The sequence below is a fragment of the Engystomops pustulosus genome, chromosome 7 (assembly GCF_040894005.1).
Source record: "Engystomops pustulosus chromosome 7, aEngPut4.maternal, whole genome shotgun sequence".
Taxonomy (NCBI): Eukaryota; Metazoa; Chordata; class Amphibia; order Anura; family Leptodactylidae; genus Engystomops; species Engystomops pustulosus.
The window spans coordinates 68691601-68946449 of NC_092417.1; the positions used below are offsets into that span (position 1 = coordinate 68691601).

Consider the following 254849-nt stretch of genomic DNA (forward strand, 5'->3'; position numbering starts at 1 on the left):
GCGCCGACGCATCCCTTATCACCTCTAAGGGAAATTTTCATGTATGTTTTTCCTGTAAGAGGATGGTAAAAATATTATCATATAATATTATTTTTTATCACACTACTACACTGCTGGCACTGTAAACGAGGTAATGTTCCTTTTCTCCGTGAGGCTAAGTCAGTCTTAGTATTCTCTTTTCCCTGCCTAAGTCTGCTCTGATCAATTTGTTGTATAGAGTAGGTAACCTTTTATTACATATCGGGCGGTCTTTGGAATGCCTCTACAGTATATCTGAATAAGCATCCTGAAGGATGCGCCAGTTTTTCTTAACTATATTGTCCACCTTATACATCAATGGATGAAAATTCCATACAAAGTGTAACCTTATTCGATTTTCATCAGGTCTGTTAACATTAGGTACTGCTACACTTTTTCATTGAGTCATTTTTTCAGGATAACCCCTTTCTTTAAATTTGGATTGCATTTCATTTAGTCGAACCTCACACTGTTCTGGATTAGATTAGATACTATTCTCCATACTCTTTGAAATTGTGACTTCAGAATGGATCTCTCGGGAACACTGGCGCATGCACACTGTATCTTCAATATGTGCAGTCACCTGCTTTGCAGTGGGCTGTGCAAACTAACCTTGAAGTCTTGTAATCTTGTGAGACTTCCTCCTTGGTGACATCACTGGCTCTTGAGAGGTATTGCATATTTTATAAATGCATTTTTAGATGAAACTCCTGATTTCTGTGCCTAAACAAGACAACCTCCAGCATCAGCTTACCTACTGCTATGTAAATGTATGCTTGGATCAGAATGACCATTTTCAAATGGTAGATTTAATTTCATTCACCAATTTCAGCAGCTTGACCAACTATCTAATTGACATAGGGTCCCACAACATTTCTTTGACTCCTGGCAGCGCCAGAGAGGCGGGAGCTTTATCATATGATAAATGTCACCCCTACAGTGTATGGCAGTATGGGCAGGGTCGGCTCCAGGTTTCAGTTGGCTCCTGGGCGAGAGAGAGCCTCTGTGGGCCCCATTGCAGTAATTGGCGGCACCACAAATTCATATTGTCTCCAGTTCCCTAAAATATTCCCTAGTTTATCATCCCATCATGGTTATTTTATATACAACACCTTATCGTTATTTATATATGCCCCACTCCAGTGGCAGATTAAGTGTCCCATGGCACCTGGGATGTTCACATGACTAGGCCCCACCAGCATCCAAACTAACATTGTGCACCGCAGCCAAATCACCTCTGCCCGACGGCACCACCTCAGTCTGTACTGGCCCCCCTATAATGAAATGTCCACAGCAGAGCCCCCCTTTAATGAAATGTCCACAGTAGAGCCTCCTTTCTAGAAATGTCCACAGCAAAGCTCTTCTTTATAGAAATGTTCACAACAGAGCCCCCCTTTAATGAAATGGCCACTCTACAGAGCCCCCTTTTAAAAAAGGTTTACTGCAGAGCCCCCCCGTTTAAAGAATTTCCACAAGAGAGCCCCCCCCCCCCTTTAAAGAAATGGCCACAGCAGAGCCCCCTTTACTGAAATGGCAACAGCAGAACAACCCCCGTTAATGAAGTGGCTATGGCAGAGAGCCTCTTTACTGAAATGTCCACTGCAGGGCCCCCCCTTTAATAAAATGTCCACAGTAAAGCCCCAATTTGATGAAATGTGCACTGCTGAGTCCTTCCCCTTTAATAAAATGTCCACTGCAGGGCACCCCTTAAAAGAAATGTCCACAGCAGAGCCTCCCCCCATAAATAAAACGTCCACAGCAGAGCCCCACATAAAAGAAATGTTCACTGTAGGGCCCCTCCCTTTACAGAAATTTCCACCTAGAGGCCCCTTGAAAAAAAACTCTGTACTTACCTCTGACTTCTCCCCATGGCTCTGTCATCTTCCAGCCTGTGTGTAACACAATGACATCACATGGCCGCAACCCCGCCACGTCTTAGTGTATGTGCACCGGCCGGAAGAGGAGAAGACGGAGCCGTGGGCTCGGGAGAAGAAGCTGAAAGGTGAGTATAGAGGTTTTTTTTTCTTAACCTAGTGATCTTCATATTGGCCCCAGGTATGTCTGGGCATGGGCCCCTGAGAAGCCCACCCATACTACCTATGTAAAGTTGGCTTGTGAGTTGGGAAGCTGACGGCCTTCATAGCAAGTGCCTGTACAGTATCCCTGCTACACAGGCAGTGTCCTGAATAGGTCCTTTGATGCGTCTATCCTGGTGCAGGATTGTAGCAGAAAATCACTGGAGAAGATAGCAGCAGGGAGGTAAGCACTATATTTTTTTCTAGCTATTTTTAGTACTCTCTAACTACTTTTTGCTACTGGGGTCACTGTATTGGCTAATAAGGGCACTGTTCTGGCAACATGGGGCTCTAGTATTACTGGCTCCTGGGGGCACTTCTCTGGCCACAGGGGGCACTGTCCATATTTGCTATTGTGGGCACTGCAACTAATGGCTACTGTCGAGCACTATTACTTTATTGGCTTCTGTGGGGGTGCATTTACTATATTGGTGCCCTGTTACTATGTTGGTTATTGTATTGGCCCTATCACTATATCAGCTACTGTGGGATTCGTTGTTACTATATTGACTACTGGGGAGGCACTGTTGCTATATTGACCACTGAGGGGGTTGCTGTTGCAGTTTTTTTTTTACTGAGGGAGTCCTATTTCTATTTAGGTTTTTGAGGGGGTGGCTCTGTAATTAAATTGTCTACTATGAGATCAATGTTACTATATTGCCTACTGTGGGAGCCCTGTGGCTATATTGGCTAATGTTGAAGCACTGTTACTATATTGGCTATTTTTATACTTTTATGATAGTAAAGATGGTCAGGGCTGGCAGCAAAGGAGCAAAGTCAGGAACGGAACCGGGGTCACAGTGGGAGTTCAGTATAAGCGCACAGGGTTTTAAAGACAGCTTTACTTTTAGGCACGAGGCACAAAGATTCGAAAGGTACGGAGATGTAAGTGACAGGTGACCAGCGCCAATTAACAGTGCTCTGGCCCTTTAAATGCCCAGGAGTCGGTGTGTGCACCCCAGGTGGAGGGGATGCACATGCCAGATCACCGGAGCAACAGCAGGAGCGCAGACAGGTAAGTCAGCCTGGGGGGACACTGGGGAAGGGAGAGGGGCATGGGGGTACCTGCGACCCAGCACTCATGACAGTACCCCCCTCTTTGGCCTCCCCTCTTTTTGTGACTTTTTACAGTCTTCATGTCCAGAACTTCTTTTATCTTAAAGACATTGGTGGAATCATTTTAGTAAATGAGATAAAAAGTATCCAAAGTGTTCAATCGTCCTTCCTTTTTTTGGGATATATCCCTGCTTTCACTGTGATGGGAAGGGCAACGTCAATCCACGATTTGTATAGCACTCGAACCTCCGACAGGACTAGACCACTGTTCAGAACTCCCTTTGTGCGGTTTTCTTTCTTCAATCCCGCCACTGTCTCCAGCGGAGATTCACACGGATAGTGTAGTATGTTCTTTAAAACAGGGAATTCTTTATTTAACATATTCTCACAATAGTAGTTTAAAAAATGCGCATATCTAATTTCCAGAGGACGCCAGCTACACATGACTGCCCGACCCTGGGTTTCGCCAACCTCGGTATCCGTGCGAATATTTTCTTCCAGCGGCCCGCTGGAGACAGTGGCGGAAGACAGCCACACTTTCTTATCGACTTGGATTTTGGTGCGGGTGGACGCCCTCAGTAGAGACTGATGCGTTTGCTCCCAGAAGGATTTGAATCTTGAATCAATTCTTCCACTGCAGGAACATCCGAAGGAACAGACATAGGGAGAGGTGGGCATGGCAGTCATTCTTAGACAATAAAAAAGGGGGCAGCCCCTTGGCAAATTCAGAGTCCATGGAGTTATATGAGAATTCCGAGGGAGGACCAGTTGTCTTGTCGAGCAGAGACAAAGTGTTGTAGATACCAATTGATTGACTCTCTCCACTTGTCCATTAGACTGTGGATGATACGCAGATGAGAAATCCAGTTTTACTTGTAATTGGTTGCACCAAGAATGCCAGAACTTAGAAACGAACTGGACCCCTTCGATCTGAAACGATGTGCAGAGGAAGTCCATGTAGTCGGAAGATGTGAATGAAGAACAAGCTGGCAAGGCAAGGAGCTGATGGCAGACCTTGCAGAGGCACAAAGTGGGACATCTTGATGCCTAACTAATAGAGATGAGCGAACATGCTCGTCCGAGCTTGATGCTCGTTCGAGCATTAGCGTACTCGAAACTGCTCGTTGCTCGGACGAATACTTCGCCCGCTCGAGAAAATGGCAGCTCCCGCCGTTTTGCTTTTTGGCGGCCAGAAACAGAGCCAATCACAAGCCAGGAGACTCTGCACTCCACCCAGCATGACGTGGTACCCTTACAAGTCGATAGCAGTGGTTGGCTGGCCAGATCAGGTGACCCTGGGATAGACTAGCCGCTGCCCGCGCTGCTCGGATCATTCTGTGTCTGGATGCCGCTAGGGAGAGAGCTGCTGCTGGTCAGGGAAAGCGTTAGGCTGTTCTATTAGAATAGTGTTAGGCAGGAGTGATTCTCCAAGAACCCAACAGCCCTTCTTAGGGCTACAATAACGTTCTACTTTTTTTTTTTTTATTTGCATCTAGTACCATTTTGTGAGGAATTAGCAGGGGGACTTGCTACCGTTGTGTTTAGCTCTTAGTGGCACACATATCCACCTCAAACACCAAAGTGGGAAAATTTAGTAGGGGTTGGATTTCAATTAGGCACAGTCTGCCATTTTTCCTTTTTTATTTTACGTTTATTTTGTTTAATAACTCAGTGTCATCTCATCTGGCATAGTAGTGTGCTTTCATACTTGGCTAGAAAATAGCCATAGGAGAATCCAAACGGCTTACTTACGCCTACAGTAGCGTTATATATTTGATTTCTGGTTGATCTGCTGGTGGCTGTACTTGCTGCAGTGCATCTTCTAGCCAATTGTGAGCAATTTGTAGTGAGACTTGCGACCGCTGTGTTTTGCGCTTAGTGACGCACATATCCATTGCAAAGACCGAAGTGGGAAAATTTAGTAGGGGTTGGATTTCAATTAGGCACAGTCTGCCATTTGTCCTTTTTTATTTTACGTTTATTTTGTTTAATAACTCAGTGTCATCTCATCTGGCATAGTAGTGTGCTTTCATACTTGGCTAGAAAATAGCCATAGGAGAATCCAAACGGCTTACTTACGCCTACAGTAGCGTTATATATTTGATTTCTGGTTGATCTGCTGGTGGCTGTACTTGCTGCAGTGCATCTACTAGCCAATTGTGAGCAATTTGTAGTGAGACTTGCGACCGCTGTGTTTTGTGCTTAGTGACGCACATATCCATTGCAAAGACCGAAGTGGGAAAATTTAGTAGGGGTTGGATTTCAATAAGGCACAGTCTGCCATTTGTCCTTTTTTATTTTACGTTTATTTTGTTTAATAACTCAGCGTCATCTCATCTGGCATAGTAGTGTGCTTTCATACTTGGCTAGAAAATAGCCATAGGAGAATCCAAACGGCTTACTTACGCCTACAGTAGCGTTATATATTTGATTTCTGGTTGATCTGCTGGTGGCTGTACTTGCTGCAGTGCATCTACTAGCCAATTGTGAGCAATTTGTAGTGAGACTTGCGACCGCTGTGTTTTGCGCTTAGTGACGCACATATCCATTGCAAAGACCGAAGTGGGAAAATTTAGTAGGGGTTGGATTTCAATTAGGCACAGTCTGCCATTTGTCCTTTTTTATTTTACGTTTATTTTGTTTAATAACTCAGCGTCATCTCATCTGGCATAGTAGTGTGCTTTCATACTTGGCTAGAAAATAGCCATAGCAATAGGATAGCATCGTTTGGTTTTAAAAACTCAAAAACACAAAAAAAAAAAAAAAAACACAAAAAAAAGTTAAAAAAAAATTAAAGCTATAACTCTCATTTTAAAAATGTTTAACCCGAGGGCTAGGGGTAGAGGACGAGGGCGGGGACGTGGGCGTCCAACTACTGCAGGGGTCAGAGGCCGTGGTCCTGGCCGGGGTGAGACACCACCTGCTTATGAGGGAGCAGGGGAACGCCGCAGAGCTACACTCCCTAGGTTCATGTCTGAAGTTACTGGGACTCGTGGTAGAGCACTGTTGAGGCCAGAACAGTGCGAACAGGTGATGTCGTGGATTGCCGACAATGCTTCGAGCAATTTGTCCACCAGTCAGTCTTCCACGCAGTCCACCCATGTCACCGAAATCGCCACTCCTCCAGCTCCTGCACCTCAGCCTCCTCCCCCCCAGTCTGCCCCCTCCCAGGAAAATTTGGCATTTGAACCGGCATACTCTGAGGAACTGTTTTCTGGACCCTTCCCACAGTCACAAACCACTTGTCCGGTTGCTGCTGAGCAATTTTCCGATGCCCAGGTTTTCCACCAGTCACAGTCTGTGGGTGATGATGACCTTCTTGACGTAGTGGAAGTGTGTAAAGAGGTGTCCGACGATGAGGAGACACGGTTGTCAGACAGTGGGGAAGTTGTTGTCAGGGCAGGAAGTCCGAGGGGGGAGCAGACTGAGGGATCGGAGGATGATGAGGTGACAGACCCAAGCTGGGTTGAGAGGCCGGGTGAACACAGTGCTTCTGAGACGGAGGAGAGTCCTCGACCAGAACAGGTTGGAAGAGGCAGTGGTGGGGCCAGACGGAGAGGCAGGGCCAGAGCTGGTGCATCAGCGCCAAATGTGTCAACTAGTGAAGCTCCCGTGGCGAGGGCTCTTGCGGCGAGGGCTAGATCTTCAGAAGTCTGGAGGTTCTTTAAGGAAACACCGGATGACCGACGGACTGTGGTGTGCAACATTTGCCAAACCAGGCTCAGCAGGGGTTCCACCACTACTAGCTTAACTACCACCAGTATGCGCAGGCATATGAATGCTAAACACCCCACTCAGTGGCAACAAGCCCGTTCACCTCCGGCCGTGCACACCACTGCTCCTTCCCCTGTGTCAGCTGATAGTCAGCCCCCTGCCCAGGACCCTGCCACAAAAACCCCATCGTCGCCTCCACGATCCTCCACAGCATCCACCAGCGTTCAGCTCTCCATACCCCAGACGCTGGAGCGGAAACGCAAATATAGTGCAACCCACCCGCACGCCCAAGCCCTTAATGTGCACATCTCCAGATTGCTTAGCCTGGAGATGCTGCCCTATAGGCTAGTAGAGACCGAGGCCTTTCGCAACCTCATGGCGGCGGCCGCCCCTCGGTATTCGGTCCCCAGCCGCCACTACTTTTCCCGATGTGCGTCCCAGCCCTGCACCAGCACGTGTCAGACAACATCATCCGTGCCCTGACCAACGCCGTTTCTGACAAGGTTCACCTGACCACGGACACGTGGACGAGTGCTGCCGGGCAGGGCCACTATATATCGCTGACGGCACATTGGGTTAACTTGGTGGAGGCTGGGAGCGAGTCTGACCCTGCGGCTGGTCATATACTGCCGACGCCGAGGATTGCGGGGCCTACCTCGGTCCAGGTGTTTCAGGCCTACTATGCCTCCTCCTCCTCCCACCCCTCCTCCACCTCCTCCTCCGAACTACCATCCGTGGGCACGGCGCCATCAGTCGGTAGCTCTAGGCACAGCAGCAGTGCCGTCGCTAAGCGACAGCAGGCGGTGCTCAAACTGCTGAGCCTAGGCGATAAAAGGCACACCGCCCAAGAGCTATTACAGGGCATCACGGCGCAGACTGATCTGTGGCTGGCACCGCTGAACCTGAAGCCAGGCATGGTTGTGTGTGACAACGGCCGTAACCTGGTGGCGGCTCTGCAACTCGGCAGACTGACACATGTGCCATGCCTGGCCCATGTGTTAAATCTGATAGTTCAGCGTTTCCTCAAGACATACCCCAATCTGTCTGATTTGCTCACGAAGGTGCGCCGCATCTGTGCGCATTTCAGGAAGTCCAGCACAGATGCTGCCACTCTCAGGGCAGCGCAGCGCCGCCTCCAACTGCCCGCTCACCGACTGTTGTGCGACGTGCCCACGAGGTGGAATTCAACACTGACCATGTTATCCAGAGTTTACCAGCAGCGCCGAGCGATTGTAGACTGCCAGATGTCAACTTCCACCAGAACTGGTAGTCAGGTCAGTCAGCTTCCTCAAGTCTACAATGAGGAGTGGACGTGGATGTCTGATATCTGTCAGGTGCTGAGTAACTTTGAGGAGTCAACACAGATGGTCAGTGGCGATGCCGCCATCATCAGCCTCACCATCCCGCTGCTTGGCCTGTTGAAAAACTCTCTGATCAGCATGAAGTCGGAAGCTTTGCGCTCGTCACAAGAGACGGGGGAAGAAGATTCCCTTGTTGATAGCCAAAGCACCCTCAGGTCTGTTTCTCAGCGCATATCGGAGGAGGTGGAGGTGGAGGAGGATGAGGAGGAAGAGGAGGAGAATGTTGGCGAGACACAAGAGGGGACCATTGTTGAGTCCTTCACTGTTCAGCGTGTATGGGCAGAAGAAGAGGAGTTGGAGGAGTTGGAGGAGGAAATGGACAGTCAGGCCAGTGAGGGGAGTGAATTCTTACGCGTTGGTACTCTGGCGCATATGGCAGATTTCATGCTAGGCTGCCTATCCCGTGACCCTCGCGTTCAAAGAATTGATTCCAGCACCGATTACTGGGTGTTCACTCTCCTGGACCCACGGTACAAGCAAAATCTTTCCACTCTCATCCCTGCAGAGGAAAGGAGTGTGAGAATGCATGAATACCAGCAGGCCCTGGTGCACAAGCTGAAACAGTATTTCCCTTCTGACAGCGCTAGCGGCAGAGTGCGTAGTTCTGCGGGACAAGTAGCGAGGGAGAGTAGGCGAGCAGGCAGCTTGTCCAGCACTGGCAAGGGTACGCTTTACAAGGCTTTTGCCAGCTTTATGTCACCACAGCAAGACACTGTCACCTGTCCCCAGTCTTGGCAGAGTAGGGCTGATCTTTACAGAAAGATGGTGAGGGAGTACGTAGCTGACCATACCATCGTCCTAAATGATCACACAGCTCCCTACAACTACTGGGTTTCAAAGCTGGACATGTGGCACGAACTGGCGCTGTACGCCTTGGAGGTTCTTGCCTGCCCTGCCGCTAGCGTCTTGTCCGAGCGGGTTTTCAGTGCAGCTGGTGGCATCATCACCGATAAGCGTACACGCCTGTCGACTGACAGCGCTGACAGGCTGACGCTTATTAAGATGAATAAAGCCTGGATTTCTCATAATTTCCAATCTCCACCAGGTGAAGGAAGCTCAACCTGAATAATTGATCCACTCCTCCTCCTCCTCATTTTCCTCCTTCTCCTCCTCTTTGTACAGTAAAGCAGAGGAAACTGGCTATTTTTTGACAGGGCCCACTGGCTCTAGCTATAGTACTTTATGCATTTAATTTTTCTGGAGGGCCACCTACCCGGTCCTCTGTTTTAAACAATTTTTGGGAGTGCCACATACAGGCACTCAATCTATTCAATTTTTCTGGAGGGCCACCTACCCGGTCCTCTGTTTTAAACAATTTTTGGGAGTGCCACATACAGGCACTCAATCTATTCCATTTTTCTGGAGGGCCACCTACCTGCTCCTCTGGTTTGAAAATTTTTTTGGACTGCCACATACAGGCACTCAATCTATTCCATTTTACTGGAGGGCCACCTACCTGCTCCTCTGGTTTGAAAAATTTTTGGGACTGCCACATACAGGCACTATCCAAATTAAATTGTCTCCATAGCAGCCTCCACACGTTGTCTCCATTGCTACCTCCAAAAGTCGTCCATATAGCTGCCTCCATACATCGTCCCTTTATCAAACGAGGTGTGTCAGGCAGAAATTTGGGTTGTTTTCATGGATTCCACATCAAAGTTGTTAACTTTGTCGCCACCCTGCTGTGTTATCCACAAAATATACTGGCAAACTTTTATCATTTACCAATATTATTTCAGCGCTTCTTGCGCATCTGTTTACATTCCCCTCACCCGGCATATCCTAAACTTATAAGAACGCTACTACACTTGATCTTATACAAAAGGTTCTTAGAAGTGCTGTTTGGGGAGTAGCCTAGAGACAGGGGCTTGGATTGGCGAAAGCTCGCCTGGCAGCGGAGCGCCAGCTCCATGCGCATCAGCCGCTTCTTGCGCATCTGTTTACATTCCCCTCACCCGCCATATCCCAAACTTATAAGAACGCTACTACACTTAACTTGGTGCAGGCTGGGACAGAGTCTGACCCTGGCGCTGGTCATATACTGCCGACGCAGAGAATTGCGGGGCCTACCTCGGTCCAGGTCTCAAAGGCCTACTATACCTCCTCCCAACCCTCCTCCACCTCCTCCTCCTCCGAATTACCATCCGTGGGCATGGCGCCATCAGTCGGTAGCTCTAGGCACAGCAGCAGTGCCGTCGCTAAGCGACAGCTGCTGAGCCTAGGCGATAAAAGGCACACCGCCCAAGAGCTATTACAGGGCATTCCACATCAAACTTGTTAACTTTGTCGCCACCCTGCTGTGTAATCCACAAAATATACTTGCAAACTTTTATCATTTACCGATATTATTTCAGCGCTTCTTGCGCATCTGTTTACATTCCCCTCACCCGGTATATCCTAAACTTATAAGAACGCTACTACACTTGATCTTATACAAAAGGTTCTTAGAAGTGCTGTTTGGGGAGTAGCCTAGAGACAGGGGCTTGGATTGGCGAAAGCTCGCCTGGCAGCGGAGCGCCAGCTCCATGCCAAGATCCAACTAACATAGTTTTAACTGCAGCACCTTTAATCTACTACTAGTTCACTGCCTCCATACATGGTCCCCTTATCAAACGAGCTGTGTCAGGCAGAATTTTGGGTTGTTTTCATGGCTTCCATGTTAACTTTGTCGCCACCCTGCTGTGTAATCCACAAAATATACTGGCAAACTTTTATCATGTACCGATATTATTTGAGCGCTTCTTGCTCACCTCCTTTGGTTCCTCTCTGCCACCCATTGGTTTGAAGCCTGAGTCCATTTAGGGTATGTCGCCATGCCACTCTCTAGCCTGCTGCCGCTGCCTCTGCATGCCGTCCCCTATAGTGTCAGGGTCAATTATTGCATGTTTTAGATGCTATCTAGCTTCATTCTGTCACTCTGTCATGGCCATGCTGTTGCCCATAATTTTGGCATAATGGTGCGATTATGCAGCCTCAGAGGCATCCATGCATGCTGCCCCTGCTGTTTCCTGTCCATTTCCGTGGTGTTTCCATCCTTTTCTGAGGTTCCCAGGTGTTTGGCCAAGCTTCCCTGTGCAGAGCCTTGGTCCCCTTGAAAAATGCTCGAGTCTCCCATTGACTTCAATGGGGTTCGTTATTCGAGACGAGCACTCGAGCATCGGGAAAAGTTCGTCTCGAATAACGAGTACCCGAGCATTTTAGTGCTCGCTCATCTCTACTAACTAATTAATGCAGCAGACAGGTGCATGCTATTTGGACTTGAGATAAAGACCTAAGAGTGATGCCACACATGGCGTTTTTGGTCCGTTTTAAGCATGTGTTTTCAGTCCGTTTAAAAACTATGCATTAAGATATACAGGTTCTATGCAGCCAAACGCATGGTAAACTGTCAAAAACGGATGAGTTTTAAAAATGAATGCGTTTTTAAATGGACTGAAAACACATGCTGAAAAACGCCAAAAAAACAAAAACGCCATGTGTGGAATCACTTTGAGGGTGCTTTCCCTCGTGGCAGTAACGCACACTTTTTCAAACAACTCGAAACAGCTGACAAGTAGAGATTTCCTGATTAAAGGCAGTCCCTGGGTTACGTACAGGATTGGTTCTGTAGGTGTGTTCTTAAGTTGAATTTGTATGTAAGTCGAAACTGTATTTTTTATAATTGTAACTCGAGACCAAATTTTTTTGGTCTCTGTGACATTTGGATTTAAAAAATGTTGGATTGCCATAACCAGGATTCACAATAAAGCTTCATTGCAGACACCTGTGATAACTGTTATTGCTGTTTATTGTAGCCTAGGGCTAAAGCACATTAAATTCCCAAAGTCCAGAGGGCCGGTTATAACTAGGGGTCTTCTGTAAGTCGGGTGTTCTTAAGTAGGGGACTTCCTGTACATAGCTGTTAATAATGCATTTACAAAATGCATTTGTTAACGCAGTTGATTGTGTGTTAATGCTGCGTTAACATGTGAGCTACCTCATGCGTTTTGTAAACGCATTGTTAACGAATGCGTTACTGCCACGTGTGAACGCACCCTTAATGAGCCAAGACAGAGTGACAACCTCATAAAAAACTCTTTAAGGGGGCTTACTTGATGGCAACATACTTATTTTATATATTTACATATATTTATATATTTTATATATTTACTAAGGAATAAAAGTGTGTACAAGAAAAGGTACAATAATATATCTCTTGTAAAGAGAAAAGGTGATAAAGGTGACCAAGAGAATAGGTGATTTTAAAAGGTACAAGGAAAGAGACTTTACATGATTATTAGTAAGGATTCCAGCCATCTATCAGACATCCTGAAATATCCCTTCAATATGACTTTAGGTGTTACTTATTAACCCCCAGCCATGATAACATTTTACCTGGGGGGTCAGGTCATCATGACATCGCCATAAATCAGATAAGAAAGCTACATTTCCAATTACATAAATATCAAAAGTTAATGAGATTCCTTATTTTCTGAAGACATAGACACGAAAGGAACGGTAAGGGATTTGTTTTATCTGCTGTTTTTATTGTGTTCATTTTTAGTTTTAATTATTTTTGACCAAAAAAAAATAGATTTATTTGATGGGAGTCAACAGTTACGGGTACATCCTGACAAGACACAAATCAAACAACTTTAACACTTAGACAGGGATATGAATATATTTTTGCCAATTTTGGCAAGTTTTGGCACAGATCTGCTTTTGGGCATTTGGCTGTGTCAGGGGCTGGGCTTAGTAAGATGGGAGGGGAGAATTGTAGTGAATTAATTAACTAGCATAGATTGAAGTAGATGTATATGTATGATATATACTCTATGGCAAAGGGGAGATCAATACTTGTGCCGGAAGTTGTGACGGCTTCCTCCGTATTGTGAAAAGAGAGAGTTTACTTTTCCCACACCCTGATATTGACAGCTTTCCCCGTATGTGTCTGTACAGAGAAGGAAATCGGGACTGTAAGATATATGAAGTAATGTGTCCCTCACTTCATTGTATGCTCCGTAGTTAATGCTCTTCATATTATTTCATCCTTTAAACCCATGTCAAACCCTCCAGCATTGTAGTCATATATTGTATGTGTCTGACAGATAATGCAGTTGCCTCTACTGCTCCTGTTCTTCATCTCCCTGACTATCGGCTTGAAAGATGACAAACTGAAGAAAGATGATTGTGGTTGTCAATGGGATGGCGCCCACTTATCCAAAGCCAATATGAATTTTGCCGTCTCACTTTTTAAATTCTTATTTTCCAAAACAACACAATCTCCACCCAACCTCTTCCTCTCACCATTAAGCATCTATACCTCCCTTGCCATGTTGGGTCTCGGGGCAAGATCCTTAACTCGACAACAGATTTTGAGCGCTATGTGCATAAACACCGCCCAAGGTGACAAAACCCTGAAGGATGATTTTAAAAACTTTCTTAAAAAACTAAGAACAAAAGAAGGAAATGTGGAATTAAAATTTTCCAACTGGCTCTTCCTAGAAGAATCCAACCAACCTGAAACCCAGTACCAGCAGGACGTGGCCAGTTACTACAATGCCTCAGTACAGAGCGTTTCATTTGCAGAGCCACAAAAGGCTGGACGAAAAATCAACGAACAAGTCAGTGGCCGAACAGATGGTAAAATAGAAGACTTAGTCGACAACCTAGATGACCAAACAGTGATGGTTATGCTAGACTATGTAACCTTTAATGGTAAGTAATCAGATAAACATTTGTGATGTCACAGCAGCTACCTGACAGATATACACTTGTGATGTCACAGCAGCTACCTGACAGATAAACACTTGTGATGTCACAGCAGCTACCTGACAGATAAACACTTGTGATGTCACAGAAGCTACCTGACAGATAAACACTGGTGATGTCACAGAAGCTACCTGACAGATAAACATTTGTGATGTCAGAGAAGCTACCTGACAGATATACACTTGTGATGTCACAGCAACTACCTGACAGATAAAAATTTGTGATGTCACAGCAGCTACCTGACAAATACACACTTCTGATGTCACAGCAGCTACCTGACAGATATACACTTGTGATGTCACAGGAGCTACCTTACAGGTAAACACTTATGATGTCACAACAGCTACCTGACAAATAAACACTTGTGATGTTACAGCAGCTTACCTGACAGATAAACACCTGTGATGTCACAGCAGCTACCTGACAGATAAACACTTATGATGTCATAGTAGCTACCTGACAAATAAACTCTTCTGATGTTATAGCAGCTTCCTGACAGATATACACTTATGATGTCATAGTAGCTATCTGACAAATAAACACTTGTGATGTTATAGCAGCTTCCTGACAGATATACACTTTTGATGTCATAGTAGCTACCTGACAAATAAACTCTTGTGATGTTATAGCAGCTTCCTGACAGATATACACTTATGATGTCATAGTAGCTATCTGACAAATAAACACTTGTGATGTTACAGCAGCTACCTGACAGATAAACACTTATGATGTCATAGTAACTACCTCACAAATAAACACTTGTGATGTTACAGCAGCTACCTGACAGATAAACACTTATGATGTCATAGTAGCTACCTCACAAATAAACACTTGTGATGTCATAGTAGCTACCTGACAGATAAACACTTGTGATGTCATAGTAGCTACCTGACAAATAAACAAGAACGGCAATCAATCTCGTGGTCAAAGTCCAGGCACAGGGTCAGGGCAGGCGGCAGAGATGCAACGTCAGGGTTCAATCCGGGGTCAGCAACAGGAGGTCCAAGCAGAGGGGTACGGGAACACAGAACAGCAGCACGGAGGGACACTGGTACATGGGAACACGGAGGAGCTCAGGTAACACAGGAACACGGAGGGACACAGGAATGCAGGAGACACAGGAACGCAGGCTAATCGCAGTAAAGCTTTCTCTCAGGCTGTGAGGCACAAAGATCCGGCAGGGCTTGCAGGAAGAGGCAGGCTTATATAAATTTGGGCAATATGGCCAGCGCCAATTAATGGCGCACTGGCCCTTTAAATCTTTAAAAGGAGCCGCGCGCGCCCTAGCAGTCGGAGACGAGCGCGGACCGCGGAGGGAAGCGAGCCGGGAGCCGGGCCAGGTGAGACGCGCTGGCGGCGCGCTGGCGGGGGCTGGGCAGCACGGGTGAGCCCGCGACCCGTGATATGGGTCGCGGGACCACCCGTGACAGTAGCTACCTGACAAATAAACACTTGTGATCTCATAGTAGCTACCTGACAAATAAACACTTGTGATCTCATAGTAGCTACCTGACAAATAAACACTTGTGATGTCATAGTAGCTACCTGACAAATAAACACTTGTGATGTCATAGTAGCTACCTGACAGATAAACACTTATGATGTCATAGTAGCTACCTGACAAATAAACACTTGTGATGTTACAGCAGCTACCTGACAGACATACACTTGTAGTGGATATAAGAAACAGTAGAATGGCACTCACCCAGAAACTTCTTATTTCATTCCGGTTTATTGAGATATACTCACAAGAGAAACGACATCTCCAAAAAATCAAGACATAGGGAGGGATGGACGTAGGGACTCACGATACAACAAAGTGACAGCTGTTTCGCGCCGCAGCGCTTCGTCTGACTTGCCTGTTCAAACAATTGTAGGCTTATGGCCTTTTAAACCTCCCGGGGTATCCGCCCCCATCCATTGCGAGCATCCTATTGGTGCTCATGGAACCGTTCGGTTCCTATGTTTAATAACATATGTATGGCCTTAAAGCGTCTTGTGAAGAGAAATACACGCATGTATATACGTACTCACCTCAGGCTAATCGTGTTCCGGTAGTCTCCTCGCTGGAAATGCACACCAAGCGGGGTGGATGGCGCCAACCCCAAGATGGCGCCGGCTCGGAGGCGGACGCCGCCCAGCAGCACTTACGGGGGCTTGGCATGCCATGGGAACATTCCCCATGCGGGGTGCACTCCGGAGGGGTGACGCCAGTATTGCGATAGCCGATGTGGTACTAGAGCGCGGTTATTTGCATATTCGCTGGTTCCTACTGTTTAGAATAAGATCCAGACGCTGTAGAGGCAGGTAAAGGCAAAAGTGGGGCGGATGTTATAGGGAAGTTGTGGCCATTTGTGAAAGGTTAAAAGTGCCGCTAATATAGCAGTGACACAAAAAAACATGGGATAGCGTCTCTACAATATAAGTATTTTTCTGTGAGACATCCCATTGGCAGAACCTATACAAAATGCAACTATATTCAATTGATTATAAATGGATATTTTAAGAGGAGTTACATCAACTTTTAAGGTGTCATAGCTCGATAAGAAGTGGACTGTTTGGATGGCATATATTAAAGGAAGACACTCATGTCTATTCTATCATTTAGCCCTATTGGTCCTAGGGCCCCTGTCTGTGAAATCCATCTCCCTTCTTTTTGCAGCAGTAGGCGCTGTCTATCACCGCCTCCTCGTGGGATAGGGACCCGTTCAATACCAGCAAATTTTAATGACCTGGGATCGGAGTTGTGGTGCGTTCTAACGTGTTCAATCAATCTAGGGACCCCATGGCCTATTCTGAGGGATCGGAGATGTTCAGTGAAGCGGACATTAAGTTTTCTTATAGTTTTTCCTATATAGAATCTGGCACATGTGCAGAATATTACATATACCACAAAATCAGTTTTGCATGTTATGAGTTGGTTAATCTTGATTCTTTGGTCTCCACATTTGACCTCTTTGTTTCTGTCAAATTGTGGACAGTGGTTACAGTTCCCACATGGGTAATTCCCTTTTGGTGCTGAGCTCTCTAACCAATTGTCAACAGTAGGGTTAAAACTGCTATGAACCAGTTCAGATTTTATTGTTCTACCTCTACGGAAGGTTATTAAGGGTCCTCTGGCCGCTATTTCATTGAGTTCTCTATCGGCTTCTATTATGTGCCAGTTGGATTTAATGGCTGATTTAATTATTTCAGCTTGAGGTGTAAAATTAATGGAAAAGACGAACCTCTCATTATGTATACTGGACCTATTTCTGTTCAAAGTTTTAGATTTACCCTGTACGGATTTTCTGGACTTCTTTGCCCTCTGAAAAGCTTCCTCTATGAGGAATTCTGGATAACCCCTATTTAGGAGTCTAATCTTAACTTCTTGTGCCTGTGTTAAGAAGCCCTCTTCTGTATTATTGATGCGTGATACTCTGACGAACTGGCCGTAGGGCACGGCTTTCTTCACGTGGTGTGGGTGATAGCTGTGGTAGTGGAGGAGGGCATTCTTTGCTGTTTTCTTTCTGAAGACACGAGTCTCCAGTTTACTATGTTTTACCAGGACATCTAAAAATTCAAGACAATTACCCCCTATATTGTATGTGAAGTGCATGTTCATAGTATTTCGTGTGTTGAGGTGATTTACCATGTTTTGAAATTGCTCATCAGAGCCTGTCCACACGATGAACACATCGTCCACATATCGTTTATAGACCTGTAGATGTTTAAGGTAGGGGTTCCCTTCAGAAAATATGTACCTGTCCTCAAATATGGCCAGAAAGAGGTTGGCATGCGTGCAGGAGACAGGGGTCCCCATTGCCGTACCCTCTCTCTGGCCATACCAGACATTATCGTGTAGAAAGGCATTGTGCGTTAGGATAAAAAATAAGGCATCACAAATGAACCTGATGTAGTCCATGTGTTTTCCTGCTCGTGTGAGTAGAGTTTCAATCGCTTGTATCCCTATATCATGTGGGATACGGGTGTATAAGCTTTCAACGTCTATTGACATTAGTCGGTAATCCATTTGCCATGGCAGTTGATGTACTATATCGAGAAAATGGTTAGTGTCCTTGATATAAGATGGAATGTTGTGCAAGGCAGGTCTTAGGAGCCAGTCTATGTACTGTGATAGTGGTTCTGTGACTGATCCTATAGCGGCCACTATAGGGCGGCCTGGTGGAGCATGTTCGTTCTTGTGAATCTTAGGGACAAAGTACCAATTAGGTTTTTTTGAATGTAGTGGTAGTAATTTATCTGCTGTTTTTGTGGACAATAGTCCTTTTTCTACACTTTCCCTTAGAAAAGTCCTCAATTGGGACACATATTTCTGCGTGGGGTCCCCAGTGAGTTTTTCATATGTTTGTGTATCCCCAAGTAGTCGCATAGCTTCCTGTCTGTAATATTCCTTGGTCAGGAGGACGATACCGCACCCTTTGTCTGCCTGCTTTATTATTAAATTTTCTTCTTTCTTCAATGATTTCAAGGCTAACCACTCTTCTTTTGTTAGGTTTGGCTCATCTTGCTTATATATTAATGCTTTTACATCTTTTAAAACCTGTCTTTTGAAGGTCTCGACAGTACTGCTAGGTTGGGTCTGGGGGGTGAATTTGGAGGACAAGCATCCTCTAAAATGCTGACCTGTCACATCTGTGGACTCATCGGTTTCTTCATCTGCCAGAAATAATAAACACTCTTTTTCTATCTCTGTTAACTCTTGTTCTATAAAAAATCCTAAAGGGCCTATTCGTGTCGGGATCTCAGCTAATTTAGGTGGCCTATCTGGTTGATTATCATTTTTTTGTGCAAACATTTTTTTTAATGCTATCTTCCTAGTGCCCTTGAATAAGTCAATCTCAAAGTCCACACCATTGAAACTGTCCGTTAGACAATAATTCAGTCCCTTTTTCAGAACGGATATATGTGTATCCTCTAATTCCAGATGTGATAAGTTCGTAATCAGGTTTTCGTCTTGATTTACTTCCAGGAGACCTGTTTGCGTTTCTTGTTCTTCCCTTTTTCTCTTGTTTCTTTTCGGCCGTCCTCTTCGTGTCCGTCGTTTGCTAGAGAGTTCCCTAAAGGGACCTGCATCTGTGTAGTTGAACTTGTTGAGGGTCCTTCGTCTTAGTGGCTCGAGTCACTTGTGATGTCATAGTAGCTACTTGACAGATAAACACTTGTGATGCCACTGCAGTTACCTGACAGACATACACTTGTGATGTCATAGTAGCTACCTGACAGATAAACACTTGTAATGTACCAGCAGCTTACCTGACAGATAAGCACTTGTGATGTCATAGTAGCTACCTGACAGATAAACACTTATGATGTCATAGTATGATGTCATAGTTTGTGCCAATCACTGCACTGGCTACCTGTCTCCTTCCGTATTCACTTTAAAATAATAACCCTCATCCACAAAGCTCTGAATAATGCTGCACCTCCCTACCTCTCTTCTCTCATCTCAGTCTATCGCCCTTCCCGTGCTCTTCGATCTGCCAGTGACAATAGATTAATCTCTACCTTAATTCGAACCTCCCATGCACGTATCCAGGACTTCTCCCGAGTTGCACCAATTCTCTGGAATGCCCTTCCCCAGACTCTGAGACTAATACCCACCCTCCAAAGCTTCAAACGTGCTCTTAAAACCCATCTCTTTAGGCAAGCCTATCACTCTCGCTAACTGCATGAAATGTCAACTCTCCCTTTACTAATCCATCCTATCTCCCATCTGTTATCTGGCAAACAACTGATATATACCAAGCTCCAGGCTTCTCTGCAGTCTTTCACCTTGGACCCTGTAAATAAGATGGCGGCTGATGGCTGGTTCAAGCAGCAACATCGTTGTTTAGTAAATTATTTATTAAATTATTTTATATTGTTCCCTTATAAAGAATGGCTGGACCATTTTACAACCTCTTGTGTCACCCCCTCATCCTCATAGTCTGTAAGCTCTTGTGAGCAGGGCCATCACTCCTATTGTTCCATATGACTGTTTGTTCTTTGTAATGTAATATAGTTGTATATGTCCCCTATGATTTGTAAAGCGCTACGGAATTTGATGGCGCTATATAAATAAAGATTATTATTATTATTATTATTATTATATTAGCTACCTGACAAATAAACACTTGTGATGTTACAGCAGCTTCCTGACAGATATACACTTGTGATGTCATAGTAGCTACCTGACAGATAAACACTTGTGATGTCACAGCAGTTACCTGACAGACGTACACTTGTGATGTCACAGCAGTTACCTGACAGACGTACACTTGTGATGTCACAGCAGTTACCTGACAGACCTACACTTGTGATGTCATAGTAGCTACCTGACAGATATACACTTGTTAACAATTATGGCTAAATTGCTTTGTAGAATAACCTTGTAGCTTGTCCTTGGAGGCAGTTTCTCCATCATAGATAATAATTTAATTCTCTTCTCTTGTTTCACCAGCAAATTGGGAAAGTCCCTTTGTTTTACAAGAAAATGAACATGGTCATTTCAAAGTGAACCAGACAAAAATGGTCCAGGTTCAAATGATGCATCGAGTGGGTCAATACAAAACCTACAAGGACCATTTACGTCATTGTATCATAATTGAGGTCCCATACACTGATCAGCTTGCTCTGCTTCTTATTGTACCAAAATATGGTCACATTGATGAAGTGCAACATGGAATATCTGTGCAGCTAATACACTGGTATTTAATAAAGATGAGGACAAGGTGAGAGTCAGAACCACATTACAACACACTTGCCTGCTTCACATTATACTACTATGTGCTTTCTTTCATGTTCAGTTTGTTGGATCTCTACATTCCCAAGATATCTCTGGAGCAACAAGTCAATATGCAGGATGCTCTTCTCAAAATGGGAATTCAAGAAGCATTCAGTGACACCGCAGAATTATATGGAATCTCAAAACAACTGGGACTAAAAGTGTCAAGTGTAAGTTGGTGGAGCAATATAGTGTTTTAGTCTTCCACTATATATAATAGAAGAATTATCGGTGTGGCATTGTCCTCTAGTAGTGTTAGTATTATATTAGCTACATCTTACTTTAAATAGGAACAAGTATTATTGTAGTTCTTGTACATTCGGACAGTATTTTAGTAATAATATTATTTTAGGCAGAAGTATTATAGTTATTTTTGACCATCATATTGGGGTTCTACAGCAGCGCATCAGTAGGCCCAGCGCTAGTCAAAAAGTTCAGATTCTGTGTTTTTAATCCTTAGGACACTTTGGGGCTTATTTACTATGGGTCCGCAGACCGCACTTTCGTTAAATATTTCCGAAGTTTTCGGGTTTCGCACTGCTGGGACAAGTATTTAAAAGAGGATTGTTTCGCACTTGATCGGATTTTTGAGCAGCGGTGATGGCTTTCATGCAACAGAAATTGGGGGGCGGGCCATCAGACGATCAGCTTGGGGGTCCTCTGAAATACCCTCAGAGCTGCCTGTACCCACTTTCTATTTCTATCTCTGGTATGGCCTAATAGAATCCCTGCCAAACGTACAGTATAACAACACTGAACTACATAACTTGTGGACTGTATGATACAAGTCATCAAGTGTTGGCATCTCAGTTTCTTTTTTTGGGACACAAAGCACATAAGGTAAAAAAAAAGTCTGTAAAAACCCCATAAAGTCTGTGAAAAAAAAAAACCCACAAAAACCTACCCCGATATTTCCACACGTGTTCCAAATAACTACAATAGTTTTCATCCAATAAAAATACTGCACTTCACAAGAAGTTTATATATTGATCACTTACTAGACCTTTGCTGCTATCCCTAGATTTACCAGAAGAATCTGATTAGAATTGCTGAGAATGGGACAGAATCCAGTGGAGCTGAGGTCATCCAAGGTATTACTCATCCTCTCGCTTTAGAGCTGAAAGTTGATCGTCCATTTTTCGCCTTTGTTTATAGCAAACGCATGAAGACAATTCTGCTGATGGGAAGAGTCATGGATCCATCACAAGATTAAATTCTTTTTAATGTTAAAATGCATCGCCAGTAAAACGACTAAGATTCGCAGAATAACATGTCTCCCTGCACAGTTGTGTGTGTTTGATTCATTCTTATTTTATGAGAACCATTATCGGTATGTTGTGGGGCCCTGGAGAACAGAGGAAATAGATCAGGTTAATCCATTTTCTAAAAGCAATTTGAATGCGAAAAGATCACAGCTTTAGATAAAAATAATGAGCAACCAATCTGAAGGCCGCACCACCAACTTCACCAACCTATCAGCATATCTGCCCCAACATTTCCAAAACAGCATGATTATAAATGAATGTTGTAAATGTATATCCTTAGGCACATTTACTAAGGACCTTGCGCCAGTTTTCAGCTTTTATTTTCACATTATTTTATGTGCAAACTGCTTACATATGTATTTAAGAAGTGTCCACGCCACATACATGTCACACCCTTTGTGTTTATCATTGAAATACGCGTTACGGTGCCACATTTAACATGCAGAGCCCGACAGAAGTGTGTGCCTCTGTCAAAGATCTGGGGCGTCAGATTTATGAATTGTTAAATGTTCTTTATGAATCCACTTAGCACAATGCACAAGCAAACTGCACATAGAGAAGTTTGTACTGTTTTTAGTAAATGTGCCCCAGAGAGAACATAACACACATTTTGGACATGGTAGATGGCTATTCCGCAGGCATGCAAGTCTAACCTTGAATATGGACTACACAGATGCAATAATGGATTGTCTCAGGTCATTTCCTGTGGCTGCAGGGGATATACACTAAGTTCAGAAAGAATTTGGATCTGGCGAGGCAAGATTTTTCTTGTGATAAATACACCCATTGGCCCAGATCAATTAAACTGGCTTCATCTGATTTGGCACTGAAAAAAAACATCTTTGGAGCTTGCACATGTATTCAACCCTTTCACGACCTGTGATATAATAGCATGTGGGTGCATGGAGAGGGCTCACGGGCATATCACAGCAAAGACTTACCGGTAACACCCACGAAGACCCGAGACGGTCTTCCGAAGACCCGAGACAGTCTCGTTTTAACCCTTTCATTACAATCAGCACACTTTAATGAATGAGGAGGAAAATCCCCATATACTGCCATACTGTAGTATGGCAGTATATGATAGGATCGATCAGACAACCCAGGGTTAAAGTACCCTAGGGAATCTGAAAAATAGTAAAAGTAAAAATTAAAAAATGTTTTTTTTTAAATTATAATAAAAAAACCTAAAAATTCAAATCACCCCCCTTACCCTAGAACTGATATAAATATAAATAAACAGTAAAAATCACAAACACATTAGGTATTGCCGATATATCCGAAAATGCCTGATCTATCAAAATATAATTACAGTTTTTCACTGCATTTATCTCCGTAACAGAAAATAGCGCCCAAAGTCGAAAATGGCACTTTTTTGCCATTTTGAAAAATATTAAAGATTCAATAAAAAGTGATCAAAAGGTTGCACATTCCTAAAAATGGTAGCATTGAAAACTTCATCAAAAGTCGCAAAAAAAATACCACCCACAGCTCCGTACACCAAAGTATAAAAAAGTTATTACCGCCAGAAGATGGCAAAATTAAAAAATAATAATTTTGTACAGGAGGTTTTAATTTTTGTAAATGTATGAAAACATTATAAAACCTATGCAAATTTGGTATCCCCGTGATCGCACCGACCGAAAGAATAAAGTAGTATCATTTGTGGCGCACAGTAAATTCCAAACCCACAAGAAAACGCTGTATATGTGTTTTTTCACCAATTTTACTGCATTTTAAACTTTTTTCCCACTTCCAAGTACATGGCATGGAGAATAACTACCATCACTATGAAGTGCAATTTGTTACGCAGAAAACAAGCCATCACACAGCTCTTTATGTGTAAAAAAAAAAGTTATTGATAGATATTGATATTGATTTTTGATTGTGAGGAGTGAAAAATAAAAAAACAAAAAAGGGTGAGGTCCTTAAAGGGTTAAGGAGTGTTTTCACCAGTTTTGTGTCACGGCTGTACTGTGCCGAGAAGACAGAAAAATGTGCACCTAAGGGGGCGTGTTAGTGCTTTGACAGAGTTGGCTACACGTTTAATAGAGTGACTTGACAGAATTGTTTCGCATGCCGTATGTTAACTCTGCACCAAAAAATAGATGGTGCACACTTACAGATCCGGTGTGCGCCAGATAATTAAAGATCATCACATTTTAAGTGAGGCTATTGAAAAATAAAAGGTGTGATGTGCAGTGGCATAACTACAGAAGGCACATTAGGGACCAGGCCCATGAGTCATAGGGGACTACAAGCCACTTTACAACTTCAACCTTACTCCGTCCGCTGAGGTTGGCAGACATCTTTCCATCCCCTTAGAAGATCATTACATTCAGAGAAGACGTCACTTGAAATAACTGGAGTGTATTCATGAGTAAAAATGGAATAGAGGACCCAAGCGAAACCTTTACCCTGGGGCTTGTTGGTCTTTAGTTACATTCCTGGTTATGTGATTGCTTGCCATAGACAAGAAAGGTGATGCCACACATCGTGTTTTAGGTCAGTTTTTAAGCATGCGTTTTCAGTCCGTTTAAAAATGCATGCGTTTTAAAAACGCATCAGTTTTTGACAGTTTTTGGACAGGTTTGGCTGCTTACAACCTATTTATCTATTAAGATATTTGGGAAAAATGGACAAAAACTGAGGCATTTTCAAAAACGCATGCTTAAAAATGGACTAAAAATGCCATGTGTGGCATCACCCTTAGGCAGTTTTGCTTTGATTTTCAGTCACTGGCCATTTACCAGTGATATTACTGTAATCTCTATTTACTCTATATATGGGCCAGGCATAAGGAATAAAATGAGCATGCTTTTAAGAAGCTTCCTGCTGTGGCTTCTTAATGGAGTGTTCCAGGTAAACATTTGTTAAGTGTTCTTTATATTATATATAAAGAACATATTATGTTATATTATTATAGCCTCATTTTTAAAAATTTCAGCTGTCATGTGACCAGATCAACATCCATCATTCATTGGCAGTTAAAGAGGTATTCCAACTTCACCAAATATTTGTTATTGTTTCTATAATAAAAAGTTGTACAACTTTCCAATGCACTTTCTGTATTAATTCCTGGTGGTTTTCTAGATCTCTGCATAAGGCCCACTGGCCTGAACTAGCCCTAGAAATGATAAATGAGAGTTGAGGGGAATGGAACAGATTTTTGAATGGGGCCCAACAACTTCAAGTTAAGTCTTTAAATCTTTGTAAGTATTTGTGTCACACTATGTTATGCTGTAATAAATCACATTGTGGGTGGTGGCACATAACATATGGGATACCTGGATATTGGCTCCACAACAACAGGAAGCTGCTGGAACATCAATTTGTGTACATGGGTTAATAAATACAAAAGAGGAGCCGAGATTATCTACACTTTGGATTGTCAAATATTGACCTGGGCACAGAACTTTGGTCATGAGTCTCAGATTTGGGGGATTTGGGAACTGACAAGTCAGACAACAGGTGAGATTTTACAAAGTTTTTAGAAAGTTTTCTTTTTTGGGATGTATATTAACTATTTGCTGTGGGTTTGGGGGGGATTTTTGATGCTAAAATACTAAATATTTGTCTAAATTATTTTAATATAACCGACCTCTTTTGCCAATATAACTTGATCAGTGGACAATTGTGCTACCTTCCAAAATACTCCAATCACTGCACATTTTAAATAGAAGCTATCATAAGGTAGGGGGTCTCTAATCCATTATCTTGTCTTTATGCTTCGGGCTGCAGTTACACATTGCGTTTTATTTGCGTTGAGGCATGCGTTTTCAAATACATCACAACAGCTGAGAAGAGATTTGCCTTACTACATTGCTTTCAACATGTGTGTTTACAAAACGCAATGGGGCTCGTTTACTGAGGGTACAAACGCCGCCCTTTCGTCGGGTTTCCCGAATATTTGCTATTTGCGCCGAATCGCCCCGGGATTTTGGCGCACGATATCGGATTGTGGTGCATCGGCGCCGGCTTTCACACGACAGAAATTCGCGACCTAGTGAATCCCAGCAGACCCAAATCAGCATCGGACAACGCGCCGCGGGATCGCGACTGGACCGGGTAAGTAAATGTGTCCCATTGTGTTAATTCATGTGTTTGTTAACTTTATGTTAACATCATATTAATGCTTGGGTTTTGTGAATGCAATGTTTGAAAATGTATGCGTTAATGCACACAAAACGCAACTTGTGAACGTACACTTATTGTGAGCTGCTAGCCTTAAACCTGGTAATTTCATTGTCATCTGTCTTTAACTCTGCTAAATAACTGGAGGACTAGTAGAGAAATACATATCCATTGTGGTCCCAAGCACATCAAAGGTGAGGAGAGTGCAAAACAATCCTTCATGGAACTCTGGAACATTAAATGTATTTAAATGGCATTTAATGTACCACCAGGATGAAGGGCTGTATGCAAATGAGCCTGAGGGGCTCCAGGCTCCAATGGTGCTAATGGAGCCTGGAGCCCCTCAAGCTCATTTGAATACAGTCCTTCATCCTGGTGGTAGATTGCCTTTAAATGATTTAGCAGAAGTAGAGGCAGGACTGAGACAAGCAGGTCGGGGGGTATTAATCCCAGAAGAATAAGGACATGCTACTGGTTAAGAGATGTCAAACTTGGTGAATGGCCATGTACAATAACACATTTATATTCTATTTTCTTTATATATATATATATATATATATATATATATATATATATATAATGTATATATGTAGAGAACACGTCCATAACATAATTCATCACAATTACAACACAATCCTAATTCTTGACATATGTAACTCTGTTATACTCTAGACAATAGTAAGCCCACAAGATGACTAAAGCACTGAACACAATGAAAATAAACCACATTTTTGTCTTATATTTCAGGACAAAGCAATGTCCACTATAAGATGGGCACTAGTTACTGCTCTTCTTGTTGGGGCTTGTCTGGGACATTCGGGCATCAAAGGAAACAAGTCAAAGGATAAACACTACCAGGACATCTCTCATAAGGTTGAGGAACATCAAACTCCTTTAAATGATACAACCGGGCTCTCTGTATTTGATATCTCAGAAATGAACACCAACTTTGGATTCAACCTTTATAGAAAAATGGCTGATAAACATGATAACAACATCTTCTTCTCCCCGCTCAGTGTCTCCTTCAATCTGGCATCATTAATGGCTGGAAGTCGCGGAGGTACTTATGATGAGCTCCTAACTGGTCTAAACTGGGAGGCCTTGAAAAAGAGCAAACAACTCAAGCTATTGCCAAATCTGCTGAAAGAACTCAGAGAGGGAGTAAGAAGAAGTGAAGGCTATGATCTGGACCTAGGAAGTGCGTCATTTGTCCACCATTTATTTCCACTCATTGATGAGTTTATCAATGAGACCAGGACATATTTTGATACAGAGTTCAGAAGTCTTGACTTTCATGACCAAGAGGCCAAGAACATAATCAAAGAAGTTATTATTAAAAAGTCAAGGGGTAAAGTAACTGATTTTCAAGATGAGATTGACTCCCAGACAAAGATGATTCTTCTTGATTACATTTTATTTAAAGGTAATAAAAGACAGAAGTCTCCTTTTTAAAGGAGATCAACCAGATCCAAATAAGGGCAGTTTGAAACTGTTTTTAAATGTTTTTAATCCCATTCCCATGTATGGAAAATATTCGCCACTTTTCTCCATATGTCTAAATCTACAGAACCAATAATTTTAGCAAATATCTTAATATGTAAGATGAGATCCCATTGGTGTTTATCAGGCTTTGTGATTTTACACTCGGCTACTATAGCACAGTGTTAGAAATTGCCGTCATATGGGCACAGGTAGTTAAGCTCATAAAAGGGCATCTGTCAGCAGGTTTGACCATACACATCTGCAGAGACATGATATATTTTTGCGTTGTTAGTAGCAGCAAGACTAGGATTGCAGCAGGATTTGGGGCACTATGGTGTGTGGTGTGTATCTCTTCAAAGGTCTGGGGTTGGGCTGTGTTAAGTCAAGAGATCTCATACAAGATTGCAACCAAGAGCACCAATTCCATGTATCATATTACAGTCCTGCTGCTACTAACAACAATGGTTTAATTACAAAGCTCTCCAAGACTGCTACTCAATACTTAATCAAAACTGTTGACTGATTGCCTTTGAGATATTGAGATTTTTATTACTTTGGTGATTGTATTTTAATATGAATTCATTTTATTTTTAAGGTAAATGGCAAATTCCCTTCAACCCAGATTCCACAATAGACGAGTCCTTTTTTGTCAACAAATATAAAGCAGTTAAAGTGCCAATGATGTACAAATCGGATAAAGTTGGCTCAATGATTGACAAGATGCTGTCCTGCACAGTGCTGAACCTCCCATACAGAGGAGGCGCTCACATGCTGGTCATCATGCCAGAGAAAGGAGGCGACTTGGAGGCATTAGAAGACAGATTATCAATGCAGCTTGTTGCCTCATGGCTAGAAAGAATTAAGATCAGGTATGGAACATGCCACTCGTAAGAACTGGTCAGGTCATGGTTAGCAACCCATAACCTCAAGACTAATTTTTGCTAATAAATGCAAGTACCTCTGTACACGGGACAGCCTCATAAACTATACAGATCAAAAATATATAAAAGGGGAATGCCTGACCAATGTGACTCTGTAAGGCCCCTTCCACACTTGCGTTGCAGATCATGTCAGAGTTTGATCAGGGTTTGGTCAGTGAAAAACTGACATTTTGCATTAGAGTTCAATCAGTTTTCAGTCAGAGTTTGTTCAGTGTCTCAGTTTTTCATGCGCGTTTTCAATGCAATTTCAATGCGTTTTTCACGTGCAGATAATGGACTGAGCTCTATCTTTTCTATGGCAATTGATGCGTGAAAAACGCATTGCACTTGCAATGCATTGAGTGCAATGCGTTTTTGATGCGCCTCCATAGACTTATTCACGTGCGGGACTTGCAAAAGTAGAGCATGTCGAGATTTAAACGCGCGTTAAAAAAATGCGCGTGTGTGCGTGAAAAAAAAATGCAATTGTGAGAAAGCCCATTGATTCCAATGAGTCAGAGTGCAATGCAAGTTCTGCTCGTCAAATCATGCGCAGAACACGCGCGTGAAAAATGCAAGTGTGGAAGGGGCTGTTACAGAGATGAATGGTACCTAAATCCCTGGGAATTATGGGATTAATCCATATGTCAGTTATTGGCGGTCTCCAATCCATCTATATCTCTGCTACCTTAATGTAAGAATACTTCAGTTTAACTTAATGTACAACTTCAATATTGAATCTAGGACACCTAGATATTCTCTAGAATATACTGTAGCTAATGCAGATAGTCTATCGGGGGTTATATTCCACACAATGCATCACGACTGATTGGCTGGTTACTATATTTTTCATCTATTTCTTATTTTCTGCCAGGAAAACTGATGTGTTTTTTCCGAAATTCCGACTTGACCAGAAGTACAAGCTAAAAGCATTCCTAGAAGCGTTGGGCATTAAGGATGTGTTCACTGGGAAAGCAAATTTTACCGGCATGACTGAGGAAAGGAATTTAAGACTTTTTGAGGTAAATATCATACAGTAGACTCATATGCTAAGTTCACTGGTTCATATGAGATGACTCTAAGGTCACTGTAATAGGTCAACACAGGAACCCTAAATCTGTCAGACATGTTTGCAGGTAACTTTAAATTCTTCTTGTACAGATGTTGGGTGGGTTCCTTAGAATAATGCTAGCACAGAATATATACACCAATGGCCCCATTATGTCAATGTGTCTCATTAAATTATATCTTTGCAGCAATAAGTATCTCAACACCCTCTTGTTGGGGGAAGCCTATATATTGATTGATCTGTAGTTTGAGGAGTCTACACTGCTGTAATTGCCCAAAATTGCAATAAGATAAATTTTCATTTATTGATTTTGTTGTCCAGATCACACAGCAAGCTTTAATCGATATAGATGAAATTGGAGCTGAAGCTTCAGCCATTACTGCGTCTGAAATTGTCGGCTTTGCCATGCCCCACACAGTCCGTGTGAACCACCCCTTCATCTTCATGATCTTCAATGAAAACTACAAATCTCTGCTGTTTATTGGAAGAATTATCAATCCCACCATAGCTCATTAGGCACGGAACCAGCAACCCCGCACATAGGGAAGGACTAATAGGAAGCCCCATGTAAAGCTTGTCCTCCCCAAATGATACCACCTAACATGTATGTAACCGATTGTTCTACTGCTCTAACACATCTAATAGAAAACTGAAGCAGTACTCCAGCAATTTAAAACACATTGGGATACATTTACTTACCCTTCCCCGCTCAGGTCCAACAGAGTTCACCATCTTTTTAGTAATACATGTTAGGGCTTGGGCTCACGACACAATTTAAAAGTTAAATCCTATTATAAACAGGGGGCAGGGGAGAGCAGCAATGAGGTCCATCAATAAGGAATATACAGACTTTCCAGCGCAAGTTTGGAGGCTGCCCACTATAGACCTCAGTGTACTCCTGTACAAAGCCAGAGCTATAATGGCCTGTGTAGTCTGCATTTGGAGAACCATAAACTGTAAGCTCTTGCAAGCAGGGGCCTCTTTCCTATTGATTCATCTGATTATATTATTCCTCTCTAATAAAATGTGTTTTGTGTGGTAAGATATGTATCTTTCAATGGTTCCATTTTGGGCTACATAAGTCTATTATTTGCTTAACATACACATTTTTGGAATGGCAGATAAACAAAAACATTTTAGTTCTTTAAGGCATTCATGCAGTAAAAAATACCCTGTATAGCTGCATAACATTATATTGTTATTGTGCCAATCAATAATGCATTTGCTTTGGTTTTTATTTATTTTTTTTCATATTTTACTAGCATGTTTACTAGCATGTGGTGTAATAAAAAACCCTTTTTTTAAAATTAAAAGTTGAAAAGAATTTTATTTTTTGTACTTTAAAGTGTTCACTCACTTAAAGGGGTATTCTCGTCTGGGCACTCACATTCAGTTTCATTAATCTGCCATATACAAACATTTCTTCAATTAGATGTTATTAAAAAAAAATGTTCCTGTGTGAAGATAATTTCTCATAAATGTAGTTATATGGTCCCTTAGAAACAAGACTGCCTCCCTGGATACGACCACCTCTGCTGGAGGGATTGCACAAAGAAACAAAAAGTTTTTGTATATGAAATGTCTAGGAGCTACTGCATATCCTACAGCCGTCCTGTGGTAATGATTGCTGAATCCTGGTGGTCAGGCAGGGCTCTATAGCGCATGTCTGGCCACCGCTGCCAAAATGTGACGTGGTCGTAACCGAGGAAGCTATCTCGTTTCTAAGGGACAACATGGCTATAGGAAATTATCTTCACACAGGAACATTTTTTTTAATAACACCCAATTGAAGAAATGTTTATATATGGAAGATTAGTGAGACTGAATGTGAATGCCCAGACGAGAATACCCCTTTAAGTTACTATTTTATGCTGTCAATGAAAAACTAAAAGGCCATCTTTTTACCCATGCCTTGTGCATTCACAGATGGTAGATGTTGGGAACACTATTAGGCTTCAAGCTGCCAAATAAAGATATTGGCACCCCATAATCACGTATGATTGGGGATACCCCAATATCTTGAAAGAGAATACTGTTACTGTCAAAAATAGAATCCAAGAAGTTAAATATCCAGGGTTGAAGTTTTCACAATTGTAAAGATGTAGAGCAGGTGCCCGATTGTGATTGCACATCACAGCACCGGGTATAACCTGTATAAGATCACATGTGTATGTACAAGATTGAAGTGCCTTAGTGACCACTGTTAAATAAGGCAAATTCCAGGTTGAACAGGGTTTTATTTTTTGGAAAAGAGGCTTCATAATTATTTTTGATGTATTAAACCTATGTAAATGGTATAACAAGTCTATGGGGCTCATTTACTAAGGGTCCGAATCGGGCATTTTCATCGGGTTTCCCGAAATTTTGGCGCACGCCAGCGGATTGTGGCACATCGCCACCCCCACGTGACAGAAATCGAGGGGGGGGGGGGAGGTGGCCATCGGAAAACCTGACGGATTCGGAAAAAATGTGGAATTTAAAAAAAAAAAAAGGGTCGCAAGAACAGCACTCACATACACCGAGACGGAGAAGGTGAACTCCGGCGGACTTCAATGCAGCAGCAACGCCTGGTGGACATCGGGCGCATGACCTTAGTGAATCCTGGCAGAACCCGAATCAGCGTCAGAGAACGCGCCACTGGATCGCAACTGGGCCGGGTAAGTAAATCTGCCCCTATATTTCCTTTAAGGAGCACATATAATTAAAACAAGCTGTATCCAGAAGATAGATACAGATTATACACTAGGTAACTCTATAAACATATACACTGCTATCTTAGGCTCACACCACAGTTATTGCCCTTCCGTCTTGCCTTCCCTCTTCTATTATATATAATGGAATAAATAGTGCATTTTTGGAGTTAAAGTAAAGGAAGCATGAAGTGAATGGAGGCCCTTCTGTTCACCTCTTGCATAGGTACATGTAAACTTATGGGAAATGGTAGGTGAATGGAAGCCCTTGCGTTCACCGTCCGTATTTGGTTTCCATTGGATCCTTCTCTAATGGAAGAGCATAACATAAATACTACTGCTTATGTGTATTGGGGCCTACAGAACAATAGTCATGTTATACATCATTAATATATATTTTTTTTCCTTTGGTAATCTGCAGTGAAGTTCAATAGTTTGTATTGGTAGCTGACAGACACATGCGGGCCTTCCACCTTTAGTGTAGAAGCAGGGCCCCCTTATGTAGTGACCAATATAGTTTCAGAAGGCAAACACATTTTTTTAATTAAATTACCCAGACCTAATGGATTTTAGCAACATGTTTATTTGTAGTCATGCATGCATTGCGCTGTCTCAGAACTCACTAAATCATATTGACCTTGTAAAAAGCGCACACGTAAAAATATCCAGGGGCCCAACCAACTTTTTGTTTTTCTTTTCTTGTTTTTTTTTAGAATTTTTATACAATGAATAAAAATACTTCTTTGATAATTTACATTTTCTTATTTTATCGCAAAACAAAGAAGAAGCTGACAATAGCTCCATACAGTGTAAAGTTATTGGCATCTCCCAGGGGGTGAAGTGTATCAGTCACGGTGATATAAGCAGAGGTGTCTGGCACAGGGGGAGCAGCGTGGTACAGTAGCAGTAGTAACAGACAGAACTAGTTGTCACTGCAGAAAAAAAACTATTTAAAATACTCTAAAATATCAACTCAAAGTATTTACACAACTGGTTTACATAGAGAACAGTAGAAAAATTTTTGCCCGAGTCGTGGTCTGAGTTTGCGTTCTTGCATGTGCAACTTCAGCTCCTGTAGCAGGTAATGTAACCCTAAGGAAGTCTCTCCAATAAATAGCGCTTTTTACCATAAAGATAATAGGATTATGGGACACTTATATGGGGGAGGGGATAAGCAGCAGTCCCGGATGGCTATTGGTTAGTAAATGTGACCATCGTGCAGTAATGATGTTGTGGCGCACAAGTTCTCCCCTGGATACAGATTGGCCACAGCATAGATCGAAGAACTAGTATAGCATGGGGTCCAGCACCGCTTCATTCTGTGAGGTGAGCGCCAGTGACTCTTTGGTTTACTTCTTATCAGATGCAGGAGCTAAGATTTTTGTTTTCTGTTTTTCCTTTAGAAAAAAAAAGGTTACAATGAAAAATCAATTTAAAGATACAGTATACATTTAGCATAACTCTTATTGGGTGGGGGTGGCAAACCTGTCTGCTAAAAAAAGAGCCCCACCTATCCAATACAATCGTACCTGGATAGTGGGTGCAGATACAAATGTTCCAGGATTCACTCATCCTGAAAATTAGCAGCATTGCTGATCAATAGTCTAAGGAAGTCTTAAAGGAATACTCCAGTCAAAACTAATTCATCAAATAATGCATGGTGCAGGGCCTGAAGGGTGGAGCATGACTCAATTTTCATTGCATTCCTAGAACCTTACTAGAACATAGAGTCCTTTAATACATAACTGTAAAGTTACTGACAAAAAATAGTGTTAGCACAACAATTCCAATGATATCTGTATCATGCTGCTGGCTTCTTCCTAGCCGGAGATTGATCTAGTATAGTTAACATTTCATATATAATCAGATTTAGCTATCCCTGTTGTGGATGGGCACTTCCAGGTTGTGACATCAGCTTAGGGCACTGAAGCCAAAACAGGACAGCAAGTTTGATGAGTCACATGCTTGTGACATCAATAAAGATCATACAGCCCCTCCTAGCAAGCTCCTGTCGCCTCTAGCTGTTCTATAAGGTTTCTATACAGTGATTGTTATTATTGAGTGTTATAAAGGAATAGCTATTAGTGTGTTTAGTACGATAGGAATTGGCGATTAAACTATTTGCAGCTCTAATCTGACAAAAAAGGGACCAATTCTTAAAGGAACAATCTGGGTAAAACTTATACTGTATTACCTCACAAGCGGCCTTAAGGGAGTGGAGTATGGTAGGGAACCAAGGAACGCATTGGGACCTATGTGTCATGCCTTGTGGGTATATACAAGGCCTTTTTGCCCCACTTAAAAAAAAAAGTGTGAGCAGCTGTTTGTGGAACAAAGCACACAATGCCTGAGCCCAGTGGTGGCGAACCTATGGCCACCTCTGGCACCCGGAGCCCTATCTGTGGACCCCCAACCATTTCCCCAGCAAAGAGTTCACCAGACAGGGTGCAAAGAATCTTCCTGCACATCCTTGGCTTATGAGTCTGCAGGAAGAGCAAGAAGGTGTGCACAAGGTCGGTTATCTTTGGAGCTCCTTCTGCTGGCCCCATACTTCTTCCTTTACACAGGAAGGCTGGAGAAAGGCTACAATGATAGTCCGAACATGGCCCCTCTGCGATAAATAAGTGGCTTTTGGTTAAAGTAAGGGCACACAGGCTCTAAAAAGTTTGCCATCCCTCCCTTAGCCTGTCATATTAACTATAGCCAGCAGAAAAAGACTGTTGCCGGTTATAGCTGAAAACTACGCCACCTCTTAGTAATTCTGGCATGTTGTGTTTTGGGTGAGCCAATCATTAAGTGCACAATGCATTGTCGCCATTGACTGATTTCATGATGACTTACAGGCTAAGCTTCCTTGATTGCACCTCTTTGCTGTTATTTGTCTTCTGGTCCCCTGTGTTTCCCGGACCTCTGGATGACATTGTGGTGGCACTGGAGAAGCTCATAGAGGCACTGGCACTCCCAGTCCTGATTTTAAGAGAATCTTCTGAAAGATAACAAAGACAAGATGCAGCAATGTGAAGAATCGGGTCATTGCCGCCCATGGATCTGATACTGCAGGGAGTGTGGAAGACCCCACAAACCTGCAGATTATTACAGAAATGTTTCTAGTAGCAAAGACAATATTAAGGAATTGCTATTCAATTTTCAGAGCCTCACTTTAATCGCTGGTGTAAAAACTCCACTTACCGACAAATGGCAGGAGGACATTTTTCCCAACTCCAATCACAGAATTACTTTTGCTAGGAGAAAAATGTAAAAAATTGCATTTTAGTGGTCAGTGCACAGATATTACAGAGGGGTTATCCACATTTTTAAACTTGATATGTAGTCTCAGGGTCTCAGTAAGGACCCCCAGAGATCAGCTGCTCCTAGAAGGCATGACTCCTGGTATTGGTATTGTGCACATGAGGCAAGTTGTACTGCAATAGCCTCCCATTGTATGGGATTACAGTACCGAAGAGCACCTGTACAAGCAGCGCAGTGAAACTTTCGCCATGCAAAAAATATTGTAAGCAGATTATCTCAGTGAAGTCTGTACCACTGGACTTCTAAAGATCTATACATCATGACCTGACCCAAGGGTGGGCCAGTGGGTAACCCCTTTAAGAAACACTTTAAGGATTTGTCCTGAAATGCATTTATACACATGACAGCCCATCAATGTAGATTGGGCACTCACCCCAGAAACCCAGTCATCAGTGTAACTTTTCAGTGTGGTACCTGATGCAACACTGTCGGTGGCAGGCATGGAAGGGTTAGATTATGCAGTGAAGGGGTCATGGTGCTCTTGGGTATGCTATAGATAATATAGTATGGTCTTACTTGGTGCCTTTCTCAAGGGAGCCGTGTTTGGGATGGATGGCTTGGCTGCTGAATGACTGGCTCCGGATCAGCTTACTCTTTTTGCTTTCTCTGCTTACTATTAAAACAGAATGACATCAGATTACAAAAACCACAGAACAGTAACCTCATGCATGTGTGTTTTGGAAGGCTCCTTAGATATGTACTTAAAGGGGTTGACTTCATGTTACTTCATGTTTTTGTAATGTGTGGAAGTAAGGAGAGTAGGACATTAGGTCATTGAGCAATATACATTGGTTGTGCTCCGCTTTCCTGATATGTAAAGTCCAAATCCCTTGTTCAGAAATTACAGCCACAGATGGGGTATTCTGTGATCCGAACTGTCCTTGACCAATCACCCTTACAGGACCTTAGGCTTGAATTCATGATCACTATAATAAGGTCCAGAAAGGTAGATTGATTATGTACACGAATGGACAGGGATGACTGAATGATGAGGTAAAAGACAGGAGGCTTGACTTTACATATCAAGAAAACAGTGCAGAACTATTAACCTTAAGGACTAAGCTCATTTTCACCCTTATAACGCGGCCCGATTTTTCAAATCTGCCAGTGTCACAATATACAGTTATAACTTTGGAACGCTTTATCTTACAGAGTTTATCTTCAGGTTGTGTTTTCATGACATGCTGTACTTCACATTCATGGTATATTTAGTTGAAATATATTGCACTTATATATTTATTACAAAAATGGAAATTTGGTGAAAATTTTGAAAAATTAGCAATTTTCTGATTTCTAAATGTCATGCTCATCATACAGTTATTCTAATGGCCCAAATTGGTTGCTAATTAACATTAACCAAACTTTTTTTTAGATGTTAATTTATTTTATTTTGTTGGGACCTTAGGAGGCTTACAGTACGAACAACAATTTTCCAAATTTTGAAGTAAATTTCAGATTCAATTTTTTTAGAGGACAATTTATCTTCAAAGGGGTTTTCAAAGTTCTATTTATCAGAAACTCCCCAAAAATTGCCTCCCATTTTTAAAACTGCACCCGTCAAACTATTCAAAATAGCCTTCATTAAGCTTGTTAACCCTTTAAGCATCTCACAAAAATTAAAACAAAATGGAGGTTCTATTTAGAATTTTTTAATTTTGACACTCAAATGATTATTTAGTCCTAAAATTTACACGATCGTGCAGGATGAAATTAGAAAACACATATCAGATTTTGTTATGCAGTTTGTTAAGAGAACGAGAATACCCTACATGTTAATGTAAACTACTTTAAGGGTGCACATGTGATGACAAACTGCAATAGGGGTGCACTACAGTGCTCAGAAGGGAAGGAGCATCAATGTTTTTGGAGGGTGGACCTTGCTGGAACAGATTTAAGGTGCTGTACACCATTTGCTGAATATGGGGGCAGTAAAGGCTTCTGAAGAGTGGATCCATTTTGAAAACTAGACCCCTCAAAGAATGCAGTAACAAAATATTTGGGGGCCAATACTAATTTGGATCGAAAAAATCCCTTGATTTTGCACTGCTGTCTACTTAGCGGTATAACTTTTTAAAAATTCTGTTGATTGAGCAGTTTTAGGGCTTATTTTTTGCGTGTACTTTTTATTGCTATCATTCAGGGGTAAATGTGACTTTTTGATGACTTTTGGTGTTTTTTGCTTTGGTTGGATGCTCAAAAATCATAATGTTTGCTGTGTGTTTTTTTTAAGGTGTTCATACAGGTTCAGTAATGATTTTATTTTATTGAACAAGTTGTTACGGTGATTTTCATTGGACCCCGGGGTCGCTGTGGAGATGTTCAGCACCCACGTATCCGATGCAGGGCCGCCCATTGCTGGATGGAGAGGTGGGAAACCCCTTTATGTGATCGAGTGATGTTTCACAGCGATCCTAGCTGTTTGTGCAGAGGCTAGGCTGTCACATACAGCCGACCTCCTGCACGGATCGTAAGGGTTCTGCTTCTGAGCCCGTGTGATCTTCATGATTTTGGGGAACGTCATGGTGCGCTAAATACATGCTCACCATGATTTTCCCCCAATGTCATGGTGTGGGAAGGGGTTAATAGGTGTTTACCTAATTTCCTACCTTACACACATTAAAAAAAAAACTTGAGGTAAAGTGGCCAACCCATTAGAGGTTTGCTTAAAGGGGTTGTGAGACTCTTTTGAAAATCGTGCAGCGGCACAGAAGCTCAGCAGAGTGCGGTGCGGGACACAGGGAATGATGGAGGAAGTGAGTACACCTGCACGATTTTCAAAAGAGTAGGACAACCCCTTTAAAACCTGCATTGATCTCAGAACTGGGAATCTAATAGAATACAAAATTCCAGACACCCACTTGCGTTACCGCATACCTGTTTGTGTGCCTGATGAGCTTCCAGAAATCACTGTGGGTAGACTTTTCGGCAATGCAGATCCTGTTTTACTGTCTCTGCCTAAAACAACAAGTTACAAGTTATCGACAACTGTTACAGGGGCACAAGATATTCAACCTATTTTGGGTTCCTACAAACAGCTTCACTCCTGTGCATGGGTACTGCCCCCCACTACAGTCTGATCCCATATACTAGCCACATTGGTAACAAGAAATTATAGTTGATGCTACTTTTATTGGACAGTGATTTTAGTGATTTAGTACAGATGGCAGATGATGTTTTAAAGGGACACAACTGTAGTTTACAGGTTGCAGAGTCACCTTATCTACATCTATATGCAACTTTTCTGCAGTAAGAAGAGAGCAATGTGGGCTATGAAAAGAAATGGCCAAACCTGCAGAACCTACAAGTTTGCTTATACTAACTGAACATATCTTTGAAAACTTCTATCCCTTGCCTGAAACATTCCACAGTCCATTTGTAAAGTTGACTCCTCATCTATGCAAATGACCCCATGTGAGTCCGACCATCGTCTTTCCTCTGAGCTGTGTCCAGCTTGATTCATGTCCATCCAGTTCAGCCGCCCCTCCAGCTCATTCCTCTCAACTAAGAGAATTCCCGAGGGAGGGATGAGCTGATATCTTTTCAGCCAGTCACATACATCCAGCATGGAGTTGGAGCAAACACTTACGCTTCCTTTCATAACTCTTCTCATTGCTGGAACGGGCTTCACTCTGTTGCTTCTCTTTTTCAATTTGTTCCTGAAAATACATGAAATAGTAACAAAACAAAGTCCAAAATTAAGAAATAAGATTTATTGACAGGAAAGAAGATGTCTCCACTGTCATTTTGTCCTTGTTAGCAAAGTCTCAGGCCTGTGTTGAAGCTGGAACTCACAGCATTTTAAAAAATCTAGAGCTGTCTAACAAGTGTTTTTTTAATGCTATGAGAATAATTTTTAAACATCACACTGTGTAAACAAACACAGGAAGATTGGATGTAACACATATTTATCCTCCATAGACACACACAGTACAGGCTTGAATGCAATCTCTACAAGAGGGAACATTGCAGCCTTTACAAACTAAGCTAAATTTCGCATTAAAAATGTTTAAAACACTGCCCACCACACAAGCAGTATCTCAAATGATTGTTACGCTTTAAAGAGAAATTGCCACCATGAAAACACTGTAATCTGTATTAGAGAGGCTGAGCAGATTGTATATTGTCCTATCTGCAGGCTGCACGCTATGGGGCATGAGTAGTCAAGCAAAATGTATACAGTGTCATCATAGGAGGACCAGAGCAGAATAAATCTAAGGGGAAATGTAGCTTATATCATTGTTTTTGTATAATTGAGACTTTTGGTAGGTCTTTTTTGTTCATGTATGTTCATGTCTTTTTTCTTGTTTTAGGGCTTATTCAGACGCCCTTCTGGGGATGTATATGCGGTGGCAAATTTGTGGCCCTGTATACGTCCCCATAGACAGCAATGGCGGCACGGCGGCGGTGTGTTGCTGTACATTTGTCGCTCTATCTTTCCCCTTGTCTGTGGTCGTGCGCCGCTATTTTCTATGCGAGCGGTCACCTCCTCTCCAGTGAACGGCGGTATGCCTGCCCATTGGGCATACGCGGTGTGAATGTACCCTTACATGTTTAGTTTTTCCATTCCTGATAGGTGCGGCTTTTGGCTTTTAGGCTTTTTTTTTTAGACCTTTTGTTGCAAATGTCTCAAATCCACTGTCACACGTGGCGTGTGCAATATATTTTTGCATGTGCATGTTGCCATGCATTTGGCTGGCTTGAAAGCATTTTTCTTTTGCTGGAAGTGTAAGCAGCTGTGTTTATATTTTCACAGCCACTTACACTTCCAGAAATAAGGAAAATGCTTTCAAAGCAGTCAAACACATTGTTACATGTAAAATGCATGGGCTTCTGCAATGTAACCACCACGTGTAACTGCAAATTGATATTTATGAAACCTGAAAATTAGAACTTACAGAAACATGTGTAATTGGGCCACAAAACAAATGATCTCAAGCAAGCTGAATTTAGAAGTAACCAATACATTTCAATAAACTGTGAAAGCAAATATGTATACCGTATATATACTTGAGTATATGCCGACCCGAATATAAGCCGAGGCCCCTAATTTTGCCACAAAAAACCAGGGAAAACCTAATGACTCGAGGCTAAGCCTAGGGTGGGAAATGCATTGGTCACAGCCAATTTATAGCTAGTCAGTCCCCTTCCCCCTAGTATATAGCCATCCAGCCCCTGCCCAAAGCATATAGCTTATAAGCATATGTGCTACAAAACTCGGCTTATACGTGAGTATATATGGTTAATTAAAAAAACTTTAAATTCCCAGCAGCTTTTTATGCAAAATTTGATGCCATATCCTGCCATACGCAGTACAATGCCCTTGCATGGCAAGCAGTGCACACAATTCTTCCTCTGCATCTGCCATGGACCAGGTGTGTTGCAAAAATAGAGAAAAAATGGTACATAAGGCAAATATTGCACAGGTCATCTGGAAAAAAAGATACATAAGGCATACTGCAGACCATAGTGTAGACCAAGGTGTACTTGCAAAAGTCCCAAAAATTTAAGAAAAAAACCCCAGCAGAAATAAAGATACAGGTTCCCCTAAGTGTCCTAACTGCAGGAGAAGCTGAGAATATTGTACATAGTGTCCTACCTGCAGGAAACAGCTTATAGAGCAGGTGAAGCAGAGAATATTGAACGGCACACGCTGCACATGTATGACATGCATCACGTTTCTACAAGTTCTTTTTTTTTCTTTGCCGTGGAGATGATCTGGCTACGGTCGTGGTCCGAGTATGCACACTCTATAACTGTACGCTGTACTCTGTAGTTTTCTCTTTTATGCGGGGTCCTGCGAGACCACTGTTTATGTGCTGTATCTCCAAATGCCCTTTGTACAGCCATGTACGCTGACATACTGGTGTGTGCCCCCTCTGGCAGTAGCTGCTCTTCTTGAAGCTTCATATGCCCTTGTTTTTAAGAAAAAAATGCTTTAAAAATAATGCAAATGAGCCTAAGGGGCTCCAGGCTCCATTAACACCTATTAAGCCCAGGGCACCTCAGGCTCCTTTGCATAATTTTGAAAGCTTTTTTTTTTAAAGAAGATCAGATCAGAAGTAGCTAAAAGAAGATCAGATCCTGCCAGAGGGGGGACATACCAGTATGTCAGTGTACTTGGTTTACAATCCTTCATCCTAGAGGTAGATGTCCTTTTATACAATCAATTGTTGATTTAAAAATAAACTAGCATTGTAGTTATACACCTCACTCTCCAAAATATTGCTTTCACATCCCCAATATCTCACCATCTCCAGCAGCAGATGCTCTTCTCTTTCTTTCTCTTGGTCCAGTAAATCCTTTTCAAAGAAACGTTTCTGGTACTATATAAAAGTAAGTGATAAAAGTGTTATCAGTACTGGAGAACGGTCTTATACACTGCAGGCTGGGCACCAACCCTACAGCCGGCAGCCTGTGAGAGGGATGAAACCTGATGTGTCTGAGCTGAGGATTAATGTGACTGTTGGGCCTGTTGCTTTTATTAGGGTGCCCATTTTACAGTCTGGGTGTCTAAGTGGTATAATACAACTGTTATATATTCTGTGGTGTCCATTATGCAGAGTAATGTAGGCCTTTTTGTGGGTGGCCAGTAGGGCGAGCAGCCCCCCTTTTATTATGTGACACGCACATGTAAGATGTATTATGTACACTGTACCTTTATGGGCGTTGGTTGCAGGGCTAGGCTGGCTGGGTCACATGGTGTGCACACTAACACAACCCCACACAGAGTCCTGACGTGGACCTGCAACAGCATAAATACAAGTGCACACGTATGCCATGTGACAATAGAGAGAGATAAGTAGGGGCAAATGGCGCGAGGACAAGTAGTATAGGACACACGACCTGACTGCCGTGAGAAGGTGATGCTTAGTTGTACACCGCAAATGAGATGTGCTAAAGCTGCTGAACTGTGTAATAGGGTAAAAGCTTGTAGTGACCATAACACACAAGGAGAAACTACATAGTAACTACTGGTCACAGAGATTAAGGGAGAGCCGCCCCGGCGAAGGGAGAATCTGAGAGGATCAGTAAAAGTAAGCGACTGACCCACCTAAAGGTGTACAGAGACCAGCCAGCCTGTAGCCGAAAGAGTGAGTGCGGCCCTGTGAGTGAGACTGTGTATTCATGGCCTAAGTCTAAAAAAGCGCTAAGCTTAGATGTTGCACCTCCTGCAACATTATTATTAGCTAACAGATACAATGAAAGTCTGTGCTGTAAAATCCAACTGATACATTATAAAGTACTGAGAGCACCCATTATGTGGATTGTACCAGTTGGGTTTCTTTGTTGCTAAAAACAACTATCTGTATGATTGAAGGGAATTGTCAGCAGTGTTGATCATACAAAACTGCTGACAGAGTTATTGCAGTGAAGTACAACGATTATAACCATGTGATCATGTTATCTGTGTAACCAAACCTATGATTGTGTTGTTAGTAGCAGCAGGGCTGTGAGTGCTTTGGTGCACTGGTGTGTGAGATCTCCTCCCCTCTGCTAGGAGTCAATATTGTAGCAGGCTTCTGTTTGAATACTACAGCAGTTACTGAGGGGGAGGGGTTCTGCTGTACTCTTTGAAGACATCATACACACCAGTGCACTGTAGTACTTCACGTCCAGCTACACTGCTGGAATATAAAATGTAATATTATTTTTGGTCCTTTTGCTGCAACTCAACACACAAACTTATGGCTGTACAGCTCACTTTTCCGCTATCTAAGGCTGCATTTACACTGACGTATGCCCACATGGCTACAGTGTGGGCCATTGCTTTCAATAGGGGACATATGTAAGGCCCCAACCTTGTGGCCGTACATACACCCCCCATACGGTCGTGTGAATGCGGCCTTACATTGTCTTCAGCTTTGTATGGTCAAAATTGCTGTTTGCTTTCCTTTAAACTCTGAAATGGTTGTAGTAACTAAAATGTCATAAGAAGGAGTCGGTAAGTCAATGCCATGGGCTCCACTGACCATAGGTCGCCCTCTACTCCAATAGTTTGGCAGGCAAGCAAACAGCCCTGAGTGTATGTACTGCAGTTTTAAAATCAGTCCAATCTGACAATCAGGTACCAATTATTGTTGTATGGAGGATACAAAGTAGGAAGTGCTTCACAAGTACTTACTGCATCCATAGATATCTCCATCCGATCCAGTTCCAGTACAGTCTGAAAAAAAAACACCAATGTAATATGCAGATATAACCTATGGTCTCATACGTGAAGTTTTCCATTTTGATTGCTGCTACATGTCCTGCACATCTATAAATATTTACTGTAAACTATGAATGTGTCTTTCTACTGACAGCAAGCAGAGGTCTTGAATGTGGATTATGACAAAGTTGTAAAATATGCTGTTGTGCTGCAATGCGAGCCCCAATTGTTACTCACCCGCTTAACCACGGCCAGCACATCTTTGTCTTTTTCCTGACATAGCAATTTTCTGACGCACAATTCCAGTTGTTGCAGCAAATGTTTATCTGCCGGCAGCTTTAGTGTGGACTTCAGCTTTGGCAACATGTTACAAACCTTCATTCTGTGGAAGATAACTCAAATGTTTATATATTCAATGGATTCCAGCATGTCACCTGTGAGAAACATTTACTGACCCTGTGTAACTAACACTCATCCTAATGTGCTGAAACAACTAACTACAAGCTGAATGGAAATCTAACAACTAAATCCAGCATGATAAACCAGGGACACTTACTCATAGATCCAGGCACTGTGACTGTGGTAATCTTCTTATATTTGTTATCCATGGCCTCCTTCATTCTAAAATCAACTTTTAAAATTACGCTAATGAGCCTAAAGGGCTATGGGTGTGTTACAGAAGCCGTCTGTGCTCGTTTCACAGGCTGTAATACTGCAACAGCAAATCTTAGTCTCCTCCTTCAATACCTGTAATTTCAGCATGCACATAGGGAGAGGGAGGGAGGACGTGCTCCCTCATAATGTAACAGCCTGTAAATGTGCAGCATGGCGTTGCCCTTTCTGGTTCATTATCATAATTATAAAAGTTGATTTTAGAAGGAAGGAGGCCATTAATAACAGATGTGAGAGGATTACAGTGCCTGAATCTATGAATAAAATGTCCTTGGTTTATTATGCTTAAATTTTGATGTTAGGTTTTTTTTTTTAGTGGTTGTCCAGCAGTTGAAAAATATGGCTTGTTTGTCCCCAAAACAGCCCGACACCTGATCATGGTTTGTGCTGGTTTTGCAGCTTAGTCGCACAGAAATAAATAGGCAGAGTAATACAGTACAAGCAAAGTAATACAAGCTGAGTGATCCTTACTTGCTCAGTAGTTGCACAGTTGCACCAACATAGTTTTTTCTATCCCCAGTGTTAGGCTTCCTGATATAGCTTTGTAGCCAAGAAAAGTGAGGATCCATTGTATCCCAAGTATGCAGCATTTACCCTTCCCCATCCTTAAATTAAATTATTTTAATCCTTTAAGGGCTAGACCATTTTAGTTTTTTTTGCATTTCCATTTAACGAGCCATAACTTTTTATTTTTCCCTGTAGGGAGCTTTTGAGGGTTTGTTCAGTGCCGGGAAGCCGGATATGCGTGGAGAAGACTTGCAAAGAGAAGAGGGCGGCGGCGTTGAGTGCCGGAGGTGAGTACTAAGTTTATAATTTTATCATGAAAAGGGGCTCTACTAGACATTTTATTTTAAAGGTAGGCTCTGCAGGACATTTTATTTTAGTGGAGGTCTCTGCAGGACATTTTATTTTAAAGGGGTGCTCTGCTGTACATTTAATCATAAAAGGGTGCTCTGCTGGAGATTTAATCATAAAGGGGTGCTCTGCTGGACATTTAATCATAAAGGGGTGCTCTGCTGCACATTTAATTATAAAGGGAGCTCTGCTGGACATTTTATTGATGAGGGGGCACTGCAGCTGGACAGTTTATTGATGAGGGGGTGCTGCTACTGGACATTTTATTAAAGAGTAGTTGTTGCATTTGCCACCATAAGTTTTCCCAGTTCTACAGTATATAATTTTTTTTTAAATCTAGGGAGTTTGATCACTCCTTCAATAGGGACAGCAAAACTCTGCATTAACCCCTTCACTGCCCTGTACCAGCATGAATCTCTAGATCAATATATTAAATGGGTTATCCCACTAAAGAACATTCTCACATCTCAATCCCCTAGTGATGTTAACACAATAAAGATCATTTTAACCCATTACTTTACAATTTTACTCAGTTTTATTGCTGTTTTAGCTCCTATCACTCCCTAGGCTGCTCAGTGCAAAATCCCAGGGTGTCAGCAGGGGGCCTCTCTAAGCAGACACATTATTATCCATCTAGTTCTGTGGGGTGACAATGTGGTTACATTATCAGGGTACAGGTGTATATACACTGGCTTCTGACATCTCCTTGTAGTTTGTAGCCTGAAGCTCCTCTCTGCTCATGATGTATTGGCAGGAAGTGATCAGTGTATGTGAATCGGTGTTAACTCCATGCAGTGGGCGTGGCTCCAGGGTCAGAGAAGAGAGAGACACAGAAACTCCACAGCACAGCAGTCACACAGAAATCACATGGAATGTGTTATTTTGTTATCCTGAGTAGATATAAGAAACTTCTCTTTGTGGGAATACACCTTTAAAATACCCCTTTTACCTCTAATACTCCTCTAATGCAGACATTAATTCCTCATGACTCCTCATATTTGTTATTACCGATTAAAATGAATATGAGGGCAGATACCATAGAATTTCCTTTGATCGAAAAGAGAGGTTATCCTCTTCCCTGTGACAAGTATCTCTTCATAAGCCTAAACCCAGCCTTACCGGACATTAGCTACTGGGTCACCCGTCAGCTCCAGGACAGAGAGGTAAAAGTATTTACAGAAGAAAGACTTAGAGAAGAACTCCATGATGTATTCACATGTGTCCAGGAATCGCTGTCTGTTCCAGTAGCTTTTTCCTTGGCCTAGCTCTGAAATACAGGACAAAAGATGTAATATACAGTACACAAGACATAGCATGGACCTGAACATAACTTGGTACTTACGTTCCACCAGCTTCTGGATTATTTCATGCCTTTGTTCTTGCTTGCGGTTATAGCGCAAAAATATGCACAGGGTCCGACTTGCTGCCTTCTGGACCGGTAAAACATTCTAAAAGATAAAGGAAAGAAGGTCATCAGACAATTCCCAGGCTGCTCATCTAGGGACAAGGTTAGCACATTAGGACCTCTATTTTAACCTGCCAAGGGGCATCTGCCGTGTTGAAATGTATATAGGCATTGGGGCATATACTAAAGCTCATGGTCACCTTGGGCACTTTGCAATTGCTTCTTTTAGTGGTGAAATTGAACATTTTAAGCAGAGAATGAGTAGCAGTTATGGTCTCACATTAGTTAGGATGATAGTGAACATTCGGTGCAGAAAGCGATAATAGATCTGGTCGCTGGATATGATGTGTGGTAAACAGGAGAACTTCTGTAGGAGCTTCTCGTGACTTCTCCATTTCAGTGAGTTGGCGACTCTCTGCTCGGCTGAGGTCAGAGCTGGGACTAGATCAGGTACAATCATAAGCTGCAAAGTAAACAATGAATCAATGCAGGCAGCATAGACCTCACCACAAGAGGGCACTACAGGCAAAACAAAGGAGAAACCAATCAACAGAGAGCGCAATGCCAACCTTGTTGTCCAGCCCTGAGTTGTCCCCTCCGCTTGTCATGAGCTCCAGTGTTTCCGTGAGGTGATCTAACAAAGCGTCCACCACCTGTAATCGGAAAGAAGGAAATTATAATATATATTTACGAGGGTAAAAGTCAATATTACCAATTATTATTTCATAAACATATTTTTATGACCATGATGACTACTATATGCGTGCCTAATGCGTGCATCTTGTGTCACACATCCTGTTCTGAGTCTGGCCTTTTGTAGTCAGTGTTTAGTCATAGGGACATGTTTTAAATTTTAATCTTTGTCCACATTGATATTCATATCCAATGTTATGCTTTCCTATTTATTTAGGATTTTGAGCAATATAAATCTAGCAATCATGAAAAAAATACTTTATGTGAAAACCTATAGACCAGAGCTTAGGCAAGGAAGGGTTGTGACAGCGACATTGGAGCCATGCATTTTAGGTTACAGTATTATAAAGAGCAATAGTCACCTCTAGAGAGTCATCTTGTAGTAAGGCGACCAGTTCCTTATGAATTAAATACACGTTAGATCCCAAGAGCTTACAGACCTGCAAAATTGAACACAGCATTGTCTTTTAAAAGATATGTGGTCCAGAAATGCTGACCATCTCACATGTTTATCTTACTTCATTTCAATAAGTTGAGGATCACCAGTGGAAACAGGCAGTCCCTGGGTTACATACAAGATAGGTTCTGTAGGTTTGTTCTTAAATTGAGTTTGTCTGTAAGTCGGAACTATATATTTTATTATTGTAACCCCAGTCAAAATTTTTCTGGTCTCTGTGACAATTGGATTTTAAAAATGTTGGGTTGTCATAAGAATCAGGATAAACAATAAAGCTTCATTACAGACGCCTGTGATAACTGTTACAGCTGATTATTGTAGCTTAAGGCTAAAGTACAGTAAACTACCAACATCCAGAGGTCCGTTTGTAACTAGGAGTCGTCAGTAAGTCGGGTGTTCTTAAGTAGGGGACCACCTATATTCACTGAAGTCATTATTAGAATTATAAAGGGCCACATGAAGCTTATTCAACAGCTGGTGATAGATAATGATATATACATGATCCATACTCACTTCACAGAAGCCAAGAGCTATGGTGTATCTGACGGGCACATCAGGGTCATGACACAGGCAGAAGAATGTGGCATAAAGATCTATGTGAAAGTTTTTTGCCCCCACAAACACAACCATGGCCTGAAAAAAGAAAATAACAGAAAAACTTTATTTTACAACGTGTGACTGGTAGAGAGATGGACAGACACAGACAGATAGATGATAAATGATATATAAAGTAAGACAGATCTAGATAAAGTGCGGCTGTTTTCCATGGATAGAAGATGATGAATCCATGCTCACCGGGAAGTTATAGGCGCAGTTTTTCCTCACAGTGGAGTACTTTTTCTCCAACTCCATGTTCTCTATCTGGTTGTCATTGTGACCATTCTCTTGGTGTAAACCTATTCGGCAAAGCTTCTTGTAGAATTCCAGGAACCACATGTGCTGCTCCTGAGTGAAGAGGCCTAGAAGAGAACAGATGCTAGACCCCCTGACAAACACGGGCTCCAGGGTGACCCGCTAGGTGTAATAAAATAATCTTTGTTTCTATCAGAACTTTTAGAAAGCTGGTTGGCAATGCTGTATATGACAGCAGACTACTACTGCCCCTACTGTGAGTAATTGTCAGTTATACAATCATCACTCGATAGCAGTGATAATGGTAAAGCGCTATGGTCTGCTGCACAATGAAGCTGTATATAGAGGAGACTGCAGCAAAACACTAATTATGAAAGGTAATGTCAGGTAGAGCTGCACAGATTTGGGGGTGACTCATACAGAAACATAACATAACAAGCTGAGGGTGACTGAGTGCCAAGCCAGTGACTAATAAATCATCGAAAAATGAAATCCTATGAGTAGGTGATCCGGCAACCTTGGGTATGCTAGGAGATGTTTCCAAACGCTAGAGAGCTGTCAGAACACTGCTGTATGTGCTTCTCCTAAGTGATGGCCCTTGAACATTGAGCAGGAATTGTGGACACCAATTTCTGGCTACTATGTCTGGGGTGGGCTTCAAGCTGCAGGGGTGTAAAGAGCACTGCTTGAGTACTCTATTAAAATGCGCTAGTAGTGTGACTTCTACCGATCAGAGGATTATGGCTCCTGCTACGGATGCGTCACAAATGTCTTTCAAGTACCCATTCATTTACATTTCCAGGTAAATAACTTACCTTGTAACCCATGGCAGAGCTTTCCCAAGTGTAAGGACAGAGATGTAAGGACGGATTCATCTGCTTTAAAGGATTTCTCACAAAATGACTTGACCAAAGGGAGGACGATTTGACTCCTGTCATCTGATGTGATAAAATGGCAGATTGCACCTTAGTTCCATTGTCATTTTATTATTATTATTATTATTATTATACTGTATCATTAAAATATCATATCACTATAATACATTATACTGTGTTAGGATGAATCATTGTATTGTATTACTACCCCACATCATTTTAATACATTCTTATATTATTACATTATGTAATCCCATGACTATAAGTTATTATTGAACTATATGTGTATAGATAGTGGGCAGTTTTAGGAGGTGGATACCGCAAAAACCGGGGTTACTATTCTTTAGATCAGTAGCACCCAACATCCCGCTGCAGCCAAAGTTTATATTTCCAGGGAACAGGTTGGGTAACCCCCTTACCATGGTCCCTGGGGAAAAAACTGTCTCTCCTCGCAAATTCCCCATATCTAAAACCAACCAATATAATGTGCCATTTCTGCAACCCCTCCTTACACTGCTCCTTTTTCTGTTGTAGAAGGGAGCTACAGGAAGGGGGACATTATATTAACCCTTTTTCAATAGCCCCACACACACACACCTATAATGACTTTGGCCTGAGGAAAAAATATATATACATACTGTATATAAGCCTAGGGTGGGAAATGTAGACACTACTTTTTAATAAAATAGAGAAAATAATTTCACTATGACCGGAGCTCCAAATATTCTTCTTCTCCCTCGTTATTCCATCTTAAAACATCGATGAACAGCAGCAATCTTCAGTTTCTCCTGCTGAAAGTATGTCACCATTCAGACTAGCACCATCGCACTCTCATCATCCTCCTTTAATTATATTTGTAGGGTATAAGACCGGTCCACACAGTCTTTGAAAATTTGGAGCTCCGGTCATAGTGAAATTTTTTTCTCTATTTCTGTGGACTTTTTCAAAGACTGTGTGGACTGGTCTTATACCGTGAGTAGCTCCTTAAGGGGCAAACTGTGCACCACAAATAACTGTGTTTCTGTGCTCTTTAATAAAATGTCCAGAAGCCTCCCATCATTAAAAATTGTCCAGAAGCCTCTCCTCATCAATAAATGTCCATTAGCAGCCTCCCCTCATTAATACTTGTCCATCTGCAGTCTCCCCTCACTATTAAAATGTCCATCAGCAGCCTCCCTTCACTAATAAAATGTCCATCAGCCTCCAGTCCCCACAAATAAAAAGTCCAGCAGTCTCCATCCCCCACAAATAAAAAGTCCAGCAGCAGCCGCCCACTGACTAATAAAATATCTAGCAGCAACCTCCCCTCATTGATGACCACAGCAGAGCCTCCCCAATTGTGAAATGTCCATAGTAGATACCTCAACCCCCCCCCCCCCCACCACCACCACCCTGAGTAAGGGGGTTGTCTACTTTCAGCAAATAATTAATACGATTTGTGTAAGGAAAAGCTGTACAATTTTCAGGACACTTTCTATAACAAGTGATCACGGTTTTCTAGATCTCTGCTTGCCGTCCTACTATAGAACGCTTCTGCTATGTGTGCTTCCAGTGGATAGAAATCTGTCCCTGGTCATGCGATGGACACGCAAGTACACAAGCCACTAGTATAAATCGTATTTCTTTATAAGGGCCCCATGGCTGCAGGCCATTTCTTTATTAGGGGCCCATGGAGGCAGGGTATTTCATTATAATGGGGCTATGGCTGCTGGGCATTTCATTATTGAGGGGACCATGGCTGCTGGGCATTTCATTATTGAGGGGGCTCTGCTGGACATTTGATTAATGAGGTGAGTTTTCTGCTGCACATTTTATTAGTGAAGTGAGGCTTCTGCTGGACATTTATTAATGACTGAAGGCTGATGATAGACATTGTATTAATAAGTTGAGACTGCTTGACATTTTATTTAAGAGTAGCGGCTGCAATTCCCATACTCAAGTCAATAATTTCTCCTAGTTTTTGTGTTAAATTGGGTGCCTCGATGTCACGGGTGGTCCCACGACCCATATTGCGGGTTCTTTCGTGCCCCTCTGCCCCCGCCAGCTTGTCCCCTGCGCAACTTACCTGTACCAGCTCCTGTCTCCTCTTCATCCGCCGTGCATGCGCTTTCCCGACTCCTAGGGCGCACGCTGGCTTCTTTAGATTTAAAGTCCTGCCGCTGAACCTAAGCTTCGACTGTCCATGCCCGACAAATATGATGGGGACCCCAAGCTATGCAGGGGCTTTATTACCCAGTGCTCCCTGCACATCAAACTCATGCCGTCTCAATTTGTCACGGAGCGATCCAAGGTGACATTTATCATCAGCCTCCTCTCCGGGAAGTCCCTGGCCTGGGCTACCCCTCTTTGGCTACTCAAACAGGATTCCTGGCGGAATTGCGGTCTGTGTTCAAGGAACCTGCACGGGCCTCCTCTGCTGAGACGGCAGTGCTGAATCTGCACCAGGGGAACTCGTCTGTGGGAGAATATGCTGTCCAGTTCCGTAGCCTGGCCTCGGAACTCTCCTGGAACGATGTGGCCCTGTCCTCAGCTTTCAAAAAGGGAATCTCTTCTCACGTTAAAGACGCTGTGGCTGCTTGTGACCTGCCATCTACCCTGAGTGGTTTCATCACCCTAACCACCCGGATTGATGTGCGCTTTATGGAGCGTGCCGAAGAGTTACGCTTCGAGCAACCCCAAGTCCGTCCACAACGTCAACCTCGCCTAGCCCCTGCTTTCCAAAGGCCGCTCCAGCCTCTGGTCATACCATCTTCAGAGAAGCCTGTGGAGGTGGACATGGCAAGTCTCCTCCCAGAAGTGTTTCAGAAGACGTCAGGGAAACCTCTGCCTTTATTGTGCCAGTACTGAGCACTTCATTGGGTCTTGTCCTGTCCGTCCCCAAGGTCCGGGAAACGCCAGCAGCAGCACCTAGAGAGATGTCTTCCTTGGGAGAAGCGTCCCAAGGTGTAAGCAAAGCTTCTCCACGCCGGACTATTCCTGTGCTTCTCAGCATTGGTATCTCTGCCCAGATCCAGGTCTATGCTTTCTTGGACTACGGTTCTACAGGGAACTTCACGAATCCCCATGGTTCGCTTCGAGAGGCTTTTGGTCATCTCCTCTGTCAGTGGCTAAATCCTTTCTTACCCAGTCCAGTACCACACCAAGCCTCTGTCCTTGCAGGTAGGTATGCTGCACTAAGAGAGACTGTCTTTTTATGTAATACCACGGGCTACACCCCCCATCCTGTTGGGTCTACCATGGTTGCAGTTCCATGCACTCGTTCTTAACTGGAAGACGGGGGAGATCCTTTAGTGAGGTCCTGATTACCAGTCTCTCTGTGTGGAGATTCCTCATCCAGTGCTAGTCTTGGTTTCTTCTGTGGCTCCCAAGCCCCAGGAAGGTCTTCCAGCTTGCTATCAGGACTGTGACATCTTCTCGAAGAAGCAGGCTGAGACTTTGCCGTCTCACTGCCCTTACGATCTGCTGCCGGGTACGTCCTCTCCTCGGGGACATGTGTACCCACTCTCAGTACCAGAAACCGCAGTAATGTCAGACTCCATCAAAGTGAACCTGCAGAGGGGGTTTAATACATAAGTCCTCTTCTCCAAAAAGAACGGGTCACTCCGTCCATGCATAGACAAGGTCACAGTTAAGAACCGATATCCATTGCCGTTCATCACGGAGCTATTTGACCGTCTTCATGGAGCCAAGATCTTCTCCAAATTGTATAATCGAGGAGCCTACATCCTCATTCGTATCCGCCAGTTCTCTTGCCACGTACGGCAAGGCTGAAAAGAACATCAAGGCTGACGCCCTCTCTCGTGCCTCGGATGTCATTGGGGAAGAACCAGTTCCTCGGCATGTCATCCCTCCTGAGCGACTGGTACTGGCTGCGCCTGTGGATATTTGACAACTACCTCCTGGCAAGACCTACGTACGACCTGCTCTCCAGAGGAAAATTCTGACTTGGGGACACACCTGTGGGGTGCAGCGCTCTGTCGCCCTCATTTCCCGATTCTACTGGTAGCCAGATCTGGCCAAGGATGTTCGGGACTCTGTGGGTTCCTGTGCTTCCTGTGCCCGGAATAAGCCATCATGTCTCAAGCTTGATGGTCTTCTTTTGCCATTGCCGATACCCAATTGTCCGTGGACTCATGTGGCCATGGACTTCATCACGGACCTGCCGTTTTTCAAAGATGTCCCCCATTTTGTTCCTTTGCCAGGTCTGCCATCTGCTCCACGTCTTGCCAGACAGATATCTTCCGACTCTATGGACTTCCCCAGCACATCATCTCTGACCGAGGGGTTCAGTTCGTCTCTAAATTCTGGCGTTCTCTATGCAACCAACTACAAGTGAAATTGGACTTTTCTTCCGCCTATCATCCCCAGTCTAATGGACAGGTGGAAATAGTTAATCAGTCCCTGGGCTGCTATCTACGCCAATTTGTTTCTGCCAGTCAGTACGATTGGTCCACTCTGTTGCCATGGGCAGAGTTTTCTTACAACTCTTTGGAATCTGTATTCACAGGCTCCGCTCCATTTTTTAATCAATTATAAACTGCATCCACGCCCTCCTCTTCCTCTGCCAGTGTCATCGGATGTTCCTGCTGTTGAGGATTTGGTGCTTGGACCTGAAGACCATCTGGGAGCAAACTAGCCTTTCCTTATTACAGGCTTCTGCTTGAACCAAGCTCCAGGCCGATAAAAAAAACCCAGGCCTCCTCCTGCCTTCGCCCCTGGTAACAAAGTCTGGTTGTTCTCCAGGTATGTCCGGCTAAAGATCTGTCACGGGTGGTCCCCCGTGCTGCCCTGCCCCCGCCAGCACGCCGCCAGCGCGTCTCAACTCCACGGTCCGCGCGCGTCCCCGATTGCTAGGGCGTGCACGTCTCCTTCTCCAGATTTAAAGGGCCAGCGCGCCATTAATTGGCGCTGGCCATATTGCCCAATTCTATATAAGCCTGCCTCTTCCAGCAAGCCCTGCCGGATCTTTGTGCCTCACAGCCTGAGAGAAAGCTTTACTGCAATTAGCTTGCGTTCCTGTGTCCCTCCGTGTTCCTGTGTTACCTGAGGTCCTCCATGTTCCCGTGTACCAGTGATCCTTCGTGCTGCTGTCCTGTGTGCTGTGTTCCCGTACCCCTCTGCTTGGACCTCCTGTTGCTGACCACGGATTGAACTCTGACGTTGCATCTCTGCCGCCTGCCCTGACCCTGGACTTTGACCACGAGATTGACTGCCGTTCTTGTACCTCAACCTTGGCCGCCACTGCGGACAAGTCACGCCTGAGGAACGACCTGGTGGTACCACGCCGCAGCCTGTCTAACCCGCTTTGCGGCGGGCTCTGGTGAAAACCGGGTACCACTTAAGACTCCGGTCCCAGGTAATGGCTTGAGTCCTCGTCTGCAGTGGTCCAGTGGATCCACAACCCGCAAGCCTGACAAGATCCCTGGCTACAAGCTTGGTCCTCGTTTCCTGGGTGCCTTCGATCCGGTGTCCTACAAGCTACGCCCTCCTCCCACTATGAATATCCTGAACTCCTTCCTTGTCCCTCCGCTCAAGCCTGTCATCCTGAACCACTTCTCCTGGCAGGTACCCCATCCTGCTCCTGTGGCTGACTCCTCCGACATCTATGAGGTAGGGAAGATCCTTGATATGAAGACGGTGAGGGGTAAGCAGTTCTTCTTGGTTGACTGGAAGGGGTTGGCCGGAGGAGAGATCTTGGGAACCCGAGGGAGGACAATATCCTGGACCATGATCTCCAGCAGAGATTCCTCCAGCCCAAGAAGAGGGGGAGGCCGAAGGGGGGGTACTGTCACAGGTGGAACCGCGACACATATCTCGGGTTGCGGGCTGACCCGTGCCCCTCTGCTCTCGCCAGTGTATCGCCTGCGCACCTTACCTGTCCCGGCTCCTGTCTCCTCCTTATCCGCCGTGCGTTCCAGACTCCTAGGGCCCGTGTGCGCCAGCGCACTGTTAATTGGCGCTGGGCATTTTTGGAAAATTCTTCCTATACATCCTGCTGGATCTTTGGGCCTGTGCCATAGAAAAAGCTCCCTTGCATTATCCCTGAGTATTGCGTTTCTGGTTGTTCCTGAGTTCCTGCTCCTGAGTTCCTGTGTTCCTGCTCCCGTGTGTTCCTGCGTTCCTGTTCCCATGCTCCTGTGTGTTCAAGTCCATTCCTGTGTTCCCGTTTCCCTTCTGCCTGGACCTCCTGTTGCTGACCCTGGAGTGGACTTGACCTTGCATCTCTGCCGCCTGCCCTGACCCTGTGCCTGAACCTGACCACAAGACTGTCTTCTGCAAAGGTAACTCGACCTTGGCTGCTCCCGCAGGCTAGTCGCACCTGTGGAATGACCTGGTGGGACCCCGCAGCTGCAAGACCATCCCGGGCTCTGGTGAAGACCAGGTGCCACTTAGATTCTGGTCCCAGGAGTCGGCTAGTGACACCTCCCATGGTGGTCCAGAGGATCCACTGATAACGAATCCTGACACTCGACTTATACTCTGATTGGCTTATACTCGAGTATTTACTCAGGCTCGGTCAAATAAGTGGAGGCTGCCCTTCCATAAAATCTGACTCCTGGTGAACGCATGACTGACAGATGCACAATGCAATGTCGCCAAGACTGCTGATATAATACAAAGACTATAATATATTAAAGGCCACATTCACATCTCTTTACAAGTTCCTTATCCTACATTCCTATCCAGAGTAATGTGTAGAATTATACATGCTATCTCTGCTTTCACATTTTTGTTACAAACTTTATATCCTGTTTGTGATGAATTGTGGAAGATGTAGTGTTCGGCTACACAGTCACAACTTGTTTCTGCACCCTCTTCATCTGGTGTCTGCAACTGGCTGCACAACTACATCTATTGATTGATAATAATAAATATGTATTTATATATCGTCATCATATTCCGCTGGGGTTTATTAATTTATGCTTCCTTATTGTGAACTTGCATTGTGAAAGAGAACAGACTGTAGTTCGTTCCACTTGGACATAACTTAACCCTAAGCAATATAGCCACAGGTCAATCTGCCAGGAAACTCTTAAACATACTTTACTTTTCCAAGTACGGTTAAGTATTATATTGTTGATCTTAAATATCCTTGCTCTTAAGGGTGTGATCATATGATGCGTTTTTGGTTAGTTTTTAAATTCATTGCGTTTTTGTATGTTTACAATGCTTTTGGCTGGTTTGAATCAGTTTTTCTTAATTTCTGGATGCGTAAGCAGCTGTGAAAATATTAACACGGCTGATGAAAAAAAAACAGATTCAAACCAGCCAAACACATGGTAAACATACAAAAACGCATCTGTTTCGCAAGGTGTTTAAAAATGCACCGTGTCACCGCACTATCATACTCCAGTCACATTGCATGGCTGAACTTCCATCCCTTCCTATTTTTTTTTTACTTTCAGTGCAACTGTAGATAGGTTGGTTTTCAGGAAGATCCAGTTGGAAATAAAGGATAGGCTAAAGTCCTATAGCTAGTCACAAAGTTTCTAGAGCTGACAGTGATACAATTCCTTCATTTAAGGTGACATACCGTGATCAAACATAGATAGTAAATTTACTAAGGTCTCAAAGGCTGCAAGACGCACGCTGCTCCCCTCATCTCTGGCCAGTTCAATCAGCTCCGGGAGAATGGCGGCTTTTGTTAATTCTGTCCTAAAACAAAGAACAACTTCTCATAAATTTCCATAGGTCTCAGAAAAGTTATTGTATTATGTACAAGTCAGCCCTAAACATTGCAGTAACACAAATCCACATGCATAGATACCCCAAATGCCAAGTGCGCATCTCTGTGCCCTCAACAGTGTTTTTTTATGCCAATCTTCTGCAAGCGTTTCTTTGACCTGTTTTGTTTCACCTGATCTGATGTCATTTTAAGCAAAAATCCACATCAGTCCGCATCTTGGAGCAGATTTCGTGTATATTTGATGCCGCTTTTCACTTTTCCATAGACTTTAATGTAAAAAAAAAATGCATGCAAAATTCCATGGGACGCTCAAGAAAAATAAGAACAAATAATAAAAGCTAGAAGCTTTGGCCCCACCATACATCCCCATACTACTTTACCACAAACTACTGTGCCTTGTTATTAGACCTACTTGTAGGGGCCAGGTAGGACTATGGGTGCTTGGTCCACATAGTAGTGGAGCACATAAATCTCTGGCACATTAATGTATAACAGCTCTACGGGGTTGTAAAACCTTAAATGTATCTGCATAAATCCCTGATTTCATGCACAGATACTTTGCAGTGACACATAGTAAGTACCTCAAAGAAAAACAATCATGGATGCTCTACTATCAGACTGAGGCGTCCTGCCTCTGGACCCAAACGTTATCATAACAATTAAAAAAAGACTGCCCCAGCCGCAAACTCGGACAGAAATATCACCAGTGTTTTGCCCAGTCTGCTCATGCACGAGGCCATTAAATTCATAGAAGTTAGGGTGAAGACAAACGTGGCGTTTTTAGGCCATTTTTGGGTGTTTTTAGTAGAGCGTTTTCAGACTGAAAAAAAAAAAACGCATGCGTTAAAAAACGCACGCTTTTTTTGACCAGTTTGAATTAAGATAATTGGTCAAACCTGTCAAAAACGCATGCGGTTTCAGAAAACAAATGCGTTTTTTAACGCATGTGGTTTTTTTACTATCTGAAAACGCACTAAAAACGGCCCAAAAACGGCCTAAAAACGCCACGTGTGTCTTCACCCTTAGTGTAGATGTGTCCTAGAGCTAGAAACGACGGCTAGCAGTAGCCCAAAATTCATGTTAGTGTGTGTGAGGCTTTAGTATGTTGGAGGTAGCACGGTTTCTGGGGAAGAATAGCTGTGTACATAGAGGACCCTGTAGGCAGCAGGTGCAGTCATCTCATCTGAGCGCTGCTGACTCATCACTTGCACACAGCAGAAGGCTGCATTACACACTAATGGACGCCTTGTGATCTCAAGTCTTCTTTCTTTGTTTCTTTTCTTTGGGTTATTACTGGGCCAAGACTCCTATCTGCAAAGACAAGCTCACAGCCCACTCTGAGGGGGCTGCAGGAATGTGAAGACACCCACACTGAGTAGTGAGCTCCTCACCGGACCCCCACAATGGATCAAACAAATGTATGGAAGTTCACACCTTACTATCAGATAACAGTGAGGGTGTCGTCACACAAATGCGCTTTGACTATGTTTTGAAACAAAATAAAACCGCGCGGGGGGGAAGGGTGGGGGGCCGCCACGGCCGATCACATATGCGTTTCTATGTGATCAGCAACAAAACTCCGATGTTTTGTATTGTTTAAATGCAAGACACCAGGTGGTGGTTACCGATCCCAGGCGTTCCGATATGTGATCGGTCGTGGCCCACCGCACTTCTATTGCGTTTCCACAAATGATTGATATTGTTGGTAAAATGAGAAGTTATACAATTTTCCAATATACTTTCTGTATCACCGTTTCCTAGATCTCACTGTTTTCTATATATCATCCTATATATCTGTCCCTGGTCATGTGGTGCACGGCTTGTTTTATGGCAGAGACTAATCAGAGCTGTGTGTTATAATGAGATGTGCACCTGTGTGACATCACATGATTGTTGTCCGCTGGAAGTAAACAATGAAGCTTCCTATAGGATGACAGCAAGCAGAGATCTAAAAAAAACATCAGGAACTGGAATTTGTATAATTTTTTTATTACACCAACAATATCTGGGGTCTGTTATTTTTACTTCTAAACTATCCTCATCTTTTCCCCTGCTCAGTCCATGAATACATTTTGGGCAGGGGGGACCTACAGAAAATCTACCATGTTTTCACAACAGCAAGCTGATTGACTGGGATTGGTCACCTGACCTGCTGATGTAGCGAATGTTCATAGATGTCCTCTGCTTATAGGAAAGTCATTATGATGATCCCATTTATATAGCTTGCATTCCTGCTGCATTCTGGGTATGTCCTAATTAGAAGACCGATAAGTCTAATACTTTGGAAAGTCATCTATGGCTTTAATGAATACTTAAGCTCGTTCATTCCACAAGAGATTACATTAATTAAAAAAGTAGTGCATGCAGTTTGCCTTAGGAAGTTCATTTCTGTATAACTTAATATATTACTGAAAGGGAACATGCTAATGCTGGAAATGCTGTCTGTCAGTGAAGGATATGGTGGAGAGATTCATCATATGAAAAGTGTCCTCTACATTTCCTTGAATATAGAAATCTGTGGAGAGTCTTTTAGACTATATATGAAATTCCTATACTGAATTACATCCTACATTATACACCAGAGCTGCTCTCACTATAATGCTGGTGCAGTCACTGTGTACCTTATTTTTCGGACTATAAGGCGCACAAAAAATCCTTTGATTTTCTCAGAAATATATGGTCCAGTGCGCCTTATATATAAACCGTACTTACAGACAACAGCTGCCTTGAACTGTGCACAGCCACCTGCTGGTCATTCATCCTTATTATCAGGTGCACCTTATAGTCCAGTGCACCTTATATATGAACTGTACTTACAGACAACAGCTGCCTTGTACTGTGCACAGGTCTGCCACCTGCTGGTCATTCATCCTTATTATCAGGTGCGCCTTATATATGAACCTAGGCATTTTAGCAGCCATTCATTGAATTGATGGTGAGCCTTATAGTCCGGTGCGCCTTATAGTCCGAAAAATATGGTACATACATTACATTACTGATTCTGAGTTACATCCTATATTTTACTCCAGAGCTGCACTCACTATTCTGCTGGTGAAGTCACTGTGTACATACATGACATTACTTATCCTGTACTGATCTGGAGTTTCATTCTGTATTATACTCCTGTGCTGCACTCACTATTCTACTGGTGGAGTCACTGGGGCCCATTTACTTAGCCAGTCCTAGGAGTTCACCGAAAGTGCATGTTCCGACGATCATGCACTGTGCCGCGATTCACTAAGATTGTGCGCCCAATATCCTGCATTTGTCGCTTCCCCACTCAAGTTCCGCCGGAGTTCACCTTCTTCTTTCTGGTGTATGTAAGTGCATTGTCTTGCAACACAAATTGAATCTTAAATCCCGTGTTCAGTCCGAATCAGTTGGATCATCCGGAGGCCCGCCCCCGAATTCTGTTGCATGAAAGCCAGCGCAGTTGCGCCAAAATCTGATCATGTGCGACACAATCCCCTGCTAAATACCTGTCACAGCCCAGCAATCCTGAAAATGTCGGAAAATCCAACAAAAGTGTGATCAGCGGACCCTTAGTAAATAAACACCACTGTGTACCCTGTTTCCCCAAAAATAAGACAGTGATTTATCAAGCTGTCTGAAAGTCAGAATATTTGTAGTTGCCCATGGCAACCAATCACAGCTCAGCTTTTATTTTACCAGTGCTCATGAATATTTTGAAGGGGAGCTGTGACTGGTTACCAAGGGCAACTGGAAATATTCTGACTTTCAGACAGCTTGATAAATCTGCCCCCATGTCTTACCGTACATACTCGTGTATAAGCCGAGTTTTTCAGCACAAAAAATGTGCTGAAAAACGCCCCCTCGGCTTATACACGAGTCAATGCAGAGTAAAAAATACTTAAAAAATAATAAACTTATTTACTCACCCTCCGGTGGCCCCGAGAGCAGTGGCGGCGCCCAGCAGAAGAAAGAAGACGGCGCGGAAGCAAGAAGAGGAGCCGCGCGGACATCGGGGTAGCAGCGCTGCACATCGGGGCCACCGGAGGGTGAGTGTATAAGTTTTTTTTTTTTTTTTAATGTGGGGCAGGCTGTATATTACTGGGAGCAGGCTGTATACTACTGGGGGCAGGCTGTATACTACTGGGGGCAAGCTGTATACTACTGGGGGCAAGCTGGGCTTGCTGTATACTACTGGGGGCAAGCTGGGCAGGCTGTATACTACAGGGGGCAGGCTGTATACTACAGGGGACTGGCTGGCTATATACTGGGGGGGGTCTGTGACCAATGCATTTCCCACCCTCGGCTTATACTCGTGTCAATAGGTTTTCCCAGTTTTTGGTGGTAAAAAATGGGGTCTCGGCTTATACTCGGGACGGCTTATACTCAAGTATATACGATATATTAAATTTTGCTTCTAAAGAGGCACTAGGTCTTATTTTCAGGGGAAAAAAATCAACTTCTTAAACATCCTTATAAATCTCCAAACTCTAAAGTATTGGAATATCTGGCCCCAATCTCTTATGTTTAGCAATAGCACTTTCCTTAAATGACCACTTCATGTCGTAGCTGCGTGTAGCGCATTTGTCCTGCAACAGTCAGTGATTTTATTCCGCAATTCTTCACCCATGTCCCAACCTATTAAAGATCTACTAATACTAATGTACGGCTTGGGGGGAGATGTAGTAATGACTGCCGCTAGGTCATATTTTCAGGGGAGGCCTTATATTTCTAAGATTGAGCAAAATTGTACAAGGTCTTTTTTCCGGGGGATGTCTTATTTTAGGGGAAACAGGGTATATACTTTTTATTACTTAACCTCTACTGATCCTGTGTAACATTCAGATGATTATTTTTTAAAAAACATAACAATAATCATAAAACGCAAAGCATAAACCAAACATTGATAATCCATCCCTTAGTATATATAATATATTAAAAAAATTACAATATCTAAAGCCCTATTCACATCTAGCACACTATAGATATACATTAATAATTATAATAAATTATTATGTAGCATATATCAAAAATTATATAATAACACCATTTAGCACAATCCCTACTCAACCAATTATCACAGCATAAACAACAACCAAAATAACATAAAACACACCCACAAATAACATAAACACACCCCACACCCTCTAATAACAGACCGGCCCCGCAAATAACATACCCACTCCCATAAATGAATTTGAATAAAAAAAAAAAAAAACCTTGGACATCCAAGCTGGCATTAAAGGACATAAACCAATGGGCTTAAGGAATGTACACCAAGCACACAGACATACTGGTGAGTGCCCCCTCACGCAAGATCTGCTTTTCTCTTGCCTTCTTATTCCCTGTTTTTTTTACTTTTAAAAGGCTTTTAAAACTGCAAATGAGCCTGACCGGCTCCAACTCCATAGGTGTTAATGGAGATTGGAGCCCCTCAGGCTAATTTGCAGATTTTGTAAAGTCTTTTTTTTTTTTTTAAGTATCTAAAAGAAGAGCAGATCCCGGCAGAGGGAGCACTCACCACTATGTCAGTGTGCTTGGTTTACAATCCTTATCCTGGTGGTAGATGTCCTTTAAGTAGTCCAGGCCAGTGTCCAAAATGATTGATATGTGAAGAGACTCTATACTTACCCTATGCCTTGCGCTATTAGCTCCAATTGGCGACACATACAAGAACGAACTTCATACTCAACATCCTGACACAGGGATTCCACTAGGGGGAGTATGTCACGCTTTACTCTGGAATACATAAAAAACATAGATTAAGCAGCAGCATAAATAAGTCATTACATTGCATAGTAATTGAATCCATATCTAGCTCTAGCTGAGACAGTAAATGTACCATTTGTAAATGGGCAGAAAGATGCACTGCTGTTGCAAAAGCTGCTGAAAAAGTCACTTGGTAGCAAGTTCTTCCATGTTTGTAGTCACATGTAAAATGGTGCAACAGCAGGCAAACACAGTGCCTACACTGATACGCTGTAACAAGCTCAGCAAGGATAGATTTTCAGACTACAATCAGTTACTGCAGTGGCGTAACTACAGTGGTAGCATCCATAGCAGCTGCTATGGGTCCCACAGTGTCAGGGGGCCCCAGCATCCAGGATATTGGGTGCATATGCTGTATTTCTGTTTATGGTATTGTATGTATGTGTGTATTGTATATTGCTGTATGCATGTATGGGGTATATATACTGTGTGTGTGATTATAACTTACATGTATGAGTATACAAATATGTATTTTTTTTTACGGGGGAAGAGGACCCCATTCAGAAGTCTGCCATGGGGCCTAGCCTCTTCTAGTTACGCTCCTGAGTTACTGGTAATATTGTGAAATGGTCAAGAAGTACTTCCGGTGAGTGTTAGACTATTTATTCAATATTAATACATTTTATTTTTTGCTACATTTCTACCAACACCAAGTCCATCTGCACAGTCTGGGTCCCAAACAGGTAAATTTCCATACATTTACATACAGTTTTCTATTCAGGGCTCTAGGACACATGGATATTAATCAGATTACATTTTCAAATAATAAGCGTATCCTACAATATTTGCATCTTTTAACTATTTAGTCTGCTTTTCAGTTCATTCACAGCCTTTGCAATGGTATAAATCTGTTAATAACCTTTGTATTGCATGTGTCTGCATCTTTCTCTAACAATTGACCCCTTTCTGTAACTGATTTAATGTCCATCTACGTCCTTCAAATGAGTTTGTTTTTCTCTGTTTAGAACATTTGTTAAGTCTCCTAGATTAATTGTTTTACAAGTTAAAGGGGTTTAAGATTAATGGAGCAGAACGGTCATGCGCAGCCGTCTGGCGAACCCCTCGTTTTTGCGATCTGCAGGGGTCTCACCACTGAGACATAAAGCTGCACTTCCCTATCTCTCTTCCCTCATTTCAGTCTATAACCCAACCCATGATCTTTGATCTGCCAGTGATGTTAGATTCATCTTTACTTTAATTTGAACCTTTCACCTCTGACTGATGCTGAGCTGCACAAATTCTCTTGAATGCCCTTCCCCGGAATATCAGACTAATATCCAACCTTCAAAGTTGCAAATGTGCTCCTAAAACCCATATTTTTAGGCAGCCTATCACACTCGCTAACTGCATGAAATCTCACCTCTCTCTTTACTAACTCATCCTATGTCCTGCCCCGTCTGTTATCCGCAAATGCTAGATAGATACCAAGCTCCAGGCTTCTCTGCAATCACAATTACCTTGGACCTTGTATATGAGATGGCGGCTGAAGATTGGTTCAAGCAGCAGAATTTTTATTTATTCAATTATTTTATTCTGTTTATTCTAAAGAATGGCTGAACCATTATACCTCCTGTGTCACCTCCTCATCCTCATTGACTGTAAGCTCTTGTGAGCAGGGCCCTCACTCCTATTGTTCCATATGACTGTTTGTACTCTGAAATATAGTATTTTACTTTTTAAAGCGCTCCAGAATATGATGGTGCTATATAAATAAAAATTATTATTAAAACTTACATATGAGCTTCAAACTTGCTGGCAAGTTTTCCAAGGATCCTGCAGCTTGTGAGTCGTGACTGTAACGTCTGAGACAATTGTGCTTTGGATACAAGGGGATTAAGGATCTGCAGAGAGAACAAAAGAGTTAGAAGAATAATAACATACATACAAGAAACATCTCATTTATACCATATACAGTATACTTGTAAGTATGTTGTGATGGCTCATGGGGTAATATCTTATTATGGCCAGTAGATGTCACTATGACAACTGTTATTCAGTACTTCCTATAGAAATGGTTGTGAGGCTAGAACTTGTAGGATGTCCCAGTGAAGTTTACCCTACATGATGTGTGGTATAGTTCATGGCTTACAGACAATGGGGGTCATTTACTAAGGGCCCGATTCGCGTTTTCCCGACGTGTTACCCGAATATTTCCAATTTGCGCCGATTGTACCTGAATTGCCCCAGGTTTTTGGCGCACGCGATCGGAATTTGGCGCATCGGCGCCGGTATGCACGCAACGGAAATCGGGGGGCGTGGCCGAACGAAAACCCGGCGTATTCGGAAAAACCGCCGCATTTTAAAAAAAAATTGTGTCGCAAAAATTTCACTCACCTTCATCCAGGATAGGCCGGTGTATTTCGAGGCATTCCAGCGGACTTCAGCGCAGCAGCGCCACCTGGTGGACGGCGGAGGAACTGCTTTGATGAATCCCGGCCGGACCCGAATCCAGTGCAGAGAACGCGCCGCTGGATCGCGAACGGACCGGGTAAGTAAATGTGCCCCAATGATGACATAGCTAGCTATACTTCAAATACACAGATCTGAAGCCAGGAGTTGAATACAAGATGTAACTCTCCAGCGGGATAAATAAAAGATAGTTAATGCAAACTATGTTCACAGTGAATACACCAGATGAATACTTATTGCAGCTATGATGTATAATACTGGATGAAACTCTGGATCAGTACAGGATAAGTAATGCAATGCATGTACACAGTGGGGCAGATTTACTTACCCGGCCCATTCGCGATCCAGCGGTGCGTTCTCTGCACAGGATTCGGGTCCGGCCGGGATTTATGAAGGTAGTTCATCCGCCGTCCACCAGGTGGTGCTGCTGTGCTGAAAATCATCTCATCGCGCCGGAATGCACCACCTCGGACCAGGTGAAGGTAAGCGCTTCCCAAGCGACACTTTTTCGGTTTTTAAATGCGGCGGTTTTTCCGAATACGTCGCCCACGCCCCCCGATTTCCGTCGCGCGCATGCTGGTGCCGATGCGCCACAATCCGATCGCGTGCGCCAAAATCCCGGGGCAATTCAGGTACAATCGGCGCAAATCGGAAAAATTCGGGTAACACGTCGGGAAACCGCGAATCGGGCCCTTAGTAAATGACCCCCAGTGACTCTACCAGCTGAATATTGAGTGTACCTCTGGAATATAATACACATTGTAGCTGGGATCAGCACAGAATAAGTAATGTGATGTAATGTATACAGGAACTGCACCAGCAGAATAGTGAGTGCAGCCCTGGAGTATAATACACATTGTAGCTCTGAATCAGTACTGGAAGTGGCGTGATGTACACAGTGACTCCACTAGCAGAATAGTGAGTACAGCTCCAGAGTATGATACAGGATGTAACTCAGGATCAGTCAAGGATAGGAAATATAATGTGTACACACAGCGACTCCACCAAGAGAATAGTGAGTGTGAGTTATCTCTAGACGTAACCTGTAACATAAAGGCCTGAGATGTACATATGCTGTAACGACTCTGGTGACAAAACACATGGTATGATTTAATAACTTCTGGAGATAAAATATACTTGTCGCTTGGGTCACCTAGGGACATATTACTTTCAGCCCCAGGAATCCAGTCCATGCTGAGATGAATGTAAGCAGCTACTGTACGCTATTACACGTCCCTCATTTGCATTGCAGATACTTTGTACTAGAACAACCAGTTACCAAGCAGCAAATGCCGCCGACATTGGGATGTTCTTGCCAATTTACCAACATAATTCACTTGTTTTGAAGGAAAACTGCAGGCCCAAAGAGGGAATTTTCTGTGAATACTTGTTCATCTTGTACAGGGAGTTGTAAGCATTAAAGGGACATAGTCACATAAACCAAAAATAGTATCAATCACTTTCCTGCCTTCTCTTAATGTCCTGAAGATGCAGTGACGCAGCAGGGCTGAGACCGTTTGGGGATGGAACAGTGAAAACTCACTGATAAAGGTAAGTGCAGTAAAACCCATACATAACATTTTAAGCTCTGCTACATCTCGACTTCTTGCCCTTCAAGAGGCATTTAGAGACTTGTACTACAAGATTACTCAAGTGAGAGAACATTAGAGGCTGAAGAGCTGCCACAAAACCTCATGTCGGATGGTCTCCTTTGGCAAGACGTCTATAACCGCAAGCAAAGTATCCAGCCAGGCATTGCTGACACCTACAAGACATAGAAAACAGTCACTGGATCTGCAGATTATTGCACCTTCCCATCAGAATATATCATCTATATACTTCAAGTGCTTCTACTCTTGTCCTTCCAAGAGCTGTATCCGAGCTTACCACCTGACAACTCTAACTTTTCATCACCCTGCATTCCCATTATTCAGTAGTTTCTTCGCTATCCTCCTAAGTTTAGCCTATTCCTGCAGTAGCTGTCTCTTCTGGTTGTGCTGCTTATACCTGTGAGACCCTTTGCTTGTTTATAAAGAGAACACAGATACAGTTTCACAGAGGGGAGGAGCTGCTGCTCCCTGCTTACTCTGGAGGGAGGGGGGATCATATGAGGCTCTGTGTGTAGCAAGATAGCTGTGTCTGTGCAGATCTGTGGATGCAGAAGTCTCCTACAAAGAACAGTGAGGTACAACATCTCTCCTGCTCCTTATTAGTCCCTCCATCCATGTCTTTGATTCTGCAGAACTTTCTGTGTTTTTCTTTACACCTCAAGCTGTGTCATAGACTCCTCTGCAACTTTCTTTTGCAAACTTCTACTCTCAGACACTATTTACACAACAAACTGCTAAACCTTAGTGCTCACACAGAACTCTATAGACTTCACAGCTGGTTTCTACTACTTATTTCCTGCTCAGTGCTCCTTCATGTGATGAAACCTGCCAGTCTAGCCACTATATACATCATGTATGTGGATTTACTTGTAGAAATCTCACTCAATTTACTGCCAAATTACATTAAAAGAGCACACAAGTCATCATGGTAACTGTGGGCAGCCTAAAATTGACTCAGCTTTGGGACAGGAAGAGACTAGTCTACAATTACTTCACCGAGGAGGATTTCTGACAAGTAGCTTCAGAACAGAAAATACAGCCAAGAAAAGGATGAGCAGCGCAATATGGGCATCGTTCTGTTTGTTTTTAAAGGGTGAAATCACATACCAAATTTTGGTTAAAATCATTTGAAATCGGAGTTACACTTTAACTAAACTTGGGAATACCTTAAGATACAAAATGTAAAAACAATACTTAATAGTAAGTATTACTATTACAAGATACATTATATTCCTACATGTTGGGGATCTGCTTTCTACTAATTGAAGGAACCATCCAAACAGTATGCTTCCAATTAAAAGAGGGAGGCTTGGGGGTGCCCTATCCATCATAACTGCAATTATAAGATGACAATTTCTGCTGTAATGGTAAATGTAAATGACTTTTCCTGCTCATAATCCAGCAAGTTACTTTCCCTGGACACTAAGACTTAAGAAACCTCTAATGCTCAGGAAACACATGGCTTGTGTTCAACAGCTACATTTAGTGTCTCATGGGCCCTTCACCGCCAAATGGGGACTAGTCTTTTGCTAAAGAGGGTGTGTACAAGAAGAGAAACACCGTCCAAACGCTAACATGCTCTCCCAAACAAACAGGCAGGGGTGCTCAAGGGTCAATTAAAATGGGGTGGCAGGCATGATCTTGCCCACAGGCCTTGTGATTTTTTGTGCCTTGTGTATTCTTATACACAGGAGGCAGTATAATAGTTATATTCTTGTGTATAGGAGGCAGCACTACAATACTTATTTTCTTATACACAGGAGGCAGTATCATAGAAGTTATATTCTTGTATTTAGGAGGCACCATTACAATGCTTATATTCCTATACACAGGAGGCAGTATTATAGCAGTTATATTCTTGTACATTGGGGGCAGTATTATAATAGATATATTCTTGTAAAAAGAGGGCAGCATTATAGTAGTTATATTCTTGTATATAGGAGGCAGTATTATAGTAGTTATATTCTTGTACATAGGGGGCAGTATTATAGTAGTTATATTCTTGTATATAGGAGGCAGTATTATAGTAGTTATATTCTTGTACATAGGGGGCAGTATTATAGTAGATATATTCTTGTACATAGGGGCAGTATTATAGTAGTTATATTCTTGTATATAGGAGGCAGTATTATAGTAGTTATATTCTTGTACATAGGGGGCAGTATTATAGTAGATATATTCTTGTATATAGGAGGCAGTATTATAGTAGTTATATTCTTGTACATAGGGAGCAGTATTATAGCAGTTATATTCTTGTACATAGGAGCAGTATTATAGTAGTTATATTCTTGTACACAGGAGCAGTATTATAGTAGTTATAGTCTTGTACATAGAAGGAAGCATTACAATACTTATATTCTTATACACAGGAGGCAGTATTATAGTAGTTATATTCTTGTACATAGAGGGCAGTATTATAGTAGTTACATTCTTGTATATAGGAGGCAGTATTATAGTAGTTATATTCTTGTACATAGGGGGCAGTATTATAGTAGTTATATTCTTGTACATAGGGGGAAGTATTATAGTAGTTATATTCTTGTACATAGGAGGCAGTATTATAGTAGTTATATTATTGTACATAGGGAGCAGTATTATAGCAGTTATATTCTTGTACATAAGGGGCAGTATTATAGTAGTTATATTCTTGTACATAGGGGGCAGTATTATAGTAGTTATATTCTTGTACATAGGGGGCAGTATTGTAGTAGTTATATTCTTGTTCATAGGAGGAAGCATTACAATACTTATATTCTTATACATAGGAGGTAGTATTATAGAAGTTATATTCTTGTACATAGGGGGCAGTATTATAGTAGTTGCATTCTTGTACATAGGCAGCAGCATTATAGAAGTTATATTCTTGTATATAGAAGGCAGCATTACAATACTTATATTCTTATACATAGGAGGTAGTATTATAATAGTTGAGTATGAAAGTAGTTCTCACCTATATCTCTGTGTTCCAAATTCTGCAGGATGATTTGCAGGAATGACAAGCAATAAGAATGGACTGGGACCGACTCCTCTTGTAGGATTGTAAGGAAAGAATACGCTGCTGTCAGCTGCATCTCTATTCCTGCAACATGGAGAACCTCCTGTCATCAAAGGGACATAGGAAGAATGTTAGACATTGTGACGTCTTATATCTCGCCATATTATTGCTCTGTGTGTTCCTATCTCTAGCCTATGTTGTGTGCTGTCCTTCTTCACTCAATGCCTTGTGAAAAGGACCTGCCTGCCCGCTACAAGTCATTAACTAATAGTATGGAGTTATTTCATACAAAATATCAGAAAAACCTGACAATATGGACCTTAGTATTAAATTCAATGACAATCCATAATTATAACACACCGTATGGCTAAAGAACTTGTCACAACTTTCTCTATTTCACATGAATTCAACTTCCAGTTTCTTGTAGTTGCTTTATGGCACTAAAGAGGTCTGCGAAATAATTTGTCTGTTACTATGGCAATCGCAGAAAGGCTCTATTTCTAAACCATGTCTATGAGAACAGAACACTGCTCAATAAGGAATAATGTGACAGAACTTCCAGGAACAGGATATATGACACTCTATATATCCCCAGATACTGGCTATATACTAGACATGGACTAGATATGGACTGCAGCCAGCCATTTTACCGGTATAACCAGATATCTTGGAATAAGAAGTTGTTCCCATCCTTCCTCTCACGAAATAGAGGGAGGATTCACATCATCAACATAGATATGGGATACAGGACAGAGAGTCATAAGGTGTAATATTGAATAGCCTGGTGTCGACTGTTAGTGATATGGATCTTATCCTGGTGTCAGCTTTCAGTGATATGGGTGTGCAGTCACGCGTCATGTTTAACGCATGTGTTTTAAAAAACACATTGCAACAGCTGAAGAGAGATTTGCTTAATTAAAAAACTGTTAACACTTGCGTTTACAAAATGCTAATGTTAACACTTGTGTTAACAAATGCATGTGTTAACGCAATGTTAAGACACGTGTTAACCATACCTTAATGCAGGGGTAGGGAACCTATGGCTCGGGAGTCTACTAGTATGCGCTGTCTCTACCTATTCTGGGAGTAAGTGCTATGGCTACCTATCTACTTGGGGGCATGTGCTGTGGCTACCTATCTACTTGGGGGCATGTGCTGTGGCTACCTATATACTGGGGGACATGTGCTATGGCTACCTATCTACTTGGGGGCATGTGCTGTGGCTACCTATCTACTGGGAGTATATGCTGTGGCTACCCATCTACTGGGGTTATGTGCTGGGACTACCTATCTACTGGTCCAGGGTCACAATGGGAGGTCAACACTTAGGAAGGAAATACTGCAGAAAACTTCCTTATAGGGATGAAGCACTAAGATCCGACGGGCAATGCTGGGAGCCGCCGGTCTTTATAGTAACCCGGGAAGTGGGCAGCACCAATCAGCGGCGCACTGGCACTAAATTTGCGAGTGCCGGTGAGCACGCGCTGGACACCTGGGACGAGAGCTTGAAAGTGGTGAGTTGAGTGAGCTCGGAAAGGGGCGCCGCCAAGGAGAGGGGCCTAGATCACAGGGGCACCTGTGACCCTGGAACTACCCATCTACTGCGGGGCATGTGCATATGGTACGGCTTTTACGGATTAACATTTTAAAATATGTGGCGTTCATGGCTCTCTCAGCCAAAAAGGTTCCTGACCCCTGCCTTAATGCATGAGTTTTGTAAACGCAATGGATCTCAGCCTGGTGTCATCTGCCAGTAAAATGGATCTCAGCCTGGTGTCAGCTGCCAGTCATATGGATCTCAGCCTGGTGTCAGCTGCCAGTCATATGGATCTCAGCCTGGTGTCAGCTGCCAGTAAAATGGATCTCAGCCTGGTGTCAGCTGCCAGTCATATGGATCTCAGCCTGGTGTCAGCTGCCAGTCATATGGATCTCAGCCTGGTGTCAGCTGCCAGTAAAATGGATCTCAGCCTGGTGTCAGCTGCCAGTGAAATGGATCTCAGCCTGGTGTCAGCTGCCAGTGAAATGGATCTCAGCCTGGTGTCAGCTGCCAGTGAAATGGATCTCAGCCTGGTGTCAGCTGCCAGTCATATGGATCTTATTCTGGTGTCAGCTGCCAGTGATATGGATCTTAGCCTGGTGTCAGCTGCCAGTGATATGGTACTTATCCTGGTGTTAGCTACCAGTGAAATGGATCTCAGCCTGGTATCAACTGCCAGTGATATGGATCTCAGCCTGGTGCCAGCTGCCAGTGATATGGATCTCAGCCTGGTGTCAGCTGCCATTCATATCGATCTCAGCCTGGTGTCAGCTGCCAGTGATATGGATCTCAGCCTGGTGCCAGCTGCCAGTGATATGGATCTCAGCCAGGTGTCAGCTGCCAGTCATATCGATCTCAGCCTGGTGTCAGCTGCCAGTGATATGGATCTCAGCCTGGTGCCAGCTGCCAGTGATATGGATCTCAGCCTGGTGTCAGCGGCCAGTCATATCGATCTCAGCCTGGTGTCAGCTGCCAGTGATATGGATCTCAGCCTGGTGTCAGCTGCCAGTGACATGAATCTTATCCTGGTGTCAGCTGCCAGTGATATGGATCTTATTCTGGTGTCAGCGGCCAATGATATGGATCTCAGCCTGGTGTCATCTGCCAATAAAATGGATCTTATCCTGGTGTCAGCTGCCATTGAAATGGATCTTATTTTATAATATCTTATTTCATTTGTATACAGTGGGTACAGAAAGTATTCAGGTCCCTATATATTTTTCACTCTTTCACTGCATCCAATTGATAAGATCAAAAAAGGAAATATTTTGCTCATTATTGGACACTCTGTAATCCATCTTGAAAAAGAAAACATTTTTGCTAATTTATTAATCCCTTAATTACTGAGGTTCATTGGTGCCTGAATGTCCAGATCAATTGCAGTTCAGCTAAGTGCTTCTTTAAATGAAGATATGTTTGGAAAACCTTTACATATCATACCAATTTTTACTTAGTTTTTTCCATGACAAGTGAGATTTTAAAGGACACCTGTCATCAGGTCTCTGTCACTATTTCTGTCACCACTACCTGTTGGAGAAGCTCACAAGGATCCCATCCCAACCTTTATCTAGTCAATTTATACATTAATCATTGCAAAATCCTTTTTTCTTTATTATGTAAATGAGGCTGGTCACATGGTCAGAGGCAGTGATGTCACCCCTGTTCCCCCTCCCCTCCCCTCTCCTCCCCCTGCTTAGGTCTGTGTGTAATGTATAGTAAAGTATTGCTAGTGTGTGTATCTGCTGACATGCAGCATCCTCCTAATACACATGTGTGAGACACAGACATCAGCTACACAAGTACCTGATATGTTCTGCTATAACATGGCTGCCTGGAGCTGTTGTATCTCTCCTACACACACACATGCACACACAGGCTGCAGGGGGCGTGGCCACCAGCACCAGGAAGCACATCATTATACAGCCTCACATCAGTATACAGGCTGTCAGTCAAGCACTGGGGGTGTGGCTGTGCCTCCCACTCATGAATAAGCTGGACAGCTTGAAAATGCTAATGACTCATTGGACATTTCACAGGTCATTTGCATACAGCTTTAGGACCTCATTGCTTAGGTAGTTTATGAAAATATATATAGTTTAGGGGGGTTATTTTGCCTGACAGGTTCTCTTTAACTTGATAGGAGAGTTTTATTAATTCCATATTTTTTATTTATAAAATTAGCCAATAATTGACTACAAATGTGAAAAAAATAAGCTTTTTTGGTCATTTATCCATTTAAGGTTTTTTTAATAGTCGGAAAACGGAATAAACTTTTACCAAAATGTGTTATAAAAATGTAAACCATCAGCATTTTCCTGGTTCAGCTACAGATGCAGAGGGTGCATGGACTTCTGCAAAGTGAAAGTCTTTCCTGCAGCTGCTTCTACATTCTGCCTTTAGCTGACAGGCTGAAAGGGGCACACTTCAAACACCTATATTTCCTGAACCCTAGCAGCTAGAAACGCAATTCTGGTAAGGTAGATACGTCACAGAACCGGAGCTAGATGCAAGGGTTCAGGAGCTATAGCCTCTTGCAGTTGGCTACTGTCATGACGTTTATAAATATCCTTTCTGCACAGGGCATGTGCAAATAGGATGTATGCCGTGAAGGGGTTAAACAAGGAAAACTAAAATATGACATGGTCAAGTAGAAGCACCTTTTGAGATAATACAGCCATGAGTCTTCTTGAGAATGATGCAATAAGTTTTTCATTGGATTTCCTGGATTTGGGGACCTCTGCCTCTTCTTTGCAGATGCTCTCCAGTTCCCTCAGGTTGCATGGTGAACATTGGTGGAAGCCATTTTTAAGTATCTCCAGAGTTGCTCAATTGGGTTTAGGTCAGGGCTCTGGCTGGGCCAGTAAAGAATGGCCATGGTTGTTCTGAAGGCGCTGCTTTGTTATTTTAGCTGTGTGCTTAGAGTCATAGTCTTGTTGGAAGGTGAACCGTCAGCCCAGTCTGGAAGAGGTTTTCATCCAGGAAATCTCTGTACTTGGCTGCATTCATCTTTCCTTCAATTACAACCAGTGGTCCTGTCCCTGCAGCTGATATTACCTTGTGATTGTGTTTGGTTGGTGATGAGCACTGCCTGGTTTTCTCCACACATACTGCTTAGAATTAACACCAAAAAGTCTCATCAGACAAGATACTCTTATTTCTCATGGTCTGTGAGTCCTTCATGGGTTTTTTTGCAAACTGTATGCAGGTTTTCATATGTCTTGTACTGAGGAGAGGCTTCCGTACACTCTGCTGTAAAGCCCCGACTGGTGGAGGGCTGCAGTGATAGTTGACTTTATGGAATTTTTTCTCTGATCTCCCTACTGCATCTCTAAAGCTCAGCCACAGTTGGGGTTCTTCTTTACCTCTTTCACCAAGGCTCTTCTCCCACAATATGCTTAGTTGCGCTGGAAAGCCAGGTGGAGGAAGAGTTGTGGTCGTCCCAAACTTCTTCCATTTAGGATAATGGAGACCATTGTGGTCTTGGAAACCTTGAGTGCTGCAGAAATTATTTTATAACCTTGGCCAGATCTGTGCCTTGCCAAAATTCAGTCTGTGAGCTCCTTGGGCAGTTCTTTATACCTAATGATTCTCATATGCTCTGACATGCACTCTGAGGTTTGAGGTCTTATATAAACAGGTGTGTGCCTTTCCTAATCAAGTCCAATTAGCTTAATTAAACACAGCTGAACTCCAATGAAAGAGTAAAACAATCTCAAGTAGGATCAGAAGGAAATGGACAACATAGGAGTTAAATTTGAGTGTCACAACAAAAGGTCTGAATACTTATGACCATGTGATATTTTAGTTTTTATTGTTTAATAAATTAGCAAAAATATATACATTTCTGTATTTTTCTGCAAAGATGGGGTGCAGAGTGTACATTAACTTTTTGTTCTTACCAATTGGCTGCAATGAAACTAATAGTGAAGAATTTTAAGGATGTGATTACTTTCTGTACCCACTGTATGTACCACACAATTTTTAAATTGCTGAGGAATATGATGGCGCTATAAAAAGAATTATTAATTTATATTCATCCACAGATTACAACCTCCAGTCCCAAGACCTGGACAAATATATACATTTATATACAGGCGGTCCCCTACTTAAGGACACCCGACTTACAGACAACCCATAGTTACAGACAACCCCTCTGACCTCTGGTGAAGTCTCTGGAAGCTTTACTATAGTCCCAGACTGCAATAATCAGCTGTGAGGTGTCTGTAATGAAGCTTTATTGAAAATCCTTGGTCCCATTACAGCAAAAATTGTTTAAACTCCAATTGTCACTGGGGCCAAAACATTTTTTGTCTGGATCTACAATTATAAAGTATACAGTTTCCACTTACATACAAATTCAACTTAAGAACAAACCTCCGGACCCTATCTTGTACGTAACCCGGGGACTGCCTGTATATATATATATATATATATATATATATATATATATATATATGACACAGACACACACACATAAAACCTTCCTGTTTTGTGCTTTGTCATAATGAAGTCAATGCAATTACATAACTTACTCTGATTTTTGGCACCACCCTCCTTAATGTTTCGGAAGGATTCTGCCGGATAAGCACAGGCAAATTGGCCACAACACTTGTTCCTTGGATGTCTTGGCCAGAGCTGGAAGAGAGAGGCAATGAAAGCAGAAATAAATCTTCAACTGAAGAACAGAATAAACCATCTCCTCAATGTAAAGAAACTCCAGCTATAGCATGAATACTGCTCATGTTAGTCTTTTAAAGCAGAAACTACCCAGATTATGACTTTGAAAATTCTGGATGTAAGTCTTCATGTATTCCACACAGAAAAACCGTGCTGACATTTTAATGGGGATCCGTGTGTCATGAAGATCCACATCGTGTGCAGCCACCGACAAGTTTAGTAAGGAAGGTTAGTAATGACTAAGGTTAGGAAAAGAAGCAGATATTCCAATTTCTGACCTTCCTGTTTAAATGGGGTTTTTCCATGAAAGAAAATTCTCACATTTAAATCCCCTAGTGATGTTAACACAATAAAGATCATTTTAAGCCCTTACTTTAGAATTTTACTTAGGAGTTAAAACAGCAATAACACTATTACTCCCTAGGCTGGTCAGTGCAAAATCCCATGGTATTTAGTTCTGTGGGGTGACAGTGTGGTTAGATTATCAGGGTACAGGTGTATACACTTTCATCTGGCTTCTGACATTGTACTAACACACTGACACATAGAAGGAGAGATGAGACAGATCAGAGATGCATGAGATGCCTATTACACAGAGGTATGACAGGTAGAGACTCCCTGCCTCCCCCTTCCCCGGATTACTTATCTCCTTGTAGTTTCCAGCTTCCCTAACAATGTGCTGGCAGGAAGTGAATGAGTGTATGTGTCAGTGTGAACTCCGTGCTAGGACTGCATGGGGTGGGGCTACAGGCACAGAGCGGAAAGACACAGAAATCTCAGCTCCACACCATCACACAGAAATCTCAGATGGCGGCCTGACCCTAAAGTCAGAAGTTACAGGGTTGTGTCTAGGGGCAACTGAAATACAGCAGAACTGATAAAGACAGATTGGACTTATATGTGTGAAATGCTGTATTTTTGTTAATAACAGTGAATTAGAGAATGTATTATTTTGTTATACATATAAGAAACTTGTCTCTGTGGGAGTACCCCTTTAAGAAGTAGTGAGCATGGAAAAGAAAGGAATTCAAAGGAATTATGAGCCACACAATACAATGTTGAGATTTTCGCTTTTGGGGCTATACATACATACAATAATGCAGAATCTTCCTAGTAACATTCATCAGATCTCACTAAGTACATGACACAGGCAGTGTTAACCTTCAGTGACTAAGCCATATTAGTTCATATGTATCTACCCAAGTCGATGTCACTGCAATCCACATAAAGAAGTGACAGAGAGATCGCTCCACCCCATGATGTCTCATGCGTAGTGCTGTGCTGTCAATGAACCTCCATTGTCTGAATCGTGATGGCCTCTATCATTCTTTATCAAAGGGAAAAGAGCGAATGTGGTCCCACACTGCGTCTCCTTACACACTGGTGAATCACGGATAACAGAACAAGAGACACGTTTTTGCACAGTAAACAATGCAATTAGAAAAAAAAAAATTATTAACCCCTTTTTCACAGGCAACCAATATAGAGTCACTGTGGGTATTTATCAAGGCTTCTGCACCAGGACACTGGTGTAAAAGTGTGGGCCATTGTGCTCACGTCACCTTGACTGGGCTCCTTAGACACAATTTGCGGCCAGATCAAGGCCCTCAATGCGGTCATGTGATTGGGGCCTTAGGTTGGCTGTACAAGTGAGAGTTTGCCCTGACAATCATTCTCTGTGTGTGTTTGGGATACACTGAACCCAGTCCACAGCTGCTAAACTGAACTGCCATGCTGAGGTCAGTATAGCAATTCTAGACATAACCGCCCATACACATAGACAGTTATGGTACATACACACAGCCATATGACACCCAGCTACATACCACTGTGTGATGGAGAAGCGGAGGAGGCGACCCCTCCATAGAGAAAAGTGGCGCATCGGCCTGCACCCAGTAGCGCTTATTTCTACACCAGGCCCAGTATGCAAACGTTCACATATGTGGGGGCACAGGCGCAGGGACCGAAACGCCGCGCCTCAGCCCACTCCTTGCGATTATTGTCATCATTTCCAGGCACAGAAACTCCCTAATGAATACCTCAATTGCCTTAAAGTGCTGCTCTTCTTGTTGCTTGGTGCTACATTCCCAGAGTTATCAAGGAGAGGTCTTAGCAAGATGATACTCAATCAATAGGGCGTATACAAAAGGGTGTGGCTAAATACAGTCATGTCCATAAATTTTTGGACACTGACACAAATTTTGTTGTTTTGGCAACTATGGCATCTCTTATCAAGTCTGGCCATGCTACTGCCCATGTAAGGGAGGGAGACATGTACACTGGGTCGCAGGAACTACTAGGGTTTACTTGGCGTCCAACTGCCACCCAGAAACCCAAGGAACTGGGGACCGGCACCAATTTGCAGTAGATATTCTGGAAAGACACTTCCATTTCTATTCTCCTTTTTATGCTGATGGTTACAAGCACATGGGGTCTCTGTGAGCCCCATGTACGGTATCTGCTTTTATCATTTTGCACTGTTTGGGTAACTTTGTTTTTTCCATTTCAATAATATAAGTAAAAGTTATGTTATAAATATCATATAAAATTAAGGATAAAATTTGGGTTAAAAACAAGTGCAGTAGACATGACCCATAAAGGGAAGTTCCAGATTGGCAAACTAAGGGTTAGTTAGTTTTGGATGACTTATACTATACTATACATCCTCTTTCATGGGTCACAGTTGAGGAGGACACTTTTGTTGCTAACATGAACCCCGTCACCAGGAAGGTAATTTTTACATGATGTCAGGTTCCAATAGACTCTGGCATGCTGATTTGTGGTTTATCTGGATAATTTCAATAATTTTTAATTGTTTCTTTAACATTACCTGGCTCCCTTCCAGCAGTGTGTGGTGAGTTCTGGGGTAGGACTGGAAGGGGCAATTGGAACGTGACATCATATGAAAATGACTTTACTGATGACAGGTTCCCTTTAAGCAACTTGATATATAGCTACAAGGACAAGATGTGCACATTTTCTATTATTTTCTATACCTACCATTATCAAATTGAAGCTATGAAAAAGCACTTTATATAACATCTGTAGTAACCCCTGATCAGCCAATGTTGAATTCTCTATGAAATAAAGAATGATCCCATTAGTTCTGGCCGGCAATGATTCTGCAGAATACATTGACTGCAGGGAAGCTGAATCAGAAGCGAAAATTTCTATCATGCATATCAAACCAAGCCTAGACCACAAGATCTCACTCAGCCTTGATCCAAAACCTTGGTGTGATGCCATCTTACAAAACAGATTTTTAAAGACTGGCACTTAAACAGAGCAACATTTTTTTTTGGTCACTAAATTATGTCTCAATTCAATGCACCACAGTCCGAATTAGTGGGATCGTCCGACGACACGCCCCCCAATTTGTGTCCCATGGAAACCAGTGCAGCTGCGCCATAAACTATAGCGTGTGCCAAAATCCCAGCGCAGACACCTGTTAAATACCTGTCCAAGCTGTGCGAACCCCCAAAAAAAGTGAACAGTCTGACAAAAGTGAGCAGCGCGACCCTTAGAAAATGAGCCCCAAAGACTGTGGAAAGGTGAGGCGCTATTGGAATCCGCCTGCTGGACTATGTGCCCCTATGTACCAGACATGTCTACAAGAAAAGTTCCAGCAAATTCAGGAGAGTTGGAAGTATCGCTGGTGGCTTCTATGACATGATGGACTTCCAATAAAGTATCCAAGGATCGGAACCTGTCTCCTTGACAATGCTGTCCAACCTGCAGGCAGGAGCAGCTGAAGTGTATATTGAGGAGCTGTGGAAACTTTTAATGATGCTATCTGCTTATCCTTACTGATGTTCATGCACTGCAAGAACAAATAGCTTTTGGAGTAGGGGGGCAGAAGGACACATACCTACTGGATATATGATGGCTACAGGGTGCAGATATGACCCGAAACTTCTAGAGAGCTACATGAGTGTGAGACAATTACACGACTGTCATGTTTATCTTCCCTCCTATTATTTTACAAGAGGTGTCATGTAGCTTGTGAAGCTATTACTATATGATAATCCTATTAGAAATGCTGAGATTAGTAACATGGACGGATGTAATCAGAATTTTTTCCTGGCTGTATCTTGTAATTGATCGGCTTGCTGCCCTTGGAGCATATGCAGCAGAGGAAGAGAACGCGCCAGATAGAAAAAAATATTAATATTCTTGAGTCTTCTGAAGAGGATTCAGCCAGAAAACCAAATAAAGGAAACCAAGATTAATAGCAGCAATCAGAGACACCCGGTATTATGCTCCAGAGCTGAAATCACTATTCTTTTGTGGGAATTACTGAGTATATACACCTTTTTTTTTGGACTATGAGACACACCTTATTCTAAGACACACCCCAGATGTAGTCATCTAAAAAAAAAAAATAGGAAACATTTATTTGTAACCAGTTGAAAATTTCCTATTGGTCCCACACAAGCATGACCCACCCTGCTCTGCTACGCCTATACACCCAAACCCAACTTTGCTCCATCTGTACACTTACACAGATCAGCTGCCAGATGGGGGGTCCTAACTGGGCATGACCAATCTCCTTTCCAGAACCTTAACCTCTCCTTCATGAATAATCTAAGATCCTGATTGGTCTTGGACAGTAAGAATTACATGTCCCTCCATCTCTGGCCATTTTATGCACATGAATGGCACCTGATAAGATAAGACATTTCTAGATATACCAATGAATGTATACTGGTATCGTAAGCCTCAGGCTGGTAAGATACTGGAAGGGATTCGTCTGGGGGGCGAAGGCTCGTTCCGAGCCGAAAAGTACGTCGGGGACGTGGCCTCTCCTGGACAGTGGATCTACAGATGACTGGGTAAGACCTTGCCTCTATGTACTATAGCCATTCGGCTATGCAGCTTACAAGATAGCGCCATCACTATTTACAAATGACACACTCTTTTTCACGCTATCGTTGACATCTGTTCTGCTTAAAATACATGACTTCATAGCAGAATTCAGTTCCATGCCAGCCCAGTCTATCGTCAAAATCAAAAAGGTTTTCACTTACCTGTCATTCCATCTGTTCTGAGGTCGGCCGCTCCTTTTGTTCTGTACCACTCCACTCATGTTTTTAACACAATTTTATTGCATTTAACTGTTAATTCCATGACGGTGCCATCTGGGGGTGGCATTTTTGTATGCAATTTTCTAGTTTGTCCTCTCTCCAGTTGGAGGGTAAATGTTTTCTCTAATCACACACATTTATACACTCATATACTGTATATATACACATTTATACATTTGTGCTCACATATACACATCACATATACACACATACAGTGCCATATATAGACGTACAGCATATATACACCAATACAGACTAAATACACATACAATATATATCACATATATGTTACATACATAATGTGCTGTGCAATAGTTATGCCCCTGGCTCTGGAGTGTAATATTGTATGTAACTCAGGATTAATATATGATTATTTAACATCTCTATTCCCTTCCAGTGCAGGGTGGGTCGTTTTTTCAATTTCTCTCTATTTTATGTTCAAATCTTAGAGAACCATTATTCCACAATGAGTCCAATTCTTCCCAAACACTTGGCAATAGGGATAAGTACTTGCAGGTTCCTTCTGTTCTTATCCGCTTGCCTCCAAGTTTCATCCTGTTCTCTTAAAATGTCTGATGTGGAGTTGACTAGTTCAATGTGTATCATGGCAGGAACAAGGAAAGTAGAGGTAACTTCATGTATGTTTTTCTCACAACTCTGCTATAACTGGTGTGCATACAAAACATGGGGCACTAGAAGTGACCAGACCATAATGCGCCCCCATTCCTAGACATGAGGATCCAGACTGAAGATGAAGCAGGTGATGTTGTTTCATGTTATGTAATACATTACACATATATACTGCATTATAGCTGCTTGTCTATTCTATATATAGTGTGAATATGACCTATTATATATTATATTTTATAATTGTAATTGCAGAATAAAGAATTGTTTTCCCTTTGACAACTGGATTTTCAACATTTTGTGCTTTTATGGGAACAAGGATTATCAAGAACACTTCACTACAGACACCTTACAGCTTACCACTGCAGCCTAGTATCCAGAGAGCTTCACCAGAGGTCACAGTGGGCAGAGAGGTCCGTCTGTAACTAGGGGTCGTCTGTAAGTCGGAGACTGCCTGTATATTCTTGTATAAAGGGGCAGTATTATCTGAGATGTATTCTTGAATATTTGGGGGAAGTAGAGTAGTTTTACTCTTGTACATAGGATGCAGTATCATAGTAGTTATAGTCGTGTACACAAGGGGCAGTATTATTGTAGTTACCGTATATACTCGAGTATAAGCCGAGACCCATAATTTTACCACCAAAAACTGGGAAAAGCTATTGACTCGAGTTTAAGCCGAGGGTGGGAAATACATTGGGCACAGACCCCCCCCCATAGTAAATAGCCAACCAGCCCCCTATAGTATACAGCCAGCCCAGCCTTCCCCCAGTAGTATACAGCCTGCCCTTAATAGTATACAGCCTGCCCCCGGTAGTATACAGCCTGCCCCCGGTAGTATACAGCACTGCCCCCGGTAGTATACAGCACTGCCCCAGTAGTATACAGCACTGCCCCAGTAGTATACAGCACTGCCCCCAGTAGTATACAGCACTGCCCCCAGTAGTATACAGCACTGCACCCAGTAGTATACAGCACTGCACCCAGTAGTATACAGCACTGCACCCAGTAGTATACACTTTGCCCCCAGTGGTATACAGCCTGCCCCCAGTGGTATACAGCCTGCCCCCAGTGGTATACAGCCTGCCCCCAGTGGTATACAGCCTGCCCGCAGTGGTATACAGCTTGCCCCCAGTGGTATACAGCTTGCCCCCAGTGGTATACAGCTTGCCCCCAGCATTAAAAAAACGAAACTTATATATCCACCCTCCGGTGGCCCCGATGTGCAGCACTGCTCCCCCGATGTCCACGCCGCTTGTCTTCAGGCTTCCGCGCCCATCTTCTTTCTTCTGCTGGGTGCCACCATTGCTCTCTCCCTGCCTGCGCCTAGTATGATGCGCCCCTGCTGACGTCATACTAGGACCTGAGTGAAGTTGGCCCCCCCACATTGTTCAAATCAAACAAAATTGGTGTCAAACGTTTGTGCTATGTTTGTGCTGGTTTTGCAGCAGAAATTTTCGTTTGTGCCGTTATCATATTTGAGATTTGAATGAAAGTTTCCAGAGGTCATCAGATTTCAACAAGCCCCCCCACATTGCCCAAATCAAACAAAACTGGGACCGAACAATTCTGCTATGTTTGTGCTGGTTTGTGCTGTGCAAATTTTTGTTTGTGCTGCTTTTTTTTTTAATATATGAACAAAAAATTCAAGGTCAAAAGTTCAGCCAGCCCCCCCACATTAACCGAATCAAACAAAACTGGTGTCAAACAATGGTGCTACGTTTGTGCTGGTTTGTGCAGCAAAAATTTTCATTTGTGCCGCTATCATTTTTAATATATTCACACTTTTTTGCAGAGGTCATCAGAGTTCATTTCTTCCAAAGTACAATGTGTTTGCTAGCTCTCCCTGGTGATCAAATCAGGGAAGTGTCACTAGATTTGTTTTTTACCAATTAATCCTAAACACCTCAAACACCTGAACAAACCAGCACAAACATAGCACTAACGTTTGACACCAGTTTTGTTTGATTCGGTTAATGTGGGGGGGGCTGCTTGAACTTTTGAACTTTAATTTTTTGTTCATATATTCAAAACAAAAGAAGCACAAACAAGCACAAACGTAGCAGAATTGTTCAGCACCAGTTTTGTTTGATTTGGGCAATGTGGGGAGGGGGGGGGCTGGTTGACCTCTGATGACCTCTGGAAACTTTCATTAAAATCTCAAAAATGATAGCGGCACAAACGAAAATTTCTGCTGCACAAACCAGCACAAACATAGCACAAACGTTCGACACCAATTTTGTTTGATTTGAACAAGGTGGGGGGGCCAACTTCACTCAGGTCATACTAGGCGCCGCCCGGGGGAAAGACATGGCGGCGCCCAGCAGAAGAAAGAAGACGGGCGCGGAAGCCTGAAGACAAGCGCCGTGGACGCCCGAAGACAAGCGGCCCGGACTTCGGGGGAGCAGCGCTGCACATCGGAGCCACCGGAGGGTGAGTATAGAAGTTTATTATTTTTTAAGTATTTTTTACTTTATATTGACTCGTGTATAAGCCGAGTCTTTTTTCAAAACTTGGCTTATACACGAGTATATACGGTATATTCTTGTACATAGGGGGCAGTATTATATTAGTTATATTCTTGTACATAGGGGCAGTATTATAGTAGTTATATTCTTGTACATAGGGGGCAGTATTATAGCAGTTATATTCCTGTACATAGGGGGCAGTATTATAGTAGTTATATTCCTGTACATAGGGGGCAGTATTATAGTAGTTATATTCTTGTACATAGGGGGCAGTATTATAGTAGTTATATTCTTGTACATAGGATTCAGTATTATAGTAGTTTTATTCTTGTACATAGAATGCAGTATTATAGTAGTTATATTCTTGTACATAGGGGGAAGTATTATAGTAGTTATATTCTGGTACATAGGGGCAGAATTATAGTACGGTAGTTATATTTGTGTACATAGGATGCAGTATTATAGTAGTTTTATTCTTGTACATAGAATGCAGTATTATAGTAGTTATATTCTTGTATATAGATTGCAGTATATTTGTACTTAGATTGTAGCATAAAGGGGACAGTATTATGGAAGCTGCATTATTGTATACAGAAGGCAGTATTATAGTTGTATTCTAGTACATTGAGGCAAATTTACTTACAAGTCCACTGGAGTTCACAGAAAGTGCATTGTCCGATGATAATGCACTGTTGCACGTTTCACTACGATCGTGCACTTGATATCATGCATGCGTCGCTTCCCTGGAAGCCAGCGCAGCCGCAAGGCAATTGTGTGCTCCAAAATCCCAGTACAACACTTCTTAAATACCTGTGCAAGCCGTGTAATCATTGCACTTAGGGGCAATATTTTAGGTATTACATTATTTCCACACATAAGAGATAGAAATAGAAGTTATATTTAGTGAATAGTGTGCAGTATTTTATTCTTGTACTTAGTGAGCGATTTATTAGCAGTTCTACTTTTCTAAATAGGGGCGGTTGAATATAGTAGTAGCCATCATTGTTCTTACCATAATAGTTGCATGATTGTCAACAGTAGAAACATTTTTTCTTAATTACTTCGACAATTTTGTTATGCATTTTTTATGCAGATTGGCGAGCTCTGCCAGTCTTTGCTTCTGATAAGTTCTTGCTCTCCAACATGCGCTTTCTATACAAATCCTCCTCCAGCCTTTTGTACCACCTGCCTTTTGTATCCCCTGTACCAGCTATGCGTACCTGGCATCAAGTTCTAAAGGAATTAATTCCATGAAATGTTAACATTTTTCACTTTCAATATCTAACATGCAATCTGTGATCTATTCTGAATGCCATTTTTTTTTTTTGGGGGGGGGGTCAATGAATAAGCCTGTGACAGATAACAATGAACATTATCCTGACATTTATAGTGTTGATAAGTTGCAGATATGAATATCAACTTAACATTTCCAAAACTTCCTTTTTATTGTAAGAGAACAAAAAGATTTACTCTACTTCAAATGTCAATAGCTTAATACCCTACGTGAAAAACTAGATTATCTCCCATCTGTCAGCAAAACATGAGGCATAACTACACAGCCTCTCACGTATCAGTTCACTGATACCTATTACCTAGAAGTATACTTCAGCAGCTTCTACCGAACACTCAAGGGGGAAGATTGTGAAATTTTGCTGTAATAACAAGGGTCTGTTCTTCGTAAAACGTAACCCGATCAAAGAGACTTAAAGAGGACCTGTCAGGGGAATCAAACACTTTAGCTGCTTGTATTTAAGTAAACAGCTTCCGAGCCCTCCCCTAGTTATAGCATTGTTAAATCTGTAGCTTTATCGGAACATCCCGATAAGCTAGGAAACAATCCTCTTTAGCTTTATCGGAACATCCCGATAAGCTAGGAAACAATCTACTAGGTAGCAGTCTGATTGTCGGACCGGCTTATACATAAGAGGGCGGTACGAGGAGGCGGTAACTGCAGCATGGGGTCTGGCAGTCACCGCCGGCATATGATATGGGAGTTGCGCTTCCGGATAGAAGAGAGGGGAGAACCTCAGACCCCCCCTTCCTTATGAATACGCCGGGCCGCTGTAAGCTAGCTCCAAAGTTTGGACCTCAATGTAGTGGATTATTTTCTAGCTTATCGTTATGTTCCAATAAAGCTACAGATTTAACAATGCTATAACTGGGGGAGAGCTAGGGAGCTGCTTTAGTATAAGAATGAATGTCCCTGAGTGCAGTTCCGGAGGAACTATACTCAGGCCTCTATAGACGCCAATATGGAGTTATAAAAATTCATGATAGTCCGTCTGGAATGCTCCTGCGACATCATCAGAGCGCCTCTGAGCAACTTGTGTTATAATTTATTTACTCCCCGTTATGATACAAGTCCAGCCTGCCCACAATGCATAGAGCAGGATGACGTGTGGGATGAGCCGGGACTTAGGGAGTGAATAAATGATGAAAAGGTGCTCTGAGGCGCTGTAGTGATGTAGCCGGAGCGCCCAAGACTGATTAGAAGAATTGTTATAACTCTATGGGGCAGATTTATCAAGCAGTCTGAAAGTCAGAATATTTCCAATTGCCCATGGCAACCAATCACAGCTCCCCTTTAAAATATTCATGAGCACTGGTGAAATGAAAGCTGAGCTGTGATTGGTTGCCATGGGCAACTGGAAATATTCTGACTTTCAGACTGCTTGATAAATCTGCCCCTATATTTCTGCAATCGTGACCTATTGAGTTATAATAAAAGAAGTCCTGAGGAGAATAGTTCCTGCTTAGTAGCACACGCCTACTTGTTCTTGTTCTTGCTGCATCACTTGCGCCAGATTTATGATGTGCCAGCATCGCAAAGACCACATTTTTCCAATACTTCCAACATTTTTTTTTTTTGCTCAATTTGGCCACTGCTGTTGAATCTTGACACTTCTCCTGCAATTCTAGCTACTCTGCACTTTTTTGAGCAATTTTGGTGCAAAAATAAGGCCAATAAAAAGCAACCAACTTCTAAAGTACTTGAATGTGGTTTGTCATTTTTGGCGCTAATCTGTTCTTTATACGGCGCGCCAAATACATTAAAGGCCGTGCGCCACAATATAAAATCACAGTACACAAAACAACTAAATCGGGTGCCAAAAAAACCTAGTGCCAAAAAATAATAAATGCCTCCCATGGTTTTTCACAGATCTCATACCGTATCCTATGTGTGTTCCATAAAAACGGTTCTGACCAGAACATTCTCTACCCTTTAACAGATCGGTCGCACAATCCGTCAAATAAATGGACATGAACGCTGATCCATTGAAAAGTTCTACATTAACTGCCGCTATTTGCCATCTGTTCAAAAACCAGAAGGGCAAGTTTTACTGTGCCCCTAAAGACCAGTCAAGTCAAGAGCTGTAGTCACAATTCTGCTGGATTTTGAGTACATAAAGACACACCTAGTTCTGATTTCCCCCTACAACTATAACATGTGACAATATGGGAAGTTTATCCCAAAATAAACTCTGATGCAGTAGGGGCTGTGTGAGATAAAACCTAAAGGAAATTTACAGAAAAATATTCTCCTTTACTAAACAAATTCTGTGGAGCCTGGGAAATGGCAATGAGTACAGTATCACATGACGCCATGAAAGACTCAAGGAGCCTGTCCTTGCCATCAAAGCTTCATCTGTTCTCTCTGGGAGAGAAGCAACTTGATCCTACAACTAATGGCTGCATCATAAAGCATCCAAGGAAAGAGGCATTCATTCTGGGAAACAGGAGACAAAGCGAGATTTCATTTGCAGAATGGTGAATGAATGAACCAGGGATGACATCACAAAGCATTTGATACCTGCACACACACCAAGGCAGGTGGTCAGTACTGAAATGCTTCCTTCTAGGACTACCAGAGCCTACCATGGATGGTTTATACTTGGGTTTTTACCATGGTAAATGCTGGAAATCAATGACCCGCATTGAATAAGCAACCAGTAGAGGTCACAGAGATGTGAGAAATTGGGGCTCTGTGGCAATACTTATTATAATGAGGTTCCCTCCATGTTCTACCACAATGGCCCAATCCTCCTTCTGGATCTTGTCAAGATTGAGAGTAAGTTTGTAAGAACCATATACCCAAATAATCACAACTACTGATCTTACTAAGATATTCTCTATTAATACATTAGAGTCCTGTGTTCAGGGTCCTTATCTATTATCCAGAGCACAGAGCAGCTGGACACCAACGTAAAATAGTTTTTAAGGATCAAACATTTCCATGCATTACAAAGATAAGTTCAACTGTGATGGGGCCTCATTGCTTATTGCAGAAGTCAAAATCACAGAAATCTTGTGATCAGAGTACCATCACTATTGCTGGGGCTCCACCATGCAGGGATCATGCCCTGTGCATGTGCTAACTGTCATCAAAGGAGCAGGTCCTATTCCTGATAGTTTGCAGCTTGGGCAGTCTTTTTCAATTGTCATCAGGGCTATGCAGTTTCTGGAGTCATCCTTTGCACCATCTATTAGTTGGTCTATTTAACACTCAAAACCAATGCTAACATTTTAATGCACTTGTATAATATTTGGAGCACTGAATTTTTCCCATAAAGCCATGGCCCCTTTTTCAAGGTCATTCACCTTTTGTTGTAATAGTTGCAAAAGTCTCTAAAAATGGTCTAAAATCCTAAATAAATGTGGAGCATCTCACACCGGGGCCTGACCTTCTGGCTTGGGGGCAGCTGGATTCCCCAGGTACCGGAGTGATTGCACAAAAGAGGGAAATTCCGTGGGTGGATGGAAACAGTTCTCCCTGGAGCACTCCCGATTTATCTGAGGATCTTTGGGTAGATGGTAGAGGAGAGACCTGTGATTCCTTTATTCCAGAACATCAACTAGACAGAGGCAACAGGCCAAGGTAACAATCTAACTGGTCCTGGTCCCAGGTCACTGGTTGGATTGTGTTAGGAAAAATGTGCTCATAGCCTGGTTTAAGTAGCCTCAGGCTGCAGAGATGAGGAGCTGCTATAGTAGTTCTTCGAAGCAGGCTCTGGTAGGTTGAGTCCTGCAGCAGGTCCTTGTCTGCAGGCCATGTAGAGATGATTGCTGTTCTCAGTGCTCACAGAACAACCTAGAACTTTCCAGCCACAAGGAGTTTTAGGAACTTCCCTTGAGAGGTGGCAAATTCCATTATCCAACCAGGGACCTTCTTACAGAAGAAATTAACAATTAATAAACATTGGTCAAAATGTAAACATTTCCATTGCAGGAAGATGTCATGCAGCTGCAATGCCAAATATAGACAGTAGATGGCAACTAAGAAATGAATATAGCATGTTGAGGGCAAAGTACTTATTCTTAAAGGCAACTTCCTATGGAACTACACAGATTGCAGGATTGTAACCCATCCTGCCTGCTTTGACAAAAAGGCATTTAAGACATTTTGTTGATGACAAAATACACTGGCAATATATCTGGCAAGATAGCTTGAAGATAGTGAGGCAGATTTATCAAAGGCTAAGTAATCTTGTTAAAGATTTGTCTGCGAATTGGCAACAGGTGTCTGGTCTTGGTGATAAATCCTAGCCCTATCTGGATTCAAGACACAAGGGGGCTCATTTACTAAGGTTGATTACTAAGGTTGATGCCACACATGGCGTTTTTGGTCTGTTTTTAAGCATGCGTTTTTAGTCTGTTTAAAAATGCATCCGTTTTTGACCGTTTTTCCCAATTATCTTAATAGATTAACCGGTTGCAAGCAGCCAAACGCATGGTAAACGGTCAAAAAAGTATGCACTTTTGTTGGACTGTGCACACATTTGTGGCCCTCAGGACAGAAAATGGTCCCAGGGACAGAAATATTAGCTGCTAATTAAAGGGGTTATCCGGTTGTTAAAAATTACTGAGGGCCAGGCTGGGGTGGGCTAGTTAAACATAATAAATGTGTACTTACCACGTCCGGCGCTGCCAATGTCCCGCGCCGCAGTCCGTCTCCTCTGTGCGCCGGTTTGCTTACAGGAGCGCCCAGGAAGCTTACGGACATCCGACACCATCTCCCAGCACTTACAACGCTGAGAGATATGACGGATGGGAGGAGCTGGCCACAGCACGGACCGGAAGTTCCCTGTGCTCGGCTTCTGTGCCCCTGTAAGCAAACAGGGGCACGGATCGAAGGGACCGCATCGCGGGACAACGGCGGCGCCGGAGGAGGTAAGTACACATTTATTATGTTTAACTAGCCCACCCCAGCCTGGCACAAAGTAATTTTTAACAGCCGGATAACCCCTTTAAATATGTACCGACAGCTAATCGGAAACCAAACTAGTGGTGGTAATAACACTTTAAATAAATGTCCCCCATTCAGAGTAAAAGAGGTGCAAAACAATAAAAAGACTGCTACACAAAATGTAGCCCCGTTGTTTTTGTGGTCCTTGTCACTTTCAAGAGTCGGTTTTGGAGGGGAAATGGCGCCGCTGGTATAGATAGGCACAAGGCCGGCCAGCATGAGAAATTCCAGTCTTGATTCTTGACCCCAGACTGTAGAATACCTAATCGTCTCCTGCTTCTTCCAAATTACTGCCTACACAAAGCTATTTTTGGACATTACGGGTTAATCTGTTATGTCTCCTGCAGGTCTGCAGCTTCAGCAATCACAACTGTATTGCTTTATTTTCCACATACTTATAAATTGCCCATTACTTGTCCACTTCTTAATGGTTATCTTGGCAGCATACTGCGGAGGAGTGGAGGTTTCTAACCCTGTCTGTTATGTGCATGTGGCCTAAGGTGTTTATAGAGTAAGAAAAACAAGGATACAGCCCCTTACTTGTCTCCATTGGCATTTACTTGAGCTGTATTACTATGGGTGGTGGCAGAAAGTGCCTATGTTTTACCAATAAAGGCCTGGTGATGTGTACATGGGTCCCAGTGTTTTCAGATCCCTGATCATTAGCCATGTTTTATGTCTGATCTAATTGGCCTTGTGCTCTATGCCATGGGGAATGCACTTTTTATTTCCTCCTAAGGGACAAAGTAACAAGCCACCTTCTCCTAGGTAACAAGGCATGATCGCAGCTCCTGGCCTGTGTGTACAGTCTGGGCATGTTCAGCTGCTTACTTCTTTACAATGCCCAATACTATATACACATTAACACAACAAACCTCTCTCCTGCCCTGGATTCCTTGCTGACAGATCTTACCTTCACACATACATAGTCACGAACCCTCTGATGTAAGAAACAGAACAAATGCTTAGCCTCTGCATAATGAAGGCTACAGACAGATCTCATTTTTTGCATACTGCCAGCGAAAACGTTTTTCACCCAAAGGGTGAAGACACACATGGCGTTTTTGGGCCGTTTTTGGGCCGTTTTTACTAAGTGCGTTTTCAGATCGTTAAAAACGCATGCGTTTTTGAAAACGCATGCGTTTTTGTCCGTTTTTCATTGCGCAATTTCGGAAAAACGGACAAAAACGCATGCGTTTTCAAAAAACGCATGCGTTTTTAAAAAACGGATGCGTTTTTTAACGCATGCGTTTTTAACGATCTGAAAACGCACTAAGTAAAAACGGCCCAAAAACGGCCCAAAAACGCCATGTGTGTCTTCACCCAAAAGAGGATCCAAAGAAGAGCTAGGGTGTATATATGCATGTTTATGGACAAGATGGAAGCACATATTGGGGGATATTTATCCGGACTTGTACACCAGCTTTACCTGAAATGACTAGTAATTGCAATTATGTCCCCTTTAGTGGGCGTGAGGGGGTCACAGCCTGAAGCCTGTTATGTGCCTATAACCTCCAAATTTTCATTAGACAGGACCTGTTGTGGAATTGTATTCCGGGGTGTACTCCATATTTATTATATGTTGGTGCCACAATTTAGCTTCTTTTCCAACAATCACAATTTTGGGGGGGGGGGGGGGGTGCAGCTCTTTAATCCAGAGATTTTTCATGTACTACTAGTTTCCCAACACTTCCTGGGGCATTGTTTGGCACAAAATTAGACCAACAAAAAGCAAGTCTACCAACTTCTAAACCCTTCATGAAAGTGATTTGACATTTCTGAAGATAATTTGTTCTTCATCAAGTGCACCAAATACATTAAGGCCATATACCACAATAGAACATTATAACAAATTGCAAAACGCTGCTAAAATCAGGCACCAAAAATAATAAACACTCCCAGGTAGAAGTTCTCAGCCCTCCCTATATGTTGAATAAATAAGGATAAGACACAGTTCACGTATGAGATCAGTGACTAGTGATCCCAGGTGCCCAGTCAGTGTTATGTACTCCAGCAGTGAAGCAGTTAAAAAGGACAATAATTGGATGCTCAATAAAAAGCGTAGTGACCATTATTGTATTGTCCCGATCGCTCTTGTAACAGTAGGTTGCCATGGTATTCAACGCTGGAAAATGCAGAGCCGTCGAAAGTGAGCCTTGTAATTTTGGAATCAGTAGGCGGAATCTGAGTCCCTGATTCACTTGTTCTGCGGAAAATTTCACAATTTGCATGTGAAAATAATGAACTGCGTGACGATTAATCCACATTCAGATGTAATGGGAGAAGAGGATAGGAAAAGCAGGAGTGCCGTGACAGATGCAGAAAAACAAATTATTCACACGATTAGTTCATCCTGAAATAGACCGAAATAAGCACACCCTGAAAGCACAACTCTCTGCGAAGGCTGGGTGACCCCCAATATAGAGATTGATATGCCAACTATTACAGGTATATGATCCTAGAGATGCTACTTATATATCCCATATCCATATAGTGCGAGTTGGATGCAGTCGCTAGTGTGTAAGGGGCTTATGAGGGTTTGGAAGAGGAAAGTCAACAAGGGTTTAAGGTTATGACACCAGCATAAGATGCCCGTTTCGGGTGCGGTCACACGTGGCGTTTTGAACCCGTTTTTGACGCGTTTTTAAGCAGTCCGTTAAAAAACGCCTGCGTTTTTGACCGCTTTTCCCAATTATCTTAATTAAACGCATGCGTTTTTTAACAGGCTATTTAAAAAAAACGGGCCAAAAACGGGTTCAAAACGCCACATGTGACCGCACTCTTATTATGTTTTACTGTCATCTTATGGCCTACAGTATTGGACATGGACTATATGAAATGATTCAGCACTTACTAAAATCTAGGGCTGTATCTCTGTATTGCACAGAGGTGTCATGTCTTTTATTACCTCACAATGTCCTAATAGGTGTCATCCTGAGCAGACAACCCTTTAATACCTACTAATAATGTATCAGGCTTCTTTTAACAGATGAGGTTACCAGCAAATGTTTATTTAATGACTGACAGGAAGAGACAATCGCAGCGTAAATCACTTCTGACAGAAGATAAATGGCCTCTAACAGCAGGCGGGCATGTAGAGCCGCCAACCATATTGTATGACACCAGGAAACATCCTCTGTACATGACATGACTGGACCGAGTGATGGACAAAACTCACACAGCATGTAGAGAGCAGAAGATCAGAGACCTGCTCCACCTGTGTAACACTACTCACCGCAGCCATGGCCACATTCAGGGTTATACTCATCAGCAGCTGGCAGGCCACTACCATAGGGCGCACGTACGATTAGGGATAATGGAAGTGTATGGAATAGACAATCTTTAGTCTATTACCTCAGCATATTCTTTAGTTTTTTGTTGTACATGTTTTGATATGATATAAAAGAGACATAACATAGTCATCCAGGAGGCAGGGAGGATCCTGCACTTATTGTCATGCAGCCGGTGAAGAACACTATAGTCAGCCTCAGCCCAAACTAAAAGGGAATGTGCTTCCCAACCTAAAATAGTATATGATAACAGGAACCCATAGACTTAATTCAACTGTATTAAAGCTGGCCCCTTCCTTAGAAACAAATTGGTGACAAGAGAGAGCAATATACTGAAGTTAAACAAAATCACTTACACATAGATCCAGGCTGTAGCAATCCTCTAAAATGTGGTTAAACACATCCATGGCCTCCCATGTTATCCATGGCCTCCTTCAATCTAAAATCAATTTTTGTAATTATGCTAATAAGCCTGATGGCCTACCCTAGCCCCTCTGTGATCTGGCTTTACAGACTGTTACACTGTCTGCCGGACATAGCAGGAATTGCTCACCGCACAAGTGCTAAGGAAGCGGGGGGTGGGGGGGTTGAGACAGTCTGTAAAGCCAGATCACAGTGGGGCTTGGGAAGGCCGTCAGGCTTATTAGCATAATTGCAAAAGTTGAGTTTAGATTGAAGGAGGCCATGGATAACATGAAAGGCCATGGATAACAAATGTAAGAAGATTATCACAGTCGCTTACCATGCTGGATTTTGACGGTAGATTTCCTTTAACTATGGAAATTTGGTAATTTGTGCTACAGGCAACCACTTTCCATCCAATGAAATCAATGGGTTGCCCATTCAAAGCAGAAGATGATCCTTGTAACTACTATCAGACATTTCAGTAGGGTCCTCAATGAGGATTGGAAACAACCTTGTTAACCCTAATCCAGCCAATAAACATCCATACCATTTTAAACCAGTGAATCATGTAGCCAACAGCCTCGCAGCCACCTTATTGTGGAGCAGCTGAGCAATCGGCATGTGCCACCCCTACGTCTTTGGCACAATCACAAAATGGCCATTTGTTTGAATTAGATTTCTGCTTCTTGGCTCTAACCTTAGCAGGACACAAAGAAATATGAAACTTCAATTAACCAAGCTGATCTTAGTAAATAAGGTTACTATGAATACAAAGCCGTCATGGCTATACACCTGAATATGAGTCCCTCCAGTCTGAGACAAAAGCAGATTAGTTTCCTCCTGATGGAGAGTGAAGCAGGCAGGTAGATTAAGAAGATGTTCAGAAACACAGAGCATCTCTCTGACACGGAAATCCCAGATAGAAAGTGACTTATTATAAGGGATCTGGTGATTGATAAATACATGTACAATACATTGTTATAATGTATCCCAGATGAAAGGAACAAGTCACCAGGACAATGTCCCCAAACCTCTCCATCCAATCACACACATGGAACAAAAATACCCCTGCTCCTTTATTATAGTAGTTATATGATTGTACTTGTAGGGCAGTATTTTGATTACATCGTAATATTATTATAGTTATAGTATTATATAGTACAGTTATGTTCTTGTACATAGATGGCAGTATTATAGTAGTTATATTCTTGTACATAGGGGGCAGTATTATAGTAGTTATATTCTTGTATATAGGGGCAGTATTATAGTAGTTATATTCTTGTACATAGGGGGCAGTATTATAGTAGTTATATTCTTGTACATAGGGGGCAGTATCATAGTAGTTATATTCTTGTACATAGGGGGCAGTATCATAGTAGTTATATTCTTGTACATAGGGGGCAGTATCATAGTAGTTATATTCTTGTACATAGGGGGCAGTATTATAGTAGATATATTCTTGTTCATAGGGGGCAGTATTATAGTAGATATATTCTTGTTCATAGGGGGCAGTATTATAGTAGATATATTCTTGTACATAGGGGGCAGTATTATAGTAGTTATATTCTTGTACATAGGGGGCAGTATTATAGTAGTTATATTCTTGTACATAGGGGGCAGTATTATAGTAGTTATATTCTTGTACATAGGGGCAGTATTATAGGAGTTATATTCTAGTACATAGGGGCAGTATTATAGTACTGGTAGTTATATTCTTGTACATAGGGGGCAGTATTATAGTAGTTATATTCTTGTACACAGGGGGCAGTATTATAGTAGATATATTCTTGTTCATAGGAGGCAGTATTATAGTAGTTATATTCTTGTACGTAGGGGGCAGTATTATAGTAGTTATATTCTTGTACATAGGAGGCAGTATTATAGTAGTTATATTCTTGTACACAGGGGGCAGTATTATAGTAGATATATTCTTGTTCATAGGAGGCAGTATTATAGCTGTTATATTCTTGTAAATAGGTAGCAGTATTATAGTAGATATATTCTTGTACATAGGGACAGTATTATACTAGGTATATTCTTGTACATAGGAGGCAGCATTATAGTAGATATATTCTTGTACATGGAAGGAATTAGGGGGCACTATTATAGCAATGGGTTTCTTCAACATTTTCGTACATCAATGTTATGAATCCATGATTTCCTGCAACTAAAAAGAAGGAACCCTCTTTACATTACTTGAACTACATGGCAACATTCAACTAGCCTACTCCCTAGATTAAAGAGTATACCTGCCTTCAAAACAAATTCAGCAAATACACTCACCGGCAACTTTATTAGGTACACCAAGCTAGTAACGGGTTGGACCCCCTTTTGCCTTCAGAACTGCCTCAATTGTTCGTGGCATAGATTCAACAAGGGGCTGGAAGCATTCCTCAGAGATTTTGGTCCATATTGACATGATGGCATCACACAGTTGCCGCAGATTTGTCGGCTGCAAATCCATTATGCGAATCTCCCATTCCGCCACATCCCAAAGATGCTCTATTGGATTGAGATCTGGTGACTGTGGAGGCCGTTTGAGTACGGTGAACTCATTGTCATGTTCAAGAAGCCAGTCTGAGATGATTCCAGCTTTATGACATGGTGCATTATCCTGCTGAAAGTAGCCATCAGATGTTGGGTACATTGTGGTCATAAAGGGATGGACATGGTCTGCAACAATACTCAGGAAGGCTGTGGCGTTGCAACGATGCTCAATTGGTACCAAGGGGCCCAAAGAGTGCCAAGAAAATATTCCCCACACCATGACACCATCACCACCAGCCTGAATCGTTGATACAAGGCAGGATGGATCCATGCTTTCATGTTGTTGACACCAAATTCTGACCCTACCATCTGAATGTCGAAGCAGAAATCGAGACTCATCAGGCCAGGCAACGTTTTTCCAATTTTCTACTGTCCAATTTCGATGAGCTTGTGCAAATTGTAGCCTCAGTTTCCTGTTCTTAGCTGAAAGGAGTGACACCCGGTGTGGTCTTCTGCTGCTGTAGCCCATCTGCCTCAAAGTTCGACGTACTGTGCGTTCAGAGATGCTCTTCTGCCTACCTTGGTTGTAACGGGTGGCGATTTGAGTCACTGTTGCCTTTCTATCAGCTCGAACCAGTCTGCCCATTCTCCTCTGACCTCTGGCATCAACAAGGCATTTCCGCCCACAGAACTGCCGCTCACTGGATGTTTTTTCTTTTTCGGACCATTCTCCTTAAACCCTAGAGATGGTTGTGCGTGAAAATCCCAGTAGATCAGCAGTTTCTGAAATACTCAGACCAGCCCTTCTGGCACCAACAACCATGCCACGTTCAAAGGCACTCAAATCACCTTTCTTCCCCATACTGATGCTCGGTTTGAACTGCAGGAGATTGTCTTGACCATGTCTACATGCCTAAATGCACTGAGTTGCCGCCATGTGATTGGCTGATTAGAAATTAAGTGTTAACGAGCAGTTGGACAAGTGTACCTAATAAAGTGGCCGGTGAGTGTATGTCCAATGACAAATGGTTTCTAAGGTCTTATAACCACTAAAACCCCTAAATAACTTTATTTATCTACATCAAACCAGCACATCCTAGGACCAGTCCTCCCAATTAGCCAATTTCCTACAATTTCTGATCTTGCCTCCACTAGATTCTCCTACCACACACTTCAGATCACTGACTTTTCTCTCATGCTAAGAGTCCATTCCTGTGCCATGAGAAATGGTTTAGGCACTTCAGAGAAGCCTCAATGTTGTTACTCATTTGTATCTATTGTTCTTTCGCTTTCTATTGTGATATTAAAGTCCCCGCAAGGGCATGTTCTAGATCAGTGGTGGCGAACCTATGGCACGGCCATCGCCCCAGCACACCAAACAGAACTCAAAGAATTTTCCTGCAGTTGCAAGCCACTTAATATATGCTGTTTACAGACATATTTTGATACTTGCTTCTCTACTTTGAACTGTAGGAATAAGGAGAATGAGTAGACGGGGCCGAATTATCTTTGGAGAATTCTCTGTGTACAAAGTGATGCAAATTTTCCATCTTTCTACTGTGTTGGTGTCCTCAAGAGGCCAATCTGATTGAAAGTTAAAGAACAGGGAGCAATAACTTATTGCTTTAATTTTTGGTTGGCACCTCGCGATAAATAAGGGGGGTTTGGGTTGCAGTTTGGGCACTCGGCCGCTAAAAGGTTCGCCATCACTGTTCTAGATATACCGATATAAATGTTTCTTGTGTTTTTAGGTTTTTGTTAAGTGAATAATCAATAAATTTGTACATATAAGAAAAGGAAAATGGATTCTGCATGAATTTATATCATATATCTAAAAGCACAAGATGGAAGGCCAGGCCTGTTATCTGCAGTTTAGCGATACAATCAGATTAGTCCCCGATTCAGTTAACACACATTAGATACCACATCTACCCAGCAGCAGCCTGGCACTAGGAAAGCTCCAGGCATCAAATGGCCTGTAAATGATCCCATTCCCCATATTACAGCTGTTACTTACTAAGCTGGTCAAAGACGGGTAGCGAATCTTAGGACATGGTGAGGGAGGATCATGACACAGAAGATCATGAGACAGAAATGGATTAAACACAAAACCCAAGTCTGCCAAGGAGTAATCAAGCACTGCCCCATGGTTATCAATATTTCTACATATTATTTCACAAAATCATGATCTCAGAATCATAGACCAGCAGAGGGATGGGCAGCTGCAGCCTTTGAGCGCCTGTGTCTCCTCATGCACTCTTCTTCTCCTCCACACATCCCCCTCCTTCCCCTGCCTACTCAATGCACATGACAGGAAGTGTAGAGAGAGGAGGGAGACTGACACAGGCACACAGAAGCACAGGTTGGACTCCATCCCACCCCCTCCCCAGGGACTCACTAGAAGCCAATGGTAGGGAGCCAGATAAAATCTAAGATTTTAAAAACAACAAAATTACTCTGGACTTTGAGAAAGGCATTTTTTATAATAAGCACCCATTAGCCTACTGGAACCTGTCGTCATTGAAGAACAACCTTTGTGATGACAAGTTTCCTTTAAAGGGCAGTTCCATTCAGTTTTAAAAGTATATAAAAGTATACATGGCTCCCTGCCAGCAAAGAGGGTGAAGTCAAAGGGACGTCACTGCTTTCCTAGCTCTTGCCTTCCCTTCTCATCCATACTCCCCCTGTCTCATTCATACATGAGTTGACAGGGATTTGCTTACAGCGTGGGGAGGGGGAAGGGAGGAGGAAAGCAGTGATGACACAGGGACTTGTAGCCTTTCATAGAAACCCCCAGGACTTGATCATCTTTGCTGGCAGGGAGCGAGGTATACTTTTAATATACAGGCGGTCCCCTACTTAAGGACACCCGACTTACAGGCAACCCCTAGTTACAGACAGACCCGTTTGCCTACTGTGACCTCTGGTGAGAGCTGAATACTTTACTTTAATCCCAGAATGCAATGATCACCTGTAAAGTGTCTATAATGAAGCTTTATTGATAATCCTTGGTCCAATTACAGCAAAAAATTTTGAAACTACTTGTTACTAATTGTCAATGGGGCAAAAAAAATTTGACTGGAACTACAATTATAAAATATAGTTTCGACTTACATACAAATTCAACTTAAGAACAAACCTACTGCCTGTACTTTGAAATCCTGATGACTGGTTCCCTTTAAATGAATTAGTAACCCAGCAGGTTCACATCATGTAGACACCCTGACCAATTCTGTTTATCATCATACTGACAAGAAGTGAAGTTACTGAGTGAAGGGTTACGTGGTTCTGCATCGAGTAGACACAAAATAAGGTTAGACATTGCTGTCAGCTGTCAGGCACCTAGGTCATGCATCCTGCCTTGCTCAAAGCTCCTTGCTCCTTATAATGGAGAGCATGTTGCTTCACTCTATCAAGAGGACCTTAACAAATGTGTGTACACTTCTACTTAGAATTCCCTCCACCTTCTTGGTATAACAAAGTTTCTCATACATCGGGGGAAATGTATTATCGCATCTGCGCCAAAAAAATGCCGGGATTTTAATGTTTTTTTGGCGCAGAACTGTTGCGGATCATTTATAATGAGTTTGCGGCAGAAAGAACAGATGTTTCTGACTATCTCGACTATTCCGTCTTTTTTGGCGCAAGTGGGCATGGCCTAACGTTTCCACATTATCCTCCACATTTATGTGTATTTTGTCGGCATTTTTAGGCGCAATTTTTGGGGCACGATAGACCAGGAAAAAATTGGTCAAATAGCAAAATTAAGGCTCAGTCCATGTAAGATTTTGGCGCACATCTCATTGATGTCGCCATTTTTATGCTGCACAACTGATCAGTTCCGTCTACCCATTATTTACTAACAGCCTTGCCCCACTTAAATACATCGGGCTGTGCTCTGCGAAGACTGATCTCCGATGCCAACAGACGTGCTTGCGCCAGAATTAGTAAATCCCCCCCATCTTCTTTTTATCTATGTAAATGATAAGTGGATTGGAGAGGGTTTGCAGTTTTTGTTAAGGTGCCACTGAAGAAATATATATTAAATGACTTAAATGGTAACCATGAAGTTACTAAAACTATTTGTTCCTAGTCTTGTTACCTGGTGGCCGGTTACTATGGACTCTTCAGTTCCATCACTGCTATGCTTTCTAAAGCTTTCTCAATCATTAGTGCAGTTCTGCTGCAGGACTGATGGATACTCTGAGCAGCCTCATTGAACTGAAGAGCTTGCAGAATATAGCATTGGGCGAAATGCTAAACTCCTAAGGAATAGAAGCTCATGCGGGCATGCAACAACCGATCCCTTACACGTTTCTATGCAAACGTATGCAATCGCCAACCAACACCTGGTGTCTTGTATTGTCTAAATGCAAGACATGCACATGCGATCGCCCGTGGCCTGCCCCCGTGAGCTAAATGGAATCAAGGGGCTAATGTGTGACCGTGCCCTAAGTGTTGGTGACAAGGCTATACAGGTAGTTAGGATCTAGTGATATTTATAGCAGGTAGATGTGCACAAACTTGACATTATTATTGAGCTGAGATGTTGATTTAAAGGAAACCCACCATGAGGAATGTGCTGGAACATAACCTAACTTGTTAAAAAAGACTTTATTTTAGTAATATGTAAATTAGCTGCAGAGGCTAATGGGGCGTGTAATAGCCTGACCAGGCACTGGGAGCTAAGGCTACTCCATGCCCCAGTAGCCTCTGCAATTAATTTACATTTTACTAAAATAAAGTTTTTAACAAGTTAGTTTAGTTTCCAAGATTATTAAATTACAGATTAGGGCAGAGGCAGGCAGGAGGAAACTACCATCAGATCTACTTCTGATAGTACATTCCTCATGGAAGGTTTACTTTAAAGGGAACCTGTCACCACATTTGCACATATACAGCTAGTGACAGGTTCCTATAGAGTCCTATTAACCGACATCCTTCTTTTAGCTAAAAATTGTCTCCCTTGCATCCCTATAAATCAATTTTGATTAATTGATATAATTCTTATATTACCTGGAATCAGAGCGGACATACTCTGCTTGGCTGGCTCCTCCAATGCCTTCTTACTATTCAGCAGTACATGTCATGTGTCAGGTGATGTCATCAAAGATCCTGTACCCTTTACATTTGCAAAATTTGCAATGCATGTATCTGATGACATGGAATCACAGCAGGCTCAATAATAATAATAATAATAGTGAGCAGTCCACATCCTCCGCCGCCTCACTGCGCATGCTTTTCTGCTTCCACATGTGCAGTGAGGTGGAAAAGGATGCGGACCGTTCAGAAGCTCACTGCGCATGACAGCCGCAAGCAGCAAATGCGCATGCCCAATAACTCAGCTAGACGGCCAAGTGACGTAGGTGGAAAAGGAGTGGAATTGATGACGTGCTAAGAGGGGGCCGCTGGACTTAAGCATGATTAATACACCCAGTCCCACTCGCTGGATTACCAGGCAGAGAATAAGAGTTCATTTTCTCCATTCCTGACCATTGATTGTGTTAGTTAAAAAAAGGGTGCCCTTAGGCCATAAGGGCTCTATGCGAATCTAAGGAGGGTATTTTTCAAACAGTGGTGACAAGTTCCCTTACAAAAAACATGGAGGAAGTGGAACCATATTTCACAATGTAGGATTAAAATATCCTTCAACTATTGAATTATTACTACATAGGGCTGAACAATTTCTCAACAGCTTGTGACTACTTGTGGCAGTACATTTTGTAAAAGTCCCCCCCCCCCTTCCTGTACATGGCAAGTCATCTAACATCACAAATCACCTTTCTGTTGTTTGTAGAAGACACGGTAACAGATCACTCCTAGGATTTCAGTAGGTAACACTAATCTCCTCTGTCCTTTTGCTCGCTCTTATCTATTATTGCTCAGAGCCTGTGATCCTGCAGTACACAGGGACCAAACCATTTCAAGACTTAAAAGCTATTGCCAAATATTGCAATATTTTTGCTCAGACCCCTGTTTCTATAACACAGCATTATTACTATTTGAATAGTATAAATGGCAGCGCGTACATTATTCTTTACTTTCCTGTACATCCTGCTAATAGAGCCATTACTGACTGGTGAACAAACGATGCCCCTGGTATCACTACTGAACTCCTTTACTATGGCTTGGGGATGTCCACCTCTTACCTGCCTGGTTTTTCTAAATGGAAGAATCGATAGATATGTAAAAGAAAGGTAAGTAATAGATATATATACACTCACCGGCCACTTTATTAGGTACACCATGCTAGTAACGGGTTGGACCCCCTTTTGCCTTCAGAACTGCCTCAATTCTTCGTGGCATAGATTCAACAAGGTGCTGGAAGCATTCCTCAGAGATTTTGGTCCATATTGACATGATGGCATCACAAAGTTGCCGCAGATTTGTCGGCTGCACATCCATGATGCGAATCTCCCGTTCCACCACATCCCAAAGATGCTCTATTGGATTGAGATCTGGTGACTGTGGAGGCCATTTGAGTACAGTGAACTCATTGTCATGTTCAAGAAACCAGTGTGAGATGATTCCAGCTTTATGACATGGCGCATTATCCTGCTGAAAGTAGCCATCAGATGTCAGGTACATTTTGGTCATAAAGGGATGGACATGGTCAGCAACAATACTCAGGTAGGCTGTGGCGTTGCAACGATGCTCAATTGGTACCAAGGGGCCCAAAAAGTGCCAAGAAAATATTCCCCACACCATGACACCACCACCACAATATTCCCCACACCATGACACCACCACTAGCCTGAACTGTTGATACAAGGCAGGATGGATCCATGCTTTCATGTTGTTGACACCAAATTCTGACCCTACCATCCGAATGTCGAAGCAGAAATCGAGACTCATCAGACCAGGCAACGTTTTTCCAATCTTCTACTGTCCAATTTCGATGAGCTTGTGCAAATTGTAGCCTCAGTTTCCTGTTCTTAGCTGAAAGGAGTGGCACCCGGTGTGGTCTTCTGCTGCTGTAGCCCATCTGCCTCAAAGTTCGACGTACTGTGCGTTCAGAGATGCTCTTCTGCCTACCTTGGTTGTAACGGGTGGCGATTTGAGTCACTGTTGCCTTTCTATGAGCTCGAACCAGTCTGCCCATTCTCCTCTGACCTCTGGCATCAACAAGGCATTTCCACCCACAGAACTGCCGCTCACTGGATGTTTTTTTTTTTCGGACCATTCTCTGTAAACCCTAGAGATGGTTGTGCGTGAAAATCCCAGTAGATCAGCAGTTTCTGAAATACTCAGACCAGCCCTACTGGCACCAACAACCATGCCACGTTCAAAGGCACTCAAATCACCTTTCTTCCCCATGCTGATGCTCGGTTTGAACTGCAGGAGATTGTCTTGACCATGTCTACATGCCTAAATGCACTGAGTTGCCGCCATGTGATTGGCTGATTAGAAATTAAGTGTTAACAAGCAGTTGGACAGGTGTACCTAATAAAGTGGCCGGTGAGTGTATATGATCCAGATAGATACAGAAAACCTAGGAGAATTTATCATACACTGGTGTGCGGGTAGCAGGTGGCTCAGCGGTTAGCACTACAGCCTTGCAGTGCTGGGAACCTGGGTTCAAGTCCCAGGATCAACATCTGCAAAGAGTTTGTATGTTCTATCTGTGTTTGTGTGGGTTTCATCGGTTTCCTGCCACACATACTGGTAGGTTGATTAGATTGTGAGCCCCATTGGGGACAGGGATTGATTTGGCAAGCTCTGTGCAGTGCTCCGTAATCTGTGTGCGCTATATAAATAAAGAATTATTATACAATTGCCCCTGTGCCCGCTCTGACTTGAACAAGCGCAAGCTTGAACAAGCGCATGTCAAAAAGGAAGAAAAAGAAAAGGAAATATTTTGAATATTCCTTGTTGTTTTTCTTCCTTTTTGGCATACTTTATGTATGATATGAAAGGTCAGCTATGTTCTTTGTGGTACATACTGCATATTCTATGCATATATGAATAACTTTATTCATAGATTTTTGTTGTGTTGGTGCATGAATAGCTGCAAATGAAGTCTATGTTTCCCCTGCCTCCAGTTCTCCTGACTTCACTGACCCTTAGGCCGGCGGCACACGTGGCCTTTTGAACCCATTTTTGGGCCGTTTTTAAGCGGTCTGTTAAAAAACGTATGCGCATCTGTTTTTGACCGTTTTTTCCAATTACAGGCAGTCCCCGGGTTACATACAAGATAGGGTCTGTAGGTTTGTTCTTAAGTTGAATTTGTATGTAAGTCAGAACTGTATATTTTATCATTGTAATCCCAGCCAGAACTTCTTTGGTCTCTGTGACAATTGGATTTTAAAAATGTTGGGTTGTCATAAGAATCAATATTAACACTAAAGCTTCATTACAGACACCTGTGATAACTGTTACAGCTGACCATTGTAGCCTAGGACTAAAGTACAATAAATTACCAATATCCAGAGGTCCGTATGTAACTAGGGGTCGTATGTAAGTCGAGTGTTCTTAAGTAGGGGACCGCCTGTATCTTAATTAAAACGGGTCAAAAATGGATGCTTAAAAACGGCCCAAAACCGGGTCCAAAACACTAAGTGTGCCGCCGGCCTCATCAGTGCAATCTCTTCAACCCCAGTCCCGGACCTCGTTAGAAACATGACCCAAACGGCTCTCAAAAACATGTGCGTATTATACTTTATTATGCGTTTGGCTGGTAGGCATTGGGAGACAGCTGCTTATACTTAATACAATTAGGAAAAACACATTCAAACAAGCCACACGTATGGTAACATGTTAAACGCATGTGTTTCAGGGATGTGTTTAAAAACCGCATACAAAAAATGGCACATATGAACTCACCCTCAGAGAGATCTGGAAGCAGGGTTTAAGGGGTTATACTGATCCTACTGTCAAAGGCCGCGGTCACAAGTGCCACTAGCATTGCGTTCATAGTGCAACTTGTATTGTTTAAATGCAATATGCGCATATGTGATCAGGCCGAAACACAAAAAAGAAAATTTGAGTAATATTTTTTTAAAAAATCAAATAATATTGTGCCCCTATATTACCCCTACCTCTATAATGTCCCCATATTCCATTTATACAACAATGGATGAGGAAAAGTCAGCTCACCTGGACACCGTAGTTGGAGTTTAGACAACTGCAGCAGCACGGATTTTCGCCTTTGCTCTTAAGGCACCATATGGAGATATGAAAAAATACGATCCAGCTTAATCGCATTTTTTCATATCTCCATATTCCATTTAATTCTTTTTATTTTATTAAAACTTTTACCAAAATACCCTCATATTTGTTATCCCTGTGTTTGTAACTCACAATCTATAAATATAATCCATTAATTAACCCATTTAGTGTGTACCGTAAAACAATTCCCAACAAATTTAGTAAAAATAATTATCTGCCTGATTAGAACGTTTAAAAGTCTTTAATATCGTTATTCAAAATATCATTAAAAGTCTGCTAGAAATAGCCATAAGTATTCATTCAGGCTTTTCAAGGTGCACCTTCAGGTGGCCACATCCAAACACATATATGCCAACCCAAGTCCGATAACATGCACCAAGAAACAAGGAGGCGCAATCACAGGAGCACAGGTTAGCTTCCCGCTGTAACACCTATTATCAGTGGTTGTATATAGTAGGTCTGTCTCAATTATGTCCCTGCCTATTAGGCACACATGGGTTTGGATGTGGCCACCTGAAGGTGCACCTTGAAAATCCCCAAAAAAGCCCTCAACTAACTCCTTCGGTGGAAAAGTTAAAATGTTATGATTTTTTGATGCAAAAAACAAAGTTTTAATAAACATTTCAGATTCAAATTTTTTTCTTTTTGTGAATAGTATTATATAGGTATTGTGATACTTTTCCGGGCTTCAGGGCTTGTACACCAGGAGTAAATGTCCCCCTATGAGTCACAGCAGCTAGGTCTCCACCTCCCAGCTGAAAGCAGACTACAGATCTAGAAAGGTGAGGTATGCTCTGATACATTCTGGAAAGGGTTTGGAGCTTTGCATAAGAATACTATGAGGCTGTGTTGAAATTGAATCTAGAAAGTCAAGTAATTACTAGCTTCTTTGTGAAGTCCTGTCCAATTACAGGCATCAGTAGTTTTTTTTTACTGGTGGAATCTATTGTAAGTGAAGCTACAAGCCAGGCTGCAATATTCAGGTTGAGCGTCTGATCTGCGGAGCAAGACATTTCTGCCCACCACAGGCCCCAAAACCGCAATTATGCTAATTATGAGCATCAAACCCAAGTGGCAGACATGAGTGAAAGGATCTTCTGAGCTGGACCCTCACTTTCCATTGTATGTATGAAGAACAGAAGCTACCACTCGGTGTTATCAGGCGCCCAGACTGCTGCTTACGTATAGGCTCTAATGTTCATGCCTCTCATTAAATACTAAAGATCCCCAGCACAACGAAAAAGTCTAGTGACAAGGATTTTATAGCGTATGATCTGTGAGACTAAACATTACAAATTATATCACATATATCAGAGATGATACAAAAGATCTGTAACTAGTATATATAGGCTCCATGTTCAGTTTTTAGTCGTCCATGTATCATCCTGCATACCATTACATATTACATACTACTGCCATTTTTGCCAATGGACTCGTATCTTTCATGTGTTTTAGCTCAGTTAACTAGAATTTGTATTTCATCTTTTTATTTCAATAAAAAACAGTATTATTAGCTTTTTGTGTGGATTCTGCTAGGAAAAAATATTCCTTACTCATATCTCAGGTCCAGAATGTTAATAGGGCTAGGGCAGTGATGGCTAACCTATGGCACTGGTGCCAGAGGTGGCACTCGGAGCCCTTTCTGTGGGCACTCAGGCCATCACCAGAGATGACTCCAGGTATCTTCCTGCAGTCCCAGACAGCCCAGGACTTGCTGTGCACAGAGCTATTTTAAAGTGAAAGCTCAACCTGGGACTATTTTCTGCTTTATTGGTGTCCTCAGGTGCTGGTATCAATGAAAACTGTGACAGAGAAGGGAGTATAAATCACAAATTACATTTCTGTGTTGGCACTTTGCGATAAATAAGCGGGTCTTTGTTGTAGTTTGGGCACTCGGCCTCTAAAAGGTTTGCCATCACTGGGCTAGGGTGTAATACTGTACACAACCTGTGGACTAGTGTGGTGCTGTTTTCAGAAGAAACCATCCATTTTTTTTCCAGGGAAACGCATGCCATTGATAAGCCGACCGCATGCGTTTCTCTGGATACGCATGTGCGTTCGGGCCAAGGACCGCCCCCTGCGTGCTAGCATCGTGGTATGAACGAACACCTAGCAGTACGTGTGACCGCGGCCTTAGGCCAAGGAATTACATGGGGGAAATGACAACCCTGGAGGTGCCAGCACTGTGACCCTGTTGGATTTCTGCACAAATACATTTGCTAACATGAAGTATTAACCCCTTTATGTGTAACAAAGATCAGTATGTAAGTCACTCGTGTTGTCATTCCCACAGTCTGGCAGTATAAACACTGTGTACAAACAGCGGCACATGAGGACACAGGGACAATAGATGGAATCCTGGGTGATTACTGAGGCTGCGGCCTAGTCACTAAGGATAGCTGACTTATTATGTGTGGAACAATGGGGCCTGGAGTAAGGAGCGATGGTCACTGTGTGTGTACACAGAAGTGTCTCCCCAGTAACGGGCACGTTCCACTCTGACAGCAGGACGCACACTGACCAAGATGTGATCCAGCTGACAACTCAATGCAGAAGGAGAGACACAACATGCAGGGACCCCACTCCCACCAATATGGCTCCCTGTGGAAGCCATAGTGGAGGTCACCCAATATTCCGGCTCTGACGGACACTGCAGGACACCGGAGGAGGTAAGTAAAGCTTTATTTTTTTTTTTAAACTTCCCCTCCAGCCCTTCTTCAGATTTGCTTCTAATAGTCAGACAACTCTTTAATGACACCTCTGAAGAGGCTAATGGCGTTCCAAAATAAAATTCTTAGGCTGGTGCCACATGCACGGCTGGCCGCGGCCAGATCGCATTGGCGTTTCTATGGAAACACCTGCGGTCTGGAATGAGCCGCCGGTGTTTTGGTGGGCGCGGATTTGTCTGCGTTTTCAAACGTAGACAAAGCGGTGCGTGTGGCACCAGCCTGAGGGTGATGGCACACGTGGCATTTTTGGCCCGTTTTTAAGCAGCCCGTCAAAAAACGCATGCAGTTTTTGAAAACGCATCTGTTTTTGACAGGTTTGACCAATTATCTTCATTGAAAGGGTGATGTCACATATGGCATTTTGAACCCATTTGGAATCTGTTTTTGGCCCATTTTTAAGCAAAACGCGGGTCAAAACGGGTTCAAAACGCCATGTGTGGCACCACCCTAAGGCCGATGGAACACGTGGCATTTTGAACCCGTTTTTGAGACGTTTTTCCAATTATCTTAATTAAAGCGGGTGAAAAACTCATGCATTTTTTAACGGACTGCTTAAAAACGGCCCAAAAACGGGTTCAAAACGCCACGTGTGCTGCTGGCCTAAGGGTGCCCATATTGTTGGTCATCCGGATTTTCCAGGAGGAGATATAAGTAACTTAAAGGGGTGTTCCCATTTCCGCAAATAAATGTTAACACTTTTCCCATGTATTTTTTGTACTTTCCTCTCTGCTTTCTAGATCTCTGCTTTCTAGATCTCTGCTTGCTGTCATTCTGTAGAAAGCTTCTAGTGGATAGAAACCTGTCCATGGTCACACAGGTGCACAGCTCATTATATCACAAAGGTTAATCAGAGCTGATTATTAGGCCTCATACACACAAATGTATGCTACACCCGGGCCCTGGGCTGGAGAAGGAGAGATGGAGTGCTGCTCAGCCCTCCCCTATCCACAGCGAGCCGCACAGCCGTGCTGTATTTCCACCGAAAGATAGAGCATAAACCATCTATTTTCCACCGTCAGCATAATACGGTGACACACGTGTGCTCAACATACCGAGCCGTGAACAATGCACTTCTATTGTGGACGCATGTCGCTGCTTTTTGTATGGCTGGCATATGCCATATACGTTTGTGTGCATGGGGAGAGCAAGCCGAGATCTAGAAAACTGGTACAGAAAGTTTATTGGAAAGTTATATAACTTTTTATTATATAAAGATTAACATTTATTTGGTGAAACGAGAACACTCCTTTAAGGCAACAGAGTGTAATAAAATACAGGGCATAATTCCATGAAGGTGCATGTGCCCCCATAATGTGTAGGTGACATTGTTGCAGAGGTCTGAAGTATGACGATAGATCTGGAGCAGAGATTCTGCAGAGGAACAAGTCATTCAACCTGGAACAATAAGATGTGATTAGAAGTTGTGGGCTGGCGCATTATTCAGCGCTGGAGACTGTCACTTGACAGCCACACAATGGCCATTAATGAGGGAATCAGCATTCTTCCCTGTAATGATGAGGGGAGAGCTGACACCATAAAATGATGATTCGCAGACAGTCATAAACTAACCTGAAAGCTGATCTCCAGCTCCACCCCTACACTTACACTTGTGTCCTCAAAGAGCAGAGCTGCAGTATAAAGCAAGAGGACAAACAGAAATCACACCAGGCTCTGCTACGGCAGGAGGTGGATTTTAAATATTTTCTTTGAAAAGGTATCTATGGAGAGTGTTATCTAATGCAGTGATTTTCAACTAGTGTGCCGCGACACATGGTGGGGTGTGCCGCGGGGAAAGTTCCCCAAACTATGGTGCCCCCTGTGTTTTGTTTCCCAGAGAAATGTAAAATGAGAAATACTATAGTCATGAGGCTGGAGTACTACAAGTACCAGCTCATATGCTGAGTATATGAGCTGGCACTTGTACTCTGGCCTCATGTCCATAGTACTTCTCATTGTACCCCTTTATTTTGCAGTATATGAGCCACATAATAATCAGCACCATATACTAAAATCAGGGAGAAACTGTTGGGGAAGAGCTTCGTGTGTGTCTTTCCACCATTCCTGCCAGGATATCCCTTTTGTGTTTATCGAAACAGGCCCAGGTTTCACAATGAGTGAGTAAAATAAATTTAGAATCTATATCATTAACTATATGTATAATATGACTGTTTTAGTGTCATTTTGTGCTATTTTGGTTGGTGGTGTGCACAAGGATTTTCTAAGTATAAAAAGTGTGCCGTGGCTCAAAAAAGGTTGAAAATCACTGCTCTAATGCACTCCTCAGCTGTCGCAGAACATCATAATACACACCACAGCTACTGCAGAACATCATAATACACACCTCACCTACTGCAGAACATCATAATACACACCTCACCTACTGCAGAACATCATAATACACACCTCACATACTGCAGAACATCATAATACACACCTCAGCTGTCGCAGAACATCATAATACACACCTCAGCTGTCGCAGAACATCATAATACACACCTCAGCTGTCGCAGAACATCATAATACACACCTCAGCTGTCGCAGAACATCATAATACACACCTCAGCTGTCCCAGAACATCATAATACACACCTCACCTACTGCAGAACATCATAATACACACCTCAGCTGTCGCAGAACATCATAATACACACCTCAGCTGTCGCAGAACATCATAATACACACCTCAGCTGTCACAGAACATTACAATACACACCTCACTTTCTGCAAAACATCATAATACACACCTCAGCTGTCACAGAACATCATAATACACACCTCACTTTCTGCAAAACATCATAATACACACCTCAGTTGTCGCAGAACATCATAATACACACCTCAGCTGCCACAGAACATTACAATACACACCTCAGCTGTCGCAGAACATCATAATACACACCTCAGCTGTCACAGAACATTACAATACACACCTCAGCTGTCACAGAACGTTACAATACACACCTCAGTTGTCACAGAACATTAGAATACACACCTCAGCTGTCGCAGAACATCATAATACACACCTCACCTACCGCAGAACATCATAATACACCTCACATACTGCAGAACATCATAATACACACCTCAGCTGTCGCAGATCATCATAATACACACCTCAGCTGTCGCAGAACATCATAATACACACCTCAGCTGTCACAGAACATTACAATACACACCTCAGCTGTCACAGAACATTACAATACACACCTCAGCTGTCACAGAACATTAGAATACACACCTCAGCTGTCCCAGAACATCATAATAAACACCTCAGCTGTCACAGAACATTACAATACACACCTCAGCTGTCACAGAACATTACAATACACACCTCAGCTGTCACAGAACATTACAATACACACCTCAGCTGTCACAGAACATTAGAATACACACCTCAGCTGTCACAGAACATTAGAATACACACCTCAGCTGTCACAGAACAATACAATACACACCTCAGCTGTCACAGAACATTACAATACACACCTCAGCTGTCACAGAACATTACAATACACACCTCAGCTGTCACAGAACATTACAATACACACCTCAGCTGTCACAGAACATTACAATACACACCTCAGCTGTCACAGAACATTACAATACACACCTCAGCTGTCACAGAACATTACAATACACACCTCAGCTGTCACAGAACATTAGAATACACACCTCAGCTGTCGCAGAACACCATGATACACACCTCACCTACTGCAGAACATCATAATACACACCTCACATACTGCAGAACATCATAATACACACCTCAGCTGTCACAGAACATCATAATACACACCTCAGCTGTCGCAGAACATCATAATACACACCTCAGCTGTCACAGAACATTACAATATACACCTCAGCTGTCACAGAACATTAGAATACACACCTCAGCTGTCACAGAACATTAGAATACACACCTCAGCTGTCGCAGAACATCATAATACACACCTCAGCTGTCACAGAACATTACAATACACACCTCAGCTGTCACAGAACATTACAATATACACCTCAGCTGTCACAGAACATTACAATACACACCACAGCTGTCACAGAACAGTACAATACACACCTCAGCTGTCACTGAACATTACAATACACACCTCAGCTGTCACATAACAGTACAATACACACCTCAGCTGTCACAGAACAGTACAATACACACCTGTGCTTGTAAACAACCTGATAAATAACATGATGGTGGCTACTTCTATAAAGGGATACATCTCTCCATCTTAGTAAACATAAGTCCAAAAGACCTTTTCCTAAATATACACCGTCGCTCTCTACATCACACACGGGGCCCCGCACAAGACAGCCTGTCAGAATCTGAAGGAGGTTCTACTAATAAGCATTTATATACATCGCCTTGAAAATTGTAAGATGATTGTGGTTTCCATGCAACAGAAGATTCAAGTACTTAACACTTGAGCACAAGACCGGGCGGCTGCCGCTACCAGAGCTGATCGCAGCGGCCATCCAGATGATTAAGAGGGCATTAGAGGCACACCTCCGGCACAATGGGACCCTTTAGAGTCAATGCTAGGGACTAATAATAGCCAGCAGGGCCTGCAGAACATGTGCTGGTTATGTAACCACACAATGTCACTCACCCGCTCTCTTATAATGGCAGTCACAGCCCTACCTGTATGTGACAATGACATGTATCAAGGAGAAATTCTCACAGGCTCGGAGGGGAAAGCTCTGACATGGCTGTAGGGGGGAGGTATCTGCATGATGAGATCCTTACCATATCCTATAACTAGTGGTATCATATCTAGTTTCCATTATCCTTGAAGATTCTCTGATGGCAATGAAACTGAAAGGAGTTTTGCTTCCACAATGAAGGTGAAGTAAAAAAACCACATGAAATGTACTGAAACAATTCGTGGTTGTCTTGTTACCTCTGGTCAAGTAGTCATTTTTTACTCCATGTTTTACAGTTGAGTGACACTAGAGATTGGGTTTTTTTATAGTCTGAACCATGGAGACACAACGGGGCAGATTTATCAATCTGTCTGAAAATCAGAATAGCATGGCAACCAATCACAGCTCCCCTTTAAAATATTCATGAGCACTGGTAAAATGAAAGCTGAGCTGTGATTGGTTGCCATGAGCAACTAGAAATATTCTGACTTTCAGACAGCTTGATAAATCTGCCCCACTGGCTCACATTTATCTAAAACAGTGTAAACTGCACTATGTATAGTTTGCCTGTGCAGAGGGCGCCACATTCATGAATTGTGGCGCACGTTCTCCATGAATCTGGTTCCCCCCGCACCATTAACATAGGGTGCGGGATACAATTCTGTCGGACGCTGCATGATAAATGTGTTGCACAGTCGATAGGAACGCACCTTTCAGTACAGAATTTTGCCCCTGCATCAGTTTTTCGTCTGACTATGCACGTTCTTTTCATTGCACATTTATAAAGTGTCGCAGCTCTACTACATCCGACGCAAAACTTTATAAATACATGTGCAAACAGTCAAACAAAAAACTGGTGCAGGTGGTTTAATAAATGTGAGGTCTTACAGAACATCATAATATAAAGTTGTGTAGTGAAGCATGTACAGAACTGTGGAGGCTGGTGGGAAGGAGATACATACAGAGGGGTGGCGGGGGTTCAGGAACGGACACTGTGGATGGGGCAGGTAGAAGGGAAGGCACAGGTGCTGAGTGGTAGGGAGAAGGTACAGACACTGGTGGAGCTGGAAGGAGGGTAGAATAGGCTACAGGTGAAAACATGCTACATAGAGTGCACAGACACCAGCCAGGGAATGGCTACAAGTAAGACCAGGTAGTAGCAAGGTACAGACACCACTAGTGCTGGGAGACATGGTGCAGAACTAGCATATGGTGACTACCATGAGCGTTTTCAGTTTTTATATAACACACTGTGGTGGGGGCCACCTACCTGAGCAGGTAAACTGCCCTCTCAATGTCATTCAGCTCCTCATCTACTGTCAACCTTTCAATTTCTTCAGGAGTCTGTAATTATAATGGACAAGAAGTCAGTGACTGGCGTCCACCCCATTCCTCACCCCACCTATACCCACATATATAACACTGCGCTTGGGGTCACTTATATACTTTACAGGAGATTATTATACAGATATAGACTGGGGTAATAATGATGCTGCTGCTCTATTATACAGTGGGGTGATGTCATCATGACAATGACATCATAGCATTCCTGCAGTTACTGAACCTATATGTATGATATAAGGTTATGGATGATAAGCAGGATGTGAATGGTTACAGACACAGGAGAAATGTCTGTCCTTCAGAACACTGCAGGGGTGTAGCAGCCCAATAAATACAGATCCTACCCATTATCCACCATGCAGATGAGGGAATACCATGATGATGTCAGAGGATGATGACATCACAAGTCACCTGCACTGATTGGAGGAGCGGCAGTGACTGTGTACTGAATGTATGGAGGTTCCTAATAAGTGCTCCCCTCCCCTCACCCCGTGTCTATAATGCAGGGAAGGATTGTGAGGTCTACAATACTACAGCCCCCCAATAACTCCATCCCCCCATTTTTGTGGTGATCATCTGGTAATACAAGGTCCCTGCACTGGTGATGTAACAGGTGGGCTCCCCGATGACGTCACAGAGCACTGACATGACAGCTGTACGTACCTTGAGGCTGCGGCGCACCGGCCGCTCTATGATGGCCAGCTCCTGCAGGTCCTCGATGTATCCGAAGAGACTGAGCTCCATCCTGGGGGAGATCAGGCAGCCGCTGCAGCCCGCATCCTCCCTGCACCGGGAGCTCTTCACATGGCGGAGATCCGAGGTGCGGGGGCGGCGGGGGAGGACCGGGGAGGAGTCTGCACCGGGGCCCGGGCGGGGGGGGACAACCGCGGGGGCAGTAATGAGGGGTACACTAAGCACCGGGACTCCGGAGCACGGATTTACCTGGCCGGAGGGTGTGGAGAGGAGCGGCTATTAACAGGGGAGCCCCGGCTCATAGTGTCACAACGTCCCGCCGCCACCGGGTGATGTCCTGCTGTGCGGGAGGCGGCCTGCTGCGGGTGTGCGGCGCCCGGTCTCCATAGTAACCGAGCACTGCTTACGTCACCTCCCGGACCTGTTACATACATGTTACAAGTACACACCACTACCACACTTCTACAAACTTGTATCAGTGTGGACGTGTGCCATGTACATACATGTGACATGCCTACACTGCTACATACATGTCACACGTCCAGACCTCTACATACATGAAACATGCCTACACTGCTACATACCTGTCACACGTCCAGACCTCTACATACATGAAACATACCTACACTGCTACATACATGTCACACGTCCAGACATCTACATACATGTAACATGCCTACACTGCTACATACATGTCACACGTCCAGACATCTACATACATGAAACATGCCTACACTGCTACATACATGTCACACGTCCAGACATCTACATGCATGTAACATGCCTACACTGCTACATACATGTCACACGTCCAGACATCTACATGCATGTAACGTGCCTACACTGCTACATACATGTCACACGTCCAGACATCTACATGCATGTAACATGCCTACACTGCTACATACATGTCACACGTCCAGACATCTACATGCATGTAAAATGCCTACACTGCTACATACATGTTACACGTCCAGACTACTACATGCATGTAACATGCCTACACTGCTACATAAATGTCACACGTCCAGACTGCTCCATGCATGTAACATACCTACAATGCTACATACATGACACACGTCCTGAGTGCTACATATATGCAACATGCCTACACAGCTACATACATGTCACACGTTCAGACCACTACATACTTGTAATATGCCCACACTGCTACATACCTGTCACAAGTCCAGACAGACTACTAGATACTTATAACATGCCCACACTTCTATCACATACACACTTCATCACATATATGTCACACGTCCAAACTACTACATACATGTAACATTCCTACACTGCTACATACATGTCACATGACCAGACTGCTACTTACATGTAACCTGCCTACACTGCTACATACATGTAACATGCCTACACTGCTACATACATGTCACACCTCCAGACTACTACATACATGTAACATGCTTACACTGCTTCATACATGTCACATGACCAGACTGCTACTTACATGTAACATGCCTACACTGCTACATGTCACACATCCACCACTACTACTAACTTGTATCAGTGTGACATGTACATACATGTAACATGCCTACACACCTCCAGACTACTACATCTTGTAACATGTAACATGCCCACATTGCTTCATACATGTCACAAGTCCAGACTACTACATACATGTAACATTCCTACACTGCTACATACATGTCACATGACCAGACTGCTACTTACATGTAACATTCCTACACTGCTACATACATGTCACATGACCAGACTGCTACTTACATGTAACATGGCCTCTCCGCTACATACATGTCACACATCCACCACTACTACTAACTTGTATCAGTGTGACATGTACATACATGTAACATGCCTACACACCTCCAGACTACATCTTGTAACATGTAACATGCCCACACTGCTTCATACATGTCACAAGTCCAGACTACTACTTATTTGTAACATACCCACACTGCTACATACATGTCACACGTCCAGACTACTACATACATGTTACATGTCCACACTGCTACAAACAGGTCACACGTGTCACACTTCTAGACTACTAAATACTTGTAACATGTCCACACTGCTAAATAAATGTCACATCTCCAGACTACTACATACATGTAACATGCTCACACTGCTAGATACACATCACAGGTCCAGACTACTACATACATGTAACATGCTTACACTGCTACATACACGTCCGGACTACTACATACATATAACATGCTCACACTGCTAGATACACGTCACACGTCCAGACTACTACATACATGTAACATGCCTACACTGCTACATACATGTCCGGACTACTACATACATGTAACATGCTCACACTGCTAGATACACGTCATACGTCCAGACTACTACATACATGTAACATGCTCACACTGCTACATACACGTCACACATCCAGACTACTACATACATGTAACACACTATTCCCTGAGCCCATGCAGTGCCAGCTACACTTTCTCCCTACTACGATCTCTGTTTGACAAAGGCCTATGTTTGGCCGAAACGTCACTAATTTGAATATGACCGCTTACTTGTAAATAAACTATTCACTTGGCATTATATATTCCAAAGGAGCGCTTGGATTATTCTTTCATTTTTTAAGTATTTGGGGTGGGAACCCTAATCCTACCTAGCACCCATAATATTCAAGGTGCAACCGAACATTAATGCCCACACTGCTACATACACATCATACATCCAGACTGCTACATACATGTAACTTGCCCACATGTCTACATACATGTCACACATCCAGACTGCTACATACATGTAACATATCCACACTGATACATGCCTGGTGTTTGTATACTCTGCTATATACATGTCACATGTACTTACATTCACACTACTACATACGGTATTTGTCCACTCTGCTACATGTCTAGCATATGTCCACTCTGCTACATATATGTCCATGCAGCTACATGCTTTGTATTTATCCACACTGTTACATAGGTGTCACATGTCCAGATTACTACATGCCAACAATATGTTCACATTGCTACGTTACATATGTCACATGTACACATTTTACATACATATTTCCACACACATCTAATATGTCCACTGTCTCTCTTATATGTCACACCATTAGTATGTGTCCACACCGCTACATACATGTCCCAGGTCCATACATATGTCCGGACAGCTATTTACATAACACATGCAGGTCTAGTATATTTCCACAATTCTACATACGTGATGAGCAGTGCCTGGCTTTCTCCACCGCTTAGAATTATGCACCTTTTTGTTGTGTTGTTTTGTTGGCTCGGATTTTACAGCTTTCATTGGCATGACATGTCTACTTTATTCTTTGGGTCGGTACGATTACGGGGATACCAAATTTGTATAGGTTTTATAATGTTTTCATACATTTACAAAAATAAAAACCTCCTGTATAAATTTTTGGGGAATTTTGCATTCTTCTGGCGCTAGCAACTTTTTCACACTTCATTGTACGGAGCTGTGGGTGGTGCAATTTTTTGCGCCTTTCGATGATGTTTAGAATGCTAGCATTTCTAGGACTGTATGACCTTTTGATAACTTTTTATTGATTTTTTTATATTTTTCTAAATCGCAAAAAAGTGCCATTTTTGATTTTCGAATGGGTTTATGACTTTTACTGTTTATTTATATTTATGTCAGTTCTAGGGAAAGGGGGGTTATTTGAATCTTTAGGTTTTTTTAATTATAATTTTTTTTTTAACTTTTTTTATTTTTATTATTTTTCAGACTCCCTAGGGTATTTTATCCCTAGGTTTTCTTATCGATCCTATCATATACTGCCATACTACAGTATGGCAGTATGATGGTGATTTTCCTCCTCATTCATTACAATGTGCTGATCGGAAGACGCAAGGCTGTCATGTCAACAGATCACTGCTCCCTGATGAAGTCATGGGGAGTGTCGATCCTCGGCAAGATGGCGCCTTTGCGCGGCCATCTACTTGAAGCTGCCAGCAGCTTTTCCGGCGGCGATCGCCGGGATAACACCCACGATCGATACTAGCACCGATCACAGATGCTACCGGTAAGTCTTTGCTGCAATATGCAGATGACACTTACCGGCTATAGAGAGGACTCAGCCCATGAGCCCTTTCCATGCACCGGAACCCGACAGTGGTAAGGGGTTAAAGGAAATCATCCACGTAAAAAACATAAAACAACCTATAGATACTCCACTTCATCTTCATCCCGGCGCTGTCTGTCACTAGGCTTAAAATCCCCCCTCTCGTGTGACGTCACCTCGAGGAAGTTGCGGAGGTGTTCATAATTAGCAGCCCGCAGCGCCGGACATCTTGACCCTGCGCTCCAGACTGCTAATTATAAGTTTGATTTCTAGGTGATCAACATAAAGAGTAGCAAAGGTGAGTATTTGTAGGATTGTTATGCTTTTTACATGGTTGATTTCCTTTAATGTGGTTTTTTTTTTGCAAACTGTATGCAGCTTTCATATGTCTTGCATTGAGAGGCTCCCGTCGGTACACTCTGCCGTATAGCCCCGACTGGTGGAGGCTGCAGTGATAGGTGACTTTGTGGAGCTTTCTCCCATCTTCCTACTGCAACTCTGGAGCTCAGCCACAGTGATCTTGGGGGTCTTCTTTACCCCTCTCACTAAGGCTTTTCTACCACGATTACTTAGATTGGCTGGACGGCCTGGTAGAGGAAGAGTTGTGGTGGTCCCAAACTTATTCCAGTTAAGAATTATTGAGGACAGTGTGTGTTGAGGACGGCAGTTCCGTAGACCTCATGATTCATGTACTTTGATATGCACTGCGAGGTCTTATATAGACAGGTGTGTGCCTTTCCTAATCAAGTCCAATCAGTTTAATTAAACACGGTTGGACTCCAATGAAAGAGTAGAACTATCTCAAGGAGGATCAGAAGGAAATGGACAGCATGTGAAATAAATATATCACAGAAAATGGTCTGAATACTTATGACCATTCGATATTTCAGTTTTTCTCGTTTAAGGGTGATGGCACACGTGGCGTTTTGAACCCGATTTTGATCTGTTTTTAAGCAGTCTTAAAAAACGCATGCGATTTTTTAAAAACGCATGTGTTTTTTGATAATCCATCCATTTTTGACCGGACTTACCAATTATCTTAATTAACCCCTTAATGCTCTGCTCCGTAGCTCTATGGCGCAGAGGTGCAGGGTATGTATGAAGAGGGCTCACGGGCTGAGTCCTCTTCATACAAGGGTGGGGGTTGTTGCATATTGCAGCAAACCCCCACCGCTAATAACCGCGGTTGGTGCTTGCACCGATCGCGCCTATTGACCCTTCCGTTGCCGCCGGCAAAGTCGATGGCGGAATTTAAAAGACGGCGGCGCGTGGGGGAGGCGATCGGTTGCCATGGTAGTCTCGGGTCTTTGTTTGACGTGAGGCTAAATGGCTTCTGCAGATTTGTTACAATGAGCCGTGGCTCATTGTAACGCATAACATGCAAAAATGCCATATATTGCTATACAGAAGTATTGCAGTATATGGTAGGAACGATCTGACCATCTAGGGTTAATGTACCCTAGATGGTCTAAGAAATAATGAAAAATAAAATTTTCTAAAAGTTTAAAAAATTAATAAAATATTAAAAATTCAAATCATAATCAAAAACATAATAAACAGTAAAAATCACAAACATATTAGGTATCGCCGCGTCCCAAAATGCCCGATCTATCAAAATATAAAAACGATTACGGCCGGCAGTGACCTCCGAGAAGGGAAATGGTGGCCAAATGTCCGAAATGCGACTTTTACACCTTTTTACATCACATAAAAAATTGAATAAAAAGTGATCAAAATGTCGCGCAGTCCTCAAAATGTTAGCAATGCAAACGTCGGCTCATTTCGCAAAAAAAAAGACAACTCACACATCTCTGTACCCCAAAGTATGAAAAAGTTATTATCGTCAGAAGATGGTAAAAAAAATGTTTTTCTTTTTTGTACACAGTCGTTTAATGTATTAAAACGCAATAAAACCTGAATAAATTTGGTATCACCGCCATCGTACCGAACCAAAGAATAAAGTAGAGGTGTTATTTGGAGCGCACAGTCAAAGTCGTAAAAACTGAGCCCACAAGAACGTGACGTGCGTTTTAAAAAAAAAAAAATTTCACATTTGGAATTTTTTTCCAGCTTCGCAGTACACGGCATGTTAAAATAAATAACATTACGGGAAAGTAAAATTTGTTACGCACAAAATAAGCCCTTACACAGGTCTGTACGCATAAAAATGAAAAAGTTATAGATTTATGGATTTTTGAAGGTGGTGAGCGAGAAATGAGCGAAAAAAAACCATTTGTTTTTTAACAGACTGCTTAAAAATGGCCCAAAAAGGGCTTCAAAACGCCACGGGTGGCATCACCCTTACACATTACAAAAATGTACAAAAATGTTACTGTAGCTATACATAGGTCCCCATTAACTGCAATAACATCCACCTTCCCAACATACATTTCAGCGGGTCCCGCTTTCATTGGAGGTGATTGATTTTTACATGCAAAACACCTGGTTGTCATTCCAGAACAATGGGGCAGATTTATCAAGCTGTCTAAAAGTCAGAATATTTCTAGTTGCCCATGGCAACCAATCACAGCTCAGTTTTCATTTTACCAGTGTTCATGAATATTTTAAAGGGGCGCTGTGATTGGTTGCCATGGGCAACTAGAAATATTCTGACTTTCAGACAGCTTGATAAATCTGCCCCATTGTTCTGGAATGACCACCAGGTGTTTTGCATGTAAAAGCCCCTCCCAGTTGCGTTCAAAACGCGTCCAAAAACCGTCTGTGAACAGCCAGCTTCTTAAGCACTTATATTTTGTGGCTTATCCTCTATGTGGAGAGTGTCATTGACTGCCTTCTGGACATCTGTCAAGTACATCCGTACATGTTCTATCTTTCCCCTTGTTTACGGCCGGGCGTCGTACTTCGCTGCTCACCTCTCCAGCGTGCGGCACTGAAATTGCATGCGTTTTTGCATGTTTACCATGCGTTTGGCTGGTTTGAATCTATTTTTCTTCATTTCTTCATTTGTGTATTAACATTTTCACAGAAGAGTGAAGAAATCAGGCGATACCATTTTGAGGCTAACTGAGCATATTTGGTGGTGAGCTTTCAAGAATACTAGTACTGAGGTAATGGGAATTGGTCACCTGTGTAAATGTGCTGGCAGGGTGAGGTACCATTTTCTGATGGGGGTCTCAGGGTACACCAGACAACCAGTTGTTTCAGGTTTGGTGGTTGCCAGAAGGACAGGAGAGGATGGATTGGGAATATTTCTTTTAGTCTTGTGTCTTTATGCAGAATCGGTTGGAGTTCCTTGGCAATGTGATGTAGGATCCCCAGTTGTGGGCTGTAAGTGACTACTGGGGGTACTCTGGCCTCCAGTTGGGTCTCCTTATATGTGAGTAAATCATCTCTGTTGATGGCTGCTGCTTTTCTTATTTGGTTGTCAGTCACTTTTGGTCTGTAGCCCAACTGGAGAAATTCAGACCTGAGCTCCAGGAGGTGTTTTTCCAGGTCTTTCTTGTCTGAACAGATACAGTTGTAGCGTATGGCCTGGCTGTATATGATAGATTGTCTGGTATGTTTGGGGTGGAAGCTGTTATTTCTCAGGTTGGATCTCCTTATCTAAATAGCTTAGTTTCAGAATGATGGTGGGGCGAAAATTGTTGTAACCCTCATGGAATTGAATTAGGGCCTCCTCACCTGCAGTCAAGATGATCAGAATGTCATCAATATAACGGAGGTAGATCATGGGTTTGGTGGTGCATGTGGATAAGTAAGCACCTTCCAGTTCAGCCATAAAAAGATTGGCATGCTGTGGTGCACACCTTGAACCCACTGATGTCCCCATACATCGTAGGTACAGATCCTCTCCAAAAGAGAAATAGCTGTGTGTGAGTTCTGTGAGCAGTTCTGTTGGTAGGTTGTGCTTCTCCATGTGTGCCTGACATCCCGCTTTTCCATCTTTGTGAGAAATGGTAGTGTACAGAGATTCCACATCCATGGTGGCCAGAATTGTACATTCTAACATTCCCCACGAAGATGGAATAGCGGCGTGTGTCTTAACATTCATGCCAGCTTCATGACCCCTATCTCTGACCTGGAGGCCACAAGCAGATTAGAGCCAGGACTCACTTGTGTTTCCTCACAGGTTTTTAGTCTGTTTATTGTCATCCTGTCGTAAATGAGAGGTCCCTGCATTTATCAATCTGTTGTGTTAAAGTTTTTTTTTTTATTATCCTTTGATGATCACTGCCTAGAGTGTATAAAATGCCTAAGATTTACCTAATTGCATTACTGCTAACATTTGCATTTTAAAAAAAGTAACAGTTAATATAATGTTAACATTGTCTTAATAAAACAAATGTGTTGAAACATTGTTAACATATGCATTAACATCGCATTTACATTGGGGGGGGGGGATTTATTAATGCACTTGCGTCACAATTCTGGTGGATTTGAGCCAAAACACTGTCTAAAATACCTTGCACCACAGTTAAAGGCTTTTAGACCTTTCTTTGGCAGTTTTCCGACTTGTCCGAATAAGGGGCGTGGCCTTTGGGAAAATGGGGGTGGCATCACAAGAAAGGGGCGTATGCGTTTTTTAACAGACTGCTTAAAAACGACCCAAAAACGGGTTCAAAACACCATGTGTGCCACCAGCCTAAGGCACCAAAAACGCAACGCATCGTGTGAAAGTGCCCTCAGAGTGTATTGAAATCTTCAGTCTTTCAGATGCAGTTTGTGAAACCAAAGGCAGGTTTGGATCATAATGGGTGAGAACATATCATTGAGGCCGCGTTCACAAATTGCATTTTGTTTCGTTTACATTGCATTTTGAAACGCATTACAACAGCTGAGGAGAGGTGATTTGCCTAATTACATTAACATTTATTTTTAACATTTGTATTTACAAAACACATGATAAACATGATAACAAAGTGTTAACATGTGCTTGTTGTTAACACTTTTGGAAAATATTGTGTTTACAGTAAACAGTAATGTAAGTAGGCAAATCACCTCTCCTCATGAAAACCAAAACGTAACGTGTGAACACGCCCTGAGGGACATAAAATGCTTATGAAGCTTTTGCAGGTGTTTTGGGTTCATTATTTTAATTTTCGAAAATGATGGGGGCATTTTTCAAACTTTTTTTTTTGTGTGTGCCATTATAGCATTTTTGCACCTTTTTGGAGTTTGTTGCCAAAAGTTCATGTTTCTTTTTGTTCACTGTTGCGTCTTATTTCTCATTAGTTTCCAGATGTTAGATGTATGAAAATGTTGCAATTTTGGTGAAAATCTGTTAAAAAAGTTGCAAAACCATTCCAGCTCACTACTTGCTTCCTTCATGTTAAACGATGACGAGCATCACATCCCTGGTTGTTTCTAGGTTGTAACTAAAATGTTATTAACCCCTTCACGCTCCGTGGCGGATATATCCGCCACGGAGCGCAGTGACTTAGCGCTCAGTGGCGGATATATCCGCCACGGCGCTTATGCCGGCTCGGCTCTGGATCAGAGCCGAACCGGCATCGGGAAACACGGGGTGCCGGCTGTAACTAATAGCCGGCACCCCAGTGTAACACCCGCGATCGGAGTTGTCTCCGATCGCGGGTGCTTAACCCGTTAAATGCCGCGGTCAGCGCGACCGCAGCATCTAACATGCATCTGGGGGATCTTTCCCCCACGATTGGCACTCCCGAACCGTTTTCGGGGGGCGCCGATCGTTGCTATAGCAACTCTGGGGTCCGATCTGGACCCCAGAGTTACTTGCAAGAATTGCCGGTAAGATGGCGTCTGTGACGTCATCTTACTGGCACAGTGCCAGCCTATGCAAGTGTATAGGCTGACACTGATAATACTCTGCAATACATGAGTATTGCAGAATATTATCATGAAGAAGCAATCAGATGATTGCTTGTTCATGTCCCATGGTATAAAAGTGAAAAAGTTAAAAAAAAAAAGTTATTCAATAAAAAAATAAAGTCATAAATCACTAAAAATGCCCCAAACCCCCAAAACATATAAAGAGACATATAACTAAAAAAAAAGTCTAAATCATAACACAAACCCCACATATATAGTATCACCGCGTCCGTAACAACCCGTAGAATAAAAGTAAATCATTATTGAACCCCCACGATAAACGCCGTAAAAAAAAACTGTTATAAACCCTCCAAAAATTATGATTTTTACCTTTTCAATCCCACAAAAAATGCTATAAAATGCGATCAAAAAAGCATATGTACTCAAACATGATACTGGTGCAAAGTACAACATGTCCCGCAAAAAACAAGCCATCAACCAGCTCCGTAGCCAAAAAAGTAACAATGTTATGCCACTTGGAAGACGGCAATACATAAATGATAGATTTTTCCCCACATTAGGGTTTTGTTTGACAAATTTAGTAAAACGTAAGAAAATATATTCATGTCTGGTATCCCTGTAATTGTATCGACCCATAGAATAAAGATAACATGATTATTAGTCTATACGGTGAACACCAAAAAAAAAAGGAAAAAATCCAGTACAGAATTGATGCTTTTCTACTCCTGCCCTCAAAAAAAGTTCCTAAATTTTCAACAATAGGTGATACCAACCCCAAAATGGTAACAATGGAAAAAGCATCTCGTCCCGCAAAAAAAATGCCGTCACATGGCCCAAATAACGAAAAAGCGAACATTTTATAGCCTTCAAAAGGGGCCAATGAGGAAACTAAAATCCTGGCAGCTGCAGGTCCCTCCTTACCTTCTGTACCTCGCTGTGCGCCCATAAAACAAGTCACAGCCACATGTGGGGGGTCTCTGCACTCAGGAGAAATTGCAGAACAAATTGTATGGTGGGTTTTCTCTTTTTATATTTTGGAAATGTGTAAATTTTAGTGCTAAATGAACATATAAGGGAACAATATGACCATTCTAAATTTCACCTCCATTTTGATTCAATTACTATGAAGATCTCAAGGGGTTAACAATCTTCGTAAAAGCTGGTTCTGATAGCTTGAGGGGTGCAGATTTGAAAATGGGTTGGTTATATAGGGGGTTTTGATGCTAAACATGTAAAATTTCATTCAAAACTGTATTTATCCCCAAAATAGTCAATTCTGAAAATCCGGAAAAGCGATATTCTATTTGTAAGCCGCGTGACATCAAAATAAATTATCCAGACATTTCAGAAATTATGAAAATGTAAAGTAGACAAATGGGAAATGTTATTCAGCAACTTATTTAGGTGGTAAATCTATCTGCCTGAAAACGCAATGATTTAGAATTTCGAAAATGGCAAATTTTTCAAAAAATTTATCATATTTTCTTTTTTTTTGTAAATAAACGCAAAACTTATCAGCCAAAATTTACCACTAAAATGAAGTACAACATGTGGGGAACAAACAATCTCAGAATCGTTTTGATAAGTAACAGTGTTCAAAAGTTATAACCATATAAAGCGAAGCAAGTCAGAATCCAAAAAATCGGGCTGAGCCTTAAGCTACAAAATGGCTGCGTCCTTAAGGGGTTAATAGGTTACTAAAAGCTACTACTTTTTTGGATTTCCTAAAGGATTTTTTACGGGTTACTTGGGCGCTAGCAGTGTTGCTGGCTATATCTATTGTATGATAACATTTCTTATGTTAATTTCCTTGGATGGTCTAGACATTTTGTGAAGGTTTGTTAATTGAGCCAGACTCCAGAAGTGGTGGTCAGATTTATGAAGTGAGAGTTTTCAAAAATATGTTGGAAATTAAAAATTTAAAAAAAAAAAAAACAATGCTTTCCCCTAGTGGCACAGGAAAGACTTTGGAATGCCTGCCTTGTGGTAAATTTGCCTCATTGTGCTGCCGGAACCCTACTTCTAACTTAAAATCTTTGAGGTCGGTGACACACGTGGTGTATTTGGTGCCATTTTTTTTCAATGTGTTTTTGCATCCTTGTAAAATGCATCAGTTTTGCATATCACTAGTTTTAACATATTAATAGTTCTGCTCTGCTTTCTTGATATGTAGGCCTCCTGTCTTTCACCTCCTCTGCCAGACATTCCTGATCATAAAATGGCCGCAGATGAAGGGTCATGTGATCTCTAACTGTCCATAAACAAACGGTAGTTTGAGATCACGTGACCCTACATCTGCAGCCATTTTATGGACAGGAATGTGTGGCTGGTGAGGTAAAAAAAACAGGAGGCTTCACTCTAGAAAGCGGTGTAGAACTAATAATAGATGTGTATTGGTGAATTACCTTATATCCTGTCCCCCACACTTACACATTACATGATTACAAAATATATGAGGTAAAGTGGCCAACATCCCACTTCTGGCACCGGCTCGCAAACAGAACCGGCACCAGAAGCAGCGACTGTCAGCTGTATATCACAGCTAACACCGTGCTCTAACACCCACAATCAGAGCCGGGTCCGATCGTGAGTGTTAACCCCTTATACACTGCAGGAGAAATTGGGTATATCAAACTTTGTGGAGCCTTTTTTTCATTTAATCCATTGCAAATGTTTAATTTTCCACCCAAAATGAATGTATTGTCAAAGAATATTACAATTTGTAGACCGCACCTCCATTTGCCATTCTTAAAAGTGGTTTTTCATACGTTGAGGGGTGTAGTTTCCATATTGGGGTAATTTACGAGTCTCTCTATTATTTAGGCCTCTCACAGTCAATTAAAAATTGTGTAGTCCATCTAAATACAGGTTTTGGTGATTTTCCCAAAAGTTTTAAAAAATGCAGACAAATCTGAGCCTCAAAACATTCTAGTAAAATATGTGGAATCTTAAAAACCATCCAACATAAAGCAGACATTTAGGAAATGTAAGATATGAATTTATTTGGGTGCTATGACTATCTGCATCAAAAGTAGAGAATTTAGAACTTTGAAAATAAAGAACGTTTCCAAATTTTTACCAAATTTTGCTTTTTTCATATTTATTTAAACACAAAAGATATCATCCAAATTTTTGAACTCATTTGAAGTACAATGTGTTACGAGAAAAGAAAATCAAAATCCCCTGGATATCTAATAGCGTTCCAAAGCTACAACCACTTATAGTGACACAGGCCAGATTTGAAAAAAGGGGACGCATCCTAGAGGCCAAAATAAAGTCTTGAAGGGCTTGATACTCTTATGCTATCCTTAGATATTTGTGTTATTGTGAACCTACCAAATTTATAAGAGGTTATGAATACGTCTCTACTTATCTGTCCTGCTCTGTCCCATATACTCTGTTTTGAAATTGCAGTGGTATAAAGAGGAAACACAATGAAGTGTCCAGTTATGGGCATTCCGACTCTTTTCAGTGAGCTGGATCATTAGGCTCTGCTCACTGAAAAGAGTTTACTAAGCGACCGGCTTCCTGCCCGGAAATGACTTGTGCAGGGTGATTTTATTAGAAAAGGGATGGGTCAAGTGAAAAGAGGAGAGACCCCAAAAAACATCAGATGTCCTGTCCTCCTGCCTGACCCGACCCTCTTCACTGTAATTTGACAGGAACTGCTGACTGGATCAGCTCCAGAGCACCTACTTCACTAAGAAGAGCAAAGTGACCCATCACTACCAGTGTGGAGAGAGTGCGAGTTTGGCAGAAACACATTCCCAATCTGCAGCTCTGCTTCTTTTTATAAAGCTGCTATATTTAGCTTTCGTTTAGGACTGCAGCAGCCGCAATGCATTTAATAAGTCAAGTACTTATAGACATGATCTTCTAGTCTTCCTCTGTGAGAAGGAGCAGCAACGTCTTCCCAAGGTCGCAAAGAAAAGAAAATCGTTAGGTGTTTGCCCACTAATGATCCTTGTGCTGTATCTGAATGATAGGAGCTAAGTGTCTTATTGCTGGAATAGCCTGAAGGCTCTAGTATCAGCCCCTTCTAAAATACTACATATAGGGGCACATTTACTTAACCGGTCCTGTCGCGATCCCCGATCCGCACTGTCCGACGAGGATGAAGTCCGGCACGATTCACTAAGATCGTGCACCCGATATCCTGCATGTGTCGCTTCCCGGCTCAGGTCCGCCGGAGTTCAACTTATTCTTCCCGGTGTATGTGAGTGCACGTCTTGAGTTTTAAATCCCACGCTTAGTCCGTATCAGTCGGGTTGTCCACGGCCACGCCCCGATTTGTGTAACATGAAAGTCGGCGCCAAAAGACCCTGTTAAATGCAGCGCAAATTAGAAATAGTTGGGAAACCCGACGGAAATGCGGTGTGCGGACCCTTAGTAAATGTGCCCCATAGTCTATACAAGTCTGTAAATGTCTCTAAATATTTTTTTCTGTGGGTTCCCATGGGTTGTTTTTGTCTTGTTTTTGTCTTGTTTTTTAACACATTCAAAATGCAAATGGAATATGTTAAAGATCTTTATCAAGGACTCAAACAACCCTTCTCAGTTATAAGGTGACTTCCGAATTGACGGCTATAACCAAAATGGCTACTGGTACTGGGATGAGAGCAGACACCAAGACACATACTCCAGTCTCTTAGAAAATGCAGACTCACAATGTTTATAAGCGCGCAACCGCATATATAAATGACAGAAAATGATCTGCATAGGGGTGTGAAAAGGTGATAAAATACTGCAATGCTATTGGCCAGATTGAATATCTCCCCATAAATTCACTTTTCCAAAACATGCAGATGAACTTTACATATTATTTCTCAATCAGAGCACTGTCTCCAAGGAGACAGAATGTTTTTACTAGAAGTCATGAGAAGAAGACTGATGGCTCCACGGTGAGGCCAAAACATAAGATAAGCAGTTGATGAAGCAAAAATATAGGACAAGAGTCAAGGACAGAACTGTCTCTCAGCAGATGATTCAAAATGATGTTTGATTCGTGAGATGAATAGACATTTAACAATGTGGACAACATGACCCCCGGCTAAGACAAGATGGCGTTCGGTTGCAAGATGGCGCCTGTAGAGAAATATGATATCACAGAGGGGATTTGCCCCAAATGCATATGCATTTCCAATGAAATGCATGCTTTTTACTGGAAATGCATTTGCATTTTGGGCAAACCCCTTCCCACTTTGGTTTTGCATGCGTTTAAATACGCAACAAAAACACCATGTGGGAACTCGCCCTTCCATTTAATCTCCCCTCCTCACACCTGCTCTGACTCATAAACATTACAGACTTGTATAAGGTACTATTAGGCCACGCTCACATGTCACATTTACATTACGTTTTGTAAACTCAAATGTTAACAATAAGGAAATCGGTGAATCACCTCTCAGCTGTTTTAATGCGTTTCAAGATAATGTAAACGCAACATCTGAACGTGCCCTTGCAGGCTGTATTACAACCTGATCGTTCGGGGCCCAACCGCTGACACTCCTACTGATCATGAGAATGGAGGACCCATTCTCACTAATAATGCAGTCACACTGTGCTTTCTTGGTGCGTTTGGTTGGTTCAAATCAGTTTTTGATGTGTTTTTAACATTTTCCCAGCTGCTTACACTTCCAGAAATAAAGAAAAATGCATCCAAACCAGCCAATGGTAAATGTTCAAAAGCATATGTGTTTTCAATGCATTAAAAACGCACCAAGAGCGAATCGTGTGACCACACCCTGGGGTGTGGTCACACGTCGTGTTTAACGCATGAAGAGTGATTTGCCTAACTAAACAGCTGTTAACACTTGTGTTTACATAACACAGCCATTAACATATTGTTAACACATGCGTTAACATTGCGTTATCGGGCTGATCATATACGCCCAGCTCCCGCTGTTTTGCATATAGACTATATGAGACAATGGGTGCTGGTTGACCATCGCATGCGTTTGCTTAGAAACGCATATTCAATCGGCACTGGCATGCCCCAGTGCGCTGTGAATTCATTTAAAAATGGAACCAAAGTGCTATCATGTGACAGCACTCTTCAGTCCGGTGACACACGTGGTGTTTCCGTTGCATTTTCTCATTGCGTTTTTGCATCCTTCCAAAACACATCAGTTTTGTATCTTGGTTTTTCAAATTGTATTATTGTAAAAGTGTCTTTACTTGGCATATACTCCATTGCCTTTGCACACTGATGTCAGCTCACCACTGCTGTGAGCTCTGAAGAAGCAGGAGGGAGGAGCTGTACAGGAGCACACAGGTGGTGGCCAAGAGCTGAGGAGTGAGTAGCACAGACAAGTCACACATTGTTTTTTGAAATGCATCCATCCCAAGCCCAACCCCTGGGACTACACAGAGGATTCTGTCAGGGTGCAAGGTAAGTTATAACACAATTATATTGGAATGGAAATGCTTGGAAAAGGCAGAGAGCTATGTGTGCAATGCAGGTGTGATGTGCTTCTGCAACCTGTCGTGAAAATGAGGTCACTGGTGACAGGTTCTCTTAAGTTCAGTGTCTCCTTTTTTCTCCCTATTCAACTAAGCAACCAATTAGGGGCGTTTGGACTCTCATAAGGGTTATTAAAGGTAATCTACCATCAAACTCAAGCATGATAAACCAGGGACACCTACTCATAGATCCAGGCACAGTGATTGTGGTCATCTTCTTATATTTGTTAAACCTGGCCTCCTTGGCAGTCGAGGCATTTGAATTATATTTAGTTAGCAGTCCTTTCCAATCGCTCTCCTTCACTGTTTTGCATGTAAATCCATAGCAGTTGTAGAATATCCAACTGGGACATAGTATGCATAAGTCATATTACAGTCATAGAACACTTAAAACAAAAATGACAGGGTGAGTCAAATAGCAGTAGTTTTGTGGTGCCTGGAATGGAATTGATACATTTCAGTTAGTGGCCAACTTAATGACTGGGTGTAAGTCCAGGTAACTGTTTTTTAGTTTGGGGACTCCCTACTCCACATCATCAGGATCTCGAACATGGGGGATCCATACCATATACCATTTAACACATTGGTTATTCATCAACTAGCAGATTGTGCCTCAAACAGAACCGTTCTGAGTCGTGAGTAGTGTGTCTCACCCGAGTCACACATCCTTTCAAACTTGTCTGGACATTTTATGTTTTAGTATATGAGGGCCTCGTATACTACCAGCATTTTAATAAGTTGCGCCTTCCACATTCGCAGTTGGAGGACTTGGGTCATACCACTGTAGTTCAATGAACTTTCTTGCAATGAATAATGCTTCTTGTAGGAAAATGGGATGGTAACGAGTCCATTGCTCCTCAGATAGAATTCCTAGAAGGCACACTTCAGGCACACAAAAGACAGTCAATTCAATAAGGTTTGTAAGAAAGTCTGTGACTCACTTCCAATATCATGCTATTGTGTCACATTCCCATATTATGTGCATAAAATCAGCTTCCAAGGAGCCACATCTAGGACAGGCGGAGGAATGCACTCTATCCATGCCATACCAGGGTATGCCTGATCAAATATGTACAATATACGTCATACGATTATCATCCATTATCATACGTAATACGATTATTCATGGATGGGGACACTCTGGTGTGGGAGGTCACTAAGTCGGAGCCTATCTCCTCCGCGGGTGATTGTATAAGTTGCTTCCATCGAGTCAGGGTGTGTGGTGGACAGTATTCCGCTTTCTGCACATTCGGGTGTGTGTATAGAGACGAAATTAAGACCCATGGACCTTGTGTTCTATAAATGCCTGAATATCGGTGGGTGATTTTGTTGCAAATTGGGAGCCTAGGGCATGCCAAAGTTAAAAGTATTTGTAGAAACAATTTTGGTCTAATTCATGTTTCGCTCTTTGATCTAAAAAGGAATCCAGTACACCATTGGTATAAATGTCTGCTAGAAGACATATTCCTGCTCGCCTCCATCACTTCGCACCCCTCCAGGTTTTCTTTGTGTGGCAACGCCGCATTCTTCCACAAAGTCATTTGGGCTATGGTATCCATAAAATATGTGAGTTGCTTCGTCCGTTGCCAGACCTGCAGATCAAGCCTGTGGATGGGTATTTTGCAATCTGGGGGTGCCCTCTAATATGGACCAGAAGGTAAGAGCCCACCTGTTCAGAGTTGGAGAAGTCGCCCAGCATGACCCAGTGAAATAAGTATTGCAGCTAACCTGCTAGATAATACAAGTAGAAGTCGGGGAGCTCCATACCAGAATGTTTTCTAGGCCTTTGCAGAGTTTGTAAGCTAAGTTTCGATCTGGAGTTCCCCTATATAAATTTGGCAGTGTTGGAGTGTAGTTCCACAAAATCTCTTGGGGACCGGCAACGCAGCATGCTGGAGGATATACAGACATTTTGGTAAAATTATCATCTTCACTAGGTTTAGGCGGCCTGCGACTGAAAGGAGCAGTGACTTCCATGCTCTGTATTTCAGTTTGTTAAAGGCTATTAAGGGGGGCTGTAATATGTTGTAAGGAATGTTGGTGAAGTTTAGTAATCATGATCCCAAATACTTGAACTGGGTGGCCACTGTGAGGCCAGAGAACGTTTCGGGTCCTCTCCATGGGGTAGGTCATTGGCATGTAAGTCGTCCCTATCCTCCCTACTTCCCACAACAATCCCCATATACTCTGGACCCCTTCTCAGTTTGATGGCTAAAACGTCTATCACCAGAGTGATAGAAGGGGGATAGCGGGCACCCTTGGCGTGTTCCCCGGTGCAGATGGAATTCTGAGGTGAGGAAGCCATTCAGTAGTAATTTACTTCTCGGGGATCTATAGAGCATAAAGATCCATTTACGGAAGATTGGGTCCAAATTTAAAAAGGCCCAAACATTCCATCTAAAAAGGGCCACTCTACCAAATCAAATGCTTTGGTGTCTAAAGAGGCCAGGACCCAGTCCCCTTCCCCCCCCCCCCATTGACCAGGTTGAACTAGTACCTGCACTAGTCCTAAGTTGTCTGTAGTAGAACGACTTGGCATAAAGCCGGATTGATCTCGGTGTATAAGTGACAATATAACCATGTTCAGTCTGGTCACCAGAACCCAGGTAAGGATTTTGTAATCTGAATTTAGTAAGGCTATTGGCCTATATGACCCACACTCCAAGGGGTCTCTGTCCATTTTCAGCAGTACAACTACCGTGGCTTCTGAGTGAGAACCTGGCAGTCTCCCGTCTAGAAAGGATTCAGCATACATTTTAAAAGTATAGGGAGTAGCTATTCTTTGTATTAGCTATATACTTCCTTTGGCAAGCCATCTGGGTCCTATTTAGGGAGGTTGCATCTAGATCAGTATAGAATTGAGTAAACCTGGACTCGATATCACTTTGGCTCTGCAATACTGTCCCATCCTGGTCCATAATTTGTAGAATAGGGGGGAAAGCAGAGCTTTGTTTGGTTATGTGAGGCAGGAGCTTGGCCGAATTGCAGACTGCAGACTGTTTATAATAAAATAGCTTGGTATTAGCTCTGTTTGTCAGTGTGTTTAAATATAGATGACCATTATGTAGCCAGGTGTCCCTGTCGGAGGGGTCTACAATGTAAGTTTGTTCTGACGTTAGACATTCTGCTGCACTTTCCAATACCTTACGTACTACTTCCTTTTTGATGTATCGTTTGAAGGACTGAACGAGGACACCTTCAGTGTCCCCCACTGTGTTTCCCCCAAACCTGTCTCCCTGGTGTGCCCCCAAAAATGTAGATGTGTTGGTTTATGCTGTTGTGGTCCCAGAAGGTCCAGCCAGAAAGCATGTATACGAAGTCTATGAACTGCTGAATGATTGGTACCATTAATGATGTATAATATAGGGGAGTGGTCTGATGATCCCCTAGGCAGATAGTTAATAGATTTTATGCACGTTGATGGGGTCACTGAGCCCACTATGTAGTCTATACGTGACCGAGAGTTATAGGTTGCACTACGACACAAGTAGACTTGGTCTGTTGGGTGTAAGTGCGTCCAGAAGTCAAGCCGGACCATTTCCATGAGGAAGGGTTCTAATATGTTCGATGCTGGTGATGGTTGTTGATCCTGTTGCATGTGATATTTGTCTAGGAGAGGGTGCAATAACATATTAAGGTCTCCCATACATGTAGAAGTAGCGTGAGGATATGCTGCTGCAAACAAAGCCGCTTTTTGTAGTAGGCCTCTATAGGCAGATTGTAAATAAAGAAGGGAGCCCCTTCTATGCGCGCATGTACAAATATATAACAGCCCTCATCATCTACCTGGCAGGACAGTGTTTCCCAGTGCAGGGACCTGTGTATTAAAAGTGATACCCCCTAGAAGCAGACGTATAACAGGAGTGTTGTGCTCATGCTTGATTTTGATGGTAAATTTACTATGGTGTACAATCACATCTCAATTCAGGTTCAGATTTGAACTTAGCATAACTAATATTAAAATCGGACAGAGATCACGACAGAAACCACCAGATGTTTTTTTGCTAGCAGCCTATAGCTTTGATCTACACGTAAATCAAAGGCACTAAGGGTGGTGGCACACGTGGCGTTTTGAACCCATTTTTAGTCATGCGTTTTCAGCCCGTTAAAAAAAAGGTTTTTTTTAAAAACGCATCAGTTTTTGTACGTTTTTAATTAAGATAATTGGAAAACACTGACAAAAACTGATGCATTTTCAAAAAAACGCATACGTTTTTAAAACGTTTGCGGTTTTTAATGGACTGAAAAACAAAAACGCTGCAAGTGCCACCACCCTTAAAGGGAAAATAACCATTATAATTTAGGTTCTTTCCAAATATTTGATCTTGTTATAATACTGTTATATCCCCGGATACTCCATGTGCAAGAAGTAAAATCCATGTCCTCCAAAACTTGCTCAAATGGGGAAGGTGTGATGAAATGGGTGTAGGTTTAAAATACAGCTTTGGTCGTGCTTTACATACCAGAAAACTGGATATATCCCATGGTAAAATTACCTCTGAGTGGGCTCCCTGTGAAGTCATTATGAGTGTGCAGATCCTCGCAGTGCCCAATGATTAGAGGGCCCCGTTTTTCTTTTTCACTTTGCTTTATCTTTTCTCAAACTCTTGGTAGTTTATATTGGTTTTTATCAGAACACGACTTTGTGCTGCATCCTGAGGCAGCAGTGTTGCTCTGCTACCCGTACATGTAGCTGCTGATACATATAATTAGAGTCATACGTGGAGCCAGGTTCAGGTCGCGTCTCCTAGGTGCCTTGTACTAACAAACAGCCTGTATTCTCTGCACAAATAGGATATGAAAAGACAGACAATGTCTTATTGTTTGTTCTGGGTCCCAGGAAATGCAGACTGCCAACAACAGATAACATCTTCCAGTTCACAGATTAATGCAGTTATTACCTCTAAAGAGAAAACCCCATCAGTAATGCAGCCCCATTGTACATCAGTTCATAACCCTATGTCTGAGACCTCACATCCAACCCAAACATCTGTCCTGCAGCATCATCTAGTTATATATGGCATCCATTAAATGTCCATTCCTATAATACTAGGACATCTCTAGGCCAGAGTTTCTTAAACTATTTAGGGCAAATAGCAACTAGTAACAAAAGGTTTTACTGAATGGGGTAGATTTATTAATCTGTCCACGACATAATTCTGGAGTATTTTCTACCTGAAATGCCATCTGATCATGTTTGGGCAGTTTTCACATACAAGAGGGTGTGGCTCGAGTATTGGGGGAACGTCCTAGCGCAGGTGCCACAAACTAATAGATGGTCTAAAGTAAGACTGCATAGTCTTAAATTACTCCTGATAATTCCTCCATGGGCATCTATCAGTTTTAGTGAGAAGAATAGCAGAATGCGCATCATTATTCTAACTAGCAATGGACAACATGAAGTGACCCAGAGAGACCTCATTTATATAAAACAATGAGATTTCAGAAGGAAATGGGGGCTGATAGTGTCCTCTTGGGACTGAATCAGCATCCAATCTGAAGAGAAGAACAAATAATATTAGGTGTAGAGTTCTAGGTCAAACGAGTGGTCAGTCAGGGGGTGGCTGTGATTGGCACATACTGTTATATTGCCTGGCACTTGCTGTTATGGCCACTATGTAGTTGCCCAGTTTTTTTTTGGCAATTTGCCAACTCACTATGTAATGGGGAGGTCATCTAGTTTTGATAAAGGGAGTCTGTCACCACATTTTCACAAATACAGCTAGTAACAGCTTCCTATAGAGCTCTATTAAACGGGTTTGCCCATGGAAGACAATTCTCAAATTTCAATCCCCTAGTGATGTTTACACAATAAAGATCATTTTAACCCCTTGCTTTAAAATTTTACTCAGTTTTATTGCTGTTTTAGCTCCTATAACTCAGTGATGGTCAATGTAAAATTCCAGAATGTGGGTGGGGACTCTCTAAGCAGACACATTATGATCCATATAGTGCTGCAAGATGCTGTATGCTGACAATGTGCTTAGATTATCAGGGTCCAGGTTTATATACACTTTCATTTAGCTTCTGAACATTGTACTAGTATCTGATCATAGTAAAAGACAGATGAGACAGGTCAGAGATGATATCTGTGAGATTCATATAACACACATTGACTTTCTCAGCTCTGCTACTTCAGCCATAAGATATACTGTCAGCTCTGCTGTGCTGCCCTCCTACTCACCTGGATAAGGACCTTATCTGTCTGCAGCTTGTAGATTTAGGCCCCTTCCACACTAGCGAGTGTGATGCGATGAACTCGCATCACACTCGCAACGCAAGCTGCCGGGAACGCACGGCCCGAACGCTGCACCGCGGGAGTGAACTCAGCATGTCAGTTCACTCCCGCGGTGCAGGGTTCGGGCCGTGCGTTCCCGGCAGCTTGCGTTGCGAGTGTGATGCGAGTTCATCGCATCACACTCGCTAGTGTGGAAGGGGCCTAACTCTCCTCATTCTGCTGTGTGTCAGCAGGAATTGTCTGCGTGTTTGATTGCAAGAGGAGGGGGCAATGCAGAGAGGTGCTCACTGCTGCGTCAGACAGGAGAAGAATCTTTTCTGCCCAACCCTAGACTTCTGATTTTTGGTCGGATCCCCAGGGCAAACAAAATTGTATACACCAGATTGGGATTATGTCTGTGAATTGCTGTATTTTTGTTAATAACAGTGAATTAGAGAAGGTGTTATTTTGTTACCCTGAGTATGTTTAATAATCTTGTCTTTGTGTGAATACCCCTTTAACTAAAGGCCACCCTTCTTTAACCTAAAAATGGTTTCCCTTGCAATCCCAAACATCAACATTATGTTATCCTACTTGACATCAGAGGGGGTGTGTGCATGCCCCTCCCACCTATTCCTCCAGAAGGCCCATAAAACTAGTCCTTCCCATGGCCATGTGACCAGGGTGATGTCATCTAAGGTCCTTTACCCAGTACCATTTGCAATGTATATCCCATGTACATATCTGAACACATGTAATCACCACATGCCTGCATGGACTTCTACTCCTCCCCATGCATACAAGGAGGCATGCTGTGATTTCATATGATCAGATACATACATGTGGTAGATGATGCAAATCATACTGGGTAAAGGACCTAGATGACATATCCCTGGTCACATGTCATGAACTGGCTAATGATGTAACAAGAGCTCTCTCTCAATGTTCCATACAGCACCATGACAACAGTGATATCTGCCAATCGGGAACGAGGAGGCAGGGCAATTCAAGTAAAATTTAATATGCAGGACTCACTTATTATATTTTGACTCAAATCAGGGAATTTGAATATAATAAACTGATTTTGTTAACATTGCAATCATGGAAAGGAACTATTTAGGAATAAGAGCAATGCTTTTAAAAGGACAGATCTTTGACACTAATTCTGTCACTTCTGCCTGTTACAAGGATTCCAGTGTTTATCTATGCATACAGTAATCTATAAGGTACATGCGCAGAACTCTGGCTTTGAAGCTGAGGCCCAAGCTGCGTGCTAAAGACAGGATGGTAAGAGGGATGAACAGAGGCTACTGGAGCATGTAGTAGCCATAGCTCTAGAAAAAATCTACATAAATAACAGATAAGATTTTACTAGGTTCTAGTAGATTGAAAGTTTAAACAAAAAAAGGATGGGGGTTGGGGCACTATTAAGCAACATACCATCACATCTACCTTAGTAGATCCCAGATGGTAGGTTTCCAGCCAAAGCCCTGTTAAACTACAAAGTGTGGCCGGTTGCATGTTCTCTGGTGATGTTCTTATACTTAGCCAACGCTGTCTGATGGGGTTGGGGACTGGCCGGGTGGAAAATAGTCCTTGTGCCAAAAAAATGAGGAGGTCTAAAAGTAGAACTTGACAGTCTTAAACTGCCATCATCATGCTTTTCAAACCGCAATACAACAGCTGAAGAGAGATTTGCCTAATTGATTTGATGTTAACATTTGCGTTTACAAAACACAATCGTTAACACAGCTGTTGCAGTGTGATTTGAAACATATCCGTTAAACGCCACATCTGAATGCACCCTATGGGTGATGCCACACGTCACGTTTTTGGACCGTTTTAAAGCATGCGTTTTTTGAATTTCTACATGTGTTTGGCTGGTTTTAATATGTTTGCCTACACTTGAAGATAAACAGGTTTAAAGCAGCCAAACGCATGGTAAACATCCAAAAATGCATGTGTTTTTAGACGGACTGAATACGCATGTTTTAAAGCGCTCCAAAAATGTGCCGTGTGGCATCACCCTTAGGCCGGCGACACACTAGGCGTTTTGAACACGTTTTTAAGCAGCTCGTTAAAAACCGCATCTGTTTTTGACCCATTTTAATTAAGATAATTGGTAAAACGGGTCAAAAACGGATTCGTTTTTTAAGGGACTGCTTAAAAACAGCCCAGAACCAGGTTCAAAACGCCTGTGCCCCCTCTTTTTGGACAAATCAGAAAATTGCCAAAAAACGGTCCCATTCTGGTGCTCCAGAATTTTGCCATGTCATTTTGACAGGTTGATGAATCTCCCCCATAGTGAGTGCAGTACACAACGTAATATACAGGAGATAAGTAATGTAAAGTACCCTGCAGATTAAGGGTGATGCCACACATGGCGTTTTGAACCCGTTTTTGGTCCGTTTTTAAGCAGTCTGTTTAAAATGCATCCGTTTTTTAAAAACATATGCGTTTTCTGAAAACGTCATCGGGGAGTGGCGATCCATCGCCATGGTAGCCTTGGGTCTCACGAAGACCCGAGGATACTTCGGGTTAACCCATGCATTACAATGTGCTATCAGCACATTGTAATGTATGAGGCATAAAATCCCCATCTACTGCTATACTGTAGTATGGCAGTATATGATAGGATCTTACAGACAACCTAGGGTTAAAGTACCTTAGGGAGTCTGAAAAATAGTAAAAATAAAACAAAAAGTTTAAAAAAAAATATATATAATAAAAAAAAAAACCTAAAAACTCAAATCACCCCCTTCCCCTAGAACTGATATAAATATAAATAAACAGTAAAAATCATAAACACATTAGGTATCGCCGCGTCCGAAAATGCTTGATCTATCAAAATATGATAACGGTTTTTCACTGCGTTTAACCCCGTAACGGAAAATTGTGCCCAAATTCGGAAATGGCACTTTTTTGCCATTTTGAAAAAAATAAAAAATTCTATAAAAAGTGATCAAATGGTCGCACAGTCCTAAGATGATAACATTGTAAATGTCATCAAAAGCCACAAAAAATGACACCACCCACAGCTCCATACACCAAACTATAAAAAAGTTGTTAGCGCCAGAAGATGGCAAAATCCCCCAAAAAGTTTTGTACAGGAGGTTTTAATTTAAATTTGTTATCCCCGTAATTGTACCGACCCAAAGAATAAAGTAGACATGTCATTTGAGGCGCTCAGTGAAAGCCGTAATATCCAAGCCCACAAGAAAATGGCGCAAATGCGTTTTTTCACCATTTTCACTGCATTTGGAATTTTTTTCCCGCTTCCCAGTACACGGCATGGAATATTCAATACCATCACTATGAAGTGCAATCTGTTACGCAGAACACAAGCCGTCACGCAGCTCTTTACAATGTTTAAGAGCTGAAAGCCCACTCTGTAGTAACCAAACCTCTTGTTAGCAGAAAGAATCAAAATGCTAGACTGCGTTGGCAATTTGTGATAAATAAGTGGGACTTGGTTGAAGTTTGGGCACTCTGTCTCTAAAAGGTTCGCCATCACTGTCCTAGCTGGATGATTTGCTGCGGTTTCTGGGTGACACAGAGACATCGTTAGGAACAGCCATTTCTGTAATTAGTCAGTTTGGGGATTTTTCCGGACTCCAAGTAAACTGGACTAAGTCAGTGTTGATGCCTATTGACTCCTTGCCGGAGAGATCGACGGTAGTATTTAAATGCTTCGGAGTTCAGGTCTGTGCTAGAGCTCATGAATATGTACAGCTAAATGTGACTCCTCTGCTTGCAAGGTTTGTTGCCAAGATATCGGCATGATGTAAGCCGCCCCTTTCGGTGATTGGTAGAGTCATTTTGATTAAGATGTTATTAATGCCCCAATTCCTCTCAGATATTTTTACAAATTCCAGTTATTTAGAGAGTTGTTCTGAAAAAGTAAAGGGTTGGATAAAATATAAAACACTGCAAAGGTCCAAAGAGGCTGGAGGTCTGGCAGCCCCCAAACCCTGGGTATATTTTCTAGCCTTGCAGCTGCAACATCTAAGGGGATAGGGAGCTGAGGATCTAGGAGGAGTGGTAGCATCCCACACACCTCTCTTGCTGGCTCTGGGCTGGGAGGGTCTTGGGCCCCCACTCTTTTTCTCATGGTGAAGGTATGGGCAAAAAATCAAGCAGAGGTCAATGGATGCCCCCCCCCCCCCCCACCAACTATTTGGAGAAACCCAAAACTCCCGGAATTCTTTGGATTGGAGGGCTTCAGCTCCTGGGAGTCAGCAGGAGTTCAATGTGTCCATCAATAGCATCTAAACAGGGTGTTCAAGGACACATAGTCAGTTTTATATATTTCTGCAATTGATCCATGCGTGGACTACTGAATTAACCATGACAACGCATACAACTGGCACTGCTCCTGTGATCACCATAACAGCTGCAAAGGGAGAGACTGGTGATCTGATCTACTTACTATATAATTACTTACTGTAAGCATAGCTAAAGAATTTCCTGTTTAATCTTAAAAAGAACTGTGATGCAGGCCCATCCCGGGAGAGCAGTGGGATGGTATATTGTCTGATGTCCCCCAGGTTTCAACTGCTGAAGCATTAAGGATTTCCCATGTATTTCTTATTCATAGATTATATACAACCCCTTTCTTTCTGTTTCGTATCGGAATCAGGCAAGATGACGTCTGTCCCAGATGTGCTCGGGGCCCAGTGGACCATATGCATATGTTTTGGGGATGCGCATCCGTAGTGAGAGACTAGTGATGTCCTGTGGCCGCAGATGTGCTGAAGTCATTCACAGCAACGGTCTGTGCACGTCCTACTCATTATTGTAACTTCCAGAAAATTTAGTTGGCATGTTTATCTGGGCTGCAGTCATTGCTGTTCTCTAATTATGATTATCACATATTTTGCCAAATAAAGGTTTTATATACATTGGGGATTTTGTAAAACACGGTTCTACCCTTACAAAAAGTCCATCAAATGTTGATCAACAGAGATTACATTATTTCTAAAAAAAAATCAAGTGCTCATATATCATATATATTTTCTAGATCATACATTATTCTCTAATGTTGATGGCCAGTGTATGTACTCAGTGACTCCACCAATAGTGAGTACAGCTTTGGCGTATAATACTGCTGCTTCACATGGGTATTACAGTAATCGTACATATTCACATAACGTTACTTTTGTAAGATTTATAACAGAAAAAACCTTTTGAGAGCTTGTTTTTTCTGTTAGTAAAGACATTATAAAAATAAATATGTTAATTAAAAGGAAAACTATGTTTTTCGGGATGCTACACAGGAAAATAAATTGTTTTGTCCACAGCAGTGTTAAATGCCCCATGTTAGTGTTTCTTTTTATGTTCGGAGTGTAATCCCTATGAGCAGTACCAGTCGCACTTAGTACACCCGGAACATGTGTTACCCAGTAGAAGGAAGGACGCAACATCTACACGCGCAGCCACGTTCCTACACCTCCCAGTCTGTAAGGAATGTTAGCTGTTAATAAAGCTAGTTCTGGCCGTTGTTGATGACGTCAGGCATAATGGCGACTTCCATGTGAGCAGCGTGTGTCGTACATCAGCTGCGGTTCAGTTTACGTGTGTCCAGTGATCGCTTCTTATTCGTTCCCCAGCTGTAATCGGTGGGTAAGGACCTTTGTAATAAGACGAGATCTCTGGTACAAGCAATTGATCTCCACCAGTCAGGTGTATGTTAGGATACTTTACCATATTTGCACTGCTGCTTCTTTATAGAATGGCTTTGGGTGTCTTATCTATACATAAATGATACAGATGCTGTGTTGCTCTGGTCTTACTTGTTACATCCATCTCACATGATTGAAGCTTCCCTATGTTCTCATGTGTTGTGATGTTGTTATGGAGGATCAATACTTCCTTGATTTCTTACCAGACCTAGAGTCCAATATTCCGTTGCTACCTTTTGCGTAGTTGTTAAACGGGACCTTTCACCAGATCAACTAACTTAAAGGGGTTGTCTCAGATTGATATTTTCTTACCTTCCTTGGCGCTCCCCCTTCCCAAGGCGACCTTGCAACTTTTACTTAATCTAGGACAACCCTTTTAAACTCGTTGTAACTTTAAATAGTTGCCAATTCGCCAATTTTGGCGCAGAAGAAGCTTTTTTTCTGGAGCCCCCACCATTCCCAAGAAGTCATTGTTATTATGGGTGGAGTAAGACTGTCAGCGCCAGTCCATGACCTAGTTAGCCATTCAATACTGATTTTATGCTGACATTATGCTTCCAAGTTTCTCCACTGTCACGAGTGGTCAGGGTATGGAGCGGAAGACAGCTGAAAAAATGTCAGAGGTCGCCTGGGAATAGTGGAGACGAGGGAAAAATTACAACTACATCAATGGCAATAACTATTGAAGAATGGAAAGAGTTAGATGATGATAGTTCTTCTTTAAAGGAAACCTGTTACCACATTTTCATAAATCCAAATAGTGCCAGGTTCCCATAGAGCCTGATTAACTGACACCATTCTTTTAGCTAAAAATAGTTTTCCTCAAATCCTCTTAAATCAACTTTATCCTCTATTACCTGGCATTGGAGGGGGCTAGTCCTGCAAAGCCAGCCCTGCTCTTCTACATCTCCTCATGTCCCATGCCCCTTCTCAGCATGTCATGTGACCAGGGAGATGTCAAGCTAAGGCCCTTTACCCAGTTATGTTTGCAACGGCTATCCCATGTCTGTATCTGATCACATTGCAGTATCATGGCATAATCGGATACATACATGGGGTAGAGTAGACTGTATAAAGACCTTAGATGACATGAATTGGCCAATGATGTAACAGAGCTCTTAATGTTGCATGTAGCCGTATGATCGGTAGCAGTGAGACCTGTAAATTATGAACAAGGCGGCAGGGCAATGCAGTAACTACAGAATATGCAGAGCTGCATTGGACCCACATCAGATGATTTGCATATAAGTTTACAAACTGATTTTTTAACATTGCAGCCATGGAATGGAACCATTTAGGGATAAGGGCAATGCTTTCTAATCATAGTTTTTAATTAAGTATTTATTTGGGTTAATTTGGGTTAATTTGGATGTAGGTTCTCTTTAAGTTTCTAACAAAGTTATATTTTTCACTATAGCAATATGCATGGTTCTTCAAAGCCTAAGATTAGGGAAAAGTGTAGTTATGTGTGGAAAATGGAGGGTTGAGGTGGCTATGATTGTATTGAGCCCCCATTAACTAATGTTATTTCGGGATTTAAAGGCCAACATGATATTCCAAAAGCCTAATCCACTTATTAAATTATTGAAATCTTATATTTTATTTCCAGGTTTGGGTGAAAAATGAAGCCACAGAAGGGAAGGAAAGTTGGCAGAGTCCCATTTAAATTACAGAGGAAGGGCATCAAAGTAATAGGAAAATGGAAACCGGTCTCCGTGGACCCCACTCTTTTCGGAGCTGGGCAAATGGAAGACATTGTCTGTTTTGAGGAACTTGAAGATTATAAATTGGTGAGGTCATCCAAACAATTGATAGGAACACAGAAACGGAAACGCAGTCTTAATGAGGAAGAAGAGGAGCCCGAGGACAGCTCCACGAAGAGTAAAAAGAAAAAAAAAGCAAAGAAAAAATGGGAACCTAAGGAAATGACTGAAGACTCTGAAGATGAGATAGACAAACTCCTATTTGGAGATGAGGAAGATGAGAAAGAAGATGATGATGATGATAAAGAAGAGGAGGGTCAAGACTTTACTGCTGAAGAAGAAGAGAAGCAGTTTCAGCCGGATAAAAACAAGAAGAAAAATAAAAAAAGAAAAAAGAAGATTGAAGGTGTTAAAGTGCAAGAAGAGGTCCTGACTGTCAAACCAACAAAAAAAACAAAAAATTGGGCAGTGGGGGCTTTAGCCAGTGGTGCCGGCAAGAATGTTGATGTTTCAGCTTGGAAAGACCTATTTGTTCCACCACCGGTGCTCCAAGCTCTGAGCTATTTAGGGTTTGCTGCTCCAACCCCAATCCAAGCTCTGGCTCTGCCTTCTGCCATCCGAGACAAGATGGATGTTTTAGGTGCTGCAGAGACAGGTGGGTGTATAAGACACAAATAATATTTCTACACTTTCTATCTCTGTTTGCTGTCAGAAACCGTCTGTATGATAATTTTATTTTTCAAAAACTGAAATTGATGTAAATTTATACCTTTTGAGGACCAGAGGTGCACTTCACTCCAGTGAAAATATGAGCTGGACTGGTATTTGAAAATACGTGCATTATTTTTCTCAACACAATTTGTGCTTTCCTTGCAAACTGATGTCATTTTAAAGGGGTTTCAAGGTTTTGAATGAATGTTTATTCTATAGAAAATGAAGCGGGTCTAACTTCCCACTGTACTTCCAGTTGCTGTTAGATTACACAGGCAGAGAGATCAGAGGGTTGGGTGAAACATGTTCTGCTCATTGTAACAGCCCATGAAGCTTCAGAAAAAATGGGCTTTGGTAATGCCACCCAGAGCCCTTGAGGCTCATTAGCATAATTTTAGAAGGAAGGAGTCCACATTTAATAAATATTACCACAGTCACAGTGCCTGGATCTATGAGTAAGTGTCCCTGGTTTATCATGGTCCTTTTTTTTTTATCATGCTTGACTGTAATGGTAGATTTGCTTTAAGCTAGGCTTCCAAGGCAACAATATAGCCTAAGATATATTGTACAATTGCAGCAATTTCAATGTCTCCATGTACAATTGGAATTTGGCATAACTTTAACTAATGGATATTTTTATTTTTTTCCTATGATCTTTCATAGTAAAAGTTGATGACTTCCCCAAGTCACTGGTTCCTTCCGTTGCCGTACAATTTCTTTGCACGTGCTGTTGAAAAGACTGAAGAAAAGACTGGCTGGCTTGCAGACCGGTCACAGTACAAAGAAATGGATCTTACTTTAGACACTGTTCTATTTTGTTTTATCTTTTACTTTAGGAAGTGGAAAGACCCTCGCCTTTGCCATTCCTATGATCCACTCCATACTTCAATGGAGGAAAGCTCAGGAACATGGAACTTCAATAGAAGAAGAGGAGGAGAAGGCAGTGGAAGATGATGGAGAGGCAGTGAGCAAGGAGATTGAGGATGGAAAGGTGGAGGATGAAACCGAAGAAGAAGAGGATGATGATGATTTTTCTACCATGGGCTGTGTAAAAGTTGTGGAAGATGTTGATGTTAATTTTAACTATGCTCCACCAAAAACTGCCTCACAGGGTGACACAAAAAAGCCACTGCTAGGACTGGTGGTGACCCCAACTAGAGAGCTGGCTGTACAGGTCAAACATCACATTGATGCTGTGGCGCAATTTACTGGTAAGTCTTCATACATCTAACAGTTTCTGTACCCTTCTATGTAGGGCTGTGTGATTTTGGCTAAAATGAAAATATTTTTTTTCTCTCTCCAAACAAAAAGATTTATTCACAAGCTCTGCAACCCCCCCCCCTCTACACATACACACATACACACACCCCTTAATGCCCCATGCTCTCTACACCCAATCTCAAAACCTTTTTCCCCAATTGTTCTCTGTGCTCCCATCTCCCTTTATTGCCCCCTACTATATATGCCCTTTGTTTTTTGTACATTGCCCTCAATTTCTGTGGATGAAAACAAGCTCCCAGCCCTGATGTTGGCTGCCCCTCCATTCCACTGTGGTAGCCATATATCTTTGGAGGATAACGAGTTGAGGGATGAGTTCTGATGTTCGCTCTGCCCTTGCTTTACTATGAACAACGCCCACATGTTAGAGATAACATCAATTTGTGATTTTTGATCGGAATTGTGCTCCTTTTGGTCTAATGAAATAAATCTCCCCGCCTTGCATCCCTGTTAGGTGTTATTTCAAAAGGGAAGGTGCACCCGCGTGTCAATGTTTGACAACATAAATTGATAGATAGATCTGTAGCCTCTTCAGCTTTATAGAAGTGTGATGGAGAAGTCACTGCTCAGATTCTTGTCAGATTTCTGAAATCAGAACAATGTGACCCCAACTGTGACTAAAATCGGGACTGAATTAGATTTGGAGTCTGTCATGTGATGGTTACTTTTGGACACAATTTTTCCTTTAGGATTTGGTCCTGCACAAGCATGTCAAATTGGTCCCTGTCCCCATGCGGCTCACAATCTAAACAACCTAACAGTATGTTTTGGAGTGTGGGGGGAAACCGGAGTACCCGGAGGAAACCCACGCAAACACGGAGAGAACATACAAACTGTTTGCAGATGTTGAGCTGGGTGGGATTCGAACCCAGGACCCCAGTGCTGCAAGGCAGAAGTGCTACTCACTCGCCCACCGTGCCACCTATATAACTAATTTACTCCCACACCTATTGCATCCATCTGCCCTCCCCTTATTTGCGCTTGTTTTTATAAATTGTATGTTTGTTTTTTTTTTTTTTGTTTTTTTTTTCCATACAGCAACATGGAATTGACAATGCTGTACAAGGGGTTACATATTGTACAGAAAGTGTAGTATTTCTCATTGTATTTGTAGACCGTTTTGCTTTTCAACAGTTTTATAAAAAAAATATATATTGATATGGCCCATGTTGGCTTCATACCGCTTTCTTGAGGTCCGAATGATCATATACCCCTAGACATACAATAATGTGCAAGTAGAGTTATACAATGATATTACTTAGAGAGTTGACCGACTAAGAGTTCACATCTCAGTTCACATGTCTTCAGTTATTTCCTACAGTTATTTTGAGCCAAAACCAGGAGTGTTGTAACACACAAAACCAGAGCAAGTTTTTTCAATTGTACCATACCTCTGTATAGTCGATGGAAAGCATTTTCTGTGTATTTGAACACTCTGGGGTTTTGGCTCAAAATAACTGAAGCCCTAAAGCAAATGTGAACTGCACCTCATATGGCTGTAAACACCTATCTGATTTGTAACAACAGACATTTTTGTTTCATTGAAGCAGTGAACTAGTCAGCCTGTGCCTGCACTATATATATGTATTGCTGCTGCTTTCAGGGATAAAGACGGCCATAGTGGTCGGAGGAATGGCCCCGCAGAAGCAGGAGAGAGTGTTAAACCGGAGGCCGGAGATTGTTATTGCAACACCAGGACGTTTGTGGGAGATGATAAAAGAGAAACACCAACATGTGTATAACCTGCGCCAGCTACGGTGAGTGACAGTGATGGGCACCACATCAGTAGATACTAATGGATGCTATTTGCGTTCTTTAAATCAAGAAATGTGTTGTATATATTTGTATATCTTATTGTATAGAGTAATGTCACCTTCAATGCAGGCAGTTCCCGGGTCTGTCTGTAAGTGACTGTATGTAGCTTGTACAATTAGTAAACTATGAAGAAGGATCTGGAGACATGTTATAGGGGATATATTTGAAAAGAGTATATCTAGCGTTTCCAAACATTTCAGAGTGTCATTTGGCAAGTTGCTATTTTCATTGGTTACTATCATGAATAAGGATATTGAGGTTTTAAAAAATGTGTCCCTTGCATCTTTAATTTCTGCATATTTACATGGTCTTCATTATTTTTCTTTATTCTTAAATTTGTAACTGTGTGGTTCATGCGGGAGTCCTGAAGTTTTCTTCTCCGCACAAGGAACTGGCTTTATATTTTTTGAGCTGTAAATTTTGGCTTAATGTTACAGATGCCTTGTCATTGATGAAGCGGACAGGATGGTGGAGAAGGGTCACTATGTGGAATTGTCACAGCTGTTAGAGATGCTAAGTGACACACATTATAACCCACAGAGACAGACCTTTGTGTTTTCTGCTACCCTGACTTTAATCCACCAAGCCCCGAGCCGCCTGCTGCAGAAGAAGAACTTCAAGAAGATGGACAAAGAAGGGAAGCTGGAGAGCTTGATGGAGAAGATTGGCCTGAAGGGGAAACCCAAGGTGATTGATCTGACCAGGAAACAGGCCACTGTGGAGACACTAACCGAAACCAGAATCCACTGCACTGCGGAAGACAAGGATTTCTACCTCTATTACTTCCTGCTGCAGTACCCGGGTCGCACCATGGTGTTTGCCAACAGCATTGACTGCATTAAGAGGCTGACATCTCTTCTCACCATCCTGGAGTGTGATCCACTTCCTCTCCATGCCAACATGCACCAGAAACAGCGGCTTAAAAACCTGGAGAGATTTGCTGAGCGGGAGAGGTAACATTTGTATCCTTAATATTCTAACTTTATAGTACAGTGTGTTTCACGATAGGGGTGTCCAGATCCTGTGAGAGGTCATAGTTAATGGGAACCTGTCAGCACATCTCAATCCCCTAATGATGTAAACACAATAAAGATCATTTTAACCCCTTACTTGACAGTTTTATTGCTGTTTTTACCTCCTATCACTCACTATGCTGCTCAGTGTAAAGTCCCGGGGTGTGGAAAAGGCCTTACTAAGCAGACACTTTACCGTATTATCCATCTAGTTCTGTGGGGTGACAATAGGTTACATTATCAGGGTACAGGGTTTATATGCACATTCATCTGGCTTCTGACACTGTACTAACACACTGACGGAGAGATGAGACGGATCAGAGATGATGAGATGCCTATTGCACACACAGCGCTGCTACATCTTACTGACTTGTGCCTGCCTCTCCCTTCCTCCGGATCACTTGTCTCCTTGTAGTTTGCAGCCTCTCTCTCTGCTCACCATGTGCTGACAGGATGTTATTAGTGACTGTCTCTGAGCTCCAGGCAGGGGATGTGACTACAGCCACACAGCAGAGACAGACAGTAACTCAGCTCCACAATCTCACACAAAAATACAAATTGGCTGCCACCCAACCCTTAGTGAGAAGTTACTGAGTCGTGTCTAGGGGCAACTGAAACAGTGTACAGCAGGACTAATGGAGACAGGTTGGACTTATATCTGTGAAATGCTGCATTTTTGCATGCTGAGTACTTGTAAGAAACTTGTCTTAATAAACCACTACCTGTTATATTAGCACCATCCAGATCATGTTTGTTTTATGGCTCCATGTGCATCATTCAGAAAGACCACTGATATGAGACATAAACTGTATAAAGTTAGAGGTGGAGAATTTATCACTGAAGTCAAGGTCTCCCCACCTTTGAACATTCCTTCACTGTTAGTGTCCTGCATACAGGGACATTGAAACCAGCTCTCACTATCCGCTAACTGGTACCCTTTAAGATAACATAAAGGCATACAGATGTTAAACAGAAGCACTGAGGTTTTTTAGGGGATAAATGTATTGAGAAATGTCACAAATGTGAATAGCATTGTTGACTACGGCCATAATTATCCCTTTTCTTCTCCTTTCAGCTGTGTTCTTCTCACCACTGATGTCGCTGCTCGAGGTCTAGACATTCCCAACATCCAGCATGTCCTGCATTACCAGGTACTGTCCAGATTTGCTTGGCTGCATTTATTAAGTTTGGCCTTTTAACCGCCAGTCTTAAAATGTCCCCTGGCCTCCTAATAAATGCGGGTAGATTTCTGCTATAGTCTCTCCACCTGCCCCCCTGACAAAGGGCATGTGGGCAGAAAACAGGTGGAGAAGCCCTTCTGTACCTCTTTGGCTCCATTAAATCTGAAAATAATCTGCATTGCAGGGACATTACTTTATATGCTGACCTTAAAGGGATTTTCGGGATTATAATTCTTTAATTTGTGGCTTGGGGGGGGGGGGGGGCGCGGCGCATGTCAGGTGGGCCACAAGTAGGGGGGGGGATCACATTCCCTTGCTTGAAGCCTGCAAAATACACACAATTGTGTGCAAGGGGCATTATTATTTTGTTACATAATCTTTCAAAAGATTTTCTATTAAACTTCCTTGTGGATTTCTACATAGCTCCTTGCTGTTCTGTTGGAAGCCTCATTGTTAACCTCCCCCTAGTCATGTGATGCCATACACCTCTGTGTGACATCACATGAACAAGGACAGATTTCACTCCACAGGAAGTAAACTTAGAAGTTTTCTATAGAATAATAGCAAGAAGAGATCTAGACAACTCTAAGGAATTGATAAGCAATTTTCCAAAATACTTTCTGTAACTATTCATTGAATAACCGATAACATATAGGAGGAGAGTTATCACTGCTTCTATGCCAGTTTTCAGTATTTTGTGATTAGAATTGTAAATAAGCCACTTCCTCGTCATGTGGGCGCAGCCGACTTTCTTTTGAGAAACTAGCGAATTTGCTGGTTTTCATGCAAAACTAAACCAGGTCGGATCTGGTTTAATTTAGCTGGCCAGCCAGATATTTCATGACGTCTCCAGCATACGATGGTGTGCTGGATAAATTTCCCTCATACTTTGTTTGTAGTATGTCTGTACATTGGGGTTGCTATAACTAACATCATGCTCTTTTCAGGTTCCCAGAACATCAGAACTCTACGTGCACCGCAGTGGCAGGACAGCTCGAGCCTCTAGTGATGGCCTCAGTTTGCTCATACTTGGACCAGATGATGTGATTAATTATAGAAAAATCTTCAAGACCCTTCAAAAGAATGATGAGCTTCCACTATTCCCTGTGGAGCCAAGATGCATGAATGGGATTATGGTAGGGGAAATGTGTGAACTGATACTGATGGGAAAACTAACAGTGTTAGTGGAGAGTCACTTATTGATAGCAGTTCATTTCTACTCTCAACAGGAACGTGTAAATTTGGCCAGACAGATTGAGAAGATGGAGTATTTTAACAGTAAAGCACAACAACAGAACTCCTGGCTCCAGCAAGCAGCAGATGCTCTTGAAATAGAACTGGACGATGATGACTTAATAGGTAAAAAAAAAAAAAAAAAAGTGCAGCACACATTCATTTCAACTAAAAGGGGAATCGGGGGAGCACATATATCCTGTCAAGCCATGAGTTGTGATCTGCAGCCTGCTGACAGTCCAGTGAGCACTTCCATTACATAACTGAAGTGTTCATTGGTGCAGGAGAATGAGTAGCAGTGAGTGCAGCTGATACTCTCTGCTACTGGGTCCTATCAGCTGTGGTAAGTATTGTCAGGTGTACTGTACTGCTCCCAGGTCCTCTCCTGTTGTAGTTCTGGGTCCTGATGCTACAGCATACAACTAGCATGGGCAGCACATGGAGGAGAAGATAGATATATTTTTTTTGGCCTTTTCTGTGTTTGGTTTTTGTAGTGGTATTTCTAATTTCTGGAGTGTCATTTTGTACTGTGGTGATTGGTGCATCTAGGGTATTGGTAACTTATCCATTCTATAAAAAAAAAAAAAGCTTTAAGACCTTTCATGGCCTAAATACACAAGTCAGGAATAGAACAGACAGGCAATGGAAATGTTTAAGTCTTTATAATGGGTTTGTTGAGTCCATCCATTTATCATACCCCATGACCCGGAAAATACCACCACCCAGAGTTGTACTCAATGCTTCTGGCTACTGCTAGGGATTTATCTGAGGCCTGGACAGCGTGGTGTCAAGCTACCCTGATAGTAGTAAAGTAGCCAAGTCTGTTTTCCCTCCATCATTCTTCAATGAAAAATCTACAGCGCTTATTCTGAATTGAGTAAGCAGTTGCCTTACATCTAAGTTTTATCCTCGTGGCTACTTCTGGTGCTTTATAATCTTTAGTGCCTTTGTGTTCACGGTGGCTGAGTGAGTAGCACTTCTGCCTTGCAGAACTGGGGTCCTGGGTTCGAATCCCACCCAGGTCAACATCTGCAAAGAGTTTGTATGTTCTCTCCGTGTTTGCGTGGGTTTCCTCCGGGTACTCCGGTTTCCTCCCACACTTCAAAACATACTGTTAGGTTGTTTAGATTGTGAGCCCCATGGGGACAGGGACCAATTTGATATGCTTGTGCAGCGCTGCGTAATCTGTGTGCGCTATATAAATAAAGTATTATTATTATTATTCCAAACAGGACATATGCTTGACCTGCCATTCAGTTATTTGGAATGTAACCACTTCCCTGCATTTAAAGGGTTGCCCTGTGGGTCATTATCCACATGGTTAGGGGGCAGGATTAATCTGATAGATGGGACCCACAGATTCTGTGGATAGGGAATAACATGGGGGGGGGGGGGGGGAAGATATATATGCTCTACACACACCTAGAATATAGTGACAGTTATATGCTATATATCAAGCCTGATACACTGAGCGGGCAGAAAGTTATGCATTTCCTAGGAGTCAATGGAACTTTTCCCCTTGTGTTAGAGTGAGCAAACTGTAAAGATTGTCAGAATATTGATTAAGTAATTTGTTCTAGGAGGAAAGCAGGATAAACAAGATGACCTGCAGAAACAGAAAGCATTGAAGATGATGAAAAAGCAACTAAAGAGACTGTTATCCCAGCCCATGTTCAAGAATGTCATGAAAACTAAATACCCAACACAGAGCGGCCATTTGCCCCTGCCTAGCCTTCCCCTCAGCAAAGGTGAGAGCGCCCTGCATACCCTCTCCGAGCAGAGCGCAAAGAAGAAACGGAGGAAACACAAAGCCTGAAGACTATTGTGCCTTGTACCAACATAAACAATGTTGTGTCACCGCCTTCTCCACTTGGGCATATAAAATTCTGTCAAAGCACCAGCTACAATGGTGGAAAGTTTTTTTTTTTTGTTATCCCTTCCACAGATGTCTAAAAGGAATGATAATCTGTTTAATGAATTAAAAAAAGCTTTATTTCATAATATATACATCTTATAAAACACCATCCCCAATTCCTGGAATTCTGCATAATCTTTCACATTTTTGCCAATACTGTCACCCAGCTGTACATTGATAAGGCAGGGTCTGAACCATGGAGCTGTATTAAACAGACTGGATCTATTTTTTTTGTAATGCCCATTTTTTAATTTTAGTATTATTACACACACCTGACAAATACATGTATATCTTTTATAGGAAAGCATAGGATCTCAACTCTGATCCTTAGAGATTTCCATTTCATCAAATTAATGTTATTGGACTTATTGTTATTAGTCAATCCATAAAAACATTGCACATATACAGGGTATAAGTAAAATCTGTTAACAAACGCATTTCAAACAACCCATGTTAGGTATGGTAATAACCAGTGTTCTTGGCTATGTGCGAAACTCATTGGTGAGCCGATTTTACTTATACCCTGTATCTGTGCAATGTTTTCATGGAATGACTAAGCTGTCAAGTCCATTGACAAGTTTTACAAAAGTAAAGTGCCTGGTGCTGGATCAACTTGATTTATATGGTGCATTGTTTTCTCTAGTCCAAGGAGGGATCCTCAGCACATGCACAACACTTTGTACATTTAGATACTACTTTCATATATCAGTTGCGATCAGGTTTTTATTCCTCACATTAGCATCATGGTATCATTTGTGCTGGCCATTTCAACTTTCCTGTAATGGTGGAATAGGAGGTAATTTTTAATACACATTAAGATGTTCATAAATAGTTTTTCCATCAGCTGCCATTACCCAAATGCCCATGACTAAATTACCTTCTAGGACTTTTTTCCCTCAAGTTTGTGTTCCTAAATACCATCATAAGGTCCTGGAAGGGCAATTGGTCATGTGCATTCAAGGATCACATGAACCTTCATCTGCAGCCATTTATGACAGGAATGGCAGCAGATGAGGTAAAAGATTTGTGAACTAGGTTTTTCCTGACAAAAAGAAAGCTGTGTAGAACTCTCAATATGTTAAATACCCAATATCCTGTCCATACACATTACAAAAACAAAGTGGCCAACCCCTTTAGTGTTCTAAAAAACCCTGATGGCAAGTAAAGTCATCCAGCTATTTCCATTTTGTGGTCACTCCTGGCTTGTATAGTACAGTATAATGGTTCTGCTTGTACAGCATATAGACACATGGACTAGATCCATCTGGGAAGACATGCTGATTTGTTCCATAGTCCAGAGAGTCAACATATTCCACTAGAAGCGGTATGTCTAGCGCCTGGGTCACAGCAGTGATCTGGATGTGGTCACACACGGATGTCATGGGTTCCACATTCTAGAAGGGGTAAAAGGTAGTCAAACAGTGGATGATAGTAACAGACCTATTACTTTCTATGGTATTCCTTTAATGTTGCTGGTTACTGAAATTGTTTACTAGGATGTGATTTGAGATTAAAGTTAATAAAATCTATAATGTTGGATTGTATTAGTATATGGTCACACAAGACATACGGTAAGCTCTGGCAACTAGCCTGATGCAGGTATCTTTCGGACTAAAGCGCACCATCAATAAATGCCTGCTAAAATGTCCAAGTTCATGAATAAGGCGCACCTGATTATAAGGATGAATGACCAGCAGGTGGCAGACCTGTGCAGCTGTTGTCTGCAAGTATGGTTTGTGCGCCTTCTAGTCCGAAAAATATAGTATATGATGAGCTCTACAGTACAAGCAAAAAATGGATAAGATATTATCCACAAACTGCAGTTAACCACAGCCGAAATAAACAGATGCTGCAGCTTTTAAATCTTGACTATTTAAGGTGTATTATACACTGTGCCTGCCATCTTTTTAGAAAAGATACAGATGACAGAAAAATAGATACAAGGATATACAGGTTACCTGAGCACAGAAGTCCTCCATGCATGTGGCGCCCTCTATGAATGGCTGGTAGAAGTCGGCCCTGGTTCGCAGGAAGGCTGAAGTAACAAGTCGCAGGTACCAGACTGTGCTGTCAGAGACTTCCTGATTGTTGAACGCCCTCAAAAGGTTACCCACTGACCTATCGTCCTCTGTGGCATCTACAAGACTGAGAAACTGAAAAAGTTCAGTATAAAAACATGAAACATTTCATACAAAAATTATACTACAACCATCATGAACAACGGCACTACATCACAATAGCAACAGAGGATACAATAAGATGCCTGCCATTTCCCTAAAATATGATAATATTGCACCATATAGAATCATTCAACATCAGCTATATACTCAGTATGTAACGACCATAAGTGAGCATCATGCTAGGAATACATTCCCCCTGTGACCTGTACGTAGACTTCTGCACTTTTAGGACATTTACTGCTGACAGAACAAAGTCAAGTTTACACCTTGCACACAGGCAACTGTAGAATTCTATTAAATGAGGGGCACAATCAAGTGTGGGTGAGCTACAAGAAAAAAAAAAAAAAAAAAAAAGAATGTCAGACATGACTACTTTAACGCAGGAAACTGTCTTTTTGCCAAGAGAAATCAAAGCTCAACTTTAATTTTGTTGGGTTTTTTTGCTTGAAATTGACAACTGTGCTCATTACTATGGGTAATAAATTTTACTCTGTCTTTGTCTGCAGAGAAGCTGTAGAAACAAAAAGGTCACACTTACTGTCTCGTAGTGATGTCCAAATTCACGTTCGTGGAACCCCGCAGCAAAGAGCTCTTGTCTGCTGTGTGCCACACGCTCTCGAAAACTAAAAAGGAAGAGTAAACAGCCGAGTATGGACCATAAAAATATCCATATGGTCTGCGAGTAATGTGTGGCCACTTTCAGATTTGCTGAAAGTCCAAAATTAACCAGGATTGTCTGGAAGGTGCAGACAATTCTGCCAAATTTGTCTCTTTGCACCAATCAAGCTAGCGTTTCTCCAAAAAAAATAAAAGTCTATTTATAGACCAGGCAAACAAGGGAGAAACTTCAATGTCCTATTTCTTCTAGGGGGGAGTCTACCATCTCCACAATTGTAATGACTTGGCAACATGTTGAATAGAAATGCAGAGATTTCCAAAATACCTTTACTTCTCTCCATTATGCCAATATTCAGTTTCCCAATCTGTATGCCAATACTGGAGTTCATGCACTATGGTTGTATCTTCTAAAGCAGTGATGGACAACCTTATGAGCTTGGTGTGTCAAAATTCGCCAAAAAACCGAGCATAACTCGGGTGGTGTGTCACCTTGACAAAAAAAACATAATTTTGTATATTTATAGTTTAAATAACAAATATGTATAATTATTTAACTTCTAGGGTATTTTAATCCTAGGTTGTGTGATTGATCCTACCATGTACTGCCATACTACATCTATTTATTACAATGTGCTGGACAATCTCTCAGCCTCCCGGCTACTGCACCTGGCCGTGTAGGAGCCGAGGATGAAACTTAACTCTCCGACGGCCGCGTGTCACTGAAAATGGCTATGCGTGTCAGCACTGACACGCGTGTCATAGGTTGGCCATCACTGTTCTAAAGGGTAGATGTACAGGCAGTGGTCTGGGTGCAAAGGCCATGACTTTGGTTCAGCAACCACCTCATTGGCATACAGATCAGACTGGAAATGCTATAATGCACAAGTAATAAGGTATTTATGAAGTCACGGTACATTTCTCTACAACATACTACCCACAGAGTATAATGCTCAGAGGAGGTAGACTGCTTTTAATAACAAGGCACTTACCGCAGGATGTCTTGAGGTTTGTCAAGCAAAGACTCCAGATAAGCAAAGCCCAGACCCCTATAGAAACAGCTGCCATCAGCACATGTCCTTCGAACAGCACAATAACGTCCTTGTAAATCCTGTGGAGGAGGAAGAGGAAGAGAAAAAAAAAAATCACCACTGAAAAATAACCAGCTAGAAGTATACCAGAGTTGTCCCACCTCTGTCCAACCTGAGGGCAGGAGGCCACAATGTGAGGGAGGAGGGCAGGAGGATGGGGGGGGGGGGGGCATAATATGTTGCACAAGTTAGGAGTTGCATTAGGGTCTATCATGTGTCCATAGGAAGTGGAATTGTACTATGTGGGGACCATGTGGTCAATATTATACTATGATTGGGGATATAAATATATATAAATTATAAGGTGTGGTTTATGTAAAAGGAGGAAGGAATTGCCCCTTTTTTCTAGCCCAAAAGTTGGGAGTTATGGATAAATGTCCCCCACAACTTTAAGTGTCTGCATTACAAGCATGCCCATTTTGGGCAAATGAGCAAATCAGGGCTCCATGGATGTGGGAGGTCCTGAGTGGAGAAACTGAGAAGGAAAGGGCCTAGCAAACAGCAAAGCCAAAGTGTGGTAAACAACGTTACCTTCAATTTCTGTTGGTACAACGGCTCATTGCCGTGTTCTTCTATAAATAAGGCAATATCATACTTCTCCGATACCAAATCGTACGAGTCAACGGCCTACAAGAAGCAAAATATGAGGATAAACTATCCATTGTGAACTGGTACAAATAGAGGTTTCCAGCCACCGCTTTCAGTTACTGACATCAAGCAGAGTATTAAAATAAGAAAATTTTACAGGTGTACATGTGCTGAGCAATACACTTGACAAAGACATTTTGACAGAATACTGAAAAAATTTAATATCCAAGTGCAACAACGAAATAAATAAACTTCTCAGGGGTTATAATTTTGCTTGTATTTTGCCATTTTACCACCAGGGGGCGATCAAAGAGTTTGAACAGAGCTGTGAGAAGGTTTATAAACTTGCACACTAACTTTTAAAGGAAACCTACCACTTGAAGTGGCAGGTTTCAGAAGAAAACACCGAGCACCAGCTCAGGGTGAGCTGGTGCCGGAGCTTATTTTTGTTAGTGTTTTCGGTTTAAAACACTGTTTAAACTTTATAGCTGGCGCAGGGAGGTACGCGCTCGGCGCTTACCATGCGCGCGGCTCTCCTTCACTTCCTATGTGGCCGCGCGCATGGTGAGCGCCGAGCGCGTACCTCCCTGCGCCGGCTATAAAGTTTAAAAAGTGTTTTAAACCCCGATACCGCGGTTTAAAACACTAACAAAAATAAGCTCCGGCACCAGCTCACCCTGTTTTCTTCTGAAACCTGCCACTTCAAGTGGTAGGTTTCCTTTAAGAATGTCCTCATGTAGACAGTGGGGCAGAAGTGCCAGAGCAAAACTGTTGTTGAACAGTGTTACTCTGCTAAATCTCCCCCAGTGAGTAACATATTGGCATTCTATGCCAGACTTACAAGCCCACACAGCAGCCGGCCTCAGGCTGCAGCAGAAACCTGGAAGGAGACCACAGTATAACTGAGAAGGTGAAGCCCAGGGAGGAATGATACTAGTGGGCATCAAGATGTCATCCAGAAGTTGTTAAAGCGAGGGTACTCCATCATTCAGAGGATTTGCGGTTGCCCTATGGGCCAGTCAGTCTGTATATGTGACTAGTACATGCCAAATAAACAGGGTAGGAAAGCCTTATTATAGATATTAGTTGTATGTTAAGACCTCATTCACACAGCAATTTCTGTGGCAACCAAGACAACCCTCTTACAATGCAGATTTACTAAACCCTTTAATACACCTGCACAATCTGAATTAAAGCAATGAGATTTTCGAAAACGCATGAGTTTTTGACCGGTTTTACCAATTATCTTAATTAAAATGTGTCAAAAACACATGCCTTTTTAACAGAAACGGGCCAAAATGGGTTCAATACGCCACGCGTGCAGCCGGCCTAAGGGTGAAGACACACATGGCGTTTTTGGGCCGTTTTTGGGCTGTTTTTACTAAGTGCGTTTTCAGATCGTTAAAAACGCATGCGTTAAAAACCGCATCCGTTTTTTGTCCGTTTTCATTGCGCAATTTCAGAAAAACGGACAAAAACGCAAAAACGGATGCGTTTTTTAACGCATGCGTTTTTAACGATCTGAAAACGCACTTAGTAAAAACGGCCCAAAAACGGCCCAAAAACGCCATGTGTGTCTTCACCCTAAGGGGGCGTCCACACTTAGCTTTTCAGATGCAGTTTGATGCCCAAACTAGGAGTGGAGTGAAAATAGGGAGCAGCAGCTCTTCTTAACGATAAGTCCTCACCCATTATGATCCACACCTGCTTTTGGCTACAAAAGCTAGATCTGAAAAACTGAACTTGTGGCTGCACCCTAAGGGTGAAGACACACATGGCGTTTTTGCACCGTTTTTGGGCCGTTTTTGGGCCGTTTTTACTAAGTGCGTTTTCAGATCGTTAAAAACGCATGCGTTAAAAAACGCATCCGTTTTTTAAAAACGCATGCGTTTTTTGAAAACGCATGCGTTTTTGTCCGTTTTTCCGAAATTGCGCAATGAAAAACGGACAAAAACGCACGCGTTTTCAAAAAACGCATGCGTTTTTAAAAAACGGATGCGTTTTTTAACGCATGCGTTTTTAACGATCTGAAAACGCACTTAGTAAAAACGGCCCAAAAACGGCCCAAAAACGCCATGCGTGTCTTCACCCTAAATGTAAAAGGCTGGACCCTGAGGCTGGCGCCAGTTAGGCTACATTCACACGGACGTATAAAAACGGCCGTATACGTACCGTTTTTTTACGGGTTACATACGGCCACATTCATTTCAATGGACAATACGTCCAACCATTTATATTGCCGTTTTTGACACTGGAGTGTACGGACCGTATACTGGCCGTATAAAAATATAGAGCATGTCCTATTTTCTCCCGTATTTCAGTTCTGTATGCCCTAAAAGTCTATGGGCATGTATAAAATACGGGTTAAATACGTGCTGCATACGGATGAAAAACGTCACGTATTTATACAGAAATACAGCCTGTAGATACAGGACTGGAGAAATACATGTCCGTGTGAATGCAGCCTTAGTGCGTTTTCAGATCATAAAAAACACAGAAAACGCTCTACTAAAAACGGCCCAAAAACGTCACGTGTCTTCACCCTTGGGGTGTTGGCGCACATAGCAGTTTAAAGCCTTTTTAGGCCATTTTTATTCAGTCCGTTAAAAACAAAAAAAAAAATGCAAGCGTTTGTTGAAAAACCCATCCGCTTGACAGTTTTTCCCCATTTATCTTAAGATAATTGGGAAACTGACTGCTTAAAAACCTAAGGGTGATGCCACACATGGCCTTTTTGGTCCATTTAAGCATCCATTTTGGACTGTTTGCAATGAGTTTTGCTGCATAGAACCCGTTTATCTTCATAGATGCATGGCAAACAGTCAAAAAACTGATGCGTTTTTTTTAAACGGACCGAAAACGCTTGCATAAAACCAGACCAAAAACACATCACCCCAATCAGAACTGAATGCAGTTCTGCAATGTGTCAACACAGTCTAATAAAAACCCCAGAGTGCCTATTCCTCCTCCTCTGAGCAGGCCCTTACATAGTCATCTCACAACAGTCTCCCTTACCAGATTTGTGTGACATTGAAACACACATCACCAAGTAATAGCAACACAGTAACACAAGAGCTGTCCTTATCCTCCCCCTATGCAGGAATACACAGGTTATACACAATATAGCAACGCATGGCTGCTGTGACACTACTGGTCCCAGCGCACATTTCATATCTACAACTTTGGGTTTTGTAATTTATAAGGGACTTTCTATGAGAGAACCCCCAGCATGCACCAACCATGTCAGCTCTGCTCTCTCTTCCTGCACAAGCAGCACTGGCCTCTGTGTCTCCACCCCACTTATATCAGCCCCCACTTACCTCCCCGCCCACAGTGTGTAAGTCCTAAGTCTACACTGCTGCACACAGGTGCTATAGCCGTATTGTACAGCTACGTCCTCATACACTTCTATGAGGTCATGTACACAGGTGCTATAGCCGTATTGTACAGATACGTCCTCATACGCTTCTATGAGGTCATGCACACGGGTGCTATAGCCGTATTGTACAGCTACGTCCTCATACGCTTCCATGAGGTCATGTACACAGGTGCTATAGCCGTATTGTGTACAGCTATGTCCTCATACGCTTCTATGAGGTCATGTACACGGGTGCTATAGCCGTATTGTGTACAGCTACGTCCTCATACGCTTCTATGAGGTCATGTACACAGGTGCTATAGCCGTATTGTACAGCTACGTCCTCATACGCTTCCATGAGGTCATGTACACAGGTGCTATAGCCGTATTGTACAGCTACGTCCTCATACGCTTCTATGAGGTCATGTACACAGGTGCTATAGCCGTATTGTGTACAGCTACGTCCTCATACGCTTCTATGAGCTCATGCACACAGGTGCTATAGCCGTATTGTGTACAGCTATATCTTCATACACTTCTATGAGGTCATGCACACAGGTGCTATAGCCGTATTGTACAGCTACGTCCTCATACGCTTCTATGAGGTCATGTACACAGGTGCTATAGCCGTATTGTGTACAGCTACGTCCTCATACACTTCTATGAGGTCATGCACACAGGTGCTATAGCCGTATTGTACAGCTACGTCCTCATACGCTTCTATGAGGTCATGCACACAGGTGCTATAGCCGTATTGTGTACAGCTATATCTTCATACACTTCTATGAGGTCATGCACACAGGTGCTATAGCCGTATTGTACAGCTACGTCCTCATACGCTTCTATGAGGTCATGCACACAGGTGCTATAGCCGTATTGTACAGCTACGTCCTCATACGCTTCTATGAGGTCATGCACACAGGTGCTATAGCCGTATTGTACAGCTACATCCTCATACGCTTCTATGAGGTCATGCACACAGGTGCTATAGCCGTATTGTGTACAGCTATGTCCTCATACGCTTCTATGAGGTCATGTACACAGGTGCTATAGCCGTATTGTGTACAGCTACATCCTCATACGCTTCTATGAGGTCATGCACACAGGTGCTAGAGCCCAGACGAAGGCTCTGTTACGAGCCGAAACGCGCGTCGGGGATATCGTCATCCCGGACAGTGGAGGTCCACTTCATCTATCCTTTTGTTCATTGGTAAGGTATTATCTCTACCTGTTTGTGCACATTACCTATGTTTATGCATGTTAGCAGCTGTGTGCCACTTTACACCTGTTGCCTTCATTATATGTACCTTCTGTCCTTACCTATTACATGTGCATGCTTTGTCCATGTGTAATTCCTCCTATGTCTGCCCGGGGTGACGACTTTCTCATTTGTTGTCGCCGCCTTGCACTGTCATTCCCCCTCAGCATTGTCTGAGGATTCTCATCCTGCTTTTATCATTATGTCTTAAATAGTCATTAATAAAGTATTTTTTACTGCAATTATTCAGACTCAATTTGGTCTTTCATAGTGCTTCCTTTTACCCCTCTTTCCCTGTCCCTCCTTAAAGGGGTACCTTTTGTTTTTGTATAGCCGTATTGTGTACAGCTATATCTTCATACACTTCTATGAGGTCATGCACACGGGTGCTATAGCCGTATTGTACAGCTACGTCCTCATACGCTTCTATGAGGTCATGCACACAGGTGCTATAGCCGTATTGTACAGCTACGTCCTCATACGCTTCTATGAGGTCATGCACACAGGTGCTATAGCCGTATTGTACAGCTACATCCTCATACGCTTCTATGAGGTCATGCACACAGGTGCTATAGCCGTATTGTGTACAGCTACGTCCTCATACGCTTCTATGAGGTCATGCACACAGGTGCTATAGCCGTATTGTGTACAGCTATATCTTCATACACTTCTATGAGGTCATGCACACGGGTGCTATAGCCGTATTGTACAGCTACGTCCTCATACGCTTCTATGAGGTCATGCACACAGGTGCTATAGGCCGGCGCCACACGTGGCGCTTTTGTCTGCGTTTGCAAACGCAGACAAAGTCGCGCCCACCGGGGCGGGCCTCGGCCCGATCGCATCGACGTTTCTATGGAAACGCCTGCGATCGGGAACGAGACGCCGGTGTTTCGCGTTAAATTAACATGAAAAACGCCGATGCGATCGGGCCGAGGCCCCCCCGGTGGGCGCGACTTTGTCTGCGTTTGCAAACGCAGACAAAAGCGCCACGTGTGGCGCCGGCCTATAGCACCTGTGTGCATGACCTCATAGAAGCGTATGAGGACGTAGCTGTACAATACGGCTATAGCACCCGTGTGCATGACCTCATAGAAGCGTATGAGAACGTAGCTGTACAATACGGCTATGGCCGCGCCACACGTGGCGCTTTTGTCTGCGCTTGCAAACGCAAACGCAGACAAAAGCGCCACGTGTGGCGCGGCCATAGCCGTATTGTACAGCTACGTCCTCATACGCTTCTATGAGGTCATGCACACAAGTGCTATAGCCGTATTGTGTACAGCTACGTCCTCATACGCTTCTATGAGCTCATGCACACAGGTGCTATAGCCGTATTGTGTACAGCTACATCCTCATACGCTTCTATGAGGTCAAGTACACAGGTGCTATAGCCGTATTATGTACAGCTACATCCTCATACGCTTCTATGAGGTCATGCACACGGGTGCTATAGCCGTATTGTACAGCTACGTCCTCATACGCTTCTATGAGGTCATGTACACAGGTGCTATAGCCGTATTGTACAGCTACGTCCTCATACGCTTCTATGAGGTCATGCACACGGGTGCTATAGCCGTATTGTGTACAGATACGTCCTCATACGCTTCTATGAGGTCATGCACACGGGTGCTATAGCCGTATTGTGTACAGCTATGTCCTCATACGCTTCTATGAGGTCATGCACACGCGTGCTATAGCCGTATTGTGTACAGCTATGTCCTAATACGCTTCTATGAGGTCATGCACACGGGTGCTATAGCCGTATTGTGTACAGCTACGTCCTCATACGCTTCTATGAGCTCATGCACATAGGTGCTATAGCCGTATTGTGTACAGCTACGTCCTCATACGCTTCTATGAGATCATGTACACAGATGCTATAGCCGTATTGTGTACAGCTACGTCCTCATACGCTTCTATGAGCTCATGCACATAGGTGCTATAGCCGTATTGTGTACAGCTACGTCCTCATACGCTTCTATGAGGTCATGCACACGGGTGCTATAGCCGTATTGTGTACAGCTATGTCCTCATACGCTTCTATGAGGTCATGCACACCGGTGCTATAGCCGTATTGTGTACAGCTACGTCCTCATACGCTTCTATGAGGTCATGCACACAGGTGCTATAGCCGTATTGTGTACAGATACGTCCTCATACACTTCTATGAGGTCATGTACACAGGTGCTATAGCCGTATTGTGTACAGCTACGTCCTCATACACTTCTATGAGGTCATGTACACAGGTGCTATAGCCGTATTGTGTACAGCTACGTCCTCATACGCTTCTATGACATCCGCTTTCTTCTTTTTTGTACTTATAGTTTCCAATTGGATGTGTTTAGTTTACTTATACCCCAATTTGTTTTTCTTTTGATACAATGCATTTTGTAAACACAAATGTTAACAGCAATGTACCGTATATATACTCGAGTATAAGCCGACCCAAGTATAAGCCGAGGCCCCTAATTTTACCACAAAAACCTGGTGGAACCTGTATATTTTTTACTCGAGTATAAGCCGAGTTTGAGGTTTCAGCACATTTTTTTGTGCTGAAAAACTAGGCTTATACTCAAGTATATATGGTAATTAGGTTAATCACCTCTCCTAAGCGGTTATGTGTTTTAAAACACAATGAAAACGCAACCAAAGTGCAAGATGGGAACACGCCCTTAGGCCGGTGACATACATGGCGTTTTGATCCCGTTTTTGTCCTGTTTTTAAGCAGTCCGTTAAAAATGCATCTGATTTTTTTCTGGTTTCCCAATTATCTTAGTTAAAACCAGTCTAAAAAAAGATACATTTTCAAAAACTGCATGCGTTTTTTTTAATGGACTGCTTAAAAATGGGCCAAAAACAGGCTCAAAACGCCATGTGTGACCGCAGCCTTAGGCCGGAGGAAAGACCGGAGCCACAATATAAAGGGGATGTGGGACAGGGGGCAACAGTAAGAGGGGGATGGAGGAAAAGGGCCATAATATAAATGAGATAGGATGCCGGGGGCCACAAAATGAGGGTAGATGGAGGACAGGGGTTAACAATATGAGGAGGATGGACAGAGGGGCCCCAATAAGAGGGAGTTGTGAACAGGGTCCAAAATATAACAAGGATGGACGACAGGAGCCACAATATGAAGGAGATGGAGGACAGGGGCCACAATGAGAGGAGGAAAAGGAGGGGGCCCCAATATTAAGGGGAAGTCGGTAGGAGTACAGAAAGCTAGGGCAATATAAGTGTGTGGGTCCAAAGAGGGGGTATTATAAGGGTCCTTAGGGGGTTGGCCATCAGGGGGGTATTATACTATGTGGGTAGCCATAATGGTTTATAGTATACTAGGGAGGGGCTTGTGCTGATTCACTGCACGTCTAATCTCAAACGGTCTTATACCGCTGGCACTGGGATAGTTTTTTCTACCACAGTGTCTGGATACTCATATTTCTATACGTCCCATCTAGTGCACACTTTTCCGTGTATGCCACCAGAGGGCGTACTAGCATAACTACAAAAAGGTTACACAAAGTACCAGTATTCATCCTGCAACTTTTTGTAGCACAGCTGAATTTAAGACCATATTGAGAGCTGCAGTCCATAACACAGCATACAGCTCTATGGAATAATGTGGAGTACAGCTGTCTCAAGGTTAACTAAAGTCAATAAGCAATACTACAAAAAATTGCAGGCCAATTTCCCAGAACAGTTCTGCAAACATAAGCAATAATTATATTGGCGAAACATGTAGCCCTGATCCATGTCTTAGATATCCCAAGCAGTGCTGACAACATTGTGTAAAAAATGCATAATGGGACACATTTATCAAAGTCTGATGCTTATTGATACATCTAGCATAGTTTAAAGTAAACCAGTCACAACATTTTAGCAAATGCAGCTAGTGACAAGTCCCCAAAGAGCCCTATTACCTAACTGACACCCTTCTTTATGCTAAAAATTGTTTCCCTCACAACCCCATAAAATCCACTTTATGTAGTTACATTACCTGGTTTCAGAGTGGACATGTGCTGCTTGGCGGATTCCTCCCATCTACTCTTCCCCATACTTTATGCCTCCTCACTAATCAGCACTTCATGGCATGTGACCAGGGTGATGTCATCTAAGGTCCTTTTCCCCGCTTAAATTTGCCCTATATGAATTACAGATTGCCTCCATGGACTACAAGTTCTCCCCATCCTCCACAGAGGCATGCTGTGATTTCATGTGATCAGATACATACATGGGGAAGATATGGTAAACTTTAGGGGTAAAAGGACCTTAGATGATATCACCCTGGTCACATGACATGAAGGTAACACAAGGCACAATGTAAAAAATGTGACCCAATATTTCCTAAAAGTAAACGGAGCTTTATGTCTCTGTAGTTGAATTTGGCAGACAGTGCCTTAGTACTACTTCCATACAGCAGGATGTCTTAGCAGCGAGAACTGTCAGTCAGGAACAAGAAGGCCAGGCAGTGCCCAAGATTTGAAGAGGGGGCATGGTTCACTGGCAACCTGGGAGAAAACACAAGTAATATCCAGGATAAAAGAGTATGCTTCTTTGCACATCAGAAAAATGGCTATAATTAAAGGGGTATTCCCACAAAGACAAGTACTCAGAGTAACTTCTGACTTTAGTGTCATGCCGCCATCTTAGATTTGTTTGTGACAGCGTGGAGCTGAGATTTTTGCTTCTTTCTGATCTGTGTGCTGTAGCCACATTCCCTGCAGTGCCTGCATGGCGTTCACAGACACTCTATGGGGCAGATTTATCAAGTGTCTGAAAGTCAGAATATTTTAAGTTGCCCATGACAACCAATCATAGCTCAGCTTTCATTCTACCAGTGCTTATGAATAGTTTAAAGGGGAGCTGTGATTGGTTGCCATGGGCAACTAGAAATATTCTGACATTCAGACACTTGATAAATCTGCCCCATTGAGTCTCACTTCCTGCCAGCACATTGTGAGCAGAGACAAGCAGCAAACTACAAACTACAAGGTTACTACTGAAAGTGTGTAATAGGCATCTCATGCATCTCATCATCTCTCATCTATCTCATCTCTCGTTCTATGTGTCAGTGTGTTAGTACAATATCAGAAGCCAGATTAATGTGTATATAAACTTGTACCCTGATAATCTAACCACATTGTCACCCCACAGAACTAGATGGATCATAATGGGGGTCATTTACTAAAGGCCCGAATCACGCTTTTACATCGCGTTATCCGAATTTTTCGGTTTTGCGCTGATTTTCCCTGAATTGCCCCGGGATTTGGCGCACGCAATCGGATTGTGGCGCATCGGCGCCAGCATGCACGTGGCGGGAATCAGAGAGGGGGGGGCGTGGCCGTCGGAAAACCCGGATTTGGAGAAACCGCCATATTTTTTAAAAAAAATGTGTCGCTTGACATGCACTTACCTGCCCTCGGCCTGGCTTGGTGAACTTCAGTGAACTCCGACGGAATTTAGCGCAGCAGCGACACCTAGTGGACATTGGGGGAACTACCTTAGTGAAGGCTGGAAGACCCGAATCCTCCACAGAGAACGCGCCGCTAGATTGCGAATGGACTGGGTAAGTAAATCTGCCCCAATGTGTCTGTTTAGAGAGTCCTTGTACACATGCTGGGATTTTGTGTTGAGCAGCCTAGGGAGACATAGGAGCTAAAACAGCAATAAAACTGAGTAACATTGTAAAGTAAGAGGTTAAAATGATCTTTATTGTGTTAACATCACTAAGGAATTGAGATGTGAGAACTTTCTTTTGTGGAAAACCCCTTTAAAGGTTTGCCCATGAAAGAAAATTCAATCCCTTAGTGATGTTAACACAATAAAGATCATTTTTAATCCTTTACTTTACAATTTTAATTAGTTTATTTCTGTTTTAGATCCTATCACTCAGTGATGGTCATTGGAAAATTTCAGGGTATGGGCGGGGACATTCTAAGCAGACACATTGGGGCTCATATACTAAGGGTCCGCGTACCGCGAATCCGTCGGGTTTCCCGAATATTTCCATTTTGCCCTGAATTGACCCGAGTTTTTGGCGCACACGAACGGATTGTGGTGCATCGGCGCCGGCTTGCATGCAACAGAAATAGGGGGCGTGGCCATTGGACAACCCAACGGATTCGGACAAACTGCGGAATTTAAAAACAGAATTGTGTCCCAAGATCAGCTCTCACGTGCATCGGGAAGAAGAAGGTGAACTCAGGCGGATCTCCGTGCAGAAGCGACATATGCAGGAAATTGGATACACGACCTTAGTGAATCGCAGCAGACCCGATTCATTGAACAACGCACCGCTGGATCGCGACAGGGCCGCGTAAGTAAATCTGCCCCATTATGATCCATCTAGTTCTGTGAGCTGAAAATGTGAGCTGTTGATTATCAGGGTACAGGGTTTATATACACTTTCTGTCACTGGTGCTCCCGCGATCCCTGTCTCGGATCGCAGGCGCACCCGTGTCCCTCCATGTGTCGATAATTGGCACTGGCCTGTGACCCTTGCCGGATCCTGCGTTCCTGTGCATCCAGCTGTCCCGTGTTCCAGTCCATTGCTGTGTTTCCTGATCCATGTGCCAGTCTGTCACTGTGTTCCTGATCCATGTGCCAGCTCCTGTGATTCCTGACATGAGTCCTAGTGTGCATTCCTGTGCGGTTCTCCCGCTGTCACCCCGGGTATAGACTATCTCCTGCATTACTACTGTGGCAGCCACCGCGGGCTAGTCGCACCTGTGGAACGACCTTGTGGTACCGCTTTGCAGCGGGCTCTGGTGATACCGGTCCAAGGTGTCTACTAGTACCATCTCCGTGGTGGTCCAGAGGGTCCACAGACTCGCAGTCCTGACACTTTCATTTACTTTCTGAACATTGTACCAGTATACGACAAATGGAAAGAGAGACGAGACAGATCAGATATGATGAGATCCATGAGATGGATATTACACACGAATGACACAGTCAGCTTTCATACATCTCTGCTATTACACAACACACTGTTAGATCTGCTGTGCCTTCCTCCCCTTCTGAGATAAAGAACTTATCTGCCAGTAGTTTTACACTCCTCATGCTGTGTACATGCTGGCAGGAAGTCAGTGTCTGTGTATCAGTGAGTAAGCTCCATCCTGGAAAGCAAGGGCAGGGGCTAGAGGCAGAGAGCAGAGAATATCTCAGCTCCACAGTCATTAGAAAAAAAACCCAGATGGCTGACAACCCTAAAGTCAGAAGTTACAGGGTTGGGAACCAGAGGCAACTGAAATTGTATACACCAGGACTGATAGAGACATGGGAAATGTTGTATTTTTACAGTGAATTAGAGAATGCGTTATTTTGTTATCCTGAGTACATTTAAGAAACCTGTCTTCGTAGAAGTACCCCCTTAAGGTACAGTGCCTCACAGTCTCAGCTAATTTTAGGTGATATGGTGAGTACTTGTAACCCTTGACCAGCAGGAATTGTTGGTTTGAGGGGTAACAGTCTGGTTACAGGTCTTTAAGACGGTCTAGCTGTACTATGTACCTCCGATAACGCACAAAAGTGCGTAAAATCTGAAATCATGGGTCACATGAACCCCGGGAAATATGACTCAGGGCTTCCTGTTACGTAGCGCATCCTGATGGCTTCTGGTGGATGGACGGGGCTGTGGAGTCATTACTATGTGCATCCATTATAATCACTCCCATAGTTTACCCAGATTATCACACAGTTAAAGTAGCAAAGTTGTGCAGTTTTGTATTCACTTTCAGAACTGAATGCATAGAAAGCAGCCCAACAATTACCTGGGATCCAGCAAACACAGAAATCATATGTTCTTTGATTCTATATTTTAATAAGTTTAATTAAAATTTAGAGATGAGCGAACATGCTCGTCCGAGCTTGATGCTCGGTCGAGCATTAGGGTACTCGAAACTGCTCGTTGCTCGGACGAATACTTCGCCCGCTCGAGAAAATGGCAGCTCCCGCCGTTTTGCTTTTTGGCGGCCAGAAACAGAGCCAATCACAAGCCAGGAGACTCTGCACTCCACCCAGCATGACGTGGTACCCTTACACGTCGATAGCAGTGGTTGGCTGGCCAGATCAGGTGACCCTGGGATAGACTAGCCGCTGCCCGCGCTGCTCGGATCATTCTGTGTCTGGATGCCGCTAGGGAGAGAGCTGCTGCTGGTCAGGGAAAGCGTTAGGGTGTTCTATTAGCTTACTGTTAGGCAGGAGTGATTCTCAAAGAACCCAACAGCCCTTCTTAGGGCTACAATAACGTTCTACTTTTTTTATTTTAATTTGCATCTAGTACCATTTTGTGAGGAATTAGCAGGGGGACTTGCTACCGTTGTGTTTAGCTCTTAGTGGCACACATATCCATAGCAAAGACCGAAGTGGGAAAATTCAGTAGGGGTTGGATTTCAATTAGGCACTAACTCAGTGTCATCTCATCTGGCATAGTAGTGTGCTTTGATACTTGGCTAGAAAATAGCCATAGGAGAATACAAAGAGCTTACTTACGCGTACAGTAGCGTTCTATATATTTGATTTCTGGTTGATCTGCTGGTGGCTGTACTTTCTGCAGTGCATGTACTAGCCAATTCTGAGCAATTTGTAGTGAGACTTGCGACCGCTGTGTTCTGCGCTTAGTGACGCACATATCCATAGCAAAGACCAAAGTGGGAAAATTTAGTAGGGGTTGGATTTCAATTAGGCACTAACTCAGTGTCATCTCATCTGGCATAGTAGTGTGCTTTGATACTTGGCTAGAAAATAGCCATAGGAGAATACAAAGAGCTTACTTACGCGTACAGTAGCGTTCTATATATTTGATTTCTGGTTGATCTGCTGGTGGCTGTACTTTCTGCAGTGCATGTACTAGCCAATTCTGAGCAATTTGTAGTGAGACTTGCGACCGCTGTGTTCTGCGCTTAGTGACGCACATATCCATAGCAAAGACCGAAGTGGGAAAATTTAGTAGGGGTTGGATTTCAATTAGGCACTAACTCAGTGTCATCTCATCTGGCATAGTAGTGTGCTTTGATACTTGGCTAGAAAATAGCCATAGGAGAATACAAAGAGCTTACTTACGCGTACAGTAGCGTTCTATATATTTGATTTCTGGTTGATCTGCTGGTGGCTGTACTTTCTGCAGTGCATGTACTAGCCAATTCTGAGCAATTTGTAGTGAGACTTGCGACCGCTGTGTTCTGCGCTTAGTGACGCACATATCCATAGCAAAGACCGAAGTGGGAAAATTTAGTAGGGGTTGGATTTCAATTAGGCACTAACTCAGTGTCATCTCATCTGGCATAGTAGTGTGCTTTGATACTTGGCTAGAAAATAGCCATAGGAGAATACAAAGAGCTTACTTACGCGTACAGTAGCGTTCTATATATTTGATTTCTGGTTGATCTGCTGGTGGCTGTACTTTCTGCAGTGCATGTACTAGCCAATTCTGAGCAATTTGTAGTGAGACTTGCGACCGCTGTGTTCTGCGCTTAGTGACGCACATATCCATAGCAAAGACCGAAGTGGGAAAATTTAGTAGGGGTTGGATTTCAATTAGGCACTAACTCAGTGTCATCTCATCTGGCATAGTAGTGTGCTTTGATACTTGGCTAGAAAATAGCCATAGGAGAATACAAAGAGCTTACTTACGCGTACAGTAGCGTTCTATATATTTGATTTCTGGTTGATCTGCTGGTGGCTGTACTTTCTGCAGTGCATGTACTAGCCAATTCTGAGCAATTTGTAGTGAGACTTGCGACCGCTGTGTTCTGCGCTTAGTGACGCACATATCCATAGCAAAGACCGAAGTGGGAAAATTTAGTAGGGGTTGGATTTCAATTAGGCACTAACTCAGTGTCATCTCATCTGGCATAGTAGTGTGCTTTGATACTTGGCTAGAAAATAGCCATAGGAGAATACAAAGAGCTTACTTACGCGTACAGTAGCGTTCTATATATTTGATTTCTGGTTGATCTGCTGGTGGCTGTACTTTCTGCAGTGCATGTACTAGCCAATTCTGAGCAATTTGTAGTGAGACTTGCGACCGCTGTGTTCTGCGCTTAGTGACGCACATATCCATAGCAAAGACCGAAGTGGGAAAATTTAGTAGGGGTTGGATTTCAATTAGGCACTAACTCAGTGTCATCTCATCTGGCATAGTAGTGTGCTTTGATACTTGGCTAGAAAATAGCCATAGGAGAATACAAAGAGCTTACTTACGCGTACAGTAGCGTTCTATATATTTGATTTCTGGTTGATCTGCTGGTGGCTGTACTTTCTGCAGTGCATGTACTAGCCAATTCTGAGCAATTTGTAGTGAGACTTGCGACCGCTGTGTTCTGCGCTTAGTGACGCACATATCCATAGCAAAGACCGAAGTGGGAAAATTTAGTAGGGGTTGGATTTCAATTAGGCACTAACTCAGTGTCATCTCATCTGGCATAGTAGTGTGCTTTGATACTTGGCTAGAAAATAGCCATAGGAGAATACAAAGAGCTTACTTACGCGTACAGTAGCGTTCTATATATTTGATTTCTGGTTGATCTGCTGGTGGCTGTACTTTCTGCAGTGCATGTACTAGCCAATTCTGAGCAATTTGTAGTGAGACTTGCGACCGCTGTGTTCTGCGCTTAGTGACGCACATATCCATAGCAAAGACCGAAGTGGGAAAATTTAGTAGGGGTTGGATTTCAATTAGGCACTAACTCAGTGTCATCTCATCTGGCATAGTAGTGTGCTTTGATACTTGGCTAGAAAATAGCCATAGGAGAATACAAAGAGCTTACTTACGCGTACAGTAGCGTTCTATATATTTGATTTCTGGTTGATCTGCTGGTGGCTGTACTTTCTGCAGTGCATGTACTAGCCAATTCTGAGCAATTTGTAGTGAGACTTGCGACCGCTGTGTTCTGCGCTTAGTGACGCACATATCCATAGCAAAGACCGAAGTGGGAAAATTTAGTAGGGGTTGGATTTCAATTAGGCACTAACTCAGTGTCATCTCATCTGGCATAGTAGTGTGCTTTGATACTTGGCTAGAAAATAGCCATAGGAGAATACAAAGAGCTTACTTACGCGTACAGTAGCGTTCTATATATTTGATTTCTGGTTGATCTGCTGGTGGCTGTACTTTCTGCAGTGCATGTACTAGCCAATTCTGAGCAATTTGTAGTGAGACTTGCGACCGCTGTGTTCTGCACTTAGTGACGCACATATCCATAGCAAAGACCGAAGTGGGAAAATTTAGTAGGGGTTGGATTTCAATTAGGCACTAACTCAGTGTCATCTCATCTGGCATAGTAGTGTGCTTTGATACTTGGCTAGAAAATAGCCATAGCAATAGGATAGCATTGTTTGGTTTTAAAAACTCAAAAAAAAAAAAAAACACAAAAAAAAACAAAAAACACAAAAAAAACAAAAAACACAAAAAAAAACAAAAAAAAGTTAAAAAAAAAATAAAGTTATAACTCTCATTTTAAAAATGTTTAACCCGAGGGCTAGGGGTAGAGGACGAGGGCGGGGACGTGGGCGTCCAACTACTGCAGGGGTCAGAGGCCGTGGTCCTGGGCGGGGTGAGACACCACCTGCTGATGAGGGAGCAGGGGAACGCCGCAGAGCTACACTCCCTAGGTTCATGTCTGAAGTTACTGGGACTCGTGGTAGAGCACTGTTGAGGCCAGAACAGTGCGAACAGGTGATGTCGTGGATTGCTGACAATGCTTCGAGCAATTTGTCCACCACCAGTCAGTCTTCCACGCAGTCCACCCATGTCACCGAAATCGCCACTCCTCCAGCTCCTGCACCTCAGCCTCCTCCCCCCCAGTCTGCCCCCTCCCAGGAAAATTTGCCATTTGAACCGGCATACTCTGAGGAACTGTTTTCTGGACCCTTCCCACAGTCACAAACCACTTGTCCGGTTGCTGCTGAGCAATTTTCCGATGCCCAGGTTTTCCACCAGTCACAGTCTGTGGGTGATGATGACCTTCTTGACGTAGTGGAAGCGTGTAAAGAGGTGTCCGACGATGAGGAGACACGGTTGTCAGACAGTGGGGAAGTTGTTGTCAGGGCAGGAAGTCCGAGGGGGGAGCAGACTGAGGGATCGGAGGATGATGAGGTGACAGACCCAAGCTGGGTTGAGAGGCCGGGTGAACACAGTGCTTCTGAGACGGAGGAGAGTCCTCGACCAGAACAGGTTGGAAGAGGCAGTGGTGGGGCCAGACGGAGAGGCAGGGCCAGAGCTGGTGCATCAGCGCCAAATGTGTCAACTAGTGAAGCTCCCGTGGCGAGGGCTCTTGCGGCGAGGGCTAGATCTTCAGAAGTCTGGAGGTTCTTTAAGGAAACACCGGATGACCGACGGACTGTGGTGTGCAACATTTGCCAAACCAGGCTCAGCAGGGGTTCCACCACTACTAGCTTAACTACCACCAGTATGCGCAGGCATATGAATGCTAAGCACCCCACTCAGTGGCAACAAGCCCGTTCACCTCCGGCCGTGCACACCACTGCTCCTTCCCCTGTGTCAGCTGCTAGTCAGCCCCCTGCCCAGGACCCTGCCACAAAAACCCCATCGTCGCCTCCACGATCCTCCACAGCATCCACCAGTGTTCAGCTCTCCATACCCCAGACGCTGGAGCGGAAACGCAAATATAGTGCAACCCACCCGCACGCCCAAGCCCTTAATGTGCACATCTCCAGATTGCTTAGCCTGGAGATGCTGCCCTATAGGCTAGTAGAGACCGAGGCTTTTCGCAACCTCATGGCGGCGGCCGCCCCTCGGTATTCGGTCCCCAGCCGCCACTACTTTTCCCGATGTGCCGTCCCAGCCCTGCACCAGCACGTGTCAGACAACATCATCCGTGCCCTGACCAACGCCGTTTCTGACAAGGTCCACCTGACCACGGACACGTGGACGAGTGCTGCCGGGCAGGGCCACTATATATCGCTGACGGCACATTGGGTTAACTTGGTGGAGGCTGGGACCGAGTCTGACCCTGGGGCTGCTCATATACTGCCGACGCCGAGGATTGCGGGGCCTACCTCGGTCCAGGTGTTTCAGGCCTACTATGCCTCCTCCTCCTCCCACCCCTCCTCCACCTCCTCCTCCGAACTACCATCCGTGGGCACGGCGCCATCAGTCGGTATCTCTAGGCACAGCAGCAGTGCCGTCGCTAAGCGACAGCAGGCGGTGCTCAAACTGCTGAGCCTAGGCGACAAAAGGCACACCGCCCAAGAGCTATTACAGGGCATCACGGCGCAGACTGATCTGTGGCTGGCACCGCTGAACCTCAAGCCGGGAATGGTTGTGTGTGACAACGGCCGTAACCTGGTGGCGGCTCTGCAACTCGGCAGACTGACACATGTGCCATGCCTGGCCCATGTGTTAAATCTGATAGTTCAGCGTTTCCTCAAGACATACCCCAATCTGTCTGATTTGCTCACGAAGGTGCGCCGCATCTGTGCGCATTTCAGGAAGTCCAGCACAGATGCTGCCACTCTCAGGGCAGCGCAGCGCCGCCTCCAACTGCCCGCTCACCGACTGTTGTGCGACGTGCCCACGAGGTGGAATTCAACACTGACCATGTTATCCAGAGTTTACCAGCAGCGCAGAGCGATTGTAGACTGCCAGATGTCAACTTCCACCAGAACTGGTAGTCAGGTCAGTCAGCTTCCTCAAGTCTACAATGAGGAGTGGACGTGGATGTCTGATATCTGTCAGGTGCTGAGTAACTTTGAGGAGTCAACACAGATGGTCAGTGGCGATGCCGCCATCATCAGCCTCACCATCCCGCTGCTTGGCCTGTTGAAAAACTCTCTGGTCAGCATGAAGTCGGAAGCTTTGCGCTCGTCACAAGAGACAGGGGAAGAATATTCCCTTGTTGATAGCCAAAGCACCCTCAGGTCTGTTTCTCAGCGCATATCGGAGGAGGTGGAGGTGGAGGAGGATGAGGAGGAAGAGGAGGAGAATGTTGGCGAGACACAAGAGGGGAGCATTGCTCAGACCTTCACTGTTCAGCGTGTATGGGCAGAAGAAGAGGAGTTGGAGGAGTTGGAGGAGGAGGAAATGGACAGTCAGGCCAGTGAGGGGAGTGAATTCTTACGCGTTGGTACTCTGGCGCATATGGCAGATTTCATGCTAGGCTGCCTATCCCGTGACCCTCGCGTTCAAAGAATTTATTCCAGCACCGATTACTGGGTGTTCACTCTCCTGGACCCACGGTACAAGCAAAATCTTCCCACTCTCATCCCTGCAGAGGAAAGGAGTGTGAGAATGCATGAATACCAGCAGGCCCTGGTGCACAAGCTGAAACAGTATTTCCCTTCTGACAGCGCTAGCGGCAGAGTGCGTAGTTCTGCGGGACAAGTAGCGAGGGAGAGTAGGCGAGCAGGCAGCTTGTCCAGCACTGGCAAGGGTACGCTTTACAAGGCTTTTGCCAGCTTTATGTCACCCCAGCAAGACACTGTCACCTGTCCCCAGTCTCGGCAGAGTAGGGCTGATCTTTACAGAAAGATGGTGAGGGAGTACGTAGCTGACCATACCATCGTCCTAAATGATCACACAGCTCCCTACAACTACTGGGTTTCAAAGCTGGACATGTGGCACGAACTGGCGCTGTACGCCTTGGAGGTTCTTGCCTGCCCTGCCGCTAGCGTCTTGTCCGAGCGGGTTTTCAGTGCAGCTGGTGGCATCATCACCGATAAGCGTACACGCCTGTCGACTGACAGCGCTGACAGGCTGACGCTTATTAAAATGAATAAAGGCTGGATTTCTCAGAATTTCCAATCTCCACCAGGTGAAGGAAGCTCAACCTGAATAATTGATCCACTCCTCCTCCTCCTCCTCATTTTCCTCCTTCTCCTCCTCTTTGTACAGTAAAGCAGAGGAAAATGGCTATTTTTTGACAGGGCCCACTGGCTCTTGCTATAGTACTTCATGCATTTAATTTTTCTGGAGGGCCACCTACCCGGTCCTCTGTTTTAAAAAATTTTTGGGACTGCCACATACAGGCACTCAATCTATTCCATTTTACTGGAGGGCCACCTACCTGCTCCTCTGGTTTGAACAATTTTTGGGACTGCCACATACAGGCACTCAATCTATTCCATTTTACTGCAGGGCCACCTACCTGCTCCTCTGGTTTGAACAATTTTTGGGACTGCCACATACAGGCACTCAATCTATTCCATTTTACTGGAGGGCCACCTACCTGCTCCTCTGGTTTGAAACATTTTTGGGACTGCCACATACAGGCACTCAATCTATTCCATTTTACTGGAGGGCCACCTACCTGCTCCTCTGGTTTGAACAATTTTTGGGACTGCCACATACAGGCACTCAATCTATTCCATTTTACTGGAGGGCCACCTACCTGCTCCTCTGGTTTGAACAATTTGTGGGACTGCCACATACAGGCACTCAATCTATTCCATTTTACTGGAGGGCCACCTACCTGCTCCTCTGGTTTGAAAAATGTTTGGGACTGCCACATACAGGCACTCAATCTATTCCATTTTACTGCAGGGCCACCTACCTGCTCCTCTGGTTTGAAACATTTTTGGGACTGCCACATACAGGCACTCAATCTATTCCATTTTACTGGAGGGCCACCTACCTGCTCCTCTGGTTTGAACAATTTTTGGGACTGCCACGTACAGGCACTCAATCTATTCCATTTTACTGGAGGGCCACCTACCTGCTCCTCTGGTTTGAAAAATGTTTGGGACTGCCACATACAGGCACTATCCAAATTAAATTGTCTCCATAGCAGCCTCCACACGTTGTCTCCATTGCTACCTCCAAAAGTCGTCCATATAGCTGCCTCCATACATCGTCCCTTTATCAAACGAGGTGTGTCAGGCAGAAATTTGGGTTGTTTTCATGGATTCCACATCAAAGTTGTTAACTTTGTCGCCACCCTGCTGTGTTATCCACAAAATATACTGGCAAACTTTTACCATTTACGGATATTATTTCAGCGCTTCTTGCGCAGCTGTTTACATTCCCCTCACCCGGCATATCCTAAACTTATAAGAACGCTACTAAACTTGATCTTATACAAAAGGTTCTTAGAAGTGCTGTTTGGGGAGTAGCCTATAGACAGGGGCTTGGATTGGCGAAAGCTCGCCTGGCAGCGGAGCGCCAGCTCCATGCCAAGATCCAACTAACATAGTTTTAACTGCAGCACCTTTAATCTACTACTAGTTCACTGCCTCCATACATGGTCCCCTTATCAAACGAGCTGTGTCAGGCAGAATTTTGGGTTGTTTTCATGGCTTCCATGTTAACTTTGTCGCCACCCTGCTGTGTAATCCACAAAATATACTGGCAAACTTTTATCATGTACCGATATTATTTGAGCGCTTCTTGCTCACCTCCTTTGGTTCCTCTCTGCCACCCATTGGTTTGAAGCCTGAGTCCAATTAGGGTATGTCGCCATGCCACTCTCTAGCCTGCTGCCGCTGCCTCTGCATGCCGTCCCCTATAGTGTCAGGGTCAATTATTGGATGTTTTAGATGCTATCTAGCTTCATTCTGTCACTCTGTCATAGCCATGCTGTTGCCCATAATTTTGGCATAATGGTGCGATTAAGCAGCCTCAGAGGCATCCATGCATGCTGCCCCTGCTGTTTCCTGTCCATTTCCGTGGTGTTTCCATCCTTTTCTGAGGTTTCCAGGTGTTTGGCCAAGCTTCCCTGTGCAGAGCCTTGGTCCCCTTGAAAAATGCTCGAGTCTCCCATTGACTTCAATGGGGTTCGTTATTCGAGACGAGCACTCGAGCATCGGGAAAAGTTCGTCTCGAATAACGAGCACCCGAGCATTTTAGTGTTCGCTCATCTCTATTAAAATTGTATCTTTATATAAAGGAAGGTAATTTTTACAGAAAGACAGGTTCCTGTAGCCTCTGTTGCCTTTGTCATACATCTGAATAGTTATATCAATTTCTGGAAGGCTCCATTCCAGCTGTGTGGTTAATCCACCCTCCCCCCTACGGCATTCCTCCCCCCCACCAGATAGCAGAGTGAAAGCCCTGCAACCTGCCCGGGGGATGGCCCTCCCCTCCTCCCCCGAAGTCACAGTCGATGGGCCTCTACATGGAACACAACACAGGCGCTTGAACTGCTGTCCGACAAACTCCCGCCACTTGCCCATACAATGTCAAAGCACCCTGACCAAACACTCGACCCCATGCCCCAACACTCACCTCCTGGCGCAAAACAGCAAGTACCATTATATGTGTATATGTATATGTATGTGCATATATATGAACATATATTAACACACACACACCACCACCACACACCACTTTAGTGAGCGATCCTCCTCAATATGCTCCTGAGAAGCACTGCACTTTGCCAGCTGTGCTAACTCACCCGGCCTCTGCTTCGGCTTGGCTCCTCACAGCCCCATGCTCTCCTGTCTGTCTCCTCTAGGTCATCTTGCTTCAGACTAACTCCTCCCTTCTTCCCATATTGTCCTGCTCTCTCACCTTGGTAGGCCGGCCCCCTTCTTTATCAAACATAAAACATTTAATTAGGTATATACACAGTACATTGCCATTGATGTAGGACCCAACATTTTACACAAAGTGGAGGGTGCTGCATTCCCCCTTACTTAAAATGGAGTAGTAGTCCTCATATGTCTTTTACACACTCATATACATAGACAGAAATCTCTCATTAGAAAATGTGTGGGTTTAACTTAGCAACTGTGGAAGGTAGCATAGGTTATCCTTGCTGCAGATTCACACATCACATGGTTCCTGGGTCCTAAAAACAGCAAAGGAACTTTACCTGGATCTAATATCCCTTCCAGTGAGAAGGCATCCAGAAATCCTGTCGGGAGTGGCCTCTAGCATCAATATATCCCTGATTCTCTACGGCAGCTGAACCCCTGGGTATTAGGTTTGTGGGTTTTTTTCATGAAGGCCAAACAACCAACTCAGTTTGCGGAATGCCATAAAAGCTAGGGATTGATACCCTGATCTGCAGCTGGTCCCGGTAAGAATATCCCATAACTATACCAACGACTCTCCTTCCCATCACTCACCAGACAATAACTTTTTCCCTTGAAGTACCTAGAATTTAAATCGAGATAGTGGGGACAGAAACTTCATGGATAAGGAGCTCCACTTAAAGGCGTAAGCCTGTGGTTAGGATTCAACCCGTATTACAGACGTAGAGAGGGTCCAGTACAATCTTTTGTTACAGCTGAAAGACCTAACAAACGGTTAGTGCAAACTAGGCATAGTAAACATAACTATCTCAGTGCAAAACTGGTATTGGCATATAGCAGCGCAATGGGCATACATCATTGGCATAAAACGTTGCATAACGTTACAATATCAATATACGACAATAGTATGAGTCCTTTTCCTTCAAAAGAAAGGCAATACTCATAATGGCAAGTATCAACAGCTTTCCTACGTCTGGATCCGAGTGTTGGATAACAGCCACAAACCACCTAATTAACTTGGTCTCTGAACACAGAGGAAAGTGGAGTCTCTTTCAATCCTCCAAGGCCTGAGGAGCAGGCCACAAGCTCCCAGAATTGGAACATCACTCAGTCCTTTAAATTTCACTCGGGGTACAATTCTTCTGTCACAAGGTAGTTGGTCGCATTCTGCTTTCAGCAGAGAGGGGTGATTTAAGCATGACTGGGGAGAAGTTCAAGTATTGTCTCTTGACTTACAAACTAGTCGCAGTCCAGTAGTGTCTCTGGCTTGAAACAGAAGGATATTAGGGCTCAGCCCAACTGGGATATAAAACAAGGTAACTTCTACATACAACTCTACTCAGGGCCGCCGCCTTTCAAGGGAGATTGTCAACTCCTAATGCAGCAGGAATGTTGGCAGCCTGGCATCCATCTTCTGTGCCACGGTGCTTACCATGTTCCTGCACGTCAGCCCCTGTTGCGTCCTCTTCTGCTGCAGTGACCACTCATGGTCGCCACAGACACGGTGACGGGGGCCATGGTGTGGTTGACCACCATGTCCACTGCCGCTCTGCCATTCCCTGACACGGTATTTCTAGAGGGTGCAGGTGAAAAATCCCTAGGGGGGAGGGGACTATCCATTTCTCCAGGTCCCTCATCCATCTTCTCTTGCTCTGATCAATGCGCCACGCTAGATCCATGTGGAGCTCACAGTACTTTTTCCTTCCTGCAGCTTCGTACCAACTAGCCAGGGGGCGCAGCTAGCAATGACCAGTCTGCTTCTTTTCCCACCAGTTGACTTTTGGCTACTCAGCTACTCACAGGGGTTAACTCGTTTGGTGCCGGAGCAGCACTCCCACAGCAGCATGCAACCCATGACTAGTCCAGATAATGCTGGAGGGTCCAAAGCAGGGCTTCCACGGCACAACACCTCCAAGCAGGCACAATTCTTTTGGGGGTTAACACTGGTCTAAGCACAAGTCGTTTTCTCCTCAATGCCTCCTTCCCTCCTCCTCACTCATTGTCAACCCTTCCCTCAACCTCTCCCCTGCTCCTTCCCCCTGCAAATAATTCTCGTTTGGACCCCATGGGACTTACCGCACACTTTTGGCAGTGTAAAGGCACATGGGAAACGTATGTAAAAAAATAGAGAACCTCTTTAAGTTCCATTTGAAAAATGTTTTTATATATTTTGGATTAAATTCTATAAAGTACATGTATTTACTTTTAATTATTAACATTAACAGCTCCTTTAAACACAATAAAAATAGAAAAAAGTGTTTCACATACCCTGGCTTGTCCTGGAATGGTGGAGGCTGCATATGCTGAGTGCAAATGTGCTGCTGGCTTTATGCAAAGGCGATCCGAAAAATAGAATATCCGTAGCACATCCAAGTAAAATTTATTTTCCTTTATTCTTCATTCGTTAAAAATGTACAGCGGTGTACATGTAGGAACCTAAGCGTTTCGGCTATCTTCTAAGCCTTACTCATGGTATGTTAAAAACAAAATGAGACACTCTTAATATGCCTGCACGCACCTGGCTAATTGGATATGTGGTATCCGGTCTGAATGGAAACAGAGTTACGAGACATGAAGCAGAATACATTGCAGACAATAGTACATAGTACATAGTACAAAGAAAACCAAACAAATATACATTATACAAAAATAATCCATGTATGTTTCACATATGTATAGGTAAATGACAAACCTTGCCTACAACTATAAATTTAGTAAATGTATGATAAATCATTCTTGGAGTTCATGCCATTGGGGTATCTTGATCCTAATGCTAAAATCCAATATGCTTCTCTTCTTAAAAGCATCTATCTCCAGTCCCCTCCACGGGTCGGGCAATTAACCCGCTCTAAACCGATGAAGCGGAGAGAAGAAAGGTCTTTATTATGACATTCAATGAAATGAAATGTTTCACTGCCCCAGAGGCATTTGAGTCTCCATTTTTAATATTTGTGACATGCTGGCCAATTCTAGTTTACCGTTTTTGGATAGTGCAACCCACGTAGACACACATACACTCGATGCAACGTATCATATGTAAAACATGGTGTGAATTACAGTTAATAAATGCATTATTTTTTTTAGTTTTGTGATCATTTATCTCAAAATAAAGTGTCTTATTTATGGCAAAAACGCATACAATGCATCGGGACCCCCCACACTTGACTGACAGCCAAGTTTTATTTTGCCATCTCGTATTGCTCATACCGGGGACAAAATGTTTGCTAATGTTTGGCCTCGTTTGGCTACACATCTGTGTCCCCTTCTCATAATATCATATTGGATGGCGTCCTGATTCAATACTGGGATATATTTCCGTATTATTTTTCTGATTACATTATATTGGAGGCTATATTGGGTACTGAAAGTGGGTACCTTATATACTCGAGTATAAGCCTAGTTTTTCAGCACAAAAAAATGTGCTGAAAACCCAAACTCGGCTTATACTCGAGTAAAAAATATATAGGTTTTACCAGGTTTTTGTGGTAAAATTAGGGGCCTCGGCTTATACTTGGGTCGGCTTATACTCGAGTATATACGGTATCTTCTGTACTTATCTTTAGTGTCATATTTGTGCTATGCTTACTGGTTAAAAGATCACTCCTATTAATGGTTTTGACTTTATTTCGGGGTACCTTCTTCTGATTAATTTGTGTCAATATTAGTGGCTTGTTCCAAGTAGCCTCGATCATCAGAGCATATTCTCTTTTCACGCAAAAATTCGCCATAAGTGATGGCATGAATAGTGTGGACAGGATGACAACTTGTTGCTGACAAAACAGAATTGCCCACTAATGGTTTAGTATACATGGAAGTAGTGACATGATTGCAGGTGGGTGATGCAGATAGGAAAATGCCAAGGAAATGTACATTAAGGAAAGGGTTCTCATAAGTAAATCTAAGATTGATATCGTTACTATTTATGTATAATACAAAATCCTTAACAGCCCCCTCTCTACCCTGCCATACCAGAATGACATCATCCACATATCGACCATAAAAATAATGTCCTGAAAAAATGGATTATACACAGAAAAAATATACTGTTCCTCCCACCATGGTACGAAGAGTATTGATAAAGAAGGTGAAAACTTAGAACCCATTGGGGCCCCACATATCTGTAAAATGCACTGTATTTACAAAAGTGATGTTGTATGGCTTTAATAGAGTATAAATTAATCACATCACAGGTGAAGAAATGAAATGTCTCTTTCCATTCAAAATGTTCAAACCTGCTAAGAACATCCGATCCGTCCTTAAGAAAACCCAGTGTTCTGAGAACAAGTGGTTGCCGATGGGCATCAACCCAGGTGCTGAGTCTCTCATTGAGGGACCCAATGTTTGAGATGATGGGACAGAGGGGAGGAGGGAATGTGTTTTTATGGGTTTTCGGGAGTCCATGGAATATGGGCAACACATCTAAAGCTATACCTTCAGCAATGGTCTGATTGAGTAAGTTTCTAATTCGATTGGTTGGATCACCAGGGAGCTTATGGTATGTGTTAGAGTCATCGAGAATGACAATTTAATATACAAACCAGTGTCAAAAACGACCACTAATCCCCCCCCTTATAAGACTTACAAATGACAATATGGTCATTATTTTTAAGGGTATTTAATGCCTCAAATTGTTTGGGGGTTAGATTATTTTTATAGTTGTTCTGATTGAGGAAATGCTCATGTAACTCTTTTTCTTTTTTTTTTTTTTTTTTTTTTTTTTTTAATTTTAAAAATTTTATTGAACAAACAAGCGTAACATACATCACTTAGTAAGGAGATCATGTCCACCATTCTGTGACATGCTCCTGTTAGAACAATATCAATGTTATTGCATTTACACTTTTCACAAAATAATTTTCTCTTCTCAGAAAATAATTCCTTTGTGAGAGGATGCATTGTTAAACTCTTGTGCAAACTGTTCCTTATGTCCTTTTATAATCCTCTTCTTCATTGTGATTTACATCATCAATCCGAATTATCACAGTCATATTATGATGTTATGTTACTCTAACTTAAATAATTATTACATAACTACAATAACCAGTTAATACAAATTAACACAAAATTATGGCATCAGTGTGTTTTCCACATTACTTTTTTTTTTTTTTTTTTTTCCTGCGTATGGCTAATCCAATTTAGCTTAACGGTTATGATCTATAATATTGGCTTTTTAACCAACAGTCCCAGTAAGTTGTAAATTGAGGAAGGCGACCATTTTGCAATGCTATTGCTCTCTCATATGCACAGTTTGTATTGACCTGGTTTATGACCTCTTGTATATGTGGTGAATCGGGCGTTTTCCATGCTCTAGTTATTGTAAGCTTAGTGGCCATCAGAATGTGAATTACCACCGTTCTAAATTTAGTAGGGATGTCATCCATCTCCATTAGTAGAAGTGCTTGGGAGGCCCTTAGAGTTAAGTGTTTATCTATTATCTTTCCTATTATACATTCACTAGCCTTCCATAATTGTTGAATTGATGGGCACGACCACAAGGTATGCAGGAGAGTACCTTTATTATTGCATTTACGCCAGCAACTTGAGGTCACATTTGGGAAAATTTGGTTTAATTTTGAGGGGGTAAAGTACCATCTCATTCTAGTTTTCACCATTGATTCTTGGTGTGATGTGCATCTCAGGACTTTCTGCGCTAATGAGAGAGCATTTTGCCATTGCTGTGTTGTGTATACTTTATTCAGGTCTTCCTCCCATTTACACATATGTGGAAGTTTTTTCATATATACTTTCTGGTTTAATTGGTTATAAAAGAAAGAAATTCCTTTGACTTTCTTATTGGTTGTTGTGAGGTATTGTACAATTTCTTTTCCTACTTCCAATGAGTTACAGATACCTCCGTTCAAGAGGCTTCTTATTTGTAAGAACTTATAAAACTCTCTATGGGGAATATTGTACTTTTTTTGAATTTCGGAGAAGGGGTACACTACATCTTGCTCCATTAAATGCTGCACATTAGTTATTCCGTTTGTTTTCCATATTCTCAGGTCTAATCCTTGAACTCTCTCCTCTAGGAAATCCAAGGGAATGCAGTTCAAGGGGAGCTTGGTCTTATTACCTGGTTGACTAACTAGTCTTGACCAAGCCTGCAGAGTTGTATTTATTATAGGGGATTTTGTTGTTATTTTTTTTTTATTATCAGCTATCTGTTGCATTATAAGTGCTCTTAAGGATTTATTACCCTGTACCTGCTTTTCTATGTTGTGCCAGGTTTTATCTTCTGAGGAATCCCACCAGTGTAAAGAGCTATCTAATTGAGCTGCAATATAATAATCTTTCATGTTTGGTAGGCCAAGGCCCCCCGTTGATTTTTGCTTTTGTAATATATCTATAGCTATTCTTGGTTTTTTATTTGCCCACACAAACTTACTAATCATGCCCTGTAATTTTTGGAAAAATATTTTTGGTATATCTATTGGTAGAGTCCTAAATAAATATAAAAATTTCGGTAGGACCATCATTTTAAATGTGGCAATACGCCCAAACCATGATAGGATTTGATTGGAATAATCTTTTAATTCTCTCTCTATTGTGGTTAATAAGGTAGGAAAGTTATTGTGGTAAGTATCTTTGAATGGGGATGAAATCTGTACCCCTAGGTACTGTATTTTGGAGGTTTGCCAATCTAAAGTATATTTTTGTTTTAGGGAATTAATTCTTCTTTCATTCATGTTTAAAGGCAGGACCTGAGATTTGTTATTATTAACTTTATAATATGATATCCTACTAAATTCTTCAAATATTTCCATTAACGGTGGTACCGATGTTTCAGGGTTAGATAAATTTATGAGGATATCATCCGCGAATAATGCGATTTTGTACTCTTCCTCTCCTATTTGGATCCCTGTGATTTTTTCTTTTAGTCTAATAGCTTGGGCCAAGGGCTCTATTGACAGGATAAAGAAAATTGGGGATAGGGGGCATCCCTGTCTTGTTCCATTGGTTAATGAAAACTCCTGTGAGAGGACACCATTTGTAAAGACTTTTGCATTTGGGATGGAATATAGTGCTCTAATTGCTTGCTGTATTCTTCCTGTAATCCCAAATTTTTCTAAAACTAAAAAAGCGTATGTCCAATTAATCCTATCGAACGCCTTTTCGGCGTCTATTGTAATAAATAATGATGAGAGCTTATTTGCTTCACAATGCTGTAGCAAGTTCAATACTCTACGTGTATTGTCAGGGGCTTGTCTTCCTGGCGTAAATCCTGTTTGATCTGCTTTGATTATTTCTGGTAACACTTCCTTAAGCCTATTGGCAATTATTGAGGCATACAGTTTAACGTCGCAATTTAGTAAGGATATGGGTCTAAAGTTGGAGGGGACCGTAGGTGATTTCCCTGGTTTTGGTAGAGTTACAATGTGGGCAGTAAGCATTTCCTTAGGAAAGCTTCCTCTCTCATTTGCTGCTTTATATACTTTTAGGAGATATGGGGATAATATCTTCTTAAATTTTTTATAATAGCCTCCTGGTAGGCCGTCCGGCCCTGGCGCTTTATCTTTAGGGGTTTTTTTAATGCTATCTTCTACTTCTTCCAAAGTGATTTCTCTATTTAAAATTGTTAGTTGTTGTTCTGAAATTCGCGGCAGGGGGATATTGTCTAAGAATTTTAGTATTTCCTCATTAGTGGGTTGTGGAGTGTTTCTGTCCTCTATTAAGTTATACAGCCTGGCATAATATTCTTTAAATTCATTTGCGATTCCTCGTGGTGTCATAATTTTTTCCCCAGTTGTGGGGTGTATGATATAGGCTATTTTGGATTTGTTCATTCTTTTTTTTAGCATATTTGCTAAAACTGAGCCGGCTTTTTGGCCTTGGGAATAATGTTTCAATTTAAGTTTCTGTAGTGAATATGCAAATTTATGCAGGAGTAGGTTGCGTAGACTATCTCTTTCTGACCTTAAAGCTTGTTGAGTAGCAATAGTGGGATGTTTTTTATGCTTGTTTTCTAGATAATTTATTTTGTTCATAACTTTGTTTACTTCTCTCTCTCTTTCCTTCTTGACTCGATTATTTATTCTCTTAAGCTCCTCCCTAACAAACATTTTATGACTTATCCAAGTGGAACAAATGTCAGCGTTCCCATTATCATTGTATTTAAAGAACTCATTTAGTACATTTTCTATCTGCATAGCATATTTTTCCTGAGATAGGAAAGATAAATTAGCTCTCCAAATATAGTCATTTTGGATCGCAAAGGCATCTTTAATAGTGACTGTGATCGGTGCGTGGTCGGACCACTGTATGGATCCTATTTCTGATGAGATCACGTTTTCTATGAGATTCCTATCAATTAGAAACATATCGATTCTCGAGTATGAGTCATATCTAGCAGAGTAAAATGTGTAATCTTTTTCACAGGAGTGTTGAATCCTCCATATGTCATACAGGTCTTCTTGCCATAAAAAGGAGTCAAGGGTAAAAGCTCTGGGTTTTGCCTTAGAGTTAGTATCTAATTGGGGGTGATTAATTGTGTTGAAATCGCCACATATAATTAATGCCCCAGATTTGACTTTCCTTATTTTTTTCCATAGTTTCAGTGTGAATCCTCTTTGTTTACTATTAGGAGCATATAAATTTACTAATGTGTATTGCACATTGTTGAGTGTGCATACTATTATGATGAATCTGCTGTTTGGGTCTATCTCCTGGTAATTTATTGTCACCGCTAGTGTATTTTTAAAAGCGATCATCACCCCTCTTTTTTTTTTGTTATATGTGGACATTAAAACTGTGGGGAAGGCTGGGTGATTTATCTTAGGAGGGTTTTGTGCTCTGATATGTGTCTCTTGGGCACAAACAATATCCGCTTTATATCTGTTACCTTCTCTCCATAATAGAGATCTCTTATACGGGCTATTTAAGCCTTTCACATTCATAGACAGGATTTTAGTCCCCATTTTTAAAACTCATGGAGTGTTTGTAAATTACCTGATAAACGTCTACTTTCTGATATCTAATTGGAATTATCCATAGTCTACTTAATATATCACTTAATGCCATTTTTAACATAACCATATAATATAATAACAACATATAGAAAAAGATCTGTATGGATGTTCACCGGTACAGATATGCTACCCGTGGAGATCCACACTTAGGATTTTAAACAGGGTAACCTCAAGTGGAAATATGGGATTGGAGACTCAGTTCCATCTCAAAAACTACCACCTACTTATCCTTTTGATGATTTCTGCACAGTTCAAGTTTTCCTCTTTGTGCGCCATTCAGGGTCCATCTTTGACGGGTTTTTGTTTGGAGATGTAAGTGGGTCATGATCCGTAGACATCCCCCAGGCCTTCAGTGTTTTCAAGCCTTCTTCCACTTCTGTGATAGACACGATATTATTCTGTCTCTTTATCAATATCTTTGTGGGGAAACCCCATCTATATTGGATCTCATTTTGTCTGAGTATGGAGGTGACTGGCATTAATCTCCTTCTCGCCTGTAAAGTAGCTGCTGATAAGTCCACAAATAGTTTGATATCTGTATATGGCTCTGGTAGTTTCTGTAGCTTCCTCGCTTGATTCAGCAGATTTTCTTTGGTTTGAAAAAAAGTAAACCTTGCAAGTACATCCCTGGGTATGTTTTCAGATAATGAAGAAGGTTTTGGTACTCTATGTACCCTATCAATTGACATTTCATATTCTGAAAGTTCTGGGATCAATGTTTTGGCCATTTGTTGGACATATTTGCGCAGATGTATACCCAAAACCATCTCTGGAATGCCTCTTATTTTCAGATTATTCCGGCGGTCTCGGTCCTCAGAGTCCACCATTTTTGCTTGTAGTGCTTCCACTTTATCATCTAATGTATTGTGTGAGTCCACCAACTCGTTGTGTGCAGAGGTGAAATCTGCCATTTTATTTTCCAGGTGCGACACTCTGTCACCTAAGTCATCTACTGTCGTTTGCAGTGGTTTGATGAGTGAAGCAAGGTCTCTTTGCAGAGAGTATTTAAATGCTTCTAACATTGCCTTTAATGTCGTTTCAGAGACTGTGTTGTTCGTAGTTTGAAATTTGGCAAAAACGGCAGGTGTCCCTGGTACATTAGGCTGTATTTGTTGTGAGTGTTCCTCAGTTTCTATGTCCCCAGTTTTAGCCTTTTGTTTAGCTGGGCTGCCTGTGGGGGACCTTGATCCCTCTTGGTACCTTTGAGCTGAGGTGCCTGAGGCCTGTGAGCTCTCCGTGTCCTGCAGGGTTAATGGAAGCATGCTTGTGTCTTCCTCCGTTTGTGCTGGGGATAATGAAAACGAGCACCCCGGAGTTTTGGAGCCTATGCTCCATCTTTCTGGGACCTCAAAGCTTGAGGGAGACTTACTTGGTCTCGGTAGACGGGATGCCGGGCGGTGGAATGTGGAATCTTCCTCCAAGTCGCTCAGCGCGGCAGCCGCCGCGTGTCTGTTTTTCCCGGCGCCATCTTTGCTGGTCCGCGGCTCTCTCGGGAAATACTGTCCTATTTGTCCATGCATCATGTCTTTACCTCCTCTTTTCCGTGTACTATGGCTTAAAGGTGGCCCTTGATGTTTTCCGGGCATTTTGGGTCGTCTACTGCTGTTAATTGCCGTTGTTCAGTGGTAGTTGAGACGGAGCTCCTCACTCACACGGCCATCTCCTTCAGCAGCCAAGCCACGCCCCATGTAACTCTTTTTCAACCGAACTCTGAAATAAATCCAGTGCTGTGATCCTAGATTTTATAGAATAAAATGTGTTGTTAGACATGGCAAAATTGATATCAGTATTCTGTATAGCAAATAACTCTTAAGTGTCACTTAAGTCATGTAATAACATGAGAGCATTCTGTTCAGCAAAGGTTAAACCTGCAAATTCATTGGTTTTGACGCCATCTATGGAAGAAAAATGTACACCAGTGTTACAGTCCTCGGAAAAAAAAGTGTCTTTTAACTGTGATGGACCTCACAAATTGATTGACATCTAACAGTGTCTGAAAAATGTAAAAATTCTTTGAAGGAACAAAATTAAAGCCATTTGATAGAACTGAAAATTGGTCTTTAGATATTGCTGTTGGTGAGGGGACTAGAACATTGAGGCAGATTTACTTACCTGGTCCTGTCGCGATCCAGCAGCGCGTTTTGTGTGGAGGATTCGGGTCTTCTGGCGATTCACTAAGGCAGTTCCTCCGACGTTCACCAGGTGTCGCTGCTGCGCCGAAGTGCAAGTATGCGCGTGTCCAGTGACACTTTTTTTTTTTTTAAATGCGGTGGTTTCTCCGAATCCGTCGGGTTTTCGTTTGGCCACGCCCCCGATTTCCGTAGCGTGCACGCCGATGCGCCACAATCCGATCGCGTGCGCCAAAATCCGGGGGAAATTCAGGGAAAATCGCCGCAAAACGGAAAAATTTGGGTAACCCGCCGTAAAACTGCGATTTGGGCCCTTAGTAAATGACCCCCATTATCTTGATCTTGTTCTGAACATTGGATGTTTACTTTTTGGATTTCAGAGTCATGTATCTTTTTTATCCATAGTCCTCATCTGTTTTGCTTGCCCCATTTTTTGAAGCATTGTAAGAGGATAATTTGTTTTTAGTATATTTTTTCTTTCTGATGGAAGCATTTCTGTTGGTATTGTTTTCCACGTTTACATCATATACATCAGAAGTGTCCCCCTCTGAAGAGGGGGTCCCCATGCAAAGTATGTGTTTATGCCTGTTACGGGTGCTCCCGCGATCCATGTCGCGGATTGCAGGTACACCCTACCTACATGTTCACCACGAATGAAGAATAAAGGAATATAAATATTTTACTTGGATGTGCTACAGATTTTCTATTTTTCGGATCACCTTCTATAAACACCTTGTTTTGTCTGCAAATGCTCCTATTTAGGAGGTCATAATAAAATTTGGTGAAATAAAGCCTTTTTGTACCTTTATGAACTACTGGGTAGCTGGATTCAAGGAATTCTTCTTTACCTGGTTTTTACTGGTCCACCAGAGATCCAGAGGATTCTCCGTTGGGCCCAGACTCTAACCCAATACAGGACCCTAGAAGACATCCAAATGGGAAGACTACTAGGGTTTATTTTTTAGGGTTGATGAACGGTGGGCCCCTAGGATAATTTTATCTGGTGGGCCCGAGGAAATCCTGTCTGACACTGTTTTTTACTGTTATAAAAAGTTACTAGAAGATCATAAGAGTTGTTATATTTAAATACATTTTATTATTAAACTTTATATTTACACTCAAAACTGAAAGAACTCTTGGTATTCGGAGCTTTCCATGCCATACACTGGCCAGGGAGACAAAATTACGACTTCATTGATTTAATTGTGGAAATTCTGGAGCTCATTCAGATTACAGTTTCTGAATGAAAACATTTCAGATGAGAGAAATTCCACATAAACATTCTGTGCATCACGTCATACATGGCCAAAATGTGTAGAGGTCATCTCAGCAGGAAGAAACTTCTTGTCTTTAGGGAAGGTAAGTCCAGTCCAGGTGGCCTTTATAACCGTTGTTCACACCTTTGATCTAGTGTTGGAGATGGGACGCTTATTCACATTTAGTAATTTTTTCTGAGGTTCCTTGTTGCTTGTCGTCTTCTTTACTTTTGTACTGTGTTCCTCTGTAAGCGACAGAAGCTGGAGATCTTCATAAGAAGATTTTGCCAGTTTTTCTATTTGAATTTTTTCCAGAATGTATTCCTAAAAAGATATAAAACACTTACAAGTAATGCAACCCATGCAGGTTATCTTCAACATATTCACCAGAAGATAGCCAACATTCATTCCCTTACTATCCTTGGATTACAAGATAAGAGTCTGACCACAAGAATAGAATAGGTCTGACTGCTTACTCAATTTCTATGAAAGAGCCAGAAATTAGCGCATAACTGAACTGTAAAATGAGTTTTCACACACTCATAGACATTACCTAACGCCACTCAGTCTCATTGGGGGCCATGTGCCAGTTTTCTGTCAGACTTTGCACATTTGTGTCGAACACGACTGTTTTATTTGCACGGCTGCACTATTTTTCATGCAACACAAATTTCTGCACTGAAGGGGGCGATCCAGCGCACAGTTGTCAGATTTAACATGCAAAGTCCGACAGAAATGTATCACACGCCCTATGTCAGTGATGGTGAACCTTTTAGAGACCGAGTGCCCAAACAACAACCAAAATATCCTCTTATTTACCGTGAAGTGCCAGCATGGCATTTTAAGCAGTAACTCATTGTAACCTGTTCTTCCACATCTTTCAATTGTATCGGCCGCCTGAGGCCACCAATATAGTTGAAAGAAGGAGGGCAAATTCAGACTCACATTGTAGCTTCCCTCTAGGGTCTCTCTGTACAGGAAGAATGGTTGGTCCAAGAGGATGACCTCCAAAGATCTTCTGAGAGCAGTTGCCTGGGAATGCAGGAAGATTCGGTGGATTTGGTCCTGTTTGGTGAACTCTGTCCTGGGGCAATGTCCTGAGTGCCCACAGAAAGGGCTCCGAGTGCCATCTCTGGCACCCGTGCCATAGGTTTGCAACCACTGCCCTATGTTAAAGGTGCGCCAAAAAAAGTGGTGCACTCTGGCAGGGCAGTGCAGGGAGCATCAGATTCATGAAGAATGTGAGCCAGAAATCCTGAATCTGGCACAGTCTGCACACTACACAGGCAAATTGCATATTGTAAATGTGGCCCATTTGGGTTTTAAGTGCAATTTAAGTCACAACTTTCTGAAATCATGGAAAATTGCAGCATTTCAACCACCATTTCGAAAAATGGCAAAGCCTTTGGAGCTTTATTTTTATCTCTGTATCATTTTCTGTTCTAATTCTGTGTCATGTCTTTTCTACCATCACTATCTTTTAATTTTTTTGCCCGCATAGCCATTTTTCTACTGGAGAGATTTTAAAAGCTACAAATATACCATTATATTTTTTGGTTCTCTTTTTATGGGTTCAACCAAGATGGTTTTTTGTGGGATCAGCTTTTTTATGTACATTTACAGTGTCCCATTATTTGTATCTTTTTCTATTTTTTTTAGGGCGGGGGACTGGAAGAAAGACCCATTAACTGTAGTTATGCATATACTATTAGGCTTGTGTTCATTATTTCTCCCCTAATCTTTCCCAGCTATACTTCAGGATAAAAAAAGGAATTTTATATTATTTCATAGCTTGATGAGGCAGGAACCCGGGAAAATTGACTCTAATGTCATCCATTACAGCCCCCGCCCTCCAATTCCAAAATGATTGAACTGCACATTTTCTCTGTTACATATACAGGCGGTCCCCTACTTAAGAACACTCGAAGTACATACGATCCCTAGTTACAAATGGACCACTGGATATTGGTAATTTATTGTACTTTAGCCCTAAGCTACAATAATCAGCTATAACAGTTATCAGAGGTGTCTGTAATGAAGCTTTAGTGTTAATCCTGGTTCTTATGACAACCCAACATTTTTAAAATCCAATTGTCACAGAGACCAAAAAAGTTCTGTCTGGGGTTACAATGATAAAATATACAGTTCCGACTTACATACAAATTCAACTTAAGAACAAACCTACAGACCCTATCTTGTATGTAACCTGGGGACTGCCTGTACTACAGTGACTTGTGCTGTTTTATACATCATGTCTAGAATTTGTGAACATGTGTCTATATTGTTGTATCAGTACAGCATACATCGTGTCTAGAGATGAGCGAACATGCTCGTCCGAGCTTGATGCTCGGTCGAGCATTAGGGTACTCGAAACTGCTCGTTGCTCGGACGAATACTTCGCCCGCTCGAGAAAATGGCAGCTCCCGCCGTTTTGCTTTTTGGCGGCCAGAAACAGAGCCAATCACAAGCCAGGAGACTCTGCACTCCACCCAGCATGACGTGGTACCCTTACACGTCGATAGCAGTGGTTGGCTGGCCAGATCAGGTGACCCTGGGATAGACTAGCCGCTGGCCGCGCTGCTCGGATCATTCTGTCTCTGGATGCCGCTAGGGAGAGAGCTGCTGCTGGTCAGGGAAAGCGTTAGGGTGTTCTATTAGCTTACTGTTAGGCAGGAGTGATTCTCAAAGAACCCAACAGCCCTTCTTAGGGCTACAATAACGTTCTACTTTTTTTATTTTAATTTGCATCTTTTACCATTTTGTGAGGAATTAGCAGGGGGACTTGCTACCGTTGTGTTTAGCTCTTAGTGGCACACATATCCATAGCAAAGACCGAAGTGGGAAAATTCAGTAGGGGTTGGATTTCTATTAGGCAATAACTCAGTGTCATCTCATCTGGCATAGTAGTGTGCTTCCTTTGATACTTGGCTAGAAAATAGCCATAGGAGAATACAAACAGCTTCTTGAAGCCTACAGTAGCGTTCTATATATTTGATTTCTGGTTGATCTGCTGGTGGCTTTAGTTTCTGCAGTGCATGTACTTGCCAATTCTGAGCAATTTGTAGTGAGACTTGCGACCGCTGTGTTCTGCGCTTAGTGGCGCACATATCCATAGCAAAGGCTGAAGTGGGAAAATTCAGTAGGGGTTGGATTTCTATTAGGCACTAACTCAGTGTCATCTCATCTGGCATAGTAGTGTGCTTCCTTTGATACTTGGCTAGAAAATAGCCATAGGAGAATACAAATAGCTTCTTGAAGCCTACAGTAGCGTTCTATATATTTGATTTCTGGTTGATCTGCTGGTGGCTGTAGTTTCTGCAGTGCATGTACTTGCCAATTCTGAGCAATTTGTAGTGAGACTTGCGACCGCTGTGTTCTGCGCTTAGTGGCGCACATATCCATAGCAAAGGCTGAAGTGGCAAAATTCAGTAGGGGTTGGATTTCTATTAGGCACTAACTCAGTGTCATCTCATCTGGCATAGTAGTGTGCTTCCTTTGATACTTGGCTAGAAAATAGCCATAGCAATAGGATAGGATTGTTTGGTTCTAAAAACTCAAAAAAAAACAAAAAACACAAAAAAAAACAAAAAACACAAAAAAACACAAAAAAAAAACAAAAAAAAGTAAAAAAAAAAAAAAAGTTATAACTCTCATATTAAAAAATGTTTAACCCCAGGGCTAGGGGTAGAGGACGAGGGCGGGGACGTGGGCGTCCAACTACTGCAGGGGTCAGAGGCCGTGGTCCTGGGCGGGGTGAGACACCACCTGCTGATGAGGGAGCAGGGGAACGCCGCAGAGCTACACTCCCTAGGTTCATGTCTGAAGTTACTGGGACTCGTGGTAGAGCACTGTTGAGGCCAGAACAGTGCGAACAGGTGATGTCGTGGATTGCTGACAATGCTTCGAGCAATTTGTCCACCACCAGTCAGTCTTCCACGCAGTCCACCCATGTCACCGAAATCCCCACTCCTCCAGCTCCTGCACCTCAGCCTCCTCCCCCCCAGTCTGCCCCCTCCCAGGAAAATTTGCCATTTGAACCGGCATACTCTGAGGAACTGTTTTCTGGACCCTTCCCACAGTCACAAACCACTTGTCCGGTTGCTGCTGAGCAATTTTCCGATGCCCAGGTTTTCCACCAGTCACAGTCTGTGGGTGATGATGACCTTCTTGACGTAGTGGAAGTGTGTAAAGAGGTGTCCGACGATGAGGAGACACGGTTGTCAGACAGTGGGGAAGTTGTTGTCAGGGCAGGAAGTCCGAGGGGGGAGCAGACTGAGGGATCGGAGGATGATGAGGTGACAGACCCAAGCTGGGTTGAGAGGCCGGGTGAACACAGTGCTTCTGAGACGGAGGAGAGTCCTCGACCTGAACAGGTTGGAAGAGGCAGTGGTGGGGCCAGACGGAGAGGCAGGGCCAGAGCTGGTGCATCAGCGCCACTGTCAACTAGTGAAGCTCCCGTGGTGAGGGCTCTTGCGGCGAGGGCTAGATCTTCAGAAGTGTGGAGGTTCTTTAAGGAAACACCGGATGACCGACGGACTGTGGTGTGCAACATTTGCCAAACCAGGCTCAGCAGGGGTTCCACCACTACTAGCTTAACTACCACCAGTATGCGCAGGCATATGAATGCTAAGCACCCCACTCAGTGGCAACAAGCCCGTTCACCTCCGGCCGTGCACACCACTGCTCCTTCCCCTGTGTCAGCTGCTAGTCAGCCCCCTGCCCAGGACCCTGCCACAAAAACCCCATCGTCGCCTCCACGATCCTCCACAGCATCCACCAGCGTTCAGCTCTCCATACCCCAGACGCTGGAGCGGAAACGCAAATATAGTGCAACCCACCCGCACGCCCAAGCCCTTAATGTGCACATCTCCAGATTGCTTAGCCTGGAGATGCTGCCCTATAGGCTAGTAGAGACCGAGGCCTTTCGCAACCTCATGGCGGCGGCCGCCCCTCGGTATTCGGTCCCCAGCCGCCACTACTTTTCCCGATGTGCCGTCCCAGCCCTGCACCAGCACGTGTCAGACAACATCATCCGTGCCCTGACCAACGCCGTTTCTGACAAGGTCCACCTGACCACGGACACGTGGACGAGTGCTGCCGGGCAGGGCCACTATATATCGCTGACGGCACATTGGGTTAACTTGGTGGAGGCTGGGACCGAGTCTGACCCTGGGGCTGCTCATATACTGCCGACGCCGAGGATTGCGGGGCCTACCTCGGTCCAGGTGTTTCAGGCCTACTATGCCTCCTCCTCCTCCCACCCCTCCTCCTCCGAACTACCATCCGTGGGCACGGCGCCATCAGTCGGTAGCTCTAGGCACAGCAGCAGTGCCGTCGCTAAGCGACAGCAGGCGGTGCTCAAACTGCTGAGCCTAGGCGACAAAAGGCACACCGCCCAAGAGCTATTACAGGGCATCACGGCGCAGACTGATCTGTGGCTGGCACCGCTGAACCTCAAGCCGGGAATGGTTGTGTGTGACAACGGCCGTAACCTGGTGGCGGCTCTGCAACTCGGCAGACTGACACATGTGCCATGCCTGGCCCATGTGTTAAATCTGATAGTGCAGCGTTTCCTCAAGACATACCCCAATCTGTCTGATTTGCTCACGAAGGTGCGCCGCATCTGTGCGCATTTCAGGAAGTCCAGCCCAGATGCTGCCACTCTCAGGGCAGCGCAGCGCCGCCTCCAACTGCCCGCTCACCGACTGTTGTGCGACGTGCCCACGAGGTGGAATTCAACACTGACCATGTTATCCAGAGTTTACCAGCAGCGCAGAGCGATTGTAGACTGCCAGATGTCAACTTCCACCAGAACTGGTAGTCAGGTCAGTCAGCTTCCTCAAGTCTACAATGAGGAGTGGACGTGGATGTCTGATATCTGTCAGGTGCTGAGTAACTTTGAGGAGTCAACACAGATGGTCAGTGGCGATGCCGCCATCATCAGCCTCACCATCCCGCTGCTTGGCCTGTTGAAAAACTCTCTGGTCAGCATGAAGTCGGAAGCTTTGCGCTCGTCACAAGAGACGGGGGAAGAATATTCCCTTGTTGATAGCCAAAGCACCCTGAGGTCTGTTTCTCAGCGCATATCGGAGGAGGTGGAGGTGGAGGAGGATGAGGAGGAAGAGGAGGAGAATGTTGGCGAGACACAAGAGGGGACCATTGTTGAGTCCTTCACTGTTCAGCGTGTATGGGCAGAAGAAGAGGAGTTGGAGGAGTTGGAGGAGGAGGAAATGGACAGTCAGGCCAGTGAGGGGAGTGAATTCTTACGCGTTGGTACTCTGGCGCATATGGCAGATTTCATGCTAGGCTGCCTATCCCGTGACCCTCGCGTTCAAAGAATTTATTCCAGCACCGATTACTGGGTGTTCACTCTCCTGGACCCACGGTACAAGCAAAATCTTGCCACTCTCATCCCTGCAGAGGAAAGGAGTGTGAGAATGCATGAATACCAGCAGGCCCTGGTGCACAAGCTGAAACAGTATTTCCCTTCTGACAGCGCTAGCGGCAGAGTGCGTAGTTCTGCGGGACAAGTAGCGAGGGAGAGTAGGCGAGCAGGCAGCTTGTCCAGCACTGGCAAGGGTACGCTTTACAAGGCTTTTGCCAGCTTTATGTCACCCCAGCAAGACACTGTCACCTGTCCCCAGTCTCGGCAGAGTAGGGCTGATCTTTACAGAAAGATGGTGAGGGAGTACGTAGCTGACCATACCATCGTCCTAAATGATCACACAGCTCCCTACAACTACTGGGTTTCAAAGCTGGACATGTGGCACGAACTGGCGCTGTACGCCTTGGAGGTTCTTGCCTGCCCTGCCGCTAGCGTCTTGTCCGAGCGGGTTTTCAGTGCAGCTGGTGGCATCATCACCGATAAGCGTACACGCCTGTCGACTGACAGCGCTGACAGGCTGACGCTTATTAAAATGAATAAAGGCTGGATTTCTCAGAATTTCCAATCTCCACCAGGTGAAGGAAGCTCAACCTGAATAATTGATCCACTCCTCCTCCTCCTCCTCATTTTCCTCCTTCTCCTCCTCTTTGTACAGTAAAGCAGAGGAAAATGGCTATTTTTTGACAGGGCCCACTGGCTCTTGCTATAGTACTTCATGCATTTAATTTTTCTGGAGGGCCACCTACCCGGTCCTCTGTTTGAAACAATTTTTGTGAGTGCCACATACAGGCACTCAATCTATTCCATTTTTCTGGAGGGCCACCTACCCGGTCCTCTGGTTTGAACAATTTTTGGGACTGCCACATACAGGCACTCAATCTATTCCATTTTACTGGAGGGCCACCTACCTGCTCCTCTGGTTTGAAGAATTTTTGGGACTGCCACATACAGGCACTCAATCTATTCCATTTTACTGGAGGGCCACCTACCTGCTCCTCTGGTTTGAACAATTTTTGGGACTGCCACATACAGGCACTCAATCTATTCCATTTTACTGGAGGGCCACCTACCTGCTCCTCTGGTTTGAACAATTTTTGGGACTGCCACATACAGGCACTCAATCTATTCCATTTTACTGGAGGGCCACCTACCTGCTCCTCTGGTTTGAACAATTTTTGGGACTGCCACATACAGGCACTCAATCTATTCCATTTTACTGGAGGGCCACCTACCTGCTCCTCTGGTTTGAACAATTTTTGGGACTGCCACATACAGGCACTCAATCTATTCCATTTTACTGGAGGGCCACCTACCTGCTCCTCTGGTTTGAAGAATTTTTGGGACTGCCACATACAGGCACTCAATCTATTCCATTTTACTGGAGGGCCACCTACCTGCTCCTCTGGTTTGAACAATTTTTGGGACTGCCACATACAGGCACTCAATCTATTCCATTTTACTGGAGGGCCACCTACCTGCTCCTCTGGTTTGAAGAATTTTTGGGACTGCCACATACAGGCACTCAATCTATCCCATTTTACTGGAGGGCCACCTACCTGCTCCTCTGGTTTGAAAAATGTTTGGGACTGCCACATACAGGCACTATCCAAATTAAATTGTCTCCATAGCAGCCTCCACACGTTGTCTCCATTGCTACCTCCAAAAGTCGTCCATATAGCTGCCTCCATACATCGTCCCTTTATCAAACGAGGTGTGTCAGGCAGAAATTTGGGTTGTTTTCATGGATTCCACATCAAAGTTGTTAACTTTGTCGCCACCCTGCTGTGTTATCCACAAAATATACTGGCAAACTTTTACCATTTAGGGATATTATTTCAGCGCTTCTTGCGCATCTGTTTACATTCCCCTCACCCGGCATATCCTAAACTTATAAGAACGCTACTACACTTGATCTTATACAAAAGGTTCTTAGAAGTGCTGTTTGGGGAGTAGCCTAGAGACAGGGGCTTGGATTGGCGAAAGCTCGCCTGGCAGCGGAACGCCAGCTCCATGCGCATCATGCGCTTCTTGCGCATCTGTTTACATTCCCCTAACCCGCCATATCCCAAACTTATAAGAACGCTACTACACTTAACTTGGTGCAGGCTGGGACCGAGTCTGACCCTGGGGCTGGTCATATACTGCCGACGCAGAGAATTGCGGGGCCTACCTCGGTCCAGGTCTCAAAGGCCTACTATACCTCCTCCCACCCCTCCTCCACCTCCTCCTCCTCCGAATTACCATCCGTGGGCATGGCGCCATCAGTCGGTAGCTCTAGGCACAGCAGCAGTGCCGTCGCTAAGCGACAGCAGGCGGTGCTGAAACTGCTGAGCCTAGGCGATAAAAGGCACACCGCCCAAGAGCTATTACAGGGCATTCCACATCAAAGTTGTTAACTTTGTCGCCACCCTGCTGTGTAATCCACAAAATATACTTGCAAACTTTTACCATTTAGGGATATTATTTCAGCGCTTCTTGCGCATCTGTTTACATTCCCCTCACCCGCCATATCCTAAACTTATAAGAACGCTACTACACTTGATCTTATACAAAAGTGCTGTTTGGGGAGTAGCCTAGAGACAGGGGCTTGGATTTGCGAAAGCTCGCCTGGCAGCGGAGCGCCAGCTCCATGCGCATCATGCGCTTCTTGCGCATCTGTTTACATTCCCCTCACCCGGCATATCCTAAACTTATAAGAACGCTACTACACTTGATCTTATACAAAAGTGCTGTTTGGGGAGTAGCCTAGAGACAGGGGCTTGGATTGGCGAAAGCTCGCCTGGCAGCGGAGCGCCAGCTCCATGCGCATCATGCGCTTCTTGCGTATCTGTTTACATTCCCCTCACCCGGCATATCCTAAACTTATAAGAACGCTACTACACTTGATCTTATACAAAAGTGCTGTTTGGGGAGTAGCCTAGAGACAGGGGCTTGGATTGGCGAAAGCTCGCCTGGCAGCGGAGCGCCAGCTCCATGCCAAGATCCAACTAACATAGTTTTAACTGCAGCACCTTTAATCTACTACTAGTTCACTGCCTCCATACATGGTCCCCTTATCAAACGAGCTGTGTCAGGCAGAATTTTGGGTTGTTTTCATGGCTTCCATGTTAACTTTGTCGCCACCCTGCTGTGTAATCCACAAAATATACTGGCAAACTTTTATCATGTACCGATATTATTTGAGCACTTCTTGCTCACCTCCTTTGGTTCCTCTCTGCCACCCATTGGTTTGAAGCCTGAGTCCATTTAGGGTATGTCGCCATGACACTCTCTAGCCTGCTGCCGCTGCCTCTGCATGCCGTCCCCTATAGTGTCAGGGTCAATTATTGCATGTTTTAGATGCTATCTAGCTTCATTCTGTCACTCTGTCATGGCCATGCTGTTGCCCATAATTTTGGCATAATGGTGCGTTTAAGCAGCCTCAGAGGCATCCATGCATGCTGCCCCTGCTGTTTCCTGTCCATTTCCGTGGTGTTTCCATCCTTTTCTGAGGTTCCCAGGTGTTTGGCCAAGCTTCCCTGTGCAGAGCCTTGGTCCCCTTGAAAAATGCTCGAGTCTCCCATTGACTTCAATGGGGTTCGTTATTCGAGACGAGCACTCGAGCATCGGGAAAAGTTCGTCTCGAATAACGAGTACCCGAGCATTTTAGTGTTCGCTCATCTCTAATCGTGTCACATGATGGCTCACCAACTCCCAGGTGATGGTGGATGCTCCTATTTATTGTTTTCCCAAAATATTTAATATGCTGCACAACATGTTTGTTAGTTCTGCATATATCTATAAAGTAAGACCTATGAAGCTTTGAAACAAATAACCTGTGTCCGTTTGTGTTCACTTTTAGTAATCGTTTTAATCATGTTTGAATAATTTTTTGGATTGTTTAACTGTTTGTCTATGTACTTTTGCCTGCACTGGAGTCTGTTTCCATTTATTGTACTGTTGCTTATACCAGACTGCCGATACGTACAGCATTAGTGAGAACCAGCAACTGGCATAGTGAGAATTTTTTTTCCTCCTTTTTTTTAGACCTGCATGAATATTTGAGATACTTTACCTTTATCATATCTAATTTTTGGGTGAGTTCCACTTCAGCCAGAGGTCCGTAGTGTTTCATATGACACTGCTCAGCCAGATTGATGACAGCCAGCAATAAACTGCCGATTTCCACACTCTGCAGAGACAAAGGATCAGCACAAACCTACAGTAAGTCACAGTGTCAAATATAAGGACTACGTCTACCACAAAGCACAGCAGACCCTGTAATTACACTAAAACAACCATGGCAGTAGGAAAATGTAACAGTCCACATTAAAAGAGAAACAAACAACTATTCTATGCAGCTCTTGGAGTGACCATAGTATAAGATATAATGTATCTTGAAAGATATCTACCATCAGTTTTACTGTTGGTAAATTAGTCCTACTAACCAGTTACTGTACATTTCAGGACTTCTTTTATTATAATTCTATATCCTATATACTCTATATACTACGGCGGGACCAGGTGGTACTGAAAGTGTAAGGGGGAGTGAATAAATTAAAGGATGAGACACTCTGAAGCGCTTCGTGACATAGCCTGAACTGATTTGCATCATTTTTATAACTCTATATAGCGAAAATCACAGTGTATAGAGTTATAATAAAAGAAGTCCTCAGAATAACAATTCCTGAGGAACTGGTTAGTAGGACTAGTCTGTCATCAGTGAGGCTGCATTCACCCGGCGGTTAGGGGATATATATATACGGCCACCGTATATACGTTGTATATACATCCCCCATAGGCTGGCAATGGGCGCACTGAGCCGTACGGTGAAGCACACTTGCGGCACCGCACCATTCCATACCTGGGGAAAAGATAGGACATGTCCTATCTTTCCCTGTAATACTGCGCCATGCGCCATGTTTCTTTGTGGAAAGAGACGGGGGTGTGCAGCTCCTCCTCTCCCGAGCGCTGACGTGTATGGGGGGTACGCTACAGTACGGCGGGCACATGTTCGTGTGAATGTAGCCTGATGGATGTACTTCAAGATGAGTACAGTACAAACTTACTAAATATATACACACTCCCTCTATGCTATCTACAAAATCTCTTGTATATCACAACAAGACTTTGAGCTGAATTCCAGTGAATAATGCAGCTATATTCTGTGTCAGAGGGTGAGGCTGGCCCCGTGCTTTATTCTGTTTCACTGCTAGTTCAGATTTATTGCTTTTATAAGAGAAGCAGAAGGCATAATCTTAAAAAGTCAGCCTCTCCTGATCTCCAAATGGTTCATGCTATGGATCATGCCATTCTCACCTGGTTCCGGAACTGACTCTTCTCCAAGTTAAAGGTCATTTCTAACTGTTTGTTTCTTTCCAGGAGGCGATCGTACTCCAGCTGCAGTTGAGACAACTCACTGGTCATTGTCTAAGGGAACAGATCGATCTGTCATGATACCATACATGATGGGGATTGTAGATGAATAGATTTCAATCAATCAACTATCAATTTAAATCTAGTATTAGTCACATGCTGTAATCCCATTCCAGGTTTACTTAGTCTTCCATGTACGAGTCTTCTAAGTACATCCTCATAACACACATCCCAAAATACTTGTTACAGTCAATTCATTCATGGGGCAGCACTTACTGAAACTCTTTGCTCTTATTTCACTCATCAGGTCAGTTTTGCAGATTATCTCTAACACTTTAACAGTTTGCCACGGTTTTATTTGTAACTCTGTTTCATAATTCAGTTATGTTGGATTACAATCACCTATTGTTCAGCACGAGTCTGAATCTGAGCAAGTGGCCTATAATCTTTTAATTATGCCCCTGCTTGTACAAAACCAAAGGTTGCTCAATTCTCCTGGCACAACGTTACCACAATAGAAGTTCAGCTCCGAGGAGATCACATTCAGGAGTGCAACAGAAAACTAACAACATCCTTTCCATAACGGCAGGTATTTGTCTGCTAAGCTTCCAATCTAAATCCTCTAATCTTAAAGATGCATTAAAGAAGGTTGCCCATTATCTTATTATATTATATATTCAGTCATTAATTATGGATAGATAATAAGCTTTAGAACTGTTAAGACAAACTCCATGCCACTTATCAGCAGAATATAGACCCCAGTTATGACAGCCTGTATCTTATCAACGGATACACCTCTACAATACCAAATTTCATTATATCACATAGTTAAGCCTGACTATTTTTTGTTAGTATTGTATTTTTCTTAAATTAAATAAAACTGTATACAAAACATATACACTCACCGGCCACTTTATTAGGTACACCATGCTAGTAACGGGTTGGACCCCCTTTTGCCTTCAGAACTGCCTCAATTGTTCGTGGCATAGATTCAACAAGGTGCTGGAAGCATTCCTCAGAGATTTTGGTCCATATTGACATGATGGCATCACACAGTTGCCGCAGATTTGTTGGCTGCACATCCATGATGCGAATCTCCCGTTCCACCACATCCCAAAGATGCTCTATTGGATTGAGATCTGGTGACTGTGGAGGCCATTTGAGTACAGTGAACTCATTGTCATGTTCAAGAAACCAGTCTGAGATGATTCCAGCTTTATGTCATGGCGCATTATCCTGCTGAAAGTAGCCATCAGATGTTGGGTACATTGTGGTCATAAAGGGATGGACATGGTCAGCAACAATAATCAGGTAGGCTGTGGTGTTGCAACGATGCTCAATTGGTACCAAGGGGCCCAAAAAGTGCCAAGAAAATATTCCCCACACCATGACACCACCACCACCAGCCTGAACCGTTGATACAAGGCAGGATGGATCCATGCTTTCATGTTGTTGACGCCAAATTCTGACCCGACCATCCGAATGTCGTAGCAGAAATCGAGACTCATCAGACCAGGCAACGTTTTTCCAATCTTCTACTGTCCAATTTCGATGAGCTTGTGCAAATTGTAGCCTCAGTTTCCTGTTCTTAGCTGAAAGGAGTGGCACCCGGTGTGGTCTTCTGCTGCTGTAGCCCATCTGCCTCAAAGTTCGACGTACTGTGCGTTCAGAGATGCTCTTCTGCCTACCTTGGTTGTAACGGATGGCGATTTGAGTAACTGTTGCCTTTGTATCAGCTCGAACCAGTCTGCCCATTCTACTCTGACCTCTGGCATCAACAAGGCATTTCCGCCCACAGAACTGCCGCTCACTGGATGTTTTATATTTTTCGGACCATTCTCTGTAAACCCTAAAGATGGTTGTGCGTGAAAATCCCAGTAGATAAGCAGTTTCTGAAATACTCAAACCAGCCCTTCTAGCACCAACAACCATGCCATGTTCAAAGGCATCAAATCACCTTTCTTCCCCATACTGATGCTTGGCTTGAACTGCAGGAGATTGTCTTGACCATGTCTACATGCCTAAATGCTCTGAGTTGCCGCCATGTGATTGGCTGATTAGAAATTAAGTGTTAACGAGCAGTTGGACAGATGTACCTAATAAAGTGGCCGGTGAGTGTACAATGTAAACATATACATAGAAAATAATTGCATCTCAGAAAAAAAAAGAAATGCAAATGTGAAGGATTAGTGTATGATAAATAAAAATGCTTTCATTTTGCACACTTGCTAAATACTGGAACTAAGATGATGCCTGCCTGTGGATCTGCCCCCAAGTATGTGCCTTATACTGGAAGCACACTTCCAATAATAGATGCATGTCTTCTACACAGTCAGTTCCTGGAGATTACAGATAAGTTTTGCTATAAACATCACAGATCCACTGAGCATGATCACAACTATCACAGCCATATATGGTCTATGGAGAAATGATGCCACGGTGCTACATGCATGTGATAATCAGACAACCAATCATCTATGTAGTCCTTCCTTACTAACTGTGAGGCCCACAACCCAAAAGTATTTTGTATATTATGTTATGTGTCGGCAATAAAGGACAGAACTACTTCCTCTTTTGGTCGTAGTCATGCTGAGGAATATCTTTATACCATACTTCAAGTTTTGGTGTGATTTCTTTGAGCTCACTCAGCAGCCTATGGAGACTACCGTACATACTTGTGTATAAGCCGAATTTTTCAGCACAAAAAATGTGCTGAAAAACATCACCTCGGCTTATACACGAGTCAATTAAAAAAATAAACTTATATATTCACTCTCCGGTGGCCCCGATGCTCAGCGTGGTTCCCCGATGTCGCCATGGCTCCTCTCCTGTCTTCCCCGCGGCTCCTCTTCCTTTTTTGGTCTTCTGTAACAGCAGGCAGAGATGCAGCCATGTTATCTGATAGTCAGCGCATGCTATGACGTCATCAGCAGCCGCATCATAGTATGCGCCTGCCAGCAGAGCGCATGCCGCGTCTCTGCCGGCTGTTACAGAAGACCGAAGAATGAAGAGGAGCCACTGGGAAGACAGAAGAGGAGCCACACTGACCTCTGGGAGCCGCGCTGGGGCTCGGGGCTGCCGGAGGGAGAGTATATTTGGTTTTTTTTAAAGTGCTGGGTGGGCTGGCTGTATACTACTGGGGGTTAGCAGGCTGTACACTATAGGGAGATAGCTGTATACTACAGGGGGCAGGCTGGTTGTATACTACTGGAGGCTGGCAGGCTGTATACTATAGGGAGCTGGCTGTATACTACAGGGAGCTGGCTGGATGTATACTACAGGCGGCAGGCTGGCTGTATACTATAGGGGGCAGGCTGGCTGTATACTACAGGGGGTAGGCTGGCTGTATACTACATGGGGCTGGCTGTATACTACTGGGAGCTGGCTAGCTATATACTACTGGGAGCTGGCTGGCTATATACTGGGGGGAAGGGGGAGCTGTGACCAATGCATTTCCCACCCTCGGCTTATACCCGAGTTAATATGTTTTGCCAGTTTTTGGTGGTAAAATTAGGGGCCTCAGCTTATACTTGGGTCGGGTTATACTCAAGTATATATGGTATAAGAATACCTGAGGTTGTGTAAGAAAGGGAAACCTGGGAGATGGTACAGAAACCTGGGGAATCTGATAAAGCATACCTATCAATTTACAATTTCCAGCAAAAAGTTTTTCAAGTAAAAATCCTTGAACATATAAAAAGATGAAAAACATGTGCATTTAACAACCCCACAACTAATGCCATAAAAAAGTTCATTATAAACAAAGATTCCATAGATCAAAGGTAATCCACACCAAGAAGGGAGTCAAGGCGGCATTATCCATATGGAGAGGCCTATATGAGAGTCTGATTGATCAACCTATCCATGGCGGAGCTACCCTCCAACCCCCCAAACAGCAGATATCAATTGTCCACCTAAGATGAAGCCCCTTATTTTAGCATGAATTTTATTCATAGCCATCTAGGGGTTCCAAGAGAAACAACTCAGCAAATTGCTCCACAGAACAATGTTTAGCAGGGTTACTTCATGTTTACACATTACCCTCACACCCAAAAAAGAACAAAAACACAAGCAACTTATGGGACAAATAGTTTACCATTGGCAACACACCTATTACATATTTTCCCACTGTTCTCTCTACTCTTTATTGTACTACTGTACTATTATAGGCATAATACCTAAACATCTCAACCCCCCCTCTTAAAGCAAAAAAATATAAAATCTGCTACAAAAATACAATCACGTAACACAAATATAACACAAACAATCCATATAACTTAAATACCTTTCCCCACCTTAACACCACCCCTCCATGACTACCAGGGAAAAATCTAACCTCTTAAAATAATCAAAGTCAACCCTAATTCCAAACTCAACTTACAACAAACATTTGGAAATCTGCAGGTTTCCCACATTGATCTCTTCTCTTAATTTTTCAACTTTTGTTTTCTACAACCATACTCAAATAATCGTATTACCTGAGCGAGCCCTTTAGACTTCCAAATATCGCACAGTTCTCCATTGCTTTCCCCCATTCTCTATTAAAGCTCCTAAGGAGTAAATACGTTTAAACACCTAATTCTCAGGAGTTTCTTTAATTCAGGAAATTGAAACTACTGAACTACTCTCATTGGCCTCAATAAACCCTTTAAAGCAAAGATTATTTTTACCAGTCTTATGGTGTCATGTTGTCTTTTCAGAGCTTCCAGTCTGAGCTGTGAACTTTCCTGTTCATCCGCAAGAACTGTCAGATTGTTTACCAAATTTTCATTGGTCAAAGAGAGGGTCTCATAGCGTCTGATAATAGCCTTCATAGGGGAATCTACACCATATTCTAGATAATCTACAAAAAGGATTAGAAACGAGTTACTATACATTGTATCAATATGTGCATACAGAGACTGGTATCTTTTGAATTGAATGCGGGTTGGCATTCATTATGCTGTTTTAGAATAAACATGAACTCATAACCACTGGTTGGAGACCTTGATGGTTAGTATTTATTGGGTAAGTATGAATTAGACTGATAACTCTATAGTTAGTATTTCGAGGGTATGAAGAACAAAGATGAATACTGGTTATTATCTACAGGATATTTTACAAATGTATCTTACACAATTATTGTATAATATATATTATGTGATCCACATACACAGTGGTCTACACAATTGTTGCATAAAATCAGCCTACCAAGAAACAAACATGTACTTAAAGGTATATTATTTACTAGAGAAGACCCCAGCTACTCACTATCTGGGACCCTCTCCACCATTTTCAGTAAGAAATCCTCATAGATTTTGTTTGTCTTTATCTGTTCATGCAGTTTCCTCTGTCTGTAAATGAGACGAGTGAAAAAGACAGTAAAATATACAATTATCCTGGAATAATCTCCACTATGGGGCAGGTACAATGCTACAATATTAATCCGGTGTGACTGAGGGGAATACTGATATATAACAACTCCACAAACAGCAACAGGACTAGTTACATGGACTTTGCACAAGCTGCATGTTTTAATATTATTATTTTTACATTAATGAACTTTCCTATTTATAGAATAGACCATTGGAAATCCAACAATCAGGACTACAACATCCGGTGTTGGAATGACAAAGAATAAGGAGCTAGGTACTGATGATTAGTAACACCAATCTGCTAAAAAAGGGACCTGGTCTTTTCGCTTAATTCTGCAAGTTGATTCCAGTGCCAGATACTACCAGAATTAGCTAATTCATGGGGGTAATCTGACATTGAACAAACCCTTTAAGGAGGTGAAAGACGTGCAGCCCTAACTCTTTACCTCTTCCTCTTGTCTTCCAGCTGTGTTGTCAGCTCAGCAATCTCAGTCTGCCGTAGTTCATTTTGCCGTGTTTCTGTCTGGTATTTTGCTATTGCTCGTCTTCTCTTGACTTCACTGTCCTTCAAGAACTTCTCAAACTTTCCAGCTTTCTCTGAGTACTGCAGACAATAGGTCAGTGTTAATAAGAAATATGTGAAGCTCTCCTATCATACTCATCTTCCATCCTATTTACCTCCTTCTGTCTTAATGCAAACTCCACCTTCTGTTCCTCAAGTAAGCGCATGCGATTACCATACTCCTCCCTTTTATGTACCAGGTCTTGGCTGATACGGTCATATTCCACCTCTTTTTTCAAAACCAATGTTTTCTGTAAGGTGTTCTTACTGGTGTCCAATATCTTCCCAGCAGCCTCAAGATAAACCAGAAATAGAGACATTTTAAAGAATGATTTTGTAATGAAAAGTTAGGGACTTTCGATTATATTACGTCCCATTATTTATCATTGTGCAGTTAGCTCTACAATGGACCCATACCAATAAACAGGTACAGGAGTTTTTGAGGGTAAAATACTATTAACATATCCATAGATACATACTTAAAGATTGGGTCCACTGTTCTCTCCAGCTGATGCAGAGAAGGGAACAGGAAGCAGATAGCTTTATTCTCAGTGCAGTGGTATTTTTAATCTGTATTTATTGGTTTCTCAACAGAAAACAAAAAAAAAACTTTACAGTGCCCACGGGACTGGCATGTAGGACTGACTTATGTAATCTAAAGGGCAATGTAAAGAGCTGGAAGAAGGTGAGGCAACCAAGGCTAGGCAAAGTTCTGAAACAGTCCATATCTGTGAGGTGCAGGGGCAGACTGGGAATTTAAAGTGGGCCTGGAAAAAACAAGACTCATATTGCCTCCCCCAGCCCCTTGCCCCCAGTATATAGCCAGCCCGTCCCCTGTTTATAGCCAGCCACCTGTATATAGACAGGCAGCCCCTGTATATAGCCAGTGAGTCCCCTGTATATAGCCAGCTAGCCCCTTTATATATAGCCCACCAGTTCCCTTCATAAAGCCAGCCAGCCCCCTGTATATAGTCAGCCAGCCCCTGTATATAGCCAGTAAGCCCCTGGAAATAGCCAGACCATCCTCTGTATATAGCCGGCCCATCCCCTGTATATAGCCACAGGAAAATCACACGGCCATGGTCGCTATGTGTATCCCAGACTGTGTACTGGTCGGATTTCACCGAACAAACACTGTGCTGAGGACAGAACTCCAAGCATCAAAGTGATATATGATGCAAAAAGTGATTATAGTAGCACCGATTTCTCAGTTTTTTACCCAAACAACGACTGTTGCTCTATTTGGACATTTTTGTAGCAGGCACAACGATTTTATAACTAAAGATATTCAATAGATGACCTCTGCTCATTCACCCCTCTAGCACTAGATTGTGTGCCCAAGATTTACTGGGGGTTCCTCTTAGAGTTAGTTTGCAGGAATCCTTGTAGCTCACAAGCAGTAAACGGCCTCTCATAGTAGGAGGTTCTCTACTGCACACCCAAGTGATCTGAATGTCTAATGAGAGAGGAAAGGGGGGGTTACACACCTCTTTTATGACTGGGATCTGGGTAACATCTTCTTCCTCATCATCCCTGAAAATCAAAGATACAACTTATAAAGTGGGTTTAGTGTCAGATTCTCCCTAGAAAATATCAAGTCTCTCTACTTTTCTTTACCAAACAGGAAACACATGAATGGAGCCCAGATCATGAAGATAACTTAAAGAACATCTTCCATTAAAATCAAGGATTGTAAACCAAGCACACTTACATGCTAGTGTGTGCCCCCTCTGGCAGGATCTGCTCTATTTATCTTCTTATGCCTTGTTTTTTTTACAAAAAAGGCTTTTAATGCAAATTATGCAAATAAATGATTTTATGTCCAGGTCCCATAGATATTAATGGAGCCTGGAGACCCTCAGGCTCATTTGCATAATGTTAAAGCCTTTTTTTTTTCCTTAAAAACAAGGACATAGGAAGCTTAAAGAAGAACAGATCCTGCCAGAGGGAGCACACATCAGTGTGTCAGTGTACTTGGCTTACAAATGTTGATCCTGGTGGTATATACCCTTTAATGTTTTGTATGACACCCTGACACAACTTCTAGAGATATACCCTAATTCTACAAGAAGGTTTATAATTGATTGTTATAAAGGAATGATCCAATGGTAGTATACATTAGATATAAAACTTATTCCAGATGTAAATGTATAATTATATACCAAAACATCTCCTGGTTAAATCATCATGGTCCATATCACAATATACAAGATGATATATAACTTCAGTCAGTATAGGATTTACCCAGGCTTTTTCAGCATAATTCATATCACAGTATAAAAATTGAAATACTGGATATAAGAGGATTAGAGATGAGCGAACATGCTCGTCCGAGCTTGATGCTCGGTCGAGCATTAGGGTACTCGAAACTGCTCGTTGCTCGGACGAATACTTTGCCCGCTCGAGAAAATGGCAGCTCCCGCCGTTTTGCTTTTTGGCGGCCAGAAACAGAGCCAATCACAAGCCAGGAGACTCTGCACTCCACCCAGCATGACGTGGTACCCTTACACGTCGATAGCAGTGGTTGGCTGGCCAGATCAGGTGACCCTGGGATAGACTAGCCGCTGGCCGCGCTGCTCGGATCATTCTGTCTCTGGATGCCGCTAGGGAGAGAGCTGCTGCTGGTCAGGGAAAGCGTTAGGGTGTTCTATTAGCTTACTGTTAGGCAGGAGTGATTCTCAAAGAACCCAACAGCCCTTCTTAGGGCTACAATAACGTTCTACTTTTTTTATTTTAATTTGCATCTTTTACCATTTTGTGAGGAATTAGCAGGGGGACTTGCTACCGTTGTGTTTAGCTCTTAGTGGCACACATATCCATAGCAAAGACCGAAGTGGGAAAATTCAGTAGGGGTTGGATTTCTATTAGGCAATAACTCAGTGTCATCTCATCTGGCATAGTAGTGTGCTTCCTTTGATACTTGGCTAGAAAATAGCCATAGGAGAATACAAACAGCTTCTTGAAGCCTACAGTAGCGTTCTATATATTTGATTTCTGGTTGATCTGCTGGTGGCTTTAGTTTCTGCAGTGCATGTACTTGCCAATTCTGAGCAATTTGTAGTGAGACTTGCGACCGCTGTGTTCTGCGCTTAGTGGCGCACATATCCATAGCAAAGGCTGAAGTGGGAAAATTCAGTAGGGGTTGGATTTCTATTAGGCACTAACTCAGTGTCATCTCATCTGGCATAGTAGTGTGCTTCCTTTGATACTTGGCTAGAAAATAGCCATAGGAGAATACAAACAGCTTCTTGAAGCCTACAGTAGCGTTCTATATATTTGATTTCTGGTTGATCTGCTGGTGGCTTTAGTTTCTGCAGTGCATGTACTTGCCAATTCTGAGCAATTTGTAGTGAGACTTGCGACCGCTGTGTTCTGCGCTTAGTGGCGCACATATCCATAGCAAAGGCTGAAGTGGGAAAATTCAGTAGGGGTTGGATTTCTATTAGGCACTAACTCAGTGTCATCTCATCTGGCATAGTAGTGTGCTTCCTTTGATACTTGGCTAGAAAATAGCCATAGGAGAATACAAATAGCTTCTTGAAGCCTACAGTAGCGTTCTATATATTTGATTTCTGGTTGATCTGCTGGTGGCTGTAGTTTCTGCAGTGCATGTACTTGCCAATTCTGAGCAATTTGTAGTGAGACTTGCGACCGCTGTGTTCTGCGCTTAGTGGCGCACATATCCATAGCAAAGGCTGAAGTGGGAAAATTCAGTAGGGGTTGGATTTCTATTAGGCACTAACTCAGTGTCATCTCATCTGGCATAGTAGTGTGCTTCCTTTGATACTTGGCTAGAAAATAGCCATAGGAGAATACAAATAGCTTCTTGAAGCCTACAGTAGCGTTCTATATATTTGATTTCTGGTTGATCTGCTGGTGGCTTTAGTTTCTGCAGTGCATGTACTTGCCAATTCTGAGCAATTTGTAGTGAGACTTGCGACCGCTGTGTTCTGCGCTTAGTGGCGCACATATCCATAGCAAAGGCTGAAGTGGGAAAATTCAGTAGGGGTTGGATTTCTATTAGGCAATAACTCAGTGTCATCTCATCTGGCATAGTAGTGTGCTTCCTTTGATACTTGGCTAGAAAATAGCCATAGGAGAATACAAATAGCTTCTTGAAGCCTACAGTAGCGTTCTATATATTTGATTTCTGGTTGATCTGCTGGTGGCTTTAGTTTCTGCAGTGCATGTACTTGCCAATTCTGAGCAATTTGTAGTGAGACTTGCGACCGCTGTGTTCTGCGCTTAGTGGCGCACATATCCATAGCAAAGGCTGAAGTGGGAAAATTCAGTAGGGGTTGGATTTCTATTAGGCAATAACTCAGTGTCATCTCATCTGGCATAGTAGTGTGCTTCCTTTGATACTTGGCTAGAAAATAGCCATAGGAGAATACAAATAGCTTCTTGAAGCCTACAGTAGCGTTCTATATATTTGATTTCTGGTTGATCTGCTGGTGGCTGTAGTTTCTGCAGTGCATGTACTTGCCAATTCTGAGCAATTTGTAGTGAGACTTGCGACCGCTGTGTTCTGCGCTTAGTGGCGCACATATCCATAGCAAAGGCTGAAGTGGCAAAATTCAGTAGGGGTTGGATTTCTATTAGGCAATAACTCAGTGTCATCTCATCTGGCATAGTAGTGTGCTTCCTTTGATACTTGGCTAGAAAATAGCCATAGCAATAGGATAGGATTGTTTGGTTCTAAAAACTCAAAAAAAAACAAAAAACACAAAAAAAAACAAAAAACACAAAAAAACACAAAAAAAAAAAAAAAAAAGTAAAAAAAAAAAAAAAGTTATAACTCTCATTTTAAAAATGTTTAACCCCAGGGCTAGGGGTAGAGGACGAGGGCGGGGACGTGGGCGTCCAACTACTGCAGGGGTCAGAGGCCGTGGTCCTGGGCGGGGTGAGACACCACCTGCTGATGAGGGAGCAGGGGAACGCCGCAGAGCTACACTCCCTAGGTTCATGTCTGAAGTTACTGGGACTCGTGGTAGAGCACTGTTGAGGCCAGAACAGTGCGAACAGGTGATGTCGTGGATTGCTGACAATGCTTCGAGCAATTTGTCCACCACCAGTCAGTCTTCCACGCAGTCCACCCATGTCACCGAAATCCCCACTCCTCCAGCTCCTGCACCTCAGCCTCCTCCCCCCCAGTCTGCCCCCTCCCAGGAAAATTTGCCATTTGAACCGGCATACTCTGAGGAACTGTTTTCTGGACCCTTCCCACAGTCACAAACCACTTGTCCGGTTGCTGCTGAGCAATTTTCCGATGCCCAGGTTTTCCACCAGTCACAGTCTGTGGGTGATGATGACCTTCTTGACGTAGTGGAAGTGTGTAAAGAGGTGTCCGACGATGAGGAGACACGGTTGTCAGACAGTGGGGAAGTTGTTGTCAGGGCAGGAAGTCCGAGGGGGGAGCAGACTGAGGGATCGGAGGATGATGAGGTGACAGACCCAAGCTGGGTTGAGAGGCCGGGTGAACACAGTGCTTCTGAGACGGAGGAGAGTCCTCGACCTGAACAGGTTGGAAGAGGCAGTGGTGGGGCCAGACGGAGAGGCAGGGCCAGAGCTGGTGCATCAGCGCCACTGTCAACTAGTGAAGCTCCCGTGGTGAGGGCTCTTGCGGCGAGGGCTAGATCTTCAGAAGTGTGGAGGTTCTTTAAGGAAACACCGGATGACCGACGGACTGTGGTGTGCAACATTTGCCAAACCAGGCTCAGCAGGGGTTCCACCACTACTAGCTTAACTACCACCAGTATGCGCAGGCATATGAATGCTAAGCACCCCACTCAGTGGCAACAAGCCCGTTCACCTCCGGCCGTGCACACCACTGCTCCTTCCCCTGTGTCAGCTGCTAGTCAGCCCCCTGCCCAGGACCCTGCCACAAAAACCCCATCGTCGCCTCCACGATCCTCCACAGCATCCACCAGCGTTCAGCTCTCCATACCCCAGACGCTGGAGCGGAAACGCAAATATAGTGCAACCCACCCGCACGCCCAAGCCCTTAATGTGCACATCTCCAGATTGCTTAGCCTGGAGATGCTGCCCTATAGGCTAGTAGAGACCGAGGCCTTTCGCAACCTCATGGCGGCGGCCGCCCCTCGGTATTCGGTCCCCAGCCGCCACTACTTTTCCCGATGTGCCGTCCCAGCCCTGCACCAGCACGTGTCAGACAACATCATCCGTGCCCTGACCAACGCCGTTTCTGACAAGGTCCACCTGACCACGGACACGTGGACGAGTGCTGCCGGGCAGGGCCACTATATATCGCTGACGGCACATTGGGTTAACTTGGTGGAGGCTGGGACCGAGTCTGACCCTGGGGCTGCTCATATACTGCCGACGCCGAGGATTGCGGGGCCTACCTCGGTCCAGGTGTTTCAGGCCTACTATGCCTCCTCCTCCTCCCACCCCTCCTCCACCTCCTCCTCCGAACTACCATCCGTGGGCACGGCGCCATCAGTCGGTAGCTCTAGGCACAGCAGCAGTGCAGTCGCTAAGCGACAGCAGGCGGTGCTCAAACTGCTGAGCCTAGGCGACAAAAGGCACACCGCCCAAGAGCTATTACAGGGCATCACGGCGCAGACTGATCTGTGGCTGGCACCGCTGAACCTCAAGCCGGGAATGGTTGTGTGTGACAACGGCCGTAACCTGGTGGCGGCTCTGCAACTCGGCAGACTGACACATGTGCCATGCCTGGCCCATGTGTTAAATCTGATAGTGCAGCGTTTCCTCAAGACATACCCCAATCTGTCTGATTTGCTCACGAAGGTGCGCCGCATCTGTGCGCATTTCAGGAAGTCCAGCCCAGATGCTGCCACTCTCAGGGCAGCGCAGCGCCGCCTCCAACTGCCCGCTCACCGACTGTTGTGCGACGTGCCCACGAGGTGGAATTCAACACTGACCATGTTATCCAGAGTTTACCAGCAGCGCAGAGCGATTGTAGACTGCCAGATGTCAACTTCCACCAGAACTGGTAGTCAGGTCAGTCAGCTTCCTCAAGTCTACAATGAGGAGTGGACGTGGATGTCTGATATCTGTCAGGTGCTGAGTAACTTTGAGGAGTCAACACAGATGGTCAGTGGCGATGCCGCCATCATCAGCCTCACCATCCCGCTGCTTGGCCTGTTGAAAAACTCTCTGGTCAGCATGAAGTCGGAAGCTTTGCGCTCGTCACAAGAGACGGGGGAAGAATATTCCCTTGTTGATAGCCAAAGCACCCTGAGGTCTGTTTCTCAGCGCATATCGGAGGAGGTGGAGGTGGAGGAGGATGAGGAGGAAGAGGAGGAGAATGTTGGCGAGACACAAGAGGGGACCATTGTTGAGTCCTTCACTGTTCAGCGTGTATGGGCAGAAGAAGAGGAGTTGGAGGAGTTGGAGGAGGAGGAAATGGACAGTCAGGCCAGTGAGGGGAGTGAATTCTTACGCGTTGGTACTCTGGCGCATATGGCAGATTTCATGCTAGGCTGCCTATCCCGTGACCCTCGCGTTCAAAGAATTTATTCCAGCACCGATTACTGGGTGTTCACTCTCCTGGACCCACGGTACAAGCAAAATCTTGCCACTCTCATCCCTGCAGAGGAAAGGAGTGTGAGAATGCATGAATACCAGCAGGCCCTGGTGCACAAGCTGAAACAGTATTTCCCTTCTGACAGCGCTAGCGGCAGAGTGCGTAGTTCTGCGGGACAAGTAGCGAGGGAGAGTAGGCGAGCAGGCAGCTTGTCCAGCACTGGCAAGGGTACGCTTTACAAGGCTTTTGCCAGCTTTATGTCACCCCAGCAAGACACTGTCACCTGTCCCCAGTCTCGGCAGAGTAGGGCTGATCTTTACAGAAAGATGGTGAGGGAGTACGTAGCTGACCATACCATCGTCCTAAATGATCACACAGCTCCCTACAACTACTGGGTTTCAAAGCTGGACATGTGGCACGAACTGGCGCTGTACGCCTTGGAGGTTCTTGCCTGCCCTGCCGCTAGCGTCTTGTCCGAGCGGGTTTTCAGTGCAGCTGGTGGCATCATCACCGATAAGCGTACACGCCTGTCGACTGACAGCGCTGACAGGCTGACGCTTATTAAAATGAATAAAGGCTGGATTTCTCAGAATTTCCAATCTCCACCAGGTGAAGGAAGCTCAACCTGAATAATTGATCCACTCCTCCTCCTCCTCCTCATTTTCCTCCTTCTCCTCCTCTTTGTACAGTAAAGCAGAGGAAAATGGCTATTTTTTGACAGGGCCCACTGGCTCTTGCTATAGTACTTCATGCATTTAATTTTTCTGGAGGGCCACCTACCCGGTCCTCTGTTTGAAACAATTTTTGTGAGTGCCACATACAGGCACTCAATCTATTCCATTTTTCTGGAGGGCCACCTACCCGGTCCTCTGGTTTGAACAATTTTTGGGACTGCCACATACAGGCACTCAATCTATTCCATTTTACTGGAGGGCCACCTACCTGCTCCTCTGGTTTGAAGAATTTTTGGGACTGCCACATACAGGCACTCAATCTATTCCATTTTACTGGAGGGCCACCTACCTGCTCCTCTGGTTTGAAGAATTTTTGGGACTGCCACATACAGGCACTCAATCTATTCCATTTTACTGGAGGGCCACCTACCTGCTCCTCTGGTTTGAACAATTTTTGGGACTGCCACATACAGGCACTCAATCTATTCCATTTTACTGGAGGGCCACCTACCTGCTCCTCTGGTTTGAAGAATTTTTGGGACTGCCACATACAGGCACTCAATCTATTCCATTTTACTGGAGGGCCACCTACCTGCTCCTCTGGTTTGAAGAATTTTTGGGACTGCCACATACAGGCACTCAATCTATTCCATTTTACTGGAGGGCCACCTACCTGCTCCTCTGGTTTGAAGAATTTTTGGGACTGCCACATACAGGCACTCAATCTATTCCATTTTACTGGAGGGCCACCTACCTGCTCCTCTGGTTTGAAGAATTTTTGGGACTGCCACATACAGGCACTCAATCTATTCCATTTTACTGGAGGGCCACCTACCTGCTCCTCTGGTTTGAAGAATTTTTGGGACTGCCACATACAGGCACTCAATCTATTCCATTTTACTGGAGGGCCACCTACCTGCTCCTCTGGTTTGAAGAATTTTTGGGACTGCCACATACAGGCACTCAATCTATTCCATTTTACTGGAGGGCCACCTACCTGCTCCTCTGGTTTGAAGAATTTTTGGGACTGCCACATACAGGCACTCAATCTATTCCATTTTACTGGAGGGCCACCTACCTGCTCCTCTGGTTTGAAGAATTTTTGGGACTGCCACATACAGGCACTCAATCTATTCCATTTTACTGGAGGGCCACCTACCTGCTCCTCTGGTTTGAAGAATTTTTGGGACTGCCACATACAGGCACTCAATCTATTCCATTTTACTGGAGGGCCACCTACCTGCTCCTCTGGTTTGAAAAATGTTTGGGACTGCCACATACAGGCACTATCCAAATTAAATTGTCTCCATAGCAGCCTCCACACGTTGTCTCCATTGCTACCTCCAAAAGTCGTCCATATAGCTGCCTCCATACATCGTCCCTTTATCAAACGAGGTGTGTCAGGCAGAAATTTGGGTTGTTTTCATGGATTCCACATCAAAGTTGTTAACTTTGTCGCCACCCTGCTGTGTTATCCACAAAATATACTGGCAAACTTTTACCATTTAGGGATATTATTTCAGCGCTTCTTGCGCATCTGTTTACATTCCCCTCACCCGGCATATCCTAAACTTATAAGAACGCTACTACACTTGATCTTATACAAAAGGTTCTTAGAAGTGCTGTTTGGGGAGTAGCCTAGAGACAGGGGCTTGGATTGGCGAAAGCTCGCCTGGCAGCGGAACGCCAGCTCCATGCGCATCATGCGCTTCTTGCGCATCTGTTTACATTCCCCTAACCCGCCATATCCCAAACTTATAAGAACGCTACTACACTTAACTTGGTGCAGGCTGGGACCGAGTCTGACCCTGGGGCTGGTCATATACTGCCGACGCAGAGAATTGCGGGGCCTACCTCGGTCCAGGTCTCAAAGGCCTACTATACCTCCTCCCACCCCTCCTCCACCTCCTCCTCCTCCGAATTACCATCCGTGGGCATGGCGCCATCAGTCGGTAGCTCTAGGCACAGCAGCAGTGCCGTCGCTAAGCGACAGCAGGCGGTGCTGAAACTGCTGAGCCTAGGCGATAAAAGGCACACCGCCCAAGAGCTATTACAGGGCATTCCACATCAAAGTTGTTAACTTTGTCGCCACCCTGCTGTGTAATCCACAAAATATACTTGCAAACTTTGACCATTTAGGGATATTATTTCAGCGCTTCTTGCGCATCTGTTTACATTCCCCTCACCCGCCATATCCTAAACTTATAAGAACGCTACTACACTTGATCTTATACAAAAGTGCTGTTTGGGGAGTAGCCTAGAGACAGGGGCTTGGATTTGCGAAAGCTCGCCTGGCAGCGGAGCGCCAGCTCCATGCGCATCATGCGCTTCTTGCGCATCTGTTTACATTCCCCTCACCCGGCATATCCTAAACTTATAAGAACGCTACTACACTTGATCTTATACAAAAGTGCTGTTTGGGGAGTAGCCTAGAGACAGGGGCTTGGATTGGCGAAAGCTCGTCTGGCAGCGGAGCGCCAGCTCCATGCCAAGATCCAACTAACATAGTTTTAACTGCAGCACCTTTAATCTACTACTAGTTCACTGCCTCCATACATGGTCCCCTTATCAAACGAGCTGTGTCAGGCAGAATTTTGGGTTGTTTTCATGGCTTCCATGTTAACTTTGTCGCCACCCTGCTGTGTAATCCACAAAATATACTGGCAAACTTTTATCATGTACCGATATTATTTGAGCACTTCTTGCTCACCTCCTTTGGTTCCTCTCTGCCACCCATTGGTTTGAAGCCTGAGTCCATTTAGAGTATGTCGCCATGCCACTCTCTAGCCTGCCGCTGCTGCCGCTGCCTCTGCATGCCGTCCCCTATAGTGTCAGGGTCAATTATTGGATGTTTTAGATGCTATCTAGCTTCATTCTGTCACTCTGTCATGGCCATGCTGTTGCCCATAATTTTGGCATAATGGTGCGTTTAAGCAGCCTCAGAGGCATCCATGCATGCTGCCCCTGCTGTTTCCTGTCCATTTCCGTGGTGTTTCCATCCTTTTCTGAGGTTCCCAGGTGTTTGGCCAAGCTTCCCTGTGCAGAGCCTTGGTCCCCTTGAAAAATGCTCGAGTCTCCCATTGACTTCAATGGGGTTCGTTATTCGAGACGAGCACTCGAGCATCGGGAAAAGTTCGTCTCGAATAACGAGTACCCGAGCATTTTAGTGTTCGCTCATCTCTAAAGAGGATGAATAACATACTAGCTAACTAGATATATGTAGATTTATTAGCAGATGTCCAAGTTATACAAGCATGGTCTATTTACTAGATGGAAGCTGTATAAAGTGTCCATAATGACTTCACTTCAGTAAGGAGACCAGATAGTTGTGACAAGTCAGGTGACATGTAGGTGTGTTGCCACCTTTTTCAAGCAAAACTTTTGGTCACACTAAAACGTTGCATGGAAATAAACGTGGCCCTGATTGCCATAGATAGATATAATTATATACCAGTATATGCTCAGGTTCTAACAGAATGTATACTATACTAGAAGATGTATTACTTATATGTATAGCTTACCATATATACCACCAGAGTGTAAATAATTGTATACCAGAATATGTTCAGGTTCTATCACAATGTATAATGTACTAGAGGATGTATAACTGATATGTATAGGTTATTTACCACCAGAGTGTAAATAATTATATACCAGAATATGCACAGGTTATTCCAGAATGTATACTGTACTAGAAGATGTATAAATGATATGTATAGTTTAGATACCACCACAGTATAAATAATTATGTACCATAATTTGCTCAGGTTATTCTAGAATGTATACTGTACTAGAAGATGTATAAATGATATGTATATGCATAGTTATACCACCACAGTGTAAATAATTCTAGACCAAAAGATGTCCATGGTAAATATATAGGATGTACAACTACATAGAAGATATAATACTCACCTATAGATATAATATAATTACATACTAGAAGATGACCAGTTCTGCACAGCTCATCCTATAACAGAAGCTACTCTTTGTCTATTGGCACATGGTTAGTCCCCACTGCGAGCTGAGTGTGTGCAGTGCACAAAGGGTTAATCTCACCTGCCCTCTTCCAGCTGAGTGACAAACACGTTCCTCTTCCTAATGTCCAGATTGAGTTCATATTTTGGGGGGTCACTGGAGGGGTCTACCTGCCCCCATTCCGTCATTGTGAGGTCTCTAGAGAAATACAAGAAGATGAAGCAGCAGGAAGTTCACAAGTTACATTGTATCCTGTAGTGGAATGCAAGATGTGGGTCAGCGTTCTATCCCCATAGCAACCGCCTATCAATCACACAGGCCCCGCCCACCAGATCCCGGCAGTGCAGAGCTGTGGTAACAGGGGACTGTTTACCTACCTGGGAGGGGTCAGTGCACCTTCTCTAGTAACTAAGAGTCCTGTACACAGAGAGATCCTGGAGCCATCTATCTGCAGCAGGGAAAGACACTGCATGCTTAACCTAATACACTGTACAATTCTCTTTCCTGCGCCTTACATCTTCTATTCAGTTTTTTAAAGGACAAGTGCATTTTTTTTCTCATAAAAAGTTTTGCCTCTCGGCCATTCTTCACTTTTGTTGTGAAAGGTTATGATAAAGAGCCGGAGGGTACAGAGGGAGACGTCTATATAGTGAAACATAAGGGACATCACAAGGGCTAAAATACTTTGTTGGGTACAGTTTTTATTATTTTTATTTCCTGACCATTGGATCCTATTAGGATACCTGACAATCTTGAAATCCTAACCAGGGCCGGTGCTAGAAAAAGTGGGGCCCTGGGCAAAACTAAAAGTGGGGCCCCAAAATAAAACTATTTTATGACCAGTCACAGTCAGTAAGAGGCTCCCTTTAGTATGGTAAAACAAACTGTAATATGGGAGAATTTCATAGGAGATGATAGATGACAGGGAGAATGATGGGCAGCACGGTGGCTCAGTGGTTAGCACTACAGCCTTGCAGCGCTGGTCAACATCTGCAAAGAGTTTGTATGTTCTCTTCTGTGTTTGTGTGGGTTTCTTCCGGGTCCTCCGGTTTCCTCCCACACTCCACAAAATGACTGGTAGGTTGAATAGATTGTGAGCATTATTAATTATAATTATTATGATAGAAGATAAATATGAAAGATGATAGAGATTTCTAGATGCAGAACTATAACGTAGTTATAGTATATATACAGGAGATGGATGAGAGATAAATACAGTAGAATAGAAATAGAAGATTGATTGAAAAATAGATAGAGAAAAAGCAAGATATATAAATGGTCAGATTATATGATATAGATAGCTAGACAGATAGATATATAGACAGGAGATAGATGAGAAGCATCTTCACCCAGGAATTCAACCAAGGGCTATTAACCCGTTCACCGCCAGGCATTTCTGGATATTTTATCGCGTTATCGACCAGAGCAATTTTTACAATTTTGACGTTTAAAAAATAAAAATTTGCCCCATTTTCAAAATTGCATTAAAGAGTTTATAGACATCGGCGCCTTCATGCAAATTTGATTCAAACATTTTATAAAAAATACTTAAAATTTGAACTTTAATGGCAAAAAATGTTCTCCAAACAGAAAATATTTACCTTCACATCTCCTAAATGTAATAGATGGACATGTGTAGAGTTGACAAATGCCTCATATTGATATGGTCACATAAATAAATCCACATAATATCACTAAAACTGTAATAACTAGATATCTGCTTCTCAGCAAGAAATTTTAAGACAGTCACAACCTACAAAATATAGCAATAAAACAGAATAAAAAGTAAAGGCGCCATAAAACCTATAGAATTATGAAATCCAACAACCAGGCGATGCATTTGTCAATTAACATTTAAAATTGCCTCTAAAATATGTACAAATCCAGATACTTATATAAAGAAAATATAATTTCCTAAAACAGTAAGATGTGAGGTGATCATACAGATCCCGCATGTGGATAGTCACCAAAATATGCAGCAAAGGGAACGTTACACCCACAGGGGACACCAAACTATTTGTGCAGAAAATTGCACTGAGCATCACACAGATCTATCATTGTATGATCCTTACACAATGGTCACCCAAATACATAACTATATATCCATAAACCCCTCTTATGACATAATAAAAGTCACGTTTAGGTGTCGCCATTGTATTATCTTCACCATAACAGACCCCTCCGCGCTCCATAAGAATCTGAGTGAGAATGTCATAACATAGGTGTAAGTAATGGAGGATGGAGGGAAATAATAACTTTATTCCATGTGGGTGTTTCTGGTGTTACATATAACTTTATGGACATGTTCTGGGTTAATATGTAGTGACATTAGGCGAAGAGGATCGAATGTTCATCCTATCAGTCAATTTTTGCAAAAAAAAACTGTCACCAAATAAAAGGCAATAAGAGAGCAAATGTGTTCTCAGATAGTTCTGCATATAGAAGGGTTAACAACATGAATATTAGTTGATTTTATTCCTTCTCATAATGTAGTAACATATAAAGTGAATATTTCCATTATCTGTGAGGTGCAGCAGCTCCTGTGTGCAGCAAATTCTCCCTGTAGCCTGAGGGCTGAGACTCTGGAGGGGGGGAACTTCAGGGGGCTGTATCTCTAGCTCTGTGACACATAGAACCTCACTTCTTTTTTCCTATGAAAGATGAGAATCTCCTCTTTTATATAAATGTGTTTCTAAGTGTCAGGAAAACGGAGATATTAACTGTTTAACTGCTGTTGGCAGTGATTTTTATGTATAAAAATGCCACCTGATATTCTCAATTTAAACCTGAATATCTCTGCATCCAGAGCACCTAGAAACAAAATTCAAGATTCATTTGAAAGAAGAGATTCTCCTCTTCCAGGGGCCTGGGCAATTGCCCACTTTGCCTACCCATAGCGCCGGCCCTGATCCTAACTGTAGCTACCAGGGGAACAGGTATAGCAGTCGCTATAGGGTCCATGCATCAAATTATAAAGTCACTATTTACTGCCGAATTCTTTATAAAACATATGTGTACTTTATTCATATAAGATTTGCCTTTTAACATTAGGAAAAATTCTTAATAATAGAAAACTCATGTTACTTCTTACAATATGAGGGCAACCTCAATAATAATTGTATTCTATAATTAATAAATGGCACCCTGTTATTATTAGGTAACATACAACCCCCCTAATGATTTTATATACAGCGCCAACCTGAACAATATATATATATATATATATATATATATATATATATATATATATATATCCCCTAATTTATTTTATTACAACTTCCATATACAATAACCTCCAATAATTTAATTAAAAGATGGCTATATATATATATATAGTATACTGATATCCCCCATTTAAAGTATACAGTGCTGCATATACAACACTCCTGGCTTAGTTATATACTATACTCCACACACAGCCACCCACTAGTTCAATTAAAATCCAGCCCATATATACAGACCCCCCTTAGCTTAGCTATCGTAATGAAGCGTATGGGGTGCCTAATGAGGATGGACTTATCATGGCGTCCATCACTTAGTTCACTATTTGTACTTTGTACTTTTTTAAATGTTTTAAAATGTGTTTTCCAATATGTGTTTTGTCTGTGTTACTTGATAATGTAATATAGATTTTTTTTGGCATTATCCTCTTGAACTTTTACACACCTTTATTTTCTTTGTTGCATATTAATGTGGTTTCTACTAAATATGTGTTAGGCAGTGCAATGTGTGTATTATCCATGTTCTGTGATATCACTGTATATATTTTGCCTGTACTGTGACATCACTTTGTGAATTTCCCTGTACCTAGGATAACATTGTGTGCATTATCCCTTTACTGTGATATCACTTTATGTATTATCCCTGTGATGTAACTTTACTCTGTGTGTCATCCCTGTACTGTGAAATCACTGTTTGTATCATCCCTGTACTGTGACATCACTGTTTGTATCATCCCTGTACTGTGCCATCACTGTATGTATTATCTCTGTACTGTGACATCACTGTATGTATTATCCCTTGTACTGTGACAACACTGTTTGTTTTATCCCTGTTACTCCATACTGTGACCTCACTGTAAGTGTTATCTGTGTACTGGGACATCACTTTGTGTATTATACTTGTACTGTGATACCACTGTTTGTATTATCCCTGTACAGTGACATTGCTGAGTGTATGATTTATGTACTGCAACATCATTGTGTGTAGTATCTCTGTATTGTTACATCAATGTGTTTATTATCCCTGTACTGTGATACCAGTGTGTGTATTATCCCTGTGCTGTGACATCACTGTGTGTATTATCCCTGTACTGTGACATCACTGTGTGTATTATCTCTGTATTGTGTCATCACTGTGTGTGTTATCCCTATAGTGTGATACCACTGTGGATATTATCCCTGTGCAGTGACATCACTCTGAGCATTATCTCTTTACTGTGAAATAAATGTGTGTATTATCCATGTGCAGTGACATTGCTGTGTGTTTATTATTTCATGTTTTAGCGGATGCTCCATTTCATAATAACTAGTTTTGTCCCTATATGTAATATGAAAATTAGCATTTAAAGGAAACCTACCACTTGTAGTGGCAGGTTTCTGATGGAAATACCGGGCACCAGCTCAGGGTGAGCTGGTGCCGGAGCTTATTTTAGTTAGTGTTTTAAACCGCGGTATCGCGGTTTAAAACATTTTTTAAACTTTATAGCCGGCGCAGGCAGGTACGCGCTCGGCGCTTACCATGCGCGCGGCTCTCATTCACTTCCTATGTAGCCGCGCGCACGGTAAGCGCCGAGCGCATACCTGCCTGCGCCGGCTATAATGTTTAAAAAGTGTTTTAAACCGCGATACCGCGGTTTAAAACACTAACTAAAATAAGCTCCGGCACCAGCTCAGGGTATTGCCATCGGAAACCTGCCACTTCAAGTGGTAGGTTTCCTTTAAGGAGTTCTGCTATTATAATATATGGACATGTGGGGTTCTGCTATTCTGTCAGAATAAAAGCTGTGTCATAAAGTGGCCGTAGTGAAGGTTTAGCTCAGCCAGGTAATTGAATCTTTACTAGCTCAAGTCACTGACAGATGACTTATTAAAGAGTTGAGGTGTTCATGTTTTTATTTTCTAGAGGGAATACAAAAGAAAATTGCCGGTTTCAATCACATGACAGTATTTTCTATTGTAAAAAAATATATACTGTATATACTCGAGAATGAGCCGAGGTTTTTCAGCATAAAAATGCATATAACCCTAATTGGGCCTATACTCGAGTCTATAAAAAATTAAAACTATACTCACCATCTGAAGCCTCCCGCAGGTCCTCTTCTGTCTTTTGAAACTCCAGCTCCATCTATGGGTCCCTGCTGTATCACAACCACCATGACGTCAGCCGCTTGCCGCCATCAACGTATGTGCGGCACCATCGGCACACACTTTGATGTCAGCAAGTGGCTGACGTCGTGGTATATGCAACGGTAGTGCATAGGGACCTGGAAATGGATCCGAAACTTCAGAAGACAGAAGAGGACCTGCAAGGGAGTGGGGTGGCGTGGGAAAGGTGAGTACAGAGGTTTTTTTTAATATGCTGGGCATAAAGGCTTGCTGGCTATATACCAAGGGGGCAGGCACGGGCTATATACTAGGGAGCTGCTGGCTAAATACAAGGGGGCATGCACTGGTTATATACTAGAGAACTGCTGGCTATATACTGGTGGGCAGTGGGATGCTGGCTATATACTAGGGGGCAGTGGGCTGTCTATATACTAGGGGACATGGGCTGCTGACTGTGTACTAGGGGGCAGGACTGGCTATATACTGGGGGGCTGCTGGTTGGCTATATACTGTGTGTAGGCTGTGACTAGAGATGGGTGGATTTTTCAAAAATTTGATTCGCGGGGTTCCCTGAATTTTTGGACAAAATTCAATTTGACTTGAATAGAATCATGGTGAATCAGTTTAAAAAACAGGTATTTTCTGGTTGCAGAGAGCCTGTCGTGTGTTGTAGAACATTGTGCCATGCTTAAATGTGCATAGGGAGCATGGTTTGGTCTTCAAACAATGCTGTGTTTTAGTAGGACACGCACATGACAGCCGCCGCTTTTAGAATCGCTTCACTCTTCAATTCCATGGGCCAACTTGACCAAATAAGTGAAGTGGGAACGCAGCCTGACAAGGTAACATCTGTGCCAGCTCGAAAGGACTGAGCTGAGGGCCAAGATCCCACTATAACATCAAAGAGTGCACTATGTGGATTTGACATGGATTTCTTGATATCAACTTTAGCAACAAAAAAGAATTGAAATTTGGGGAATACAGAAGTCCAAAAACTGACACCCTGGACTTTGAGAAAAAATCACTCCACCAACTATGTGGATTTGACACAGATTTACTGATATCTACTTTAGCAACAAAAAGTAATTGAAATTTGGGGTATACAGATCCCCCAAAACGGACACCCTGGACTTTGAGAAATAAATCACTCCTGAGTACAAGCAGCTAGACACTAGAGACAGCACATGCAGTGTGAAATACATCACATAAGCCTGCCGGTCGCTGATTGGCTACCATGTGATTGAGGGTGTTCCTTTCTTCCTTCCAGAATTCTCTGCTCCATGTAACATGTTGTGCTCACAGCCATTTTGTTGCTAAAGGGGAAAAAAAATTGTTCCCGCCGATCACCAAAAACTTTGGTATATACGGTACTTTACTCCTATGTTGAACTTTGATAATTCTATTACATGTCTCACTGACAATAATTTATAGAAAGGGTAACGGATTGATTAAGAAGCTCCAGCCTTCTTTGTAAGGTTGGACTTTGTAGACCAGGTCTTCAGCTATAGTCTCCGTCAGTTTTCCTCCAGAAACTATAATACATATGGCTATAGGAGTATATCCACAAAGGAGCCATCTCTTTCCAGATGTTTGCAATGTATGGTAAGTAACCTCCCCCTTGACTAGATTCAGCCTACTGCCCCATAACAGCAGGAAGTACAGAATGTAGACTGAGTCCGGAGAAGCTCCAGCAAGATGGACATATTGCCTGGATATATCAGGATATATTAAGCAGGTAAGTTTTGATTAGGCTTCCTGAACCTCCTGGTCCATCCCGACTCCCACCAACCATGATCAACCCTTCTAAGTAATTGGTCAAAGGCGAACGCGTATAGCAAGGGGCTCAGAAGACATCCCTGGGAAACACCAGACCCAACCTCAATGGAGCTGCTAATGAAACCATTAAAAGCAGGGAACTCTCTGCTCCTGCGTGCAAGATCTTCAACAAACCGACAAATTGACAAACATTGCATTACTTATCCTGTACTGACCCCGTATTACATTCTGTAGGTATTTTATTTTTTTACATTAAAGTGAAAAATATAACTACCGTATACACTCGAGTATAAGCCGACCCGAGTATAAGCCGAGGCCCCTAATTTTACCACCAAAAACTGGGAAAAACTACTGACTCGAGTATAAGCCGAGGGTGGGAAATGCATTGGTCAAACCCCCACAGTAGTATACAGCCTGCCAGCCCCCAGTAGTATACAGCCTGCCAGCCCCCAGTAGTATACAGCTTGCCAGCCCCCAGTAGTATACAGCCTGCCAGCCCCCAGTAGTATACAGCCAGCCTGCCCCCAGAAGAATACAGCCTGCCAGCCCCCATGTAGTATTTAGCAGCCCCTAGTAGTATAAAGCAGCCCCTAGTAGTATACAGCAGCCCCTAGTAGTATACAGCAGCCCCCTAGTAGTATACAGCAGCCCCCTAGTAGTATACAGAAAGCCCCCATGTAGTATACAGCAAGCCCCTAGTAGTATACAGCAAGCCCCCTAGTAGTATACAGCAAGCCCCCTAGTAGTATACAGCAGCCCCTAGTAGTATACAGCCAGCCTGCCCCCACGGCCCTTAAAAAAATAAACTTATATACTCACCCTCCGATGTCAGCGCGGCTCCCCGATGTCAGTGCGTCCCGTCTTCTTTCTTCTCCGCGGCTCCTCTTCTCTCTTCCGGCATGGACGCGGCCATGTTTTCTTCTAGCAGGCGCATACTATGACGCGGCCGCTGCTGACATCATAGTATGCGCGGCCACTAAGAAGACATGGCCGCATCCATGCCGGAAGATAGAAGATAGAAGAGGAGCCGTGGAGAAGAAAGACGACGGGACATCGTGGGTAATTTTTTTTGTTATAGACTCGTGTAGAAGCCGAGGGGACGTTTTTCAGCACATTTTTTGTGCTGAGAAACTCGGCTTACACACAAGTATATACGGTATATGCAAACAAAAACAGGCCTTAATTTCTGTCAATAATTGGAACAGAACAATAATATAAACTGAAAGAAACAATCTCTTAGCCAGGCCACACATACCATGCACTCCAAAACAATACTCAAATACACTCTATATTAAAACAAACAAAACCTGTACCACCAATATACATTTCTTTACTCTCCCCTTCACCAAAATACATTATTAAATACAATATATGTAAAAAAAATGTTACAGTTACATTGCTGCAAAAAAATCACCACATCCTAAAGGGGATTTTGAGATTGTTTTCCTGTCACACATTGTACTTCAAAGTAATAGAAAAATTTTGATGATATCTTTTGTGTTTAGTAATGAAAAAAATTTAAATTTGGCAAAATTTTCTTAAAATTATTCATTTTCAAAGTTCAAAATTTTCTGCTTTTCGGGCAGATAGTCATAGCACCCAAGAAACTTCATAACTAACATTTGCCGAATGTCTGCTTTATATCGGCATTTTATGCATCCTCTCTCTTTTCTAGGTTGTTAGGAGGTTCAGAATTTTGGGTGCAATTTTTCTCATTTTTATGAAAATCGCCAAAACCCTTATTTAGAGGCACCTCCTCAGCTTTAACTGACTTTGAGAGGCCTAAACAGCAGTAAAAGCCCATATATCATGCCTTTTTAGAAACTACACCCCTCAATGTGTAATTCATTGTAAAATCATCTATTCTTTATTATGTAAATGAGGCTGGTCACATGGTCAGAGGCAGTGATGTCACCCCTGTTACCCCTCCCCTCTCCTCCCCCTGCTCATGTCTGTGTGTAATGTATAGTAAAGCATGGCTAGTGTGTGTATCTGCTGACATGCTGCATCCTCCTAATATACAGGTGAGAAACACAGACATCAGCTACACATGAATCTGACATGTTCTGCTATAACATGGCTGCATGGAGCTGCTGTATCTCTCCTATACACACACACAGGCTGCAGGGGGCGTGGCCACCAGCAAGCACATCATTATACAGCCTCACATCATTATACAGGCTGTCAGTCATGCACTGGGGGTGTGGCTGTGCCTCCCACTCATGGTCATTTGCATACAGCTTTAGGACCTCATTGCTTAAGTTTCCAGGCATGTAGAGAGACAATGAAGGGATAGAGACAATGGGGGTCATTTACTAAGGGCCCGATTCACGTTTTCCCGACGTGTTACCCGAATATTTTCAATTTGCGCCGATTTTCCCTGTATTGCCCCGGGATTTTGGCGCACGTGATCAGATTGTGGCGCATCGGCGCCGGCATGCACGCGGCGGAAATCGGGGGGGCGTGGCCGAGCGAAAACCCGACGGATTCGGAAAAACCACTGCATTTAAAACAATAAAAGTGTCGCTTGGGAGGCGCTTACCTTCACTTAGTCCGGCCCGGTGAACTTGAGTGCATTCAGACGCTTTTCAGCGCAGCAGCGCCACCTGGTGGACGTCGGAGGAACTAACTTGATGAATCCCGGCCGGACCCGAATCCACCGCAGAGAACGCGCCGCTGGATCGCAAACGGACCGGGTAAGTAAATCTGCCCCAATGCTCTCTAATGGCAGTTTATGAAAATATATTTAGTTTAGGGGGGTTATTTTGCATGACGGGTTCTCTGTAAGAAGTGTGTTAACCCTTTAGATGCTTCACATGGGTTAAAACAATATGGAGGTGTAATTTACAAGCTGTAATTTTTTTAGACAATATATTAATTTTGGCCAAAAATTAAACCGTTACAAAGTATTAAATGACAAAAAACTCCACAAAGTTTGATACCCAATTTCTCCCGAGTATGAGGATGCCCCATATGTGGTGGTGACTGCTGTATGGGTGCACGGCCGGGAAGAGAAGGGAAGCAGCGCCATTCAGAGCAGATCTGCAATGTCACATTTTACAGGCTATAAAATGTTTATTTTTTTGTAATTTGGACATATGGGAGATTATTTTTTTTGTGGATGAGATCCACCTTTCAGGTACATCATTTACAGGGGGTTCAATAGCCAATATTCAGATTTTATTAACTCTTTCTTGGTGGTGGTTAAAAAAATCATTAATTCTTGTTTATGGTTTTTAGCATTTTTTTCGCCGGACGTACCATAAAAATAATGTGTTATCTTTATTCTATGGGTTATCGCGATTACGGCGATGCCCCATTTATATGGCTTTTTTATGGTTAACTTGTTTTGCAGAGTATAGAACTTATTTTGTGAGAAATTTGTTTGTTTTTGTATCGCCATATAACAATGGGCAGAACATTTATATTTTTTTGTTTACAGAGCTGGTTTATAGCTTATTTTTTGCGGGACAAGCTGTACTTATTTTTGGTATCATGTCGGGGTAAATGTTACTTTTTGATTACTTTTTATGCGCTTTTTATGAGGTCAGATGTGAAAATTTCATAATTTTTGCAAGTTTTTTTGTGGTTTTTTACGCCGTTCACCGTACGGGTTCAGTGACGATTTTATTTTATTGTACGGGTTGTAACGGACGTTGTGATGCCCAATATGTTGTGGGATCTTTTGGTGATTTTCACTTTTTTATGTTTTATTGGATTATTGCATGGGATGGGGCTTCAAGGGACTTTTATTCTTTTTTAATAATTTTTTTAATTGCACTTTTTTTTTAAACTTTTAAACTGTTTTATTTTGATATCATTTAATCACTTGTTCATTGTAATATACTGCAATACTAATGTATTGTAGCATATTACATAGTCAGCCTATGCATTCTGCATAGGCTGACATCAGCACTGTTAGATCGTGCTGTAAGCACGATCCTAACAGGCTTCTAGTGAAGGCAACCCTGGGGTTCTTATTGGGCTTCAGGGTTGCCATGGCAACGATCGGCACCTCCGTGCCTGGCTGTTACTGTGGGATCCCGGCTACCGCGTACCGCCGGGATCCCGCAGCGATTGCCCGGGCTCAGGTTCTGAGCCCAGGTGATCGCCATGACGTGATACTACGTCAAGGTGCAGGAACGACCCGCATCCTATGACGTAGTATCACGTCAAGGTGCAGGAAGGGGTTAAAATAAAATAATAACAATAATACAAACTCAATAACATTATAGAACCATAACTATAAAGCTTAGGTTCGGCAGCTGCAAGCCCTACATCACTATATACTCTTACCATAAAACAAAAATAGTGTCCGCATTATCCCAATACCAGGAGGGAAGATGTCACACCAAGGCACCATAAAGGATTCACCTCTCCAAAGGAGAAAGGACCACCCTGTACCGAGCTTCTCATACTCCAGAGAGTGCACCTTTACCAGGTCTCTGAGAATGTTAACTACCTCATCGTCCACAAGGATTTTCTGGTGTGTCAATATTAACCCTATATTGACCATGCTCATTTGCGCTTTGATGACCAAGGCCTATTTTTCAAATCCAGCATGCGTCACTTTATCCGGTTATAACTTTAAAACGCTTTAACTTACCCAAGTGTTTTTGAGTTTGTTTTTCTGTGACATTTTGTACTTCAAGTTCATGGGAAATTTTGGTTGATATATTTAACATTTATTTATGAAAAAAATGTGAATTTTTGTAAACATTTTGAAAAAAATTGCTATTTTCAATCTTCAAAATGTTCTGTTTTTTAAACTGATATTCTTACTACCCAAATAATAACTAACTAACATTTACCATATCTCAGCTTTGTGTTGGCGACCTTTTAGAAGTGTCCTTTTGTTTTATTACGACGCTAGAAAGATCACAAATCGAGCAGCATTCTCTCAAATTTTCAAGAAAATCTTAGAATAAATTATGTTAGGGACCATTTTATTTCTATAGGGGTTTTGGAAGTTCTGTTAATAGAAACCTCCCACATATCACCCCGTTCTATTAACTTCACCCCTCAACTTATTCAAAAGCTCACATAGGAAGCTTTTTAACTCTTTAAGTATTTTACAGAAATTCAAACAAAATGAAGGTTTGATTTGGAATTCACTAATATTTATCATTAATACGTTCATGTAGCCGCAAAATTTACCCACATTAACTAAATAAAAATAGAAATTGCATATAGGAATATATTGTGCATTTTTTTCCGAGTAAGAGGACACCCTAAATGTGGATGTAACCCGCTGTTGGGTGCTGAAGGGAAGGAGCCATTGAGCTTTTGTAGAGCAGAATAGTTTTTAGGTGCCAGGACATGTTTGTAGAGCCCCTGGGGCCTCATTCACGCCTGGCATTTTGGTTGCGTTTTGAAACACAATCCAAAGTCTCCACCTGCGATCACATGTTGAGGTAAGATTGCATTTCCTTCATGTTTAGTTAACTTGTTGGAAACACAATGTTACCAAAACATGTTATCACGAGTTGAGCCTTTGGATTTCAGTTCCAAACACGACCAAAATGCCAGGTGTGAACATGGCCTCAGGTACCACAAACCTTTATCCCAGAGAATTTATCACGTGGTATAGGGGACATATTGAACTTCTTGCCGCTGATGGGCTTTTTCCATTTTACTTTTGCTCCAGACTTTCAAAAATCAATATTTTTTTATTTTTCCGTGTACAGAATTGTATGACGGCTTGTTTTTTGCGTAACAAATTGTACTTCCTGGTGACGGCATTTTATATTCCATGCCATGTACTGGGAAGTAGAAATAAAATTCAAAACCACAGCATTGACTTTGTGATCTAACGGAACAGATTGGAACTAGAGATGAGCGAGCACTAAAATGCTCGAGTGCTCGTTATTCGAGACAAACTTTTGGTGCACATATAACATTGGACTCAGAGGATAAATCTGGTGAACACCAGGCCAAATCTCAAAAGAACGCCAAGCCAACAGTTTACAAGCCGGAAACTCTGTCCCTCTTTACAAGTTCTTCATCCAATCAACAAAGCCCCCCAGCAGGCCATGTCCCAGAAGGACAGATCAGAGGTACTCGTGGTTAACCTAACACCCACACCAGTAGTAACCTGCTGGAGTCTAATGCACCCTGCACAGAGATAGGGGGTATCAAGACCATCATGAAAAACATTGGACTTGATAAATGCCCACCACTCTGTACAGTTTAAACCAGAAGTTTACATACACTTTATAAAAAGACATATGTGCATGTTTTCTCACTATCTGACATGAAACGAAAATAAACCTTTCCAGCTGCAGGTCAATTACATTTACCAAGATTATTTCTATTTTCCAAATGTCAAAATAATAAGATAGAATTATTTAAAGCATTTTGATTACTTTTTGCAAAGTTGGAACACACACTACCAGACATTTTGTCAGACAAAATGCAGCGATGACACAATAGTGGTGCAAACACAACAAATACATCTTCTACAAAGACACGGCCATCTTGTTCCTGAACGGTATGATGGCTGGACATTCACATCTTGCTTAAACAATTTGTTTGTACAGATTAATGGGACAGCATCAGGTTTAGGGAAATTGCACTCAAGGATGAACCAGACTTGTGCAATAGCACAATTCTCTTCTTGATATATTGGCTTATTTCTTTAGACTCTCCTATTAAGTTAAACAAAGAAGCAGTGTGTTTCAGGTGTGTCTTAAAATTAATTCACAAGTGTGTCTCTGATTAAGTTAAATGATAGCTTCGAAAGACATGGCATCATCATATGGGCTGTCCCAAAGTCATAGTAATCTTGGTTAATGGAAACTTTTGACTTTGCAGAAAGTAATGGAAATGCCTTAAAAATTATTTCTTTCATTATTCTGGCATTTGGCAAATCTAAATAATTTTGGTAAATCTAATTGACCTTAAAGGGGAAAGGTTTATTCTGCTTCCATGTCAGATGCATATGTGTCTTTTTAAGTTTCTGGTTTCAACTGTACATGAATTACATTACTTATTTTGTACTGATCCTAAGTAACAAACTGACACTGAATGTATTTTACTTTACAGCTGCACTCATTATTTTTCAGGTTAAGTAGTGTGTACTTAAATTACTGACTGTACTGACTGAGAGGTACGTCCTATTTTAAATGCCACAGCTGCACTTACTATTCTGCTGGTGTAGTCACTGTATACTTACATTACAGTACAGTTACTGTTATGAAGATGACACTTTTCAGAATGCAGTGTGGTCATCAGATTTCATTAGTATTCTTGTACATAATGACTTCACCAGCTGAATGGTAATTTGAGCTCTGGAGTTAAATACAGGATATAACACAGAGCCAGTATAGGACAAGTATTGTGGTATATGTACACAGCTCCACCAGCAAAATATTGAGTGCAGCTGTGGAATATTATACACTGTTACCCAGTGCAGGGCAAGACATGCTCCTGCACATTGTAACAGCCTGTGTAGCCAGAGAACTTAGGGGCTCTGGTAATGCCCCATAACCTGTCTGACTCATTAGCATAATTTAATAATTAATTTTAGAGGAAAATAGGTCATTGATAACAAAATAAGAAGATTAATACAGTCACAGTACCCAGATGAGTTTATCCATGCTTGATTTTGCTGGTAGATTTCCTTTAAATGAACCACCTAAAATACATCACATCTTGGATACGGACAATATCCCAACTGACGCTGGGTATCAGCCTTATTTTTTTGCATTTGATTCCTATGTATTTCCTATGCCAAGAAGGGACTGGAACAGATTTGCACTAAAATGCGCTACTTTTTAAATTGTTGCACATCATAAATCAGTTTTTACTAATGGTGGATGCGTCCTACTAAGAATTATATATTTCAGCAATATAGAGTTATAAAAATTATTTTAATTAGCCGGGGGCACTCTGGAGTACTATGGAGTACTATGTCAACGGAGGGCCCTATATTTTAATTAATTCATTCCCCTCGTTGCGCTAGCTGGACTGCTGGTGCAACAGGGGAATGAATAAAATACGAAGCGCTCTGAGCCCTCTACTACTCTACCATCAGTAAAACTGATAGTTGATGCCCTTTAATGAATGAGGAGCATTTAGTGACCAGCAGATTTAATGACATGAAAATGCTTGAAAACAGGCTCAACTACAGAGTATAGATATGGAGTGTAATACAGGATGTCACTCAGGAACAGTGCAGGATAAGTAATGTAAAGTATGTACACAGTGACTCCACCAGGGCCCCCTGGAAAGGGGAGAATCTCTTCTTTCAAATGAATCTTGAATTTTGTTTCCAGATGCTATGGATCCAGATATATTCAGGTTTAAAGTGAGAATATCAGGTGCCATTTTTATATATAAAAATCACTCCCAACGGCAGTTCAACGGTTATTATCTCCATTTTCCCAAAACTTAGAAACACAAATTTAGATTCATATAAAAGAGGAGACTCTCTTCTTTCATAGGAAAAGAGAAGTAAGGTTCTATGTGTCACAGAGCCAGAGATACAGCCCCCTGAAGTGTCCGCCCCCCTCCAGATTCTTAGCAATCAGGCTGCAGGGAGCATTTGCTGGACACAGAAGCTGCTGCACCTCCCAGATAATGGAAATATTCACTTTATATGTTACTGCATTATGAGAAGGGATAATATCAACTAATATTCATGTTTTTAACCCTTCTCTATGCAGAACTATCTAAGAACACACTTTCTCTCTTATTCCCTTTTATTTTGTGATAGTTTTTTGTTGTTGGGAAAATTGACTGATACAATGAACATTCAAACCCAGAACATGTCCATAAAGTTATATGTAACACCAAAAACACACAATAAAGTTGGAATAAAGTTTTTATTTCACACCATCCTCCATTATTTACACCCATGTTATGATGTTTTCACTCTCATTCTTATGAAGCTTGGAGGGTTCTGTTATTGTGCAGCTAATACAATGGCGCACATCTAAAAGTGACTTTATTAGCTCATTAGCTTGGTTTATGGATATATAGTTATTTATTTGGGTGACCATTGTGTAAGGAACATACAATGATAGATTTGTGTGAATTTTCTAGCTGAAAAGCAGATATCTAGTTATTACAGTGTTAGTGATATTATGATGATTTATTTATGTGAACATATCAATATGGGACATTTGTGAACTCTACACATGTCCATCTATTACATTTAGGAGATGTGAAGGTAAATAGTTTCTGTTTGGAGCACATTTTTTGCCATCAAATTCAAATTTTAAATATTTTTTTGTAAAATGTTTCATTTCGAATCAAAGTTGCATGAAGGCGCCTATGTCTATAAACTCTTTGATGCTATTTTGAAAATGGGGCAAGTGTCTGCTTTCAGAAAATATCGGTCCCTCTTCCCAATGGGCCTCACAAATCTAATCAGCCTACCAGTAATTTTTTGGAGTGTGGGAGGAAACCGGAGGACCCAGAGGAATCTCACGCAGGCACAGAGAGAACATACAAACTCTTTGCAGATGTTGACCAGTGCTGCAAGGCTGTAGTGCTAACCACTGAGCCACCATGCTGCCCATCAATCTCCCTATCAGCTATCTCCTATAAAATTCTCCAAAATTAAAGTTTGTTTTACTATACTAAAGGGAGCCTCTTGCTGACTGTGACTGGTCATAAAATAGTTTTATTTTGGGGCCCCACTTTTAGTTTTGCCCAGGGCCCCACTTTGTCTAGAACCGGCCCTGACTGGATGTAACTCAGGATCAGTAAAGATTAAGTAAGGTAAAGTATGTACACAATGGCCCACATTTGTGAAGTGTGCAGGGTGCGCCAGATTCTTGAATTGTGTTGCCTGTTCTTCTTTGGTGCACCCTTAACATAGAGCATGCCACACATTTCTGTTGGACTCTGCATGATAAATGTGGCGCATGATCTGACTGTGCACCGGAAAGCCCCTTTCAGTGCAGCATTTTGTTTTGCATCGGGTATAGTGCAGCGGCGACACAAATTAGTTGTGTGTGACATATATGCGGCGCTGACACTTCTTAAATACATGTGCAAACACTTTGCACATAAAACCAACAGAAAACTGGAGCAGGGGCTTTTATAAATCTGGGCCACTGACTCCAACAGCATAATATGAAGTGCAGTTACAGGATGTAACTTATGATCAGCACTAGATAAGTAATGTAATGCATGTACACAGTGACTCCACCAGCTGAATAGTGAGCCCAGCTCTGAAGTATAATACAGGATGTAACTTAGGAACAGTGCAGGAGTAATGTAATGTATTTACACAGTGGGGCCTTTCCATGGCTTCTCTGCTAGATAACTGGAGTGATGTTTCACCCTGTGATGTCCAAAGTGGTGTGTCTGTACATACTATAGGGATTTATCACGGCTCTGGAGTAAGACTCATGATCAGTACAGATTGTATACACAGTGACTCAATATTTTATTTAAAAAATAATGGGTTCAGATGTAAATATTTGCATCAACTGATATATTAGAATTATAATTATCATTATTAGTAAAGAATTCCCCTTTGGTGACCCCCTGAACCTTGTGTTGAGTATGAATGACATGGAAGGTCAGCTACAATAGAAATGATGGCTCTATATTTAGCAGGATGAAGGCTTCTGTTTAATATAACTTTATAAGAGACATACCCGTATATCTGGCCATGTGGTATCTGGCATTCCCTCATTCTAAACTTAGATGTTGCTGCTGACATGGAGGCATCTGAAATGTCATATTTGTGGAGCAGAGCCTTGTAGCTTGTGCACGCTGCCCATGTTGTTAATGACATTGTGTAGCTTGATCACCAGACCCACTATTGTTATAGTATGAATAGCATAGAGAGCACCTAAATATCAAACAAGATACCCAAAGTTTATACTCTTTTATTTAGTAGAAAAATTAATAGAATCCAGCACTTAAATATAAGAAAATATCTGCTCTATTTGATCATCATGTAAAATCAGTCAGCATACAACGGTATCCATTAACAGCTATGCGTTGGATTTTTACTTGGATTTGTAGATTTTATCCCATTTTTCTTTGGGGATCCTCTCAAACTATTTCAGTTTGGATGGAGACTGTCAGTGGAAACTTCAGGCCTCTCTAGAGATGTTCAATTGGATTCAAGTAAGAGCTCAGACTGATCCATTCCTGTATATTGGGGCACAGGTATTTAAGAAGTGTCTGCACCACAATTATGTTGGGTAAATTTCTGTACTGAAGGGGGAGTTTCGGTGCTCAATAGAACAGTGCACCAGATTTAACATGCAAAGTCTGACATAAATGTGTTGCACGCCCCATGTTAAAGACGCACCAAAAAAAGTGTTGGGGCAGTGCAGGGGACACCAGATTCATGAAGAACAGGCGCCACAAATCCTGAATCTGGCGCCCTCTGCACACTACACAGGTAAACTGCACATAGTAAAGTAGAGTAAACTGTTCTTAGTAAATGTGTCCAGTGCAGCAAAAAGATTTTTGGACTCTAGATTTTTTGCCTCCACACATTAATGTCTATGAGCTCTACAGGCTTTTTTTCCCTTTACATGACCTGACTTGTGCTGTGATAGGCATTGTTAGTAGTGAAACCATATATAGAAATAGGTTGTCTTTGCAAATCCCATTCAATCATCTGAATTCATCACAGCTGACTCCAATCAAGGTGCAGAATCATCTCATAGATGATCAAGAAAAACTGGAGGACCCAAAACCCGTGTAGTGTAATAGCAAAGGGGCTGAGTACTTACGACCATGAAGAAAAATTAGTTTTAAAATGTCGCTCTGACAATCTCATTATTTAGAGCAAGTACACAATGTGAAAAATCTGGAAGGGCCTTAAGACTTTCACATTGCATTGTAGGTGCTATTGCCTGCATAGACTCATTGTACAGCAATTTGTACATTCCCTGCCCACACCAGCTGTGGGCACCATCAGGTCTTGTCATTACCCTAGTTCTGCCAGTTACATTTTCTTTCTTCTATGTATTATCTAGTTCAGTGCACCCACCACAGATGTTTGACATTTCCAAGTGTATTCTGGTTTAAATACATAAAAAACAGCCAATAAATGGTCACTCATTTAGAAATATTTCTAAACCCTGCTGTTTCTAAGAAACTCCTGTAGGCTTATACTTATTGATGTGTCCAACCTTCCATAGTTTTACGTAAAAACCTGTGAAAGAAATACACAGGTTTTTAAAAATGATGTAGGCACGAGGCGGGAACACCCAGCGCCCACCCACTCTGCTAGCTCCAGTGCCCCTCTACGCACCCTCCCGCTCACATGTTGTGGAGTATGTCGCTGTAAGAATTTGCGATTCTTTCACTGAAAACTGGCATAGAAGCAGCAATAAATCTCCTAATAGTTTGTAACCTTCTCCACAAGGACGCTGGGTGCAAGGACTCGCCTCTACAACACACTACCATTCCTTTGTTATATTTGGTTACATTGCTTAGACAATGTGTAGTGTTTCCGGCCCTGATCCTTTGTTTCTGCAGAAGCAGCTGCTATAGATCATCTGTCCACGGGTGAATCAGGTTCCTCAAACAATAGATATTATCACTGGTACAGAATGACTTTCAACAGCCAGGAATAATACACACAGTAATATAACCAAGTTTTAATTAACCTGGATGATAATCGCTGTATCCTAAATATAGAACATTACTACTATTATAATCCCCCTATAATTTCTATAATACTGCTCTTTATGTACAAGAATATAAGTACATAATAAATATAAGAATATAAGTACTATAATATAATATTTGTCTCTCTATATAAGTACACAAATACTATAATACTGCTACCTATGTGAAAGAATACAAATACTATAATAATGCTTCTGTGTTCAGTACTCTATTCTAGTATTCTAGTACTAATATTATTAGTTTTGTGCTCCAAGAATATTCCACAAGAATGTAGGTGTTTTGCCCATATGTACAGAGCTGTTACTCTGATGATGATGCCCTTACATACATGAACATCATAATGTTATGTTAATTTAATAAAGGTAGAATGTTATAATACTGTTCTCCATGTACAAGAACATGACTGTTATTATACTGTACATACTTACAGGAATATAACATTATTATGTTATATGTACCAAGCACATGTAACTGTAACTGCCCACTGTGTTAATGTATGAACAGATGGTTCTGTAACACCCCTGCCAATGCAGTGTATAACAAAATAATACTCCCAATAGATGTACGTGTGCCACAATGATTGATCACCTTTGTGAGCCCTCTGGTGTCTATAATCGGTAATGCAGCTGTTTAATATCTGCCTGATGTATAATTATGTATAATGTATAATTATGTGACCAATCAGATGCACTGTTGTTATTGCATTGTACAGAGGTGCTGGTTGGATGATACATGTAAGCTGGACACTCCCAACGGTTATATAAACCTTTGGAGTGGAAGGTTCTGGTCTTTCTCGTGTCTCTAGGCACAGCACTCCTCAGCACATGGCCTGCAGCCATCAGGCCTCTTCCAACCTACACATTCAGGAGTCTGCATCATCCTGCTGCTGAAGCAGCCATCCATCTCCAGCCTGAAGCTACCTATACAAGGCTATGAGCAACTCCTTTGGCAACATTAAACCAGCCATCTTGACCCCGTTGCAGATTCCTGAATAAACAAACTGTAAGTTTAATGATTGACATCCTCTGTCTCCGAGTGATCCCTGTGTAAGGCACACCATGCACCGACACCTACATTGGGGTTGCCAAAGGAAGAAACATCCGATTCCTTTAGCCTCTCCCTCCTCTCTTGTGCTTCCACCTGCCAGCGACCTGCCAGGCTATGGACGAGTCCTTGTCCCCTGGTACCCAGCACCGTGACCACAGACAAGCACTAGGTCATGGAACATGGAGATCCGGCCATTCCACTATGTCAGGAACAGGAATTTCTATTGCTGTTGCTAGGGCCGGGATCTCGCCCGGGTGGCGGATACTAAATCTCCGATCCGCTGTTCTTATCTGCAGGCGGAATGGGAATCCCCAGGAGTATGCAAGTCCGCCCCTGGTCCACAGCTAGCTTACTACCTACCGGGGATTCCATGATCAGCGGGCTGCTCACGGTATTGTTATTGTTATTTCCCCACTATATTGTTCGTTGTCAATTCATAATTTATTCTATCGTCCTTGTCTTTTGTTGTGTTCTGCTATATATTTGTCCTTGTCAACCTTTGTCTACACAGATCCAAGGCAAGCAACGTTTCATATATTCTTGTGACACCCCTGTTTCGTCACCACCCCCCTTTTTGTGGGGGGTATACCTCGCGTGTGCCCCTCTGGTTGGTGGCTCTTTAGCATCAGGATGGATACTCTAAAGATAGGGTTGCTTAATGCGAGAGAACTGAATGTCCCACAGAAACGATCTCAGATTTTATATGATATGCACAAGCAGAGGGTTAATATCCTTTTTTGCAGGAGACACACTTCAGGTCCACCAGCGTGCCCAGCATATGCGATCGATACTATCCGCATTGGTTCCACAGCACCAACCCAGAGGCAAAATCAAAAGGGGTATCCATTGCCTTTCACAAATCTCTGCCACACGAAGTGTTGGCCACGAGAGAAGATAACGAAGGTCGGTATATTTTTGTGAAGGTCAAAATATGGGGTCAAATCCTCACTCTGGCTACCTGGTACCTGCCTAACAGTAACCCTGTCCCTTGCTGTGGAGTAATACTGGGTTTGTTATCGAACTTTGCTGAATGCCATTTAATAGTAGGGGGCGACTCTAACTTCACCTTAGATCCATCCCTAGACACATCTGCGGGACGCAGTAGTACTCCCCTTCACCATATACGCTCATTGCGTAAGGATCTACAAGCCTTACAATTACTAGACGTATGGCGAATCCTTCACCCTTGAGACCGCGACTATTCTTACTTCTCCCCTGCGCATGGCACCTATAGCCGGATTGACTTCTTCCTGTTAAGTCATAACGCTCTGACATGGGAGCCCACAGCTTCAATCGGACACATACTTCACTCTGATCATGCCCCCATATACCTGACCTTCACTATATCACAGACATCCCGTAAGCCGTGGACATGGCGTCTGAATGATAATCTTCTCAGAGACGCCTTGTGTGCCTCCGACGTCAGGGAACGCATTACCTCCTACACACAGTCTATAGGGTCTGATGACCCTTCCTGCCTGCCTAGCCAATGGGAATTGCTCAATGGCGGCCGGAGGGGAATTTTTGTTAAACACGGTACCCGCCTGAAAAAGGAAAATTCGGCTCGGATAGGTGAATTGACGTCACAAATTCAGATGTTAGAGCAGCGCCATAAATCCCCCTTAAGTGCGGCGGACTTGGCTGAACTGTCGACGGCTAGGGACACTCTCAGATCACTGCTGGATCAGAAATACCTCCACCATAGGGCGCGCTTTCAGAGTTACCTATATGACCATTCTGATAAATGTGGTCGCCCCCTGTCCTGTCTTCTCCATCCACGGAGCCAGACGTCCTACATACCTAAAATTAGGGGACTCGATGAGATGTGTCGGAGCTTTAATTCCTTTTACTCCTCATTATACGCAATAGACAGGCATACCCAGCCTTGAAATTCTTCTTCTTTCATGACCCAAATAGAATCTTATATTGAGGACACTCACTTGCCTACATTGGACGAGGGGGTGCTGGATAATTTAGAACGGGACATCGACGTGGAAGAGGTGCTTGCAGTTATAAAAGACACACCAACAGGGAAAAGTCTGGGTCCAGATGGCTTTACACCAGCATTTTCAAGGACATTTTATCCCCGCTATTGGCCAAAATATTCAATGTTGTCTCCATGGACTCCGGATTCTTGGAAGCCTCTCTGGAGGCTCACATCAGTGTTTTGCCGAAGCCAGGGAAGAATTTGTCTCTCCCAGCCAGCTATAGACCCATTTCCTTGATAAATGTCGATATTAAATTGTACTCCAAAATACTGGCGGAGAGGCTGGCCCCTCATTTGCTGTCAGTGATCTATACTGATCAAGTCGGCTTTGTTTAGGGTTGAGAGGTCCGTGACAATCTGAACAAAACGATCCTTAATGTCTCAAAGATGGATGTACTCCCCCGGTTCTAATACATATTCCAGGGTGTACCAATAAGCCCCCCGGCAAGCTTCTTCCGCACTCTACGCAGCTCCATGCTGCGATTTATTTGGGGGACAACCCGCCCTAGGATAGCATGGAAAACTATGATTAGGTCAAAAGCTATGGGGGGAGCAGGTCTCTCTGATTTAAAAATGTACCATCAGGCCGCAATCCTCCTACGAATACTAGACTGGAAACACCATTCCATTGATAAGCAGTGGGTGGGATTGGAACAGGCCTTGTCTCCAGTCCTTCTTAAGCTCCTGCCATGGATTCCTGCGGGATTGGACATTCATTTCCCCCCTCAGGCGACCCTCTTAAAAGAAGCACTGAAACTGTGGAGATTGATGATCTCTAAAGGTGTCCTGTCCCGCCAGTTTAGCCCACTCAGGTCACTATTCCGGAACCCAGCTTTCCCTCCAGGGATGGCGAGTTTGTCTTTTCTGGGGTGGAAACTCCAAGAGGACCCATGTATGTACGGTACGACATCCTCAAAGGTCACCCCCTACCATCGCTTGGGGACTTTCAACCACGGCAAGACAACGTTACTGTCTCCTGGTTTGAACACTCCCAGTTGCGATCTTTCATACTTAGCGCAGGTCCCAATGCAGCATACACGGACTCCTTGACATTGTTCGAGGGGATGCTTTATTCTAGTACGGCAACGACACATGCCATCTCACAAATCTACTCTCTCCTTTCTCAGGGTTCAGATATCTCAGAGCTTACATTTGTCAGGAGCTGGAATAGGGAACTGGAGACCCCGCTAGATCAGGACGACTGGCAGCAATCTTTTATGTATACTCATAAGGTGTCCTCAGCATGCGCAGCCCAGGAGAAGGGCTACAAAGTTGTTTCTAGGTGGTACCGGGTGCCGGCAGTGATTCATAAGGCCTTCGGACAAACCGCGGGATTTAACTTTAAAATTGTGTCGCAAGCCAAGCACTTACATGCACCAGGAAGAAGAAGGTGAACTCCAGCGGACCTGAGCAGGGAGCGAGACATGCAGGATATCGGGCGCTTGCTCGTGGAGAATCGCGGCACAGTGCATGTTTTCTTCGGACATTCCAGATCGGGGATCGACATGGACAGGGAAGTAAATCTGCCACATTGTGTTAATCATAAAAATAAACACATTACTCTATAATCATGTGTTTTGACATAACAAATATTCTGGCACAGTACTTTCATCAATGCTACTGTACATATCGAATGACATATCATAATTAGAGATGAGCGAGCAAATAAAATGCTCGGGTACTCGTTATTCGAGACAAACTTTTCCCGATGCTCGAGTGCTCGTCTCGAATAACGAGCCCCATTGAAGTCAATGGGAGACTCGAGCATTTTTCAAGGGGACCAAGGCTCTGCACAGGGAAGCTTGGCCAAACACCTGGGAACCTCAGAAAAGGATGGAAACACCACGGAAATGGACAGGAAACAGCAGGGGCAGCATGCATGGATGCCTCTGAGGCTGCTTAATGGCACCATTATGCCAAAATTATGGGCAACAGCATGGCCATGACAGAGTGACCGAATGAGGCTAGATAGCATCTAAAACATCCAATAATTGACCCTGACACTATAAGGGACGGCATGCAGAGGCAGTGGCAGCAGTGGCAGGCTAGAGAGTGTCATGGCGACATACCCTAAATGGACTCAGGTTTCACCAAAGGAGGTGAAATGATTTCCTATGTGAACAAAAGGTTGACGGTATATTTAGTCGATAACACAGCATGGTGGCGACATAGTGACCAAGTTCCATAACGTATCTGGTGAAACACCCGAAAAATGAGCCTGACACAGCTCTTTTGATAAGGGGACGACATGTGGAGGCAGCCATGGAGACGACTTCCATGATTAAGAGCGACAGTATGGGGCATTCATATTGCGCTGCTATGATTGCAACTTCAGGTCTCCAGCATGGCGGCGACAGATGGGCCGAGTTCCACTATGTATCTGGTGAAACACCTGAAAATTCTGCTTGACACAGCTCGTTTGATAAGGGGATGATGTGCTGCATATCCTCTCGTGCTCCAGCGTCTGGGGTATAGAGAGTTGAAATGAGACATTGGTGGACGCTGTGGAGGATCGTGGAGGCAAAATGGACAGGAAACAGCAGGGGCAGCATGCATGGATGCCTCTGAGGCTGCCTAATCTTGGGATGGAGCTGGCGGTCCACTGCCAGGCGAGATTTCGCCTGTCCAAGCCCCTGTCTCTCGGCTCCTTCCCACCCAAAATGGGCCTGGGGGCCAGAAGCGTTTACTTTGAAAAAATTATAATTTTCAAAGCAGGCTGGGTCATTTGAATATTTCACCTAGGAATAAGGGAATAGCATAGTGGTTCTATTTTTAATTGTTTTTACGGAAATGGTTCCATGATTAAGAGCGACAGTATGGGGCATCCATATTGCGCTGCTATGATTGCAACTTCAGGTCTCCAGCATGGCGGCGACAGATGGGCCGAGTTCCACTATGTATCTGGTGAAACACCTGAAAATTCTGCCTGACACAGCTCGTTTGATAAGGGGACAATGTATGGAGGCAGTGAACTAGTAGTAGATTAAAGGTGCTGCAGTTAAAACTATGTTAGTTGGATCTTGAGATGGAGCTGGCGCTCCGCTGCTAGGCGAGCTTTCGCCAATCCAAGCCCCTGTCTCTAGGCTACTCCCCAAACAGCACTTCTAAGAACCTTTTGTATAAGATCAAGTGTAGTAGCGTTCTTATAAGTTTAGGATATGGCGGGTGAGGGGAATGTAAACAGATGCGCAAGAAGCGCTGAAATAATATCGGTAAATGATAAAAGTTTGCCAGTATATTTTGTGGATTACACAGCAGGGTGGCGACAAAGTTAACAAGTTTGATGTGGAAGACATGAAAACAACCCAAAATTCTGCCTGACACAGCTCGTTTGATAAGGGGACCATGTATGGAGGCAGTGAACTAGTAGTAGATTAAAGGTGCTGCAGTTAAAACTATGTTAGTTGGATCTTGAGATGGAGCTGGCGCTCCGCTGCCAGGCGAGCTTTCGCCAATCAAAGCCCCTGTCTCTAGGCTACTCCCCAAACAGCACTTCTAAGAACCTTTTGTATAAGATCAAGTGTAGTAGCGTTCTTATAAGTTTAGGATATGGCGGGTGAGGGGAATGTAAACAGATGCGCAAGAAGCGCTGAAATAATATCGGTAAATGATAAAAGTTTGCCAGTATATTTTGTGGATTACACAGCAGGGTGGCGACAAAGTTAACAAGTTTGATGTGGAAGCCATGAAAACAATCCAAAATTCTGCCTGACACAGCTCGTTTGATAAGGGGACCATGTATGGAGGCAGTGAACTAGTAGTAGATTAAAGGTGCTGCAGTTAAAACTATGTTAGTTGGATCTTGAGATGGAGCTGGCGCTCCGCTGCCAGGCGAGCTTTCGCCAATCCAAGCCCCTGTCTCTAGGCTACTCCCCAAACAGCACTTCTAAGAACCTTTTGTATAAGATCAAGTGTAGTAGCGTTCTTATAAGTTTGGGATATGGCGGGTGAGGGGAATGTTAACAGATGCGCAAGAAGCGCTGAAATAATATCGGTAAATGATAAAAGTTTGCCAGTATATTTTGTGGATTACACAGCAGGGTGGCGACAAAGTTAACAAGTTTGATGTGGAAGCCATGAAAACAACCCAAAATTCTGCCTGACACAGTTCGTTTGATAAGGAGACCATGTATGGAGGCAGCTATATGGACAACTTTTGGAGGCAGCTATGGCGATGACGTGTGGAGGTAGCAATGGAGACAACGTGTGGAGCCAGCTAAAAAGACGACATGTGGAGGCTACTATGGAGACAATTTAATTTGGATAGTGCCTGTATGTGGCAGTCCAAAAAAGTTTTCAAACCAGAGGAGCAGGTAGGTGGTCCTTCAGAAGAAAATTAAATAAATTGAGTGCCTGTATGTGGCAGTCCAAAAAAGTTTTCAAACCAGAGGAGCAGGTAGGTGGTCCTCCAGAAAAATTAAATAAATTGAGTGCCTGTATGTGGCAGTCCAAAAAAGTTTTCAAACCAGAGGAGCAGGTAGGTGGTCCTCCAGAAAAATTAAATAGATTGATTGCCTGTATGTGGCACTCCCAAAAATTGCTTAAAACAGAGGACCGGGTAGGTGGCCCTCCAGAAAAATTAAATACATAGAGTACTATAGCTAGAGCCAGTTGGCCCTGGCAAAAAATATCCAGTTTCCTATGCTTTAGTGTACAAAAGGGGGAGAAGGAGGACAATGAGGAGGAGGAGTGCATACATTATTCAGGTTGAGCTTCTTTCACCTGGTGGAGAATGAAAATCCGGAGAAATCCAGGCTTTATTCATCTTGATAAGCGTCAGCCTGTCAGCGCTGTTAGTCGACAGGCGTGTTCGCTTATCGGTGATGATGCCACCAGCTGCACTGAAAACCCGCTCGGACAACACGCTAGCGGCAGGGCAGGCAAGAACCTCCAAGGTGTACAGCGCCAGTTCGTGCCACATGTCCAGCTTTGAAACCCAGTAGTTGTAGGGAGCTGTGTGATCATTTAGGACGATGGTATGGTCAGCTACGTACTCCCTCACCATCTTTCTGTAAAGATCAGCCCTACTCTGCCGAGACTGGGGACAGGTGACAGTGTCTTGCTGGGGTGACATAAAACTGGCAAAGGCCTTGTAAAGCGTACCCCTGCCAGTGCTGGAAAAGATGCCTGCTCGCCTACTCTCCCTCGCTACTTGTCCCGCAGAAGTACGCCCTCTGCCGCTAGCGCTGTCAGAAGGGAAATACTGTTTCAGCTTGTGCACCAGGGCCTGCTGGTATTCATGCATTCTCACACTCCTTTCCTCTCCAGGGATGAGAGTGGAAAGATTTTGCTTGTACCGTGGGTCCAGGAGAGTGAATACCCAGTAATCGGTGTTGGAATAAATTCTTTGAATGCGAGGGTCACGGGATAGGCAGCCTAGCATGAAATCTGCCATATGCGCCAGAGTCCCAACGCGCAAGAATTCACTCCCCTCACTGGCCTGACTGCCCATTTCCTCCTCCTCCAACTCCTCCAACTCCTCTTCTTCTGCCCATACACGCTGAACAGTGAAGGACTGAACAATGGTCCCCTCTTCTGTCTCGCCAACATTCTCCTCCTCTTCCTCCTCATCCTCCTCCACCTCCTCCGATATGCGCTGAGAAACAGACCTAAGGGTGCTTTGGCTATCAACAAGGGAATCTTCTTCCCCCGTCTCTTGTGACGAGCGCAAAGCTTCCGACTGCATGCTGACCAGAGAGTTTTTCAACAGGCCAAGCAGCGGGATGGTGAGGCTGATGATGGCGGCATCGCCACTGACCATCTGTGTTGACTCCTCAAAGTTACTCAGCACCTGACAGATATCAGACATCCACGTCCACTCCTCATTGTAGACTTGAGGAAGCTGACTGACCTGACTACCAGTTCTGGTGGAAGTTGACATCTGGCAGTCTACAATCGCTCTGCGCTGCTGGTAAACTCTGGATAACATGGTTAATGTTGAATTCCACCTCGTGGGCACGTCGCACAACAGTCGGTGAGCGGGCAGTTGGAGGCGGCGCTGCGCTGCCCTGAGAGTGGCAGCATCTGTGCTGGACTTCCTGAAATGCGCACAGATGCGGCGCACCTTCTTGAGCAAATCAGACAGATTGGGGTATGTCTTGAGGAAACGCTGAACTATGAGATTTAACACATGGGCCAGGCATGGCACATGTGTCAGTCTGCCGAGTTGCAGAGCCGCCACCAGGTTACGGCCGTTGTCACACACAACCATGCCTGGCTTCAGGTTCAGCGGTGCCAGCCACAGATCAGTCTGCGCCGTGATGCCCTGTAATAACTCTTGGGCGCTGTGCCTTTTATCGCCTAGGCTCAGCAGTTTGAGCACCGCCTGCTGTCGCTTAGCGATGGCACTGCTGCTGTGCCTAGAGCTACCGACTGATGGCGCCATACCCACGGATAGTAATTCAGAGGAGGCGGTGGAGGAGGGGTGGGAGGAGGAGGAGGCATAGTAGGCCTTTGAGACCTGGACCGAGGTAGGCCCCGCAATCCTCGGCGTCGGCAGTATATGACCAGCCCCAGGGGCAGCCTCGGTCCCAGCCTCCACCAAATTAACCCAATGTGCCCTCAGCGATATATAGTGGCCCTGCCCGGCAGCACTCGTCCACGTGTCCGTGGTCAGGTGGACCTTGTCAGAAACGGCGTTGGTCAGGGCACGGATGATGTTCTCTGACACGTGCTTGTGCAGGGCTGGGACGGCACATCGGGAAAAGTAGTGTTGGCTGGGGACCGAATACCGAGGGGCGGCCGCCGCCATGAGGTTTCGAAAAGGCCTCGGTCTCTACCAGCCTATAGGGCAGCATCTCCAGGCTAAGCAACTTGGAGATGTGGATGTTGAGGGCTTGGGCGTGTGGGTGGGTTGCACTATACCTCCTTTTGCGCTCCAGCGTCTGGGGTATGGAGAGCTGAACGCTGGTGGATGCTGTGGAGGATCGTGGAGGCGAAGATGGGGTTTTCGCATGGGAGGTGTTTGGGACGGGGTCCTGGGCAGGGGGCTGACTAGCAGATGACACAGGGGAAGGAGCAGTGGTGTGCCCGGCCGGAGGTGAATGGGCTTGGTGCCATTGAGTGGGGTGTTTAGCATTCATATGCCTGCGCATACTGGTGGTAGTTAAGCTAGTAGTGGTGGAACCCCTGCTGATCCTGGTTTGGCACAGGTTGCACACCACAGTCCGTCGGTCATCCGGTGTTTCTTTAAAGAACCTCCAGACTTCTGAAAATCTAGCCCTCGCCACGGGAGCTTGACTACGGCCAACATTTGGCGCTGATGCACCAGCTCTGGCCCTGCCTCTCCATCTGGCCCCACCACTGCCTCTTCCAACCTGTTCTGCTATAGGAATCGCCTCCGTCTCAGAAGCACTGTGTTCACTCGGCCTATCAACCCAGCTTGGGTCTGTCACCTCATCATCCTTCGATCCCTCAGTCTGCTCCCCCCTCGGACTTCCTGCCGTGACAATAACTTCACCATTGTCTGACAATCGTGTCTCCTCATCGTCCGACACCTCTTTACACACTTCTTCCACTACGTCAATAATGTCATCATCACCCACAGACTGCGACCGGGGGAAAACCATGTGCATCGGAAAATAGCTCAGCTGCAGCCGGACAAGTGGTTTGTGACTGTGGGAAGGGTCCAGAAAACAGTTTCTCAGAGTATGCCGGTTCAAATGCCAAATTTTGGTGGGAGGGGGCAGACTGGGGGGAAGGAGGCTGAGGTGGAGGAGCTGGAGGAGTTCCGATTTCGTTGACATTGGTGGACTGCGTGGAAGACTGACTGGTGGACAAATGGCTAGAAGCATTGTCCGCAATCCACAACATCACCTCTTCGCACTGTTCTGGCCTCAACAGTGCTCTACCACGAGTCCCAGTAACTTGAGACATGATGAACCTAGGGAGTGTACCTCTGCGGCGTTCCCCTGCTCCCCCATCAGCAGGTGGTGTCTCACCCCGCCCAGGACCACGGCCTCTGACCCCTGCAGTAGTTGGACGCCCACGTCCACGCCCTCGTCCTCTACCCCTACCATTTTCCAAATTAAAGTGTAAACTTTTAATTTTTTTTTTTGTGTTTATTTTTTTTATTTTTTTAACAAAACAATGCTATCCTATTGCTATGGCTAGTTTCTAACCTACACTGACAGCACACAACTGGATTTTGTGCTGTGCCTGATGACTTTGAGCTATAAAATGAAATTAAGGTAAAAAAAATCAGCAGACTCTGCCTAATTCTAATCAAACCCCTAATAAATTGTCCCACTTTGGTGTTTGAGGTGGATATGTGTGTCACTAAGATCTAAACACAACGGTAGCAAGTCCCCCTGCAAATTCCTCACAATATGGTACTAGCTGCACTATTAATGCCAGCAAGCCCAGCCACAAGCAAACAAAAAAAGGAAAATATAACGCTATTGTAGGCCTAAGTAAGCCGTTGGGGTTCTCCTATGGCTATTTTCTAGCCTACACTGAAAGCACACTGCTTTGCAAGATGAGTTTGAGCTATAAAATGAATTAAAGGTAAAAAAAAAAATAAATCAGCAGACTGTGCCTAATTCTAATCAAACCCCTAATAAATTGTCCCACTTTGGTGTTTGAGGTGGATATGTGTGTCACAACACAACGGTAGCAAGTCCCCCTGCAAATTCCTCACAATATGGTACTAGCTGCACTACTAGTGCCAGCAAGCCCAGCCACAAGCAAATAAAAAAAAAAAAGTATAACGTTATTGTAGCCCTAAGAAGGGCTGTTGGGTTCTTGTAGAATCACTCCTGCCTAACACTATTCTAATAGAACACCCTTATGCTTTCCCTGACCAGCAGCAGCTCTCTCCCTAGCGGCATCCAGACACAGAATGATCCGAGCAGCGCGGGCAGCGGCTATTCTATTCCAGGGTCACCTGATCTGGCCAGCCAACCACTGCTATCGACGTGTAAGGGTACCACATCATGCTGGGTGGAGTGCAGAGTCTCCT

General features: G+C 43.1%; 6 protein-coding genes across 12 annotated transcripts; 3 read left to right on the forward strand and 3 right to left on the reverse strand.

The window, feature by feature from the left end:
* The first annotated feature begins 12597 nt into the window (after positions 1–12597).
* On the forward strand, positions 12598–22010 carry LOC140069961 (serine protease inhibitor A6-like). Its single transcript, XM_072116277.1, has 5 exons — positions 12598–12721; positions 13312–13921; positions 20418–20688; positions 20764–20911; positions 21763–22010. Exons 2-5 carry the CDS (start codon positions 13315–13317, stop codon positions 21952–21954), a joined length of 1218 nt encoding a protein of 405 aa, XP_071972378.1. The 5' UTR covers positions 12598–12721; positions 13312–13314; the 3' UTR covers positions 21955–22010.
* A 3242-nt stretch (positions 22011–25252) lies between these two features.
* On the forward strand, positions 25253–30657 carry SERPINA10 (serpin family A member 10). Its single transcript, XM_072116276.1, has 5 exons — positions 25253–25477; positions 26888–27563; positions 28218–28491; positions 29417–29564; positions 29933–30657. The coding sequence occupies exons 2-5, from the start codon at positions 26897–26899 to the stop codon at positions 30125–30127; spliced, it is 1284 nt and encodes a 427-aa protein (XP_071972377.1). The 5' UTR covers positions 25253–25477; positions 26888–26896; the 3' UTR covers positions 30128–30657.
* A 2207-nt stretch (positions 30658–32864) lies between these two features.
* PPP4R4 (protein phosphatase 4 regulatory subunit 4) lies at positions 32865–115798 on the reverse strand. 4 transcript variants are annotated; one of them, XM_072116282.1, is made up of 26 exons: positions 115658–115798; positions 114645–114718; positions 76078–76180; positions 69964–70092; positions 67095–67168; positions 64729–64835; positions 62857–62964; positions 57103–57224; positions 49509–49631; positions 48637–48800; positions 48355–48474; positions 47747–47824; positions 47261–47344; positions 46972–47154; positions 46629–46734; positions 46406–46553; positions 43997–44141; positions 43733–43774; positions 42266–42352; positions 41859–41933; positions 39197–39266; positions 38485–38565; positions 36127–36223; positions 35491–35543; positions 35143–35287; positions 32865–33698 (listed from the first exon to the last, which is right to left on the reverse strand). In XM_072116282.1, the coding sequence occupies exons 4-26, from the start codon at positions 70082–70084 to the stop codon at positions 33674–33676; spliced, it is 2358 nt and encodes a 785-aa protein (XP_071972383.1). In that variant the 5' UTR covers positions 70085–70092; positions 76078–76180; positions 114645–114718; positions 115658–115798; the 3' UTR covers positions 32865–33673. The 4 variants fall into 4 exon arrangements, with proteins under 4 accessions (XP_071972383.1, XP_071972381.1, XP_071972380.1 ...); XM_072116280.1 differs by lacking the exon at positions 115658–115798 and adding an exon at positions 115379–115512 and having other exon boundaries at positions 35143–35284; positions 69964–70111; XM_072116279.1 differs by lacking the exon at positions 115658–115798 and adding an exon at positions 115379–115512 and having other exon boundaries at positions 69964–70111.
* DDX24 (DEAD-box helicase 24) lies at positions 115406–154674 on the forward strand. 3 transcript variants are annotated; one of them, XM_072116285.1, is made up of 9 exons: positions 115406–115535; positions 145210–145958; positions 146851–147225; positions 148896–149049; positions 149545–150060; positions 151196–151271; positions 152249–152437; positions 152531–152660; positions 154115–154674. In XM_072116285.1, exons 2-9 carry the CDS (start codon positions 145223–145225, stop codon positions 154348–154350), a joined length of 2412 nt encoding a protein of 803 aa, XP_071972386.1. In that variant the 5' UTR covers positions 115406–115535; positions 145210–145222; the 3' UTR covers positions 154351–154674. The 3 variants fall into 3 exon arrangements, with proteins under 3 accessions (XP_071972386.1, XP_071972384.1, XP_071972385.1); XM_072116283.1 differs by lacking the exon at positions 115406–115535 and adding an exon at positions 143384–143537; XM_072116284.1 differs by lacking the exon at positions 115406–115535 and adding an exon at positions 143402–143541.
* Positions 154675–155500: 826 nt separating this feature from the next.
* OTUB2 (OTU deubiquitinase, ubiquitin aldehyde binding 2) lies at positions 155501–162237 on the reverse strand. 2 transcript variants are annotated; one of them, XM_072116287.1, is made up of 7 exons: positions 162163–162237; positions 158867–158962; positions 158237–158355; positions 157168–157252; positions 156408–156602; positions 156120–156225; positions 155708–155843 (listed from the first exon to the last, which is right to left on the reverse strand). In XM_072116287.1, the coding sequence occupies exons 1-6, from the start codon at positions 162163–162165 to the stop codon at positions 156124–156126; spliced, it is 600 nt and encodes a 199-aa protein (XP_071972388.1). In that variant the 5' UTR covers positions 162166–162237; the 3' UTR covers positions 155708–155843; positions 156120–156123. The 2 variants fall into 2 exon arrangements, with proteins under 2 accessions (XP_071972387.1, XP_071972388.1); XM_072116286.1 differs by lacking the exon at positions 156120–156225 and having other exon boundaries at positions 155501–155843.
* A 30903-nt stretch (positions 162238–193140) lies between these two features.
* On the reverse strand, positions 193141–223428 carry CCDC197 (coiled-coil domain containing 197). The gene is made up of 9 exons (XM_072116288.1): positions 223223–223428; positions 212467–212512; positions 211096–211272; positions 210864–211021; positions 210314–210396; positions 209734–209906; positions 205007–205117; positions 203763–203879; positions 193141–193647 (listed from the first exon to the last, which is right to left on the reverse strand). Exons 1-9 carry the CDS (start codon positions 223327–223329, stop codon positions 193462–193464), a joined length of 1158 nt encoding a protein of 385 aa, XP_071972389.1. The 5' UTR covers positions 223330–223428; the 3' UTR covers positions 193141–193461.
* Positions 223429–254849: the final 31421 nt, after the last annotated feature.

What these genes read in the sequence shown, in the direction of transcription:
- PPP4R4 (XM_072116279.1), bottom strand. Translation starts at nt 115,459, where the DNA reads ATGGAGCTCAGTCTCTTCGGATACATCGAGGACCTGCAGGAGCTGGCC. An exon ending in AGCAAGTTTGAAGCTCATAT is followed by an intron (nt 62,965 to 64,728) that starts GTAAGTTTTAAT and finishes TATGTATTCCAG; the next exon opens with AGTAAAGCGTGACATACTCC. An exon ending in AATCCAGAAGCTGGTGGAAC is followed by an intron (nt 46,554 to 46,628) that starts GTAAGTACCAAG and finishes CCTGTATTTCAG; the next exon opens with AGCTAGGCCAAGGAAAAAGC.
- LOC140069961 (XM_072116277.1), top strand. Translation starts at nt 13,315, where the DNA reads ATGCAGTTGCCTCTACTGCTCCTGTTCTTCATCTCCCTGACTATCGGC. An exon ending in AGACTATGTAACCTTTAATG is followed by an intron (nt 13,922 to 20,417) that starts GTAAGTAATCAG and finishes TTGTTTCACCAG; the next exon opens with CAAATTGGGAAAGTCCCTTT. An exon ending in TTAATAAAGATGAGGACAAG is followed by an intron (nt 20,689 to 20,763) that starts GTGAGAGTCAGA and finishes TTTCATGTTCAG; the next exon opens with TTTGTTGGATCTCTACATTC.
- SERPINA10 (XM_072116276.1), top strand. Translation starts at nt 26,897, where the DNA reads ATGTCCACTATAAGATGGGCACTAGTTACTGCTCTTCTTGTTGGGGCT. An exon ending in TGATTACATTTTATTTAAAG is followed by an intron (nt 27,564 to 28,217) that starts GTAATAAAAGAC and finishes TTTATTTTTAAG; the next exon opens with GTAAATGGCAAATTCCCTTC. An exon ending in CTAGAAAGAATTAAGATCAG is followed by an intron (nt 28,492 to 29,416) that starts GTATGGAACATG and finishes ATTTTCTGCCAG; the next exon opens with GAAAACTGATGTGTTTTTTC.
- CCDC197 (XM_072116288.1), bottom strand. Translation starts at nt 223,329, where the DNA reads ATGACGGAATGGGGGCAGGTAGACCCCTCCAGTGACCCCCCAAAATAT. An exon ending in ACTCAGCTGGAAGAGGGCAG is followed by an intron (nt 212,513 to 223,222) that starts GTGAGATTAACC and finishes TTTGATTTTCAG; the next exon opens with GGATGATGAGGAAGAAGATG. An exon ending in GGTGGAGAGGGTCCCAGATA is followed by an intron (nt 209,907 to 210,313) that starts GTGAGTAGCTGG and finishes TCCTTTTTGTAG; the next exon opens with ATTATCTAGAATATGGTGTA.
- OTUB2 (XM_072116286.1), bottom strand. An exon ending in TGTACCAACAGAAATTGAAG is followed by an intron (nt 158,356 to 158,866) that starts GTAACGTTGTTT and finishes CCTCCTCCACAG; the next exon opens with GATTTACAAGGACGTTATTG. An exon ending in TGGAGGACTTCTGTGCTCAG is followed by an intron (nt 155,844 to 156,407) that starts GTAACCTGTATA and finishes TACCCCTTCTAG; the next exon opens with AATGTGGAACCCATGACATC.
- DDX24 (XM_072116285.1), top strand. Translation starts at nt 145,223, where the DNA reads ATGAAGCCACAGAAGGGAAGGAAAGTTGGCAGAGTCCCATTTAAATTA. An exon ending in TTTAGGTGCTGCAGAGACAG is followed by an intron (nt 145,959 to 146,850) that starts GTGGGTGTATAA and finishes CTTTTACTTTAG; the next exon opens with GAAGTGGAAAGACCCTCGCC. An exon ending in TGCTGTGGCGCAATTTACTG is followed by an intron (nt 147,226 to 148,895) that starts GTAAGTCTTCAT and finishes TGCTGCTTTCAG; the next exon opens with GGATAAAGACGGCCATAGTG.